Raw genomic sequence first — 288,358 nt, 5'->3', positions numbered from 1 at the left:
AGGGTTGGGAAGATTCATCTTCCTGAGTTCAAATTTGGCCTCAGACACTTACTAGTTGTGTGACTCTGAGCAAGTCACTTAACCCAATTTGCCTCATTTCCTTCATCTGTAAAAATGAACTGGAGAGGGGGCAGCTAGGTGGCACAGTGGATAAAGTACCGGCCTTGGATTCAAGAGGACCTGAGTTCAAATCCAGCCTCAGACACTTGACACTAGCTGTGTGACCCTGGGCAAGTCACTTAACCCTCATTGCCCCACAAAAACAAAAACAAAAAAACAAAAACTAAAATGAACTGGAGAAGGAAATGGCAAACCATTCTTGTACCTTTGCCAAGAAAACTCCAAAGTGGGGGTGGGGTGGGGGGGCAGTCACAGAGAGTCAGACACAACTGAAAAATGTCTAACAATGGATCATCTCTAAATCATTAACTTGATTGTAGATGTGCTAGATGTGAAATCTTTGTGAGGTCTGCCTACTATGATGTCATGTCTGTGTATATATTGGAAGCTCTGCCAAGAAGTCATCTTAGAAGCCAAAGATTTTGACCTTCATTACTTGCCAGAGATCCATCTCATTATTTGGGGCCACAATATTAAATTTAGAGGTTTGAGTCTTACGTCCATGAAAGAAAACTGCTCCTTGCCCCCATATATTGATTCAATGGGGAACATTTCCTCATTGAAAGGAACTGAGGGATGTTGGGGCTAGTAAGATGTTTGGTATCTCCCTATACAAACAACTATTCTGCAGGATTTGGAGCTTACAGGATTTAACATACTGACTATATGACCCTGGGCAAGCCACTTAATCTCTTACTGCTCTAGGAAACTTGGTAAGATTATAAATAGAGGAAAAGGTGCCAACCTGTACTGGAAAAGGAAGTTTTCTCACCCAGGAGTTCCCTATTTCAGTGAAACCACAGGCCTAGACCTTATCCTTACATTGTCATCTGTTTGGTGCATGAGGGTTCATTATTCCATTGACCACTTCCATTCAAAGATCTGGAAAGTGTCAGATACCAATCAGGACAATACCAAGAAAAGTAGGGAGCAGGGGCCACCTTGCAAAACTTGATGGATTGATCCATCAAGGAGCTGACCCATCATTCTCTGCACCACATTACTAAACATAGGAGAAGCTGAGGACACAACTATAAAGCACTGATGATTAACTATGATGTTACCAAGCAAAGGGAGAAATGGAGACATCTGTAACAGAGAACTTAGCCACATCCATTTTTATATTTTTATGGCATATGAAGAAGCCAAAAGACAAAAGCGAGCTACAGCTAAATAGGAAGATAGCTTATAGGTTTTCCTTGGAGAGGCAAACAGGAATTGGTGGAGATGGTTTCACTGTGCATACAATTCCTGTAACAACTGGTCATCTCATTTTTTTTTCCAGGAATCAGGATAAGTATAAGCAAAAAAAAAAAAAACTTCTTTGAATTTAATTACAGCTTATTGCCATCTGTTTGCAGGGCATGAAAAAAGTAAAGAAATTCTACCAAAAAAAGAAGCTACCAAGAAATTTACCAATTTTGTCAAAATAAGTCCCTCTATGCACAACAAGCATTTATTAAGCATGTACTTTAAGTATGTGCCATACACTACGCAAGGTTCGGGGAGGGAGTGGGGTGCTACCAAGGCAAAAAAATAAGGAAAAAATTCCTGCCCTCAAGAAGCTTGCATTCTACTCAATATATGCTTTGATAATTTATTACTTCAATGTGAGTGAAAGCACAGAAGAGTAGGGTAAAAAAGTATGTTGGAAAAGATGACTCAGGTTGGAGAAGTAAAAAGAGGCCAAAAGACTCGTAGGTTAGTATAAAACCTCATGCATAGTTGTTATGAACACTTCCTTCCAGTGAAGAATCAGAGGGCAACCACTGCAAAAAATGAAATTAGCTCCCTCCTACTAGACAGGAAAAAACTGGTTACTGATGTAGGAGTCACATCTGAATCAATAGTCAGTGTGATATTAGACCATGGACTATTTATAACAAAGTTAAAAAGAAACATCAAAATGAGAGAAAAGCTAAAGATGAGGGGACAATTCAAACAGACCATCAATGCTAAAAAATAGAAAATAAAAAGGCAAAAATATGGATCTTGATGATCACCACTTCCAGCAAAATCTTCACAGAGAACCCCAGCTTATTTCAGAGTTGGAAAGAACCTTGGAGATCACCTGGTCCAAACCTGATCTGAAAAGGGATCCATCCCCTCTTTAACATAACTAAGTGGTTTTCCAGCTTTTACTTCAATTCTTTTGAGAAGAAACTCACTGCCTTCCAAGGCAGCCCTTTTCACTTTGGGAAAGCTAGAATTGTTGGGAGATGTTTCCTCACATCAGGTCTGAATATGTCCTTTTGGCACTCCTACTCATAACTCTAGTTCAGCCCTCTGGATTAGATAGAAAAAGTCTTGAGATCATAGATTTAGAGTTTGAAGGGATCTTAGAGATAATGTGATTTAACATGGTGTGCTGGATTTTTCTCTAACTGGCTTGTGAGAGCTAATTGTCAAATTTTCAATGTGAATGTTTTTATTGGGAAAATTGGAAAATGCTACATATCAGGGCTCTGTTTATTGTTTTTATATTATTTAGGTTTAAGAAATAGAAATGTTAATAATTCATTTTAAATTATGTTATATGTACATTTTTACACACACACACACACACACACACACACACACATCAGAGCCAGTTGTTAAATATTTACTAGCATGCATTGCCCAAACTCCTTATTTTTATTGATGAAGAAAGTAAATATACTCCTTCTTTCAAATGACAGCCCTTCGGGGGCAGCTAGATGGTGCAGTGGTTAAAGCGCTGGCCCTGGATTCAGGAGTACCTGAGTTCAAATTCGGCCTCAGACACTTGACACTTACTAGCTGTGTGACCCTGAGCAAGTCACTTAACCCCCATTGCCCCGCCAAAAAAACAAAAACAAAAACAAAAGAAAACAAAAAAACAAAAAACAAATGACAGCCCTTCAAATACTTGAAGATATTTATCATGACCCCTTCTCTTTTCTAGATTAAACATTTTCATACTGTCAATTGTTTCTCATAAAGCAGGTTGTCAAGACCCTTCTTCATCCTAGTTACCCTTCTCTAAATACTCTTCATATTGTCAATATCCTTCCTAAAATGTGGCACCCAAAATTGACTTAATATGACTTTGAATATCTTTTGACTAGAGTACATAGGAACTATTGCTGGTGTTGTCTCTCAGTTGTATCTGATTCTTTGTGACCCTATATGGAGTTTTCTTGGCAAAGATATTGGAGTGGTTTGCCATTTCCTTCTCCAGCTCATTTTACAGATGAGGAAACTGAGGAAAATAGGGCTAAGTGACTTACCCAGGATCACACAGCTGGTAAGTGTCTGGGGCCATATCTGAACTCATGAAAATGAATTTTCCTGACTATAGACCTGTTATTCTATCCACTTCACTTCTTCTTTAATATAGTCCAACATTTTTAATATTATATATTACTAACTACTACAAAATGTTAATATTTAGTACTAATATAATACTAGTATTAACTATAGTATTGCCATTAAGGATATGTAATCAAATTTATATAATCATGTATAATATAGTAATTTTTTTTTTATGGGGCAATGGGGTTAAGTGACTTGCCCCTACTAGTAAGTGTCAAGTGTCTGAGGCCAGATTTGAACTCAGGAACTCCTGAATCCAGGGCCGGTGCTTTATCCACTACACCACCTAGCCACCCCTATAATATAGTATTAACCAATAATGATATAAAGTAGTACTAATACTAGTTCAATATTACCAATTCTACAGATCTAATCTATATTAAATTTCTTAGCTTCCATTTTATGGTTGAGTCACATTGAGCTTACAGTCCACTAAAGCCCCCAAACATTTTTCAGAATAACCAATGTTTAACAACACCTCTACCATCTTTTACTTGTGAAGTTAACTTTTTAAGCAATCACAAAACCTTGTAATGTCATTGGGGCAGCTAGGTGGCACCACTGTGGATAGAGTGCTACCCCTGGATTCAGGGAGATGCCTCTTCCTGAATTTAAACCTGGTCTCAGACACTTATTAGCCATGTGACTCTAGTCAAGTCATTTAACTCTTTCTCTTTCAGTTTCTCACCTGTAAAATGAGCTAGAGATGGAAATGGCAAACCACTCCTGTATCTTTGCCAAGAAAACCCTACAAGGGTACACAACTGAATAACAATACCACCACCACAAAACTTTATATTTATTTCAATTTAGTCTAATCTTTCCATTTGCCCTAGATAAAACCATGAAACTTTATCAATTTTGGGGGGGTCAAAATCTAGCTAAAGCTCCCACTTGGCTGCATACTCAAAAAAACTCTTCTCCAATGAACCCCACCTTCCCTACCATGAAGATTTTACCATGGGTATATTTCTACCCTGATGTTACTCATCCCCTTTCATGTCCCCAAATAGGAGAAAGGAGTCATGCTTGCTAGACTGTTAACTCCTTCTTTCTTGATTTTCAGTCCTTATAACTTACAGCACTGGTGATGGCAAGGTCCAGGTTTACTCCTACAATTGGTCCTAGAATCCCCCCTCACTTCATCTGGATAGTCTACTCTTGATGAAGGAATCTTGTTGCTTTGTCATTACCCCACCGCTGCTCCCTGGTCAGATGGCCTAATGAACCTAGCTCTGTCTAGGAACCCCTTGCTAATTCCTGCTGCCTCTGTCTGCCAGCGTCTCTGGAGCCAAGTGATTCCTCCTTTCCTGAGTCCATGTGGCTCCTTCAAGTACATGGCTCCCAAAAGGAGCAAAAAGAACCATGTGGCTGTGCAGGCTTCCTTCTGGATAGCTGGACACTGTTGTGTGTCCAACTAACAGCTAGGTCTCTTTCCTTTGCTATATGGTTCCCTTAGTCTGCTTTTCTCTTTTTTGATGGTTAAGTCCAAGGGTGGAACTCAGGTATTAATCAGTAATGATGTACTGACATTAACTTTATCATCTAGGTGGTGTTAAGGCTAAAATTCTAGCTAAACTGTCTAAAATATCTAATGAGTGGTCGCCAATAAATTATAAGCTTTAGCAAGAGTTAGACTTTTAAGCATTTATTAAGGAGAATAAGAATTTGGTAAAGAGAGAGAAAAAGGCCTAGATTTCTATCTATTAAAGGGAGAGCACATTTCTAGCTCCCTTCTCCACCAGAGTCCAGAGGAAAAGAGAGCGAGACTGAGCGCCAGTCTCTTCCTTCCTCCTCCCACTAGCCCGCGTCACTTCCTGACTCCTGGTCTTGCCCTCAAAGACCTTCCCTTCATGGGCAGAACTCCTCTACAGTAAGTATCCAGCAGGTGGCGTTATTCCAATCGTTACAGTCCCCCCTGTTGTTCCTCAAGAAACAAAATGTTTCCTTGACGGAACAGTAAAAACAATATGATAACTATTGCTAACTAATAATATGTGAACAACAATATAGAAAAGGAAGAGAGGGGCGATTTTTTTTGTCCTCATGAACCGACGCTTTGACATTAGTCTTGCAAAGGGAGGGCCTCTGCAGAGAATACATGTTACAGATGGTGTATATTATAACAGAAAGAGAAAAAAAACAACAAAAACAACAAATCAAAACTGTTCATTTAAAGTCTCTGAAAGTCTTTTCTCAGATGTCCTCTAGGTGTAGTCATGGAATGGAAGTCTTTTCAGGGGTTGATGTGTGGATGCTGGTAATCAGCCAGGAAAATTTCCTACAAAATTGAGCTTAACACAACTTTAAAATAGCTTTGTCAATAATCAAATCAAACAATGAAAGTTCTCAAAAACATGTCTAAGGGAATACAGAATCTTAGTTGTTACACATGAAACATATAATAAAACAAAAATTGAAACATTCTTTAAAATTATAATATTACTATAGTCCCCCCCTTATGGAGGGTAATTGAGAAGACAATTGCTGCAATATTAATTATTAAAAATAATTTTTTATCTTTGTTTCATCACTTTTTGCATCATCTGCCTAATTATCCTCATGCCATTATGAGAAATTTAAAAATCTAATATAATTGGTAACAGGTGTCAAGGCCAAATTCAACACTGTATTTATCATGACACCTGAGATAATTATGGGGGTTACCATAAAAGAACAGAGAAATGATGGGATATGAGCATTCCCACACTTGAGCAATATATACTGTCCATGCAGTATGCCAGGCTTAAAATAGGTGGATGGAATATATGTCCATGCCACCGAACATATTGGAGGAAACTGAGTCAGACTTAATCAGATGCATGGGATTGAGATGTCCATGGCATCAGGCATATAGGAGGGAGCATAGAAGCCAGGCGTAGAAGTGAGATGGGTGGGATCAATACTTCCAGCCATCTGTACAATATTGTGGGGAAAAATAAAATAAAATATTAAACCAAGAGAATCCAACCTCAACATTTGTCAAAAGCCGTTCCCTCGGCCATACCTTGACTTCATGCATGTCTCCCCTCATGTGACAGTTCAGTGTCTGCTCTTGCATGTATTCCTCTTGTGATTGGATGGCATCTTGGCCAACTGGCATCTGATAACTCAGAATAAAGGCAATTAATGTCTTAAATGATAAGTTCCCATAATCCAAGTCTCATATGGATTTAAAAATTGAGGATAATAAATGATTGCAAAAAATGTGAATACATCTTGACTCAGAACACAATATATAATTATGCAACAATTTCAAATAATACCCCTTTTTTTTGTACTTAGTATACAATTACTTTTGTGAAAAATCTGAACATATTTAAATACAAGTTAAAGCACAACAGAATCTCAAAGAAAACTTTTTTTAAAAAAAGAAAACTTTTACAAATGTTCCCCTCTTTTTTTTTTTTTTTGGAGTATGCTTATCAAAAATAATACTTCTAGAATCAATTTACACTTGCCATGGCAACCAATTTGCCAGGGAAATGCTTTGAAGAGTTTGATCAAATAATCAGTTGAGAAAAAATAACAAAAACAAACAACTCAGAACATGGGAGCACAATACTCCTAGAATTAACATTGTATTATGAAATCAAAACCATCTTGCAATTTTTTCAAAATTAGATAAATGAATAGAAGAAAATACACATGGAACAATAAAAGACAATGAAATTCAAACTAGGGAAATCTAAATGAATATGAACTTAATATTAATGAGTCTTATAAAATATAAACTTGATCACAACTATAAAAAGCTTTTACAAATATTCTCCTTGTTTTAAAAACTAAGTATAAGACACAATCTCAAAAGCCTGAAAATCTCTATGAAAATAAACCCATACCATTAATTTCAAAATGTATATATAATAGCATAGAAATCCTATGTAACCTCTGAACTGACATTAATACTCTGAGTGAATTCAGAACACTTTTGATTCCGATATCTAAAATCCCCAATACTCATATCAATACCTTGCTGCTTACTTCTACATTTCTGTAAAATATATACCCTTCCATGGCAAAAGAAGCAGAGTCTTGAACTATGTTGATTGTCATTCTTATTCAGCTTAAGTTTTTCTTCTTTAACCCCTCTATATTGTCTGTCGGGCTTTTCACCATACAAACGCTTTATAAGATTACTAATTAAAGACAAAAGCAGGTTAGCAAAATTATGAACAAATCGAGCATATCTGGAATTTAAAGGGTTTTCTAAAGTTGTCTCAGAAGCACAGCCAGGCTGGGGAAGGGCTGAGCCTGAAGCTGCAAATGTAGTTAGAGAAAGTTGCGCATGAGCATTAGATTTCTGGACTTCCCAGGCCAGGGAAGCAATGGGCTTGGCCATGGGAGGAGTAGAGGGTGGGGTCTGGAGAGGAGGGGAGGGACCAGAGCAATTTGAATCAGACTTGATTTTGAACTCAGGCCTGGATTCCTCTTCCCCCACTTTGCCTCCAGGTGCTAGGGGATTAAAAGCTTCAAGAGGGTGGGTCATTGCCTCCAGGCATGCAAAATTAGAGCAACAATTAGTGTTAGAACTGGGAAAAGCTGCAGGAATCTCTTCAGGTTTCTCTGAAAAAGCATGGTTGGGAGAGGGAGAGATATTTCCTTGTGTGAGTAAGTTGCTGGCTCTTTTAACAAAAATAAAAAGAAAAATAGAAAATCCACAAAGACAAAGCATTAACATGATCTTATCTCCCATTTGTCTGGTTAAACAGACTAAAATCAAAAATAGGGTAATTAGGGAGTTTAAAAGTTCCATTCGAAAAAATTTAAAGGGAAAACACAGCCAGTGCGCCAGTACTTAGCAGTTTAAAGGGTAGGAGAAATTTCTTACCCAACCGGAAGATCAGAAGTGAGGTTCAGCTTTCCTCTTCGTGGTCAGCCATCTGTTAAGGCTAAAATTCTAGCTAAACTGTCTAAAATATCTAATGAGTGGTCGCCAATAAATTATAAGCTTTAGCAAGAGTTAGACTTTTAAGCATTTATTAAGGAGAATAAGAATTTGGTAAAGAGAGAGAAAAAGGCCTAGATTTCTATCTATTAAAGGGAGAGCACATTTCTAGCTCCCTTCTCCACCAGAGTCCAGAGGAAAAGAGAGCGAGACTGAGCGCCAGTCTCTTCCTTCCTCCTCCCACTAGCCCGCGTCACTTCCTGACTCCTGGTCTTGCCCTCAAAGACCTTCCCTTCATGGGCAGAACTCCTCTACAGTAAGTATCCAGCAGGTGGCGTTATTCCAATCGTTACAGTGGTGATGCTCAGGTTCTGTGTTTAGCTTATTTTGATAATCAGTTTCAGTGGCTGATGCCTGGAACAAAAGGGAAGAGGTAGTGAACTAAGGGAATAAGCATTTATGTAGTGTATACTATGTGCCTGGCACTGTGCTAAGTGCTTTTACAAATAATTTCATGGCAAACCATTCCACTATCTTTGACAAGAAAACTTCAAATGGGGTTACAAAGAGTCAGATATGACTGAAAACTGAACAACAAGGTTGTACTGAAAAAAGCTACAGTATTAACTATTAAGGGGAGAATAAGATGTGTCCCATCTTTCCACTCTCTAATTTACTAGTAGTGTACCTCCTAAGGTCATTGCTTAGATTTGTTAGGGGAGTATGTCCCCCCACTGTTTCACAGGAAGTCTCATTTTTATGATCACAATTAACTTGAAAGATGGAGATAATACTAGATCCTGCTATATTCGTGTTTTTTAAAATTAAAAGATAATTAAAACCAACAGAGAAACATGCAGCCTCAAAGGATCTCTTCCAACAAGGAATCTCTTATGTATATATTAGAACAATACAAAATTCCTTGATACGTGCAACCACAGAGATAAGTTTTCTGATTATGGATGTCTATCAAAGTATAAAACAAACAGGGTATTGTAGGCTTGCCAAAAGGTGTTTGCCACGGTCATGGAAGATAACTTGTATATGATACAAATGAAAGAAGGATTCTATATATATGTAAAGATGATCCAGATGCTGTTTGTGGATGACATTATGCTGAGTTCATCATGTCTCCAAATATTACATGGCTTCTTTAATGGCATCTGTGATTGTTCAAAGGAGCATGGCCCAATACAAGAAAATTAAATACATGAAAATACCTGTTGTCCAAAAATTTAGCATACAAATAGTCAGCTAATTCATTGAAATCAGTGTATCAGTACATCACTTTTGGTGGACCTTCTTTGCAAGATCTCTAGGGAAAGATAGAAAAGAATTATATAAGATTAGAAGACATTAATTTGTTGCATTATGCATTGATGAAAAGAATATTCACATTAGATACTGAATTGAAAGAACTGAGGCATTTAGTTTGGAAAGAAACTGAGATGATAGTATTTGAGGACTCTGCCTTCCCACTCTGAGATTCTTTTTGTTTGTTTATTTTTGAGATCGTCTCCCTATCTCATCTAAGCTGTACCATTCATGAGCCTGATTCCATTGTTAATCCATACAGAAGCTTTAACCTGCTTTTTTTTTTTTCTGATTTAGACTAGTTCATCCCTTATTAGGCAGCCTAGTGCCCTTGTATTCCCAGGGACTCACAATATTAGTGCCAGATTTAGTCTGGTCACCCAATCAGCTTTAGTCCTACTATAGGTCAGAACTCTTAAACTCAAATCATTCACCAACCTCAGCCTTCCCTAGTAGCAGGAATTACAGGTATGTGCCACCATATCCAGCCCAGCTCTGGGATTGTGCGATTCTATGAGATATGACTTACTTTGTAATAGATAGAAAAATCAATTGATAAATTAATTGATTGTAGCATTGCTTAACTTCAAGGACTGGAAAATATTTTCCTTGACACATATGTTTTAAACTTCCACATATTTCAGGTTTATGAATAGTCCTCTTCAATGTAAAAGGGTGCCTAGGTACAACCCATTTGGAGTAGCCCAAAGCCTCAACAGTCTATTGCTAGTCACTTCTGTGTAATAAAGGAAGAAATGTGAGTGAAGTAAGCAGAGGAAAATTACCTTGCCTCCTTGGTGTGGTTTTTGTTCTGGCTCTCATTCATTTGCATGTCAAATGTGGAAGGAATTTGAGAATTTCCAACCCTAAACTAGTTAGTTGTCTGGGATCAAGGACTGAGATTCCGCTTCAGACACAGGGAATTAAAAGAAAAGACTTAATCTTAGCTTGGATATCATCTGTTTGCTTTTGTTATCCTACATTTACAGGGGAGAGTATTTTTAGTTATTTTACTTTAGAATGTGGAAGTTAAGATAGTCAACAGGTGTTCCTGAGAACTGTGACTGAAGTCCAGCTGATAGCAAAGAGAAACTGTGCAACTATATGTTAAGCAGAATGCCTAGCTCCGACTAACAGAACTCTCCTTTCAAGTGACTACATGCCTGACAGACACTACATGTTACCTAAAACCAAGAGGCAAGCAAGTCCTTCATTCTTTGTTTTGTTTTTTTGTTTGTTTGTTTGTTTTTGGTGTGAGGCAATTGGGGTTAAGTGACTTGACCAGGGCCACATAGCTAGTAAGTGTTAAGTGTCTGAGGCAGGATTTGAACTCAGATCCTCCTGAATCCAGGGGCGGTGCTCTATCTACTGTGCCACCTAGCTGCCCCGAGGCAAGCAAGTCAAGCAAGAGTAGCAGAATATATTGGTGCCCCAATAGCATCAGACTGAATTGTGGCCACATGTTTTTCCCTCACGAATAATCCTTATGAATTTACATTTTCTCCATAGCTGGTATATGGATTTGGAGATGTGCCTCAGGTTTATGGGGAAAATGTTATACCACAATTTTCAAACTATCTTATTAAATGTCTTTTCTTTAAACTAGTTGTGTTTTCTGTACAACTAGTAAAAATAACCATATGTGTGGGCTCTGAAGAGCTATGGTTTTTAGTAGATGCAGACTCCTTGAGTACCTTGAACTTGAAGAAGCTTCTCTGGGATCCCCATGTGTGAAAGTTCTGACACAAACATTAAGAAATCTCACTGGTCCAAGAGTTACTTATACCATAACACATAACTTCTATAATAAAGTTTTGTTTTATGCTTTTGGTAATAAAATCCTTGCCCAAGGAAATCCTTCTTTATATTGAATTCTGTGCTCTAAGAGAGAATGTTATATGTCATATCCTGTTCTAGTTTCTTGAATCTCTCTTTTTTTTAAAGAAAGAATCTCTACCCTTTACCCAGGATTCCAGAATTCTTTCCTGATGAAGGGGCACTTTGGATTTTCCTTGTATCTGATGTTTGCTGACTAATGTATATGAAGAACTTGCTGCAAGTATAAGTATTAAGCATGTTATATCTTAGAGATACTGTACCATATTGCTATCCCTTACAGGAATCCCCATAAGACATAGAAAGATATAGAAAGACATAGTAGCAATAACTAGCTTGGAAATCCATGAAATAGTACTTTTTTAAGGAAAATAATAAATGTTGAAGAAGCTATGGAAAAATTGGAACACTAATGCATTGTTGGTGGAGCTGTGAACTGATCCAACCATTCTGGAAAGCAATTTGGAATTATGCCCAAAGGGCTATAAAGCTGTGCATACTCTTTGACCCAGCAATACCACTTTTGGGTCTTTTTCCCAAAGAGAGCATAAAAAAGGGGAAAAGGCCCACATATACAAAAATATTTATAGCTGCTCTTTTTGTGGTGGCAAGGAATTGGAAATTGAGGGGATGGCCATCAATTGGGGAATGGCTGAACAAGTTGTGGTATATGAATGTAATGTAATTCTATTGTGCTGTAAGAAACGATGAGCAGGTGGAGTTCAGAGAGACCTGGAAGGACTTGTATGAACTGATGATGAGTGAGATGAGCAGAACCAGAAGAACATTATACACAGTATAACAACATTATTTGTTGATCAACTGTGATAGACTAGATTCTTCTCACCAATGCAATGGAACAAGAAAGTGCCAAAGGACTCACGATGGAAAAGGCTCTCCAAATCCAGGAAAAAAAAAGAACTGTGGCGTATAGATGCTGATTGCATCATACTATTTCTTTTGTTTTTGGTGCTGTTGGTTTTCTGATTTGAGATTTTTCCTTTGTGCTCTGATTCTTCTCATATAACATGACTAATGAAGAAATATGTTTAATGTTATCATGCATATATAATCTATATTAGATTGTCTGCTGTCTAGGAGAGATGGGGAGGGAGGGGAGGGAGGGAGAAAAATTTGAAATTGGAAATCTTATATAAACAAATGTTGAAAACTATTTCTATGTGTAACTGGAAAATAATAAAATATTTTTATTTAAAAAAACAGTACTTTTTTTGAGGCAATTGGGGTTAAGTTATGTGCCCAGGGTCACACAGCTAGTAAGTTTCAAGTGTCTGATGCCAGATTTGAACTCAGGTACTCCTGAATCCAGAGCTGGTGCTTTATCCATTATGCCACCTATCTGCTTCAAGTAGTACTTTTATGATCACTGTTTTCATGCATGGTCTTTAATCTGTTCTGGTCACTTTCCCAGATGCAAGTTTTAAGAGTTCTAACATCCCGTGGTTTGGCAAGAATTTGGGGCACCTTAACAAAAATATCAACAAGTGTTCCATTACCCTTTAATAAACAAATCTCTAACCTTTCTGAAATGAAGGATGTACAGGGGAAGTATTTTATAGAATTGTTCAGTTTTTCTAACCCTTTAATTTTAAAGATCATGAAGCAAATGCCTATACTCAGTTCTGCTGACTCAAAACTCAGTACCTTTTGCACTATACCATACCACCTCTGAGATATCTATGAAGATATAAGCCAGTTGGAAATATACAGGGCAAACCAAAATCCTTATTGCAGTTTTAAGCTTTAATAGCCTAGTATAATTTTTATGACTATTTAGTTACATATATAAAAGTTGAGTGTGAAATAGCATTGAGGAGGGTACATCCACACAAAGCTAACTTTGTTGGTTTTAGTTGCAGAGAATCAGTAGGATATTGGTTTCACCAGTTCTGCAACTCAAATATATAATTTTACTTTGATTGCCCATGTGTAGTTTCCATTAAGAGTAGAAAAGTTAGATGATTTACAGAGAGGAAAAAATTACAGATTGCATGCCTTAGCCTACTTCATACAGTGCTAAAAAAAAAATACCTATTATCTCTGAAGCTGAAAGCTCTATCTATATGCTGAAAAATTGTGTACTGCATCTATAGCAGAATCAGACATGACTAAATGATTTGGCCAGTGTGATATCCTAGAGTTTGTGAAGATTGCCTCATGAATGTCAATGACTGGTGCTTCTGAATTTCATGCCCCTTTATGAAGTATATTAAAGTTAAAAAAAACTCATCCTGAAACCTCTATCTGCTGTGGTCTTACAACCTCTGACACAGATATGGTCAAGAAAAGAGATGCTGGCAAGAACACAGAAGGCATTGACTTGTGACATTGAATCATTTATCTCCCAAACCCTTTGGAGTTCCCAGTGCCCAAGACCTTAGGTGAGAGAGGGAGAGGGAGAGGGAGAGGGAGAGGGAGAGAGAGAGAACGAATTGAAATGTGTTGTGAAATGGCTAGGTGGCAGGGTTCATAGAGTACAGGTCTAGAGTCGGGAAGACCTAAGTTCAAATCCAACCTCAAACACTTTCTAGCTATGTGTTCCAGAGTTATTCAACCTCTATCTGCTTCTGTCTCCTCCAGTATAAAATGAGGATAATAACACCAACTTCACAATGGTATTGTGAGGATCAATTGAGATAATTGTGAAATACTTAGTCCAGTGCCTTACACAGAGTAGGTGCTTAATAAATGCCTATTCTCTTACATGCCTGGCAGACACTACATGTTAAACTCTTACTATGTGCTAGGCATTGTGCTTATCTAGGAATAAAAATGAAAGCAGAAAGAAAAATTAATAATACCTGCCCTCAAGAAATATATATTCAAATGGGGAAAGATAACATGTAAACAGAGTTTAAAGGGGGTGGGGTGGGAAGTGGGGAGCTACCAGCATAAAAGCCATGGTGAAGTCATGCAGTCCCCAAAGAGTATTTTAGAGAGTCATGGACTAAGCTGAGTTTAAAATGAGGGTGACTGGCATTGGTGCTTCCTCAAATGGAAGTTTTAGTGATAAACTCACCAATTGGAATAGGAGGAAGCTGTATATGCAGAGGCATTGCTAGCATGATTCAGCACACAAATATTTCACAGCAACATATATGATACAGATGAACTCAGAGATGCTTTAGAATACCAGATCCCCTTGGCTTCACTGTTCTCCCTTGAAAAGGTCTTACCTGATTCTCCTCATCTCTCTCTTTTCAAAACAAATGATTTTCCACAGGATAATGGGTCAGTCTATAATATACACTATCCCAGATGTCCAGGATTTCTTGCTTTTATGTGTTGCCATCTCAGTTTGGTGAGATAGTGACTGTTAGCCTCCTTAGGACAATAACTACTGCCTTCTTGTCCCCACATCTTAACTGTTCTGCCTCCCTGATGGTAGCAAAAGATGAGTAAGAGTGAATTTGTTGTTATTCATTCATTTTCAGTCACTTCTGACTCTTTGTGACCCCATTTGGGGTTTCCTTGGCAAAGATACTGGAGTGGTTTTCCATTTCCTTCTCCAGCTCATTTTACAGGTGAGGAAATGGAAGCAAAGAGGATGAAGTGACTTGCCCAGGGTCACACAGGTAAGTGTCTGAGGCCAGATTTGAACTCAGGAAGATGAGTCTTTTCTGACTCTGGGTCCAGTACTTTATCCGCTGAGCCACCTAGATTCCCCAAGAGTGAATTGGATTTCCTCAATCATTTTGTCATGCATGATTTTGCCACATTCCTATAACCCCTAGCTAGATGAACTATTGACTCAAAGATTTCCTATATATTATTTGATGCAGCAATAAAAAAATACTCTCTTGAGATTTACTTTCAGAAAGTACTACATTTTTTATATTAATGAAGATAAGAGGGTTTTATTGACACATAGTAAACTTGTTGATCGATTAAGAATGAGTCCTTACAATTCCAGTGCTCTAGAACTTGTGCATCTAATAGGGATTAAATAGATCTATGCCCACTCAGTGAAAACTACATCCACAATGCATCTACTCTTGGTGGATCCAAGTGTCAGACAGAAGCCAAGAGGGAAGGGAAGGCATGTAGCAGAGGAGGAACTGAAATAAGTCACTTATTTACCGATGCCATTAGAAACAATTAGCCTTAGCTTATAAGAATCGGCATTAGAGATCATCCGACACTGGTAATATGATTAAGATCCTTCTCTCTAGATTCATGAGATTTGGGTTCAAAGCCTGCCTTTTATGCTCACTATCTTGGATAAATCACTTCACCTTCTTGGTCCTCCGTGTCCCCATTTGAAAAATGAGGGAGATGAACTAGATCATCTCTGAGGCCCTTTTCAGCTTTAGATCTATGATCCTGTTATATAACTACTTGTTTCAAGCCTGGCTGAAATGGACAAATTACTGAAGAGCAGGAACTTGGGTTCCACTTTGCAGCTGGTATAGTCATAAAGAGCTGTGAACCATGGAATTCCCCACTTTCAGTCTGGAATAAATTTCCTCAATTTGCCTGTAAAATGAATTTGTGTATTTCTGTCTGAGCCTGTCCATGCAGAAGAGCCATTATGGAAAGATGTTCTGTTCCTGTGTCCACAAACTCACAACTTGGAAGTACCCTCTGCCTTAGGGGCCCCTCCCTCTGATTAGAGGGTAGAGGACTGCTTCTTATAAGGAAGACATTCCAGGCCAGCAATTTTTTCATTTCCCACCATGCTACACTCCTCTGGACTTCATCATGACTTTGCACTTTCTGTCCTAGCCCTTCATTTCAGTTTCCTTTTACATGCTGTCTTCCCAATTAGAATGTAAGTTCCTTGCGGACAGGGACCTTGTTTCTTTTTGTTTATATTTGTATTCTCATTGCTTAAAGGCATAGTAGTAAGCATTTAATTTTGTTGACTTAAATTTATTTACTTTCAATAATTATCTTTCTATTTTGGGGGTGGCCAGGGCAATGAGGATTAAGTAACTTTCCCAAGGTCACACAGCTAGTAAGTGTCAACTGACTGAGGCCGGATTTGAACTTAGGACCTCCTGAATCCAGAGCCGGTGCTTTATTCACTGTACCACCTAGCTGCCCCGACTTAAATTTATTGACTGAATGGATGTTCCTAGGAAAGGAGGGATACTTTGTGGACCTATCAGTGTACATTTTTCTATGGTTAGTGGGAAGGAACAGGAAACCTGTCTGAGTTTGTAAGGTTGCTACAAATGGCATCCACTAATAAGAATGAATTCTGATTAATTATTCCTTGTGAGTGTGGCTATGAGGCTTCTCCTATACCAATAAAGGCTACCTGCAAAAGATAATAATACCCTCATATACTTCATGGTGAAGTGTATGATTTTTTTTACACTGCAACAAAGTTTATATACTTGTCTTATAGTATACTCATGAAAAACCATTTGCCAATGTTCATTATGCAATATATTAACCTGTCTGATGGGGGTGGGAGGAAAGGAAGTGAATGTGCAACATGATTGTTGGACTCCATCCACTATATTTTAGAATTATGAAAGCAGAGACAGAAACAAGTCAGCATATTTGTGGGGACAGTCCTTTGGTCTATTGTGCCAGTCTCAGTTTATGGAGTCCAGTTGCTAGGTTTTATTTTTGTTTTTGCTTTTTTTCTCTGCCTCCTTTGCCTTTCATGCTACTTTGTTTGAAAAATTCACCCCGATCACTGGCTGCTGCAACTGGTTCCCAGCAAAGGAATCAATCATTGTTTTAAGCTACTTTTATTCCTCTAGGAAATGCCTACAATTGGACCAACTAGAAGTATCATTAAAAACCCTTGAAAGCATCATCCAGGCATGTCTTTCTGTTAATGACTGTGTTCTCAAAGCACATACTCAAGAAGACATTAAAAAGCTACTGGAGAAACTTTGTCAGGTACCCTGGCACTACAGACTCACGATGAGTTTGAAGATTGTTAAGATCTTATACAAGTAAGCTCCAGAAGATCTTCAAATGAAGTCCATGGTTTATATGGCAACACAGAATACCAAATTATCCATGAGGTCTGTTACTGGGGCAGAAAATTGTGTCAGAATGTGCTGACAGTGAAAAAAGCAAATCAAGAAAATCAGCATGCCTCCTCAAAAATCTGTGGACTGAATTCTCTATCAGTGCAGCATCCAGAAATAGATACAACGTGGAAGATTAAAGAAGGGCAATCCAAGGAAGATCATTTGCAGAAGGAGCAGAATGAGCAGCTGAGGCACAACTTCCAATAAAGTAGGAGATCCACTACAACTGGATAACTGTAGAGGCAGGCAGGTCATTCTGGGAAAGTAATCATCATAGATGGAGGGGTTCTTTCTAAATACAGTTTATATACAGTAGTCTATGATGCAAAAAGGGAAAGTTACAAAAAAAAATCATTGTAAATTGAGTTATCACCACTGTACAACATGTTAGCCATAAACACCAAGGACTCATGATCATATCTTTGTAGAGGCAGCTGCCAACTAGTGGAAGTCAGGCAGCCCAGCAGTCGCGTCTAAAAAGTTAGCAAACGTGAAGGATGGATGCAGACAATAAGGTTTTAAAGTTCAGAAAGTAAACTTAGTTTGGTAGGAATAGTTACCACAGATTTAAGAAGATAGGGTTTATAAGAGTATAGATTTGCAGACTAAGAGACAAAGGGTCAGAGACCTAGGTTTGGGGGATATAGAATCCCAAGTAAGATATCTGAGCAATGGCTATAGGATAACGTTATCAGGAATCGAAATGGATTAGTGTCCAAAGACAGAGCTGGTCTTAGACTGTGAATAGACAAAACAACTTCTTTTAAAGAAAAATCAAAACCTAAAATTATATGCTTAATTGTGATCCATATTTCATGATCCACTTCCTCCACTCCTTCCCGGTCCCCAAGGATTCTAGACTCACATAAACAGTGTCTATTCCAGAGGACTGACTATCAAGAATTAGTTTTCCTCTTTGACTCTTTGTCCCCACCTTGAGTTAATCCAGGAAAATCTTCATGATCAAGCTTCAGTATAGGTTGTGCCTAGGTTTTCCCAAATGTGGGTGAGGGTCCCTAACTCCCAAAAAGATGCTTAGCGTGCACTACAGATTTGGGGCATGGCATGGCCTTTATTCCATCCCACAGAAAGAACATAATGTACTAAGCACTCACAGGAATACATGAACAAATACAAAGCACTCCAAATGTCATGTTTCTGTTGTGAGTCACCATTACTTCTCCTGTGGGGATGAGAGTGAGACATCCTAACCAACCACCCTCTATCACCCAAGTGCAATCTTGAAGAATATACAAAGTAAAGGTCAAGAAAGTGAGAAAGCTTATAGACAAAGAGGAAGAGCTGCTGATCTTCAATGATTCTACCATTAGAGTTCCCTATGACCTATCAGTTGCCTTCAAACAATGGTCTATACCATATAATCTTATCTGGTTGGTTGGGCAACTCCTTAAATGAATCAGAAGCTCCCCTGATTCACCTCCTTCCCTTATATTATACTACCTTAAACATTTAAGTGACATAAAGCAGTTGCCACAATGAAGTGGCCAAAAGAACCCAGAAAATGGCTTAACTGGCAGACGCTTTCATCACCTTGTCAAGTAGAGAGAGACAGAAGCCAAGAATAACAGTGGTTTATAACATAAACTCATTTGTAAAACATTATAGAGGAAGATAGCAAAAGATTATGAGAAATATTATCTCATAAAATGAGGGAAAATAGAGGAATAAAAAGCAAAATCTACAGAAAGCTGGGAATGGGGCCCAACCAAACCACATCATCCCAAAGGCATTCATAGCTGAAACTGGCAGGACGACAATAATTAGAAATAAAATGGACCAGATTTTCCAATGTTTCTATAGTGATCTATTTTTATCTTCAGTGACAGAGGAACCACCACATTTGGAACCTAATCCCTCAGTTTCCCATATGCCAATCTAAGAAGTAGAAATGACAGCAAGAAAGACAAATTAGAGATAACTGGATGGACTATAAAAAGTACACATTGAAGAAATGCATGCTTGAGGAAATACAATCTTCAAAATATTGTGGAATCATTTAATAAGATAATTCTAGAAGAAGAGGAAACCAAAAGAATGGGGTGGGGAATGGGGAAACATTGACTAAATTAATATCCAAAAAAGGAAATCTAGAGAACATCATTAAGTACCAATCCATTTCCCTACTTCCTTATCTTTCTCAAATCTTTATGAGGAGGTCTATGTGAACTGAGGGTATTTGGAGGGAACACAGACTTTTATAAATGAAATTCTAAAGCTGACCACATTTTTATAGTCATACAATTAACCAAAAGATGAGGAGAATACAAAACTCTTCTGCATTATTGTTTGTGATTATAAAAAAAAAACATTCACTCTTCAGAGATCTTCTCCAATAAGGAGCTTCATATGTATATTAAGAACATGTCAGATTTTTTGATAAATGGGACCACTTCAATAAGTCTATTCAGTGACCATGTGATTATTAACATTGCTTTATACACCAAAGAGATGTATATGCCCTCTAAAACTGTCCACCACCATTAAGGAGGATTTCTTGTACAAGGTTCAAATGGAAGAGGGATGCCTTGTAAATGCTGTGACTCTGCAGATACTCTTGTTTGTGGATGATACTGTGCTGATTGTATCAATGCCCCAGAACATGGATAGCCCAATATAATCCATGATAATTTAAAAGAGATCAGTCTAGTGACTCATACAGGAAAAGCCAAATGGAGAAGACTTGTCTATTGTACAGTCTATGATTTGTAATTGTAAGGTCACTTTGTTGTTTTAATATATTCTGATATGCTAAATAAACATCCATCTATTTTCTTTGATAAAAGTTCACCTCCTTGAGAATAAGGGTCTTTAAATTTGTTGTATTTGTATTCCCAACACCTAGCCCTTCTCTTGGCACATAGTAGGTGTTTGATAAATGCTTATTAATTGATTAATAGTCATTGCAGATTGAGTAGGAGGGAGAGAGTGGGTTAGATTACATTTCAGATATGGTTCAGTGCTTTAAACAATTCCAAGCTGCTTTCTTGGGCACAAAACTCCGTATTTTTAGTTTTAGTTTTGTTTTAACAAAAGTACTCTCCTAGGAATGCACTTCATGCTGTGAATCTTGGAACAATCTGAAGAATCAAAGTTGTGGATGACCCAAGGGACAATGGAAAGATATGTGATGGGCACGAATAGGCTATAACATAATTCAAGTCTGGTGTATATAAGTAAGCTATGGAATATTCCCCAAACTGAACTATATGCTACAAATAATGTAAGAGATATTACTGTGGAAAAGTATAATTGGAAATGGAAGCAGGCCAGGTATATGGCAAGCCTGAAGGATGGATAGCCCACTTGCTGCACTGTTACCTACAAAATGTAAAAAGACTTAGAAGTAGCTACTTAGATGGTATGTTGGATAAAGCATTGCACCTCGAGTCAGGAAGATTAGAGTTCAAATCCAGCCTCAGACTTTCAGATACTGAGTAAATCACTTAACCTCTGACCGTTTTAGTTTCCCCATCTGTAAAATAGAAATAACAATAGCAACTAGTTCCCAAGGTTGCTGTGGAGATCAAATGAGATGATTTTTTTTTTATTTAAATTTTTTTTGGGGGTGGGGGCAATGAGGATTAAGTGACTTGCCCAGGGTCATACAGCTAGTAAGTGTTAACCAGGGTCACACAGCTAGTAAGTCTCAAATGTCTGAGGCAGGACTTGAACTCAGGTCCTCCTGAATCCAAGGCCAGTGCTTTATCTACCACACCACCTAGCTGCCCCCAAATGAGATGATATTTATAAAGCACTTTGAAAACTGTGAAGTGCTATATAAACGCTAGCTATTTTTCTTAGCAAGGCCTTTGGAAAACTAAGAAAAACCTCTGTGAAGGTTCTATGGACAAGAATCATTCAGAGGAAGAAGGCAGAGATGGGTTAAAATCATCACATATAGAGAAAATGCCCACTTAGAGGAGATAGATCCATTGAAGAACTCAAATCAATTTAATGATGATCAACAAAAATTTTTATCTAATATGTAAAATGAAGAATGAAATCCTACATAAATCCTTAACATGGCATATGGTTGGTTGTTGTCCTTTGTTTTTGAAGAGGACCAAAATGACATGACTATGTTGGAGTCAAGGTACAGTGTGTCTAACTGTGGCTGATCAGACTAATACAAGCTTGGAAGGCTCTACCACAGGTCAGGCCCAGATAGTCCATATGGAAATTTGGAGTGGAGATGACTCTAACTTTGTGCTTCTCTCATTTTTTTGGAGCTGCTGCAATTCTGCTTCACTCATAGAGCACAGCACCTTCTTTGATGTGGGCATGCCATGCTGGGTGGTCCTTTGTCAGCATCTCCCATATCACACAATAGATTCCAAAATACTTCGGAGAGAACTTGAGAGGGTCCTTGTATCGCTTCTTCTGACCACCGTGTGAACACCTAGCTTTCGTGGGTTCTCCATAAAATATTCTTTTAGGCAAATGTATGTTTGTCATTTGAATAATGTGGCCAGTCCCTCAGAATTGTGCTCTCTGTAGTAGTTTGAATGCTTGGCAGTTTAACTCAAAAAAGGACCTCAGTTTTGGGGACCTTACAATTCCAGTGGAAGTGATTTAGTTTTCCTGCATGGCACTGGTATACTGGCTAAGTTTCACAGGCATACAACAATGAGGTCAGCACAGTGGCTCTGTAGACCTTCAGCTTGGTAGTAGCCCAATACCTTTTCTCCCCCACACTTTCCTTAGGTGCCTCCTAAACTCTAAGCTAGCTCTGGCAATGTTATGTATTAGCCTCATCATCTATGTGTACATCCCTGGAAAGGTGACATATATATTAATATAAAGTGTATGACAAGGAGTAGCTTAGTAAGGTCCCCTTGATTGCTAATTTGTATCTTTTTTTTTTTGCAGGGTAATGGGGGTTAAGTGACTTGCCCAAGGTCACACAGCTAGTAAGTGTCAAGTGTCTGAGGCTGGATTTGAACTCAGGTCCTTCTGAATCCAGGGCCAGTCCTTTATCCACTTTGCCACAAAGCTGGCCCCTGTATCTTATTTTTGAAGAACTCTGTTCAATTATTTTAACAAGGCTAGCTTTCTGACAATATGTGAACTTACTTGCCCCTATGTATTCTCCTTACTTCCATTAAGACTACACTGAGAATGACTGATTCATAGATAATTCGAATACCTGGGCTATACCTTTGGACTTGACAAAGGGACTCTGCAGGGTTTGTGGTGTCATTCCAAAGAAACAAGCCCTTCAGTGCTGAGTAACTTATATCCCCAGACATCCCCAGGAGAACTCAGCACATACTCCATGGGAATGTCCCTACTGGCCTATCCCAATGCATGCTCCATGTGATTTGCTTGAATCCAACCCCTGCTACATAAATGCTTGCATGGGAGATGAAGGTCCTTTTTTCCTTTTGGTAGAGACCTAGACACAAACCAAACTCTAATGTTGCCAAGGGAAACTTTAGGTGGGAGCATAAGCCAAAATGGAGATCTGTGAAAAACATCTCCAATATGAAAACCAGAATTTCTGTTTAGTTTCTGCGTCAAGAGGTCTATCAATAGAATAGAACCAAATAGAATAACAAACATAAGCAAAAAAACCCAATTGACTCTGTCCTCCCAGTACTCTCTCTGAAGTTGCATTACCTTTACACCTTCATTTCTATGTAATATGCTGTGGCCATTCTACATTCTCAACAGGTTCTGCTGATCCCACTTTGCATAGCTTCACTTAGACAGTGAGCACTCTTCATTGGCAACAGCGCTCACAGTTCCATCCTCTACAATAGAGGATGGCAGTGACAGAGGGTGCACTGAAAAAGGTATGTCCTGGTGAGGTGCAGTTTCTGTACATTTGTTCAATTTAACATTTGCAATGTTGATTTTGAAGAAAAATTGAAAGGAGTGTATTCTCTTGTTTTTTTCATACCAAGTAATCAAGATTTGGATCTTTCAATGATTTCAGAGGCAGAAACAGGCCCATCATTAGGGTCTGCTTGATTCTCTTACCTTCAGCCTAATACTCAGACTCAAGAAAATTGCAGTGGGATTCTCTCTGAATTTCAAGTAATCTTTTGACCCTTAAAGTTGTTTGAAGGGATACCATTAAAGAGAGTCAGAGTGCCGACAACAAAAAAAGAGACCATATTTTTTTTTAAAGGAATTTTCCTGGGGCACCAAAGGCTGGATCCCATTGCAGCAGCTTTTTCTGGGTGCTGAAAGCACTTTGTTGTATTGAGTTTGGTTTGAAGTAAGTGGGCCACTGGCAGGAGTTCCAGAAACCTTTTTATTATGATAGCATTGATTGCAAAGGGATTTGACCTATAGGAACATCAAAGATTAAAAAATTAAAAAAAACAACCAACCAACCCTAAAAAGATGGTATATATGCCGCCATTTACTATAGAAAGCTGGCTTTCATTGTATACTTTGCTCTGCTGGGACCCTCACTTTGGCTTCCAGTCAGCTTGTCTTCCTAGTTTCTCCAGAGCTGACTCCAGGCTACAATGTTTGGGTTGCAAATATTGCAGGGGAATGCTCAAACACAAACAAAATGTCTCACCGATTAAATGTCAAAGTGCAGTCTGCTTCCTGAAACGTTCAGAAAGGAGCCGGGGTCCTGGGCGCTCTGCCCAGCTCTTTGACTGACTTTCAATGTGACCTTGGTTAAGTTATTTAACTATTTCTCACCCAGTTCTTTGATATTTTGGAGAATTGTCACCAAATCCTCAATATGTTGTCTATACCCACTTCCCTTTCCCAATTTTTACATGATAGAAGATATGAATTTCCCTCTTCTCCCATCATTGTATTTATTTAAATGTATGATACTTTCTATGAATATATTTTAATGAGATTTAAGAATTAGCCACATATGGGCAAAATGATAGAGACCAGTTTCCCCCCAGATATATAAAAGAGCTCTTTGTTGTTGTTGTTGTGCAGTTGTGTCAACCCTTCTCGGCCTATTTTCTTGGCAAAGATACTGCCGTTTCCTTCTCCAGCTAATTTTACAGGTGAGGAAACTGAGGCAAATAGTAAAGTGACTTGCCCAGGGTCACACAGCAAATAAGTTTCTGAGGCTGGATTTGAACTCAGGAAGATGAATCTTTCTGAATCCAAGCCCAGTGTTCTATCCACTGTGCCACCTAGCTGCCCACAATAGAACTCTAGCCACCAATAATGAGAAAGAGTTCTGTAAGAAGGCTAGAAGCAATGAGGAAGATAGATAGATAGATAGATAGATAGATAGATAGATAGATAGATAGATAGATAGATAGATAGATAGATAGATAGATGATAGATATAGATATATATGTATGCATAAATATACACATGTGTATTTATAGATATACACCTGTAAATGTATATGTGTACACAAATGTATAGGTATATATACATATATAAGTATATATATGCACAATATATGCATATACATATATACACACAGAGGAATTCCTCTATTTCAAATCCTTCAGGCTCTCACCTTAGCTTATTTAATATTTATTACACATTACTTCCCTTTATACACCCTATATTCCAGACAAACTAACATGTTTGCCTTTCCACAGGCTATACTATAACCTTGGAAAACAGCCCTTCCTTACCTCTACTTTTTAAAACCCCCAGCTTCTTTCAAAGTTCATTTCAAGGGCCATCTCCTACATGAGGCCTTTCATAATACTCCCATTTTCTAGTGCCTACTTGAAATTATTTTTATGTATCTTATATTTATTTATACGTATACATGGTATTTTTCTAGTGAGGCAGTACAGTAGATAGAGTGCTGGATTTGGATTCAGGAAGACCTGAATTCAAATACGGTCTCAGACACTAGCTGTGTGACCTTAGGCAAGTAACCTAACTTTTGTCTGGCACAGTTTCTGTGAGGATCAAATGAGAAAATATTTGTGAAGCACTTTACAAAACTTAAAGTGTAGATAAATGTAAATGCTGCTCCTAAAATATAACCTCCTATAGGGCAGAGATTGTTGTTGGTTTGTCTTTGAATCCTCAGTGTTTAGCATAGCACCTGGCACATGGTTAATACCTAGAATGTTTCTTGAATGAAAAGCAGATTACAAAATGGGAAGATCTCTTCAGCAACCAAAAGAGTTGATTACCTCAGGTCAGATAGGAAGAGGAAAAGTATAGGTTGATCAAAGAAAATGCTGTGAGGCTGCTAGGTCTATATCCCAGAAACATCCAAAAAAGGGAAAAAGACCCATTTGTACAAAAATATTTATAGCAGCTCTTTTTGTGGTGCCTAAGAATTGGAAATCAAAGGGATACCTATCAATTGAAGAATGACTAAACAAGCTGTGATATATAATTGTAATGGAATACTGTTGTGCTATACGAAATGACAAGCAGGATAATTTCAGAAAGGCCTGTAAAGACTTACATGAAATGATGCATAGTGAAGTCAAAAGAACCAAGAGAACATTGTACACAGTAATAGCAACATTGTACAGTGAAGAATTGTGAATGACTTAGCTATATTTTTAGCAATACAATGATCTAACACAATCCCAAAGCTCTATTGATGAAGTATACTATCCACTTTCAGAGAAAGAACTGATATTGTTTGAATATAGATAGAAGCATACTACTTTTCACTCTCTTTCATTTTTTCTTTTGAGTCTTTTTTTAATAAAATTACTAATATGGAAATGTTTTATATAAATGCACATGTATAATCTATATTTGATTGCTTACCATCTTAAGGAGAGAGTGATGGAGGGATAAATTTGGAACTCAAAACTTTAAATAATGTAAAAAAAAAAAAGAAAATGTTGTGAGAACTATTGCTTCTGTCCCCATTTTATCCTCTCTGCCTCTAATAAAGAAGTTGCTCTTGCCTCTCAGAAGATCCAGACGAGTTGTATAGTTGTGAAGACTTACTATATGGAGTAGCTAAATTGGGGGATGCTGGGCTTTTGTGGCCATAAGGAAAAGTCTCAAGTTCTAAGGCAGTGGCAGTAAAAGAGAAGACCCCCAAAATATAAAACTAAGGGGGTGCTCATCCACTGAGAAATAGCTAAATAAATTCTGTTGTATGAGTAGAATGCAATACTATTTCTTTGAAAGAAATTATGAAAAGTTATAGTAAAACTTCTCTGAACTGATACAGGGTGAAGTGAACAGGACCAGAAGAATAATTTATCTAACAGCAGCAATGTTATAAAGGAAAAGAAAAAACAACCTTGAAACCTGAGAATTCTGATTTATTCAATGACAAGCCCCAGTTCTAGAAGGCCTCATAGAATGCTACCCATCTTTCAACAGAGAAGTGGCAGATTCAAGATGCAGAATGAGACATACATTTTTCAACATGATTAATGTGGGAAATTGTTTTGCTTGACTAGTCAGTCAATAAGTCAGTCAATAAGCATTTATTAAGTGCCTATAATGTACCAGGCACAGTGCTAGGCTCTGGAAATACACAAAGAAGCAAAAGAGGATCCCTACCATGGAGGAGCTCACAATCTGATTGGGGACAGGCTAACAAATACATATAAATTATATACAGGATAAATAGGAAATAATTAAGAGGGAAGGCACAGACAATTGTGCATAGTTCTTATCAGGGTTTTGGTTTCTTTTATTTTTTATCCAATGGGGAGAACGTAGGAAGGAGAGAAACTAAATGTTTGTTAATTGAAAATTAAACTAAAGAACAAGGCAACAGGAGAAAGGAGCTTGAAGCTTAAATCTTGTCATATCTATCTATCTCTACACTATCTTTTACATCCTTCCACTTCTCTCCCCTCTCATAGCTGCCACCTTAGTTCAGGTATTTATCACCTTTCACCTGAACTGTCACAAAAGCCTCATAACTGATCTCCCCATCTTAACTTTTCTCTCTTCCGATCCATTTCTACACCGAGCTGCCAAATTGATTTTGCTAAAATGAAAATCTGACTTGGTCATCCCTCTACTTAATAAATGTCACTGGCTCCCTCTTATCTCTAGGATCAAATGTAAATTCCTTTTTTGAAAATTAAATGATGTTGTAAACTCACCTGCCATACCTTTGCAGCATTATTACCCAAAAATTCCGTACATGCACTCTGTGGTTCAGCCGCTGGCCTTGCTGCTTCTCATAGAAGACACCATTATGCTGCATCTCCCACCTCCATGTTTTGTAGAATCTGTTCCCAATGCCTAGAATGCACTCTCTATTTACTTCTCTCCCAGAATTTTTGGTTTCTTTGAAGGCTTGTCTCAAGTGCTACTTTTTATAGGAAATCTTTTTCAACTCCTCCAAATGCTAGTGCTTTCCTCCACTTTGTACATCATTTGTATATGTTTAGAGACAATTAGGCAGTACAGTGGATAGAATGCTAGATCTGGAGTCCAGAAGACCTGAATTCAAATCTGGCCTCAGATAATTAATAGCTGTGTGACCTTAGGAAAATTATTTAACCTCTGTCTGCCTCAGTGTCCTCAAAATAGGGATAATAGTACCTGTCTCCCAGGGCTGTTATGATGATAAATGAGATAATATTTGCAAAGTGTTTCACACGGTGTCTGGCATATAGTAGGTGTTTAATAAATGTTTGTTACCTTCCTTCTTATCTATATAAGTTTATGTTATTTTTTTTCCAGCTTTACTAGAAGCTCATTTAGAGCAAATACTCTTTACCCTCTGGTCTCTATATCCCTAAGGCCCAGCATAGTAATGAACAGATAGTAGGCACTTAATAAATGGTTACTGATTGATTGAATTCCTGAAGCAGTCATGTTGATTTAGTTGACAGAATAGAAGACAGTTTGGCCTCTTTGTGGTCTCCTGGCATAGTAAACTGACTTGAATTCTGCATCTAAGCATCTTTTTTTTTTTTCTCCTTATAGAAAGGTGGCTCTGCTCACTACTTTATTTTCCAGTAGATTTGGCTGGATCTTCTTCAGGGATGGGATATTCTAATTAAAGTAGCTTTTCCATCTTAGTGGCCCATACCTGAAGCAATGGAGGGTAGGTTTTTGTTTCATTTCTATCTACTCTAACTCTGTGCACTAACTTTGTCTCTATTTTCCTTAGCAATTATATCAACTCTAGCTAATAAGGGACTGGCCTTGCTATTCAATGATAGATATGACCATAGAGTTCTACCTTCCATTAACCAGTGGCCATTTGGGCTAGTCTAAAGTCATCCATCATCCTTGACAGATGCCAACTCTTTTCATTATCCCCTCTCAGGAGTAACCTTCCCAAAAGAAACACAAAATTATAGACAAAGTCAAAAGCTTTTTTTAACCTCCTGTTGGAGGGTATCAAGGAACATGAAATAGATGTCCTATGTACTCTCTGAGCCACCATATTGCTTCGCCAGCATCACAGTGTTCAAGTGCTTCCATAGACTGGGCAGCCAATAAACCCTGGGCACTCCAAAAGTGTACCAAATTTACAGGGAGTGGACAAGCTCAAATGTGTGTAATGTTTAAAAAGTTTAAGAGACATTATTCCTGGGTAATTTTTCATTTTATTAATAATGCTAGCATAAAAAGAGGTCAGTGGCACTCTCAAATGTCAAAGATAGTTATGGCATGGCAACACTCATAGCCTATATGCCCTTGGAAGGGAGGTGTTCCTGAGGGTGGTAATCAACTCTGATAGGTTAACAATTAAAGAGAGAGAATGAATATTACAACAAAGGGCTGGACCTATTCTAATGAACTTTATGTCATTTGCTTCTAAATTACCCAGCCTTGGGCAATCTATTCAAAGAATTTATCCCCACCCAAATGAGTAGAGCACAATGGGTTTTCCTACTTGGGTGGGGTCTGAACAAAATCTTAAGAAAGTTAATCCAATCTCATTATCAGTAATGTCCTTCAAAAGACTGAACTTTTTGAAATGAGGACTGTAGAAAAAGGGGAAATTCTGGATCTGTATAAATGATTGGTTATTAATAGTCATTTCTCTCATGTAGTTCCCTTAAACTTCTACATTAATTTCCTTAGCCTCTCCAAATCAGTCCCTGGTTATTCTTAATTTTTTTTTTTTTGGTGGCATCTCCTGGCTAGGACATGAATGGTTCATATCTATGTAGATGGTTTATCTCTCTGAAAAAGACCATAGTTTAACATGTTAAGTCCTTTGTAATAATACTGGTAGATAAACCGTCCCCCATGATTAATTCTTGCTGCTATTGCCACTGGATCTGTGACCATTGACAAAGGTCTTGGCACTTGGTCACTGTCTAATGAGAATGATGTTGTCCCATTAGAGGTTCTTTTGTATCATCCTTGGTTCATCCTCCTCTTACCATACAGACTTTAAAAACATTCCATAACACCTGGTAAGCAACAAAAGGTTAATACTTGGTTTTCAACTAACCTCCTTAACAGTTTTTTGGGGCTCTTAAGATGACCCACAGGTTTAGATGACTAACATAGCACAGCTATGTCCTTCTTCCTCTATACCTGAGTGCCTGACATTTCCTCAAAATGTCTACAGTATAGTATAAAATCCTTATAATATCATTTTAATCACACTTAATGGGTACTTTCCAAACCAACAGTCTTTGATAAGGGTTATGGCCCACTACAATGAAACAGTTGTCCAATAGCTAAATGATCATGGTTATTATTCAGTCCAGTGCCCAAGGATGCCATATATAGTAAAAGTTCAGCAATATAATTACACATACAATTATACAATGCACTTCCATACAGTTGTACTCTACTTGACCAAAGTTTCTTCAGCATAAGATCCCTTTGGTCAATCAATCAATAAACATTTATTAAGCACCTACTATGTGTCAGGCATGTGCTAAGTGCTGGGTATAGAAAGAAGGGCAAAAGACAATTTCTGCCCTCAAGGAGATCACAATATAATGGGAGGAAGACAACACATAAAAAGAAGCATAAAAGAGAGGAGAGGGTACACTGTGAAGGCTGAGAGAGGACTCATAAGTCTAGAGGGATGGATCCCTGTAGTAAATGAAGAGATGGCTAAGATGGCTGGCCTGGATGCTCTCTTTAAATTGTGGCATCTCTGAAGAGTTCTCCATTCTCTCTGCCCTCTATGATTAGATGGAGTGAGGAATCTCAGAAACAGAGAGTACTGATAAGGTGTGAATTAGAACAATCCCATTTGTTCTATTCAAATGGATGATACCCTACTTTAGGCTTCTCATTTTCTTCCACTGAGACTATTATAATAGCCTTCTAACTAGTCTCTCTCCCTCCAATCTCACCTCCTTTCAAACCCATCCTCAATAGAGATTTCAAAATCACCTTCCTAAGGAGAAGGTCTTAGCATAATACCCTCCCCCTCCCCCAAAAAACCTTCAACCTTCAATGGCTCCCTATATTTCTAAAATACCCATTCTTTGGCTAGATCATTAAAGCTCTCCACAAGTCTGGCTCTTGCCCCCTTTCCATTCTTTTTTAGATCCTTTATGAAACCATCTTTAATATTTCTAGCTATTTGTGTTTTCTTACATTTTCAGGCTATATTCTCCTAGTCTAATACAGTGCTTTGTAGACACTTAGACTAAATAGACACAAGAAATATTTGATTAATTTATAGATTAGGACTTGTAGAAAAAATTTTATCTAATTCATTCTCCTTCCTTTGATTGAACTATTCTAATCAATACTAGAGAAGATGAGAATCTATCCTCTTTTTAATAATAATTAATAATTATTAATGAGATTTAATAATAATAATTTATATAACACTTTAAGGTTTTCCAAGTGCTTTGAAAACACTGTCTCATTTGATACTCAGAAGAAGCCTGGGAGATATGTGCTATTTTTAATCTGCATTTTGCAGTTTAGGAAACTGAAACATACAGAGGTTACTTCCCCAGGGTGACTAGGGCACTTATGCTGGTATTAAGTACCTGAGGCTGGAAATGAACCCAGATATTCCTAGTTCTAGGCCTGTAACTCTGTACATTGCACTACCCTAGCTCTTAAGTGAAAGAGATTTAGTAATCTACTCCAATGTTTAATAAACCTCATTATTAGCAGTTTCGTTCTCATGTTAAACTTGTATTATGCTATTCTTTTATTTTTGTTTTTTCAATTGAGATGAATGGAAAAAAGCTGGTCACGCTCTGCTATTTAAAAACCAATCACATACTTAAAGATCATCATTACATCTTCTTTTGTTTGTATTCATTAATCAAGAATTTGAGAACACTTGCATTTCCCCTTGGACAGGTGTTTAGTTAATAAATTCATTTTTGGGGAATTCTGGTTCTAAAAATATTTGTAAGCTAGTCTACATGGCATGGTATGACTACTTTTCCAAATGAATGGAGACATAGGGAAATCTCTCATTATACTGAAATGAATCCTTCATTACATGTGTCCTCAGACTCAAGAGGGTCTGTCTATAGGTGGCAAAGATTAGAAATGGGTTCAATAGATGCCCAATAATGTACAAAGATTTTGGTTTCTTCATTCACCTTAAGACACGATGAGGTCCCTTTTACTTCTAATACTATTCAGGAACCCTCAGAATGGATTGAAAATTGATAACTAATGGTGAAAAGCATTTAGAAAAAGAGCTTGAAAACAACACTCCCAGTAACATGGAGAAAATTGATGTTTTGTAACATTTCTTAGTTAAAGAGTTCCCCCAGGAACATGTGATGAGTCAGTGGTGGGTTCAGGAATACTAGTAATAGATATATTTTTAAAGATGATACTAGATTCCTTTCCTGGTATGTCATCTGACTATACACATTTCCTACTTTCTTTTCTCTATTAAAAGCCAAGAATGGTGCTTGGTTCTCTTGGTTCCACCCTATTTAATTCCTGAGACATCTTTCCCAGGTTCTTTTACTCCCAGATCAATGTTCTATGCTCTTTATAGATGTGTTTATAGACTCTCCAAATTGGAAGGACCTTAGGAGCCACCTAGGCCAATCCATGCCTGAATCATGAACCCTGTATAGTAATTACATATGTGAAAATTAGAAACTGATGCTACTTTAATTCCTAGCTAAAAGCTGGCTAATGGTGCACTTGTCTATGTAACGAGGGCAGTACTCTTTACAGGGCAGAACTAAATACAGAACATGGTTGGAACACACAACTTAGATTCATAGGAAGAATTGGACACAAAACATTTTCCTATAAAATGGTTATGGAAAATATGCCACAGGTCTGCTAAAAAAAAAAAAAAAACTGCTTCCATTTTTCACAAAGGAGTCTTTGAAGCTTTGAATCGAAGCACAAACATTCCCATTTCTGAAAAGGAGCAAAGAAGCTTTTTACAAATACATAGTGAACCCCAGGGACTGTCAGATAGTAATATGGAACATAGTAGAATGAAATCTTGTGTGTGCCATGAGAAACACATTTGCCAAGCAGATTATTAATCTTGACCTTGTGTTACTAACAGTGCAAACATGGTAATTAATCTCTCTGTGCAGGCTTTTATGCTACGTACAGTTCAAACATGATTAAAAATATATTCTTCTTTTGAAAATGGAATGACTATTTGTAAAGATGACTCAGTCAGCAGGATACTCTACTTGGCATTCCTTAAAATCTATTTTTTGCTGAGTGGCTGTCTTTAAAAAGAAAGAGACACTGAATCTTAGAATATATTAAACAATTTATGCTGCACATTTCTGTTTAGATAAATTTGCTTCATGGGCCAAGCTTTCATCCTGAAAAATAATATTATGAAGATTTTTTGGAAAGGTAAATGAAAAAATCATAAAGTTGTGCAAAACAGAAAAACTTCCCAAAATGCATCTGGATGTTTGGCAATGGAATGTATAATTGTACTGAATTGCCTATAAAAGGACTTTTTATCCACTAGGAAAAAAAAAAAAACAAACCTTAGCTAATCTCTCCTCTTTTGGTTTGGGGGAATATAAGATGAAAGCCAGGTTTGGGAACAAAGGTTTAGTACATGAAGAACAATGTTTAAATGGCAACAATTCCACCATGTCCCCCAAACTCTTACTTTGTACTTGGTCTTTTAGGACATCAGGACCCCTTGTTTCTATGTGGTTGTGACACTGTCTGACGGATTATCAGATAAGTGCTTCTGGATGTTGTAGGGAGGCATGTCAAGAGATGGCTCATGAGCTTCTTGAGTGTCATACCTGCAGTGCCTGCCTCCCTCTGTAACTGCAGAGGAAAAAAATGTGATTTTAAAACCCTCTTTTCTTTAGGAAGGTCTTTGGGAATTCTGAGCTCTTTTATCTTGCTGAGGATGAAAAACAAAGATGAATGTGTGTCTATGGAGAGGTATCATCTATTTTGCTTGGGGGTGGCTTGTATCTTTAGAAATGTTTGAGCTGGGAGGTTGGGAATTCTGCTTCTTCTTGGAAATTTATATCAAGCCCTACTATGGCAAGATTCAAAAGAATATGTGAATTGTTTTTTTCTTGTTCAGAGTCTTTTATAATTTTGAGGCCAACCAATGAGGGAAATTTGACTTTTTCTTCATTCCATTTTCCCATTCTCACCTGGCTCCAATGAAATAAAAGAAAATAAGGGACTTACTTCTCTTCATGATGATGAGGGTTGTGAAACTAAGAGCTCCTTGTTAGATAGCAGTCTACAAAGTATATTTTATAGATGGCAGGAGGCAGTGCAAGTATTATTTCAGCCTTTTTCAGATGAGGCAACTGAGGTTAAGAGAATAAATAACTTGTCAGTGAAATGGCCTATAAGGTCTCTTCCAACTCTGACATTCTATGATTCTAAGTATTCTTGAGTAGATCTATCTACACTGTCTATACTCTACTCTCTACACTGAAAGGTTGTGTATAAAATTTTGGTTAAATTCCTAGTAACCATGGATTTTTAAATTATGGGATCATATGATTTACACCTGGGACTTTAGGGCTCATTTAATCCAACTCCTTTATTTTATAGATGAGGAAACTGAGCTCCAGAGAGGTTAGATAATTATCCCAGATTATACAAATTGTAAGTGACAGAACCAGGGCTCAAACTCAAGTCTTTCAAAGCCAAATCCAGTGTTCTTTCCCCCACGTTACATTGTATCCCCTCCCCTTCCCTAATTTCTTATATTACAGTGTCTTATATTAGATACTGACCTAAAATAATATTTCTTAAGCCCTAGTAAATTTTTTATTATGTAATTTAGCACTTAATATATCCAACAATTTCTGATACTTTTTAAGAAGAATTTTTGATATAAAGGTGTGAAGCCTCTGAGTACTTGATAAGTCCTTGACTTTCTTTTCTTCACATTTTAAGCCTGTGTCACAGTTAGCTAAATAATTTTCATCATTTTCACCAATTCCTGCTTCCACATAGAAGCTGTCAAATATCAAGGTATTTCTGGGTTTGATTTTGAGAACACTGACTAGCTCTTCCTAAAAGATTAGGTAGATAGATAGATACATTAGATAGATGATAGATGTACAGATAGATGATAGATAAATTGGATACATGATAGATGCATTAGATAGATGATAGATACATTAAATGATAGATAAATTAGATATGGATAGATAGATATAGATGATAGAGGGATAGATGGATGATAGAAGAGAAATAGATAGAGAGATGGATAGATAAAGAGAAAGATAAAGATGGAAAGATATATAAAGTGAAAGACAGAGATAGATGGAGAGAGCAACTGAAATAAGTTGTGAAGCTCCTAGGTGATACAGTGGATACAGAGGAAAAAGTTCAAATTTCAACCTCTCATTCTTAATAATTGTGTAATCCTGGTTAAGTCACTTGAACTTTGTGTATCTCAATTTCCTCATATGTAAAATGAGGATAATAATAGTACGTATCTATCAATTGTTGTGAGGATAAAATGAGATATTTTAAAGTGCTTTGCAAACCTTAAAGCACTATGTAAATGATAGTAGCTATTATTATTGTGAACATAAATGAACTGTGGTCATTTGCTTATACTTGCTGAGAGCCCTTGAAGAGAAAATGACCAAGTGTCCCATGAAATGACATTTCTTTTTCCCATGATGAAACCAACCCTGCCAGCTTTTTCATTTTTCAGGAGAGTGTACAACCCATTCTTTGATTGTTAACACAACATGCAAAGCAGCCTAGCTGACCCATGGGGACAGGAAGGGAGTGGGTGCACCTCCCTCATGGGGAAATACACTAGTAATTCTAGTCCTGGGAAAAGGGCAGTCAGCCAGAGTACCTAGGCAATGAGAGGCAATGACTTACACTTAGACTGGCCCATAATTCTGTGAATTCATGGTGACTGAGTGTCAAGAAAGAGGAAGGGAACAAATGAGGACTTTCATTGCAGAGAAGCTGTTCTTATAGTGGTCTGGGGTTCTTGGATGTTTTCCCTTCTGTGTATGTTAGCGAATTCTTTTTGGTAGATTACTAATCCCAGGAAGTCAACTGTCAGGGTGAATTTTACTTGTGCTCCCCTAGGGATGCTTCTTATATTTGTATCCATATTGACAAGCTGCCTTTGAGTCCAGACTCATAAACCCCCATGAGGGAGTCAGTCTATGATAATTTCATGCCTTGAGCTCAACAAATGTTAGGTACCTGATAATATCTTCTGAGATATTTTTTTCCCTTAAGCACTTACTTCACCTCAGGGCATTTTCCACAGGACCTTATCATCTATTTAGCCAATGACTTGAGGATTCTGGTTATATTTATAAGAAGAATGTTGATGTAGTTATGGTTCATTTCTTCCAACTGTGTCAACTTGCTAGTCATTAGACCAAGACTGCATATTGAGAGTAACAGCAGTTAAACTAATGTTAATAGACTGTCTCAGAAATGCAGTCATTTGGAAATTTGCTGTCTTTGTAGAGTAGGTCATTCCCAGATCAGAGTAAAGGTCAAAGTAAACATTAAACTAACAGAAAGTATAAAGAAGGGGAGCACATGATTACTGCAGCTCTTACCTGACCTGTTTAAACAAGTTGTGACAATGAAAAATGTGAAATGGATAAAGGTAAAGATGTTGATTCTGACTATTACTATTTTCTAGAGAAGTTCAACCACTATAAAACTGTTACAACATTAAGAAAATTGAAAGAACTACTTCATCTTTTTCTTTCAAAATCCCAATGTTCCTTCAAGGCTCAGTTCAGGGACTACCATGTGAAGCCTTCCCTAATCACACAGGCCCCATCATACTCTATGCTTTATTATATTTATCTCTATACATGAGCTCATACCTCCTGTCTCCTCCAGGTACCTGACCCTCCAATCATCTCCCTTTCCCTAATTCTTTCCTTATCCAATAGCTCCTTGCTTATTGCTTATAACCTACAGAATGAGAACATCATACTTGCTTAGATATTCCTCATTCTTAAAGAAATACAATAAAAATAAAACAACAACCAAAAGAACCTTCACTTGATCCTTCCATCCCTTCAAGTTATTGTCTTATGTATCTCTTACCTTTCACAGCCAAACTTTTGGGGATATGGTTGGAGAAGAAATTATCTCCATTAGTTTCCTTAGTTGCCTCCAATTTTCTTACTTCACATACACACTTCTCAACCCTTGAAGTCTAGCTTCTGACCTTTTCTTTCAAATTAAACTACTCTTTCCAATTATCTATTATTACCTTACAAATCCTATGAGCTTTTCATAGTCCTTTCTGCAGCATTTGACACTATTGGCTCTTTTCTCCTCTAAGATATGTCCTAATTTGGGGGATTCCATGACATAGTTCTATCCTTGTCTTACTGCTACCTTTCTGGACAATTTTTTTTCAGTATTCTTTACAGCATCATCATTCTTTCCCACTTCTATACATGAGTGTATCCATGGTTCTGTCTTGAGCCTCTATCTAGACTCTGTCTTGTTGATCTCATTGACAACTGGATTCAACTATAAGCACTGTGAAGTTGACTCCCAGATTCACATGTCCAGGCTTAGTTTTGCTCCTGAAGAATACCTCTCTCAGAAAACCAGTAGCTTCTCTGACATTTCCAAGTGGATGTCTTATAATCATCTCATACTTAAATATCCAAAATAAACTTTGTCTCCCCCCTGTCCCTGGTCAAAGAAAACCTCTTATCTCTCCATAACTATTATTCACTTTAAATTTTTTATCCTACTCTTGTTCATGTCTTATTTTATATCATATTTATGTCCAAATACAACCCCACCCTCATGTCCAGCAATCCATCCCATGTGACAAAGATTTTAGAGAGACAAATAAAGCAAGTTAGGTCAAATTGGCAGTAAGTTAATCTTTGACATTATATTCAATATTCCACTCCCATAGTCCCCTACACTTACTTTTTTTTTTTTTGTGAGGCAATTGGGGTTAAGTGACTTGCCCAGGGTCACACAGCTAGTAAGTGTTAAGTGTCTGAGGCCGGATTTGAACTCAGGTACTCCTGACTTCAGGGCCAGTGCTCTACCCCTACATTTACAATGAATGGGAGAGAAGCATTTTTTAAACTCCTCATTGGGACTAAGCTTGGTCATTAGAATAAATCAGTGTTCAATTTTGTTGTTGCTATTCTTTCCATTTGTACTGTTATACTCATTGAGTATATTTTTTACAGGATGTGCTCATTTTATTCTGCATCAGTTTATGTAATTCTTCTCTGGATGTTATATTCATTGTTTCTTAAAGCTCTCCACCCCAAAATATCTTCCACACCAATACCAAAGTGTTTGTCCTAAAAGTAGAACCATGTGAACACACCATTCAACAAACCCTAATGGTTTCCTATTATTTCTAGGATCAAATATACATTCCTCTGTTTGACACTGAAAGATTTTCACCATCCATCTCCTTTCTATCTTTTTGGTCTTCTTAAACATTGCTCCCCTTCATGTACTCTATGATCTAACTATATTGATCTACTAGCTGTTGCTCACATACCTCTATCTCCTGTCTGCATACATACATAGTCTGTCCCACTTGCCTAGAAGAATGTATCTCCTCTCCTCTGACTTTTAGAATCTTTGTCTTCCTTAAAGACTCAAATCAAGTGCTATCTGCTCCAGGTGGCCTTTCTTGGTCCCCAAGGTTGCTAGTTCCTTCCCTCCAAGGAGAAGTAGTTCCATCTGCTCTGTATTTATTTTTATGTGCCAAGTGGCACAGTGGCTACAGCATCAGTCCTGGTGTCAAGAAGAGTTTGGACTCAATGACTTCTAAAATCTTTCTCAATTCTAAATATAGCATTCTATGATCCTGATAACCCTGACCAACTTGCTAACAACATGTGCTGCTGGTCACAAGAGTTATCAAGTAAAAAAGTACAGTTGGTTCAGTGCAAATGTACCACTTCCATTAGAGAAACAGTGGTGATGGTGGATCAGTTTGTAGAGAAAAACACTAGCATTACAAGTTGGATAACTAATAATTGGGCAGCTAGCTGGCCCAGTGGAGATAGCGAGAGAGAGAGAGAGAGAGAGAGAGAGAGAGAGAGAGAGAGAGAGAGAGAGAGAGAGAGAGAGAGAGAGTGTGTATAGGGAGTCAGGAAGACTCATCTTCCTGAGTTCAAAACTAGTCTTAGAGGGGGCAGCTAGGTGGTGCAGTGGATAAAGCACTGGCCCTGGATTCAGGAGGACCTGAGTTCAAATCTGGACTCAGATACTTGACACTTACTAGCTGTGTGACCCTGGGGAAGTCCCTTAACACCCATTGCCCTGGAAAAACCAAACAACCAAAAAACTAAACTAGCTTTAGATACCTCTAGATGTGTGACCTGGGGCAAGTCACTTAACTCTGCCTCGGTTTCCTCGTCTGTAAAATGAGCTGAAGAAGGAAATGGTAAATTAATAACTTTGTAAGAAAACCCCAAAAGAGGTCATGAAGAGTTGGACAGGACTGAAAATGACTAAACAATAACAATACCTCAATTAGAATGTAAGCTCCTTAAGAGCAGGGACTGTTTTTGCTTGTTATTTATATTCACAATGCTTAGCACAGTGCCTGGAACATAGTAAATATTTACTAAAGGCTATTTGATTGATCCATTGAAATAAAGTAATTGACAGAATCGCTTTCATCATTCACCAAAGGCAACATCATTTCAAAGGATATTTAGTAAACTCTTCTTTCATTCTTCATAATGAGCCTAAGCAAAAAGACTACTGTGAAAATAATTGTAGTTTATGGACTAATATCTATTGCAGAAGTTGAGGAAGTCAAGAAATTCTGCAAATAGCTTTATGAAAATCCTCTAAATTAAATCAATGTCCACCTGAATAGATGTTGTCTTCAAAGTGAAGATGGGACTAAGGAAGAAGGCAAAAAGTATGCTTCAAGATTGAGGAAAGGTACCAAAGACCACACTGAAGTTATACTTCTATGTATCATGAATGCTAACTTCAAAAAAGAAAGCCAGAAGCCACTAGGCATGGCAAACACTAAAGAGCATACTCCAAATACATTCTTCTTTCCAGTCTTCCAGAATGTAAGAGTCACGTTAGAATTTGTGTGTAATTAGACCTCAATGAGCTAAAACAAAGTTCAAAATCAATGTCAAATTATATTGTATGTAATGGATAAATATTTACATTATTCATACTTATTTTGAGTTTGAAGGGTCCTCTAAGATCCTCTATTTCAACTCCTTCATTTTACAGATGAAGAAACCTAGGTTTAAAAGATGTGAATCGACTAGTTGTTGCCCTGAAGTCTTACGGGTATTAAGAAACAGAGATGGGATTTACTAAAGCCAATTGATGAATAAATGAATTGAAGGTATGTGTGAATGAAAAAGCATTTATTGAATTCTTACTATTTGCCAGGCACTATGGTAAGCACTGGAGATGCAAGTCCAAAAGAGAGTTAATTTTTGCTTTCAAGGGACTTATATTCTAATAAGAGTAGAAAATGAATATTAGGGGAGCTATGACCACTTGAGACTGAACCCAGGGCTTCCTAATTCCAAGTTCAATGAACTATCCTCTATGCCATGATGCAAATTTCTCTTCTGGCATGCCAACAATGATGCTATGTTCTTCTATTACCTACCCAGTTCTAGGACCCACTTAATGTTACCAAACCAACCACACCAAACCCTTACAGGAAATGCAGCCCATAACCAAATCCACATAGCTATGCCTCTCAGATTGACCTCCACATATACAGCTAGATTAAGACTCTAAGGGGGCGGCTAAGTGGCGAAGTGGATAAAGCACCAGCCCTGGATTCAGGAGGACCTGAGTTCAAGTCCGGCCTCAGACACTTGACACCTACTAGCTGTGTGACCCTAGGCAAGTCACTTAACCCCCATTGCCCTGCAAAAAAAAAAAAGACTCTAATAACCTTCATGGTGTGTCAGGGCTACTGCTGTGCAGCTTCGTCATTGGGACATATAAAATGTCTTATGAGATACTGGATGAAAGAGGCTGTAGAAGTGCAAATTATTATCATTAAATGGAGAAAAGAGTGGGGGAACAAGTGCATTTGGAGAAAAATTATAACTAAGAACAAAGGAAAGGAAATTAAACTCATAGGCATTTCTTATAAGATGGGCTTAAGATTTTGATCTTGAAAAAAAATCTTTGAGGAAATGCCTTTTCTAACTCTGGCCATTTGCTATCCCTTTGTAAAAACCTTTCATCTATTCTCTGTCTTTGCTTCAGGACAGGACGTAGCATTGGGAAGTAACAGCTTGTTTAGATAAAATGATGGCAGCTGTACAAACATGTCACCACCATGGAGGTCAGAGCTGACAAACAGGAACAAATATGTCTCCTGGAATTCTAATAAAACACTAGCAGCAACCTCATTTTTTGAAGTCACCCTTGGACTATTCTCTCCTTACATGCAGGCAATGTTTCTTGCTCTAGGTAGAAATGATAAACTGTGTGGTTACTGGAGTGAGGTCAGAAATGAGATTTGGTTCATGAAATAGATGAAGCAAGTGGCCATCTCTTCCTTTTCCTCCTCAGTTTTCCTCCTACTAGCTTATGGATTGGAAGGCAACTGCTGTTCAGATGAAACTGTGTATATAATATGATACCTGATAGACTAGAAGACCTATTTAGATACTGGAACGATTTGTAAGATTATTATATTCCTTCTTCATCACCTTTCCTCTTTCCAATCCTCACCATTAAAGTTTCTTGGCCTTAATCATGAAAACTGAGACACATTTCTTGACAAAAGAAAAAAAAAAGAAAAAGAAAAATCAGCTCCCTACAGCAAACACAATATTATAGAAGTCTAAACCCTATGATTTAGAAACAGGTCCTGGGGGATGGGGGGTGGGGTGGGGAATAAATGCCCAGGTCTGTATTGCAGGGATATGGTGTAGCCTACAGAGTGTGAGCACGGGAGTCAGGAGATTGAGATTTTATTCTGGACTCTGAAACTAATGTGTTAATTTAAACAAGTTTCAGTTTCCTCAACTATAACATGGACAGAATTCCACTTTTTATTTTTATATTAAGGGCTTATTGAAAAGATCAAAGGAAATGAAAAGAGATAGAATTTACAAAGTTAATAGCACTATAGCTATATGACCGTGTATATTTCCTTTTGGAGTCCTTATGTGTAGACATCTATTATTCTTACCCATCTCCCTGTACATTCCCACCATAGTGTCTTATGGCTCAAGCCTTTCCCAATTGCCCCTGCCTCCCTTCAAAGCTTATCTATCTTACATATATAAAAACTAACCTGTACTCATTTATTAATGCTTTTTTTTTTTGTGAGGCAATTGGGGTTAAGTGACTTGCCCAGGGTCACACAGCTAGTAAATGTTAAGTGTCTGAGGCCGGATTTGAACTCAGGCACTCCTGACTCCAGGGCTGGTGCTCTATCCACTGTGCCACCCAGCTGCCCCCATTTATTAATGCTTTCATTCATTACAATCCAAAGTAATGGATTTCCTTTTTATTGGCAATGGTCTGGCCCTGACTTTTCTCGACATGATATTTTAAATAGATTTTTATTGATATTTTTTGGTTTTATATTACTTATATTTCACCTTGTAATTGTCCCCTTTCCCTTCCCAAAATACCACTCCTTATAACAAAGATTTTCTTTTAAAAAACAGGGAAAATTGGCACAATTTTACTAGATATATTTTAAAACTCTAAAAGTATATGAAATGTTCCACATCAGTAGCTTCCCCCGTAGGAAAAAGTAGTCTTCTCATATGTCGTCTTTGTGTCCAAGCTTATTTTTCATCATTTTGCAATGTTCATTTTCATTTGTTTTGTGATTATTCTTTCCATTTTTACATTGTTGGAATCATTGGGTATAGTATTTCCCTGGCTCTCCTGACTTAGCAGCAGTTTGTGTAAAATCTTTCTTTGATTTTCTGTATTTGTCATATTTGTAATTTCTTACATTGCAATAATATTCCACTAACATGCTACAGTTTGTTTAGCCATATCCCAGTTAATGGGCATCTACTTTGTTTCCAGTTCCACAAAAAGTATTGCTCTAAATTTTTTGGTGTGTATGGAACCTTTCATTTTGTCAGTAGCTTAACTCAAAAGAATTACCTCTTTTCTGGTAAAAGTCTCAAGCATTGTGGCAGATTAGTTGGGAGATACTTTGAGGATAGGTGACCATTTCAATTTCCTTTTAAGTTCCTCACATTGGTGGCTATTGTATTCCACCTGAGTGGAATTTGGCATTGAGTCCAAAGTATATAAAGTGCTAAATTGTCCATACCCTGGCAGAAACTAGATGTAGACTACCATCTTATACTGTATACCAAGATAAGGTCAAAATGCATTTAGAGGTAGAATTTACAAAGTTAATAGTACTATAGCTATATGACCATGGACAAGTCATTTCACCTTTTTCAGCCTCAGTTTTCTCATATGTGAAATGAGGCCTCATCTCATTCCTCAGATATATAGAGAATTGCATCAAATATATAAGAACACAAATCATTCCTTAACTGATAAATGGTTAGAGGATTTGAAACATGCAGTTTTCAGATAAAGAAATGAAAGTTATTTATAGTCATATAAAAAAACAACAACCTCTAAATCACTACTGATTAGAGAAGTGAAAATTAAAACAACTCTGAGGTACCACCTCATACCTATCACATTGACTAACTGACAGAAAAAGAACAAGATAAATGTTGGAGGGGATGTGGGAAAATTGGGACACTAGTGCACTGTTGGTAGAGTTGTGAACTGATCCAACTATTCTGGGGAGAGATTTGGAACTATGCCCAAAGAGCAATCAACCTGTATATGCTTTGATCTACTAGGTCTGTATCTCAAATAGATAAAAGCGGGGGGAGGGGGGGGAAAGGACCTACTTGTACAACAATATTTGTAGTAGCTCTTTTTGTAGTGGAAAAGAATTGGAAATTGAGGGGATGTCCATTAATTGGGGAATGACTGAACAAATTGTGGAATATACATGTAATTGAATACTATTGTGTTATAGGAAATGACAAGCTGAAAAACCTGGAAAGACTTACATGAACTAGTACAAAGTAAAATTAGCAGAACCTGGAGAACACAGTAATAGCAATAATGTTGAATATGAATGACTTAGCTATTCCTAGCAATTTGGTGATCCAAGACAATTCCAAAGGTCGATGAGGAAAATAGGTATTCACATCCAGACAAAGAATTGATGGAGTCTGAATGTAGATCAAAGCATACTATTTTCACTTTCTTTATTTTTTCATGTTCTTTTTTTCTCCTTTTGGTCTGTTTCTTATTTCACAGCATGACTAATATGGAAATGTGTTTTACATTATTGCACACATATAGCCTATATCAACCTTAAAATACTGTTTAAAAAGAAAAGAAAATGTCCAATCCCCCTGACCCAGAGATCCTCCTGCTAGACATATGAACCAAAGAGATCACTGACAAATATCTCAGCTGTCCTGCTTCTTACTTCTTCCTGACCTTAGGCAAGTTGGAGAATCACAAAACCTGGGAGTTGTAAGAGACCAGTGGCCAACTAGTCCAACCCATACACCAAAGGACCTGCCTATAATGTACCTGATGAGTGTTTATCCAACTTCTGCTTGAAGATCTCCAATGAGTGGTAACCCACCACCTCCTGGGGGTACTGAGGCAACCCATTCCACTTTGGGGAAGCTCTAATAACTCAGTTTCCTCACCCTAACATCAAATCTACTTTCCTCCTAATATTAAGATTGCCTCCTTGCAAAGTCTACCTATAATTCTAAGTTCTGCCTTTTGGGACCAAATAGAACAAGTCTAATCTCTCTTCCACACTACCACCCACCATTTTTCTCTGGGCCTTAATTTCCTTATCTCTAAAATGGGGTGGCTGAGTTTACTAGAGGATATCCACAGCCCCTCTATCTAAAGCCTACATCTAAGTTCACAAGAGAACAAAAAACATAAGTCCTTAAAAAAAGTTGACACACGAGATCAGATCATTTCTAGCATTAAAAATAGGTGTTAGGGGTCAGCTAGGTGGCACAGGGGATAGAGCACTGGCCCTGGAGTCAGGAGGACCTGAGTTCAAATCCAACCTCAGACACTTAACACTTGCTAGCTGTGTGACCCTGGGCAAGTCACTTAACCCCAATTGCCTCACCAAAAAAAAAAAAAAAAAAAGGTGTCAGGGGGCAGCTAGGTAGTGCAGTAGATAAATCACCAGCCCTGGATTCAGGAGTACCTGAGTTCAAATCTGGCCTTAGACACTTGACACTAGCTGTGTGACCCTGGGCAAGTCACTTAACCCTCATTGACCTGCAAAAAAAACAAAAAACAAAAACAACAACAAAAGTGTCAAAATACTTTCTCTGAATGTTCAGATTAACCCTCTCTTTAAGACCCAAATCATGGCTCTCTTCCCATATTATTCTGAAGGCAAAAGTTTATTGCCCATGCTCTTTCCAGTAAAACTATTTTGTTTTTTGTAACTGATCTTGCACCTGTAAATTTAGCACTAATAAAATACCTGGGGCTCAAACAAATAACAGATAAGTACTCTTTCTTATCCCGGGGGTACTGTAGAACATACTGGTAAGTGATAAGGATTTGAACAGAGGCTAGATAACCACTTGTTAGGTATATTATAGGGGAGATTCATTTTGGGTCAGGCTAGATTGCTGCAGAAGTCCATTTCAGCTCACAATTTGTATAGTTTATTTTGTACTTGATGTTTTAAACTTGAATATGAAGTCCATTACCCTGAGCTTAACAAGATTCAAACAATTTTTAAGGGGTTAAAGGAAAAAGTGCTTCTAGATTTGCTATGAATGAGTTAGTGTGTAAAAATTCTTCTGTATTGATCGCTGAAAAATCCAATCCCCAAAAGCCAAATCAAAATGTTAGTTCTTTCATTCATCATACAAGAAGAGTGAAAATGCCACAGCAGGAAAACTGGAGACCCAGCTAGACTGAGATAATTCCTCTGCATCCATGATTTTTCATTTTTTAAAAATCTCAGTTCACTTTCCTTAGAATTTGAATGTCATCAGTTTGAAAGAAAAGCATTTTCCATTATGCTGATACATCAAGGTCAGTGACATACCACTGTGCCAACTTTGAAATGTCTTTAGTTGAAGTGGGGCCAGGGCCAAGCCCTTATCTGAAGAGATGGCATGCTCAGTGGCAGAAGCAAAAGTCACTGAGTAAGCCAATTCTGAATTCCAATTTCAGCCTACTCGTGCCTCATGGTGATCAATGTATATTGGTCGATTGGTTTGCTGGTTTATTGATGGACTAATGGTGTCACTTAAAAAGCCACAGCTTTCAGTGTTGTTGTTGTTTTCAAATCATTCCTATTATTCTTTTTTTTTTTTTTGGCAGGGCAATGAGGGTTAAGTGACTTGCCCAAGGTCACACAGCTAGTAAGTGTCAAGTATCTGAGGCTGGATTTGAACTCAGGTCCTCCTGAATCCAGGGCTGGTGCTTTATCCACTGCACCACCTACCTGCCCCCCATTCCTATTATTCTTTTTTTTTTGTTTGTTTGTTTGTTTTTTGTGGGGCAATGGGGGTCAAGTGACTTGCCCAGGGTCACACAGCCAGTAAGTGTCAAGTGTCTGAGGCCGGATTTGAACTCAGGAACTCCTGAATCCAGGGCTGGTGCTTTATCCACTGCACCACCTACCTGCCCCCCATTCCTATTATTCTTTTTTGTTTGTTTGTTTGTTTGTTTTTTGTGGGGCAATGGGGGTCAAGTGACTTGCCCAGGGTCACACAGCCAGTAAGTATCAAGTGTCTGAGGCCGGATTTGAACTCAGGAACTCCTGAATCCAGGGCCGGCACTTTATCCACTGAGCCACCTAGCCGGCCCCCCCCCCATTATTCTTAAAAGAACACGGCTGCATTAATTTATTTTGAGAGAATGTCATAGGAATATGGCAGCAGTACTTTAAAGGGAGGGGTTCAGGGAAAAGTTAAATGAATGAAACAAGTTGATCTGTAACCAATAAGGAAGAGTCATCTAATCCAGTGGTGTCAAACTCAAATAGAAATAGAGGCCACTAAATCATACAACATAAGGATCCCCATGGGGCATATGTCTTTTTCATGACTACATCAATATATTAAAAACAGATGGGAACTATATTTTAATCTGGTTTAGCCCACATTTGGGACTGTTGTGGGCCACACAATGGCTGCGTGTTTGATACTTCTGTTCTAACCCACTATCGCTGATGAGTTCTGAAGTCATATTCCTTCTAAATGGATTCAGCTAAATGGAACTTTTTTCTCCTTCCTAATTAATTGAATGATCTATTAAGGGCCTGTGCTGGTACTTTTCCTAAAAATGGAATTCATAAATTTGAGATGATTTACACATGGAATACTATGGCCTATGTCTAGTGTCTTAAGCACAGAAAAGTGGCAGAAAGAAATGGTTTATTGCAAACTCTCGGGAATGTTCTATGTTGTAATTAATACCTTCCCCCACCCCATTTAGGATGCCAAGTTTTCTAGGGCCAGGTCACCCACCTGTTGGTTATTTTAGAACAAAAGAATGCTGGTAGCAGCTGGGTTCCTGAAATTACTTAAATAACTCAAGCAACCATTTAATACTATTGAGTGCTACTATTGCCATCTTTCTCAGGGAACTTGACTCTTCAAGTCTTTCAGGTGAATAGTTCTTTCTGCTCTGCCATCTAAAATGGCAGATATATATTTGAGAGGTCTTATATTTCATTCTTCAGTCTCTCTAAGTAGGAGTCTATAGGGCTCTTCTCTTGATAAACTATTGATTTGACCAGAACTTCCACACATTGAGGTGAAACATGGAGACAGAGGAAACACAAGAATAATTGTTGTCATTTTTAAACTCACTGTAACCAAATCCATTCAATAATGGGACCAATGTGTATGTTACATTAAAATACTCTTTCAAAATCCTTTTGCAGTTTTCCTCTTCTAAATCAATCCATCAATCATCAACAAGTATTTATGAATTACTGTCCATGGGCCAGGCACTGTGCTAGGCGCTGAAGATACAAGTACGAATAAATGAAACAATTCTTACTTAAAAGGCCCTCCACTGATTTTCCTCTTCACCTCCATACCAAGATGAAAATTTGTGCATTGGTCTTCAAAGGGTTTCTAATAAAGTCAACAATCGTTTATTACGACTTACTATGTTTCAGGCACTGTGCTAAGTGCTGGGGATATAAAGAAAGGTAAAACAAACAGCAAACAAATAAAAACATTTGTCCCCTTCTCTCAAGGAAGTCACAATCTAATGGGAGAGTTAACAAGTACAAACAAGATATTCACAGGATAAATTAGAAATCATCACAGAAGAAAGGTACTAATATTACGGGAGATTGAAAATGACTTATTGTAGAAGGTATTATTTTAGCTGGGAGTTTAAAGAAGCCAGGGAAGCAGGAGACAATCTGCTATAGTGTATCTGTCTTCCTTCATCTCTGTTATTTAAGTTCTCACTCCCTCCACCCCATATTTGGCTTTTCTATTCACTCTTTCCAATGTTTGTTGCTATTTGACCCATTTCAGCACCTTTATATCACTAGCCACGGTTCCTGAGTTCATCTCCAATTCTTCAAAACATAAATCAAAGACCTCATCCTCCATCATCCACTCAGGGGGCAGAAAGATTTGTTCAATTAAATTGGCAAATATAATTGAAAATGATAAAATTAATATGTGGAGTATGGAGAAATAAATATACGTTTACTGTGCTGTTGAAGTGGTGGATTGGTGCAATGTTTTGGAAACCCATGTGACAATATACAAAAAGTTTGAAAACTGATTAAGCCCTTTGTTCCACTGATTCCACTGCTAAAATTATAAACTAGGGGTAAAAAGGAATTATTGTTCAAAATATTTATAGCAATTTTATTTCTAGTAGCAAAACCCCCTATAAATGTAGCCTCTGTGAAATGACTGGAAAATGCATGAAAAAATTGTGACATATCATTAAAATGGAAAATTATTAGCCAATAAGAAATTATAAATATAAAAAAAGAAATATGAAAGGACAGACTGAAGAAAGCAAAATCAGGACAATACATATGCTGATGATGACTATGCTTAAAAATAAATAAAAGCAAGAAAATGCAGAAAAGAAATATAAGGTATATGAAAATGAGAAAAGAAGCCATCTGGGACTATTAGGCAACAGAAAGGCCTGTTGCTACCAGGGTCATTCTTATTTCCTCATTCCTTGCCCTGTTCCCAGACTTTCAGAGAACAGCTTTTAGGAAGATAAGTTACCATTGAAGGGCATAGTATCATCTTGTCATTCCCCTTTGACTCCTTCCACCCCTAATCCATCTGAACTGCTCAAACAACTTGGATGTGAAAATCACCATCTCTTCCTTTTAGTGAGATGGAAATCCACCAGACCTTGCTGCTTGTCTTTGTCTATATCCTGCGGATCCTCAGCTCTACCATCTGATCTACTGGCAAAGCCAAGGCTGGACCTTGCCACCCACCCCCCTCCCCCTTATTATACCCCTAGGCCTTCCAGTCCTTTCCAATTTCCCTGCAGATGGATATATATATATATATATATCTGAGTTCTTTGAGATCGGGTATTATTTCACTTTTTCTAGTGGTACCCCTAGTGCTTAACATATAGTAAATGCCTTTTAATTTACTAATGTATTAATTCAAACTTAATGTGTGCTTCAAAAAAACAACAGATGCTAACCACTTTGGAGATAATGTTTTTTTGTGTATTATACTATTTCTTCGTATTTTTTTTATTTGCACTATTAAAAAGATGGTCCCTTTCTTTGTTGTTTTTGGTCCAGATTTGTGATTTTGTCTGAGGAGGGAATTCCTGACACCTACACGCATGAGAAAATTATCTGAATTATCTGAAATTTACAGTGTTAGAGAGTTGCCAAGGACTCTGTGAGATCCAGTGACTTGTCCATGGAGACACAACTATTGTGTGTCAGAAGCCCAAATCTTTGTAATTTCAAGGCCGGCCTGCCTGCCCTTCATCCACTAGCCTCTGCTACCTCTTAGATGGTTAGGTGTTTAGAAAAAAAAAAGCAATTGGAAAAGATTGGAAGTATTTAATTTATCTCAAAGTGAGTGACATACTTTTTACAGTTTATCAAGTCATGAGTAATTGCAGTTTACAAATAGACTCACCTACCTGCTCAAAGCTAAGGAAACATCCAGAGCCATTCAAAAACCATTAAGTGACTTAATCTCCCTTAAGATTAGCAGGAAAAACAAATCCCTGTCCAGGTAGAAACTCTTTCAATTGCCTTTTGGGGTCTTTCCAAGTCTTTGGGGAAAGGTCCTTGCAGAAGAACTCATTCAAAAGCAACTGAACTATTAACTCACTTTACAAAGAGCTATTATGATGAGGGGTCTCAAGAATAAAGTAAAGGTGCCAATTCATAGATTATGTATTTCCTTTTCAAAGTGTGTTAATAGTGTGTTAACTTTGAATGGCCTCCATGCTTCACATTTGGTTTGGGATGGTCTTGCATTAGATATCTAACATTGGTTCATTTTTACATGGCATATTTATAAAGTATGGCCTGCAGTGACAGTAATTCTCTTGGAAGAATAGTTATGAAATAGTTCAAGTCTTTGTCCCCCATTAGAGAAGCATAGCTATAAAATGCCTCATCTCGATCCCTCCAAAACAAAACAAAACAAAAGGCCGGAGTGGAGTTCTCAGCCTTGCACTTGGAAAGGTCCCTTTCTCCTCTGTGGATCTCATTGTGACCTCATGCTGCAAACAAAGGGACACCCAAGACCATAAGGACCAGTTTGAACACAGGTGTTTATATGAAATAATATTGTCAGGCACATATATTGGCAGAAGTGATGCAGGAGTGGGGTAAGGGCCAACAGTTCTTGGATAGTTTGTTTCTTCAGTACTTTTACTGCTGGAGGAGCTAACATAGAAACACAGAGTTACACATTTCCCAGCATGTCCACTTAGAAATCATCCATCATGGGGCAGCTAGGTGGCGAGGTGGATAGAGCATTGGCCCTGGAGTCAGGAGTACCTGAGTTCAAATCCGGCCTCAGACACTTAACACTTACTAGCTGTGTGACCCTGGGCAAGTCACTTAACCCCAATTGCCTCACAAAAAAAAAAAATCATCCATCATGATCTCCAAGAAGGAAACTGCAGATGTGGCAGGCACCTGTCTGCTATTGCCAAGGTTCAACTGCCATTTCTTTCTTTCCTCATTATCCCAGAGAGTCATAAAATTCTCCCTAAAGCTCTTATGTGGAAAAACTTTGGTACATCCTCTCTCACCACCTCCTTGAGGGCTGCTCAAGTATATATTTTCTCCTCAAGCTGGGAAGAACTACACATCCCAGGAGGATTTACGCCCAGCCAACCTCTTGCCAGAGACTGTTACTGACTTCTGTATATTTTCTATAGTCCTCCTTAAACTGTAATCTCCTTGAGGGTAAAGACTATGCTGTCTGTTTGTTTGATTGTTTTTCCTTTGTATTTCCAAAGGCCATCACAATACTTTTCACTTAGAAGCTACTGAATATAGATTTGGTAAATGGAACTAAATTGAATCTGGGCATCTGAAGCTTTGGTGGAGAGCAGGTGCTACCTAATAATGTGCCAGGAACTGTGCTAAACACGTTTTCAGAGTCAGATGGTACTTGTATTCAATTCCTATATATGCATTTATTTAGTTTTCTTAAGAACTTCCAAAATCATGACCATATTGTCTCATCCTCAAAACTTTGTCTGGTTGTTGTTGTTGTTGTTTAGTTGTTTCAGTCATATCTGACTCTTTGTTTATCCCTTTCAGGGTTTTCTTGGTAAAGATACTGGAGTAATTTGCCATTTCCTTTTCCAGCTCATTCCACAAATGAGGAACTGAGGCAAACAGGGTTAAATAACTTACCCAGGGTCACACAGCCAGTGTCTGAGACCATAGTATGTGTCATAAGCATGCCTAACAAATGTTAATGATGCTGAAATACTTTCTTTTGGTACTTTCTTCATGTTACCTATTGCCTCATAGGATCATAGGCCCAGAATTCTCTCATCTTCTACATGTGAAACTGATACCCAAGGAAGATAAATGACTTGCCCTAATGTAACTCAGACAAATCTGAGATGAGATTTGAAGCCAGGTCCTGTGATTCCAGTCAGTATTCTCTCCACTGCCTTTAACACTGCCTCATCTTTATCCCAATGGATAAAGCTATAAAGAATGCACCTGTGGTTTCACTAATATTTGAAACTCTAGGTGAGGAAACAAACTCCCTCTATAAATGCAGGTTGATACTCTGTACCTTATAGTAGTAGAGTTGGCTAGAATGTTCAGAAATTAAGTGACTTGCTAGATTGGGAAGTGTTTAGGAATGCTGGACTTTGGAGTTGGGAAGACCTGAATTCAGCCAATACCTCAGTTCTGTGACAATACTAGTTGTGTGACTCCTTAGCAAGTCACTTAACCTTTGACTCAGCTTTCTTATCTGTAAAATGGGGATAATAATAGCACCTACCTTACAGGGTTATTGTAAGGATCAAGTGAGGTAATATTTGTAAATGCTAGGTGGTGGTAGTAGTAGTAGTAGTAGTAGTAGTAGTAGTAGTAGTAGTAGTAGTAGTAGTAGTAGCAGCAGCAGCAGAAACAACAGCAATAGTTGTAGTGATAATAATAGTTGTAGCAACAGCAGCAGCTGCAGTAATAATAGTAATGGTATCAAAATATAATAATACTATATATTGTAATATATAATCTGTTTAGCTCTGAGGCCAACTTTCTAGCCACTCTGTCATAGGTGCTTCTGTAGGTAGAAAGTCAATTCCATATTTTTTCCTCATGCTGAGAAGATTCTTGATTTCTTAGGATGAGAATTATACTTGTTTTCTAGTTTCTATTTATATGTTTCAGTGCCTTAAAAACAATAAATTCACTGTCAATTCTGACTTTCAGTTGCCCATGTTCTAAAGGTTATCTATATGTATTTTAAAAATTTAAATAGGATTTTTTTTTCCAAATGTAAAAAAGAATTTAAATATTTCCATTTTAATGGGGAAGGACAATTTGACATAAGAGCACAATATACACCCTATGGAAGCTGCTATTTTCTTACTCTTGGAGGTGTGAGAGTTGAGGGTGGAGGGAGGAAGTGACTAATTTTCAGGTAATCCCCTGGTTGATTATGTTAGCTGCCCTTTCAGTTCTCTCCAAGCCATGCATTCTGAATGCATCTATCTGTGGCTAACATCCTTTCTCTTTAGATGTCAACTAAAAAAATCATTTGTAACCCATAACTAGTTTTTGGGTGGGCTTCAAGAACTATGGCAATTATTTTCAGACAGAAGTCTCAGTGTTGTTTTGTTTTCTATTAATTTGTAGTTAGGTGAATGGGATGCCAGAACAGAAGAAGAAGATGGAATCACACATAGCCTGTAGTTAGTACCACTTAATGAATTATGAAGAGCAATGAGTGCCAGTTTAGACTGTGCTTTTGTGATGCCACCAGCTGTGAATGCTTTGAAAATAAATGACATTGACAAAGCATGGCTACCATGGCCCAGACTCCAGCTCTACCATGTTGTTTTCATCCAGGCACAAAGTTAAATGGGCTCCTGTTATACTCAGCATGCAAAGGGGAATGAGGATTAGTTCCCTAGAGAGAGCAGATATGGGGCATTTTGTTTCTTTGTAATTAAGCAATGAGCAATCCAAATAAGGTTTCACGGTGGCACTTGGGTTGAATTACTGTTAGCAATTCTAAGTCAGCTGGTATAAGAATATGGTAGGAATAGAGAGTTAGGGAGTACACCTGTGGTTTCCTTGTTTCAGGGAACTCCTAGATAAGGCCATTTTCTCTCCCAATGCAGGTTGGTATCGTCTCTGCAAGCTCTAGCCTTCGAGAGCTACCCTGAACACTGAGAGGTTGAGTGACTTCCCTAAGACAAATCGATTTGTGTCAGAGGCAGGATCTGAACTCAGGTCTCCCCATTGCCTAGAGTAGCTCCTTATCTACTATGATGCCCATTATATAAGAATATGCATGTGTGACAGGACTAATATGTAGAGGGCCCTCTCCTTTCCCCACGACCCCAGCTCTCTTCCAGTTAGGTTAAATTAGTTTTCCCCTGAAAAGACAAAACTGACCCAGGAACTCAACTGGCCCATGACTGTACCTCCTTTAGCTGATGCAGATACCTGGTGGCTTTTATCAGTGTTGCAGTAGCTTCCTGGTCACATAAGGGCATGAAAAGACTTGGTGGTTCTTGAGCTTGTGCCAGCTGCCACATCCTGTCCTACTGACCAAACAAATAGGGGCAACGGGACCCATACCTTCCTGAGCTAAATGCTACTGTATACTTATTTCATATTCTTTCTATGCAATGACTAAATAACATTTTGGTAACTTTCAAATAACCCATGAGTGCCTCATTTTGTCCCAGCATCAAACCTGAACTAAAAGGGTACCAACCTGAACCAGATTCCCTGCCCATCCCCTGCATTAATGACATATCTTTAAAATGAAGAGGGAGTATTTGTTATAAGGTTCATATCCCTCCATAATTCCAAGTGGGACTGACCAGTTCTTGGGGAAATACAGGAGGAAATTCAATCCTGTAGCACTGAGCTGTGGAACTGTCCAAGACATACTGGTATGACTGAGTCAGGAAGAGATATAAGGGACTTTGCAGTTACCAAACTAATGTATGTGCACAGGGCATAGGTGGGGAACATATGAAGTCATCATAAAAGGTCAAAGCTTTGGAGGACACCTTGAATCATACTAATAGTCAGCTCTCTGACATACCCTATATCTTGCCTCCTAGCCTGGGTCTTCTCTCCTCCAATGGCTTCCTCCTCCCCTTTCCATCTTAACCCCTTGTATTTTAGGGAAGACCCCCAAAATTATTTTATTAACCAACCTTTCCCATGTCTTTTAGGAACCCTGATTCAAAAATGCATCATTATTTCTTGGGAGGGGATTGCTCTCATGCTTGTTCTAAGCCCTAGCATGTGCCAGGCCTCTCTTAAATAGGATATGATTGCAATGTCTGACACCCTAAAGAGATTGCTGGCAGTTGACAAAGGCTGAGCTGCTGGCTTTTCAGCAGAATGTTCCCAGAAGGGGAATCCAGTGGCCTCAGAGTTATAACGACAGTTAGAAGAGTCTGAGGAATTGGATGCTGCTCTGAGATAAGGACATGCTTGGCTCAGGCAGCAGCTGGAATACGTGGATAGAATTGAGTGCACTCCCATCTTATAGGCTGGATGTGGAAATCATTTCCCATGATTCCTGGTTGAGAACAAGTTGTTTGAGGATACCCTTCCTGGGGATTCACTACAAATGAATCAAAAGCATTTAGCAGGTAATCACCAGTCTCTCCTGAAATAATCCTATATTGCACAAGGTAGAGGAAGGGTAGAGCCGAGGTTGCTAATCAGTAGATTTGCTGACTCCATCACGGGCAAAGGCCCATGCTGAAATATTCTAGTTACTGCTAGATCCCCACTGCTAGTACTCTACCAGATTGGCTGCTGGAAGCCCGTTCATCTTGGAAAGTACATTGATGGCTCCTTATCCTACTTCATCCGTCCGTATTCCTTGGGCAAGGAGTTCCACCCACAGACCCATCTTCCTGCCACAAGGAAGAACTAAAACTCTTTTCTTTCTTCATTCATCCTAGATTGATGTTCTATCATCTTCACCATTTTGGGTATGTGTATGGGAGGTGAGGGTGGTCCTGCACCTGCAATTTCATCAACATAGGGAATTTCCAGTGGGGCAACGTCATCCAGTAATATGGAGTGGTATTCACCTGTAATTTGTGGTCTTAGAGGGTTACTTGGGCAAATGAGAGATTAAGTTGACTTGGGCCTATTGTCTTTGGCTAATACAGTCAAAGTCAGGATTTGAACCCCATTCTTCCTGACTTCCAAGCCCATTCTTTATCCAGGATGCCAAGTTGCTTCTTGTCCCACCCCATGGCTCACCTAATTTTGACTGCTGTGCCATAATGAATGGATGAGAAAGCCTTTATTAAACACGTACTATGTGCCAGGCACTGCAACAAATTCTGGGCATACAAAACAAGCAACAAAGACAATCCCAGCCCTCAAGGAATTTATGTTCTGATAATATATGATAAACTCTAGGTTATGGACTCAGCCATGGCCTAAAGTAAGTTCCTCAGAGATCCAATCCCAATAGCACTAAAGGACAATCAATCCTCAAACACATATGAAATGCCTTCTGGGTAGCAGGCACTTTATTAACTTTAGGGATATACATAACAAGTGAGACTTTATATTCTATTGTAAAGAATACAAATGTTCATAGATAAGCAAATATAAGATATCTATGTCTACATCTACATCTATCTATCTAAATATATATACATATACATACAAACAAATATAAATAAATCATGTATATAGAGAGTATGTATATATGTTTGTGTGTACATATGTGTGTATAAATACAATACAATCAGCCAATTAATTCATAAACATTTATTAAGTGCCTACTATGTACTAGGCACTGGGTTAAGCCTCGGGGATACAAAGAAAGGCAAATAAGTCCCCATGGTCAAAGAGCTTGTGCTCTGACTGGGGAGACAGTGTACAAACTATCATGTATAGACAAGCTATAATATAGCAGGGGACACTTGAGTTGAGCCTTGCAAGGAACCAGGGATTTTAAGAGGTAGAGTTAAGGAGGGAGAACATTCAAAGCAGAGGGGACAAATTATGCGAAAGCAAAGAAGTGGAAAACATAATGTCATGCATGAAGAATAACACTCCCCCTGACCCCAAGCCTCCACACAGATGGACCAAGGGACCACACAGGGTTTGATGTTGCATCCCAAAGTGCCAAGTGTTTTAGCATTGAGTCAGAAGACAGCTGCCCAAGGTTCCACAGCTGGAATTAAGAAGGCTCTAACCCATCTGCCCCCCACCACTTAAAAAATGTAGGCTCTTATTCATATTATTTCTTTAAAAACTTAAATGTTTTTGAGATCCTTTGACCCATGGAGGGAGCTGAATGCACAAGGCCATTTGTAGTTGGATGGTTTGAGATTAACCAGTCTCTTTCCCTGCTGGCTTCCTTTGCTCAGTAAAAGAAAATGAATCTCAGTAGAACCATTGACTTTTGCTAAGTGTGCTCCAGTTTTTATGTAATTTGCAGTGATCCAGAATTCATTCTGGTGCTGAACACAATGACATGATGAGATCATGGTATCTTTTGCCTTTTCAGCTGAACCTCACTTAAAACATGCTTAGGATTTTGCTGCAGGTGCATGTACAGTTTCTCTTTATTTTCACAGTGGCAAATCAGAGACAGTTGAGTATTCAAGGCAATATAACTCACTGTGACTGCTCACATTTAAGGGCTGATATTGAATTGTTGGAAAGGAAAAGGAAATATTTAAAAATAAGTTCCATTAATATCATTTGAAAGTAGTTCTGGTTGATTTGCTAGTAGCTGATTATGGAGACCAAATCAAGTGGATAGACTAGAAGATTAGGACTCAGGAAATGGGAGTTCTATGGGTATATCAAACTGCTATGAAACATTGGACAAATTTGTTAAGCTCTCTGTAACTGAGGCTTACCATGATACTGATAAGAGCAGCTAAGTGAAGTGGATAGAATGCTGGGCTGGGAGTCAGGAAGACCCAATTTTCTGAGTTCAAACATTTACTACCTATATGACCTGAACAAGTCACTTAACCCTGTTTGCCTTAGTTTCCTCATCTGTAAAATGAGTTGGAGAAGGAAATGGCAAACCACTCCAGTATCTTTGCCAAGAAATGAGGTCATGAAGAGTCAGATACATCTGAAACAACTCTATAACAACAGTAATATGATGCTGATAACCCACTTTATCTCTGCTGAAGTTACTCTACTAAGAGTACTCTATGTCAGCTAGATAACTTTCCTTTTCAATACTCAAAGTGTTTGGCAAATGAATAACAACAAAAACACTTCCTTCGGTTTCAGATGGCAAAATTGAAATATATCTAGACACACAAAACAGTTTGACCTGACTAATTAAAAAATGGCATTATACACAGAAACTTTATAGGTTTAATTCCCCCACAGTGAAATATAGATGAGAGAGAGAGAGAGAGAATTGCTAGGCTAATTTTTAAATGGAATTAGGTGATCACAAGTTAGGAATGTCAAAGGGATATCATGCATTGTTAAGACAATGAGCTCAAGAACTTCCCAAGTTTCTTTCAACTATAAGATTCTATAATTTCTAAATATAATTCCGTGAGTTCAGTCAGAACTAGTCTCTCTGTTTCTTCACCTGGAAAATGGAAAAATGCTGCTTTTTGGTTCATTTTGTTATTTTGTTATTTAGTTAAGGCAAACAGTACTTGTGAAAAGTTGAAATGACTGATCACCCTCATACCAAATTAGCTTTAAGAGTATACTCTCCTACCCCCCACCCTCCAAAGAAAAAAGAAGTTATCTGCTCTTTTGCACCTTTGGCTGATTTATTATTTTGATTTGTTGTCCTTTGGTAATGTGGTGTTCAGAAAATGACATTTAGTGATATGTCACATGCTTCATTTTCCCCCATGTTGACCTTTGGTTAACCCTTCACCTTTCACTCTACAGTTAATTAAATCCAGCAACAGTTCTGTGAGACATTCTTCACTGAAATGTTTAGTGAGGGTTCAAAATTCTTTTCCTGCTTCTACCCCCTTCTTGAAGTGCATGTGCTCCAATGTCACAATATTTTGACATAAAACTACATTACTCCCATATGAGCACCATGCCTCTCCCTCCTTTGACTTCAGGTTTTTTTTTTTTTCCTATGAGCCAGTTTTTAAAATTGCCCATCTATGTTGCTTAGTTATTGAGAATCTAAGTATGGGAGTCAATCTTTTTTTCTTTTTTACTAGTCTAGCTCTAAAACCACCATTTTTTTTTCTTTTCTGAGAGGTAATTTTAAAATAAACTATGAAAAAAATGAATTCATGTTAGGAATCTTTGGTTACCTTTTCTTACTCTTTTCAAGTTCTGATTCTGAAAATTTTAATAGATGAAGAATGCTCAGTTGAAATGTGAAATTCCATTCTCCTTCTTCTCTGATTTCTTCCATCATACCATGAATTTGCTTTCTCCAGGGCTATTTTTGAAATCCATAAGTACTCCTTATTTCAGAAGATATATAAGAACTCATGAAATGGGTTTAAGGATTAGAGGGAATGACTCATTCTAGCCAGCTAATCTCTTTCACTGAAACACACCCAGTTATCTTGAATGTCATGGGAAGTGAAGGGAAGTTCTCTTGAGTGTCCCACAAACATTTGAAGGTAAGCTGAGATTAAGTATTTGTGTGTCTGTCATTCACCAGGTTGGCCATTGGGAGAGCTGACTTTTATCAAGTTGGCTAAGACTCTCAATTTAAATCATATTCATCCCAGTGCTTGAGGTAGCCTAAAATAAGGTTATACTCTAATATGCATATGTAGCATAAAGACATCCAGCAAATACTTTTATGATATGTTAAATCAAATCAATTTATGTGGTCTGAGTGGGGAAAAACACGAACAACTATGACCTCTTGGCTTTCATTTGATCTTTTGAAAGACAAACTATTTTTGAAATGTTAGATACCTCTGGACCTAAGTTATTTCAAGTTAATTGGAGTCATGAGGGGGTACACAATTACTACCTTAACCTGTATTTCCTCACCCAAAATAAGAGTGTTGAATCAGAGGTTCATTAGGGTCCCTTCATGCTCCAAATTCTCTGGTACTATGATTCTCTGTAAGAAAAAACAGTCTCAGGATAAGTTCAAAATGTTATTTTATTAAATAAATCTTCAGGCAGATGGCTAAAAAGAAATAGGATTTTACCCAGTGTCCAAAATGGAAGAAATTATTCCCAAATAAAAAACCTTTTCCATCATCTGAACAGATACTTCCCACAGGAGGGGATTTCCAACAAATTGAATCTGTATCACACCTTATGGAGTGGACCCAAATATGAAGTTCCCATTGGCATCCAAGATGGGGGAGGGGGGGGGCAGAATTTGGTAATGTGGGGAATTCCAAGTGGAGATAAGCTTGGTGGGAAATAGCTACATGAAATGACTCTGAATGGTGAGCACTAGGGACTGGGCTTCCATGACCATTTTCTGCCAATCCAGCAAGTGGAGATTTTTAGTTTTAGTTGAATTTTTTATATTCTAAAGACCATTAACTTATTACTTTCCTTTCAGTCTTGGGTTTTCTATATGAAATTATTTATCTGTTTCCTGAGATAGAAATCAGAAACAAATTTACAGAGAAATTAAAGTAAAACTAACTAAATTCAATTCAATTTAGAAATCATTAATTGAATTTAAGAATTTAAGGGCTAAATGTGTACCTTCTCTGTCCTTTCCTCCAAAGGAATCATGAATCCAAGAGATTATCTTTTTCAAAAATCTATATTGAATTTACTGGTTACCAATCACACCTCATAGTCAAACATTATCTCTCAGTAAACAGCAATAAATGCAAAAAAAAACCCATTCTAAATTTGTTATGACACACTAGATAATTAAGACTCACTGAATCCAATCAACAAGAAATGGAAAAGCAGAGGGAAATGGATACAAGGTATATGTGGTTGTCTATGAAGTATGGAATTGTACACAGTGAAACATGACAGTGAAGAACACTAAAACCACAGTCCTAATGTGTTTTCCATTCAAACTCTCAAGGAATCTGATAAATTTATCCATTTCCAGTTTAAAGTGGTATGTTCATTCAACAACAACCTTTTAAGCAGTATGGTAGGGGACTGAGTATCAAACTTGGAATCAAATGGTCTCAGTTTGTCTATTGACACTTAGCTGACCCTGAGTTTCTACTTCTATAAATATGGGATCATAATGCACATACTCAACACCTCAAAGAATTCTTGTAAGGAAAGTGGTTTGTAAACAAAGGAGGCTATATAAATGGAACTAATGACTATTATATGCAAATAACACCACTGCCATATAGTATAGTGGTGGTGATGGTCATGGTGGTATTGTCAGGAATCGACATGCTATTTTTGCCACTCAAAATCAATATGAAGTTTAGAATGCAACAGTTTTGTAAAATTCATACCCAATTGAAAAAATTCTCCATGTGACTCATCAGTTATCTAATAAATTTCAATTCAGTCTCCCACAAAATTCCCCTAGGATATAAAAACTCTGGGACTTTGGAAGCAAAAGTCTCTCCATAAGGTTTATGAATGTTTTTCTTCCTTTATAATCTGGCAGAGCTTAGGGTAAGGTTGTTTGTGGTTCATAGAAGTCAACTCTCTGTGGCAGCCCCTTGGCATTAGTATACTGGGGATATCTGGTGATGAAAGCAATCGAAGGGGGGAGCAGAGAGGGTCTTGAGGAATTAAGGAAAAGAATTATGTATGTGTGACTATGTATATAACCACTTTAAATTACTTCCCACATTTATAATAGTTCGTCTGTGGGAAACAAATTTTATGAAGGCATCAAATATTTTATTTTAAAGTTGTCTTTCTAATAACTAATACAAATTGACACTAGGAAACTTCTATAAATCTGGGATCTCACTGATGTGGGTACTCCCTCTAATGGTACAAATCACAATTCATTGACTTCTTAGTGTATGTGACTTTTTATTCACGCAAAATTTATTTCTCTTTCAGATCATCCATAAGGGGTCAACCCAACATGTTGGAAGTCTTCCTAAAGATCTCTTGGTAAAGCATAGAAATTAATGGAGCTTGTGGGCTGTCCACCAATGATCCTTTACTCTTTCTATATGATACTTCTTTCCCATTCATACTTCTCTTTGATGATCTTATTTATGCTGTCAACTCTTTACTCTCCCCTTAGCTACCTTATTCTCTCACCTAAACAATTAGATGCCAAGTCTTGTTCATTATATTTCCATGATATTTCTCACACCCTTTCCTTTCTCTCCCATTATTTTAGTTCAAGCCCTTATCACTTCACACTTGCACCATTGCAATAGCCTTCTAATTGGGTTCCCTCTCTCCACTATCTTCCCTCTCTATTCTATCCTCCACAAGCTATCAAATTGATATTCCTAAAGCACAAATCTGACCATGTCACTGCCCTCTTTAAAAAGTTTTAGAGGCTCCCTAATGCAGATGATTACCAGATCAATATATCTAGCCCTAACCTCTCTTCCATCACTGACTGCTTTTTTGTACATCTTGAACTGGCCTATGTTGATCAGTAATTTTTCAATCATGTCTGACACTTCATGACCCCATTTAGGGTTTTTCTGGCAAAGATGATAGAATGGTTTGTCATTTACTTCTCCATCTCATTTTACAGATGAGGAAACTTAGGGAAATAGTGTTAAATGACATGCCCAGGGTCACACAGCTAAGTATCTGAGGCTAGATTCCAACTCAGGAAGATGAGTCTTCCTGACTCCAGGATGGCACTTTATCTACTCTACCACCTGTCCTATAGATATCTCAAACTCAATCTATAGTATCTTTCTGGGCTCCACTTAAAAACCCACACCATATCTCTCCCCAGGTTTTAGTGTTCTTCACCCTACACTTTAATTTGCATTTATTTCATATATATTTTGTATTGATTTACCCATGTATGTATTGTCTTCCTCCAGCAGAACATCATCTATTTAAGAGCAGGAACCATTTCATTTTTGTCTCTATCCTCAGTACGTAGTAAAGTGGCTGGAACACAGTAGGAGTCTGATAAATGCTATTGAAGGAATGAAGAAATGAATGCTTTCTTGATTAGTAATGTGTCACAATTCACTTACATATACTCATGTGAATTTTCTCATTGCTCTTTTGTGTGACTCATAATTTTATTTTCAGAGATTTGGGCACTTTATGCTTCATCACCATTCAGGATTTTCATAAAACTATTAATGGTTAAAAAAGGGATGGGGAGGTGGGGGCAGGGGGGGGATGGTTCTTTACTTCAGGGAGAAACTTGAGGTTAGTAAAAGCAGGGCACAATTTTCCAAGGGAATTCAGCCTGTTTTCCTACTCCAATTATTGTCCATCCAATCCACCTACCCAAAATAATATATTGGAAAAACAGGTTTATGAGCAGTTCACTGTACATCCATCAAAGCAGTGCTATGGTTTGTCCAGTAAAGAAATGCCAATATCTCAAAAAATTCTAGCAATCATTCCAACTTTTTACCCTAGAGAGTGTCATAGAATATTGAAACTGGAAAAATCTTTGTGGATCATCTTGGGTATAGACTCTTTTTTTTTTTTTTTTTTTGCGGGGCAATGGGGTTTAAGTGACTTGCCCAGGGTCACACAGCTAGTAAGCATCAAGTGTCTGAGGCTAGATTTGAACTCAGGTACTCCTGAATCCAGGGCCAGTGCTTTATCCACTGCACCACCTAGCCGCCCCCGGGTATAGACTCTTATCACAACTTATTTTATAAATGAGAAAAATGAAGTCCAGAGAATTGTCACAATGCTAATAAGTGTCATGGGTAAAACATTTGGATCTTTGAGAAATAGCTGGATTAGCTGATTTTGTCTGCTGTTTTCTAGACATTTGATGTTGTGTAGACATTAATGGTTTTTACTAGTTGAAATCCTATTTTGATATTACCTTAAAGCACTTCCATATCATTTTAAAAATTCAGTTATCAGAGATTTTACTTTTATCTCTAGACTACATTATCAGGATCTTCAAAAATAATGGTTGTCTTTTATAAATTAGCAAGTTATGAGAAAGACAAAGAACTATCTCATCTCTGGCCTATTTTCAAAGAATCTAATAGGGATCATGAGATTGAGGCCTGGAAGGGAAGGACATTAGAAATCAGTTAACAGATATAGAACTTGAAAATTAGAGAGATTAAAGGCCTTCACTAAGGTTACAAAGGGATTCAATAGATGAACTGTAATCCAAACCTAGGTGCACTGACTCAATATCCAGTATTTACCTTGAAACTTTAGATTCCACAAGGTTTCTTCATTCAATACCTTTCTTCCTCTCTTCTTCCCCAACTCAGTCCCTAGCAAGGTATCCAAGGTGTCCTAGATAGAAATAGTCAAATGAATGAAACCACTTGCACTTAAACATCATTTAAAAGAAGATACTCTAAAAGAAATTCTAGCCTTAGCCTATAACTACTAATAAAAGATGAGAAAGGTGCAAACTTTAGTCAAAGTGATGAATCAACATCATGGTGACACCATTTGACAATTTTTAGGATAAGTAAATTGTGTCACAATGACTTTGAGAGAAATGATTATTAATAACCAAATATATAGGGTAAGGGATTAAGGGTTTTTTTCCCCTTTCTATTACCTCATTCAAAGCCCAGTACTTTTGAAAGACAGAGTTGACAATGAGACATTCTCCTCGATCTGATTAAAGGGTAAAGAGCATCTTATCTAGGTGAATTCCAGCCCATTGTTCAACTGTATAAGTGGGCTGTGGAGGATGGGTTCTTTTGTATAGATTGCTGGAGAGGGAATGATCTGGGTGTGTAGATGAGTCTCTTTGTCCAAGAGTGACTTGATCCCAGTCCCTCATCAGAATAGATCCCCCTTCATTATAATATTTGTTATCTCGTAATTGTTAATCAAGCAGAGTTGATTTACCAACTATTGGGAACACCCAGTCTTCAAGGGTATTTAAACTTTCAGCAGCTTCCAGTGTTCATTTTTAGCTTCTAAAAGGACCACTGACCTCATTTTGTTGATTATTTGCTAGCCATAATTGACAAATTGATTATTAATTACCCAGAAACTATATCTTTGACTTTTCATTTCTCATAATTTGTTATAATTTGATCTATCACTGAACAATGTTGTAACAATATAATTATAATCTAATATCAATTATATTATAAACTCCTATATTAGATTGTTATCTGTGGGCAGGGACTGTCTTTTATCTTTTTTTGTATCCCAGAGCTTACATAGTACCAGGTACATAGTAGGCACTCAATAAATATTAATTGATTGACAGAGCAATAGATCAGTAACAGAAGCAGAAACAGAATCTTTCATTTTCCTACCACCACTAAACCATAACCAGCACTACTCAGTGAATACTCCTTTGCTAGCTGAGCATGAACATCAGCATGAGCATCAGCATTGGCATCAACGTCAGTATCAGCTGGAGCAGAGGTGTGTTGTATGTCCTAGAAGTGATGTTACTTTTGTATCAGAATATTAATATCCTCAGAGGCATTCTGCATCACTTGAACAAAGTAAATTTTTAATGTTGTAAGTAGATTATTTTGTAGCCACAGGGCAATTTTTCTTGCCTCTTAATTTCATAATAATACATGAGTGATTTTGATGATTTCGGGGTGTAGGAGAATGGTGGGGGTGGGGAAAGAGTCCTTAAAAGGGCCAATGAACTACCAAGAGGAAATCTGAGTATTTAGTTTCTCAAAGAATGAAGATGATAGAGTAATACAGGAATTAACAATTACACAATAACTTTGATCCTCTTTTCCCAACTAATTAATAAATAAACTGCCTCCACCACTACACCAGTAGAAGCTCAGGACAGTAGAAATAGCAATGAACTAAAGTTCATTGGATCAACTGGAGGCTTTTAGATTTAACTGGAAGGGATCTGAAAAGTCAACTAAACAACCCCTTCATTTTTCAGATTAGGAAAATGAGGCTAAGGGAGTTTGAATAAGATTCTAATATTCAGCTGGGCAGTAAAGCAAACATAGAGGTAGAAGAACTGAGTCCTAATCCCAGACCTGCCACTATATTAGCTATGTGACCTTGGGAAAGTCATTTAACCTCATGGGATCTCAGATGGGGTTTCCTCATCTGGAAAATGAGTCAATAATCAACAAAAATTTTAGGTGCCTACTATGTGCTAGGTACTTGCTAAGTCCTGGTGATACAAATAAGAGAAAGACAGTTCCTGCCACCAAAGATCTTACAATCTAATAGAGGAAGACAATACACAAAAGGAAGTTGAAAGGGGAGATACTAGGGTTACCCAGTGTGGGGGTATGATGTATATGGAGTCAAAATCAAGCAGAGCCACTAATGGAAAACTAAGAACAGTTGGAAAGTATTGAACCTCCTGTAAAAGAAGGTTTTCAGAGGAATTTCATGCTCCATCCTGCGGCCTTCCAACCAGAGAGGAGAGACAACTGAAGGTGCTGAAAAGGTGGTCAGCATCAAAGCTGAGTCTAGCTGCATAGTGGTAAGATTTCAAGTGACAAGATTATCCTGTGGAAATTAAGCTTCCTTGCTCCTGTAATCAAAGCCAAATGGAACCACAGATTGAAAATTAACAAACTAGGGGCAGCTAGGTGGTGCAGTGGATAAAGCACCAGCCCTGGATTCAGGAGGACCTGAGTTCAAATCTGACCTCAGACACTTGCCGCTTACAAGCTGTGTGACCCATGGCAAGTCACTTAACCCTCATTGCCCTGCAAGAAAGAAAAAAAGGGAAAAAAGAAAGAAAAGGGGGGAAAAAAAGGAAGAAAATTAACAAATTTATTTGAGGGCAATGGACTAGTGATCTCTAAGGTCCCTTCTAGCTATTACATTCTGTGATTACTATTAAGGCTTGTGCTTTCTATTGGAACTAGCACTTAAAAAAAAAAATCAGCCATTTCTGAGTTCGCTTTTTTCCCTCTTTCCATTTTAGTGCTTCAGCGTTGGATTCCTAGAAGTGAAAAAGTTAGACATCTGTGGAAGGCTTTAACCCCCTCAGGTCACTGGCCAAACATTTCTTACTGTATTGGTGAAAGCACTGGGAAGAATTGAGCTCATGGAATTATTGGTCCCCCAAAGTTTCCTAAACATGTCTCCTCTGGCAGTCCTGACTTGTCTGATCTGCATCCTTAGCACTACATATAGTTCTTTAGGACTAACTGGTTACGTGCTCCTCATTAAACTCCATTGCCTCTCTTTCACCTCCAGAATCAAATATCAAGTTCTGTGATTCTTTTTTTTTTTAAATAATAAACATTTTTATTTATAGTTTTGGTTTCCATTTTTTATCCTTCCTTCCCTCCCTCCCCTCTCCATTCCCTGAGACAGCAAGCAATCAGATATGGGTTATACATGTGTGATTATGTAAAACATTACCATATTAGTCATTTTGTACAGTAAAACTTGAATAAAAGAAAAAAATGAAAGAAAGTGAAAAATAGCATACTTTAGTCTGTTCCATCAATATTAGTTCTTTCTTTGGAGGTAGATAGTATGTTTCATCAATGGTCCTTTGGGATTGTCTTGGATCATTGTATTGTTGAAAATAGTCAAGTCATTCACAGTTCATCAAACAATATTGCTGTCTTTGTGCCCAGTGTTCTCTTGGTTCCGCTCACATCACTATACATCAGTTCATACAAGTCTTTCCAGGTCTTTTTCCTATCATAAATTATGACAGATTTAAACCATGCCAAAGTGGAATGTGCTGCTGGATTCTGAGACTTAATATTTCCAAGAGGATGGCTTATTACTGATAACAAATATACAAAAAGAAACCATTTTAAATTGAAGTTCTAAGGAGTCTGTACAAATCAGAAATTTCCTGTATTTGTTTTCTCTTGTTTTGTAATCATTAGCATTTTAAAAATGAGGCAGTTGGTGTCATGTCTAGTTGTACTATAATTGTAGTTAACACATAGATAGAGTAATATAGTTTAGTCACTATATACAAGTTAATTACGTAATGGTACATTTAGTTTCAAGATACCATTTTTTTCCCTGATTTAAGGGTTTTTTGTGAGACACAGTTATCTAAGAAAGTCAAGTTTTCCCAATGGTTGCTTTTGACTGTGACATAATCTAGACCACCAGCACTAGAGTTTGAAACTAGAGAAAGAATATTTCTTTAATTTTATACAAAATCTTCATAAAGTCTTTCCAGGCCTTTCTGAAATCATCCTGCTTATCATATCTCATAGCACAATAATATTCCATCACCATCATATACCACAGCTTAGCCATTCCCTAAGGGATGGGCATTCCTTTGATTTCCAATTTTTAGCCACCACAAAAGGAGCTTCTATAAATATTTTTTGTGCAAATTGGTATTTTACTCTTTTGGAGGATGTCTTTGGGATATAAACCTGGCAGTGGTATTGCTGGATCAAAGGGTGTGCACAGTTTTATAACCTTTGGGCATAGTTCCAAAATGCTCTCCAGAATGGTTGTAGTCCTGTGATTTTTAAAGTTCTTCATAACCTGGCCCCTTCCTACCTTCCCAATCTTCTTACACTTGGCTATACCTTGCACAGGACACTCCAACTTCATTCTCTGTGCCACTTCACTGGCTGTCCCCCTAAGTTTGGGAATGTTCTTCTTCCTTACAGCCTCCTCCTGGTTTTCCTGACTTTTTTGGAAATTCTGCTCAAATCCCACCATTTGTAGGAGGCCTTCCTAGATACCCTGAGTTATTGATGCCTTCTTCTCTTTAACTATGGAATGCAGAATCAGACATAATCTTCCTGTTGGTTCTTCTTACTGCTGCATATCCCATATTACTGATGGGAATTCACTCAGTATCCAGTTCTGTATATTTTGGCACACTATTCTCTTTTACATCCATGACTCAATGAAAACTATGGTTATCCAAAAGCTGTACACTACTTTATCATGAGATAAAGGAAAGGTTGTTCTAAAGTATCAGTATACAAAGATAGAAGCATAAAGGCAGCTCTGGACTTAGCGTAGGAGGCCCGGGGAACAAAATTGGGTGGCAGGGTTCCTCCTCGGTTGGCCCATTAAAGCAAGAAAATGAGGGGTTTCCCCAGAACCTCAGGGTCTTGCCTCAATAAAACTGGAGGAGGGACCACAACTAGATGTAGGATGAGGGAGGACCTTCTTGGGACTGGCAGAACAGATGGGGAATTACCTTTTTTCCTGTTACTGTCAGAGTTGGTAAATGCTCCAGTTTGGGGGAATGTAGTAAGAAAACTTAGGAGGTAAATCAGGTAATTAATCAATCAAAAGAATTAATTAAGTACCTACTATGTATCAGGCACTGTTCTAGTAGCTCAGGATACAAATACAAAACTGAGACTGTCTTTGTTCTCAAGGAGAACATTTTATTGGGACAATGAATAACTCTGTGGCATCCCTCTAACCTTAGATCCTTAGATACGGAGTGGAAGCTAATTTAGTGTATTCAAAATGGCTTTTTTGTCAGAAGTACAGAGGAGTAGATAGTATCATTTCCACACCATCCTGCCTGAATTCTAGTCTTTATGTTCATCTCACCTCTCACAAAAACTTGGACTGCACCTGTGGGAAGTGGAGCCCTAATAGGCAAGCTTTCTTGCCTTAATCTTGCCCAGAACTGTATATCCATGCCCCTTCCTGCCCATCTCCACACCATTCTCTTGCCCACATGCCCTTCCCTTCCCCCTTTCTAGCTCCCTTTTATGTTTTTTGCAATCAGATTTTTAGCTCCCCAAAGTCAAGAATTAACTTGCTTGCTTGTGCTTGTATCCCTACTGCTTAGCACTGTATCTGTCTATTGATTAGCTCTTATCACAACATATCCAAAAATGGTGGGGGAAGCTGGCTTGAGGATTTTATTTTCTCAGTTGGACTGAGAAAACTTGACTTCAGTCCTGGAATGGTACTTTAAATCACACCCATTGCAGTTCTACTAAATAATCCAGACTTGGATTTGAGATTCCTCTGTTTCTTCTGTTCTTGATATTTTGGGTGGAGTTTCAGGCAGTAATTAGGCTCTGCTGACAAAGGTTGACACCATGAACTCAAGTCTTTTCCATAAGTCTTTTTCATCCAAAAGTAGCAATCACCATCAGTATTATCCTCTTTAAATGCAAAAGACAGAGGTATTTGATATAATAATTAAACATTACAGATTCACATTTTTCCCCTTTCAACATCTCTTCCAGATAAGTAAAATAACTATTCTTGTCACCATTTTTCATATGACAGAACAGAATCTTAGAAGAGTTAAGGGATTTGACCACGGTTATCAAGCTAATAAGGTCCAGAGGTAAGAGTCATATCCAGGTCTCACTAGCATACAATTTCAACTAGGACAGGTTGCTTCTCCAATATAGATTTAATGTAGTAGTTCCCAAGCTATTGGTGAAGTTACTGTATAGGGCTGGTGAACCTATATGTGGACCAATCTTTGTCATTTTGACATTTCAATCTTTAGTTAGTTTCAACAAATATATTGAATGACTTATAATAAATAAGCAAACATGCTTTATGTAGACTAAACATATACATGTAAGTGTGTGCATGCATATAGAAATTATTATGTTTCAAAGGATGTCAGTGCTGCTATGATGAATAAAGGCAAATTCATTTGTACCTCAAAGCCCAGAACCAAAGTCCTATATGTTTCCATGCCAAGTTTCCTCCCTAGATGCATAAGAATTTGCCTCATGTCTCAGTAACAAAAGGAAAAGGACTTTCTTCTCCCATGTAAGTTCTGAGGATAATAAACCATAAGATATACAAGAAACTTTACTAAATCTATAAAAATATATCTAGGACTTGTCCCCAAGTCCATACATAATTAAGCTATTTCTCCTTTCTTCTCCAGTGAGCACCACCTCCTCCAGGAAAAAACTTGACAAATTTAAAATGATTACTGAATCCATAATACCATTTGTCATCATGTAATTTTTCAATTGACTGATACTAAATAGTACAACTAAATTGAAGGATACTGTGTTTTTTAGCAAACAAAAAAGTATTTTTACTGAGTTCAGAAAGAAGCAACTTTATTTTTTTTTAATTAATGACATAAAATTTGATTAAAAATTCAACTGAATGGGGCAGCTAGGTGGTGCAGTGGATAGAGCACTGGCCCTGGAATCAGGAGTACCTGAGTTCAAATCCAGCCTCAGACACTTAACACTTAGTACCTGTGTGACCCTGGGCAAGTCACTTAATCCCAATTGCTTCACTAAAAAAAAAAAATCAACTGAATAAAAAGAGCACACTCATTAAAATTTACAATGAAGTATTTATCCTACTTGGTATCCGTTGATTGAGAAACTATGTTATAGGGAAAAACAACTACTATTTATTCAGTAATTATTTTAAATGCATTGAAAGGTATCTCAAAATTTTGATCTTAAGACAGAATCTATAAACTTGAAAAAAAGTAAGGAACCAATAGACTAGAGGTTTGTTTGTTTTTTCTTTAATAAATGAGGCCCTTGAAGACTGGCTTACCCACTTTTTTTTTTTTATTTTGGCCTTATTTGAGTTTATATTATTTTGTCTCAGCTTTGGTAATCCCTGAGTCTAAAATTAGTTCAGATAAAATTAGTCAAAAGAGAAAATGTCTAGCTAATGGATATGTGAAAGAAGAACTTAAGCTGTGAGTTATCTCCCTGGTCTTCTAGCAAGATGTTTTCTTATAAAAGGACAAAACATTAAAAAACAACAACAAAAATACCATACCTGAGAATATGACCAGTCTCATTCCCTTTGAGCAGAGCACTATTTCCCCTTTCCTTTGTGGAAAATGTGAGAATGATAGCAAACTTTCATCTTCACTGATGAGATGATTCAGATGCTTTCCCGGAGGGAAGGCTATTGATCATTTCATTCAGCTCAGGCATAGTGTGGTATGTATAATGACACTCATAGCTTTCCATTCTTTATAGTGGTCCCTTTTGAAAACATGTGAGAACACAGCATGTTCAGCATTAAACAAGGAGCCCATGTTTTACTCTCACTTCTGAGGGCTCTTGATCATTCAAGGCTTCAAAGGGAGTCCATTTTGTAAGGATAAAGTGACTACCCTATGTGTTCTTCAGTGCTAACCAGTAGAACATCACCAGTACCTGTAAGCCTTCACTGTCTAGATTGGTGCCAGCCATCCCTTCCAGTTCTCCTCTGGACTCCTGCAATACTCAGTGTTTGAAATACACTATTGCACTAGTTATGTATTGCATTATTGTGCTGTATTATTCTCTAATTGCTCCATGTTTGAACCTTTTCTCCTCAATAAGGCAGTAAGTCCTTGAAGACAGAGTATATCTTTGAATTTCACAGTGTCTTGGACAATGCCAAGCACATAGTAGGGCAGTCAATAAATATTTATTAGTTATGTGTCATTTAACCCCTGTGAGCTCCAGATTCCTTATCTGTGATGAGAAAGATTTCAATTAGATCAGCTCAAAGATCCCTTGAAGCTCTGAAAATCTGTAACCCTGTTTTCTGTTCCACAGCACAAAGAGAGGTAGGAAAGAAAGAAAGGAGGGTGGGAGGAAGGGAGGAAAAGGAAGGGAGGGAGGGAAGTAAAAAGGAAAGAAGGAAGGAAGGTGGGAGGGAAGGAGGAAAACTGAGCAAAACTGAAAAAAAAAATAGCTTTTAATTAGTCCTTTACACACATATACCACCAATAATTCAAAATAGATACATGATCTAAATACAAAAGATCATAACATTTTTTTTAAATAGAAGAAAATGGAAGGAGATAATTTTTGCAACTCTAAGGGAAGAATTCTCATATATAAGAGAAAAAAGCAAAAGATAAAGTTAAAACAATTTTGATTATATAAAATTGACAAGAGAAAGAACACTGCGTTTGTACTCAAAGGATCTGAGTTCAATCATTATATGTGATACTTATTACCTGTGTGATCTTCACCTTCATGGATGTCAGTTTCCTTATTTATAAAATGAGTGAATCGGACAAGATGGCCTCTAAAGTACCTTCCAACTCTAAATTTATGATCCTCTGGAAAGTCTTTGCATGAACAAGACCAATACTGCTAACGTAAGGGAAACTATCAATTTGTAAGGGGGAAATATCTTTGCCTCAAGTCTCATACTAAGGTCTGATATTGAAAATCTATAGATTAACACAAATATGTAAGATGCCCATACCCCAACAGATAAGTACATTAACAAACATTTGTCTGAAGAATTACAAACTATTGATAATCTTATGACAGATCATACCAAAAATCACTAACAATATGGGAAATGAAGATAAAAACAACCAAAGTTTTACTGCACTTTCAGAAAACTATCAATGATAAGAAAATTTCATGTTGAAGGGATGATGAAAAAAAGATAGATAGGTATACTAAGGCAACTTTAGTATAGAATCTATGTCAGAAATTGTTTTTTTGATAAGTGAAACCTCATGTGTCAAAATAATTATTCAAAGACTATAGTAAACATAACTTTATAGACACAGCAATAAAGAATGGGCATTGTTTTCTAAATATATTTTATTTTTCCTCAATTACATGTTAAAGCAATTAAAAAAAAATTTTAAATTCCAAATTCTATCTCTCCTTCCCTCTCTCCCCTCCCTCTTTCCTGAGAGGGTAAGAAATCATATATAGGTTATACATGTGCAATCATGTAAAATATTTCTATATTTGTCATTTTGTACAAGGAGTCTCAAATAAAAAAAGAATGAAAGAAAGTGAAAAATAGAATGCTTCAGTCTGTATTCAAATAATATCAATTTTTCCTCTAGAAGCAGATAGTATGCTTTATCCTTAGTCCTTTGGGATTGTCTTGGATCATTGTATCTGTGGTAAAAATTAGAGAACACTCCATAGGCAGCTTTTGAAGGACCTGCCCTTTTGGGGAAGGAAAGATTGAATGCTCTCTGAAGGGAGGCAGAGGGTGCTTCCGGAACGCTAGGCTGCTTCTGGAATGCTAGGCACTTTCTGGGACTCAGCTTTTTTCATGCTTGACCCTTGTGGTGGTAGTGCGTGTTCACTCCGTCTCTGGTGGCTGCTGTTCTGATGATGCAAGCAACTGTAGACTTTCAGGTTCGGTGAGTTAATTATGGAAAAACCCTAAATTCCTTTGAATTAGCTTAATTGGAAACAGTCTGAGGATCACATAGGTTAAATTTAGAGTTAAGAGCATTTCTCTGTAGTTCTATTTTCCTATTTCCTTATCTTTGATTTTTACTAGTTTCACCTTTGTTGTTTAATTAATTCCCAAGTAATAAAATCTGATTCTTTTGTGAACTAAAGCTAAGAGGCTCCTTTCTTATTGGCCTGAGAGAAATATCTAAAAAGGACAGTTCAGAGGGGAGGGTGAACCTAAAAGGTCCCTCATATTTCTGAGACCCCAATATTAAGGCGAGTCACCCAAATAACACTCTGTATATCAAATTTTGGCCCTCATGTATCACTGAGTCATTCACAGTTCTTCATCATACAATATTGCTATTACTGTGTACAAGGTTCTCCTGTTTCTGCTCACTTCACTTTTCATCAGTTCATATAAGTCTTTCCAGGCCTTTCTGAAGTCATCCTGCTTGTCATTTCTTATAGCACAATAATATTCCATTACTATCATATACCACAGCTTATTTAGCCATTCCCTGATTTAAGGGCATCCCTTCTATTTCCAATTCTTAGCCACCACAAAAAGAGCTGCTATAAATATTTTTGTATAAGTAGGTCCTTTTCCCTTTCTAAAAATGTCTTTGGGATATAGACCTAGTAGTGATATTGCTGTGTCAGAGGGTATGCTCAGTTTTATAGGCCTTTGGGCATAGTTCCAAATTGCTCACCAGAATTGGTTGGATCAGTTCACAACTACACCAACAATCCATTAGTTGTTCCAGTTTTCCCATGTCCCCTCCAACTTTATAATTTTCCTTCTTTTGTCATATTAACCAATCTGATAGGTATGAGGTGGTATCTCAGAGTTGTTTTAATGTGCATTTCTCTAGTCAATAGTGATTTAAAGCATTTTTTCATATGATTATAGTTATATTTGATTTATTTGTCTGAAAACTGCCAAGGAGAAAGCATTATTGAAAATGTTCTTTGTCTATCAAATGATACCCAATGCAAATGAAGTTGTAACAGATTATATATGGTCTACCTTTCTTGTAATGCCTTTTGTTTATGGAAAGAATAAAAACTGTGTTTACTGACTATGTGTATATATGCATGTATATGCAAACCATGTAATTATTGATTAAGATGCTATGAAATGCATAAATTTATATGATAAAACCAGTAACTTTGCAACTATCATAGTCAGAAAAGTTGTACTATTTTTGTAAATTTGCATTTGTACCTGTAGCACATAAGTAACCAAAAATTTATTGGACTGCTTTTACTACACCTTGGAATAAAAATAACAACTTTTAAGAGATATAGTCATGGAGTGGCTAGGTGGCGCAGTGGATAAAGCACCGGCCCTGGATTCAGGAGGACCTGAGTTCAAATCTGACCTCAAACACTTGACACTTACTAGCTGTGTGACCCTGGGCAAGTCACTTAACCCCCATTGCCCGGTGCAAAAATAAATAAATAAATAAATAAATAAATAAAAGAGATATAGTCATGTTCATGCTTTTGTAGGTGTCAAAATTAGCCTAGGCTCCCCGAACAGAGCTGCCCCACCCCCTCCATTTCAACTGTAGGGGGCCTCTGAGCTGGGCTAAGCTGAATGGACAAAATACCCTGGGCCCCAGGCGTGGCACGGCTTGGCCCCCGCGCACAGCAGAGAGGTGCACGAAAAATCTCAGGGACACCAGAGTTTGCTTCGCCCAGCCCCCAGCTCCTAGCACGTGGCACAGGGTTTGGCTGGCCCTGGGGCGGCCAGCCCGAGTTTCACCTGAGAGAGGAGGTTAATAAAAAGAGATGCAGGGAGACATAAAGAGGGGTCAACAAAGTGAAGGGGGCTTGGAGTTAGAAGAAAGGAGTGGAACAGTGAAGCAGGGGGCTTTTGAGTTAGAAGGGGGGATGCTAGAAAAAGGTCAGTTGGTACAGAGATGCTGGGGTCATTGCTACAGTACAGAGAGGGAAGTTAGACACAGGGGAACGCTACAGCATGCTACAGGAGACAGAGAGAGGAGTGGAGAAGTGAAAGGGGAGGAGAGATAGCAAGAAGGTAGAGACATTGAGAGGTTGGTGGGAGAAGAAGCTCAGGGGAGCTGGAGTGAAGGAGAAAAAGAGTGAAAGGGAGAGGACTGAGAAAGTTGGAGAGGACTGAAGGTGAACCAGTCCAGAGGCCTGGCTGCAGGCTGCAGCAACAGCAGCCAGCATACCCTCATGGGCGAGAGAGATGCACAGGAAGGAGACAAAGTTTAAAACACAGTCAGGCCCTATAACTTTGCATTTCTTTACCCTTATCTTTTACATTTATTTTTATAAATAAACCCTGCTTTTTTATTTTAAATAAAAGGCTATTTGCTTATCAATTTGGGAGAAGCAGTGTGGGATTTTATAAACCACCCATACTGAATTAAAAGCAGTCAGATAGCCAGCCAAAAGTCCACAGATTAGGTCCAGTTCGTTAAAATATTTTGACACTTTCATGAGTAAAGTAGGAAAGAGCACAGTTGAACCTTCACAAATGCCTTGTTGGTTGGTTATAGGACTCTTCTTTCTACCTCTGCCTCTGAAAAACCTCAGTTGCTTCAAAAATCAGTTTAAATGGCCACTTTTGACATGGGACTTTTCCCCAGCTGCTAATGATGTCTCCTCCAAAAAAAAAGAAGAAGAAAAAGTCCTTGTAAATGTACATATTTAGATGCATATAGAGATATACACATATACTTTATATATTACATAATGCAGAATAATATGCTTTGCTACATATACATATATACATAAACACATACATACATATACATGCATATATATATATATATATATATATATATATATATATATATATATATATATATATATATATTCTGTATCTGTCATGTTCACATGCACATATTTATGTGTTGCCTCCCCCAACAAAATGTAAACTCCTTGAGGGCAGAAACTATTTCCTTTCTGGTTGTTGTTGTTGTTGTTTAAATTATCCCAAGAGCCTTCTATAGTGTCAGACACATAATAAGAACTTAATAAATACATGGTGATTCGTTGATTGATTGATTAGTGACAAGGAAAATATTTTTTACATATTTTTAATGTCACAGTATGGACATGGCTCTGGTTTTAGAGTTGGGAAGACTTGGCTATTTCTGGCACAAACAGATTATGGAACCTTGAGCAAGTCATTTAACCTATCAGTCCTCTAGGCAATGCCCTAAAGACCATAAATTTTAGAGTAAGTATTGTCCTGCATTGATATAGGGTAGTTTCCTATGTCTATGAAATCACAATTCCAGTCCCTGTACTCCTATTCCTTAAACCCTAAGTTTTAAGGCAAAAAAAAAAATACATTTTCATAAAACATTTCGGTGAGCTGATTTTGGATAGATAGATGCTTCATATTATCTGTGAAGCCTATCTTCGGGCTTTGCTAAAATTAGCATTAACTTTTTAAAAAAAATAAAATTTTATTGCTTTGTTGTTGTTGTTTTTACATCACCTAAATTTCCCTCTGTATCCTTCCCCTTTCTGGAGGTGGGGGAAGGGAAAAAGAAAAAAAAAGAAAATGGTGAAGAAGAGGGAGAAAAATCACAAAACCAATCAATGCATCAAAAAAAAAATCTGACTATATATATAATGTTTGATACCAATGGACCCCCCCCCCACTCCCATGTCTACAAAGGAATAAGGGGACACATCTCATATTTCTTGCATCTAAGCTTGTTCATCATAATATTGCAACATTCATTTTCAGTTGTTTTGTCATTTTTTTTTTCTTTCCCTCCACACTGTTTGAAAGAAATAGCTAAATTTGAAGGAGGCTGATTACACTAGCTCTTTTGCCAGGGTAGAGTATTTAAGAGAACCAGAGAACAGGAATGTAGTTGAAGTATGTATATGCTGTGATAAGAGAACTGGAGTGAATGGCAGGTAGGTGGATAGACTAAAAGAAAGGATAAAATCAGATTAACTTATTGTGGGGCGTGGGTCTTTCTTCCCTTGTTTCATCATTGGAGTAAATGTGAGACTTCAGAAGTATTTGTGTTGGTTTGGACTCATGAACAAAGCCCACACACTATACCAGAATTGGAGGAGTACCTAATGAGGAAACTTTTCCAGATCCAGTCTGAATCTATATGTACTGGCACTCACTTTTGATTCCTTATCCCAAGAGAAGGGGTGTCTGGCAACAGCCACTGAGATGTTAAAAGATGATCTTTATAAACCTTTCCAGCAATAACATTCTGTAATTCTGTGAATTGAAAGGGCCCAGACATATTTTTAGCTAATATGCCTACATCTGTTGCAGGTGGGTGGCTTCTGAAATGCCTGGGTTTAGAATCTTTGAATGCCATAAAAACAGTCAAAAATAAACCCGGATGTTACTGCAAGAACTGTTTGAAAGCCTTCCTTAGACCTCAAACTTCATGGCTCCGAGAAACTCTCCTAAAAAAAAATTTTCTAGTGGGAGCTGAGCAAATCAAGAGGAGGCTCTGAACCTGCCCCTCATTTACATACTGCATGGTCTGTAATGTTCATTTGTTAATGAGCAGGAAGTATTGACCCAATTCTTCATAGAATCCTGGCCGCATACAATGGCATGAAAATTGTGTCTCACCTTCCTCCTACCCCTAAGATCCCATCCTGACCATAAGTAGATATTTTCCTAATGAACTGGTTGAGGGACAGAGCTTTCCCTGAGCTAAGAGAAGCACAAAGGGTGCCATAGCAACTGGTTCCTAGGCATTGTTGCCAACATATCAATGAGATGAGACTAGTCCTCCTGGACCTACTTCTCATTCTTCTTTGGATTGTAGTTGTGATTATATGGGTGCAGGGAGCCCCAGGAAAGGAAACTCCTTTCATTGAAGCAAATCATCAATCTTCCTACAATTTAAAGTCTTAAGAGTTGCCTGGGGTCACTGAGCCTGTCCAGTGTCACACAGCCAGTGTGTCTGAGACAGGACTTGAACCCAATTAGTCTCGACTGTGGGGCAGACCCTCTAGCTGATATGCCATGCTTCTTCTGTGTGTGTGTGTGTGTGTGTGTGTGTGTGTGTGTGTGTGTGTCTGTCTGTCTGTCTGTCTGTTTCTGTCTCTGTCTGTCTCTGTCTGTCTCTGTCTCCCAGTCCCTCCCCAAAACCACTGCATTGGCTTTCCTTTGGGGGGAAAAAAGAAAAGAAAGGAAACCAAACAAACATTCCTTGCCCCTTCTCTGGAGGAAGCTTGTTCCCTTCCTTCTTTGTTTGATTGCTCAGGGAGATTTCCCCACCTATCAGAATTTGCTAATTTTTAATTGCAGTGGTGGGTGGTTAAATCAAGATGGCTAAATTCCCAAGCTTCCTGGGTACAGGTTCCCAGCCTCCATCCAAGCCTTTTAATCTGCCAAGTGGCATGGCAAAACTTGTGAGCTCAGGTTTTCTTCAGGAGGTGGCTGGTAAATCTATATCTGTTTCTGGCCTGAAACCAATGAGGAAGAATTCCAAAGAGATTTCTGGTGCCACATGAAAAGTCCAGTTTAGGTTTGGTTTGGAAGATTTAATGATTATTCATTGGATCACAGATTTTGACCTGGTACCTTAGAGGTCATCCAGAACAACCCCTGTATTTCACAGATGAGGGAGCTGAAGCCCAGAAAGGATAAGCAACTTACCCACGGTCACACTGGAAGTAAGTGGCAGAAGAGGGCTTACAACTTTGTTCCTCTGACTTAAAATCTAGTACTTTTTCCTGATGGATTAAAAACAACAACAAAAACAACTTAGCCTACATCATGAGGCAGTCATCACCAGTCATCCTGTCCTGTGTCTTGCCACTGGGCTTGGATGACTCTGGAAGACAGAATGAGGCTGATGATTCTACACAGTTCTGTCTCCTTCAACCAATTCACTCAATGTCATCAGTCCTCTTTGAGAATGAAGGGTAGGGGCAGCAGGTGGTGCAGTGGATAGAGCATTGGCCCTGAATTCAGGAGGACCTGAGTTCAAATCTGGCCTCAGACACTTGACACACTTACTAACTGTGTGACCCTGGGCAAGTCACTTAACCCCAATTGCCTCATCAAAAAAAAAAAAAAAGAGAGAGAGAGAGAGAGAGAGAGAGAGAGAGAGAGAGAAAATGAAGGATAAACAACAATAACACTATCAAAAGTCCAGTGAGTGGGGGCAGCTAGGTGGCACAGTGGGTAAAGCACCGGCCCTGAATTCAGGAGTACCTGAGTTCAAATTCAGCCTCAGACACTTGTCACTTACTAGCTGTGTGACCCTGGGCAAGTCACTTAACCCCCATTGCCCCACAAAAATAAAAATAAATAAATAAATAAATAAATAAATAAATAAATAAATAAATAAATAAATAAATAAATAAATAAATAAGTCCAGTGAGTCCAGTTGGAAAGCAATCACCCATACCTGACTGAAACTCTCCATGTTACCTTTATTTCACCTTCATGTCCCAGCCCACCAGGTGTGCAGGTCATCTTACCATATGCCTGACACAGATGCCCAGCTTCTCCTTACCCTTTGGATCCTGGCCCTCAGCTCCTGGGAAAGTCAATCTATTCTTCTTTGGAATTTCCACCTTAAGGGACCCACTGTCTTAATTCATGATTAAGGGAATAAAAATGAGCTCACTTAAACCTCTATATCTAACTTTCCCCACAGAACAATTCACCTTCACATCCTAGCTAAATTATCAACCCAGGTCATCCTGCCACCTGCCTAACCCTCTTCCACACTGCCCCTTGAAGTAATTGTCCTGTTGCTTCAGGAAAGGATTTGCCGGTTGATTGTCCTAAATATCAATTCACCTTCCCTGTGACTTCACAGGTCAAAACTTACTTCCCTGGCCACTGCTTCCTCCCCTCCCCCACACACCTTCTTTTTTTTTTTTCATGGTCTTGTCCTATTATTTCCTTGGGGACAGAAACTATCCCTTTTTTGTATTTGTATTCCTAGCACTTAGCATATTACCTGGAACTCAGTAAATGCTTTTCATTCATTCAAAGTGACTGATGTGTGACTGAAGCACAAACCTTATTAAAGAATGAAATATTCCCTTTCTTTGACTTGTTGGCTCTAACAGCTCAGCTACAAGGAGTCTACTTTGCCCTTAATACAGAAAGGGGAGTCAAGAAGGAAGTGTTATCTTCACATTCTTTTTAGAAGCTAAGGAGATGGGATTGGGTAGGTAAGGGAGAATCTGAGTAGACTTCAGGGGACTGAACTCTGGTACCCAGTCACTGGCAGCATTTTTAACATCAGGTGTCATCCTCCTTGGCTGAAGGGAGTAGGCAGTGGGGCCTCTAAGTCACCAGAAGTGGATGGATAGCCTTGCCTTTCAGCTATAGGTAACCCACCCGGTAATCCATGTGAAACAGGGTAGTGTAATGGAAAGAAGAAGGGGTTTGGAGTCAGCTGTTAAGAGCCTCCTAAAATAGTAATTATTGATTCATACCTCATTACTTTCTATCTGCAAAGGAGGCATAACAATGTTAACATTCCCCTTCCCACCTCCAAACCACCACCCAGCTCTTTGCAGAACAATAGGTCTCAGAAAAAATTTATAGATATATACCATGTGACTGAATAATAGAGGTAAATGCCTGTTATTTCAGAGCAGGTCCACCCCTCTTGATTTTAAACTGTTCTTTACCTTATAAGTTGTGGCACCCCCAAAATTGGAATATACACCTTGTTTTAAAAAAATAGATTTTGCCTCCACCCTTCAGAGACTGCTAAGGAGCAGGCTATTGAGGCAAGAGGAAGATAATTTTTTGCCGGGCTCTCTAACCCAGGTTTTGTTGTTGTTTAGTTGTTTTTCAGTTGTGTCCAACTCTTCATATCCTCATTTGGGGTTTTCTTGGCAAAGATATTGAAATAGTTTGCCATTTCCTTCTCCAACTCATTTTACAGATGAGAAAATGGAGGCAAACAGGATTAAGTGACTTACCCAGGGTCACACAAGCTAGTAAGTATCTGAGGTCAGATTTGAATTCTGGAAGAGGAGTTTTCCTGAATCTGGGCTAGCATTCTATCCACTGCTCTACCTATCTACCCCATAAACCAGACTAAATTGGAACAAATAGGAAGGATGTAGGAAAGATTACACACAGAACCTCCTCACTATGACTGGCTCCCACTCTGACCTGTGGCTGGTTACCTCTCCAAATTCTCTGGCTCTCAGCTTAGAAACTGAATGCATGTCTCTGAAGTAGCTCTTTTGCTACTTCACTTTAACATCCTGCAATGTATCATGGCCTTTCTCTTCCTTCTAGGCCAATGACCTGGCCACACCTTGGCTTTACTTTTACTATTCTGTTCATTCTTTAGTCTGAGATTTGGAGATAGCATATAGCTTGCATGTTACCTCAGGCCTCATGTCAGGCAAGCACAATGAGGTTTAGGAGGGGCCCTGATTTATTACCTAATTCTATCCTTGGTCCAGGAATGCTTGAATGGCTATATCTTTAGGGTTTTGCTAATAGTTATATTTTTGATTTGCAGGAATCGTTTTTGTTAAAAATATATTTGCATTGAGCTATAATTCTTCTCCTTTCACTCCAACAAAACTAATACACTGTGTAATTTAAGATTCTAAATGTGGATTCTAATCTGTTCCCCCAGTTTGGGGGAAACTGACTAAAAATCACTGATAAAACGAGTTTAGGTTTTTAAGGGTTTATTGGAAAATAGAAAGAAAAAGATTGAGAACAGAATTCTAACAGCCTGGCATTCCTATCTTTCCTCAAATTTCCTGTGAAGTCCTCTGCCACCACCACCATCAAGTCAGGAAGCCAAAAAGCCCCAGCGCTCTCTGCGCAGGCTCCCTTTCCTCCTTCCTGTCTCCTCCCAGACCATAGGAGGCTCCTCAAGTTGATTGGCTGGTGGCCTTGATAGACAGCACCCATGAGCAAACGTCATTTCCTGACACCAAGGAAAAGCCACGATGCCTCTGAGGCATTTTCCTCATGGTGGAGCTTTCCCACAGCAAGTCTCCAGTAGGTGGCATCATTCCAATCATTACAACACTCAATAGTTTTCCCCCTTTTTTCTTTTTCTTTCTTTTTTTTTTTTTTTTTGAGGGGCAATGTGGGTTAAGTGACTTGCCCAGGATCACACAGCTAGTAAATGTCAAGTGTCTGAGGCCAGATTTGAACTCAGGTCCTCCTAAATTCAGGGCCGGTGCTTTACCCACTGTGCCACCTAGCTACCTCCAACCACCCTTTTTTTCTGAAAAAAGTTATGGATCTTTTTGTTGAAATTTAGCCCACCAAAATGCTCTATTGGCCAGATATAAAGATCCTAGGAATTATTATCTGAGAAGGGTAGTTGAGGAGTGCCTTAAATCCTTTCCTGAAGTAGTATGTTTTAAAAAAAATATATTGATATCTTTTGTTTTTACATCTCCCTATTTCCTCCCTCTTTCTAGTCCCAGCAAGTCATCCTCTGGAACAACAACAAAAAAAGGCAGTTCAGCATATACTGAATCTGTCATGAGTCATGAGTCTGACAGTAGATGCAATATTCCCTACCCATCATCCCCCTTCCTCTGGAAAGAAGGGAGTAAGACACATGTCATATAATTATAATTATATAATATTCAGTTTTGTTCTTTATATTTATATGGCAGGAGTCATTGTGTATATTGTTTTCCTACTTCTTTTACTTTGCATTAGTTAATAAATTAGTCTTCCCTTATCAAGCGGCATTCTTAAAACAAAGGACTTGGATTTGAGTTCTGGGTATGCCACTTCATTAGATTAGTGTAATCTTGGACAAGTCATTTCACAATTTTGAGACTAAGTTTCTTCATCTAGAGGATGGTAATGATAATAATATGTGATACTCTCAGTAGAACATAAGATCTTTGAGGGAAGGGGCACCAGAGCCCAACATACTTTCTGAAATATAGTAGGGACTTAATAAATAAATGTCTGTTGAATGAATCTCTTCCTCCCAGGGCATTCAACTGGTGTTCTTACTATGTGGAGGACATATTAGGGCCTGAACCAGACCTCAGTATGGGTCCTCTGGCTTTCCACTTGCTCTGACACTCTCCACATCAAGCATTCATTCTTTCAGTCCTGTTTCTCCTCATTCTTTCCCCTTCTCATTCACTGCTTAAACTCTCTTTCAAGGCTTTCTCTGTCTTTCCATACCTCCCCAGTCAAACTGAATACTTTCAGCAGCATCTACAGCTCAGCATTTCTGCTCCTTCCTCCATCACATCCAGGCCAACTTTCTGACCTCTTCAGGGGTATAGCTGTTCCTCCTTTGTTCTGATCCCCAACACCTGACACCCAGGCCCCTACCCCACTCAGGAGGGCCTGAAAGAAGCAACCCACACATAAGGTAGCTGGGCCTCTATATTGTCATGCCCTAAAGAATGTAGAGACACCTTCATAAAAGTTTTTCACATGAGGGTCCTGAGTTGGGAAGAGTTCCTTCTTTTTCCCACTGATGTCAGCCTTTAATCCCATTCCCACTACCAAACGCTAAGGCTTTCAATGTTAGATCCTCACCAGATGTAGTTTGGAGTGTTCTCAAAAACCATATAGTCTCAGGAGATGTAAATCTAGACTACTGTAGGAGACCCTAGTCTTTCTGTAAGAGGAACATGCTTCCCCAAAGCTTTTCAGTAGTCAGGAGCAGGAAGCTGTGATGACAAGTGAATTCATGGGGAGGAAGGAGCGGGGCAGGGAAGGAATTACAGAAAAGTGCTGGTTGTGCTCCTTTCTTTGATGAGAATCCCAGAAAATTTAAGGAGTTGTGGGTGAGCAGAGACAACTTGATTAGGAATTAAATATCTAACAGTACATCCTGGTACACATGGCCCAGGTTATACATGAAGTTAGACCAACAGCCCTTCCTACGTGTAGTGGATCATTAGTACACATAGCTTGGTCCAACCCTGCAGATAGAAAAGTAGTAGGCTCAGAATGGAACAGGAGGAAGAGATGGGACAGGTCCCATTTGGGAAACTGAATGGCACTTCCAATGATCATAAGCTGTTGGCTATGTGATAAAATAATGGAATTTGGCAGATGCCCAGGTGTCCCACCTGATTGATTTAGTATTGTTTGAGAAACCAACCAAGTACCTACTTGGGATGATTAGATATAGGCCACACCTGGCCTGCTCTGAATAGCATATACTGCTGATGTCAGCAGGGGGACCACTATTAGCCATCCAGCTTGAAGGACCTCCCTTTTGGGAGAGGGAGATAAAAGCTAGAAAAGAGAATGCGGAGGCTGGGAGCTTGCTTTCCTGTTGGTGAGCTTCTGAGAGAAGACTGGAGAGGGGCTGCACAGCTGACTCCCATAGAAACTATGGACCCCAGGTGGTGAGTTAATAGAAAGGAGGCCAGCTCTTTGAATTAGCTGAGCTGGAAGCAAGTTTGGGGATTGAGTCAGTCTTTGCTAGAGCCAGGGAGCCTATCCATTTTTCTCTTCCCCTATTCCCTTGTCACTGGCTTTATTAACTTCACTTTTGTTACATATTTTATTCCCATTAATAAAACCTGATTTGTTTGTGGAAAAGAGGCTGTTAATCTCCTTCCTTATTAGCCTGGGAGAAATAACTAAAAAAGGCAGTTTGGAAGGGAGGAAACTTTGGGCTTAGAGGTCCCTCATTATTTTCTGAACCCCAATATTACAGCAAGCCACCCAATTAACTCTCCCATAATAAATTTGGCCCTTACAGCTATCACAACAGTAATATTCTCCCTGTGATGTTATGTTAGAGAAGCAGCTTGACAGGATAGCTAGAGGGCTAGACTTGGAGTAAGGAAATCTGTACCTAAATCTTGCCTTAGACTCTGAGTAACTTTTCAACATAGGCAAGTCACTTAACCTTTCTCAGGCTCAGTTTCCTCATCTGTTTAAAAAGAAAAAAGATAGTACATTTCTCTTAGGATTGATGTGAGGATCATATGAAATAAGATTTGCGAAGTGCTTTACTGACCCTAAATTGCTTATATAAACATTAGCTGTTGTTATTTATGACTATTAATTGTCGAGTTCCAGGATCTTGGAATTTCAGGTCACTTAAAGGACAAAGGTGGCTATTAAAAAGTGCTACAGCATGACATGCATAAGCTATGGTATAAAAGACATCATCGAAGGCCCTCATGACCAGGAAAAGAAACTAGTTAGTCACATAACAAGAGTAAGGAGTAACATGACAGAGTCAAGTATTATATAGACATGAAATTTTCAGAGGGCCACAGGAAGGCAACCATTGCATCAATGAGATCTCCTAGAGAGGACTCACAGAAAAGACATGGACACTGCAGGGTGAAAGGGGAATGATCCAAGCTATTGGAGAAAGTCCCTACACCCTGAAGATTACAGAATCATTAAAATAGCAAGAATTTGATAATAGTAGTTTATGTTTATATAGCTCTTTATAGTAATACAATGCTTTATGCTCACTATGGCAAACTATATCTCATGATATGGTGCCAAGAGTGGCAGGCTCTTGCTATGGAAACCCAAATTCAAGTCTTACCTCTGATACTCCTGATATTAATGATTAGGTATGTGACCATAGGCAAATGGATTAACTCCTTAGAATCAAGTCACATGCTTCTCTGAACCTCATTTCCTTTTTTTAAAATTCTGAACTTAAACACCAAACTGATCATTTCCATTGTTGCTCAGCAACAAATGAGAAACAGTTGTGCACCTGAAGGGGTTGGAAAGTTGGCCTAGGTGTGGTGAAGGAAGGAGCATAGTTGTTGAGTTTCGGATGCAAATGAAAGGGTGTTTGGTTTGACTTGGGAAAGAGATTTAATTGAGTGAGCCTAGAAAGAGGGATTAGACTGAGAGAGTGAGAATGAATGGGAGTGAACAGTACACAGAAAAAAAAAGTTTGCACATTTAAAGAAACCACACATTTCTATAGGGTGGGCCAAAAGTCATGAATATTTAATAACTCCTTTATTTTTTGTTTTTAATTTATAATACCTTAGCATCATACACATAGGAAATGAATTTATATTACATGTGAAAAATCAAATCTTGTAAATGGCAAAAAATAAAGAAAAAATAATTATCAAAAAGTTATTAAAACATCAGACCCCCTTCATGATTTTGGCCTACCCTGAATTATGCATAGTTTGCTTTTCCTTTGAAACATATACAATAAATATAGATTATGTTATTATATATTATAAATAAGGTTTTGTGAAAGTCAAATGAGAGAGCATATGGAAAGTGCTTTGCAAATCTTCGAACTCTACATAAATAGTAGTTATAGTTGGTGATGATAGTGGTGATGGTTGGTGGTGGTGGCAGCAGAGGTGTCAGTGTTTGTATGTTCCCCTGAATTCATACACTCAAAGACCACCCACTCATCTAATATAAGCCTGCACTAATGAGGTAAATGCTCAGAAATCTCTTCTTTTAGATCAGGGGTTCTTAACCTTTATTTGCATAATGGCTCTTTTTGACAATCTGGTCAAGCACATGGAGTCCTTCTTGGAGTAATGTTGTTGTTTTGGGTTTTTTTGTTTTAATAAGTGATAATTGATGGAGATGTCAAATTTGTGTCATAGGTCAGTGAAAGAAGATGGGTCAGATTTCACTCATCAGTATGAAATGTATACTCCTTTATACAGTGACTTAGTTGACTCAGTGGTTTAATGAGTTTAATTCCCATGTGGGACCAATGTACTTTGTTCTTTTCTGGGCAACAGATTGAATCCCTAATCCTAGTCAGGCATTTTGAATGTTGTGACATAGCAATTTCACAAGGACAACCTGGAAAAAAAGATGATGGCTAGAACCCTATACCAACTACTAGAAAAACAGCTCAAAAGTTGTCTTTCTATAGCTGGTAGTATTTCAGTTCCCTGAGAGTAGACTTTTGTTTTTGTCTTTATACATTTAGCACCATGCTTTGCATATCATAGGCACTTTGTTGAATTTCATTGAATCTTCATAGGATTCGGTAATTAGAAGGGTTAGAGTTAGAAGATCACACCTTACAAGTCCCATCTGGTCATACCAATACCCAAACAATGGAAGGCAACATAATAGAGGGGAAAGAGCATTGACTCTGGTTTCAGAGGATCAGTGTTTGAATTTTGCCTCTGATACCTACCCAGTACCTGAGGGACTTTGAGAAAATTGTTTAATTTCTCTTCACCTCAATTCCATTATCTATAAAATGAGGAATTGGGTTAGATACAGCTAGATGCTACCACAAATAGTGCTGGGCCTGGAGTCCGGAAGACCCAGATTCAAATTCTGACTCAGATACTTTCTAGCTATATGACTCTGGGCAAGTGACAACCTCTGTTTGCCTCAAGTGTAAAATGGGGATAATAATATCACTTACCTCTCAGGCTCCTGAAAAGATCAGATGAGATATTTGGGAAGCACTTAGCACTTAGCTCAGTGCCTGGTACATAGTAGGCACTTAATAAATGCTTGTTTCCTGACTGCCTCCTTGCCTTCCTAGATGGCTTGTGAGGGCCCTTCTAACTCTAGATCTATGTCCTCTGAAATAGGAATCCCCTTTAAAATACACACAAAAAGGCCCTGCAGATGGTTATTAAAGACTCCCACCCTACCCTAGATGAAGAAATTATTATCTCCAGAGACAATCCATTCTACTTCTGTACAGATTTTTATTGTGAAGAGGCTTATGGGGTTCAAATCTGCTCACAACTTTTGACCATTGCTACTAGTTCTGCCCTCAGGGGTCAAGCAAAATAAGTCTAATCACTTTTTCAGATGATAGCTCTTTCAAATACTTGAAGATAACCACTATGTCTTCTTTAAATCACTAATTGTGAAGTTTTTATTTTTTAAATTTTTATATCCCATATGTGTAGGACTTTATATTAATCTATATTCAATTTCATTTTATTAGATTCACAACATGAGAGCATTTCCCAAAAGTTCTCAGCTGACACCCCCCCTCCCTGTCTTTATCTCTCTGTTTCTCTTTCTCTCTGTCTCTCCATCTCTCTTCTCACATTTTCCCCATCATTTAAATTTACATGGGCAGATAATTCTAGATCCATATATCTATGGCACCTATGGGGCATAGTAGATAGTAGATATGGGCCTGGAGTCAGGAAGACCTGAGTTCAAGTCCAGCCTCATATACTTACTAGTTATGTGACCCTGGGCAAGTCACTTAACCCTGTTTGCCTCAGTTTCCTCATCTGTAAAATGAGCTGGAGAAGGAAATGGCCAACCACTCCAGCATCTTTGCCAGGAAAACCCTAAAAGGGGCACCAAGAGTTAGACATGATTGAAATGACCGAGCCACAACATATCTATATCTATCCATTCCTAATCTTTCTCCTGAGTTCCATTGCTGAATCACCAACTACCTATTATACTGATCCAACTGTATATTCTGAGACCTCACAAACTCAACATGTCCAAAGTGAATTATCTTTTCCCCCACCAATGCCTAGCCCTTCAAACTACCCTATTTCTGTTGAGGGTACTGCCATACTTCCAGTCACCCATGTTTACATCCTTGGCATCATTCTAGATTCTTCCTCTCACTCACCTACTATATCCAATCTGTTGTCTAGTCTCTGCCACCACAATAAACCTTGAATTTGATCCCTTCTTTCCACTCATGTAGCCACTAACATAGTTCAGGCCCTCTTCATTTATCACCTGAGTTGTTGCAACAGTCCTCTAATTGTACTCCCAGTTTCCATCTTGTCTCCCTCTCTAATCCATTCTCCACAAACCTGCCAAAAATAATCTTCCTAAAGCACATGCCTGACCATATTGCCCTCCTGAATAAAAAGCTTCAGTGGCTCCTTAATCCTTTTGAGATAAAACACAAATTCCTCAGCTTTTCCTGGCTTATTTCACACTATTCCCCTTCATATACTTTGTGTTCCAGCCAAAAAGTACTACTTGCAGTTCCCAAGATTCCATATTCTACCTTGACCCCTGTGTCTTTGTACAGGTTTCCCCCAATGAATGGAATGCACTTCTTCCTTTCCTCTCCCACTTAGAATTCCTGACTTGTTTCAGGTCTAAGCTTATGTGTGCTCTCCCAAGAGAAGCATTTCACAATCTCTCTAATTGCTAGTGTTCAATCCTTCCTCAAATAATCATGTATATACTCATTTGTTAATGTTGTATAATTGCAATGAGTTTTTCCCCAAAATTAACTAAAACTGTGTTTTTTAAAAATGAATTGCTATTGCACCAGTTTTGGCAGCAAGCATTTTATTATTTTATTAATATAATATATTAGTAAATGATTGACCATGTGTCTCCATAACTTCTCATGGTCTTAGGCTGTCACACCTATGCTGTTTTAAGAGGGAAGGCCAAGGGAAAAGGACCCACATGTACAAAAATTATTTATAGCTGCTCTTTTTTTGGTGGCAAGAAATTGGAAATTGAAGGGATGCCCAACAATTGTGGAATGGCTGAATAAATTGTGGTATATGAATGTAATGGGATACTATTGAGCTGTAAGAAACGATGAGCAGGCAGATTTCAGAGAAACCTGGAAGGACTGACATGAACTGATGCTGAGTGAGATAAGCAGAACCAGGAGAACATTGTACACAGTATCAACAACATTCTGTGTTGATCAACTGTGATAGACTTGACTCTTTTCAGCAATACAATGGTCCAAGGTAGTTCCAAAGAGCTCATGATGGAAAATGCTCTCCAAATCCAGAAAAAAAGAACTATGGAATCTAGATGCAGATTGAACCATACTATTTCTATTTTTTTTCTTTTTTGAGGTTTTTCCTTTTTGCTCTAATTCTTCTTTCACAGCATGACTAATGCAGAAATATGTTTAATGTGATTGTACATATATAACCTATATCAGATTGCTTGCTGTCTTGGGGATGGGGGAGGGAGAAAAATTTGAAACTAGAAATCTTATAAAAACAAATGTTGAAAACTATCTCTACATGTAAGTGGAAAATAATAAAATACTTTTATGACAAAAAAAAAAGAGGGAAAGCCAAGCCAAGAGCATACACCAAGCACCAGCCAGGAGAGTTTGTGACCTTTTCCAATTTTTAATCCTCTTTCAATACATTGTTCAAAACTAATTGGTTAGCATCCTTCAATCCATTGGTTGATGTGACTTGAGGGTGGTCTAAATTAAAATAAACTCTGCAGATGACAGCAGGGAAAAGACCCTCACTCAAGTTCCCTAAGGCAAAATCCATTATCTAGGTGTGGTCCTTCATTGAGCTAGAATAAATAGACTATCTCCATTTCTTTTGTTCTCTTGGGTTTCTCCCAGATCAAGGAGAATAGGACTTTCAGGAGTGGGGTCAAGAAAGCATTGAGAAGCAGATCTCTGGGTCCCCCCAAGAAATTCATTATTAATAATTTTTTTCTCACAACAATTAATCTATATCCCTTGAGGACAGGCACTTTTTTTGGTTTTGTCTTTGTATCCCGATACCTAGGAAAGTGCTTTACATATAGAAGGAGTTTGGTAACTGATTTTTGTATTGAATTGAATTTGATATTTCAATTCCATAATGCAACATGTTAGCTATCTTTTCTAGATTCACTTAACTGAGAATCTTATCAGGATGTCATTTATACCTTCATAAATATTTGATTAAAAGGTGGAATGGAACCAATTCTTGGGGAATTTCACTACAGACTTCCCTCCTAGATGGCATCAATCTATTAATCATTATTTTTTGGAGTTGATCCTTTCAACAAGTTCTCTCTTCATCTAAGTCTACTATTGTCTAATCCACATCTCTTCATCTTCTCCACAAGGATATTTTGTCAAAAACCTAGTTGAGATCCAGGTATTCTCTGTTTATGCCACCAATCTAGAAATACTGTCCAAAAAAGAAAATGAGGTTAGTCTGGCATGACCTTTTCTTTATTAAGAAGCCGTGGTGGCTTTTATTGATCACTGTCCTATATCTTTGAACTCACAAAGCCTACGTTTGATCAGATGTAATGGAATTTGTCTAAGAATAAAAGTGAATCTTACCAGTCTCTAAGTCTAAAGGCTATACACCCTTTTGAAAATGTTTACATTTGCTTATCTCCAGTGTTGGGTCATCTCTCTCATTTTGCACAAATTATCAAAGATCAGTAATTGTGGTTCAGTATTCACACAAATCAGTTCTTTCAAGACACTGAGATACAGCTCATCTAGGCTTGGTGACTTGAATTCATTAAAGGTATGTAGGTGTACTTTTAGCATTTCTTTATTTATATTATAAGAAGGCTAACATGTTACTGATAATCTACACAGCTTACTACAGTGTAAAATGAAGGCTGACAAGGTTCTCTATACACGGAATGAGAATCACTTTCCTCAAAAGGTACCAACCTTGAAGAGCATGATGATAAAGAACAAAGAGCTCCCATTTATCTAACACTTTGTGGTTTACAAAGCACTCTGCATAAATGATCTGATTGGATCCTCACAATTCTACTGGGTAGCTAGTGCAAATATTATTATCCCTGGATGAAGAAACTGAAGATGGAAGAGTTTGAATAAGTTTTGCAAGGTCACCCATGTGTATTAAGTCACAGTATCACAGAACTCTGAACTCTGAAATTTGAAGGGATTGTATGAATCAAGTAATCTAATTCCTTTACTCCTTGTAAAGGAAGATACAGGGGGATTAGAGGGTAGGTGACTTGCCTAAGGTCACAAAGTTAATAAGTGATAGAGTTTAGATTCCAACCTCCTCTTGGAGACTCTACAAGATCTTGCTGCCTCTTCAGGGTTGTCATTCAGACTCAGGCCTTCTCATTTTAGGTATGGTGTTATTTCCAATGTGTAGCGTTGTTTATCAAGGACAAAACAGATATAAAATGCTATATGAATGCTGGAATTCAAAGGGATATGGACTCCTTTCAATTCAACACATATTTATGATATTCATACTATAATATAATACATTGGACTTAGGTGCTGGGGATGCAAAGTTAACAGTGAGAGCTAAGACTAATATAGCAACAATAATCCTGTGAGGGAGTACACTATTATTACCCCCCACACACACACGCACACATCCCATTATACAGATGAAGAAACTGAGGCTGAGAGGTTGTCACTTGCTCAGGGTCACACAGCTTGTAAATGTGGGAAGCCAGATTGAAATTCATGTCTTCTTACTGTCAGGTCAGGTACTCTATCCACTGCACCACCTAGCTTCCTTCTAAGAGAAGGGGGGAGAAAAAGAGAAATGGTATCTGAGCTTGAAACAAGTCAAATGAGGGATTTTGCTACAATTTGTGGCACAATTTAGGGTCTTTTAGGAAGAAAGATGCAGATAGTCAAATACTTAAAGTATTTTTAAGGCTCTGCTATCCTCATAATTCATTGTTACTTTAACTGGTACACATCCTACCTGAATGCTAGAAATCTTTGAGTTGGTAATATATCCCACTGAAGATGTGATCCAACAGGTGCTGCTAGAGCAGGGGTCATCCCAGAAAACAGGTGGTTAAATGAAAGATAATTATTGATTATCTACCAAATGTTCAGCACTTTCCTGGGTCCTATGGGGCAGCACAGCATATAGGGCACCAGACCAGCAGTCAAGAAGACTTGAGTTCAAATTTGACCTCAGACCCATAAAAGTATCCTGTGTGATCTAGGACAAGTCATTTGACCTCTGTTTGCCTCTGTTTCCTGAACTATAAAATGGGGTAATAATAGTACCCACCTCACAGGGGTGTTTTGAGGATTAAATGAGATAACATTTGTAAAGTAAAAGGTATTACTATCCATATATTATAGATGAGGAAACTGTGGTTCAGAGAGAGGCATCAAATAGAACATCTGGATTTCTGACTCCAAAAATTTAAGTAATGCTATATCTCAAGACCTCTCCTCTAAGAACTTACTGTTTATTTGTGTCAATAAGGCTACATTTAGAGAGCACTACAGACACTATATATTCTATATCTATCTTTCCATCCCTTTCTCTCCCTGCCCCCCCCACCCTATCATCTATCTGAAGAGAAAGAGAATAAATGCATTGAGCGCCTTCTCTTTCTTTATTTCAAAATTCCTTGACATCATTCCTCTCCACTCTCTCTTCCTTCCTCCAGGCCCTGACAATGAAGTGGCCTTTTTCCTTGAGAAGGCAAACACTCTATATATACTTATTAAGAGAATAGCAAATGTAATGGGCTCGATTAACTTTTCCACTTGATGGTTCCCTCAGTCATCTCCCCTCTCTCATTCTAGTCTTTAACTCCTACTTTTCTCCTGGTTCCTTTCCTATTGTCTCCAAACATTCCCAAGCCTCTCTCATCCTTTAAAAATAAGAAAAAAGGCCTTATCTAGACCCCTTCCATCACCTAAAGTTTTCCTCTTATATCTCTCCCTTTCACTCCCTCAAATTCCTAGACAAAGCTATTTTCTATATTTCTCTCTTTTCTCTTCTCCTCTTACTCATGCCTCAGCCTTTTGCAGTTTGGTTTCTGAGCTCATCACTCAATTGAAATTGTTCTCTCTAAATTTACCACTAGCCTCTTAATTGTCAAATCTGATTCTCTCTTTTATGTCCTCATCCTTCTTGAGCTCTCTGTTGTTTGACACTACAGCAAGCTCTTCCTGGATAATCTCTTTGCTCTGGGTTTTTGTGACACAAGTCTCTTTTTGTTTTTCTTCCTGTATGACCCCATTTAGTCTCCTTTGCTGTCATACCCCTTAACTATAGGTATGGGCCAAAGCTTTTTCCTGGGAGCTTTTTTTTTCTCTCTGTGCTCTCTCTTGGTGACCTCATTAGCTCCCATGTGTTTAATTATCATCTCTATACTGATGAATCACAGATATCTATATCCAGACCCTGCTTCTCTCTTGAGATCAATGCCAGCATTATCAACCATCTATTGAACATTGCAAACTAAATGTTTTAGGGACATCTTAAACTCAATATGTTCAAAATAGAATTCATTTTCTTTTCTGCCAAAGTCTCCCTTCTACTCAACTTCTCCATTTCTGTCAGGACATCACATTTTCTTGAAGTCTCCCATTTTTGTAACCTTGGGGTTATTCTTTTTTTTTGTAGGGCAATGAGGGTCAAGTGACTTACCCAAGGTCATACAGCTAGTTAAGTGCCAAGTGTCCGAGGCTGGATTTGAACTCAGGTCCTCCTGAATCCAAGGCCAGTGCTTTATCCACTGTGCCACCTAGCTGCCCCCCCTTAGGGTGATTCTTGACTCCACTCTCTCATAGCTAATGATTTGCCAAATCTAATTTCTACTGCCACAATATCTCTTGTATTCAATACCTTCTCTCTACTCAAAAGGTCACCATCTTGGTGAATGACCTCTTGCCTGGACTACTGTAATGGCCTTCTAATTAGTCCCTTTACCTCAAGCCTCTTTCTGTGCCAATTCATCCTCACATAGGTGATAAAGTGAATTTCCTTCAGTGAAGACCTGGTCATTTCATTCTCCTATCTAATAAGTTCCACTGGTTCCTTATGGTTTCTTGGATAAAATATAAGCTTTGCTGCTTGGCTTTTAAGTCCCTTCCTTAACTTAACCAATTAAGTCTTATCATTCAGTACTCCCCTTTCTGTATTCAATGGTCTAGTCAGACTGGTCTTTTCTTTCCAACTGCACACGCCATTCCATCTCCTATCTCTATACTGTTGTCTGAAATGTTGTCCATGCCTGATAGGCACTCTTTTCACCTTCACTTTATAGAATTTCTCATTTCCTTTAAGACCTAGCTTAAGTACTACCTTCTCTCTTTTTAAAAATATATGTTTTTATTATGAACTTGTATATTCTTCAACAAATAATAACTTCTGTATGAAAAGATTTTGGGGAAAAGGAGAAATATATGAAATCTTAATTATGAATAACATTTAAAATATATATAATACATTTAACATGGTACTTTGAACATGGTCTTATTTGTCTAAAATTCCTTCTGCCCTCCTCTGTGCATTTTATATTTCATTAACATTGTTTCTTTTTTCTTTTCTTTTCTTTTTTGGCCATCACCATTACTACACTCCACATTCATAATTCTTTTGCCCCACTGCCCTGAATGAAACTAAACAAAACAAAAAGTGAAATGCCATCCCTTAAGCTAAACAGATCCTTACCTTGGCCATATCAATTTATTTCTCATTCTAGATTTCTAATTCATTACTTCTCTATTGAGTGGTGAAAAGTATGAGCCCTCATCTGGTTTTCTAGAGCCCTAGTTTTTCATTATATTGATTGGAGTCTTTAATCTTTAAACCTTTCAAAATGGTTTTCTTTTACATCCTAGTTATTACATAAATTGTTTTCTGGGTTCTTCTTGCTTCATTCTGTTTCAATTCATAAAAGTCTTTTCAAGTCATACATCTTAATTTACTCAGTCATTAGCTAATTGATGGGTACCACCTTAGTTTCTAGTTTTGTTTTGTTTAATTCTGCTATAAATATTTTTGTTCTTATATCTAAACATGTGCTTGACATGAAGCTCCAAGTGTAATGAGGAGGTAATATCTCTTCTGGTCACATAATATGCATTTTGTCTATGAATGCCAAGTGCTTAATGGGACGAAATTGTGATGATTGGGTGATTTGTTAAATTCTATGGACAATTAAATTGTAGTACACTAAGAAAAAGCGGGCATCTTTGAGAATTTGGAGAGATACCAAGTCAGAGAGGATATACCAAGAATCACTAAGCACATCTAGTCTAACAGTTGATATAAGAGCAATCCTGATATAACATGGAAACTTGAGACTAGTGTGTGTATTGTTGTTTGTCCTTCATTTTAGAAGAGGACCAAAGACATCACAGGGTGATGTCTTGACTTGTGCATGAATTGGATTTAAGTGAGGCAAAGTTGCACAAAGTCATCAGCCTCATTGTCTCTTCCAGAGTCATCAAAGTCCAGGGGCAAGATAAAAATCAAGAGGACTGGCAATGATCCAGAATGCAGTGGATGACCTTGGTACCTTTGACATCTGACCAAGCTCTAAGTGCTCCACAGTACTTCCTTTGGTCACCTTCAAGACATTGGGGAAAATTGTTCTCATGCTCCCTTCGAAAGGGGAAGTCTTCACACGCTTGGGGTAGAAACACTCCTAACTCACAAAGGGGTGTGAGGCCCTTTGGTTATCCTCAACCTGGTTTAGCCAGTCTGCTGAAATGGTTTCACCAGGGTATGGCTACTATGTATGCTACAGCTTCTTGGAGCCATAGGTGACACTTGAGTGCCAGGTAGATACCAAATAGAATATATTTTATGATACAGTGGAAAAAGGACTAGATCTGGATTTGCAAGGTCTGACTCCATTTACAATGTAAGTTCCTGGAGAGCAGGGATTATTAGTTTTTCTTTTTTCTTTGTATGCCCAGAACTTATTATAGTAGTGCCTGGCACATGGTTTTTGCTTAATAAATGCTAGTTGATCACTTGACCTATGTTCAAATCCTGCCTGTGCTTCGTATAGTCTATGTGACCTTAGACAAGTCAGTTAACCTATCAGGCCCTGAAATATACAAGCCCAGAGGACCACTACTCTTCTCCTCTAACTGGATGGGTCCATGAGTCCTCCAGACTGGTAGGGTCAGCCCAGGTCAAAAGCAGATTCTTTCCCCTCCCTTCCAGGGCAATCGAGACTTACAGGCCTGCAGTGACCTTAATATCCTTGTTCTATGATTAAGCCCATGTATCCCAATGAGATCAAAGAAAGGAAGGACCCATATGTACAAAAATATTTATATCAGAATTTTAAACAATAACAACTAGATGTGAACTGATCTGACCATTCTGGCAAGCAATTTGGTACTATATCCAAAGGGCTATGGGGATGTACATACCCTTTGACCTAGTAATACCACTACTATGTCTGTATTGCTGTCTATAGAGCATGTGTCCTGAGTGCCTTACTGTATGGCAGTGAAACATGGACTACTTACACTAGAAGAGAGAAGAAGCTTAACAGCTTCTACAGGTGCTGCATTCTGTGCATCTTTGGCATATCTTGGTCAGATAAGATCACCAACACAGAAGTGCTCCTGCAACTTCTGAGCATCTACAAGCTACTGAAACAAAGACAGCTGCGCTGGCTTGGTCATGTGCACCGCATGCAAGATGGGCGCATTCCTAAAGACCCACTCTATGGCGAGTTAGCCTCAGGCCAAAGACCTGCTGGACGAGCCCAGCTTCACTACAGAGATGTATGCAAGTGAGACTTGAGGGCTCTGAGAATAGACACCAGCATCTGGGAGGAGATGGCCAAGGACCGCGCCCGATGGAGTTCAGTACTCGGGAGCAGCTTACACGCAGCTGAGATGGGCCTTCAAGCTCAGGAGGAAGAAAAATGAATGAGACGCAGGAATCGATGGTCAACAGAGAGCAGAGTTTTCCAACGTCCTCATTGCGGCAGGAGCTGCTGCTCCTGTATTGGACTGCACAGCCACACTGTGGCCTGTGGCTCTTCAAGGTGCTGACCCATGGTTGTCCGTGACTGGTGGAAGCCTGCTACTACTACTGGGTCTGTATCCCAAAGAGATCATAGAAAAGAGAAAAGGACCCACATATACAAAAATATTTATAGCAGCTCTCTTTGTGGTGGTAAAGAATTGGAGATTGAGGAGATGCCCATCAATTGGGGAATGGCTGAACAAGTTGTAGTATATGAATGTAATGGAATACTATTGTGCTGTAAGAAATGATGAGCAGGCAGATTTGAGAAAAACCTGGAAAGACTTAAATGAACTGATGCTGAGTGAAGTGAGCAGAACCAGGAGAACACTGTACACAGTAACAACAACATTTTGTGATGATCAATTGTGATAGACTTGGCTCTTCTCAGCAATACAATGATCCAAGACAGTTTCAAAGAACTCATGATGGAAAATGTTCTCCACATCCAGAAAAAAGAACTGTGGATTCTGAATGCACATTGAACCATACTATTTCTACTTTTTGGGGGTTCTTTTTGTTGCTTTTTTGAGGTTTTTCCCTTGTGTTCTGATTCTTCTTTCACAACATGACTAATGTAGAAATATGTTTAATAAGATTGTACATATATAACCTATATCAGATTGCTTTCTGTCTTAGGGGCCAGGGAGGGAAGGGAGGGAGAATAATTCAGAACTAAAAATCTTATAAATAAATGTTGAAAACTATCTTAACATGTAACTGGAAAATAATAAAATACTTTTATGATTAAAACAAAATGTTTTAAAAGACTAAAAAAAAATAACAACTAGAAACTGAGGTAGTATCCATCAATTGTGAAATGGCTAAGCAAATTAAGATATATGACCTGAGAAGTTCCCTTAACTGCAAACTGAGTAGAGTAGATTAGATAATCTCTGTAGTCCCTCTAAATTTATGATCACATGATGCCATGCATTTCCCCAGGCTAGGCCCACACCCCTCTCAGTTGGCTCTAATGGACTGCAGAAAAGATGTAGTTGCTCCTTTTCCTAAAGTGGGCTTAGACCAGAGCTTCACTAAATTTCTCCTAAATCAAAATCAAACTGAGTCAGTTGCATTTAGTTTCTTGATTTCCTTGAAACAGGAGTTTTCTGCAGCCAAACATTCACAACTCAGAAGTAAGCGATAGGCCTCAAGTGGAAAATATTTGTAGAAGGAGCAAAATCAAATGGTTTTGTGTTTGCCAATGACATCTTAGAGGAACCAGTGGGTATTAAAAAAGGGAAAACAAAAAGGGCTAATATTATAACAAGCCTTTCCTTAAAATGCACACATACCCACCAAAAAAAAAAAAAGAGTCAGCCCTTTTCATGGAGAAGAACTTCTGGCAGAAATAATTACTCTATACTTATTGCTGCTGGAGCTGTGGCCCAACTGGGGAATTCAAGAAACAAGGAAATGAGCTATAGCTTCTTGAGCCAACCAACTGGCAGAGAGCAATTTACAAAGAGCTCAGTGTATTCCACCTGGAGAGGAGTCTATATTTTTAAATATCACATTTAATTAACACTTGAAGGGAAGAACCTAATGGCTCACCACAGTGATCCAAGGTAGCTTTTGTATGAAACAGATGGAGGGGAAAAAACTGATTATGTGCTGGCCATAAGCACAGACTCTGTATTTCTTCCCCCTCCCCATTCAAACCCCCACCCTTTCACCTTATCTATGCCTAAAATTAGTTCTGACAGCTACACAGAATGAGTGGGTCTTTCTTTTCTTGGAGTGGTTAACAAGTACTGTGCATTGTGTCAACATGCTTGACTCTGGGCTGAAGGAAAGAGCAGACTGGTTATTCCAGAGCTGGGCTCTTCCCCAGGGCTAGGGCAGAGGCAGAGGGATGGCATGGTCATCAGGAGTAGCAGCAGGCTTGGGTTCAGAATCCAGCTGTGCAAGAACCCACCTCCCCTCCTCCCAGCCCCTCCCCATACTTCCAGCCACCCACTCTTCACATATTTTCACCTCTGAGTAAGTGGGAGATTCAGAGGGTGGAGATGGTGTGCTGAACTAAAGCCAGGCTCTTTAATAATTTCATTAGCTTAGGGACTCAAGAAGATAGGTATTTGTGGGTAACAGGCAATTATCTCATATGAGCAAATAAGTCACCCTGGATAAAGAAGTAGGTCTTCTTCCCTTCATCTCCCACCCCAAGCCTGCTGTTTGCTCATTTAAAGGAACTTTGGATATATTTCTTAAATGTTTGCCATCCTCTTTTGAAATGTGGGGCACATGATAACTCCTCAAAGAGCAGTTAGAACAAATGTAGGTGAGGTGTTTTGAGATCCTTAGAGGAAAGCTGTCATAGAAAATAAAAAATGATCACTCAGCCAGTTAAAATGGGTAACGATAACTGAGGTGGCCAGAGGGATTACATTTGAGCCAGCATGCAGCCCACAGGATTCCAAAAGGTGCCCTTGGGCAGGGCTTCATGTGTAATTTTGAGGTGTAACCTCCAAGACTATTGCTTTCAACAGGTCATTCTCCACAAGAATAGAAGGGAAGGAAGGTTTCTTGGTTCCATAGAGAGCACTGCATGTCAGGACCTGAATTGTGGGCCTGATGTACGTCTGTGATGGGGTTAAGATGCACTGATGCCAACTGGGTGCTGCGCTTGACAGTTTGCCAAGGAGGTCTTTGGTTGGATCAAGAGTAGATTTATTTTGTAGAAGATGGGTTCCTAATGGGAGGGAAGGTAGTATTCATATTTCTTGGCCAATTTTCATTGATAGTTCAGGAAGAGGTGTACTACTTCCAGGACAGTGACCTTTGATATAAAGAAGTTGGGAATGGGGCAGCTAGGTGGCGAAGTAGATAGAGCACTGGCCCTGGAGTCAGGAGTACCTGAGTTCAAATCCGGCCTCAGACACTTAACACTTACTAGCTGTGTGACCCTGGGCAAGTCACTTAACCCCAATTGCCTCACTTAAAAAAAATAAAAAAAAAAAAAAAGAAGTTGGGAATCTCAAATTGGGTTAATAATTTTTGTTGGAAAACCTAAACCAAGACACTTGATTCTACATCCCCCTCCCTCTACCTCCCTCCTCACCCCAGCCATCAATTATATCTTCAAAGATATATAGGCTACATTCTAGATAGACTTCTGCAAGATTTTTTTTTTTTAGAAAAGTTATTTTTCCTAAACCTATTGATATCTTCAGGATAGCTGGTACCAATCAGTATAATATAGGTTACTTCTAAGTCATAAATGTCCTCATCTTTTCAGAGCTAGCAAAAATAGGTCCCCTGGCATCAGTGCTTCTAGCCTTTGAATGAGTTATCGACATTCCATGAGCATCCCTGAAGCAGAATGGCCCTATTCTTCCTTCAGGAAAACCCAAGTTTGGTTAAGAGAAAATAGGTCCAGAACCCTTCTGTACTGGCTTCAGTAACTTGGAGATGGCAGCTCAAGAGGGTGGGGTTTCCAAACTCCTACTCATGAGGTAAATGCCAAGTACTGCCAGCTACCACACCCACACTCTCCAGCAGTTATAGAATGTCACAATCCATCAACCAGGCTGCTTTATTTCTTGGTCTTTGGTGATCTCTGTAACCAACTCAGTCCTTACCAGGCTTCCTGAAGCAAGGACTTTGTTCATCTAGACCCTATGTAAATACGAATACTTACAGATTTTTTTCAGCCAAATTGGATTACTCACCATCTCACCATTCACTAAATCCTTCCCCACCTCTAGGCCTTTAACCATGCCATGCCCTGAACCTTGAATTCCCAACTCCTGCCATTCTCACCTTCAAGTCCAGTTCTGATTTCTCCTCCTCATGAAGCCTGTCTTGATACACAGTCAGATGTTTTCCTCTTCCTCTTTTGAGATTACTTTGCTTGCCCCTTTCCTTTGCCCCTCACTATGTTTTATTTTGTAGGTTATGTGTTTGTGCACATATCTTATATAATTTTCCAAATATAAACTTGAGAACAGGAAAACATGATTTAATTACCTCTGTATCCTCAGAATTTAACATAATATCTTGCACATGACAGTTATTTAACAAATGTTTGCTGAATTGGGGGAAAAATGTCATTGGTTATGATGAAAACAATCAGAAGGGTACTGTGAGAAGAATCCTAAAGGCTGGGCCATAGCTGAAAATGTGATTCAGAGGATAATAGGAGTTAGGAGGGATGTTAGAGATTATTAAGTACAAATTCTTTGTTTCATAGATCAGGTTAAGTGACTTGCCCAAAGTCCCACAGGTAGGAGGTGACAGAGAGAGGATTAGAGCCCAGGTCTTGCCTCCAAATCACTGGCTTATTTGGTCATTAATTTGAATGAAGGCAGGTTTTAACAAAAAAGGAATAATAACATTAAAAAAGAACAAATATCCCTGGGTAAAAGAACAACATAAATATCCTTAACTAGCTACCCTCTCCCCACATGACATTTCTGCATTTCTAGATGTAGTGTGTCTAGGCAGAATGGTATGATGGGCTTGGAAATTCCCCTTTGCACAGGAAATAGGACTCTCTGTTTTGAAAGCTGCTGCATTTCCTCCATTATCATGAAACATGGATGGGGCTGGGAAAGTTCCATTCAGTGTGGCATTCTAGCAATTTGAACCACAACTTGTGTAGGGTGCAGCGAGTGAGAGAAAGAGGAGCACTATAGCACTGCAAGGTCAAGGAGAATGTCATTCATTGATCAGGATTGCTTCCTTACTTTCTGAAACCACAAGCCCAGAGTAATGCAATAAACATTAAGTGCCTACTATATGCAGAGCTAAGGGCTGGAGTAGAAACAAAGTTTAGATGAGACACACTCCCTGCTTTTTTTTTTTTTTTTGGTGAGGCAATTGGGGTTAAGTGACTTGCCCAGGGTCACACAGCTAGTAAGTGTTAAGTGTCTGAAGCCGGATTTGAACTCAGGTCCTCCTGAATCCAGGGCCAGTGCTCTATCCACTGCACCACCTAGCTGCCCCTGCTCCCTGCTTTTATAGAATTGTCTAGTACTACAATGTCATTGACACATAGAACTATAATATACAATATTAAATAATAAAGAGAGTCAGCACAATGGAGAGAGTGCACTTGGAGTTAAAAAGACCTGGATTCAAGTCCTGCAAGCTCAGGCCACTTTCTAAGATACTAATTTTCAAAGAAGTGGCCAATTGGCACTGGAAAAATAATTTTCACACTGGAAGTTGTCTTACACTAAGGGCATCACTGGTATGGCTGAACAAAAGGAGGGGGCATTTTAAGTGCAAAAGGGAGTTAAAAAACAAAATGCTATGGGAAGTCTGAAGGAAGAAGGTTAGTACTGACTGGCTGTGTGTGTGTTTGGTTGAGTGATGTGGTCAGAAAAGAATACTCCCAAAGGACAATTTTGATCATGACCTCAATTATGTTATTTTCTTTTTTTTCTTTAATTTCTTTAATTTCTTTCTTTCTTTCTTTCTTTCTTTCTTTCTTTCTTTCTTTCTTTCTTTCTTTCTTTCTTTCTTTCTTTCTTTCTTTCTTTCTTTCTTTCTTTCTTTCTTTCTTTCTTTCTTTCTTTCTTTCTTTCTTTGGCAGGGTAATGGAGGTTAAGTAACTTGCCCAGGGTTACACAGCTAGTAAGTGTCAAGTGTCTGAGGCTGGACTTGAACTCAGGTCTTCCTGAATCCAGGGCTGGTGCTCTATCCACTGCGCCACCTAGCTGCCCCCCACAATTATGTTATAACATGGCTCCCATACAAAAATGATGCATGCCAATTGGATAGCACTGCATGTATGTATGCACAGATCTTGGTAGAGATCTGCTGGGAGGAATACTGTCCTGTTTCTGTGAAGACTAAAATCTACTTACTATTGTCCAAGTTAAAAGAGAATTATTCTGATTAACCACAAAAAAGATTCCTTTCTTATTTCTCTAGATGATTTAAACCTTCCCCTATTTCTGAATTTCCTTATCAGTATTGAAGGTGGCACTAATACCATCACCCAAAACCTTGGTGTCATCCTTGATAGTGACAGATAAACTTATGGTGAGTTGAAGTGGGGAGAGGGCTCATTACTTCATAGAGAAAAATAAAACAGGAGTCTCCAAAGAGTGGCTGCCATCCCTGATTTAAAGGCATACCTCTGTGGGGCCTTGCTTTTTTTTTTTTTTTTAGTGAGGCAATTGGGGTTAAGTGACTTGCCCAGGGTCACACAGCTAGTAAGTGTTAAGTGTCTGAGGCCAGCTTTGAACTCAGGTACTCCTGACTCCAGGGCCGGTGCTCTATCCACTGCGCCATCTAGCTGCCCTGGGCCTTACTTTTAAAAGGAAAGCTCAAAGGCCCCATAGGTGTGATTCCCTTTGAATGGTCAGTCAGCAAACACAATTAGCTCAAAATAAAGGCATTTACTAACATGTACCTACAAAATATGTTACCCCATAACTTGGGCTTCACCATCCCATAAATACATACACAGTATGTAGGTCACAGAGTACAATGGTAGTTGTGAACACATTTAGAGAATGCATGTGACAAGGGCAACTCCATTACTTTAGTACTAAAGGCGCTGTGTTGTTTGACATCTTTATCCAACACTTGGCTAAAGGCATAGATAGCATCCCGACCATATTTGCAGATGACACAAAACTGAGAGGGATAGGTAAGATGTTGGAAGATAGTCTCAGTATGCAAGAAGGATTTTGAGTGTTGGACCAAATCTATTAAGATGAAATTTAATAGGAATAATTAGATTTTAAAAATCAATTTTATAAGTACAAAATAGGGAGGATGTAGCTCAAGTACAATTCTCGCAAAACAAAATAGGGGAATTTTAGAGGGCTAAAATTCAATAGAAGAAGAAGAAGAAGAGGAGGAGGAGGAGGAAGAGGAAGAGGAGGAGGAAAGATTAATGGATAAAAGTTGCAAAGAGGTAAAATTAAACTTAATGTAAGGAAAGCTCCCTGTCAATTAGAGTTATTCAAAAATAGAATGGGCTGCCTTGGGACATAATGGGATCCCTCTCAGTGGAGACCTTTAATTAAAAGTTGGATGGCCAAGGAGATTCTTGTTCAGGTATGCATTGTTTGATGGCCTCTGAGGTCTCTTACACTGAGATTTGATGATTCTGTGATTCCAAGGTTCTAAAAGAATATAACCTTATTTTCCAATCCTGCCATATAAGGATAATGGAAGACAGAGTTGTTAACTGGCATGGGGCTGAGAATTTTCCCCAGGTGTCAGTGTCTGTGGAGAGCACTTCATCCATGGGAGATAAGGAATATACTTCCCCAACACTGCAGGTCAGAAACCTCCCTCCCTATTATTTTGATTTAAAGTTATGATCAGTATCACCTTATAAAAACAGCATGAAGTATTAGAGGGGAGAAACTAAACAAAAACAAATGTTAATTGTCAGGAGAGGAAATGAAGGCATAGACTGCTAGTTGGCTGACTGGAACATCTATTCTAGAACTCCAAATGGACCTGTCCTCCTGAGTTTGGTCCTTTCTTGAATGTTTTTCCTCCATCAAAATTTGCCTATTCTATGATATACTCTTCTCTCTGATACTGAGAGATAATTGAAGTTAATTCAACAAATCAATTTGGTCTGAAAAACATCATTAGTTAATTACTGTCATCTCTAGGTTTAACAAGGCACCTTAATGATGAAGCCATTAGATTAAGAGTAAAGGCTACTAGTTTCTTTTCTTCACCCTTCATACCATATAGGCTTTTATCTGCTGATAGTTTGGATTAAAAGGTAATCTATAGTGTATCAATCTATATTATATCTTTCCTATACCAAAGGATGCCTTTAGAATAGGAATTCTTAAACTGGAATTAGAAAACTTGTTTTGCTTTTAAAATTTTGGCAACTGCATTTGTATTCCTATGCATTTTATGAATTTAAAAACATTATTCTGAGGAGTTGAAAGGCTTCAACAGACTGCTAAAGAGTCAATGAAACAAAAAAAGGTTAAGAAATTCTAGTTTAGAATAAGTTATCCAAGTGTAAGCTGTAGAACACAGACCCCCTGGGGAGACTGAAGATGAGCATTTTCCTATAATATAACATTTTCTGCATTTTCTTTAGGAAGAAAACAGATTATTGTCTTTTTCCTCATCAATTCTGTTTTCAGTGGAAAGAAAAAAAGTAATTGGGACAGTTAGATGGATCAGAGAACTCTGGGCCTGGAGTCAAGAAGACCTGAGCTCAAATCCAGCCTCAGATACTTACTAGCTGTGTGACCTTGGGCAAATCAATTAACCTCTGTTTGCTTCAATTTCCTCTTCTGTTAAAAAAAGCACCTACCTCTCATGGTTATTTTGAGAATCAAATGAGATGATAATTGTAAATAACTTAGCACAGTGCCTGGCACATAGTACTATATAAATGTTAGCAATTCTTTTTCACTGGGGTAGGTAGGTCATGGATCACTTGATACAAATTAATTGACAAAAAGTGCATATTAAAATGATTTCTAAACAATGGCCTACAATGAAGAATTTCATTAGGAGAACTGGTAAAAGTGATTAGATCCTTTTCCTGCCTCTCTCATCCCTCTAGCATCTCAAACTCACAGACCCCAGCAGATTGAAGGGCCAAGGTCTAGGGTCACTTAAGGAGTAGCCCTCAGCCCTTTTCTATTACAGTGAGATCTCTAAAGCAATCTATCCTCTTTCCCAAGGCAGACCTAGCAAAGATCTTCCAGCTGGGTTGGAGAAGATAAACCAACCAACCGGTCAAAATAAAAAGAGGTTAGGAGAGGCTAACAATTGTACTCTTCTGGCCTCCTGGGGTTCTGCGCGTCTTCCTCCATTCCCTATCCCCATGGAATTGGGAGGATAAATATATGGGGGTGAGGATCACATCTCCTACTGCTGATTTGCAAGGATTCTATTTATGGGAGGAAGGCACGAGTCTCTGTTTCAAGCTAGTGGAGGAGTGAATCCAAAGTTTTCCCAATGCCCTGGCTGCAGAGCTAGCTGAGGGTGCTGGGGTGCTGGAGGCACTGTCCTTCCCAGGAGCCACCCACAGATGGAGAAGTAGTGATTCCTGTAGTTCCTCCCTTTGTGTTCTTTAGGGTGGTAAGTAGTGAGGGAATTCCCTGCAAAACTAATCATCACCCCACCCCACCCCACCCCACCGCACCACACCCAGAAAGAAAGAAAGAAAGAAAGAAAGAAAGAAAGAAAGAAAGAAAGAAAGAAAGAAAGAAAGAAAGAGAAAGAAAGAAAGAAAGAAAGAAAGAAAGAAAGAAAGAAAGAAAGAAAGAAAGAAAGAAAGAAAGAAAGAAAGAAAGAAAGAAAGAAAGAAAGAAAGAAAGGAAGAAAGAGAAAGAGGAAGGAAGGAAGGAAGGAAGGAAGAAAGCCTTATTTCCTCCTGCACTTGTGAAGTTCCAAAGGTAGTGAGGTATCCATTTCGGAGACTGAATCATAAATATTTCTTTCCACCAACTTCCACATCACTTTAATCACACAGGGATTCCTTTCCCATCCCAATAGAGCAAAATTAGACAATATTAATTCTCAATGTGTGCCAAAATCAAAATGTCAAGATAGAAATTCTTCTCAACAAACAAGGGGCTAGTTTGCATTTCTACCCCATGAGGCAATTATAATAGCTACTACCCCTTCCCTTAAGGCAGAATACAAACATTAACTCATCCCTAAGAACATTTCCCCCCAGACCCTCCAAGAAGGTGATTGTGAATCACAAATATGCCATTTAAATTCCAGTTATCCTTTTAAATTACTTTTTAAAAGAAGCTTAGCTGAGGAAAGGAGGGGAAGTTTGGAGTTTCCTATAGCATGTCTTAATTTTGGACAAATTAACATTTGTCTAGTTATGTATAAAACTTCTTAGAGCTTTTCTTTCTGCTAAAGGTTAATGTTGGCTTCAAGACAACTCTGAATTTTGTTTTGGAACAGCTGATTACCAAATGGTCTCTGGAAAGGGTTAGGAATGCAGACATTGGATGGAATAAGACATTGAATCTAGAAATCACAGAAAAGACTCAATGCTACCTTCTTCATCCTATCCAAAGACTTCCTTCTAAGGTAAATACTCTGAGGACCAGGGAGATTCTGAAATCAGGATAAGTGAATGACAATGAATCTTTAGTGGATCTCCCTTTATGCCCTATTATGTCTCTTCATTTTCTTTCCTAGATTTGCCCTAGGGGTAATGTTTAAAAGCTTTTAGGCAACCTTCTCAAAAAGTTGGGGGTGGGGGACCTAAAAGCCCACAAAAATGTTGAGTAGTTAGCAAATTTTTCCTCAATCCTTCCCAAACTCCTAGTGTCTTAGTGATATTACAGCTGATGGAAGATAGTATCAGCATCCTCACAGTGTTGTGGGCTATTTTTTTCCATTTAAAAATCAATGAATATTAAAGATTGATGGGACCTGAGATCACTAGTCTGAGTCTCTCATGTTAACCAGTGAGGAAAATTAGGCCTTCAAGGTCTTACTGAGAGTAGGAGAACTGGAATTTAAACCCAAGTCCAGCACAATTTTGACTCCATCACCCCAATCGTCTCTATGTCGTTGACTGTTCTCCATCTTGAAATCTTAGCTGCAGCTCATAGTTGAAGTTACATCATTCCTTTCTTATATCTGTCTTTTTCCTTTCTGCATTTGGGGCTTCTCTTAAGATATTCTACCCCCCTCCAACAATTTGATCTCAGTTCCTAAAAATGCCTTCCTTTCCTTTAGGCTATACTTTTCTCTGTTTCCTCTGCCTATGTCTGGAAATGAGTTCTTCCTCCTGATCTTTAGGGAATATTGGCTTTGCCTGGTGGCTGTGGTTTCCTAACTGTATTTTGCCCCCATTTTCTTTGATGATATGTCCCAAGATCCTTTGGAATAGGGTTGTGTTTCCATAAGACAGATCAGTTGAACCATGAGCACAGTAAGTTAGCAGTGTTTGCCAACCACACCTAAAGAGGACACCAACCTCTTTCCTAACCAGAGAATGCTTGAAGGCAGTTATTGAGGTAGGCAAACTCATAACCTTCAAGCTTCTATCCATCTGTATTGAATATTTCTAGGCCAAGTCTACCTTCTTCCAAAGTCTGGACTGAAACTCATTTTTTGTGAAGTTCAGAATAATTAGAATAGAGATGACCATGTCTGGTCTGGAATTCTATACTAGGAATTTTCTCCCTCTTTGACCACAGGGCCTGGTCACATCAACAGCAACCCTCAGAAAACTGGCAGGGAGATAGGAAGTAAGCATTCACAAGCCCATTCCAAAGGCAAGGAAAACAAGGGAAAGAGAGACAAAAAAGAAGTCTCACCACATCTAAAGTAAAACTGTTTCAGGGGAAAAAGAGTCAGTGGGTAGAGAGTTCCAGGTTTAGGAAATGAGAAACTCTGATGAAAAACAGCTGTAACATTTTCTCTGGGAGATCACAATCTATAAAGCAAGCTTCAGTAGCCTTTCTTTTGTTGAGGGCAAGAAAGGAATTCAATTTCACTCAAATGGGTATGTTCATTAGCTGAACACAAGCAGTGGTCCTCTTGGATAAGTATTACCTCCTGCCTTGCTGCCAAAAAGTAAAATTTTATGGTATGAAGAGGGAATTTGTAAAAAAAAAAAAAAAGTGTACCGGAATCAAGGCTGCCCCTCTTATCAACTTTGTATTAGGCAATCCAAGTAAGTCATGAATGATGGATTAAACCAGACTTGTTTAGAAAATAGTAAATGTCTAGTAAGACAAAAGGTTTGACCTTCAAGTTTAGGAATCATTTGCAAACAAGTTTCCATGCATGTAGGGGAGAGGAAGAATATGGGGTAATTTTTTTTTCTACTTCAAATATGGTATTATTACTCCACATGCAGAAGAATAAACATCTCATTTTTGTCCCCAAGAAAATATACAAGTCCACATTGAACAGCCTAACAGAGAGCCTTGTTTTTTGGGGGGGGGGGGAAGGGGATTTCAAAAGGCACAGAGACCTTTCTCTCACTCTTATGAACAATCTGCCTGATATTTCCCTGCAGAAGGGCAACAATTTTCAAAAGGTCACATGATGTTATTTTAGCAAAGTAGGAAGAAGACAGAAAAAAAAAAGAGAGCAACACACGTAAGAATATGTATCTGATAACAATCTTTGGCAAAATGCTTCCTAAGCAGAAAAATCATATCTATTTAGTTCTAAGCAAAACTGCCTTGAAACTCAATAGCTGTAATTCTTTAATAAAGACAATAAGTTTTGTTTGCCAAGGATTAGATTAAACTCTCCAATGGTTTACTGAGAAGTCAATTCCTTCTCTGGTCTTTATTCATATCTTCTCCCTGTGCAAGTATGAGCAGACACACAGACACAGAATAAGGGCAAATAATGCTTTATCCTCTCCATAGATTGGGGATGGGGTGGTGAGAGAATGAAGGGTTTGGTTGTTTGATGCAGACATATGCTGTGACTGACCTCAATGAATTTATACAGGAGTCTGGGAAGAATCTATCCCACTCCCACCCCTTCAATTGCCTTGTTATTCTTCTTTTTTTTTTTTTTGCTGAGGCAATTGGGGTTAAGTGACTTGCCTGGGGTCACACAACTAGTAAGTGTTAAGTGTCTGAGCCCTGATTTGAACTCAGGTCCTCCTGAATCCAGGGCCAGTGCTCTATCCACTGTGCCACCTAGCTGCTCCTGCCTTGCCATTCTTTGTGACTGAAGTTCTACCATAGGATCATAGATGAAGAGTTGAAAGGGACCTGAGAGAACATCCTGTCCAACCTCCTCATATTACAGATGAAGAAACTGAGGTCCAAGGGAGATAAATTACTTGTTCAATCTTTTTATGTGACATGATTGGCACGCCCTTGACATGTTTTTGTTTTTTTTTCCTTTCTTTTCTTTCCTCCCAGGCAAAGGGAAATGCCTTCTGTGATGGAGAGTCTGGCCTTTAGGTGCCATTTATAGCCCAGCAGGAATAGAATAAATGCTGGGGGAGAGTCGAGGGGTCACTCATTGGGAGCAGGAGGCTAAGGAGGGGACGAATGAAGAGATGAATTCTTAAGGACAGAAAGACAGATCAGAGATTGTTTAGTCCAGAATCTTCTTCATTTTACATAGAAGTAAACTGAGAATCAAAGAGATGAGGCACTTTGCCCAAGGTCACATAAACAGAAAGGCCAGAGCATGAGCCTAGCTTCTCTCTGACTCCAAACCTAGCCCACAAGTCTTCTAACTAAAAAAAAAAAATGCTCTAGCCTTATGTGCACCTTCACAAATCTAAAGAAACTTCATATACCTTCACTTAGTTGAACCTCAGTGTAGTGCTGTGAAGTAGGCAGTGCCAGGAATATTTACCCACATTTTATAGACAAGGAAACTAAAGCTCTTTTAGGATTTATAAGGGTCACATAGCTAGTAAGTGGGAAATGGGGCATAGAAAGCATGCCCACTATCTGTGCACAGGAGATGGGGCCCCTGATATGAGGAAGGATCACCTGAATCAGTTGTTTACTTTGGCAGAGAGAATCGAATCTACTGCAGAAGGTAGCTCTCTCCAGGCCCCCGATTACTCCCTGAGGTCTGTGTGTCCTACAGAGCTCAGCAGAGTAGACATCATGACTTGGGGATGTTAGCCACGAAATGTCTCTTTATATGCCTGAGCCAGGCAGCAGTCTAAAGCAAGTAGCCTGTTTGATGAGCCTCCTCAACAAGCCCTGAAGTCCAGACATTGAATAAGCATTAGAATAAGAAGGATTGAAAAAAAAAAGTCTGAAAATTTTATTCTGGGAATGGAAAAAGAGATTGTAAGAGGGATTGAATGGAAGTCTTTTAACCTTCATAATGAAAGTAATAAAGCAAAATAAAAATCTTCCTGAATGTGGTGAATCCTCATCTGCTTGTTCTAAGCAGGCTGTTGCTTTCTCCTCCATGTTTCTGTATTCCCTGTTTAGGTACATGTGCAGGTGGAGAGGCAGATAACCAGACGCTTAAGTGGAGCTACTAAATGAGCTGGCTCTCCCAAGAAAGCAGGAATTCAGAAGAGCATTCAAAGTGCCTGGAACTGCTGCGTATTGATTAGACAGCACTGAACCTGCTTCTGAACTTTGATGATTAATTCAGGCTATAAAAATCTATATGGCTTGTAAGAAGCCATAGAAGATGACCTATCTGGCTCTGAGTTCCTGAATTGCTGGGATGTGGGTGACTTTGGAAATAAAGCACCAGGTCTAAAATCAGCTTCTGGGAGCAGTCAATATACCTCCCTCCCCAACAACTTTATCATCTATTCCAATTCTGAATGATCACATGATTTCTGGCTGAAGTGACTTGCTGCACAGGAGATGCGATCAATAAAATGAAATAATTGCTTCCAATGCAGAGCCAGTTATTTGTACCTCCAATATGATAAGGCAGTTTGAAAACTACAAGAAAGAGGCTGTTTTTTCCTCTCCAATTCATGCTCTGTTGTGGTGTCTGGCAGCATCACAACCAAACTTTGCCTTCCATTGTGAAAGCCAAGCCAGAGATCAAAGGACAGGACAATGTGAGCTAGCTCTGAATTAAGCTCCCTGGCTTCATTGGATTAGGCTCAGAGTGCATGGTAGGGAATGTCGTCCCATCATTCTAGCGAAAACACACACACACACACACACACACACACACACACACACACACACACACACACACACACACGCACGCACATCCGAATGAACTGCAGATTGGGTTTGGGGATTTAAACTCACCAATGCTTCTAGAAATCACATCTCAGGTGCCAGAATGAACCTTATCAGATTTGGTCTATAAACAGAAGTGGCCCAGTCATTATTAGATAACGACTTTTGTATTTAAAATCTTCCCAGTGTAGGACAATCTTTTATTAATCAACAATCAGTTACTGGCCATGGTGTATAGCAGGGACCAGCAAAACACAAATTTATCCTCAAGTGCTAGCTGTAGCACCCTGGGCAAGTCATGTTAAATTCTCTGAGTCTCAGTTTCCTCATCTTTAAAATGGGGATAATAACAGCACTTACCTTGTTGTAAGATCAAATGAGATAATATATGTACAGTTAGCTATTATTATTATTAGGTACCTACTTTGTACTGGATTCCATGCTATATGCTAGGGATATAAGGACAAAAATGAAAGTTCCTGCCCTCAAGGACATTACATTCTAATGGCACTTATGAAGTAAGCTATGTAGGAAGTTAACAATGACCTAAATAGACTCAAAGTCCAGTGGAAACTACGGCTGATATTATAGTTAGGAGATTGAGAAAAAAAAACTATTTTTTGTTTTTTTAACAAAAATGGATGTAAGCTCTCAGAGTAGCTGTGGGAAGTAGAACTGGAAATTAATCTAACACTTCATTCAGAATGTAACAAAGGGAGAAAAGAGCTGAATAGAAAAAACTGGACAGAAATATATTGCTTTAGGTCTTACATGTGTGTGGGCTGTGAGGTCTGGAGATATTTCAGAGTTGGGGAGTGCCCTCCCTGTAACCAAGTCTCCCCTTACTCACTGGCTGATCCTTCAGTTTACACTGATCTTGTTTGTTTGAGGCTTTTTCTTGTCCCACTAAGATGTTGTCTGTTCCTTTCATCATCATAGTTATCTCAAGTATTATTCTTCTTCTCCCTCCTAAAGATGATGGGGAAGAGTTTGCCAACAGTAGCAGTGGAGGCCTAGGGTTGATTAATCAATAGCTGTAAGTCAGAACTCCACTGGACCAACAAATACCCTTAAAAGTATGAGAGGGGCTTGTTCATTTGGCCAAAAGAATCTTTGCTCCTTGGGAAACAAATCCATCCAAATCTACTAACAAGAAGATGCACAGAATAGCAAGCAAGACTTACTGAGTCCATTAGTCTAGGGCACCATGGTTTTCTCATGGGTTGGTTTCCAAGTCTCTTTTTGAGCTGCCCAGCATGAAATGGCCTCACCAGTTAGCAGAATGAGAACAGAGAACCCTGATGCCTATGAAAATTCTAGAAAGAATAACTCTTTTTTTTTGTTTGTTTTTCTGTTTAGAATTTTATTTACCAAAATATATGTAAAAACAAATTTTGACATCAATTTTTTAAAACTTTGTGTTCCAACTTCTCTTCCCCCCTCCCTTCCCACCCCTACCCCAAGAACTCAAGCAATTCAATATAAGTTATATATGAGTAGTCATGGAAAACCTCCCCACATTAGCTAGGTTGTGAGAGAAAACAGATAAAAAACAAAACTTCAGATTAAGGAATTGTCAAAAAAAAAAAAAGTGTTACAATCTGTTTTCAGATACCATCAGTTCTTTCTCTGTAGATGGATTGCAATTTTCATAAGACCTTCAGGGTTATATTGGATCATTGCCTTGCTGAGAATAACCACGTGCTTCCCAGCAGATCATCTTACACTATTGCTGTTATTTTGTATACAGTACATTTCACTCTGCTTCAGTTCATATAGGTCTTTCCAGGTTTTTCTGATAGCATCATAACTTTTATATAGTACCTTAAACTTGACAAAGAATTTTCTTCACAATAGCCCAGCAATTAGGTACCATACATTTTGCATTATAGTCAATCATCATAACAATTTCCCACCATCCTGTTCCCTTCCCATGATATTGACTCTATTTTCTATCTTCTTTTATCCTATTCCTCCTCAAAAGTATTTTGCTTCTGATTGCCCCCTCCCCTGCTCTGCCCTCCCTTCTTTCACCCTTCCCTTCTTATCCTCTTCCCCTCCTACTTTTCTGTAGGGTTAAATAGATTACTCCTCCCAATTGGGTGTGAATGCTATTCCCTCCTTGAGCCTACTCTGATGAGATTAAGGTCTTTGAGCTAATTCTGTGTTCTACATTTTTCTTCCTCCCTCCCTCCTCAACCCTCCCTATGAAATCAAGCAATTCTATATGTTGTACATGTGCTGTTATGCATAACATCTTCACCTTTCTCAAAGGTGTTTTGCTTTTTTGCAGCTCCCTCCCCAAATCTGCCCTTCCCTCTTTCCCCTCTTCTCTTCTCCCCCCTCCCCCCTTATCTCCTTCCTCTCTCACTTTCCCTCAGGGCAATATTCTCTCAGGGTATATTACTATACCCTCTTGAGTATGTATGTTATTCCCTCTTTGAGCCGATTCTGATGATAGTAAGGTTCACTCACTCTTCCACTCCTTCCCCATCTTCTCCTTCCCTCCATAAACTTTTTTCTCAATTCCTTCATGTGAACTACCTCTCCCCAGTCCACCTCTCTCCTTCCCCTTCCCCTAGTCCATTCCTTCTAGCCCTCAACCCTATTTTAAAGATATCATCACAGGTTAGCTAGGTGGCACAGTGGACAAAGCACCAGCCCTGGACCCAGGAGGCCCTGAGCCCAAATCCAGTCCCAGACATAAGACACCCCACCCTGTTTTCCCCAAAAAGAACAAGGATAAACAAAAAATAAATGCTTTACAGATATCATCTCTTCATATTTGGTTCAGACCTGTGTCCTCTGTGTATTCCTTACTGGGAAAGTTCTTATGCATTAGAAGTATTATCTTCCCATATAGGAATGTAAACAGTTTAATCTTTTAATATCTCTCATGATTTCTTTTTCCTCTTTAGCTTTTTATGCTTCTCTAGGGTCTTGTATTTGAAAGTCAAATTTTCTATTCAGTTCAGGTCTTTTCATCACAAATGCCTGAAAGTCCTCTTTTTCATTGAAGTCCCATTTTCCCCCCTGAAAGATTATACATAGTTTTGCTGGATAAGTGATTTTAGGTTTTAGTCCCAGTTTCTTTGCCCTCTGGAATATCATATTGCATGGCCTCCAGTCCTTTAATGTGGAGGCTGCTAGATCTTGTGTTATCCTGACTGTGGCTCTACAGTATTTGAATTCCTTCCTTCTAGCTGCTTGCAATATATTCTCCTTGACCTGGGAGCTCTGAAATTTGGCTATAATATCCTTGAAGGTTTTCCATGGGGGATCTCTTTTAGGAGGTGATCAGTGGATTCTTTCAATTACTATTTTGCCTTCTGTTTCTAGAATATCAGGGCAATTTTTCCTGACAATCTCTTGAAAGATGCTGTCTAAACTCTTATTTTGGTCATGGTTTTCAGGTACTCCAATGATTTCCAAATGATCTCTCCAGGATCTATTTCCCAGGTCAGCTGTTTTTTGTTTTTTTGGAAATTATTATTCATTTGGATTTGCTTTACTGTATCTTAGTTTCTCATAAAGTCACTAGCTTCCACTTGCTCAATCCTAATTCTTAGGCAATTATTTTCTTCTGAGAGCTTTTGTATCTCCTTTTCCATTTGGCTTTTCAAGCTGTTGACTTTGTCCCCATGACTCTATTGCATCACTCTCATTTATCTTTCCATTCTTTCCTCCACCTCTCTAAATCTTCCTTCTATCTCTCCTACTTTCTCTTCAAAGTCCCTTTTGAGTGCTTCCATGGCCTGAGACCAATTCATATTTTTCTTGGAAGCTTTGGATATAGGGGACCTAAGGTTGCTATCCTCTTCTGAGGGTGCACCTTGATCTTCCTTGTTGCCAAAGAAACTTTCGATCATTCTCAACTTTCTTTGCTTGCTCATCTTGCTGTCTTTTATTTGACTTTTAACTCCCTCTTATAGCAGGGCCCTACTTCCAAGCTACACTGTCCCAAGCTTCAGAGGGTCCCAGGTGTTTTGGTTTCAGGGAGGACAGGATTTTCTCTCACCTGGCCTGTTCTCTGGTCCAAAGATAACCTCAAGCCAACTTGCTAATTAACCAGCCAGCAGAACTATGTGTGCTGTGGATTTTAGCTTTGACAAGCCTGTGCCCCTTCCCCACCTGGGCCTCCCACCACTCAGGATTTCTTCCTGGTTCTCTGCTGGGGTGGGATAGCTGAATTCCTCCTTAGGTCCTGCAGATACCCCTGTATCCTCCCCCCCCACTCCCAGCCAGCTGTTCAGCCCTCTCACCCGACCCTAAGCTTAATTCCAAGGAGGGAAATACAATTAGTAGTAGTAACTGTGAAAAAAAAATTATTTTAAGTAAGCTTGTCTGATAAAGGCCTCATTTCTCCCCAATTGATAAATGATCAAAAGATATGAACAGTTTTCAGATTAAATAATCAAAGCTATCTATAGCTAAATGGGAAAAAACTGCTCTAACTCACTATTGATCAGAAGAATGCAAGTCAAAACAATTCTAGGGCATTACCTCATACCTATTGGATTGGATAATAGGACAACAGAGGAAAATGATAAATATTGTAGGGGATATGGGAAAAATGAGACATTAATGTGTTGTTGGTGGAGTAGAGCAATTTGGAACTATGTCCAAAGGGCTATAAAACCATGCATACTCTTTGACCTAGCAATACCACTACTGGGTCAGTATACAAGAAGAGATTAAAAAACAAAAAGGAAAAGAACTATATGTACAAAAAATATTTATAGTAGCTCTTTTCTGGTGGCAAAGAATTAGAAATTGAGGGTGTGCCCATCAATTGGGGAATGGCTGAACAAATTGTCATATATGATTATGATGGAATACTATTGTGCTATAAGTAATGATGAGCAGGATCCTTTCAGAAAAACCTGGACTTACATGAGCTGATACAAAGTGAAATACACTGTATGCAAATTAACAATGATATTATAAGATGATCAGCAGTGAATGACTTGGCTATTCTCAGCAATACAATAATCCAAGACAATTCTGAAGGATTTATGATGAAAAAATGCTATCCATTCCCAGACAAAGAGGTTTATATGTCTGAATATACATGGAAGCATATTTTTTACTTTATTTTTCTTGAGTTTTTTTGTCTGTTGTCTGTCACAACCTGACTAATATGAAAACGTTTTGCCAGACTACACATTGTTTCACTGAGCAAACCCATTTGAGTTTTCTCAAGAAACAAAGGGGGGAATGTGGTAAAAATTATTTGTGGTAAAGATTAATATCAAAAGTTTTAGCTGAATCATTTGGGAGGGGCCACACCTGGCCCATCCTGAGATTACTTATGCTACTGCAGTCTCTGGTGGCGCTCGGCTCGTGGTGGTGTGTTTCGTGCTTTATGTTGGGAGTGCTGGCTCTCAGTCCGGTGGCAGTTCAGGGTTGGTGAGTTTAAGCCTAAATTCCATAGGCTAAGCTTAGAGCTAAGACTATGCATCTGTATTTCTACTTCCTTATTTCCTTAATTGATTTCACCTTTGTGGTCTAATTAATTCCCAAGTAATAAAACCTGATCCTTTATGAACTAAAGCTCAGAGGCTCCTTTTCTTATTGGCCTGGGTGGTATAATAAAAGGGAAAGTTCAAAGGGGGAGATTAATGCTCCATATATCCAATTTTGGCCCTCAAAACATATATAACTTATATTGAATTACTTGCCTTCTTAAAAGTGGGGGGGGGAAAGGGGAGGGAGGAAGAGAATTTGGAACACAAGACTTTAAAAATGGATGTTAAAAATTGTTTTTACATGTATTTGGGGAAAAATAAAATGCTAAATAAACAAAAAAAGGAGAAGAAAGCAAAGGGAATAAGGGAAATTTTTCAGAAACCTCCATAGAGTGAACTGGGTTTATCTTTCTCCCACAGCTAAGAAATTATTCTGTGTTCAAAGCTCAGGCTGGTCTTATGCCCAAAAGAGAAGGTAAATGGGCCAGGTTGAATTCTTGCCAGCTTAGTGATTCAAGCATTGGATTAGAACACAATGAAAAATGCCTGGATCATGCAAAAGTCAATGAAAAATTTACTTAACAACAAACAATTTTAAAAGAATACATTTACTGGTTCTTGTACATTCTGCTTCCTTTATCTCCCTATTTGCTATAGCAACATTACACAGTGAGAAAAACATATTGATTTGCTTGCTAGTGGGGGGTTCTGTCAATCCTGAAGAACCATAACTCCTAATGGGCATTCATGACAATGGTTCAAACCCTAATCCCTTGCACTAGTCAAATTCCCAAGGACAGCCTCCCTGACCCTTTTAAAGGGAAACTAGCCCAGTCTATCCCAATAAAACATATGTAACTTCTACTACTAAGAGTTTAGCAATATTCCTCTAATCTCTGAGGGTGAATGAGAGAGCAAAAGATTTCCCATGTAAAATAAAAGAAGAAAAATGTTTTGAAGATGGCAAAAGGAAATCCTAACCAGTGTCAGGAGGTTAGAAAAATTATGATGTACAGGAAAAAGGGAAGGGATACTGAATAATTAGAGATAATATTCTTATCAAAGTGAAAAGAAATGGACTCTGATGAGGAAGCAGTCATTTTTTTCCACCATGAATTGATAAATCAGTAAGGATTTATTAAGAACCTACTATGTGAGTGCCAAGCACTATGCTAGGCATTAAAGGTACAAAGAAAAAAAATAAAGTAGTCTCTGCCCTTAATATATTAGATTCTGGGGAGGGGGGAGGAGAGATAACATGTATACCTCTAAGTATATAAATATTTTTCAAAACATATATAAATTATTGGTGGGAGTAGGGGGGAAGGCAATAGCGGGGGGAGGATAAGGAAAAGCCTCCTATAAAAGGTAGAATTGGATGATCTAGAACCAGAGAACTCAGGTAAGCATCATCCATTAAGGATCAGAGAGGAGATACATTTGACATTTGGTGTCTCCCTGCAGTTCTGTCTTGTTTGTACATAGTTGTTTGCAATGTCTCTCCCATTTGTAAGGGCCAAATTTAATATGGGGAGAGTTAATTGGGTGACTCGCCATAACATTGGGGTTTAGAAAATAATGAGGGACCTCTAGGCCCAATGTTTCCTCCCTTCCAAACTGCCTTTTTTAGTTATTTATCCCAGGATAATAAGAAAGGAGACTAACAGCCTTTTTTCCACAAACAAATCAGGTTTTATTAATGGGAATAAACTATATAACAAATGTGAAATTAATAAAGTCAGTAACAAGGGAATAGGTGAAGAGAAAAATGGATAAGTTCCCTGGCTCTAGCAAAGGTTGACTCAATCCTCAAACCTGCTTCTAGCTCAGTTAATTTGAAGAGTTGGCCTTGTTTCTATTAACTCACCACCTGGGGTCCATAGTTTCTACAGGAGTCAGCTGTACAGTCTCCAGTCTTCTCTCAGAAGCTCACCAACAGGAAAGCAGGCTCCCAGCCTCCGCATTCTCTTTTCTAGCTTTTCTCTCCCTCCCCCAAAAGGGATGTCCTTCAAGCTGGATGGCTGAGATTGGTCCCCCTGGTGACATCAGTAGTATGTGTCACTCAGGGCAGGCCAGGTGTGGCCTATATCTAATCATCTCAAGTAGGTGCATAGTAGGTTTTCTCAAACAATACTAGATCAATCAGGTGGGACCTCTGGGTCAAATTCCATTATTTTATCACACATTAGAATGTAAGTTCTTTGATGGCAGGGACTGTTTTTACCTTTCTTTTTATCACCAGAGCTCAGCTTTGTTGATTGACTGATGTGTGGTAATGAGACAGCTGTTTATCCAACTGATAAGAACAGAGAATTCTGCTGTCTTCCCAAGGCATGTATTCATGGAGATCCTTCAATAACACTCGATGACTCCTATTTAATTCTGGTGATTCATGTAAGCATAAATGATATTCTCAGAAGGAATCTAGAAAACATGGCTGAGAATTATGAAGTCTTGGGAAGAAAATTGAAGAAATGAGGGACACAGACTATATTTTCATCATTCTTTTGATAAAAGGGAAGGGCGTCAAATTAAAAAGACATATTTGAGAAGGTGAGAGCTAGTTAAGAACATCTAAGAATGGGATCTGAATTTCTGAAACAGCTTAAAATCTAGGAATGATAGCCTCCTTACCAGGGATAGAGTACACCTAACAAAGTGCATTACAAAATGTATTTGTTGCAGCTAGGTGACCAGTGGATAAAGCACCAGCCCTGGATTCAGGACCTGAGTTCAAATCTTGTCTCAGACACTTGACACCTACTTGATGTGGTACTCTGGGCTAGTCACTTAACCCTCATTGCCCCCAAAAAGAAGGTACAAAATGTATTTGTCTGGAGTCCTGAAAATCTAATAAAAAAGAATTTAAAGTGAAAAGGAGACAGGAAGAAAATTGCTATATGTGAACAAATCTACATACCACAGAAGATAGCTTCAAGAAGACTAGCAGATGAGCTGCTCAGAAATTCTCAGGAGGCTGAATCCAAAAAAGAAGCCAGAAGTCAATAAGTTAAATGCACAACCTCAGATGACAACTGCATAAAATAGGGGTAACATGCAAGTTGAATTAGAAATCATGATGCAATAAGACCTTTTAAGTGTCATAAAAACATGGAGAAATGGACTCATGACTGAAATGTGCTAGAAAAATCATCCTCTATTCAAAAGGTATAGGGAAGATATCTTGGTGAGAAGGTGGAAAGCAGATATGTTCTTGTGAGGAAATTCAGGAACCATGGTTTGAGGTGTGAAGTATGAAGGAAAGCACTTATGTAGATGATTATCAAAAGAGTCAGTGACAAAGCAATAGTAGAATCAGACTCTATGACAGACCAACTGGCCAGAAAGATGAAAGAGATAAAGAGTTTGGGAAATATGTAACAAATATGGCAATGCAGCATGATATAGTCATGATGGGGCCCTTCATTATCCAAATATTTGATGGAATTCTCTCTCTCCCCCAAAGCAAGAAAGATGAATAATTCCTAAACTTGCTTTCATGATGATTTCATACTTCAAAAGGTGAAGGAAGATTAAAGAAAACCATTTTTCTGGAATGAAATCTCACCAAATACAACTAATTGCAGAAGTAAATGCAAACTTCTAGGAGGGGATCTGGAAAGGATTGAATACACTATCTCAGAATCTGAGATAGAGGAGGGGAAAGTGAGGTCATGACCCTGGATTTAAAAATCATGGATGAAAAGGTTCAAAAACATCATAGGTAGAATCCAATAAACTAAAATTCTACTGGGGAAGTTAATTCAGATTATATGGGAAAATCAGTAGCAAAATTCTGAAGGCACAAAAAGAAGCAATTTCAATGAAAAGGAATAGGAGAGGGGGCAGCTAGATGGCACAGTGGTAAAACGTAAAACACCGGCCCTGGATTCAGAAGGACCTGAGTTCAAATCCGGCCTCAGACACTTGACACTTACTAGCTGTGTGACCCTGGGCAAGTCACTTAACCCCCATTGCCCCGCAAAAAAAAAAAAAAAAAAAAAAAGGAATAGGAGGAATTTCTAGTGAGACTGATGTGGATACACAGGAAACTCTTTGACTCACTTGATTTTTTAAAAATGCATATAGAGAAAAGGAAAGGAAGGGCAGTTAATTGAGAATAATTGAAAAGTGTAGCACAGTCCTATGAGAATGGTGTCAGCAACACTATAGTTCAAAACAAGGTAAAAACAGTAAGGAAAGCTGACAAAAAAAGGATTTATTTTGTTTTTAATAACAACTTCTCAGTAGCCTCAGTCAACTCCTTAAAATTAAAACCTTCTGAGAAGATGCCAATCTATTGGTCCTTTACTGAGAAGTTCTCATATTGATGACATCACAGATCTAGTCTAAGGCAAAAAGATAGGGAAAAAGGGGAGGTTCAAAGAAGAAAAAGGATTACTGCTCAAAACAGATAGGATGATTTTAACAGACCACAGTGAAAAGGCAGAACTGGTTAACTCTTGGTTTGCTTCTCATTTGTTTGTCAAGGCAAAAGGTTTTTGGACTGAAAAAATAGAACAGCAATGACTAATACAGTATTAACATGAAAAGTAAATGAGAAAATAGTAACACACATACACACCTCACTTTCCTTGATGAGTTCAATTAACCAGAGCTAAATGCCCAGGGGTGAACAGGATTGAACTGGCTGATGTGATTGCTCAACCACTATATTAGAGTCATAGGCTCTGAGTGTAATGGCTGTAATTAGGGGAACCCCTCCTGATCAGCCCTGAGTCATCTCTGTCAGTCTACTGCATAGAGGATGCCAGGAGCCCAATCTCTTTTTGTGTCACATGTGTTATGCTTAGAGTTGGGTGGCTTCTCGTGACAAATTGACCTCCCCCTTTCCCAGTGGGCCACATGTGTTTTGGCTCAGCACTGAAGGACCTGTCTCTTTGTGATGATATGGTGGCAGGGTGGAGCAGAAGCAGAGGCTACACTCAAAACTGTATCTGAGAGGATCGGCCATGAGACCAGGAAGAGCCATCCATTCAGTATACCTTAAAGGGAATGATCCCATCTTCTAAACCTTTCTCTTCCCAAGTGCTGAGCATATCAAGACTTTGGAGCCTCTCTCTTGACTTCCTGTGGCAGAAATTAGACAACAGAAAGATGCATGGCAGCCAACGCGTGTGCTGGCCCAAGTGGGAGTAAGGCATATTTTCAAACCACGAATTCCTCCTTATGTTTTGTGCTTTTTGACCGAATATAAGTGACTCAACAGTGATCCTACAATGGACATTTCCAATCTTGGAGGCAACCTCATGAGTTTGGAAGTTCCAGGGGCCCTCAGGTGGCATGAGCTGCACTACAAGAAATGGCATCTACAACTACTCCGATGTTTCTTGGAGGAAATGGTTACTGATGGTAAGAGAAGTTAAACTCTGGGTAGACTTACCAGACGATAAGGACCTTGAAGCACATAGCGCAGATTCTATCTGAATATGAAATGTTCATTCAGCAACACCACAAGATGTGTTGAGTTTTGATATTTTAATCATTAATGTCATAGGAAGGTATAATAGTAGTTAAAGGTTATTGTTCCATTCTTAAATATTTGTAAATATGCCTACATGATCATTTTTTTTAAAAAGCATTTAGAATATCAGGTCCAGAAACTGGAAGAGTCAAGTTCAAATCCAGCCTTAGACACTTACTAGCTACGTCTCCCTAGGAAATTCACTTAACCCCTGTTTGCCTTGGTTCCCTCATCTGTAAAATGGGGATAATAATAGTTCTTACTTCCCAGGGTTGTTATAAGGCTCAAATGAGATAATAATTGTAAAATACTTACAAACAGTGTCTGGCACATAATAAGTGTTATATGTTGGCTACCTAATATTAGTATTAGTATTACATGGAGGAAATAAAGAACTATCCTATATGTGATTGATATTATACATAGAGTACGTTCCTGCTCCATTTGGGGAGACTTTGTTGTTGTTGAGTTGTTTTCAGGAAACCCAGGAAGACTCATCATTCTGAGGTCAAATCTGGCCTCAGACATGTATTAGCTATGTGAACCTGGACAAGTCACTTCACCCTGTTTGCCTCAGTTTCTCATCTGTAAAACTTGCTAGAGAAGGAAATGGCAAACCATTCCAATATCTCTGCCAAGAAAACCCCAAATGGGGTCATGAAAGGTCATGTAACGATTGGAATGATGCCACCTGCTGGAGACTTACTGTAGAAGAGTTCCAGCCATGAAGCGAAGGTCTTTGAGGGCAAGACCAGGAGTCTTTTCTTTGGCATCAGGAAGTGACGCAGGCTAGTGGGAGGAGGAAGGAAGAGACTGGCGCTCGATCTGGGGCTCTTTCCTCTGGACTCTGGAGGAGAAGGGAGCTAGAAATGTGCTCTCCCTTTAATAGATAGGAATCTAGGCCTTTCTCTCTCTCTCTTTACCAAATTCTTATTCTCCTTAATAAATGCTTAAAAGTCTAACTCTTGCTAAAGCTTATAATTTATTGGTGACCACTCATTAGATATTTTAGACAGACTAGCTAGAATTTTAACCCTTAACAGTCAGATACAACTGAAATAACTGAACAAGAAGTTATAGATATAGAAACAGAACCAGATGGGTTCTAGGTAGCCTAGCTGCACCTTTAGTGACCTAGTTCACCCCTCCCTTTCACTTGCCTTTTATGCCTTGTAGTTATATTGTATATATGTACATGTCTCCCCTGACTAATTTAAGCTCTTTGAAGGTATGGCTAGTTTCATTTTTCTCCTTTATCCACAGTGTCTAGGATAACAACTGGCACAAAATAGGTACTTAATAAATATTTGACTGATTTGATAAGATGTGAAATGAATATGCCAATTTCATCCCTAGAAAGGCCCCCTAGCTTTCCATGGTTTCTCAAGAAAATTGTGTAAAAGGTTATCTTGCATGGAAAGGTCTAAGGTACTTTCAGATAAGACCTCTTTTATCTGCCACAGCCTCACCCTCACTCTCTTACTTTCCTGTTTGGTTTTATGGGGTGGATAAATATTCTTTTTCATTTTCCTGGGACAATTTGTTTATCTCTGGATGCCACAGAAGGAAAAACGAAACCTGAAGTGTGTCAGTACAACATCAGGTTTTGGTTGGGAGGGCCAGTGAATGGGCTGCTTCTTCCTCCATTCCCAATTAGCTAGAGAGTGCAAAGTTCAATTATTACAGAGATATTCAAGAATTTCTCCCCTTCTAGAAGAAAATAACAAAAAAAAAGAACATTCAAATTGATGTAAGCCTGAAATTGACCTAACGTAATCTTGAATGGTCATCTTTAGATTCTAGCTATCTAAAGCCCAGCAATAATCCTTTCTCCCAAGTTTATTAGGAAAGAACTCTAGAAGAGGAAGCAAGGTTCAGGAATTTGTTGAAATTCACTTTCCTGAGGAGTGGTTAGAATTGGTTATTTTATTAAGTACAGAGCATGGTCAAGAGTTTCAAATGCTGGGTTCTAGAATGAACAGAAAAAAATGCTTCCAGAACCTTGGTCTGAGCTAAGCCACGGCAGGAGTGTCTGTGTGCGTATACCACTTCCTTGTTTGTGGCTGGTATATTTTTCTCATCTGTTGTTTCTCCTTCCAAAGATCAAAGAAGCATGTATCACAAATGTTCCCGTATGGAGGCGAGTGGAAATACTTGACAGTGCTGAATCTGGTAAGTCTAAGTCTGTGCTACACCAGGGACCAATCTGTCTATTTGCTTTCCTACCATCTGTGCCTCCAGACAGAAAACTTTTGTTTTTAGAAGAAGAAAAAAAAAAGCCCTCCATTATTTGAATCCTTCTTCTTTTCATTGCTTGAGATTTTTGGCATTCTGTTTTCCTAAACAATATGATGCAAGTAACTCATTTGGGATAATGTCTGTGGGGCAATTGGGCAAGCCAAATGTCAAGAGGTCTTCTGTAGAGACTCTGACCCAGAATTCTTCTCTGAGGCAATTAAACTGTCAGTGATGACATCACTGATCTCACCCTCTCTGCCGAAAGGAGTTTCATTCTGTGCAGGAAGCATTTTAGCTTTTCCAGAGCACTGAGGAAGTCGGTGACAAGGGCAACGTATGTTGTGTAGGAAGTGCAATTTTGAATGGAGGAAGTATGCCATTTTTCAGCACGCAGAGAATAGCAGATTTACCTTGGAAACGGCAAACACACTGCCAAATTCAGTTCCCACTTCCATTTTTATAGGCTCAGTCTCCAGCTGAAGGGGTAGACCTCCTGAACAACAACAGCAACGACAACAAAAATACATTTAAAAGTTTGTGTGTGAAAATCACTGTGATCACAGTGTCCTTTGTCTTCCAAACTCTTCTGACCATACAGTAACCTGAAGAGTGAACCATGAATGAATGACAATGAAATGTATTCAATATGGTTTATAAATATACATTTTAAAACAAGAAAAAGCCAAAAGATTGTGGTGGGCAATATTTGGTAGACTTGGTTAGAATTTAAGCAGTTAGGTGGCACAGTGGATAGAGAACTGGGCCTAGAGTGAGGAAGATGTAAATTCAAATCTAGCCTCAGACATGAGGTAACCCTGGGCAAGTCATTTAATTGTTCTCTGCCTCAGTTTACTCAGTTGTAAAATGGGGATAATAAAAGCAGCTATCTCAAAAGGTTGCAGTAAGTCTCACATGAGTTCCTGGCTTAACAAATGCCTTTTGCCTTCATTATAGCATGGCAAAGAATTCTGGAACACCTCACAAAGGACTTATAACTAGGTTCACATTTATCTTAATTTGGAGCATGGGAGAGGTTTTCAGAAAGCTGTGTTTTGCTAGAAAAAAATGAAGCACAAAATTTGCTAGTAAAGGGAGGTAAGATGGCTTCTGATCCAAAAGCCCTAGAGGTGAGGTCCCCTTCTTCCTGGCCCAACTGGTGGAGCTTGTCTCGGATGAGGAAAGTCCTTTAGATTCCTGAGGGGCTTGGCAGATTGCATTTTGAATGCAGCTGCAATGTGTTTGTAAATATCAAAGCTGCTGCTTGATTTAATCACAGAATTTGTTCAAAAAAACCACATTGTTTTTATAGAACTACAGCAACACAGTAGAAAACTAAGCAACATGCATCTGTCATGTATTTTTGAGAATGGTGAATCAAAGATGGAGGGAGGGCTATGTTTCAGGGATAGAACTTGAGTTCAGATTTCATTCTAGTCCTAGTTTGGATGAGTCTCTTTTAAATTAAAGTCAACATGTCCAAAACCAACTTTCTCATGATAGCCCTAAACTAAGTCACTTCATCTTTTCCATTAGTTGAGCCACTACACTCTGGTACCCTCTTTCCCCTTCGCTTATCCAATCAGTCAGGAAATCCTATTGTTTCCTACAAATGTCTCTTGGCTTTATTCCTTTTTCTCTCCTCCCAGTAGCACCACCCAAGTCCATTTGGCTGGCTCCATTCCTGAGGTCCCACCCCTCATTATGTCACACCTATTGCATTAGGCTCCACACCAGTCTTTTTGTCTCCGCTCCCTCTCTTCTCTAACCTATCCCACATATTGAGGCTAACCTCATCTATTATGATTCTTTAACTGCTTTACTCTTGCCATTTTCTTGCTCAAAGATCTACAGGGGCTCCCTCCTGTCTACTGGATCAAATCCAAACTCTTGTTATTCAAGTCTTCCTATGGCCCCACCCTACCTGTTCAATGGGAAAATTCTAGCAAGAAAATTCTTTTCTTCTCAGGGCTGTCTCCTCACAGTTGCCAACACTTGGCATCTTGGACTTTCTATAGTTCTTTTTTTTTTTTTTGGTGAGGCAATTGGGGTTAAGTGACTTGCCCAGGGTCACACAACTAGTAAGTGTTAAATGTCTGAGGCTGGATTTGAAATCAGGTCCTCCTGAGTCTAGGGCTGGTGCTCTATCCACTGTGCCACTGAGCTGCCCCTTCTTCTTTGTTTTAAAGAGAATAAAATCAACATGAGGAAACTAAGAGCCAGGAAGGGTACGATCCTTTGTCCTACTGCTTCAGGCATGAACCCAAGGAATAGGAACTAAAACAGTATGGTGGGGAGGCCTTGGGGTACTTCCAATGTTTCTAGAGTTCCTTCAGGCTATTATTACCTCTGATGTGCTCTATCCCCTGTGCCACTTAGCTGCCCCATTATAGTTCTTTTTATTGTACACTACCCAGTCTAGGACTTGATGATAATTTACCACTGTCTGGTTGTTTTTTGTTCAACTTCAATAATTTAGCAAATATTTATTAAACACATGCGTAATTGAGCATCATGTATGTTCAAGGCTAGATGCCAGGTGATAAGAAGAATGTAAAGAATAGGTCCTCATCCTTGAGGATAAGCATATTGAGGCTAGCTAATGGGGTCCTTCCTCTCCCCATTTCCATTTCCATATCTTAAAACCATTCTTTCCCTTCTCCTCCAGGACTTTGCCTCAGCAGTCATTCTCTTTCTCTCATATATCTTCAATCTCTCCTTTGCATGAGCCTTCCACCATGTTTAAGTCTTCATGACTCTATTTCAGAATCATTCCATCTCTCTTCTCTTCTTCACTCCTATACTCCATTTAAAAATTATCAACTTTTAATACCTCTGCTTCTCTACTATACATTCCATTCTCAACCCCTTACAATCCATTGTACACATTCTCAACACTTACAGAAATTATTCTTTCAGAGACTGTGTAGATAAAATACCAACACCTATATAGTGCTCCAAATACAAATGACACCCTAAGCACTAACTCCATTGATCTTTTTTTTTTACAGCTCTCATTTTCTGCCTTTCTGCAAAGTTTGAGTTTGACACCATTGAAAAGCATCAGAAGATATTTTCCCCTGATCCAAGGATACCAAAGTCTCTTTGTTTTCCTCCTACAACCCTAATCACTCCTCCGTTTCCTTTTCTGGCTTCTCATTCCTTACCCAAACTCTCATTTTTTTTTGGGGGGGGGGACAGGGTTTGGAGGCAATTGGAGTTAAATGACTTGCCCAGGGTCACACAGCTAGTAAGTGTCTAAAGCTGGATTTGAACTTAGGTTCTCCTGTCTCCAGGGCCAGTGCTTTATCTACTGTGCCACCTACCTTCCCCTGCCCCACCTAAACTCTTAATATTTATATCCCCAAAAGGACTTTCCTTATCTCTCTTTTATCCTCTATCTAAACTCCTTCCATAGATGATTATAGGACAATACCTTTAAGAGTTGGTATGGACATTTATTATTGTTGTTCATTAGTTCAGTCATGCCTGGTTCTTCCTGACCTCATAGACTTATCTATGGGGCTTTCTTGGCAAACATGCTGGAATAGTTTGCCATTTTCTTCTCTACTGTGTCCTTATTTTACAGATGAGCAACCGAGGCAAATAGGAGTTAAGTGACTTACCCAGGGTCACACAGTTAATAAGTATCTAAGGCTGGGCTCGAACTCAGATCTTTCTGACTCCAGGCCCAGTGCTCTATCCACTGCCCTGCCCATTAGATATCATCTAATTCTTTCTTCTACTGTTGTCCCAGTATATCCCTTGAGGGAAGACAGGAAGGGGTGGGAAAAGGTGTCTTCCATGTACCCCAAAGGACTTCCTGTTGTGCTCTGTGTCTGTCTCTTCCTTCTGCCACTTCATAACCAGTCTTCTCAGGTGATAAGAAGAGCCCAGCATGTTTCTGACCCCTGGAATCTTCCACCTACATCAAAGGCATATTTGATAGCACAAGGCAAGTGTCTGAGGCCGGATTTGAACTCAGGTTCTCCTGACTCCAGGGCCGGTGCTCTATCCACTGCACCACCTAGTTGCCCCTACTAGTTATTTTTGAAACCTGGCTTGCTCTCTCCTGCCTGCAATAACACAGACTTCCTAGTCACCCTTTACAGTACTGGCTGTATCTTTACTCATTCTCCTCAGCTCATTAGCTGAGGTGGGAGAGTTGGAATACTCCTTGCTTCCTATTATCACTTTCAGATTCTCCCTTTACCTTCATCACTCAGTAACCTCTCTTCTTTTAAGGTTCATGCTTTTCATAGCTATCACCCAATCAAAACCCTAGTAGCTGTTGTCTATAGACTTCTTAGGCTTCTCCCCTTCCTTCCTTAACGAGTTTAGTAACTGGCTCACAATTTTTCCTCCCAAACTCTTGCCCTTATAGTAGCAGACTTCAACATACATATTAACTCCCTCTCAAACACTAACCAGTCAGTTCTTCAACCTATTCACTTCCCACAAAGTGGGTATATCCTGAACCTTGCCATCACCCATAAATATAACACTTTTTTGTTCAAGAATTCTGAAATATTTTATCTAGCTATAATCTATTGGCTTTTCATCTCTCCCTCTGTCTTCCCTTGCAAAACCTTATTCCGTATCTGTACTGTGTCCTCTAACCCCTTGATCTCTCAAGTCTCTGGCAATCTCCCTTACACTAGCCACTTTCTTCTCTTCTTCCCATCTTGACTTGGTGAATCAATTCAACTATACACTGTCCTACTCTATTGAATACCTGGTTCCTTATCATATTACTGATTATGTGCAGCCAAATCTCAGACTTGAATCATCCCACCATTTGCCATATTCACTCCTATATGTATGCTGCTTAATGAAGATGAAGAAATTCATGCAACTGTTCTGTCTGGGTCCACTACAAATTTATGTTATGCAACCTCAACTGAGCTCTCACTGCTGCTAGGTAAACCTGTCATACCTCCTTAATCAACTAACTATCCTACTCTTTACATTAGCTCTTTCAAACCTTTTCATCCCTCCTCAAGTCTCCCATGCCTTTCCCTCCCCACACTCTCTCAGCTGAGAACCTTGCCTCAAATTTTATAGAAAAATTGAGATCATTCATCATGGCTCCTTCTCCCCTCTTCCTCATTTCTTATCATTCAGATGCCTTCTACCACTATCTCCTCTTTCAGCTCTGTCTCACATGATGAAGTATACTTACTCCTTACTAAGGTCAACACCAGTGCTTTAATTGCTATTGTTGGAGGAGATAGGAGAACATTGCTTCTCCTTGTAAGGGGCTAAAATTCTAGCTAGTCTGTCTTAAATATATAATGAGTGGTCACCAATAAATTATAAACTTTACCAAGAGTTTAGACTTTTAAGCATTTATTAAGGAGAATGAGAATTTGGTGAAGAGAGAGAGAAAGGCCTAGATTCATCTATCTATCAAAGGGAGAGTGCATTTTAGCTCCACTCTCCACAAGAGCCCTCATGAAAGAGACCAAGAGAGCTAGCCTTGCCCCCACTTCCTCCCATAAGCAAATGTCACTTCCTGACACCAAAGAAAAGCTGCATGGCTTGCCCTCAGATGCCTTCTCCTCATGGCAGAGCTTTCCTACAGTAAGTCTCCAGCAGGTGGCGTCATTCCAGTCATTACATCCTCCAACATATTGGTTGGGTTGACTGTGGAAATTTCTTAAAAAAAAAGAGACAACAATGATGTTTGCCTCACCAATTGACTTCCTTTCACTTGAACTCTTAAAGGCCATTGCTGGGTTATTAGTTAACCTAATTTCAATATTGTTGTGTCTTAGGGAATAGGGAAACTTGAGGAGAGGGAGAAAAATGGGGAACAGGGGGGTGGATCAATGGAGGAATCAGAACACACACAACACTTGTTGATTAAGTTGGTTGTCTTATATGGGCACATTATGTGATGCCCCAAAACATTTAAAATAGTAACATCAAAGATCACTGACCACAGATCACCATAATAGATATAATAATATAGAAAAACTTTGAAACATTGCATGAATTTCCAAAATGTGACAGAGAGATTATGTGAGCACATGCTGTTGGAAATGGGGTACTGATAGATTTGCTTGATGAAGGGTTGCTATAAACCTTCAATTTGTAAAAAAAAAAAAAAACAACCTCAGTGTTTGTGAAGATCAATAAAGTGAAGTGAAGTAAAACAAGGTATACTTGTACAGTACTATAAATCTGAAGGATTAGACTCTTCACTTGTGGTGGATAGGGTTCACTTGAGGAGTGGGTTATTTGATTCCCTAGCAACCCTAATACCTTTCCCTTATAAAGCAGTCTTGATCCTATGATAGTGCTATGTACTTAGAAAACTGAATAGGTCCCTGGGAAGGCTAGAAGCTCTACTGAGAATGAAAAACAGTAACCTTGACTGTTTGTCAACCTGGATGAGAGTCCTTTCTGATTTGCATTTTTGTCTGGTTAAGTGAAGCTGTCCTATGCTCCATGTATTGGTAGCCTGAGTGCTTACATGGGAGATGAGTGACTTTATTTATTCTGCGGAACCTAGACATAAACTAAATTCAGATTTTTTTTGGAAAAAACCCTGGGTGGGGGAGGTATAAGCCAAAGACAATGATTTATAAAAAACCTTCAAGATGGAACTTCATTCATGTAAGCCCAGAGCTATGATTCCCTCCTAGGGATTTTATACAAATACTTAAGAGAATGTGCTCATTTTCTTGTAGTGGTTTAGTCCAGATACTATTTGAAGGCAGGAGGAAAGAAGGCCTCAGTTACCTCTTAAGTTCTCTTCCAGGACTAAGATTTCATCGTTTCAAGATTTTGTGGAAGGTATATATCTATGTATGAAATATCCCTTGGCCATAATGTTCTTTTTAATTGCTATCCATATTCCCTCCCCCAAAAATGTTGACCAAGTCATATGCCAGGTAGTAAGTTTGTTAATTAGCAATATAACTGAAGGAGTGATAAAAACTTTCAAGAACATCTGATGCTCAGATCATGTGAGAGAAGGGCAGAAAGAAGGCACAAAGGAGTCCTTGACCCTAGGTAGCACTTAGAGAAGACACAAAAACAACTCTGGTAAGAAATTCCAATCTGTGCAACTTTGAGTACACTTTAAATGAGAAGAAATGATTAAATTCCAATGTGGGCAACTTTGAGCAAGCTTTAAATGAGAAGAAATGATAGGCTCCACCTTCCTTGGGCGGGCAAAGATTGACAAGAGAAATCAAAATGATAGCAACATTTGTTCTAAAGATAGCCCAAACTCAAATGATTTATGCCATTTTATTGTAGTGTTTTCCAGTTTCCCCCCCTCCAAGTTATTCCACAAAGAAGCAACTCATTAATCACTCTATTGCATCCTAATAGGCAGGTTCTTGCCCAGCACAGACAGTCAATAAAAACTTAAAATCCTCTTCCTTCAGGAACCTGGTCCTGACTCATAGCAGACTCATAAATCTCACTACACTGACTTTCAATTAGCCAAGAAGTAGGACACTCACTAGTGTTTTACTTCAGGTATTATACCTCCATGTATTTGTATTGGCAAGGTACTCCCCTCTCCTCACCAGCTTGAAGCTCCCCTTGGGGTGCCAAATAAATATTCATCACTGATGATGGCTATGACATGGTAACGCTGATAAAGATCAGTGGAAAACGGAACACCACCACCCTGTACACGAGGTTGGCATGTTGGCATCTTGACAGATGCAAGTGAAGCAATGTGCATGTGTGATGATTGGCAAGTTTTCAGGGGGAATGAAATTATTGATGAAGAAGAAAATAGGAAAATCTGAGGAACATGTTTCCTTCCTATCCAAAGTGGTGTGCTGTGGTTGGGAAAGAGAGAAGCAGCCCAGGGTGTGCTTACTCATATCACCATGGGAACACTTGTACTACAAATGAGCATGTGGTTTTCAAAGGTTGGGGAGAAAGCCTCTTCATGAAGAGGGAAAAGCAAGGAAGCACTAGCCAAGAGTTTAACTAGTCACCATGTGTTAGAGTAGTTTCAGCCTCCTCAAACACCCTCAAGCCCTGTTCCATTGTTTTTCTTATTTTAAATTCTTATTTTCTTATTCTCATTTGAAACCTGGGTGTCAGAAGAATACTGTGATCCAAATCTGCTCATTTCTTTTGCTTCTTCATTTTTTCCTGGTCTGCTGTTTGTATTTGTATTTTTTGAACCCACCATTATAGGCTCTGATTTCCAACTGAAACTCATTCCTAATTTCTTTTCTTATGTCCTTTTCTCTCTTTTAAGCCTATCTAACGTTTTTTTTCCCGTGATCTCTAGGTGGTCCTTCAGTGTCCCTTATGTCTGGCACTATTGGCTTACTTTCTTTCATGTTCTAATATTTTCAAGTAATATTTTGGGTTTGCTTTGTGGTTTTATGTGTTTTTCTTTCTGATTGTTAGAAAATCCTCCACTGGCTTATTTGTACTCTCAGCTTTTATTGAGGCCTTTTTTCTTGAAATTTGTGAGGTTTTCATCTGAGAATAAATCTTCTCTGTCTTCTCTCTGATAATGAGTTATCTAGCTTTAAACATTAAGGTGGTAAAGGTACATGAAAGGCAAAGCAGTCCTTATTTTATTCTCAGTGAGACAATATGGTATAATAAAAAATATGCTGAATATATATGTATTTAGGTGTATATATATGTATATGTATGTATATTATGTATATGTGTGTGCACGTGCATGTATATATGTGCACGTGTATGTGTGTATATGTGTGTATGTGTATATGTATGTATGTATTTGAGGAAGAGTGATTGCCAACATGCCACCATCTACAGGGCACATTTATAAAACAGGGCCCACATTTCTAGTAATTCTTCACTTAGGCATGTAGTTATGAAGCAACTTGTGCTTATGCCAACAGATAGAAAACAACTCTTTAACAATGGGCTGGAGGTAGAGCTCCCAGATCTTTGCTAAGGAAAGGTTACTCTCCTGTTTGGTTCCCAATGTACCCCCATGCCTCAAACAAAAGGACAAGAAGCAAAATGAGGAGAGGGTGAAATGTTTGTTTAGGAGAAATAATATCAAACTAGCAAATGTATCCTCTTTTTTTTTTTGTGGGTTTTTTTTTTGGCAGGGCAATGAGGGTTAAGTGACTTGCCCAGGGTCACACAGCTATTAAGTGTCAGGTATCTGAGGCAGGATATGAACTTAGGTCCTCCTGAATCCAGGGCTGGTGCTTTATCTACTGTACCACCTAGCTGCCCCAGCAAATGTATCCTTTAACATATTATTTTCAAGCATAAAAGCATAATTAAGGGGCGTGTATATATATCAGGTTCAGGATAGCATTTATTTCACCTTCACAGAAAATGCATAATAGGGCAGGCAGCTAGGTAGTGCAGTGAATAGAGTGCAAAGCTGTTCTCAGACACTTAGGTCATTGTGTGACCCTGGGCAAGTCTTATATAATACTTATATAAGAGCTGAAGATCCCATTACTAACATGAGGGGAAACCCATACACAACCTATATCCTGAATATATAAAGAAAGTTTTCTGGAGCAACTCCAGTTGGATACAACAAGCCAAAGAGAGAATGTGACCCTTATAAAGAGATCAGCATGTTGTTCAGTCATTCAGTCATGTCTGACTCTCTGTGACCCTATGGACCATACTATCCATGAGATTTTCTTGGCAAAGATACTGAAGTGGTTTTCTATTTCCTTCTCCAGTGGATTAAGGCAAACAGAAGTTAAGGGACTTGCTCAGGGTAACCTCAGCTAACAAGTTGTCTGTGTCTTCTGGACTCCACGACCAAAGGTTTACCTTCTAATATGCTAGATGTATTATAATCAGCATGAGCCATCTGGGGGTAGCCTCTGGAGCATTTTCCCTGCCCTCCTCCCCCGCACCCTGCCCCCCGCCCCCACCCCTTTAGACTTTGGAGGAACAGTTGCAGAGACAGACTGAAACCCAGTGGAGTTTCACAACCTGGTAAGCAGGAGAGCCTTAAATCTTAGAGTTTGCATTCCGTGGTTCTTTGTATACTTGCAACAAGGAGAGGCACCCCCAGCTTTCTACAGTTCTCCCTAGACAAGCAGTGAGTTAGCTACACAGATCTAAAATCCATTTTTACTGGAAATCTGTTTATGAAAAAATCTGTGATGAATAATTTCTGTGATGCAGACAGGTCTGTGAGATGAGAAAACTGTGGCCCATGTGGATTGGGCCTCACTTTTACTGTTTGAGGGACTGAAACAGGGACAGAATAAAGATCTCAGTCTTTGATGCTGAAGTTATTGTTTTGATATCATCAGGTCAGAGTCTGTTATCATTTTGATTAAATGCTTTGCTAAAGTAATGATGGTGGTACAAGTGATTCAATAGAGAACAGTTTGAAGGGAAGAATGGGAGCAGCTAGTCTATAAGGCAGGCAAGATGAGTGATTAGATTGAAACATACACACACACATACACATACACACATACCCCTACACTGATCTGGAATCTGGCTTCATGCACAGCAACAGACATAAAGGGAAATTGTAAATACCTTGACTTGAAAACCTAATAGAGATAATAAGCAACATGGTATCATGGAAAGAATGACTATGGAGTCAGAGAACCTGAGTTCAAATCCAACATCTAATACTGACTATAAGTATAGCATAGGGCAAGTCATTTAATCCTTATGAGTCTCAGTTTACTGATTTATAAAATGAAGAGTTTAGACGAGCTGGCTCCCTCTAAGTTTCCTTTCAACTCTAAATCATTATCTGGTGATCTTAAGACGAGGTGGCTTGGTTGATTTGTACAAAGTCTGGTAGTACTGGCTGGTGTCAGCTACATTACTATAAGAAGAGTGTAGCAGTGGAAACTTTCCTTTGAGCAAAATGTTTCCAAGATGATTGATTCCTCATTTAAATTATAGCAAATAGAATAAAATTCTAATAGGGAAAGTACCTTGGGAATAATCTCATATAATCCCCTTATTTTATCAATGAGAAAGTTGAAGTCTAGAGATTTGAAGTGATTTACCCAACATCACACAACTAACAAGCAGCAAAGTTGAGACTTGAGGCTAGGCATTTTGACCCTAAAGCTTTTTCTATACAACCAAACTCCCTCCATTTTTATGAAACAGGTCTCATTGTCATAAGGTTTGATCATGCTGATGTTTGAAAGTTTGACAATCATCCCCTCCCCCAAGCAATAATTCAGTTGAATAAACAGTTTTTCAACAAACATTTATAGGGCATCTTCTATGTGTTAGATATGGGGATATAAAAATGTATGATGTGTATGTGTGTTTGTACTGGAGGTAGAGGGGTTATAATACACGCACACAAAAGCTAACACAACTACAACAAATGATGGATAAGTACACAAGTGGTTAAGCAGAGTGGTCAGAGTGACATAAGGACAGATATGGAGATCAATGAAAAAGGCGGCACCTGAGTAGTTCTTTATTATTTGTTTTTTTTTGTGGGGCAATGAGGGCTAAGTGACCTTCCCAGGGTCACCCAGCTAGTAAGTGTCAAGTGTCCAAGGCTGGACCTGAACTCAGGTCCTCCTGAATCCAAGGCCAGTGCTCCATCCTCTGGGCCACCTAGCTGCCCCCTAAGTAGTTCTTAAAGGAGAACATGTGCAGTGGAATCTGTGCCAGGCATGGGGATCAGCATGCAAAAACTATGCCAAGGAGGGAGATGGCAGGATGCAGGATGAGAGCAAGGAATAAGAACTAGTCTGGTTTACCCAAGGCTTAATGTTCACAAAGAAGATTAACATGAAATAAGTCTGGAAAGGTAAGTAGGAGCCAGGGTGCAGAGGGTATTAAATTACAGGGAAAGGAGTTTGCCTTTTATTTGGTGGGCAGTGAATAGCCACTGAAGATGTTTGGACAAGGGAGGAAGATCATAACATTGCAAAGGATGTATTGAAGCAGGAAGAGAATGGAGGCATGGGAACCATGTAAGGCTATTATAATAGTTCTGGCAGAGGTGATGAATGTTCTTGATGGTGGAAATCGAAGTCAGGAGAAGGTGGACAGATGAAAGAAATATATTGGGGATGGGGACAAAAAGACTTGTTTGCAAAGACTTCAGGAGAGGGAGGAATTGAGAATATTAAGGTATTATAGCAGAAAGAGCAGGCAACCTAGAGTCAGAAGACCCAAATTTGAATCCAGTCCTGTGGGACCTAGCAAGTGTCACAGTGGATAGAGTGCTGGTTATGGAATCAGGAGGACTTGACATGAAACCTCGGACATGAAAAAGTTGTATGACACCCAGACACTTTTAACTTTACCGTACCTTATCTGTAAAATGAGGGGCGGTGGCCTCTAAGTTCCTTTCCAGTTCTAAATGTATGATTTTATGATCCTATAAGTCAAATCACTTCTGTGGTCATAGTTTCCTCATCTATAAAATGAGTGGACAATATTGGGTGATCTTTGAGGTTCCTTTAAGCTTTAAATTCTAGGTTCTTTGTCTTGAGTGACTGGGAAAAGTATAAGGTTATTAATAGAAATATAGACATTAGGAGGAAAAGCATGGGAGGAGCATTTAGGTGATGATAAATGGAGATAGAAGAGTCATGTTATCACTGGAGTACACCACAGACCTCCTGGACAGAAAGAGGAAAGAGATGAGGAATTTAGGGAATAGATAACAGACCTGGATTGTTAGAGTGATTGGGCAACATTTATCTAGACATCTGCAGGAGTTCCCTCCCTCCCTGCTTGCCTCCCTTGCCCCCTTTCTCTCTCTCTCTCTCTCTCTCTCTCTCTCTCTCTCTCTCTCTCTCTCTCTCTCTCTCTCTCTCTCTCCCTCTGTCTCTTTCTCTTTCTCTCTCTCTCTCTCTCTCTCTCTCTCTCTCTCTCTCTCTCACACACACACACACACACAAATAAAGCAATTAATAATTTGTTGATATGATTTCTGATGATCTCATCCTTCAAAAAGTAGAGAAGACAAAAAGAATTCTTCTTTTGGACCTGGTTCTCACCAACAAAGAAGTGGTTGCTTCTGCGGTAGACAGATGGGAACTATAGGAGGAAGTGAATACTCCATCTTAAAATTTGTCATAGAAAGAAAACCAGTCACGGATTAGAAAACCAGTCATAGATTGACATAAATGTAGGTTTCGGGAAAGCAAGTCTCAAAGGGCTCAGTATGGGTTGATTGGAGGGGGGATGAGAAAACTCTCAAGAATTAAATTCTGAAGAAACAAAAAGAAACCATTCAAAATATGAGGAAGGTGGAGGGTGGGAGGGGATGTCATCTAAAGAGACTGGTACAGGTATCAAGGAATATGTCAACCATTTTAAATTTAAGAAATAGCCAGATGGAAGCAAAATCAGGTAATGGATGATGAAGACCAAAGAATGGCATGGTTTTGAAATTATAGTGTAAGTCGTGCTACCTCTCCAAACAAACAGAAGCTGAGAAGTATAACAAAATGGATTTGTTTGTTTTATCTGTATTGGGAGAAATAGAAGGATCAAGGAAGGGAGAGGATGTGCTATTTAGGATAGATGGGGCTATGGCAACATGTGATGTAGAGAAAGCACAAATACTCGATTATTATATTGCTTCTTCCATCTGCATAGGAAAATTCTTTTTGGACTGGAAAATACAGAACAACAATGGCTAATGGAAAGTTGATATCCAAGATAAGGAGATAAGTAGTATCAGAGATCTTAACTTCTCATGGGTGTTCAAATCAACAGGACTAGATGAAGGAAGTACTAGAGTATTGAATGATCTTTGAAAGATCTTGGAGAACTGAAGATGTGCCACAAGATTAGATAAGAACAATTATTTTCCTTGATTAAAAAAAAAGATAATTCAGGTTTCAAGTTATAGGCCAATGAACTTGACTTCAATTCCTGGTAAAATTCTAGAATCAGTTAATAAAGGGATGGTCAGTGAATTTCTAGAAAAGAAAGCAGTGGGCACAGGGAGTCAGCTTTACTTTATCAGGAACAAGATATTCCAGACTAACCCCATTTCCATTTTTGGACAGGTTTTTTTTTGTTTTGTTTTTAACTGCTAAATAAGGGATATTCTGTTTACCTAGATTACAAGAAAGCAATTAAGAATTTTTTTCACAGTCTTTATAAATTTTATTTATTTTTTAATTTTATAATTCTTATTTTAATTTTCAATCAACAAATTCTTATTTTCTCTCCTCTCCATCCCCACTTCAATTTAAAAGATAAAAAGAAAAATAAATCCTTGTGACAAACATGCATAGTCAAACAAAACAATTTAAAAAAGAAAATTATAGGCTAGGCCATAATACAGTTAGGTGAAATTGGGCTGCCTACCACCAGAAGCTTTAAGTCTGAACTATAGATAGGTCACATATAGAATATAAGCCTGGAGTTCAGGAGGGGCTTCGGAGATGAAAATCTATATGTGGGAGTTCTTTGCATAAAGGTTCTAGTTAAAATTTTAGGATTAAATATGTAGAGCCAAGGGAGAAAATATGAAGTGAGAAGAGAAAAGCGAGAGAGAAGATTTGTAGAGGAAGAAGAAGAGAGAGAGAAGGACAGAGGTCTAGGAGTGGTCTCCATTCATTCATTCATTCATTCATTCCTGAAAGTCCTCTTTTTCACTGAAGTTCCATTTTCCCCATGAAAGTTTATATTTAGTTTGCTGGGTGAGTGATTTTTGGTTGTAATCTCAATTCTTTTGCCCTCTGGAATATCATAATCAATGCCCTCTGATCCTTTAGTGTAGAAGCTGCCAGATCTTGTGTTATCCTGACTGTGGCTCCACAGTACTTGAATTGTTTCTTTCTAGCTGCTTGCAATATTTTCTTCTTGACCTGGGAGCTCTGGAATTTGGCTATAATATTCTTGGAAGTTTTCATTTTGTAATCTCTTTCTGGAGGTGACTGGTGGATTCTTTCAATTTTTATTTTACCTTCTGCTTTTAGAAAATCAGGGTAATTTCCCCTGACAATCCCTTGGAAGATGATATCTAAGCTCTTTTTTCCTCATTCATTCATTCATTCATTCATTCAGTAAACATTTATTTAGCCCTTCCTATGTTCAAACTCCCATGCTCAGTGCTGAGAGAGATGAAAATAAAACTGACTTACCCACGCACCATTATTCAGATAAAGCACAACTCCTTTGTAATGATGGTGTTATAACAAAAAAAAGAAAGAACAACATAATATTGATAAAAGCTCACAATTATACAGGATGTTCCAAAAGTCTTAGTGTAGCTTTAATCCATTAAAGCTTAAATCTGTACTAAGACATTTGGGACACCCCATCAAGCATTTTGATTTTTCTATGCAAAAAGGCTAAATTTTTGTATCAGGTTTTCCCTCTATTTAGCTGTTATGTTTTAAGACACATGATTTGACCCGCAGTATATCACATATATGTAAATTATAAGCTGTATTTCTGGTAGTGTCATGATACCCTTTAGCCAAAAGCATTAAAGATTGACTTGACTATAAGCTGTATCATAACAAGCTTCTTATATAGTATTAAGAAACATCTGGTCTATTGACTTAATTTTTCCATTTTATCCGGGTGTTTGGCCTCATGTAGGCATAGCTTAATTCTACTGATTCTGACTCTGGCTAGTTTTCTAAAACTATCATTCTTAGATCATATGGGCCATAACATAGCTTAGAGTCCGTAGAAGAAATTTTAAGAATCAAGAGACATGACCTAGATCTATACCCTTCTTTCCTTGCTCATGTACACACACACACACACACACACACACACACACACACACACACACACACACACTCACACAGACATTCACCCATACACCCATGTACACACAGACATTATAAAATATATATTGTCTTCATAAATAAAAAGAAAAATTTCTCCCTAACAGTTCCACATGTTTCTGTAAGAGTCCACTTTTCCTCAGGCCTACTTAAAAAAATAGAGAATGCTACTTTGGAAACTGCCAAAGGGGAATTTTCGCCCTTGACAGATTGTAATATGCTGTTCTAGAAAGACTCCCTGAGCTCAAGGCAACACATTGAGAAGTTATTCAAGTCACGGAATCTGAAGGCAGCACTTATGGGACCTGGAGTTATCAGCTCTAGCTGATAATTCCTTCCCCTCTGACATTACCTTCCATTTATGTATGCATGTACTTATTCCATGTATGTATTTTATATGTACATAGTTGTTTATATGTTATCTCCCCCCCTCTCCATTAGAAAGTGAATTTCCTGAGAGCAGGGACTGTTTCCACCTTTCTTTGTATCCATGGCATTTAGCACAATGCCTGACACATAGTAAGGCTTAATTAATGCTTGCTGATTGATTGATTTGATTTTTTTGCTTAAACCAACAAACAATTCAATTCAACTAACATTTGTTAAGTGCCAAGTAGGGAGAAAGTCAAATGTATTTCATCCAGAAGCAGGTTCAGATGAATCTCTTAGTCAGATTAGGAAAATTTATTTCATGAGTTAGATTGCAAGTATTGTGTTCCTAATTTGATTGAACATTTATTGAGTGGCCAAGAAGCAGGGGAAAGAACAGTTAATTGATCATGCTTACATAGAAGCTTCCAAGTTTACAAAAGACTTTCCTCATAATAAACTTGTGAGTTAAATGGTGCAAGTATTATTACCTCTGGTTAACAGATTGGGAAACTGAGGCTCTGATAGGAAGACTTGTCTATGATTGCATAGCTTTTACGCATGAGGCAGAATTCAGGCCCAGATCTCCTAACTCCAAGTCAACAAGATTGTAAACTACATTGTCTCCAGAAGAGGAATGACAAAGTCCTTGTTCCCAAGGAACTTACAAATAAAACATATACCCAATGACAATATAATGTTGAAAGTTTAAACGGTAGTCCAGGACCCCCACTCCCCAAAGTTTCTGGGATCACATTGAATATATTTGATCCTGGAGGCTCACTCAGGTCATCCTGATTCTAAGTTCAGCAACTTTATTCACTGAGCCTCATAACCTGAGTTCAAATATGACCTTAGATACTTACTAGCTTTGTGACCCTGTGCAAGTCACTCAATCTCTCTTTGCTTCAGTTTCCTCATCTGAAAAATGGGGAAAATAATAGCACCTACCTCCTGGAGAGGAAATAGCAAACCAGTCCAGTATCTTTGCCAAGAAAACCCCCAGTGGAGTATCAAAAAGTTGGACACAACTGAAATGACTCAACAACAACAACAACAACAGTATACTATATAAATGCTACAATCATCATCATTATCATTAGTGTCCATAGTAGCAGAAGGACAAGCATGGTCTTGGGCATCACTGAGTCCCTTCTTTTTGACACTCTAAATTTGTGCTACCCTATATCTGTTGTTGGCCATCACTAGTGCATCATTAGAGATGAAAGGGGCCTCATAACAGATCTAGTCCAGCCCTTTTGTGTTTCAAAGGAGGAAAACTGAGACCCAAAAGATTTTAATGATTTGCCCAAGGCCAATAAAATCAGAATCTGAATTCAGGTCCTCTGGCACTCTTTCCATTGTACCATCATTTGGATTAGACAAATGATGCAGTGCCTGAGCCAGAATCTCAACATGCAAACAAACAAACAAAAGGGGCACCTAGATGGCACAAGGGATAAAGCACCAGCTTTAGATTCAGGAGGACCTGAGTTCAAATGCAGCCTCAGACACTTGACACTTACTAGCTGTGTGACCCTGGGCAAGTCACTTAACCCTCATTGCCCTGCAAAACAAATAAACAAACAAACAAACAAACAAAAATCTCAACATGGTGTCAAGGATATTAGAATTCTTGATTCACTGGGAATGACCCTGTTCTTGCCACTCTAATATCTTAAAAGAAGTATTCAGAGAGAACGCACCAATAGACAAAACATTTGAAGCTTCTTCAGAAAGGACAAAACTAACATTCAGGAGTAGGATAAAAGACATACACATGTTACAAATCTAAAAATTAAACATAAAAATTGTAGCATCTCTTCTATCCATTCAGTCAATATTCCTACCTCCCCCACCCTGATTTCCTATATTTATTGTTTATATAATATATTTCTTACTTTATTATTTACTGCCTTGACTTGTTTTCTAATTCCATGTGCATGTATGTGTGTGTGTGTGTGTGTGTGTGTGTGTGTGTGTGTGTGTGTGTGTTGTCATCCCAGCTAGATGATAAACTCATTTGGGTTAGGGACTTCTACTCTGTATTTCCCCCAAGGCCTGGGAGATGTGGTGATGCTCTCTCCCTTTTCACCTCAGTCACTTAGATCCCTGGCTTCTTTTAAGACTCAGCTCTGATGCAGAGAAAGCTTTTGACAAAATACAGCACCCATTCCTAATAAAAACATTAGAGAACATAGGAATAGGTGGAGCTTTCCTTAAAATAATAAGCAGTATCTACCTAAAACCATCAGCAAACATTATATGTAATGGAGATAAGTTAGAGGCATTTCCAGTAAGATCAGGGGTGAAAGAGGGATGTCCATTGTCACTTCTATTATTTAATATTGTACTAGAAATGTTAGCTTTAATAATAAGAGAAGAAAAAGTAATTAAAGGAATTAGAATAGGCAAGGAGGAAACAAAACTATCACTCGATGCAGATGATATGGTGGTATACTTAGAGAATACTAGAGAATCAACTAAAAAATTACTTGAAACACTTAACTTTAGCAAAGTTGCAGGATATAAAATAATTCCACATAAATCATCAGCATTTCTATACATGACCAACAAAGTCCAGCAGCAAGAGATAGAAAGAGAAATTCCATTTAAAGTAATGGTAGACAATATCAAATACTTGGGAGTCTACTTGCCAAGACAAACCCAGGAACTCTGAGCACAATTACAAAACACTTTTCACACAAATCAAATCACATCCAAATAATTGGAAAAATATAAATTGCTCATGAATAGGCTGAGCTAATATAATAACAATGACAATTCTACCTAAATTAATTTATATATTTAATGCCATACCAATCAGACTACCTAAAATTATTTTATAGAGCTAGAAAAAATAATAATAAAATTCATCTGAAAAAACAAAAGGTCAAGAATACCAAGGGAACTAATGAAAAAAATGCATAGGAAGGTGGGCTATCCGTACTAAATCTGAAGCTTTACTATAAAGCTGCATTCATCAAAACTATTTAGTACTGGCTAAGAAATAGAGTGGTGGATCGATGGAATAGGTTAGGCACATGAGACACAATAGTAAATGACTTTAGTGATGTACTTTTTGATAAACCCAAAGACTTCAGCTTCTGGGATAGGAACTTAGTATTTGACAAAAACTGCTGGGAAAACTGGAAGATACTATGGCAGAAATCAGGCATAGACCAACATCTTACACCTTATACTAAAATAAGGTCAAGGCACCTGATTTAGACATAAAAAGTGATACCATAGGTAAGTTAGGAGATGAAGGAATAGTTTACCTTTCAGATCTTTGGAAAGGAGAACAGTTTATGACCAAACAAGAGATAGAGAATATTATGAAATGCAAAATAGATAATTTTGATTACATTAAATTTAAAAGGTTTTGTATAAACAGAAGCAATGCAGCCAAAATTAAAAGGGAGGCAGAAGTCTGGGAAACAATTTTTACAGCCAGTATTTCTGATAAAGTTCTCATTTCTAAAATATATCAGGAACTAAATCAAATTTATAAGAATCCAAGTCATTCCCCATTTGAGAAATGGTCAAAGGACATGAACAGGCAGTTTTCTGATGAAGAAATCAAAGCTACTTATAGCCATATGAAAAAATGCTCTAAATCTCTATTGATTAAAGAAATGCAAATTAAAACAACTCCGAGGTACCACCTCACACCTATCAGATTAACTAATAAGACAAAAAAGGAAAATAATAAATGTTGGAGAAGCTGTGGAAAAATTGGAACACAAATGCATTGTTGGTGGAGCTGTGAACTGATCCAACCATTTTGAAGAGCAATTTGGAATTATGCCCAAAGGACTATAAAGGTGTACATACCATTTGACCCAGCAATACCACTTTAGGTCTATATCCCAAAGAGATCATAAAAAAAGGGAAAAGAACCCACATGTACAAAAATATTTATAGCTGCTCTTTTTGTGGTGGATAGGAATTGGAAATGGAGGGGATGCCCATCAATTGGGGAATGGTTAAACAAGTTTTGGTATATGAATGTAATGGAATACTCTTGTGCTGTAAGAAACGATGGGCAGGCAGATTTCAGAGAGACCTGGAAGGACTTACATAAACTGATACTGACTGAGAGGAGCAGAACCAGGAGAACATTGTACACAGTAATAGCAACATTGTGTGATGAACAATGGGGATAGACTTGGCTCTTCTCAACAGTGCAACGATCCAAAACAGTTTCAAAGAACTCATGATAGAAAAAGCTCTCCAAATCCCAAAAAAAGAACTGTGGCATCTAGATGCAGATTGAACCATACTGTTTCTATTTCTTTGTCTTTCTCTTTTGAGGTTTTTCCTTTTTTGCTCTGATTCTTCTTTCACAGCATGACTAATGCAGGAATATGTTTAATGTAATTGTGTATATGTATTGTGTGTATGTATATCTATATATCTATGTATATCTATATATCTATATCTATATATCTATCCTATATCAGATTGCTTGCTGTCTGGGGGAGGGGGGAGGGATGGAGAAAAATTTGAAACCAGAAATCTTATAAAAACAAATGTTGAAAACTATCTCTACTTGTAACTGCAAAATAACAAAATATTTTTTTGAAAAGAAAAAAGAAAAAAAGACTCAGGTCAAATCCTACCTTCTCTAAGGAGGCCTGCCCTGCTTATCTAGTTGCTAAGGCCTTCCTCTTTGAGATTACCTTCTGATACTTCTGCTATAGCTTCCATGTACCCCAGAGACTTATATTCTGTCTCCTCGATTAGAATGTACATTCCTTGAGATCGGAAACTGATTTTGCTTTTGTTTTTGAAAACTTTTTTTTTTTTAATCTCTAGCACTTAACTGAGTGTCTGGAACATAGTGAGTACTACACATAGCATATATATATACATATGAATAATGTATATGTATCTATATATTCACATGTGTGTATAAATATTCACACAGATGCTTGTTTTTGTTGCTTTTGTTGCTGGATAAATAATAGGTGTGCAAGCAGGCATACTCAATACCCCCTAGCTGACTTTCATCACTCTGAGTCAGATGCTTTCCCCAGTGCCAAAATCACTGCCTGGTAAGTCAGTCAGGGAACTGAGTCAGTCCCTTCAGGTCACAAAGCTACTGTTATATGCACCTTCCCAAGTGCCTTCCCAAATACCAGGCAGTGAGGGGCCACCAAGGAGAAGTAGCTTACTAGACCTGCTTTCTGTGGCTCTTGGCTCAGTGCAGTGTATTGACCTGAGCACATAGCTCACAGTAAGAACCCAGAGCAAAGCTTGTCCCTCTCCTTCCAGAATCCTCCTTACACCATAAGCTTGTTCCTTCCCCTTTCTGTGGCCAAATTATCTATTCCATTAAGCTCTCTTTGTGAGCTGACTCTTCATATTGTTTGCTATTTAGCTTAAGTCTATTAAATGAAATATTGTGTGCATTATTATCCCCTAAACTACTTTATACAATCAGTTTTAATAAAGCAAGGGCAGGGTCCACTGAGCTGGAAGCTACCTCCCTGGGACTGGCTTTTCACCAGAAAGGCAAAACAACTCCTTCCTCCTGATCTACATCGTTCCCAGAGGACCAGGATTTTACATCAGTGAGGAATATATTAATTAAAGGCAAATGAAAATGTCCTCATTTGTTGCAATGAATTTAGCTCTTACAGGCCATTTTCTACAGGCTTGCCGGCTTGGATGACATGACACAAGGACTGAAGAGAAATAAAGATTTTCAGTGGGTAACTCCTTCCAGAGATCTTCTCTTCAAAACCCTGGCTTTTCCTCTGGCTACAGTAAGTTCTAAGTGTAAATATGAGGCAGGGGTCTTACCCAGATGTTTCTGACACTTAATCCAAGTTACTAGTGATGAATAAATATATCTAGATATAGTATGCATTTGTAGATGTGTACAATAAATTCTGCACATATCCATATGTAAGTTTGTTGTCATATATGTGTCAATATGTCAATAGAGGGATTCCAGCCCAGGCCTCTTGGCTCTCTGTTTTCTTACTGCAAGGGGGTGCCTCAGTAACAAGATTTTTGAGAGCCCTTTTATTCAGAAACCAGAATCACCTCATTTAAATAAATGGGAAAGACTCTAGAGGCCCCGAGTGTGGAAAGAGTTCCTTTCCTAAATAAACAGGCGGTCATTTGTCCTGTATAATTTTCATTTTTTGGAATCAGATTCTGAAGCCTGTATGTATAACACCTGTGCAAGACTCCCTTGTGAGTGTCAGAGAAAATGTCTGCTGGGGGAAATCTACTGGGACAATCAGTGCAGGAGATAAAGACGATTTTTTTTTCCACGAAAAGGGGCCGAGGCTTCCATTGCCAGGTCTGCAAAGCACTTCACAGAGACTGCCTCATTTTAGCATCACAACAACCCTGTGGAAGAGATGCTTTTATTATCCCTAGGCTACTGACGAAGAAGTTGAGGCTGAGAGATTTAAAGTGACTCCCCCCACTGGTCTCTCTAATCCCTCTCCCTAACCCCTATCAAATCTTCTCTTGTGACAAGGAAAAAGCAAAAGAATCCAAAATATTGTTTGACGATGTATAAATTATCCCAACCCAGTATCTCCTTCCCCCAGCCCCCACCTCTCCTATCAGGGAGGAGGTTTGTTTCATTTTCTGTTTTCTAAGATCATCATGGTTTTCTTTGAGATCAGCTCTCTTTTAGTGGTTTTTCCATTTATTTATTGTTTTATTCACTATGTATCTCCTTTTCTTGATTTCGTTTATTTTCCTCCCTATCAGTTCATACAAATCCCCCGACACGTTTTTGAATCCCTCATATTCGCCATTTCTTACTGCACAATAGTATTTCATTATATTCATTTGGCAATAATTTTTAGCCATGCCCCAATTGATGAGATCTCACTTTGTTTCTGGAGGGTTGGTTTTTTGTTTTTTCCTATTAGAAAGAGTGAATATTGTGATATAAACGAGACCCTTGTGTGAAGCAGCAAGGGAAAGAAGAAAGAGCATTGGTTTCAGAGTCAGAAGTCCCTCATCTGATGTTTGCTGTCTGTGTGACCTTGAGCAAATCATTTCACTCCCATGGGCCTCTTAAGTTTCTATCTTTGACTTTGACCTTTATTTTTTTTTTTTGACAAAGCACTAACCATAACTTTGAACCTCACTACTGGAAGACTTAAGTCGCAGCAGCTCCGCAAACACTTTCCTACTGAAATAAACAAAACGAAAGGTCAAAATTTATCAGTCTCACTTCTCAGCTATTTTGCACAGATAGAACAATATATCCTCACTGGGACCAGAAATAGAGTCTTGTAGACACTAAAGCTCCCAAAGGACCTCCCAGGCTAGCCCAGACAGGAGAATCAGCGTTTAGTTTCTGCATGGGAGGATATTTTTGTTTACCACGTCAATATGCATGGCATGATGGGAAAAACAACAAACTATTGGACTGGGAATCCTTGCTTTGTCACTAACTAACTGTGTGACCTTTTGTGAAACTGAGCTTCTTAGAGCCTTGGTTTCTTCTACCATTAAGTCAAAGGGTTAAATGATATGATCTTTAAGGTCCTCCCAAATCAAAAGTTCCATATTGCATAAGAGACTCTCCAAGTAAAATGCAAGCTCCTATTGCTTTTTGTCTTCATAAGTCTAGCATCTAACTAGTCTTCTGGGGCACTGAGAGACTGTGACTTACCCAGGTTCACACCAGCAGTTAGTTATTTGTCAGAGGTGTAAATTTAACTGGAATCTTTACATATCTCTATCCATTAATTATACTATGCTTCTTACTGAAAAGTAATAGGCAGCTGACACATATAATATATTCATATGTTAATGAATATATTAATAATCATACCAATATATTAATATTATATTATGCAGAACTAGATATTATTTGCTTAGTTATGTTATGTTCTATTTTTAATGTTATGTTAGTCTATTCATTAATATATGAGTATTATTTAATGGAATACAAAATCAAAATGACCTTCCTGTGAAGAACAGTGGAACAGGAATTGTAAGAAGATACAAATGGGGGCAGCTAGGTGGCGTAGTGGATAGAGCACTGGCCCTGGATTCAGGAGGACCTGAGTTCAAATCCAACCTCAGACACTTGACACTTACTAGCTGTGGGACCCTGGGCAAGTCACTTAACCCCCATTGCCCTGCAAAAAAACCAAACAAACAAACAAACAACAAAAAAGTAAGATACAAAGGATCATAGGAACAGAAATTCAGAGCTGGAATCTCTGATTTAAAGGTCAGCTAGTCTAACCCTCCCCCACCCCCATTTTGTGGTAGAGTAACTGAGGCCCAGATACCAAATGGCTTGCCCAAGGCCATACAAGGAGTAAACAAACAGCAGAGCTGGTTAATGTATCCAGGTCCTCTGATTCCAAACCCATCCATCTTTCTAGTGAACTGTGCTGGAAGTACATGTTGTCCCTCCACTTCTACCCATCCTAAAACTACCCAAAAGCCCACAGACTAAAAGAAGAGGCAGGGCAAGCATAAGTGAAAAGAGTAATATAAACAATCACACATATGACTACCATGAACACTCCTACAGGGATTGAAGCTGATAGCAACTCTTCAGAGAATTGATCAATCTAATCTGATAAAATTCCAAGGAAGTGATGAGTTTTGAGAAATATGAAGTTTGTCAGGGAAAACTTTTTTGGGGGGAGGGTGGGGAGTGGAAGATGGGGACTAGCATTGGAGAATATAGTGTATCTAGAGTTCTGGCATTAGGACAGAGTGATTTTCAACTGTGTCAAAGGGATATTCCACAGTACTGCAGATTTTTAAACCAAGTTTCTATTTATGGGTTTATAAAATGCTTAATAGGTGTTTGGTATTGAACTGTGTTCTGGGAATACAAAGAAGTATCTCTTAGGACTGGGTGGATGGTGGTCCCCTTGACAGTATAGGGAGGTAAGGAGGGTTTAGGGGGAAAGATAATGAGTTCAGTTTTGGACATGTTGAGTTTAAGATGTCTAATGGACATCCAGTTCAAGTTTCTGAAAAGTAATTGAGGATATGAGAAGAGAGGTCAGCAGAGAGGTTACAGTAGGACAGGTAAATTTGAGAGTCATTAGCATTGAGCTGATAACTAAGTCAAGGGAGCTGATGAGATCACCAAGGGAAATGATAGAGAGGGAGAAGAGGAGAGGGCCCGAGATATAGCCCTCTGGTGAGAGGATGTGAGCAGGACGAAGACATAACAAAGGAGACCAAGTTGAACTTCCTGATAGATAGGAGAATGTGGACAGAGGGGTGTCCTGAAAACCGAGGGAGAAGGGAGGATAGAGGAGAAGAGGGTGAACAACCAGTGTCAAAGGTTGGTGAGAGGTCAGGAAGCAAGACTACCTATGTGACTGGGCAAGTTACTTCATTCATCTGTAAAATGATGGGATTAGACCAGATGGGCCTTTTAGATCTTTGTTTCAGTGATGCAGATTTCTCCTGTCCTATATGTACATGAAAGATGGCAAGTTGAATAATGAATGATCCCTAGAAGTCATATAACAAGACAATTTCACCTCCATCATACCTTTCTAGCATGTATGAAGTTTTTTTTAATCCAATCTCTATTTCTTTTTAGATATTTAATTTTCATGAATAATCTCAGAATTCTCTGTTTTTTCTTTCAACTCTATTAACCTACCCTAACAAGCATCATTTTGACGTTTTTCTTCTAGTTTATGTTTATGGCATTCTGGATACTCTTTCTGTATGACCCAAAGCTGATTTACCCTATGTTCCTGGATGGAGTCTTTCCAAAATGGTTGAAATCATTGTATGGTGAATTCTTTCAAGCTATGGAAGAAAAAAAGAGGAATGAATGCTGAAAGTCAATAATAAGTGCACTGAACTTTTCCAATGTGACATTATTTGTGTTTTCAGGAGGTTGCCTAACTGCTCTTTCCATCATTCCATTCCACCCTATCCCCTACTCACCCCTCCCAGCCTATTTAAAGATCTTCTCTAATGGTACAAAATGAATGAATACTGGTTTTATCATTCCCCAAAGAAGCTATTCTTCTAAGAGACTATCAGGAGGCATAATGACTTTCACTAAGTTGTTTAGGAAGTCATTGAAAAGATGTATGATCATAAAGGCATAGTAACATTGAGGCAACTACAGTCCTGAAAGAGAAGCAGTTTCAACAAGGAACCCATAGTGACATTTCACATAGTTAGGGATTTAGCCGAGTAATGGCATTCAAATATAGGAGACAATTTGCACCTTCCACCCTCCACCAAATTTAAAAAAAATGCTCAGCATTTTCTAAGCCAGCAGATCTGCAGGACTGCATCTTTTGACGGAAATAATAATTCACAGATTTCAATCAATCAACAATCCTTAATTAAATACTTACACCATGCCTGACACATTGGTCAGTCCTGGAGATAGAAAGGTAAAAGATGAAAGAACACTGCCCTCAAGGAACTGACATTCTTTTTTAAAATTAATTTATTTTTTGCAGGGCAATGAGAGTTAAGTGACTTTCCCAGGGTCACACAGCTAGTGTCAAGTGTCTGAGGACACATTTGAACTCAGGTTCTCCTGAATCAAGGGCTGGTGCTTTATCCACTGTGCCACCTAGCTGTCCCCAGAACTGACATTCTTTCAAGGGAAAATAATGTGTATATGTATAAGTATATGGAGGCAACTGTTGGTACAAAGGATAAAGCACTGAACTCGGAATCAGGAAGACCTAAATTCAAATCTAGACCTCAGATACTTAGTGTCTGTGTGACCCTATGCAGGCTACTTAAAATCTCTTTGCCTCAGTTTCTTCAACTGCAAAATGGGGATAATAATACCAACCTCTTAGGGTTGTTGTGAGGATCAAATGAGGTAATATTTATAAAAGCATTTATCACAGTGCCTGGCATATAGGCTATATAAATGCTTATTCCCTTCTATTCAAAATAAAATTAAGATAAATAAAAGTGGGGGGCAGCTAGGTGGCACAGTGGATAAAGCACCAGCCCTGGATTCAGGAGGACCTTAGTTCAAATCTGGCCTCAGACACTTGACACTTACTAGCTGTGTGACCCTGGGAAAGTCACTTAACCCTCATTGCCCTGCAAAAAAAAAAAAAGATAAATAAAAGTAGTTTGGGGAGGAAGGACATTAGCAACTAGCGGCAAGGGTGGTGATAATCAGGAAAGTCTTTTTTATAGAAAGTGGTGCTTAAACTATGTTTGCAGGAAGTAAAGGTCTATAAGATGAGGAGGGATGGCCACATCTTGTACAGGGATTAAAAATACACAAAGCATCTTACTCTAAAAAACCCTGTGAGATTGGTAGGGCAAGTGTTCTCATGACTATTTTATAGGTGAGGAAAAGAGACAGCCTAGTAAACAGATTATTGGGTTCAAATCTTGCCTCTGACACTTATTATCTGTGTGACTCTGGGCAAGTCACTTAACTGTTTTCCATATGTAAAATGAGGGTGTTACACTTAAGGATCTCCAAAATTGCTGCCAAAGCAAAAACCCAGAGAGTCTGACTCCAGTCTGGTACCATACTGTCTCACTGAGAACAAAACAAGATTAGTTTTGTCCTTCATGTACCCTTCTTAATGGATGAAATAATTCCCATAATTGTCAGTCTCCTCAATTATAGAAAGATAAAAGTCATCAAGGAAATAAGCATTTATTAAGCACCTGCAGTTTGCCAGGCACTATAATAAGCACTGGGCATAGAAAGAAAGGTAAAACTAGTCTCAACCTTCAAGGAGCTCACAATCTCATGGGGAAGATAACATGTAAACAACAATGTACGAAGAAGATACACATACACACATACACACATACACATGCATTCATATGAACATACAAACATACATATATACATACATACACACACATGCACAGGAATGGGAAAGGCTCTTTACAGAAGGTGAGATTTTAACTGAGACTTGAAAAACTTGATAAACAAAGACCTCTTTTATTGGTTCTATCAAGGACTAAGAATGCTTAGACTACCTCCCTCACAGAGTTGTAAGGATACAACGTGGTAATGTATTTAAAGTTCTTTGTAAATGTAACAGTGTTTAAAAGCTGGCTAATGCCAGCTCTTGTATGCAGGCTGAAATACAAAGCAGCTTATGGCAACCTAGAGGGAGGTGGGGAGCTTGGGGAAGGCCAAGGGAGGGGGGATAAAGTTATGGGCTGTGACAAAGCTGGGCATCTGAGTCACTGGAGCCCAAATGCTAAGTAATCATTAAAAGTCTTATCTCAGCTTCTCAGTGCTTGTAAATGGATTTCTGTATCTAGCTGTCATTTATAAAGAGGACTCAGATTCTGAGATGCTAAAGACGTCAAAGAACTTGTAAAACTCAAAAGCAAATGGGAAATCTGAATTCCCAGAATATCTTCCATTTTCTCATGAGCTATATGATCATCTCTTTGGTTTAGGACTATAAAAAACCCCCACTCATATCACCGTATTTCAATTTATTGTTATATAAACCTCAGATAACTATATAAATCCATTATTATTATTATTATTAATCTTCAAATCTTCCTCCCATTTGAACATACTGCCTTCCATAACCATTTTCATATACAATATCTCAGCTGATCCTAAAAAGAACACCATGAGATAGTCTGGACAATTATTACTACCCTCATTTTTCAGTTAGGGAAATCAAAGATTAGAGATGTCAAGGTCATGTGCAAATGTCACCTGCTCTATGAAGCTCACTCTCACTGCTCCCACCCTGAAGTTAGAAATGATCATTTATTTTTCAGATATCACAGCTAATTCACCAAATCTTTGATTCAACAAACATTTATTAAACATCTACCATCCACAATACAGGGCAGCTAGGTGATGCAGTGTATAGAGCTCCAGGCCTGAAGTCAGGAAGACTCACTTTCCTGATTTCAAATCTGGCCTCAGACTCTTACCAGATGTGTGATTCTGGGCAAGTCATTTAACCTTATTTGTCTCTGTTTCCTCATCTGTCAAATGAGCTGGAGAGGGAAATAGCAAACCACTCCAGTATCTTCAGGTATCACAAAGAGTCCAGACATGACTGAACAACAACACGCACAAAATATTGTGAAGGGAATCCCTAGATGAAAAAATGACATGATTGTTGCCAAAGAGATTAAAATCTAGTAAGGGGATGAGCTATACACAAGGAGCTATATGGCAAACCACTCCAGTATCTTTGCCAAGAAAACCCCATGGACAGCATTAACATGTTATGGTCACCACTGTGACCTTTATTATATCCCTTTAACCTCTCAGAACCTCAGTTTCATAATTTATAAAAATGAAGAGGCATGACTAGATGATGTCTAAATTTCCTTCCAGTGCTATGTATATGATACTATGATAAAGAAAACAGGGCATCTAGGTGGCACAGTGGATAAAGCATTGGCCCTGGATTCAGGAAGACCTGAGTTCAAATCCAGCCTCAGACACTTGACCCTTACTAGCTTGTGACCCTGAGCAAGTCACTTAACCCTCATTGCCCTGCCAAAAACAAAACAAAACAAAACAAAAAACAAAAACAAAAAAAAAAAGAAAACAGCAGTAAAGATAGCGAGGGACTTCATGCCAGGGGCCAAGAAGAATCTGCACAAATACTTTGAATTGGGAGAGTATAATTTGAAAATGAAGACATGCTAGTAGTTCTGTTTGAGCATATGAAGAAGAATCAAGTAAAATAAAACTGGAAATGTTCAATGAACCCAGATTACAGAATGTCTTATATGCCAGGAGAAGAAATTTGTATTTTATCTTCTTGGTAATAGAAAGTCTGAGTCTGTCACTTCTTACCATGTTGTTCTTCTTTTCAAAAGCCTATGAAGTTTGAATTCAAACTCTTTTATCTGGACTTCAAGGTTTCCCACATTTGGGAGCCTTTTGACTTTTTACATAATTTCATATGGCTAAATGAGGTTTAATTTAACATATATTCATTAAATGCCTACTATATACCAGGATCTGCGCTAAGAACTAGGAATACCAAGACAAAAATGAAATGGTCCCTGCCCTGAAAGAGTTGGCATTCTACCTTACTTCTTTCTTTATGCATTTACAATGGTGGAGTGCATAGAGTGCTGGGCTTGGAGTCAGGAAGACAAGTTCAAATCAAGCCTCAGACACTTAGCTGTGCGACTCAGGGCAAATCCCTTAACTTCTATTTGATTCATTTTCCTCAACTGTAAAATGGGGATAGTTATAGCACCTACTAGGCTTCTTGTGAGGATCAAATGAGATATTTGTAAAGTGCTTAGCACAGTGCCTGGCATATAGTAGGTATTTAATAAATGCTCATTTCCTTTGTTTACCTTCAAATGAGATAAGGAATGTAAAGCACTTCACAAATTCAGAAACACCATATAAATGTAAGTTTCTAGGTAAGACTATGCACTGACCAAACTGAACTTCTCAAAATGGGTCATTTCCTTTGTTGCAATTGAAATTAAGGCAAACAGGATTAGGGCGATCTGGCTCTGACATCTGTCACCCCATTGATTGCCAGGGTTGATTCGGCTGATCTGGATGGCTAGGCGGGTGTCCCTTTCCTTCCTCACCGCTCCATGTGCATCCCTCCTGTGCGCTGGGTCGAAGAGGACAACCTTCCCTGATAGAGGAGGTACCATTCTTCAGTCAAGGGTATACGAGTAGCTGTGTCCCCGGGCTAGAACAAACTCCCAAGGTCCAAATTAGGGCAAACATAAGCTCTGGGCAGAATCAATTTATTAGCAAAGTGTGAATTTGCCAATAAATAGGGTCTTAGCCTCCTCAGCACAAGCTAAGGCCCCAATGAGGGCTGACAGATCATTTTTATAAACAAAAGGAGGTGCATCCAAAAAATAGAAGGCAGTATCATAGATGGGCAAGACAATATGATTGGTTAGAGTCAGAAGCATCAAAGGTATGAGGAAAAATATGATTGGCTGGAAATCAGGAATGTGGGGCTATACAACAATCCTTCTTTCCATCTTGCTGCTAGGAAATTCTAATTGATTTAGTCCACCTGCAAGAATAACTAACGGTATATAGACAGGAGATTTCCTCTAATCATACAAGGACAGCTAGTGACATATGGAGATAACAGATTTCCTTTAAAAGTAATTTATAGGGAAACAACTTTTCCCCCCCAGGGCAATTAGGGTTAAGTGACTTGCCCAGGGCCACACAGCTAGTAAGTATCAAGTATCTGAGGTCGGATTTGAACTCAGGTCCCCCTGAATCCAGGGCCAGGGCTTTATCCACTGTGCCACTTAGCTGCCCCCAGGAAACAACTTTTAAACTTAATTTAGAGAGGAAGATTGAATTTCTGAACCTATGAATTTCTGAATTTGATTCAAAGACACTTAGGCAGTTATACAAAATATCAACAGTAATACAGGCTAGGATCAATTACAAAATGGAATCAATTTGATTTTCCTAATTTCCCTCTTTGAACAATGAGAAACAAGTATCCCATAGATCATTTATCTATAGGCCAATCTATAAGGTTTTTTTTAACAACATTAATAGTAGTATTCACTAACAGAAGTTTTTCTAGTGCAAATTTGCAACAGGCTTTAACACAGCAACTAATACAAAGTCTAAACAAGACTGTAAGGCACAGAGCAATAAGGGCCTGTTTATCAAAGATGGCTAACAGGCCATTTCTTTGTAGGCAAGTGAATAAAGAAGAGGGATTCCACCAGGTGTCACCTAGAGAAGATAGTTGTGTTTCTGATCTAACTTGATGGATCTTTTGTAGGCTTGTTGTAATTTCTTCTGACTAGATAATGTAAGAACAAGATGGATTGATCATAGCACAAGCCCTTCCTTGATTTACTGTAAGAATATCTAAAACCATGTGATTTTGCAAAGCCATTTGAGCTACAGAACCTACCTCAATATAGAGGGAGGAGATGAATTCACATGTGGCCTGAGCCAACTTCTCAATTTCAAGTAAGAGATCCAAACTATTGAGAGCACTCACCAATTTGAGAGGCCACCAAGGTAACCAAAGAAACAGCAAACATAAACACCATGAATAAAACCCCAAAGCAATACAATAATGATCATCACTGTCAAATAACATTGAGTCTTCTGGTAGCCTTATAACCCACTTCCAATGACCTTTTTTTTTTTTCCAATGACCTTTTAATCAACACATTTCATCTTCAGTTCCAGTTGTCCCAGGTAGTTGTCTGGTTTCTGGAACATCTTTTGGACACTCAGGAATATGTCTTGTTCTCAGAATAGCTCTGAAGAGGGCTTTTTCTCAAAGATTAGTTTCTCTGGTTCCAAGTTATCTTGCAGAAATTATGCAATATAATTTAGTACAACCTTTTAAATCTGGTTTTATAACTAGTTTATGTGGTGAAAAACCTGCTTAAGCCTTATGGTTCTGGTCTTATTAAGAATAGAGGTGTAAAAATAACATCAAATTAAGAACCCATAATTCACCTAAAACTTCAGAGAATTTCAATTATTACATACCACTTGCTGTTTCTATCTTTACCTAAATTCTGTGTCTGATATAGACACTGCCAGCTATAGGCTGAAGAAAGAGTCTTAAAAAGAATTTATGAAAGCCTGATTTGTAAAATAGGCCCCTCTGTCTCCTAAAATTATCAAACAGATACTCCAAATGGGAAAATAATTTCACCCTCTTCACAATCAAAATCCTTAATCTATTTTAAAAAATCCATTATCCCATTTGAAACATTTGAAAGCCAGTTATATACATTTATATATTCTAGTTCTTAGAGAAAAGTCTGATCCTATTTTTTCTCAAAGTTTACTAGTTCTTTTAATTAGAAAACTTTTACATTTTTGTCTTATTAGAAAATGTTTGCATTTTTGTCTTAATTCCCTCCTTAGGAGGATATCATCCCCATATCATCCTGAAAGAATAAAATATTTCAAGGACATAATCCTATACACGAATATGCAACTATTTGTAAGCGCCAAAACTCATTTACTTAGTTGCTTATGGTATGAATTTGATTACTAATTCAGATTGAGGACAATAAGGTCTTTCATATTTGCATCCTATTATAGTAACTCAGATGTTTTAGTACTGCAACAACAAAACTTTTATAATTTACCTGCCCTGATTATAAAATTTACTATGAAAGGGAAAAGGAGGGACATAGATCACAAAATATAAAAAAGAAAAAAAAACTTAGCTCTTTTTGATTCTAGGAAAGAATCATATTTGACAGCCAATCATTCAGCAAAGTTCCACATTTATTCATAGGGTATCATAGCTAGGTTCAGGATTAACCAGGTCGAAAACATTCCTCTTCAAAAGGAAAAAAAAAAACAATGGTGAAACTGAGTCAAGAAGATTATACCTTTGACCATGCCAAGGTCATCCCTTCAACTTTTCTCAGACACAGATATGCACCTGTAGTGATTCTTAGATCACATTCCCTTTGAGCAGTTCATGGCCTTTCCCTTGAATAATGGCTTACTGACTTATTGATTATCCAGACATTTATACCTGAATTCAAAACTCAAAACAATATCAAGTTATAATCCCAAGAGTTTTTTTTAACTTCAAATAGTGGGTTTCACTAATCATAGCTTAGGGTTAGATATAGTTATTGCTATTTTTCTCATGTGGTTGCTATAACAGTTATCAATGACATTCATATATTTAAAAATATTCACTCAACATCTTCATCCTTTTCCTCTTCCTCCTCCTTCTTCCTCTTCTTCTCTTTCTCCTCCTCCTTCTTCTTCTTCATTTTAAACTCATTCTGGTGTAAAAATCAATCATTAGAAATCAAGAAAATAATTACATTCTGGAATTCCACGTAGATATGAATATATACTAGTTTGCTAAAAAAAACCACATAAAAATACTGGCATATTAATGTAAATCCCAAGATTAACATATCCATTTCTTATGGTATTGTATATTAATCCCTTAAGGCAAAAATAAATCTTTAAACTAGAGTCTGTTAAAACTAAGTTGGTTCAAGATGTAATTTCAGTGTATACTATTCCAGTTATAATTTTATAGTTTCCCTGATCAGAAATCATCACATAAATCACTTCTATACTATAAGCGAACTTATAAGTCTCTCCCCCATTTGCAAGGAGTATGTGTAATGGAAGAGAGGGCCCCATTTTTTCCAGTAAACTAAGTCACTACTTTGGAATTTCACACCATATAGCAAGTTCTTCACAGGGTTAATAAGATTTTATCACCTTGCCCAAGCAAATGGTCCCAAGGAATCTGGCAAGTTTGCAAATAATGAAATTTTACAAGTAATTTTCTTTTCCCACAAAGTAATTATTATTCTTCCCTTTTAAATATATCTAATTAAATATTTGATAGGTTTAAACATTATGATAATAGGCTCTAATAGTTTAATAATTTCACAGTATCAAATTAAAAGGAATTAAATTTTTCAATACCATAATTGCATCATTCTCTCAATAGAATTCCTTATACAACATTTTCCTAAAATTCACAATACAAGAAAATTTAGAATCACAAAAATAACATATATAATATCATGTATTTAAAACATGAAACAAAACTTATTAACAAATGATATCAATTTGGTGGAATGTATTTCCAATTTATCTTATGTAGAAAATCATCTACTTTATCACCTTTAGTATTTTATATTAATCACACTTGAAAGCCAATATAGACTTACCCAGTATGGAGTAATTATATACAGCTGAGGAAATAATAATAGTAATAATAATAAGACTTAACATTTACATAATGCTTACCATATTCCAGGCATTGTATTAATCATTTCACAATCATTATATCATTTTGATCCTTAGGAAAACCCCAGGAAATCAGTCATCATTCCCCTTACAGAACAGAGAATTGTAAACAAAGATAAGGTAACTTGCTTAAGGTCATACAGCAAACAAATTTCTGAGACCAGATTTTGACTCAGGTTTTTCTGAGCCATGATGGCTTTAATGCCAAATAGTCAATGTAGTTTGTATTGGGTTCTAATTTACTACAATTATCCTATTTAGGTTCAAAACATAATTTTATCCAAGTCAAATCTTGGTTTTTAATCACTAATGTTAAATTTCAAACAAACAAAAAACCTTTCCTGTCCCCCACCCCCAACCAAGAGCCATTGGTTGGCAGTACTTCAAAATTTAGAACCCATTATTATCAACTAGCTCCATTTCAGAGATTCATGATGACACTCCCAGATCCCCTTAACCTTCTCTTTATTTTTTTTAAATCACTCTCCCCCAAACCCTCAAATCTATTTCTTTTGTGTTCATAATTTAGCACCTACTCTCTCACCTGTCCTGAGGCTTTTCAGTTTTAACCGTGGAAAGGCTTTACATGACAGCCTTTTATTCCCATCTCCCTGCTTTGGAGCCTAGGAATTTCATGCTGAAATTTTATTGCTATAGTTTCCATATCATAAAGAATAACCACGTAACAATTCCTATATCTTTCTTATCTCATTGAATCAAAACCTCCCTCAAACCATGCTTTCCAAAACTCCAAACCCTTTACTTTCGAATCCTTCATTCACAGGGCAAACAGATTACAATTTTCTTTAACTGTCCACCCACTCTCCACTCACTTGTCTAAATTTTCTCTCTTCCTTTCTCTTTATAGCCTTTCAAAACTGCATCTGTCTTTTTTTCATATTCTGATCCAATATTTCCCTTACTTCCTTCTATTTGTTCAATTCCTTGAGTTTTCCAATCATATCCCAGATTTATGGAACTAATTTTCACCCTACTGAATTTCTTTGTAATTTGGCACAGATTTTTTTCCTTACACTGGTTAATTGCATTACTGTTGCCTTTGGGGTTCTTAAGAACTTACAAACATGTGGTCTTATCCAATTTCTTTTGATGATTTTCCTTCTAGTTTACCTAAACAATTAGTTCTGTAATATCACTTACAGAAAAAAATAGAGGTAACACCAAAACATTTTTCTGAATTAAATTTTGCTTACTTTTAAGTGGTACCCTGATTTAAACAGGCTTTCAGCTTTTTGTGGTAAAAAAAAAAAGAAAACTACAAACTGCAATCCTCATTTTTTTCTTTCTCTAATTAGGCAATTCACCTTCCCCCTCAGCACTAAAACAATAAATCTGCCACTCTCTAGGAAAATAGTAGATAAAGGTCTAATAGTTGTTTCCATACAACTTCCACAGTTTTATTCTTGTTTTCCTTTAAGACAAATTCTACAGAGTGCTACCCCAAAACTCAAAAAAACATTTCACTCCCATTCACACCATGCTGAGTCAGTCCCCTCTTATCTTACATGTAGCCTACTCTAATGACCTCCTAAATTTTCTCCCAGACTATATATTCCCTTTCCTTGTGGCAGAGTAGAGAGGTTGCTGGATTGAAAGTCTGAGGACCTGGATTCCAATATGTGTGTATCCTTGGGAAAATAATCTCATTTTTTTTCTATGAATCTAAAATGAGAGAAGTGAATGATGAGATGATTCCTAAAGTCCCTTTGAATTCTAAGGCTTATCATCTTCTTCAGGCGATACTCAGCAACAAAATAAAATATTTTCAGTAGAAAAGATGCTGTCTTTGAAATTAAATGAGTTGAGTTTAAATTACAGCCCTACCATTTTCTGCCTATGTGACTTCTATAGGTATTGGTTTTCTCATCTATAACATGAAAGGATTAGACTAGATAGCCTCAAAATAGCCTTCCAACTCTATATAAATCTATGATACTAATGTACAAGGTCAATTGTGTCACTTCCTCTTCAAAGCAAACTACATATATTCAATGTCTACCATGAGAAGAGCAATATGCTAGGTACTAGGGGAGACACAGAGTTTAAGACTCTTCATAAAATTTATAGTTGTATGGGAGGTAAAAAATTTATTCTATTCTGTATCACCATTCTATTCTGTATCAATGAAAGGAAGAGACACATGGGAGAGATAGTTCATAGATAAAATTGAAGTTCTAGACAACTAGTTGGATATGGGGGTTGAAGAGAAGATAGGAGAATGAAGTTGACCAAAGACAGGCCAATAATCTTGACTGTATATCCTGGCAAAATTCTAGAAGGTATTCTTAAGGGCATAATTTGTCAACCTCATTAAAAGGAATTAATGCTCACTACATGTTAGCATGGGTTCATGTCAGACTAGCCTCATTTTCATTTTTGAAATGCCTACTAGATTGGTAGATCATGGGAATGTCATAGATGTATCTTGTGTCAGTTTTAGCAAAACATTTCCAAAGTCTCATGTTATTTTTGTGAGAAAAGATGGAACATTGAAGATACACGATAGTATAGATAGGTGGAGTGAGAACTAGTTAAATTTCTGAACCTAAGGAATTTTCATATTTCGGTGTCTACTTGGAAGAAAATCTTTAATGCTATATTCTGGTCCTGTGCAGTTTGACTTTTTTTTTTCAGTGACTAGGACAAAGACATAAACTATGTGCTTTACCAAATTTAAAAATGACATGAAAGTGGAAGGAAAAGCTAAGACTTTGGATGACAATGTATGGATCCAAAGATCTTTACAGGCTAGAATATTAGGTCAGATTTAATTAGATGAAATTGAATAGGAATAGATGTAAAATCTCATACTTGGGTTTAAAAATCAACTTGACAGTACAAAATGGAGATGGGATAGCTGGAAAGCAAGTACCCTGGGGAGAAAAAAACTGAGGATGTTAGTGGACTACAAAGTCAAAAATGTTAAATGGCAACCAAAAAAAGCCATTATGATCTTAGACACCATTAAAAAAAGACATAAACAAACCAGCAACCTCTGGCTGGCTCTGGGTTTGTGTAAAAAATTAGACTTGTTCTGCTTTGGGCTCAGTGGACAGATGAAGACAAATTAGAAGAAATTGCAAAGATTTAGGTTTGATATAAGGAAAAAACTTCCTAGCTGAGTTCCCCTATGGGTTGCCTTTGGAGGTGGTAGGTTCTGCCTCATTCAAAGTTGTCAACGGAAGTCTGGGTGATGACTTATTGACCATATTGTAAAAGGGATTCTTTGTCAGGTGTACATTGGAACTAATGACCTCAGGGGTTCCTTCCAAGTGTGAGATGCAGTGATTCTATGTCCTAAGGAGCATGACTCAGAAATCAAGACTTGTATGCATGTTCTTTGAAGGCAAGGGACTATTTAACCTGGAGAAGAGAAGTGAGAAGGGGTAATACTATCTTCATGTATATAAAGGGTTATCATGTACTAGAGATACACATCTTGCTTGGTCCCAGGCATAGAACTAGAAGCAATGAATGTAGATTATATAAAGGTAGACTCAGAATAAATACTTGAGTATCCTTCCCTCAAACTAATATTGTCCAAAAGGGTAAGGGGATCCTCTGTCTGATAGTATGCTCCTATCACTTAGGAAGCAGCTAAATAACTATTTATCAGGGTTGTTATGGAGGGTATCTCTATTTAGGTATGAGTTGGACTACATGGCTTCCAAATATTTTCTAGCTTTTAAGTTCTATGATTCTAAGGTTTTATAAAAAAATATTTAGACTAGGGAAGACATGAAATTGTTTGTAGACACAGGGCAAGTGCTAGTGTAATGTGAGATAGAATGGCCGTGCTTGACAGAACAAGGTCAGGAGTGAAGGAAAAGGGATGAAAGCAAGTTCACAAATAGGTGGGGTTAGTTTTGGCAAAAAGGATGACCATTGTATAATGATATTGAGAAGTATAAAGAAATGGAGGAGGGGAATTGAGGAAATTCAAGCTTCATGTCTTCCAGTGAAAAGAAACCCACAACTGTCCAAGGCAGCCCATTCTACCTTTTGGACAGCTCTAAGTTTTAGAACATTGTTCCTGATAATAAGTAAAGAACTGCCTCTCTGCAGTTATCAAATAACCAACGAACAAGCATTTATTAAGCACCTACTATATGCCAGACACTGTGCTAAGTGCTGGGGATAGAAGGAAAGAAATGAAAGAGTTCCTGTCTTCAAGAAGCTTACATTCTGTCAAGAGGCCATATATAGACAGATAAGCATATACAAAGCAGTTAAAGCAAATTTCTTCACCTATTTCCTGAATGGGTGGCCAAGCAAAAGAAGTCTATTACATTTTCCAAATACTTGAAGACAATTATTATTCCCTATAAATCTGTTCTTCTCTAAGCTAAATACCTCAAATTCTTTCAGTTGATCCACCTGTGTCATGGTCTTTAGTCCATTCATCATTCTGATAATGCTTTTCTGGATATTCTTCTGCTTGTCAATGCCCTTTCTAAAGTGTGATGTGTAGAGGCTGATTGATTCAGTTCTCTAGATCAGAGGTGTTAAATTTGCAAGCAGAGGCTTGTAGCCTGGAAAAATCCAAAGTGAAGCCCATTCCAAATTAAAGAAGAAATGTTTCACTACATAAATAAAAATACAATACAGAATAGATAATGTTAATTTATGGTTTTCTAAGTCATTATGCACCATTTATATTTGAGTATGACACCACTGCTCCAAATGTGATCTAAGGCAAGAATACTGGGAGACTTTCACCTCTCTCCCTACTCCTGGATACAAGGCAGCCTAGGATAGTATCAGTTTATCCAGCTACCTTGTCATACTGTTGACTCATTTTGGGCTTTCAATCCACCAAAACTCTGGAAGTACATATCACTGAGTCTGGCTACTCTATACAGCTATCCCCTTCACATTGCACCAGTTTCATAGCTTAAAGGGTGAGTCCAGTAGCTGAAGTATTTGATGGCTGTATCAGACTAGCAATCCTTACTTTAAAAACACAAAATGAAAATCCCCTGGCCCCACTCTGATGTTCCCAGACCTCCCTCATGCCATGAATGAATTGAAGGTTGCTAAATAGGGACACATAGCCTCAAATGGGTCTTTCAAGTGGGACCAAATCTGTATGCAAATAGGCAATATCTTTTCCTGTCCTTTTGGGCTTTCATCCTTGTTACAGAACAATTTTCTCTAAAAAGGCCTTGCTGATTCATTTTGGACTCAGAGATTTCTGCCTTTTAATTGTCAATAGCCCTGCCAGCTACTTGAGAAATGATTCTTTTTTAGCATTTATGATTTTGCTGCAGCAGCATTTGTGTGGTGTTTCAATAATTCTGGGATCAGAAATATGTATAATATATATGCATAATTTATATACACATAATTGGAGAAAGGGGACATTAAAGGTCAGCACAGCTGCCAATCTATGTACAATGCTCTAGAACAAGTTAGTTCAACTTATTCATTGTATAGCCTGCTTTAGAAGACCCCCTCATTCTTCTCCTGAGTGGGGTCTGGTGGAAAGTGGGATGGAGTCAGAGTCTTAGAAAACCTAGATTCAAGTTCTGAATCAGGTCCTTATTACCCATGTGAATTTTACCTCAGTTATCTCTCTGGAAAATGAGGTTGGACTGAATTACCTCAACTATTCTTGCCTTCTCTCCTTTGACATTATGTGGTACAGTGGATAAAGTGCTAGAATTGGAATACAAGAGACCAGGGTTTAAATCACACCTCGGACCCTTCCTCATTGTGTGACCCTAAGGAAGTCACAACCTCTGTGAGCCTCAGTTTCCTCACCTGTAGATTGCAAAGGATAATAATACCGACTGCACAATGTGGCTGTGAGATTCAAATGTGCTAATGTCTACAGAGTACTTGGCAAACTTCAAAGGACTACATTATATAAATATAAATGCAGGCTGTTCTTTTTAAAGAAATCCTGTGATCCCATAACCCCTCAAAACAGGCCAGATGAACTTATCTATAAATCAATCAATGTGAAATTTATTAAGCACTTACTATATGCCAGGAACAGTGCTTAGCACTGGGAATGCAAAGACAACAATGAATTTAAGATTCTGGGAGGGATCTGGGCAAGGCTGAGGAATGAGAGACTCTGAGTGCAGGTTGGCTCCTCTATGTCTGTGGAAGGGAGAAGAAAACGGTATTTCCTGGGAGTAGAAATAAAGCCCTCTGTTGCCTAGGCAACACTGGGGCTGCCAGCCCACAATCAAGGGCCATCCCTGTGCAAGATTTTGCAGTAAGTAGAGATGCTGGGTTAAAGGTTCACAAGAGAGCCCTGGAGTCAGAATCATGAGTTTGAAACCTCCTTCTACCTGAGATCATGTGGGGGTTGGGGGAGTGCCGCTGCTCCAGCTTTGTCCTTGGCTAGCCATGTGACTTTGGGCAAGTAATATCACCTGTTGGAGACTCTGTTACCATGTCAAGGGGTTTGGACTGAATTCTTTCTAAGGTCACTTGTAACATTAAAATTCTGAGACTGAGTCTCTACCATGTTTATATCTCTATTCTGGCACTATTTGTACTTTATTCTGGTGCTTATCCAGGTTTCCACCACTCTCATACAGTCTCTGGGATGTTTAACTGATTCAGCAGTGACACCTCGACTCATCTCACAGGTGCTCAACTTTTTCTCACGCCTTTTGCCTAATTGACCTTGGTTCATAATCTTGGGAAATGTGGTCTAATTGGTAGCTAACAAATCACCTTACATCAATCTCAAAATGGGTCCTCACTGCAGCAAAGAAATCCTATTACACCTTTCTAATTAACTCACTATCCCCATTCACTGAAGTGACTTTCCCAAACTTTGTCATCTGCTCTTATACTTCCCATAGCTCCCCATGCTCCCTCTCAGCTGAGAACTGACTTCATATTTCACTGAAAATTATCAATGCCATTTATTGAGAATTCCCTCTTCATGTTCTCTTCCTCACCTCACATTACCCAGGGGCCTTCTGTCATTATCTCTGCTTTCCCCTTCACCATTTCCCAAGAAGTGGCCCCTCTACTTTCCAAAGCAAGCCCTTCTCTATGCACAAGTGATCCCATCTTATCCCATATTCTATGGTACATTGCTCCCTGCTCTCTCATTAATTCTCAGTCTCTTCCTATCTACTGACATATTCCCTACTGCCTAGAAATGTGCTCATATCCCTCTCATCCTCCAAAAAAACCCTCCTCCCTAGATCCATCTATCTCTGCTAGCTATCACCTCAGATCTCTCCTCCTTGCAAAAGCCATTTACAATCAATGCACCTACTTTCTTTCCTTTCAAATTCTTCTTAACTCTCTATACTCTGGTTGCCAACCTCATCATTCAACTAAAACTGCTTTTTCCAGTTATCAGTGATCTCTTAATTACCATATCTAATAGCTTTTCCTTAGTTCTCATCATTCTTGAACTCTCCTCAGCCTTTGACATTGTCAATCCCCTCTTCTCTTTGATACTCTGTTCTCTAGGATTCTGTAATATTTTTCTCTCTCGATTCTCCTCTTACCTGTCTGACTTCTCAGTCTCCTTTACTGAATCTTCATCCAGGTCACACTATGGGTGTCCACCTGGGGCTCTGTCCTGGACCCTTTTCTCTTCTCTCTCTCTCTCTGTTATTTCACTTGGTGGTTTCATTAGCTCCCATGGATGCAACTATCTTATCTATACTGATGATTCTTTTTTGATATTTATTTAATTTTTTCTCAATTACATGTAAAGATATTTTTTGAGTTCCAAATTTTTCTCCCACTCTCCTTTTCCTCCTCCCTCCCAAAGCTATGTGATACAGGTTATACATTACAATCACATTAAACATAATTCCACATTAATTAGAACAAAAGGAAAAAAAACAAGAACAATAAACAAGAACAATAACAAAAAAGCAACAACAAAAGTGAAAATAGTATGTTTCTGTCTGCATTCAGACTCCATAGTTCTTTTTCTGAATGTGAAGAGCATTTTCTACCATAAGTCTTTTTGCATTGTCTTGGATCATTGCATTTCTGAGAGGAGCCAGGTCCATCACAGTTGATCATCCCATGATGTTGTTAATAATGTGTACTATGTACTCTTGGTTCTCCTCATTTCACTCAGCATCAATTCATATAAGTCTTTCCAGGTTTTTCTGAAATCAATCTGCTTATCATTTCTTACAGTGCAATAGTGTTCCATTACATTCACATACCACAGCTTTATACTAATGATCCTTTTTTTTTTTTTAAGGCAGGGCAATTAGGGTTAAGTAGCTTTCCCAAGGTCACACAGCTAGTAAGTTTTAAGTGTCTGAGGTCGGATTCAAACTCAGGTCCTCCTGAATCCAGGGCTGGTGCTTTATCCACTGTGCCACCTAGCTACCCCCTATACTGATGATTCTTAAATCTATTTGTCCCACCCTACCTTCTTTCCTGACCTCTGGTCTTGTTTCTCCAGCTGCCTATGGGGGATATCTCTAAGTGGATGTCCCATAGACATATATATATATATATATATATATATATATATATATATATATTTTGTGGGCCAATGAGGGTTAAGTGACTTGCCCAGGGTCACACAGCTAGTGTCAAGTGTCTGAGGCCAGATTTGAACTCAGATCCTTCTGAATCCAGGTCTGGTGCTTTATCTACTGTGCCACCTAGCTGCCCCACATAGACATCTTAAATTTAATATGTAGGGGAAGCTAGGTGGTGCAGTGGATAGAGCACCAGCCTTAGATTCAGAAGGATATGAGTTCAAATCCAGCTTCAGACCCTTGACATTAGCTGTGTGACCCTGGACAAGTCACTTAACCCCAATTGCCTCACTACCCCCAAAATTAATATGTTTAAAACTGAACTCATTATCTTCTTCCTTTCCCTAACTGCTCACAAACCTTCCCATTTTCCTATTTACCACCATTCTCTCAAGCTCACAATCTGGGTATCATCACTGCCTATATCTAAAAAATGTCCAAGTTCTGTCATTTCTAACTTTGTAACATTCAACATATGAACCCCCTTCTCCTCTGATACTGCCTGCACCCTAGTGCAGGGCTTCATCATCTTATGCATGGACTATTACAATAGCCTTCTGGTTGGGCTTCCTGTCCTAAGTCTCATTTTACTCCTAGGCATAATACACTCAGCTGGCAAAGTCACCATCTTAAAGTACAGATGTGAATATGTTATCCATTTCTCCTCTACCCTTACTTAATAACCTTCAATTGCTCCCTATCTCCTTAAGGGTCAAATATAAAATCCTCTGTTGAGATTTCAAAGCCCTTTGTAATCTGCCTCGCCCTTGACATTTCCAAACTTTTTGCCCCTTACTTATCCTCACATACTCTTTGATCCAGTGACACTAGCCCCCTTGCTGTTTCTCTCATTAAACACTCCATCTCCCAAATCTGAGCCTTTTCACTGACTGCTGCTCATGCCTAGACTCTTCCATCTCCTCATCTCTACCTTCTAGCTTCCCTGACTTTTGTCAAGTCCCAGCTAAAATTCACCCTTTTATGAAAATTAGATCTTTGCTGGTCCCCTTCATGCTCGTGCCTTCCCTCTGTAGAGTTTCTTCAAATTATTTCTTCTGTATTTTGTTTGTAGATAGCTATTTGTCATCTTCTTATCAGACTGTTAGTTCCTTGAGAGCCAAGACTGGTTTTTTGCCTCTCTTTGTAACCCTAGTACTTAACACAGTGACTGGCACATAGGGGACCCTTAATATTGACTGACTCAGGTATGGTAATATGTTAATCGGTGTTATTTCATTAATGCATTAGTAAATTCTATGAATTAACTAACAGCATTGTATTTTTATAAGTGTCTTTATTGTAGGAGTGACTCTATTGGTAGGAATTTTAATCACTTTGGCAGATTAGTGAAGGAGATATTTTGAGATAGGAACAGCCTCTAGTTTCCATCAAACTATGTACCCTGATTTACAGGTTCACCTCTCACTTTTCTCCTCTTCCCTTCTCAGTCACAGAAATACTTTCACATGTAATCACCTTTATGTGCCCTTGAAACTTGCTTCCATTTGAAAATACATGATTTGTGTTTGCTATTTTTGTCTTGGGCAGCTTAGGGGTGCAGTGGATAAAGTGTCAAGCTTGGAATCAGGAAGATTCATCTTTCAGATGAAGCCTCAGACACTAATTAGCTATGTGGCTGTGGGCAAATCACTCATTCCCATTTACCTCAGTTTCCTCATCTGTAAAAAGAGCTGGAAAAGAAAATGTCAAACCATTCCACTCTGCCAAGAAAACCTCCAAAAGGGGTTACAAAGGGTCAGACATTACTGAAAATGACTGAACAATAACAACTTTGTTGGGGGCAGTGAGGTGGTGAAGTGGATAGAAGGCTGGGCTTGGAATCAGGCAGATCTGAATTCAAATTCGACCTCAGACATTTTAGTAGCTGTGACCCTGGGCAAGTTACTTAACCCCTCTTTGCCTCAATTATTCATCTGTAAAATACAGATGCATTGGAGAAAGAAATGGCAAACTACTCCAGTATTTTCACCAAGAAAACACCACAGATAAAGTCCATGGGGTCACATAGAGTTGGGCATGACTGAACAACTGAACAACAACAAATTTTTGTCTTAGGTTGGAGATGATTTCCTTGTTACCATTTGTATCCTTTCCTTTGGTTTTATGAACAGTATTTTTCAAGCAAAGGAGCACCACTTTCCACTTTTGATACAATGGTTTTTACGACTTTTTTGACTGATGAGTCACTGTACTTGGAATCCTCCCAACCCAACCCCTGTGGCCCTTTGGATCCATATTATTCCCAGAGAATCATTATAAGCTTGCTGTCATGTATAATTGACATCCTCCTGCCATTGCTGTGCATACACACCCACTATTAACATTAGTAAGAATGATATGTATGGATCAACCATAGGAAAGCCTGCATTGTTGGGAGGCTAATAACTGCCACTTATACTTGGTTGTCTTATTCAAAGTAAAACAATCCAACTGTTTTATTACCAATGATTACATTGTTCTTCATAAAGAGAAGGCAAGAGCCTGTGAAGTGTTTTGTCAAATTTTGCCTAGAAAAAAAGCCCATTAATTCCTCAGGTCTTAGTTGATGCCAACTCAAGTCAGAGCCAGAGGAAATAGAGGCAGCATGGAATAAGGGAAGGGATAATGGATCAGGAATTGGAAAACCTAGGTTTGAATCCTAGCCCCAGCACTTACTAGCAGTGCAACTTTGGAAGGAAGAATCACAGGATTCAAATCAAGAAAGTCTAGTCTAACTCTCTCGTTTTATAGATGAGGAAATAGGTCCAGAAGGTATAGTAGATTGCCAGAGTCACACATTTAGCTATAAAGTTTGGATCTGAACCCAGATCCTCTGCTCCCCACCTCACCAGTAGCTGCTGTTTCCATTGTACCCTTCTGAACCTCAAAGAGTGATTTCAAACATCAAATGAGTTAATGTGTGTGAAGTGCTTTGTAAAGCTGTAAAGTGCTACTTTAATTTCATTTGTGTAAAACACTGTATGGATGACTAGTTCATACACAGATGGCATTATATGGCTACAGGTTGATATCTGGTACATTGAACATGTTATCTCATTTGGTCTATTGAGATAAAAATAGTAATGACAAAATTTGTTAAAAAATCAACCTAGCCCTTTCTAGTTAGAAATAAATAAGAAATTCTGTATCATTACATTGTGAGCTGGATTTTGCCTTCTTTTGTATCACCATGTGTTGTTGTTGTCATTCAGTCATACCTTACTCTTTATGACCTTGCAGACCACTGCATGCCAGTATTGTCCATGAGGTTTTCTTGACAAAGATTACTGGAGTAGTTTGTCATTTCCTTCTCTAATAGATTGGGCAAACAGAGATTAAGGGACTTGTCCAGGGTCACAGAACTAGTAAGTGTCTCATGGTGGATTTGATTTCAGGTCTTGACTCCAGACCCAGTGCTCTGTCCACTGAGTCACCTAGCAGCCTCTGCCTAATACAGAGTAGGCACTTAATCGATGTTGATTAATTGATTGTATCAAATTTTTTCTTTTCATTACTGAAAATGGAGTCCTTCAAGTCATAGTTAACCATTGGTTCAAAACCAATGGGACAAAACCTTTAGTCCCATTAATCAATCAGAAATACTTTTATGCCTGGAATTGCATGAGATTCTCTGGGAATATCCAAGTTCGGTAGCAACTAGGTGGTATAGTGCATAAAGTATTGGGCCTGGTATCAGGAAGACTTGAGTTCAAATTTTGCCTCATACATTCATCAGCCATGTGATCCTGGGCCACTTCAGTTTCTTCCCTCACAGGCTTGTTGTGAAGACAAAATGATATGTTTGTAAAACACTTTGCAAAACATATATAGTGCTTTAAATGGCATCTTAAAGTACTATATGAATTCTATTATTATTTGTTGTTAAGTCATTTCAGTTCTGTCTGACTCTTCATCACCCCATTTGGGGTTTTCTTGGCAAAGATACAAGTGTGATTTGCCATTTCCTTCTCCAGTTCATTTTACAGATAAGGAAACTGAGGCAAACAGGATAAAGTGACTTGCCCAGGATCACACAGCTAGTAAGGGTCTGAGACCAGATATGAACTCAGGTCTTCCTGACTCCAGCCCTAGCACTCTATCCACTGTATTATCTAGCTACTCTATTATTATTAATAACCATTAATAATTATAATCCTTAAAGCAGTATGTGAGGTAGCTATTAATAATTATAATTAATAATATCTTTGTGTTTCTAGCTGTAGGATGCCTAGGTTGAATCTCCCTTTGTACATAGCTCACCACTCCCTACTCCCTCACGCCTGTCTATGTCAGCCCTTATGGCTGACTTGATTTGTCCTTATCCCACTCTTCTCTCTATTTCCATTATGTACTCTGGAACTCCTATTGGGAACAAAATTGCTCTGCAGAGGAGACTGAAGCTTTCTTCTTGGAATTTGCTTTGCATTTGTTTTGTATTCATCTACACGTGGACATGTCACTTCTCTCCAAAAGAGCGTAACCTCCTCAAGGTTAAGGCACCAGCATGGGATAGTGGCAGAAGTAGTGGATTGAGGGGAGGGGGTACAGAAGATTTAGGTTAAATCCTCAGTGCTGTGTGACTGTGGGTGAGCCATCTAATCTCTTTGGCTTCAGTTTCTTCACCTGTAAAACAAAGGCATGGCATAAAATGATCTGGGAATTTCCTTCCACTGTAAGCCTATGATTCTGTGACTGCTTCCCTTTTTCTTTTTATCTCTAGCACAGTGCCTGATACACAGTAGGTACTTTATGAATGTTCTTTTAGGAGCAGCTAGGTGGCGCAGTGAATAGAGTACCCACCCTGGAGTCAGGAGGACCTGAGTTCAAATCCAGCCACACTTAAAACTTACTAGCTGTGTGGCCCTGGGCAAGTCACTTAACCCCAATTGCCTTACAAAAGAAAAAAAATAAAGAATGTTCTTTTAAATGTATTGGACTGAATTCACATGATCAAAGACCTGGGAATCCAATCAGGAACATTAAACATAGGCGCATGGAATAATTTACAAGATGGCATTGTGCTGATAACATTAAATGCTAGTATTTAAGAGTGCCAAAACTGAGCAAAACAGACGATTAAAAAACAGGAAGTACTTATGTAATAACTAAAAGAATTAAAAAAGGACGTCAACTTGGTCAGACTCATCAAAGGCATATTCTTGGAGTAGATATGATTTGAGTTGGGTCTTATAGGATAAGAAGGTTTTGTACTGATAGAGACTGGGGAAGTACATTCTGGGGTGGGGTAGAAGGAGAGTCACAAATAAGACCAGTTCTTTCCAGGAATGATTATTCTCCCTCTTTTTCTCTCTTCTCTGTGCTCTCACCACAATAGTCAGATCTATTGCCCCAAAGCATCAAACAAATAAATACAAGGAGTTGCTCCCTGGAGCTATGACCCATGAGATGTTGGCCTCACTGAGAAGATGTCCCAATGGTAGAAGGAAGAAGCTGGAAGACACTCAAAGGATCTAATAAATCTCAATTCTAATCAGAATACCCATAGAATGAACAGGTTTTCACTTCTCCTTAAAGGAAGGACCTTAAGAAATTGGCCTCTAGTCTTCTGATCCTGTCTCTCTGATAAAGGAATAAGTTAAGCAGAAGAGAAATGAAGGGGCCCTGTGTGAGGTTGGGTGCATCATTTAACTTCCCTGGGCCCTCACCTATAGAATGAGGGGTTTTAATCTCATGGTATTTGAGGTTCCTTTCATTTTTTTGTTTTTTGGTGAGGCAATTGGGGTTAAGTGACTTGCCCAGGGTCACACAGCTAGTAAGTATTAAGTGTCTGAATCTGGATTTGAACTCAGGTCCTCCTGACTCCAGGGATGGTGCTCTATCCACTGTGTCACCTAGCTGCCCCTTCCTTTCACTTTTCAATTTGTAATCCTGTGGTTTCCCTCCATGAACTCTGACCCAGTCAAATTAGACAGTGGCTCTTTTCCAACCTCTCTTCCAATGCTCACTGTGTTCTCAGCCCTCTGCTCTTCTCAGGTTATTCTAATTCAAATACGTCTCTCTTTTTTTTTAAGATTTTTATTTACATTTTTTATATCACCTTCATTTCCAAATGTATTTTTCTACCCTCCCCTACCCAGTAAACTGTCTCCTTGTTGAAATAAAGAACAAAAAGAAAAACAAGCAGTTCAACAAAACTACAATAAATTAAGCGATTTTGACATTCTCTGTGATATTCCACATCTATAGTCCCCTACCTCTGAAAGAAGGTAGTTCACACACCTGAAATGTGAAGGTGGGACTTAAAGCCAGGTTTTCCTGACACTGAGGCCAATACTCCATACATTATGCTGTGCTGTTTTAGCACAATCTGTCCTCTATGTCCGGAGGACAAAGTTATATATAATTATGCATTATATGTAATTGTATATAAGTATATAATGTATATGTAGTATATGATCTGAAGGTACTTTCACAAACCTAGATAACAAGCTGAGTCTCCAGAGGGCAGCTGCTAATTCTTCCCTAAGAGTTCTAGGGGACCCTCATGATTGGGGTTAGGAGGAGCTATATATAATCATACAAGACCTACTCCCCCCAATGCTTCCCTATTGTCAGCTGATATCAATTAGCCAGATAATTTTTAGAAAGGGGTATTAATTAAGCTGGTATAGTAAGAACAATTGATATAAAACATCCATTCCCTAAAGTCTATGACATAATGTCACACAAAGTGCAGAGGAAAATAGTTTCTGTCTTAGAGAATTCATATGGCAAAGGAAGGGAGTAACTCACAGCTCCTAGAAGTCTTTTTCCTGAAGACCTCAAGATATCCTTCTTTGTATGGTTCTCCTGGGCTCTTTGTAGGGTACTGGAGCTGCCTGGGTGAGAGATAGAGGCTTCTCCACTTATACACCCACCCAGAGTGATTCCCTCATCCCCTCTCAGGGGCTTAGCTGGAACTGCTTTCTACTCAAGTGACATCATCTCCTGCAGTCCATCTCAATTAGTTTGCATAAGTGAGTTTCCTCATGCAATCTGAAAACATCTTCTATACACCTTGCACCATTTCATACAATGGCTTTCATACCTAGTCTAATTCTAGTACTTAAATACTTCTATAAGCAGGGACCACACCTAGTTTATGTTTCTGATGGATTCATTGACTCAGTGGAAGTATTCTTACCTGACATAGGTAGTTATTGTAAGTGGGGTGAGGTAATTGATTAATTAAGTGAACTCTACCCTTACATGTATGATATATAATAATAGTGTGTATTATAGACAGATTGATGTCATACACAATTATATATATGTGGATAGTTATATTGGTATATATTGCTATATATGATAAACAGACATGTACATGTATATAGATAAATACACACATATACAGATAAATAATATAGATATGCTATATCTATAAATGCATGTGTTCATAAATATAGTACATATTTTGGATATCAATATCCATATATGCAAACATATAGATATGGACTGGGGCAGCTACATGGCATAGTGGATAGAATGCCAGGCCTAGAGTCAGGAAGACCTGAATTCAAATTTGGCCTCAGAAACTTACTAGTTGTGTGACCTTGAACAAGTCACTTAACCCTGTTTGCTTTAGTTTCCTCATCTGTAAAATGAGCTGGAGAAGAAAATGGCAAACCATTCTATTATCTGTGCCAGAAAACCACAAATGAAGTCACACAAAGAGTCAGACACAACTGAAATAACTGAACAACAATAATAGATTTGGACATTTATATATATATTCATCCAGACATATCTAAAAATATTTTGTTTTTTTAATATGTGCAACTCATCTCCCCTCTTCAGATACTCCTTCTCCTTCCTCACATTTGACCCCACCTGCCAGCCCACATGTTAGCATGCTTTTGAATTTGAAGTCACTCTTTTTTTTTTCTGTGGGGCAATGACGGTTAAGTCACTTACCCAAGGTCACACAGGTAGTAAATGTCTAATGTCTGAAGGCAGATTTGAACTCAGGTCCTCCTGAATCCAGGGCTGGTGCTTTATCCACTGTGTCACCAGCTGCTCCTGAAGTCACTCGTAAAAAATAAATGACATCTTTCATTTGTATATCACTGCATTTCCCTTTATGTCTCTTCTCCTGTCTCCCAGAAAGCCATCTATTTTAATAAAGAATTTTTTTTTTAAGAGCAGAAAAAAATTTCATCAAAATCAGCCAACCCAGAAAAAGTCTGACATTACATGCAATGTCCTACCCATAGTGGAACACAGGTTTCCTCTAAGTATACCCATAGTACTCCCATAAGTCCCTATATAATGCAAGCATTTTATACCAGCTCTGGAACTTTCTTACCAGCTACTACCTACACACATCCTCTCCTCTCCTCTCCTCTCCTCTCCTCTCCTCCCCTCCCCTCCCCTCCCCTCCTCCCTCTTCTCCTCTCCTCTTCTCCCCTCTCTTCTCCACCCCTCCTTTTCCCTCCTGTCCTCGAGTCTCCCTCTGCTTCTGCCTTTGTCTCTTTTTCTCTCTGTCTCTGTCTCTCTCTCTCTCTGTTTCTATCTGTCTCTGTGTCTGTCTCTGTGTGTGTCTCTCTCTGTATCTCTGTCTCTGTGTCTCTCTGTGTCTCTCTCTTTCTCTGTCTCTTTGTCTCTCTCTGTCTGTGTCTGTCTCTTTGTCTCTCTATTTCTGTCTGTGTCTTTCTCTTTCTGTGTCTCTGTCTTGGTCTCTTTATGTCTCTGTCTCTGTCTCTGCCTCTGTCTCTCTCTCTCTCTCTGTGCCTCTCTCTCTTTCTCCAATCTCTTGACACAATTCAGTCTTAAAATCTGCTCTGGCAATGTTCAACTCTGCCCCTTTCCACATTAGAACTGAAGAATCAGAAACAGACTGGCTCTCTGTCACTTAGAAAATGGTGTTACAAAGTCATTGCTCCGTGACTTATGCTAGGGAGAGTGGAGAGTTCTTTCTTAAAAACAATATGCCATGGAAAATAGCCTTGCACTAAAGTAGGGAAAAGTTCTTTGCCTTTCTGGTGTCATAGGGTCAACCCCTTTGGCAGTCTGGTGAAGCTGATGAAACCCTTCCCAAAATAATGTTTGAAAATACATAAAAGAATTTGGAGCTCAAAACTTTAAAAAACACACAAATAAATGTTTTTAAATTGTTTTAACATGTAATTGGGAGAAAAAAAATATATCTATAACAAAGGACACAAAGTAAAATATGGCATAAATGCATATAATAAATACAATAAAACAATAAACCACAAAAGGAAAGTAATTATATTGAAATATTATGTATATATAAACATTTACATGCATATACACATGCATATGTATTTGCATGTACATGTGTATATATGTGTGTGTATATATATGTACACACATATATCTATATTTTGAAACAAGTACAAAGACCAAGGTTTAGAACCCCTTGAAACTCCCTGTTACCAAGGCTATAACTATACAGTAAAGATGAAAATGGAACGAATCACAGCACTGGACTATTACATGGGAATTCTTTGAGAATGATAATCATGCTGGGGAATTGGGGGGACATACTGTGGTTTTAGAACACTTTGCAGCCACTCTGTTATCATTCCCCTCACCCCCTCCTTGAGGCCTGGAAGGGCTTCAGCCAGCAGGTGCCTGCCAAACACAAGGCAGCTAAATGAGTGGCCCAAGGTCATGGAGTGAATGAGTCAGGAACAAATGGAGGCTTCAGGAGCAGAGATACTTGAGTTGAGGCAATTAAACTACCTTGCACAGCAGGAAGTCTTCAGGTAGCTAGAAGAGATTCTGATCACGGAATTGTCAAAGGGTTTACCAATCCATTTAACTAAAATCAAGCAGTTACTGGGCTGGCTAGCTGAGCCTCTCTCAGCAGATGAGATCAAGGTGGAAAGGGACATATCATTAGATCCCAATTTAAAAGTCTTCCAATGTGAGCTGAATAAGGGATTCACTTTTCAAAAACCCCAATATCCTACTTCGCTCCCATTCTCAAGAGGCAGAATTGTGAGGACAAGGATAAAAGTGAAAAAGACCGTGCCATAATCTCTAAACCAAAGTCAGAATTGGATTTGCATGTATTGGAAATCTTGCAGAAACTTCATAAGCCCCTACCAGGAATCTGAATAATTGAGCTCCTATCAGATTCTATCAGCTACTCCCAAGTGGGTCATCCCCCTCTGTGATACAATAAACACTCCTGCTTCAACTGAGTGTGTTGCTGCTAATAGCGGAGGAAGTCTTTCGGCTGGGGAAAAATTAATCAGAACAGAGAACCTCATAATACAGCTCAAGAGATAGCTAGCTGCATGATGTAGAATTAAAACTTGAATAAGGAGAGAACTGACTCTGAAGCCTGGTACCAATAGTTGGGGGTGCCACCCAGGGGGAAGAGTGAGACAGTGGAAATTTGGAATTTGGATTTAAGAGGACCATATTTTAAACTTAGCTCCATAATTTATTACGTTATATGACTTGGACAAGGTTACTGAAACCAAGGAAGCTGCGGTTTTCTTGTCTGTCAAATGAAGGGGTTTGGAGTAGTACTCCTAATGTCTCTTATGGTTCAGAATCTAGGATCTTATGAAGTCCTTTTACTTGTTCCTTAGTCCTTAGCTTGTTCATTTGTAAAAAGAAGTAATAGCACTTTCTGCTTCACAAGATTGTGAGCCTATCTTTAAATGCTATTGAAAAAAATGAGGAACTTCCTTCTAGGCTCTGCTCAAGTCTTATCTTCTGCAAGAAACCTTTCTCATCCTGCTTTGATGCTAGTTTCCATGCCCAATTTATCCTTTATATGTCCTGTTTGTACAGAGTTGTTTGTATGTTGTCTCCCCCATTAGACTGTGAGCTCCTTGAGGACAATCTGTTCTTATCTTTTTGTATCTCAAGAGCTTGATGAATTCTTGTTTAGACTTTGTAGCTCAAGTACTTAATACATGCCTGTTTAAGATTAAATGAAGAGGAAGCAAATTAAGAGAGCACAGAATCGTTTATCTGTCAGATTTATGGGCAGAGGAAGAATTTAGGATCAAAGAAGATTTTGAGGGCAAACAAAATGTAAAATAGATCATTTTGATTATATAAAATTAAAAAGGTTTTCACAAACAAAAGACTAAATGAATGGAAAAGAACTTGAAAAGGCAGCTAGGTGGCAGACTGAATACTGAGCCCTGGTTCTAGAGTCAGGAAGACCTACATTCAAATTCAGCCTCAGACACTAGCTGTGAGACCTTGGGCAAGTCACTTAACCTTGGAAGGAAGAAAGGAGGGAAGGAAAGGGGGCAGCTAGGTGGATAAAACAACGGCCTTGGATTCAGGAGGACCTGAGTTCAAATCTGACCTCAGATACTTGACACTTTCTAGCTGTGTGACCCTGGGCAAGTCACTTAACCCTCATTGCCCTGCAAAAAAAAAATTAAAATGGAAGGAAGGAAGGAGGGAAGGAAGGAAGGAAGGAAGAAAGAAAGAAAGAAAGAAAGAAAGAAAGAAAGAAAGAAAGAAAGAAAGAAAGAAAGAAAGAAAGAAAGAAAGAAAGCCTATCAGAATAATTTCCTATCCTGCCCCATTCTGTGCCTTTGTTCATGATGGTCCCCATGATGGCAATGTTGAAATCCTCTTCTTTCCAGCCCAAATTCAAGTGTCATCTCCATTGCGATGACCTCCCCAGTTAATAGTGACCTTGAACTTTTTTGAATCTTTCCTGCAACTCTGCCCTCTTCTAAACACTTAATCAGGACAGAAAGCAATGTCACAGAGTGAATAAGAACTCTGGGCCCCAAACCAGAAAGACTTACCTCTGACAAATACCATGACTTTGTGACCTGAGGAAATCCCTTCACCTCTCAATACTCAACTCTTTTAAATTAACCCTGGAAGATGACAAGTTGTAGAGGAAGATGCTGATCTGTACTGGTATTAGTTCCTCCTAGAGAACTCTATACACAGGTGAAATCACAATTTGGGGGGAAAATGGGGAGGGAGCATTTCATTATAGGATTGTAGATTTAGAACCAGCAGAGACCCCAGAAGTCATCTACTCCTCTTTATGAATTTATAGCAATTTTTGAACTTGTCTCCTCTCTCAGTAAACTCCACAAGGGCAGTGTGGTGTTTAAAAAAGGGTGGTCATTTGTCTATCTCTCTCTCTCTGAGAACAAAGACAATCATGGCAGTGGCTCATAGCTTATATGTTCTTTTGGAAGAAGAACATTTCTCAGGATGGCAATCACTCTATTGGTTAGCAATCAACAAGAGAATGAATATTACAATGAAGGGCTGGACCTGAACTTTGTGTTATGCATGGCTAAGCCTCACCACACACACACACACACACACACACACACAAACACTCCCTTCCCCATGAGCCCACTCCAACTTTGGGCAATCTATTCAAAGCCTTAACAGAGCACAATGGTGTGGTCTACATAGAGGAGAAGTTTAGCTCAACCTCTAGAGAATGAGGACTTGAAATGAGGATTAAGAAATGATGTATTGTGGGGCAGCTAGGTGGCGCAGTGGATAGAGCACTGGCCCTGGATTCAGGAGTACCTGAGTTCAAATCCAGCCTCAGATACTTGACATTTACTAGCTGTGTGACCCTGGTCAAGTCACTTAACCCTATTGCCGTAAAAAAAAAAAATGTTTATTATTAAAAAAAAAGAAAAGAGGGAAATCTGAATGGCCCCAAATAAATGGTTATTAATACTCATTTATCTCAGCAGGAACTATTCTTGTTGTTGTTGTTGTTTTTTATCCTCGTGCCCAATACAAAAACTCATTTGTAGTTGGTACTTTCAACATTCATTGAATTGGATTGAATTTGTGGTTCCCAGAGTTAGCTGAAGTGCCAAAGAACAGGCTTGCTGTATGGCTCCAATTAACCCTTTGGGCCTAGTCTAATGGACATCTCCCTTCTTGATTAAGTAGCACACTCAGAAGAGCCCCAATCAGGCCCTTGTCTGCTTTACAAATTTTGCATGACAGCTCTGGAACTGTGTCTTAACTTAGAACAAAGAAGTGGCTCATGGGTTTTTTTCTGTTTTTTGTTTTTTTTAGCTGCCCCTACAGCACACTTCCCCTGGCCTCTTCCTCTCATGGGCTGAACAGCCACTTGTGCCTAATTGGAAATCAGTCTTTATAACCATTTCTCTTTTCCTCCCACCATGTATTCCTTGGGTGAATTCAGTCCCAATCAAGAGATTGCCTCTCTAAGGCCATTCCTAGTGCGTCATATCTTCTACTTGATGGTATAATTAAATTTTCCCACATGTAAGTAGAACATCCTGTGCATTTCCATTTTGTGGTTGCTTTCCTATGTCCTGAATTTTTTATATTTTAGTTGATTTCTGACACCTCCCCTCCCACTTTCATGGAACAATTTAGTTTACCTGTGGATGAGGGTCCTCCTGTGTCATTTTTTTAAGACGTTGTCCCGAATCTTCCCATTTTCCTTTCTTACTCTGTCCCCCCACTTCAGTATCCTGAGGTTTTCATAGGTATCATCTGTTTGCTTTGCCTTTTTTTTACTAGAGCAGAATGAAGGCAAGAGTAGGAATATGTTAAAGGACAGCAATCCTCCTGCTTGGGCTCATGGCTCCACATGCAATGGGGTAGCAATGATGCACGGGTTGTCAGGCAGGTGACTGCATGTGTGTGGTGAAGCTCAGAGGAGCAAGAAATAAAGGAGCTGCTAAACAATGGACTGTCAGCTTCTTGTTTTCCCCCAAATGCCAGCTGTCTGCCAAATCCTTGGCTTCCTCATATCTTAAAGAAGGGGGTGGAATCTCTTTGGTCCCTTAACGTCTTTAAAATTCCATTATTTCTATTCTACCAATTCCAACCTAACACCTGCAAGGCCTATAGATTCTGCTTAGAATGTTGCTTCACAAACATAGGCTCATTTGTGCCCCCACATTCTGCCTCCTCAGAGAAGGACTGTCAATGATTACAGCAATTAAAATACTATGCAAGAAAAATGGGCCAACGCATCATGCAAGGGATAAGTTACCTCTCTCCTAGGAAATGTGTTTTACTGTAGTGGGTGAGTCATTCCTAGAGTTCTTTTAGTCCTGTTCCTCAGAGTTTATTCTGAGTTATATACTTCAGCTCATCCTCACCAAGCACCTCTACTTTGTCCTCTACATGATATTAATTTTTAATCAAGGAATTGTATGACAAGAAGAGAAGATGGGTTGATTGCTATGTGGTGCAGTAGAGTCAAGAAGACCTAAGTTTGGGGAAGCTAGTTGGTGTAGTGGTTAGAGCACCTGTCCTGGAGTTAGGAAGTTCAAATCTGGCCCCAGACACTTATTAGATGTGAGATACTGGGAAAACCACTTAACCTTGATTGCCTTGAAAGAAAGAAAGAAAGAAAGAAAGAAAGAAAGAAAGAAAGAAAGAAAGAAAGAAAGAAAGAAAGAAAGAAAGAAAGAAAGAAAGAAAGAAGGAAAGAAAGAAAGAAAGAAAGAAAGAAAGAAAGAAAGAAAGAAAGAAAGAAAGAAAGAAAGAAAGAAAGAAAGAAAGAAAGAAGGAAGGAAGGAAGGAAGGAAGGAAAGAAAGAAAGAAAGAAAGAAAGAAAGAAAGAAAGAAAGAAAGAAAGAAAGAAAGAAAGAAAGGAAAGAAGGAAGGAAGGAAGGAAGGAAGGAAGGAAGGAAGGAAGGAAGGAAGAAAAAGAAAGAAAAAGAGCTGAATTCAGATCTAACTTCAGACACTTACTGCCTATGTGACTATGGGTCAGTCATTTAGCTTCTATTTACCTCAATTTCCTCATTTGGAAAAAGACCTATTTGTACAAAAAAAAAATTACAACAGCTCTTTTTGTGGTAGCTAAGAATTGGAAATCAAAGGAATGTCCATCAGTTGGGGAATGGCTTAACAAACTGTGGCATATGATGGTGATGGAATATTATTATGCTATAAGAAATGACAAGTAGGATGATTTCAGAAAAGCCTGGAAATACTTGTATGAACTGATGTATAGTGAAGAGAGCAGAACCAAGAAAACATTGTGCATAGAGACAACAATATTGTTTGATGAAGAACTGTGAAAGATTAACTACTCTCAATAATACAATGATCCAAGACAATCCCAAGGGACTAGCAATGAAACATACTATCCAACTCCAAAGAAAGAATTGAAAGAACTGATATTGATGGAAAACAGACTGGAGCATGCTATTTTTCACTTTCATTTTTAATCAATGGTTCTTATACAAAATGACCAATATGGTCATGTTTTACATAATTGCACATGTATAACCTATATCTGATTGCTTACCACCTTAGGGTGGGGGGAGGGAGGGAGAAAAGGAGTCACAAACATTGGAACCCAATTCTATAAACAAAAATGTTTGTTACTTAAAAAAAAATCCCTCATTTGTAAAATGGGGATGATGATAGCCCCTGCCTTATGGGGTTGTTGTAAGGACCAAATTAGATAATAGTTATAAAACACTTAGTATAGTGCCTGACTCATAGCAAGTAAAATAAATGTTAGTTATTATTACTGTTGTTATTGTTATGTAGCAAGGAAGAGAGATGACAGGTAGACAGCTAGAGTGTTTCATCAGCACCCTTTTAATGTCAGAAGAAGCTTTAGCAGGCCTCCAGCAAGTTAAGTGGACCATCTATAGAAAATTTATGGTCGGACATGAAAAAGAGTTGCAGGATGAGGAGGTATGGATGAGTTATAATATGCATCACCGAAGAAGCTCTTCAATCAATGAGATCACAGATGTATTTGAGAACTGAGTCATATGACTGTGCAATAGTCAAGATCGGCATCACAGATGTGGAGGTGGAAGAACCTTCAAAGACCCTTCATTGGACAGACAAGGAAAGGGAAGCTCAAGGACGTGAAATGATTTATCCAGAGTTTCACAGAGAGCAAGCATCAGTGGTGGAATGGGAACCCAGGGCCTCTGACTCCAGATGCAGTATTCTTTCCACCATACCCTGCTGTCTCCTTCATTTACCCATCACCTGAGAGCAATGGGATATTTTTGGTAAGGATGATTGACACCAACAGAAATAGCCTCCCAAGCAGCACAGTAAGTTGTGTTCTGTATGTATCATTATTGGGACCCCAGTCAAGAGGAGCTGGTACAGAATACACTGTATATCCTTTCTGTGGGCAAACATTTCAAAGAACTCAAATCATTTCACCGGCAAAACTTAAAATACGTATTTAGCCAATACCCAGAGGAAAACAACAATATCAGCTGCATTGAAATGCATCATTAAAAGCACATAAATGGCATCCATACATACGCTTTTTTTTTTTGTTGGCATCTTTCGCCTGCAGTCAAGAGAATAAAATATTCGTGAGATTTCATTTTCTGCTCCCTGATTACCAAACTGTGTTCCCCACCTCTCAAATGGGGCAGCAGCTGCTGAAAGAATGATGTTCCAGTTGGCTTAGTCTTGTTTTGCTTTTCCAAGCCCTCCTTCTGGCTCTATTCAGGAGCACTGCTGTTCTATACCTGGATTACTGAATAGCCAGGGTCAGGCTGGCAGGGCTGTGTATTCAGTCAAGGGCAGAGAAGAAAGAGAGGGGGGCATTCAGAGGGGGAGGAATGAGAAGGAGTTAGCAGTTTTCTGGTCAGATATACTAGAGCTTCATTTCCAGACTGACCTGGGCCTAGAGTCAGACTTTAAAGACAACAGAAATAATGGGCATTTCTTTAGTGCTTTGAGGGTTTTAAAACATGTCCACAATCCTAAAAGGCTGACAATTCTTATTATCCACATTTGACAGGAAGGAAGGAAGGAAGGAAGGAAGGAAGGAAGGAAGGAAGGAAGGAAGGAAGGAAGGAAGGAAGGAAGGAAGGAAGGAAGGAAGGAAGGAAAGGACAGGGCAGGGCAGGACAGGACAGGACAGGACAGGACAGGACAGGACAGGACAGGACAGGAAAGGAAAGGAAAGGAAAGGAAAGGAAAGGAAAGGAAAGGAAAGGAAAGGAAAGGAAAGGAAAGGAAAGGAAAGGAAAGGAAAGGAAAGGAAAGGAAAGGAAAGGAAAGGAAAGGAGGGAGGGAGGGAAGGAAGGGAGGAATCAGGGAGGGAGGGAGGGAGGAAGGAAGGAGGGAGGAAAGGAAGGAAAGAAGGGAGGGAGGGATGAAGGAAGGAAGGAAGGAGGGAGGAAAGGAAGGAAAGAAGGGAGGAAGAGAGGAAGGAAGGAAGAAGGGAAGGAAGGAAGGAAGGAAGGAAGGAAGGAAGGAAGGAAGGAAGGAAGGAAAGAAGGAAGGAAGGAAGGAAGGAAGGAAGGAAGGAAGGAAGGAAGGAAGGAAGGAAGGAAGGAAGGAAGGAAGGAAGGAAGGAAGGAAGGAAGGAAGGAAGGAAGGAAGGAAGGAAGGAAGGAAGGAATCAGGTTCAAAGAATGAAAGAGGTCACACCATTTACAGTTGGTGACAGAGTAGTCAAATCTTTTGACTCAAAATCCATTGCTCCTTCTCACTAGTCCCAGGTCAGCCACTGACCCTGTGACTTTAAGCAAATCACTTGTTCAATCTGGGGTGCCTTTTCTTCTGTAAAATGGAGGGTTTGGTAGATAATCTTGAATGTCATTTCCAGCTCTGAGATGCTCTAATTCAGTCACCTTAATTGGGATCACCTGTTTGGCATTTAAAACTCAACCTAACTTTCCAGCCATATTATATATCACTGCTCCTCTTGATGTACTTTTGGGATGTATCCAAACTGGCCTTCTTTCTGCCACAAACCTTTTAATTCAACATGGCTGGAATGCACCCACTCCACCCTCACTTCTATCCTGTAGTACCAAGTTTTCTTTAACAGTTAGCTTAAAAGTTACCTACACAAGGACTTTGTTGCAGCCACCATCTGCTAATGCCTTCCTCTCTCCCTCCCTCACCAAAATGACTTCATATTTATTTTGCATGTTTATATCTGTACATGTTATCTCCTCCAATAGAAATGGAAGTTATTTGAGGGCAAGGACTTTTTAGTTTATGCCTTTGCTGCAGCAGTGCCTGGCATAGTGCTTGGCATACTGTAGGTTTGTGGATTGATTGATTGAAATTATTTCCAACTAGGGCAATGGGATGGCAGTATATCTGGAGGGAAGTAGGCTTTTTACTTATCAAATCTAAGGAAAAATTATTAAGCATTAGATATGTACAGTGCACTTTGCTAGATGAGGTCACTCTTTTCAAGCAGATTATAATCTGGTAGGGATGATAAGACAAATATACAAGTCAATAAAATATAAATCCATTCAATGATACATATTTATTAAATATGTACTAATGTAATTCTTACTTTGTCCTAGGAAGTATAAAAATAGCGTAGGAACAAACCATTCCCCCAAAGAGTTTATAATCTAGTTGAGAAAGGAAGGAAATGTGCATTTATTAATTGCCTACTGTTTGCTGGGCACTGTGCTAAGTGTTTTGCAAAAATTATCTTATTTGATCATCACAACAGTCCTGTGAGATAGGTACTATTATAATCCCTGCTTTACAGTTGAGGGAATTGAAGCAAACAGAGGTTAAGTGACTTGCCCGGGGTCACACTGCTAATAAGCATCTGAGGCCAGGTAGGAACTCAGGTCTTTCTGTCTCCAGGTCTCCTGTACTACCTCTAGCTGCCGCTACTTGGGAAGACAAGACACAGATGCAAAAATATTTAAATAATACAATGTTTAGCTAACAATACATTTTTTAAAATGAGATACATTACATGGCCAAATAGCCCAGTTATTGGGACAGACCATGAGTGTTATGAGATCTGAGGAGGAGAGATCATTGTTGATATTCCTCATTTTTTTAGACAAGGAAACTAAGGTGGAGAGAGGTTTGATCCAAGATCTTTTGAGCTCAAGAACTCAGATTTTCCTACTCTGGACCCAATTCTTTTTTTTTTTTCCCCATTTCTCCTCTCTACCTGTCATGGTAGTCCTTTGTGATTCCCTTCTTTATAGTCCCTCTCCTAAGCCCTACAACTAAGGTCTCATCTTTAAAAACAAAACAAAATTAAACAGAAACTTTAGATACAATCATCCACCCCCCCCCCATTTTGCTGTTAGGGAAACTGAACCCCAAAGAAGGAAAGTAACTTGACAAGTTGCACAGTAATATGTCTATTGACCTTGGGCATAATATTCTTTCCCCTCTCCCACATTATGTAAAGATTTGGTGTACATTTGGATTTTATATTCGCTGTAGTATCTTTTTTTAATACTGTAAAAGTAATTAAGGTTCCAGGATTGTGTTTTTAATGTCCCTAGGACTGTGTCTCTTACATTCCCATTAGCAGCCATGATGGGAGTTTGACACATAAGGCTGTTACAGGCCAACCAACTTTGGCCCACTTGGCCAGTGTTTAACTTTCCATTCTGTTGCCTTTGAAGTTTTGTCAGATTACCTGAACTGAAACCTCCAAATGGGAAAAATTCCAAAAATATTTTTCGGTGCCTACAAATATTAGAGGAGGTTTTTGATGTTGTTTCTGGGAAGGGTAGCTGATCGACATTTTATTTTCCAATAGACTTGCCCATATTTAGACATCTGACCAACCCCTCATCCATTTTGACAAATGAATAGCATTAAAGGTTTTGGTGTGGTTAGCAAATCAGTTATGGTGGTGAGATCTGGCAGGGGCAAGAGGAGTTGGGTCTTCACTCTCTTTGCACTGAGGTTTAAACAAAGTCCAATAAAGATTTTGTCCCTGTCTTCTAGTAGTTTGGCCTCAGGCATATTTACTTTGAGAAAGGCATATTTACTTTGAGAAAGGCATACTTTTCCCATATAAAAAAGAAAACATTATTTTTAGTTTGATTTTTAAACGTTTTCCTTTTTCTTTATGAGAGTTGTAATGAGCTAGTTCAAGGGGGAAGAAGATGGTGGGAATAGGAGAGAAGGATGGCAATTATGAGTTTAGAAAAGGAAGTGATGGATAGGCCCAAAAAGAATGCTAAGGGACAAGGGAGAAGAGGATTGAAGATCAAAGAGAAAGAAACGGATAAAACAAAGATATGGTCTTCTCTTCTCTTATTCACCAATGTGGGGGTGGCATTGGGGGAGGGCTCCAGTGTTTTCCTTCATGGACAGTTACTCTATATGTACAATCTTAGCCTAGTTTTAAGTCAGCAGTGGTGAATTCCTTTATGTTTTGGCAACTTCAGACCATGTTTCTGGGTCCCTCTTATAGATCACAGATCAACAGACATTGATTAAGCAATTACTCTGTACCAGGCACTGTGCTAAGCAGGGGATACAAAGAAAGGCAAACATTTTCCTTATCCTCAATGGAAATCATTTCTAATGGAATCAGCCAAAGGGGATGACCTTTCTTGATTGCTTACTTCATTGGAGGTGCCTGAGAGCTGACTTTTTATTACTGCATATATTACAGGTGGGTCATCTAGGCCCTGGTCTTCAAAGGTCAGATTATCAGGCAAAGAGTTTGGTCTAAGGCAGGTGAGAGGTCAGTTTTTGGAAGAGTGAGTGTCTTTCTCTCAGGCAAATGTTTCAGGCAATAAAAAATATTTTACTAATATATGTCTTTACTAATCACATTGAAATACAGATGAAGAAAGAGGCAGTTAGGTGGCTTGGTGGATAGTGTGCTGGGCCTGGAGTTGAGTCAGAAAAAACAGAGTTCAAATCTGCCCTCAGACTTTTTTTTTTGGGGGGGGGGGCAGGGCAATGAGGGTTAAGTGACTTGCCCAGGGTCACAGCTAGTTAAGTATCAAGTGTCTGAGACTGGATTTGAACTCAGGTCCTCCTGAATCCAAGGCCAGTGCTTTATCCACTGTGCCACCTAGCTGTCCCTGGCCTCAGACACTTACTAGCTGTGTGACTCTGGATAAGGTACTTAACCTTGTTTACCTCAGTTTCCTCCACTGTAAAATGAACTGAAGAAGAAAATGGCAAACCACTCAAGGATCTTCGATGAGAAAACCCCATGGATAGTATGGTCATGAAGAGTTGGATACAACTAAATGACTGAACAATAGAGATGGAATGTTGTTATTCAGTTATCAGTCATGTCTAGCTTTTTGTGACCCCATGGACCATTGCACACCAGGCCCTTCTATCCTCCACTGTTTCTTTGTTTCTTTGTTTTTTAGTGAGGCAATTGGGGTTAAGTGACTTGCCCAGGGTCACGCAGCTAGTAAGTGTTAAGTGTCTGAGGCCAGATTTGAACTCAGGTACTCCTGACTCCAGGGCCAGTGCTCTATCCACTGTGCCACCTAGCTGCCCCCTCCACTGTCTCTTAAAGTCTAAGTTCACGTTTGTTGTTTCCATGACACTATCTATCCATCTCATCCTCTGCCATCCCCTTTTCCTTTTGTCCTCTATCTTTCCCAACATCAGGGTCTTTTCCAATGAGTCCCATTTTCTCATTTTGTGGCCAAAGCATTTAAACTTCAGCTTCAGTATTTGATCTTCCAGTAAATAGCCTGAATTAACTTCTTTTAAATATTGACAGATTTGATCTTGTCATCCAAGGGACTCTCAAAAGTCTTCTCCAGCACCACAATTTGAAAGCATTAATTCTGTGACACTCAGGTTGTCTTATGGTCCAATTCTCACAGCCATAAATTGCTATTGGAAAAAAAGGTGATGTTTCTGCTTTTCAGTAGGCTGTCCAGATTTACCATAGCTTTCAGGCTGAGCCCTAATCTTCTGAAATCATTCTCAACCTGCCTCTTTGTTTCCCTAGGGTCCTCCAGATTTAAAAAAAGAAAAGAGAGAAAGATGTGGGGTCAGAGACAGACCCCATATTCATTAAAATACATGGAGATATGGAGATCAATCTGTGATTATGGAACTCCAGGAGTTTTAGAAGCACCCACTCCCACCCCACCTTTTCCCTTTCCTATAAGTTTTAAAACATCAGTAGCAGCCTTGTATCTTCTTGTTCTGAAGATTAAATCAAAAATGGCCACAGCTGAGCCAGAGGAAAGTGTCAGTGTTTCACTTTTTTCAATAAGAGCAAGTTTTTCTCTTTTTGGGTAAATTTGTTTTTAATGTATTTTAGTTATAGAAATATCTGGGGCCTTTCCTTCTGGCTTCTGAAACCTAACCAGGTGTTAGCTGTACAATGCTCTCAGAAAGAGACTTCTTGGTGCCACTGGATTATGGACGAAAGCTCCCAGGGTTGAAGCCTCTTTCCTCAGCTACATCTTTGAACACTTAAAAGCTTCATTTCACTTCCCTGATGTGAGGGGGGAGATTTTGAGACTTTCTAAGGATACTTCATTAAAAAATTATGGCAGTAGAACATGCCTTTACTTTTACTAGCTAAAAACCTTTTGGGAATGTCAAGGATGCTGCATGTATATCTAGGACTACAAATATGTAGTAAATAGATTGTTTTCATCAAAATTTCATCTTCTGACTCACTATGCTTAAATTTTTTATCTTATTGATAGTATTGCATACAGAGGTAGCTAGGTGGCTCAATGGATAGAGTGTTAGTCCTGGGGTCACATAGATCTGAATTCAAATCCAGCCTCAAACATTCACTAGCTATGTGACCCTGGGCAAGTCACTGATCCTCTGTCTGCCTCAGTTTTCTTATCTGTAAAATGGGGGGGGGGAAGAGCACCTACCTCCCAGGGTTCTTGTGATTGATATCAGTTTTCTCACCTAAAAAAATAATGCGGTTGAGTAGATTATCTTTAGTCTCAGAGATATTATGAAACATTGTTGTTGAGAGAAAGTCCCACAGGGGTTGATCCAGGTATCCCCGTTTTACCCTGCCACCCCTCCCCCAGTCAATTTATAATGCATCCTTTGTAATGCATGTAATACATCCTTAGGCTAAGGGTTTTTTGTTTGTTTGTTTGCCTTTCTTTACCACCTTTATATGAAGATCTTTGGTTAAGCCACCAACAGATAACAATGCTCCGGGATACAGTCATACAGAGTATCCTTTTTCGGGAAATCAAATGTCGGTGAAACGTATATTGATCATCCTTCCCATTAATGGCATCATTTATTTGTGCATCCTCCTCCTAGCCAAAAATATCTTACTTTGGTCAATAGAACGCACACATTCTATAATCAAGCATTTTCCTTGGAGAGGCACAGGACTACGGGAAAGTACCCCACAAATACAAGCTATGGGGGAAGAGGAGCAGAACTTCAACATAGGGGCCCTGAAATTTGCTCCAACTCCTTTCATTCTGCTTCTTGTCTCAGCCTTTCTCTGCCAGAATGATCATTAAACACTGGTCTTCCTCACCTCTGTGTGTAGTTAAGACAACCTCAAGGTTGTCAACTCAAGGTAAGCTAGGTCTGCATGTGTATATGTATGTATGTGTGTGTACATGCATATATTAAAGCAAGAAGTAGGGAGAGGTATGGAAGAAGAGGAACAGAAAGTGATCTGACAATTCCTTTCCTCCCTCTCTCTCTTTTCACTTCCCTCCCACCCATATCTCATAATCTTGGGAAAGGGGAGAAGAGACTCCCCTTACTGTGACCATTTCACATCTGTTGAAAAGTCACTATGGTGTCAGAGTAAGAACTAGATTAGCTTTCCTCATGTCTTCATGGCGGGGGGGGGGGGATGGGGGACGGGACACTGAACTTACATTAGACTTTGAAAGATGAATAGGATTTAGATCAGTGAATGTGAGAAGCAAGACTGTTCTGGATGCAAAGAGTGACATCAACCAAAGCACAGAATTGGGAGTGAGAAAAGCACATACAAGAGACTGTGAGGTGAGCTAGAGTTGGAAGTACATATTAAAAAGAATTATGGCATAGTGGAAAGACCATTAGACCTGGGATCAGAAGTCTTGGGTTTCAGTTGTGGCTCTGACACTTTCTACCAGAGTCCTTGAGGATGAGCCACTTAACCTCACTGAGAGTGGGCTTCCTGGTCCATAATTTGGGAATAATTATACTTGTATTTTCTCTTTCCTAGGACTGCTGTGGGGGAAGGGCTATGTGAACTTTAAAGTGTTATACTATAAATATGGGCTGTTATTATGGTTCTGGGAAATTAATTAGGTTGGGTAGGTAAGGGTGAGTTTTTATTGTCAAGCCTTAAAGAGTTTGCAAGTAAAATGATAAACAATGGTGAATGGCTTTCTTCACACATCTGAATTTAAGGTGTGTTTTACTTTCCCATTTGAATTGGGAAGTAAAATGATGAGGGTATTAATTCCAGAAGTCATTGGATCATGCACTTAGAACTAGAAAGGATATGGGAAACCATATTTAATGGATAAAGAAAATGAGAGGTTGTGATTTGTCCAACATCACCTAGCTGGTAAGTGTCTAAGTCTGGATTTGAACTGGGGTGCTCTTGATTCCAACTCCAGTGCCTTACCTCCTTGGCCATGCTTGCCTCTCATTTGACAACATGTGCAGGGTGGATTAGAAAGGCAAAAGACAGACCTGAATTCAAATCCAGCCTCAGACACTTAATAGAGGGATGATCCTGGTCTAGTCACTTAACCCATATTTGCTTTAGCTTCTTCATCTGAAAAAAAAGGGGATAATAATAGTACCTACTTCCTAGGGTTGGTGTGAGGATCAAATGAGATAATAACTGTAAAGCACTTAACATAATGTCTAGCACTTAGTAAATACTATATAGACGTTTGTTGTTGCTGTCATTATATTTAGGAACTTCAGTGAAGCTGCTTTTCCCACATTACATTTTTTTTTGTTTGTTTTTGGTGAGGCAGTTGGGGTTAAGTGACTTGCCCGGGGTCACACAGCTAGTAAGTGTTAAGTGTCTGAGACCGGATTTGAACTTATGTCCTCCTGACTTCAGGGCTGGTGCTCTATCCACTGTGCCACCTAGCTGCCTCCACATTACATTCTTAACGGCTGTCCTTCAAATCATCTGATTTTTCTTCTACCATATGAAGCATAATTACTTCAATACATGCCTCTGGCATCCATTATCAATCAACCAATAATCAATCAATCAATATTTATTAAGTGCCAGGAACTATGCTAAGTGCAAGCTTTCTGATGAAGATAATAACTCCTCCCCACCTTGGTGGATGATTTAATGTGCTAATGGAGCAAGGACAACAACAACAAATTACTTTGTGGAGAATATCACAGTAATAAAGGATGAGTATCCTCCAACTTGCTTTAGCAGGTCCTCAGATGACAACAGTCTAGGTCATTGCCAGTTCTAGATTTGAAGGCTTTGTATCTCAGAAGATTCTACTACAACTTGCACTCCACAAACATCGTCTTCAAGAATCACCTCTACACTGTAATGAGGTATCAGAATAAAATGTTAGAGGAGACATCCAAGATACATTTGTTGTTATTCAGCAGTGTCCAACTCTTCATGATCCCATCTGGGGTTTTCTTAGTAAAGATACTGGAGTGGCTTGCTATTTCCTTCTCCAGCTCATTTTACAGATAAGTAAACTGAGTCAAACAAGATTAAGTGACTTAAGTAAGCAAGTCAGCTAGTAAGTGTCTAAGGCTGTTTTGAACTCCAGCCCTCCAAACTCCAGACCTGGCATTCTATCCACCGTGTATATCACCTAGCTGCCCCCCAAGATATATGAATGGTAAGAATAATTAGGAGATAATTCAAGAATCTGCTATAAATGAAGGGCCTAGCCTAAGGCAGACAGTGAGAATAGGTGAAGGACATAGCATAAAGGATGCTAGATTTAGAGTTGGAAGGGACCTAAGAAGTCACTGAGTCCAATCCCCTCATTTTACAGATGAGTAAACTGAGGCACAGAGCGGTTAACTACCTTGCATAGAGTCACACAGCCAGTAAGTGCCTGGGGTGGAATTCTAACCCAGGTCTTCCTGACTCCAAGGACAGTGCTCTATGCTCTATACCACACTGTTGGCTCCAACAGAATGAGAGAGGTATGGAAGAAAGTGTTAATAATATAGGTCTTAGTGAATGCCTGTCTATGAGGAATGAAAGAGGAAGAGAATTATAGGATCATAGATTAAGAACTGGTAAAGGTCTTAGAGGCCACCAAGTACAGCTCCCCACCCCTCATTTTACAGATGAGAAAACAGACACAGAGAAGTGATGACTTACTCAGGTCACAGAACAATTAAGTATCTGAGGTGGGATATGGATCCAGATCCTAATTGTGCAGAGCCCTATCCACTAAATCAGGTTACCTCCCTAAATAGATGAGAGGTGGGAAAGAAAATGTTAATACTATAGAGTTTGGTGGCTGACCAAACATGGGGAAAGGCAGAGGTTTCACAGATCACTTTAACTTTCAGACATGGGTGAGTAGAAGAATGATGTTGGCATAGATATAGAGAACAGCCAGTTGGGAGGGTGGGGAAACTAGTTTTAAGGAAAAGACAATGAGCTCTCCTTTTGAATACTTTTACTTCAAAGGGTTTGAATTCTTCTTGATGCCATGCAACAGTGATTCATGTCTCAAATGTATCTGGATTCAGTCCAAAGAGTCACTTCCTACTCCAATTTAGATTACATTGCAGACATCCATTATTCATTAGGATTTCAACAAAAAAGAACTACATTGTCTCAAGGTGTTGGCCAGTTTATGCATTAACTCAAAAGACAAAGGTAACATGTATTGTAGATCACTTGAAAACACTCCTTAGAAGGAGCAGAGAGGAAGACAGCAGTCAGATGTTCAGCAACTTATTTTCCTTGTACACAATTAATCTTAAGCTTTTTTTTTCTGTAACATAATTCAACATTTATTTCCCTCTCTGTATTCTTTCCCCACCCCCAAGAGAAAGTTTTTTCTTTTGAGTTGTCTTATGTCTCAAGATCATTCTTAGGGTGTGGCAAGTGAGGTAGGTCACATAAACTAAGCCCAAAGATCAAAGAAAAGGGTATGGCTCCTTCTTTGATGTCCCAGTTAGCCACTAACAAAGGCATTGACTTTTGAAATCATGTGTGTAACTGCTTTATGCACTAGATGTGTTCCTGGAAAGTCATGAAAAAATCAAATGTTTGCCAGGTAAGTGATATTTGAATGTAGAAGGATATCTTGCTACTTCAGAGATTCCTAGCTTTGCCACCAAAGAGATTCTTGAAGTTTTTTAGAGTTACAAAGTTATAGACAAATTACTGACCTGCATTGGCAGAGGGATTTTCCACATTGGGAGTTCTTCACATGGATGAAATAAGTCTGGGAATCTTCCCCCATCACCTACCTTATCTCTTTCCCCAAAAGAAAGAATAACTCCTTATGTAAAATGAATAGCCTTTTGATAAAGCAAAGAATCACTATGAAAATGTATGTGTCGTAAATTTGGTTTGAATTTGTATAAACTGTTTTTCTTAAAGCTGTATGGTGGAACCAATTTATGACTTGGTGAAGGAAAGATTTTGAGACATTGCCTAGAAACCACAATTGAAACAGGACTGAGAGTCTACTGTTGTAGTCTGTTTAGTTATCATTGGCATCATTAGAAAAAACCACTGAATAGAAGCACAAGGCTGGGGACAAGTGAAGTAGAGGTTTTAATTAGAATAAATGATCCTAGTGAGGAAATGTGAATCTGAAAAACAAAAAAATCAAAGACTACTTGTCCAAAGTATCCAAAGGATAACTCTAATAGCAAGCCTTTATAAATGTGGCTCTGAGATTTCTGCTACCATTATTTGGCAGTGTAATAATTAAAATTAGAAAGGAGTTCTAAATAAAACCCATCAAAGTCAATCAGCCTAAACCCCTGGTAGAATGTGAACTACTTGAGGACAGAGATCATTTCACTTTTTAATCTGTATCCTTAGTTCACAGCTTTGCAAATTATTTATATATATATATATATATATATATATATAATTCATGTATATGTATACATATATGTTTATACACAGATATATCATATTATAAATCATATAATAAATGTTTTTCATTCATTCTTTCATATGATTTGCGACTTATTTCACTTCAAAGGTGGTAATCAATACAGATGGTGAGAAACATATAAGAAAATACAGCTCAGGATTAAGGACTGAGAGAGGCCAAGATACTGACTGCAAAGATGCCTCACACCTCTACATCATGAATACCTTTAACAAAAACATAATGAAGACTATGAACACTGTTTAAGAATTACATTTTAAAAGATAGGAACCAATTTGTTCTTAATGTGTAACTTGTTATTGATTCTTTTATTCCTCTTCAAATGACTCTCTATCCCATTCCACATCAGCTGATTTAAAACTTCTCAAGCCTCTCATATCACTTATCTTTAAAACTTGACAGCTGAGGAGCTCCCCTCATATTATTTTTAATAAGCAGATTTATTCCATACTTTAATGCTAAAAACCCTCCAAAATTTCATATATAGAGAATAGAACACAAAGAGGGTTGCATATAAAATCATGAATTTCCATTTCATATTGTTTATTTTTCATTATGTATATATTATCTATATTGTATATGTTTGTTTTTATTATGTATACACACATACATGTCAGTATGTGTATATATATGTGTACACATACATGTGTTCATATACTCACACATATAAATATACATGCACTTACACACATATGTATATTCTAACAAGTTAGTTTCAAAACCATACTGCTTATCTATGTCTGTGCCTCTTGGAAATACCTTCTGGGTTTTTTTATTGTGTTTAATTTTTTTCCAATTAGTTGTAAAGATATTTTTTTGAGTTTCAAAGTTTTCTCTCACCCTCCCTTCCCTCCCTCCTCCTGAGGCCAGCAAGCAATCTGATATAGGTTATACATTACAATAATGTTAACCATATTTATACATAAGTCATCTTGTAAGAAAAGGATCAGAACAAAAAGGAAAAAAATGCAAGAAAGAGTAAACAAGAATAACAAAAAAGCAACAACAAAAATGAAAACAGTATGCTTCAATCTGCATTCAGACTCCACAGTTCTAGTTTTCTGGATGTGGAGGGCATTTTCCACCATAAGTCTTTTGGCATTGTCTTGTATTGTTGAGAAGAGTTAAGTCTATCACAGATGATCATCCCACAATGTTGTTGATACTGTGTACAATGTTCTCTTGGTTCTTCTCATTTCACTTAGCCTCAATTCATGTAAGTCTTCCCAGGTTTTCCTGAAAACCATCTGCTTATCATTTTTTATGGCACAATAGTATTCTATTACATTCATGTATCACAACTTGTTTAGCTATTCTCCAATTGATGGCCATCTCCTGAATTTCCAATTCTTTGCTACCACAAAGAGAGCGGCTATAAATATTTTTGTACGTATGGGTCCTTTTCCCTTTTTGATGATATCTTTGGGATATAGACCTAGTGGAGGTATTGCTGGGTCAAAGGGTATGCACAGTTTTAAAGCCTTTTGAGTATAGTTCCAAACAGAATGGTTGGATCAGTTCAGCCTTCTGTTCTTTTTTTTTTTTTTGCATTTAAAAAAATGTTTTTAAAAAGTATCCCTATTGCTCACCTCCCTCAATCCCCAATAAAAACAGAGAGAAAACAAAAATTAATAAAAACCTTGGAATAAATAAGCATAATCATGCAGAACAAATCCATACAGTCTCCCTGCTCACCCCCATCCCCACTTGTTTTTCCTGTGCTGAGTTTGACATTTCTACACCAAACTTTGGTGTGGGGGTTCAACCTTACTGTGTTTATTTCAGATATGAATGAAGTTCATCTGATACTTACTCTCCCCATCTCTTTCTCTGCAATTGCATATTCTTTTCACACACCCCAGGCCTTTTCACTAATGCCAACCCCTATCTATAGAAAAACTCTTGATCTCATCTTCTCCTTTTTTTCCAACAAAATTTTCCCACAATTATTCTAAAGTGTGTCCATAGGAAGTGACTATAATTGCTGGATAATGGGTAAGAAATGGGAGAAAGGATATCAACACTAATTATAATAATCATCAATCAATTGTCATAGAAAGACAATCAAAACAGACTTAAAAGCGACTCAGGCAAACACTTGTAAATATAAAAAGAGATGAAAGGCAAAAGCAACAGTTTTTTAATATTAACTGGTTTGTAAAACCTTATAATAATGATAGTGAAACATTATAAATAATATTTCCTAGTAACAGTAGAGAAAAGCAGTGAAGAGTAAAGCCTATTTAAAGAAAGTTAGCCAAAGGTCTCAATTAATTAAAGTCATGCTGAAAGTACTTATGGATGAAAAAAAGAGATTCTTCTAAGGTCTTTATATTTAAAAAACAAAACTGAACAAATAAATATATTTAATATCCCCTATTGGTCTCAGGTAGAGGTAGCTAGATGGTTCTGTGGATAGAGCACTGGGCCTGCAGTCAGGAAAATCTGAGTTCAAATCCAACCTTATATACTTATTAGTTGTGGGGCTCTAGGCAAGTCACTTAACCTCTGTTTCTTTTAATTTTCTGGAGAAGAAAGTAGCAAACCATTCCAGTATCTTTACCAAGAAAATCTCATGGACAGTATGGTCCATGGGGTCACAAAGATTCAAATATAAGTGAATAATTGAACAACAACAATTGTTCTGAGGCAAGCAATCCCTGCCTAGATAAAGTCATACATATATACATACATATATGCACATTTTTCATTTAAAAAGACCTCCCTTATTACCGTTAAGTACATTAGAAGAAATGTCTCAAATGCCCATCACCAGATTATTCATGGTACCAGAGTGATGTTTGAATTTGAGAAGGGAAGAGAATATAAAATAGCAACATTTTTAGTGCCTTGTTAGAAGCAATCAGAAGAATAATGATATTTGCACACTGATCTTGATGAGCAGAAGTCAATTTATGTTGGGCCATTCAATATAGGGAACATTCACTCCTAGGGAGTGGCATGTAGGGAAGAGCATACAATGCTTTCAGAAATATCAATATCTGTTTGGTTTTTTTAAAGGCCCAGGGCTTTTATGTTTCTTTTGGTGAAGAAAATTAAGTTCTTCCTTTCTTTAAAGAAAGAGTATTTATTAGGGGGCAGCTAGGTGGCATAGTAGATAAAGCACCAGCCCTGGATTCAGGAGGACCTGAGTTCAAATCCAGCCTCAGACACTTGACACTTACTAGCTGTGTGACCCTGGGCAAGTCACTTAACCCTCATTGCCACATTATATTATCATTACTTGTACATGTGCCATATCCATGAAGGCAAGGGCCATTTTTTTTTTTTACCAAACCTTTGTCTCTCCACTAGGTCTATTCATGGTGCTCAGCACATAGTAGGTACTTAATATACATTTATTGAATAAATAGCTATGAGATGAAGGGATACAAGAGAGTGTCCTTGGCCGGGCCCACCTTGTTGACTCAGTCCTTGGAGGTTGTACAAGTGAATGACCACTTCCCATGGCAATTGCATGGACTTAGTGATGAAACCTTGCTACCCATTGTAAAACTGGCAGTCCAAATGGATCTTTTTTTTTCAATTTCTAGCCTTATTTCCCTACCCATATTGAGTAAATCATCTTTACCAAAGAAATTGCTTACACTAGCTACTTGTATACTTACCCCTGAGCATTGCCCCATGAAAATGACTTGCATAGGGGAGGCTGGCAACAATTCAGTGTGGCCTGGTATATTTGGCTCTTTCTTTAGAAGACTATTTTATAGCTAAATGGTTCAACATGATTCCTGACATACCCATCCTTAATAAAGTAAATGCCATTTATAGTTCTCTTCTCCCCAAGAACCCCAGCTGGAACTAGGCACGGTAGAAGGGGCAGAAGATGAAGCTGTTCTTAAAATAAAAATTGCCAGGATAAAGGTGGGAAAAGCTCCTGTTTCCCATTGTTGGCACATTTGGAGAGAGAAATCTCAAAGATATCCTACCAAGCAGATAGTTTTATTGACAAGGAAAGATGGATGGATCTTTCTCCTCTATCCCCTCCCACTGTTACACACCATTGTTTCAGCCAGTGATGTTTTGTTTACTTTGGAATGAAATATTTTACCCCCTCAGAGATAATTAATTTTTGTCAGCTTCCCTGTTTATGAGGGAAACTGAGAAACTGTTAATTGAAATACAGCATGAGTCACTGTTTTCACTGATTTTTGGCAGCATTCTAATTTGTGTCAATCTCAGCCTAATGATTAGATTTTTTTTTAAAGCAGGGAGCAAATTTGATTTTCCTTTCTTTCTTTTTTTCCTCCTTCATCTTTTTTTTTTAAAACATATGTTTCACGACACAGATTGTACTGATTTCTGTTGCTGTGGACAGAAATACCAATACACTCAGGTTACTGAGAGGTTTACTCCGTCATGGTTGGCTATTCACAGTAGCTCGACATCTAAAAAAGCTAACAGAGTGCAAGCTTCCTCTGTGCATTTCCTTCCTCCCTCTCCCCCAACCAGAAAATGAGATGCTTTTAAGTCCTTTCAACTAGTATTAAGCCACAGTATATGGCCCAGTACTAATGACATCACTGAAGTGAACTTCCCAGAAGCCATTAAGAGGAATTCATTTGGAAAACCAATTGAATGTCACCAGTGAAGGGCAGGGTTTTATAATAGGTGACCAGTCATGCATGCCTCTGGTATTTGTTGTTAAAACATTAATCATGGCAGACTCATCTACTTCTAATGCGAATGTACTACATGATTCCACAGGAATACCATTGCCAATGACCATTAATGTACAAAACGGAAGCTGTTAACTGCAGGCAGGGTTCATAAAACCTGTTAGATCAATGGCAAGTATAATGGGAGAGTTAATGGTTCTTAATAGAACTTGACTCCTTTTGGCTTTCTGACAGAGTGAGGATCTCCAGGGGCTTACAGGTAGCTGAGTTGGGCAGGAGTGGAGGGGGAGAGAGTAGGGTGGGGCATGGAGGGTAGCAGCAACAGAGGTCCCCTGGTTAAAGAGAGAGTTTTTATTTGATGGAGAATGAGTATGATGTGGTAGCATAAGATCTGTGCTAAATTCAGGCTTGAATACTTAACTAGCTATCACCTCACACAAGCCACTTTATCTTGGCTTCAGTTTCCCCATTTGTAAAATGGGAATAATAATACCTGTAATAGAGGATGTTCTAACAAGACTATTCCTTAGTCCAAATCAGAGACAGTGTGGTGCAGTGAAGAGGACACTGTGAGCTTACTGCCATTTACTACCTGGGTGACCCTGGGCAAATATTTCTTCTCTCTAGGCTATAGTTTCCTTACATGTAAAATAAGGGAAATAGAACACATGGTCTTGGAGATCCTTTTCAATTCAATGTCTATGGAACTATAATGTGTTGTGTCTCCAAAGCAACCTAATGGTCAAAAAGAGCCAAGATGATGTAATGGAAAGGGCAGGGGACTTGGAGTTGAGCACCTGGGTTTGAATCACTGTTCTGACATTTATGAACTGTGTCACCTTTGGTAAGAGACCTCTCTGAAACTCTTTTTCTTCAAATCTAAAATGGTTATACTGTAATAGACCTAACTCTTTTCCAGCAATACAATGATCCAAGACAATACCAAAAGACTCATGGTGGAAAATGTTCTCCACATTCAGAAATAGAACTGTGGAGTCTGAATGCAGATTGAAGCATACTATTTTCACTTTTGTTGTTGTGTTGTTGTTGTTGATTATTCTTTCTTGTGTTTTTTTTCTTTTGTTCTGATTCTTCTCTTACAATATGACTAATGTGGAAATATGTTTAACATGATTGTGATGTATAACCTATATCAGATTGCTTGCTGGCTTTGGGAGAGGGAAGGGAAGGGAGGGTGAAAGAAAAATTTGGAACTCAAAAAATAGCTTTACATGTAATTGGAAAAAAAATTTAAAAATCAAATTTAATTTAAAAAATAAAATGGTTATAATAATACTTGTCCTCCCCAACTCACAGGGTTGTTGTGAGGAAAGAGTTTTGGGTTACTACAAGACATGGGCCCTCCTTCAAAGAGTTTAATCTGATTGAGGAGATATGATGTAAACATGAAATGATTATAGAACAAAAAAGTGGTTAAACTGTGGGATACAGATTTTAAGTGTCTAGGTTGGGATTGGATGGAGTTGTCAGAGAAGACTTAACAGACAAAATGGAATTCTTGTGTGTTCCTGGAAACAATGGATTTACATGTTAATAGCTGGGGTGATGGGTGAATAGCATCAAAAGAAAAAATAAATGTATGGAGGTGGAAATGCACATGGCATGCCCAAAAGTGAAAGAGGAGACAGGCCTCAATGGGATGAAGATGTTTGGGTCATAGTGGGAAATAAGTTTGAGGAGGTGGTGTGGGACCAGATCTTAAAGAACCTCAAGAACCAGGCAGTTGATGTAGACAATATAAAATACTTGGGAGTCTACCTGCTAAGACAAACCCAGAAACTCTATGAACACAATTACAAAACATTTTTCACACAAATAAAATCAGATGTAAATATTGGGAAAATATCATTTGCTCATGCATAGGCTAAGCTAAAATAATAAAAATGACAATTCTACATGAATTAATTTACTTATTCAGTGCCATACCAAAGAATAATAACAAAATTCATCTGGAAGAAAGGACAAAAAAGTCAAGAATAGCAAGGGAACAAATGAAAAAAATGCACAGGAAGGTGGAATACCTGTACCAAATCTGAAGCTATACTAAGAAGTAGCAGTTATCAAAACTATTAGGTACTGACTAAGAAATAGAGTGGTGGATCAATGGAATAGCTTCAGCACTAGAGCCACAGTAGTAAATGACTATAATAATCTACTGTGTGATAAACCCAAAGACTCCAGTTTCTGGGATTGGAACTTAGTATTTGACATAAACTGCTGGGAAAACTGGAAGATAGTATGATAGAAATTAGTCATAAACCAACATCGTACATCATATACCAAAATAAGGCCAAAATGGATACATGATTTAGACATAAAGTGTGATAACATAGGTAAATTAGGAGAGGAAGGAATAGTTTACCTCTCAAATCTATGGAAAGGAGAACAGTTTATGTCCAAACAAGAGACAGAGAATATTATGAAATGCAAAATGGATGATTTTGATTACATTAAATTAAAAAGGTTTTGTACAAACAGAAGCAATACAACCAAAATTAGAAGGGAGGCAGAAAGCTCAGAAACAAATTTTACAGCCAGTGTTTCTGATAAAAACCTCATTTCTAAAATATATAGAGAACTAAATCAAATTTATAAGAATGCAAATCATTCCCCATTTGAGAAATAGTCAAAGGATATGAATAGGCAGTTTTCCGATGAAGAAATCAAAGCTATCTATTGCCAAATTTTAAAAATGCTCTAAATCACTATGGATTAGAGAAACACAAATTAAAAGAACTCTAAGGTACCATACACCTCACACCTATCAGATTGGCTAATATAACAAAAAAGGAAAATGATAATGTTGGAGAAGCTGTGGAAAAAAAAATGGAACATGAATGCATTGTTGGTGAAGTTGTGAACTGATCCAACACTTCTAGAGAGCAGTTTGGAACTATGCCCAAAGGGCTATGGGACTGTGCATACCCTTTGATCCAGTAATACCACTACTAAGTCTGTATCCCAAAGAGATCATAGAAAAGGGAAAAGAACCCACTTGTACAAAAATATTTATAGCAGCTCTCTTTGTGGTGGGAAAGAATTAGAAATCAAGGGAATGCCCATTAATTGGGGAATGGCTGAACAAGTTGTGGTATATGAATGTAATGGAATGCTATTATGCTGTAAGAAATGATGAGCAGGCAGATTTCAGAAAAACCTGGAAAGACTTAAGTGAACTGATGCTGAGTGAAGTGAGCACAAGCAGGAGAACATTATACACAGTATCAACTGTGATAGACTTGGTCCCTCTCAGCAATGCAATGATTCAAGACAATTCCAAAGAACTCATGATGGAAAATGTCCTCAACATGCAGAAAAAGAACTGTGGTTACTGAATGCAGATTGAACCACACTGTTTCTACTTTTGTTTTTGTTTTTTTTTTCTTTTTTGAGGTATTTCCCTTTTGTTCTGATTCTTCTTTCACAACATGACTAATGCATATGTTTAATGTGATTGTACATATATAACCTATATCAGATTACTTTCTGTCTTGGGGAGGGGGGAGGGAAGGGAGGGAGGGAGAAAAATTTGGAACTCAAAATCTTATGAAACAAATGTTGAAAACTATCTTTACATGTAAATGGAAAAGAATAAAATATTTTTATGATTAAAAAAAACAAAAAAAGAAGAATCAGACAGTTGAACATGGCTTGATCCTTTAACAAAGAGCCATTGTTGGTTCTTAAACTGGAGAGTGACATGGTCAAATGGGGTTTCTTGAAGCTTTGAGTCAGACAGCTGAATCTTCATTCATGGATTGAATGGCAGAAAGATGATTATAAAAATTCAATTCAATGCAAATCATCATGTTCCTTCAGTTCCTGTTATAATCCCTTCTTTCTCTTCTTTAGCCCATTGCTGTGTTGCCTTTTCCATGATGGAGGCAGTTTTACATCTGCATCAGTATCCATCCAAGAAAAAAGGGCTCACTATATTAGCCTGTACTAACATTGCCTACATCTGCTGGTAAGAACTTCGAGAAGGAAACCTTGGGAATTTCTTTGAATGCCTAATACCTATCCTTTACTTTAATCCACTAGAGCTCTCTTCCTCCACTATGACTTAACTTCAGGGCTCAGAGAACTTCAGCCACTGCTGAATTTTCAGTCTACAAGGATTTTACTTATTAATTATGAGGCCTAGGTAAACAACTTGACACATGCTGCCTCTGAGTCGTAGACATGTTCCCTTTCTCAAGTAGAATTAGTCATTTGAATGCCATAGTTGTTATGTCCTCCTTACCCCCCTATCAATCCCACTTTTTGCACATTGTCTCAGTTTGTAATTAAAATATTTGAATTGCTAAGTGAGCCAAGGCATCTAAACTTATTCCATATCAAGCTTCCTTTCCCTGGAGTAGTTTGTGCTGGGTTGTTTTATTATTTTTTTCATTCCTGAAGTCAGTTGTCATTGTGAATTGATTTGCATGAACATCAGGCATGGAAGTTCCTAAGGGCCATTTGAACATTTGCCCTGGGGCTTAAAGAATAGGACACTGTGGGGAGAGGATTGAGGTTGTAGATGAAGGCATAGAGCAGAGGGGAGCCAGCAATAGATGGCTAAGAAGTTTCCTTTTCAAACTGCTCTGAGGAATCTTACCCCAAGAGCCACCATCAACAGGAATATAAGCCCATTCTGACTGCAGCCAAAACACCAACACTCACATTCCACCTTCCATTTAGGTCCATGGGCTAGTTGACTTTTTCTAATTCCCAGATGGCCTATTTTTAGGTCGATACAACAGTCCTGTCCCTCTCTTTCTTCCATCCTATGTGCCTCTCTAATGTGTCTTCATCATATTGGTTGCTCCAATCCAAGCCATTTATTCTTCCTGCATTAGAATGTTCATCCTGTCAAGGGTACCTCCAGTTTTCAATTCAAAAACTTATTTTTTGGTTGACAAAATATCAGGCAAATTCATATTAAATTGCCTTCATTAGGTGACGTCTACCCCCTTTCAGCAGCCCCTTATTCCTGTATTTTAAACCATGGTCCAGAAATCTAAACCAATCTCAGACCTCTTCTTAACCAGCTATTTACTTCTTAAATGTACTTTTCTTCTTCTCCTCAAGCAGCAGTAGTGATGAAAACATCACCTGCATCTCTAATGTCTGTACAGTTTCTTGCCAGAAAGTTCATCATCCCTAGCAATGACTTCTAAATTCCTTTTGACAATATCAATTGTTCCCCACCCTTCCCATGAATCACCATTAGTGAGGAGTGGCTATTAAGTTTGATGAACATCACAAGGTTCTGTCGCATCCTGGGGACATCTTCGTACCTTGTCATTTCTATTTCCAAAATATTTGTGCTACATCTCCCCTTCTCTCCAATCTCACTTATGCCCTATCACCTCTCAGTCAGAAACTTGCCATTGGCTTTGATCTCCTTGGCTCAAATCTATCTCCTCTCCAATCCCTATTGTTGAGGTCAGAGGCTAAGGTCCCTCTAACAGGGAGTCACCAACCCCTACTCATAACAGATGACTAGCATTTGTGTCCTACTTTAAACTTTGCAAAGTGTTTTACATCAGAGAGATCAACCTGTCCTTTGTTTAGACTTTGGTGTTAATCGTCATTGGCAGAAACACAAGCAGAGCTCTCTACAAGCTCACTACCAAATTTTCCTTGCTTTCCATGAGATCCTTTATATTCTACTTTTTATTGTTATTAGATAATCTAGTCTAAACCCTTCCTAAATCTTGAAGCCCAGAGAGGAAACATGACTTGCCCAAATTCACAAGGACAATAGTAGAAATATGACTAAAATCCTGTTCCTCTGACTCCAAATTCAATTTTTTCTTGATGGAAAGAATTATATCATCCTGCCTTGCACTACAGCAACCTCTTGTTCTTTCTGTCAGCCCCCTCTTCTGTTAAAACTCAATCAAGCACCATTTAAAGCATGAAGCCTGTCCTGATTCCTTCCCCAACTGCTAGTGTCCTTCCTCCTAAACTACTTTGTATTTAACTACTTTGTACTTATTCCCTTTATATTTACTGTGTATACAGTATACGTACTTAAATATATACTCATCTCCCTCATCTAAATATAAATTCCTTGGGAGAAGGGATTATTTCATTCTTTATAGTTGTATCCCCAGTTTGACCAAGGTTCCTCACACTTCCTGGGCACTTTAAAATACTTGTTGGTTGATTAAGTCATTCAAAGTTATTTTTCTTTAAAATGTTTTCTTCTGGGTCTGCTCACTTAACTATGCATCAGTTTATATAAATAAGGGTTCCCAAGTTTGTCTGAAATTATACCTTTTGTCATTTCTTATGGTGAGATAATATTCCATTTCATTCATATCAGCCGAAAGCTCCACTTTCTCTCTCTCTCTCTCTCTCTCTCTCTCTCTCTCTCTCTCTCTCTTTGTGTGGGACAGTGAGGGTTAAGTGACTTGCCCAGGGTCACACAGCTAGTAAGTGTCAAGTGTCTGAGGCTGGATATGAACTCAGGTCTTCCTGAATCCAAGGCTGGTGCTTTATCCACTGCGCCACCTAGCTGCCCCCTATTTATTTATTTATTCATTTATTTATCTATTTATTTATTTATTTATTTGTTCATTTATTTATTTATTTGTTCATTCATTCATTCATTTATTTATTTATTTATTCATTCATTTATTTATTTATTTATTCATTTATTTATTCATTCATTCATTCATTCATTTATTTGTTTGTTTGTTTATTTATTTACTTACTTATTTACTTATTTATTTATTTATTCATTCATTTATCTATCTGTCTATCTATTTATCTATCTATCTATTCATTCATTCATTCATTCATTTATTTGTTTATTTACTTATTTGTTTGTTTGTTTATTTATTTATTTATTTATTTTTTGAGGTCCTCTTTCTCTCACACATCTTTGCTCTCTCATACAATCTATTATCTTCCATTGGCCTACAAATATGCTTAGGTCTTCTCAGTCCTAAAAAAGAATTCCTTTCCTTGAATCTTCTATAACATCCTGTAGCTGTCTTATGTTTCAACTCACCTTCATAGCAAAACATTATTAAAAACCAGCCCATAACCAAAGCTATTTTCTCCTCAAACCCTTTTCTTTCTTGCTTCTGTTCCTGTAACTCTCCCAAAATTATTCTTTCAAAGACATTTATGAACTGTGTCACCTTTGGTACCTCCTAATTGCCAAACCCAGTGATTTTTTCCCCCCAATTTCCATTCTTCCTTGACCTTTCTGTAGTATTTGACACTGATGATCTCCTCCTTGTATTATATGCTCTGTCCTCCCTTTGCTTCTGATACACCAGAGTGTCCTGGCTCTTTCTTCCTTTGTCTCCTTCACTGGTACTTTGCCTTTGACCTCACTTTTAGAGTTTGGTTCCCCAAAGTCTTTTCCTTAACTTCTCTTTATATTCTGTTCCTTAGCCATCTCATTGCTAGGCTACCCTTTGTAGCTGAAGGCATCCTCCTTTGGAGATGGGAATTGAGGGAAGCTCATCTATGTCTGCAATTCAGAGAAGTTATAATAAATTCTCTTCTTAGAGCTTTCACCATTGCTTGCTGTGTGTTATGTCTGTGTGTATGTGTGTGTTAGGGGCCACTGGCAAATAAAGAAAACCAAAGGCATTTGTAACCCACACCTCCAAGCTTCTCTGTCCCACCCACAATCAATTACTGTTCTCACACATAGATCACTACAATTCTCTAAGACTATATAGGTTGTACACGCCATGTTTTAATACTTTTAAAACTCTGGCCATCTTCATCTCCATCACCTATCATCACATTCACTGGATTTTAAGTGTCTTGAGGGGAGGGTTGATTTCACTCTTACCTTCCTATTCTCAACCACCAGCACTGTGCCTTAAACACAGTAAGTGCTTAATAAATGTTACTGAATTGAATTGACTTGCATATTCCCTTCCTGAAAGCCTGAAATGCCCCCAACTACTACCACTCCCTCCTCTCAGTGGTCTGTGGTGAGATCACCATCACAGAATTCTAGGTTGGAAGGGACTTCAGTGGATGTAACTCATGTAACTCACACCCAAGCCATATGAGAAATAATGTGTTACAGTGGGAAAGGTGCCAGATTTGGAGTCGAAGGAACTGGGTTCAATCCTGGCTCTTTCACTTTCTATGTTTGTTGAATTGAACAAGTCACTTGATCTCCCTAGGCCTCAGTTTCTTCATCTGTAAAATGAGGTGGTTTTCTTATGATTGCTTAGGTCCCTTGCAGACCTAAATTCATGATCCTTAAGAATTTATGCTACATTTGGAATTATGCCCAAAGGGTGATAAAGCTGTGCATACCCTTTGACCCAGCAATACCACTTTTGAGTCTTTTTTCCCAAAGAAATCATGGAAAGGGGAAAGGGACCCACATGTACAAAAATATTTATAGCTGCTCTTTACGTGGTAGCAAGGAATTGGAAGTTGAGGGGGTGCCCATCAACTGGGGAATGGCTGGACAAGTTGTGGTATATGAATACAATGGAATACTATTGTGCTGTAAGAAAAGATGAGCAGGAGGAGTTCAGAGAAACCTGGAGGGTCTTATGTGAGCTGATGATGAGTGAGATGAGCAGAACCAGAAGAACATTGTACACAGTATCATCAACACTGAGTGTTGATCTACTGTGATGGACTATATTCTTCTCACCAATGCAATGGTACAGAAGAGTTCCAAGGAACTCATGATAGAAGAGGATCTCCAAATCCAAGAAAAAAAAAAAGAACTATGGAATATAGATGCTGAGTGAACCATACTATTTCTTTTGTTTTTGGTGCTATTGGGTTTTTTTCTATTTTGAGGTTTTTCATCATTGCTCTGATTTTTTCTCTTATAACAGGACTAATGCAGAAATAGGATTAATGTTATTATGTGTATATATATGTGTGTATATCTATATCTATATCTATATAGATATATAGATATAACCTATATCAGATTACCTGCTGTCTAGGGGAGGAGGAAGAGAGGGGAGGGAGGGAAAATAATCTGAAATTGTAAAGCTTGTATAAACAAAAGTTGAGAACTATCTTTACATGTAACAGAAAAAATAAAATACCTTATATGTAAAATTTAAAAAAAAAGAATTTCTGCTACAATATATCTGAGAAGGCTGGTCATTTAGCCTTTTCTTGAAGATCTCTAATGAGAAGGAACTTACTACTTTCCAAGGCAGGCCACACATTTCCCCATCCCCCATCCAATCCCTAGAAGCAAAAGATATGGAGAGGAGGAAGGGGAGGTGACAAACAGACATGACTATGCCTCTCTTTCCTCCAGTCCTTCTACTAATACTCATTCATTCCTATGGTATCTACAGCTAACTTTCATATCTAGCTGTGAACAGCTCTGTCCTCTCTGGAATTCTGACTGTTAAGAGGATGAACTCTTTATTTTTTTAATTTTTATTTATTTTTAGTTAAGTGACTTGCTCAGGGTCACACAGCTAGTAAGTGTTAAGTGTCTGAGGTTGGATTTGAACTCAGGTACTCCCGACTCCAGGGCCGGTGCTCTATCCACTGCGCCACCTAGCTGCCCCTGAGGATGAACTCTTAACATCTTAAACTCTACATGCCCAACAAGATGATAATTTGCTTTTCTTTCTGAATTCCAAAGTTTTGTCAGTAGCACCACTACTTCCTAAAACCTTGGAATTAGCCTTGATTCTTTAGTCGGCTTCATTTTTCAAATCCATTCAGTTGTCTTGTTAATTCTTTCTCTGAAATCTATCTCCCATATGTCCCCATCTTTTCTTTTACCTCTGCTGCCACCCCAGCATAGGTTTTTATTAGCACTTATTTTGGCCTATTGTAGCTCTTGAAAGGGTCTTCCCACCTCTAAGTCTTCTCCACTGCCATCCATCTTTGAGACTTTTCACTCTATCTTTCTACTGGAATGGAATTGAAAAGCATTTATTTGTTAAGTTCTAATCATGGTTCCAGCATTTCAGCAAGCACTGCAATTACAAAAAGAAAGTCAGATGATACCTGTTCTCACATAGGTCACGTTCCATCTGGGAGAGATAATAAATAATAGGAGAGATTGGTTGCAAAATTCCCATGATTTGTGGCAATAGCATTCCTCTGTTCATGACCTTTCAATGGCTCTGTCCAGCCTCAGATACTTACTAGCTGTGTGACCCTGGCCTTCAGTTTTCTCATTTGTAAAATCAGGATAATAATATCACCAATCCCAGTGTTGTTGTGGATAAAATGAGGTAATATTTATAAAGAACTTTGCAAACTTTAAAGTTTTGTATAAATGCTAGCTATAGTATTATTATCTTTGTTATTGTGTTTACCCAAACTTTTCAGCCTGGCATTTGCAGCCCTCAAGAGTTTGGTGCTGCTGTATCTTTTCAGTCTCATTTCAGATTGCTTATTATAAATCATTATCATCATAATCATATTCAGCAGGAGGAGGAGGAGGAGGTGGAGAAGGAGAAGGAAAAGGAAAAGGAGAAGGAGGAGAAGCAGCAACAGAAGCAACAGCAGCAGTTAGAGCAGCATCCAAACTCTTTGGCCTGGAATTTTCACCCCTCCAGATTTGGGGGCCACCGTCCTTCCAGGTTCATGTCATACTCCTCTTCATGTAGTCTATCCTTCAGCCAAACTAGTTTTCTTAACACACACCCTGCATTTCCAACTTCGTGATTTTTTTCACACTCTCCACTATGAAGGTAGTGGATTCTCCTGCTCGTTTGCTTGTTGGATTTCCACAGTCTTCCTCAAAGCCAAACTCAAGAACTGCCTCGTCCTAGAAACCTTCCTTTACCTATTCAGTAACAATCTTTTCTCCTTTAGACTTTATAGAGCAGCATTTTTCTTAGGTCTCTCCAAGGCAGTTGCCATGTTTTACTTTGTATTGTAGTTATTTATACGTGTGTCATACCACCACCCCCTCACTGCTAAATTGATCTCCATGAGAACAGAAACTGGTGTTTTATCTAAGCTTTGAATCGATTCATTCATTCAACAGTTATTAAGTACCTAGTATGTGTAGACCACTGTGCTAGGCCCTGGGGGAGATATGAAGTTTAAAAACATGCAGGGGATTTTTGTGTGACACAGTAGACTAACGTGAATGGGATACAGAGTAAGTGGGAAGCAGCATGAGATGTTAGCTGGGGAATTGTTAAAAACATATCTACAATACATATTCTTGGGCCTTAAGTCATTATCCCACACTACCATTGGAGAGTACATTCCTATTTGCCTTTTCCTCAGAACCATCCATAAGGATGACAAAAGAGGTGGTTTAGAGTAAAAATAAGGGTGAAGGTGAGGAACTGAATCAAGGGGAGTAGTCATGGAAGTCTTTCTATGGGAAAGCTACACTCTAGGTGTCTTCAGAGAATTTAAAGGCTACTTAGGAAAGATTATGTCTTGAAATACCAAGTACAGTGCACAAAGAGAGTAGCACCCAAATGGAGGGCCATGCATGTCTGGCAAAAAACCAACCAACTAAATAAATAGATGAATGAATGAATATATATATATATATATATTATATATATAATATTATATATATTAAAACATATATATGTATATGTTTGATAGACAGAAGGGATCACCTGGTAATGGCTGAATAAAAGAATATGTGTATTTAAGACAAATTTCATTGATAGTAGCATGAAGGATAATTGGAGGGGGAAGAGAGTTCAAGAGAGAAGACTTATAAAATAGACATTCAATAGAAGAGGAAGGTGGTAATAAGTGCCTATATCATATATAATGGCAGCGATGGGAATTGGTTGTAGGGGGCAGATGTGAAAGATATTAACAGAGGTAAAATAGTACTTGATGGCTATTTGGGTACAAGGGGTGAGAGAAAGGAAAAATCAAAGGTAATCCCCAATTTTCAAACAATGAAGACTGGACAAATGGTAATGCTGCTCCTGACAGAAATTGAGAAGGTTTGAGGTACTTAATCATTGTTAAATGAAGCGATGGATGAACTTACATGAGACAGGACATCATAGTGACCCCCAAATCATAGCATATCACCCAAGAGACACTCTGCTCAAAATAAGGCTGCCTTTGGCTGGGCTGCTAACTTTGGTTTAGCATCATTCATCAACTCAATCTCTGGGTGTTTGGTCTAATGCCACCTACTTTAGGAATAGGTGTTTATAACAGTTCTTTTTACTTAATGACTTGCTCATAAATAGCTTTTAAAAAATTATTCCATATGTTCTGCTCTTGGCTGCATTTTTTTCAATGTTGTTCTCTTCCTGGTTTGATGCCATGAGGCTGATAGACATTAAAAATTAATAGTGTAAAAAGAAAAATTCTACACATATGAATTCAAGACAGAGGCAGAGACAGAGACAGAAAGACAGAATGAGAAAGGGACTGCAACAGAGTCTAAGAAATCATTAAACATTTACCATGTGATGGGCACTGAGCCAAGTTCTGTGGACACAAATACAAGTATAAAAGGCAGTCCTTACCTTCAAGAAGGTTATACTCTAATAGGGGAAGATATTTGAAGGGGAGGAAGGGAAGAGAGAGATGAAGAGAAAGATGGAGTTCAGAGAGAAGTGAGAGTGAGGTAAAGCATTGCTAGGCACTTTCCAAATTGGGGGAGCCAAGGAGAGAGTCACCCCCAAGGAGAGGAGGATCCCAGGGCAAAGATTCCTCACCAACCCCAGCCCCACCCCTGGTGGCAATGCAACAGGAGAAGAAAGTGAGCTTTGTCCAGAAGAAGCAGAGGCAAGAGCGAAGTGAAGCATGGCTGGTGACATGGTCAGAAAGCAGACATCAGGCACACTGGATAGAGAGTTACTCTCACAGCCAGGAAGATCAGTGTTCAGATGTAACCTTTGACAAACTGTCAGAGCTGTGACCCTGGGCAGCTTCTCACTCCCAACCATGGCCCAGACAATTTTCTAAAACTTAATTGCAGAGAAGGTGATGACCTACACTGGTAGAAGGAATTCCTCAACAGGTGTTCTCTATGCCTAGATTTTCATGGCTCTATTTTAAAAATAAATACATTGCAGTAATAAACAGTTTCATGGCTTGCTACTGACTAACTATGTGATAGAGCAGATAGCAGTGTCATAAAAGTGTAAAGTACTGTAACTGTTAGGTACTCAATAAATACTGATTGATGGGTATGAGGGCAAGGGGGAACAAATGTGAGAGCTTTCACAGAAATAGAATCACCAGGATTTGGGAACTGATTAGATATAAAAGATCAAGGAAAGATGTTTTACAATTCTGGGACTCAGTTTGCTTCCTTTGCAAAGTGGGAAGAGGGAGATTGGGCAACCTCTAAGGTCCACTTTCATCTTTGACAGTCTATGGCTGGGGTAAGTTGAGACTGGGCACTCAGGGTGAGAGGGACATGTTAGACACTAAAGAGAGCTCTGGAGTTGGGGAAATTTGCAACAATTGGGAGTTGTCCAAGGAGAGTGGAAGGAAACTTGGTGGTTGCCTGAAGCACATGGGGAAGTCAATTAACGACAGAAACAATCCATCAATTAATATTTATTAAGCACCTAACAGTTATGATCCTTTATACTTTTATGACACTGCTATTATTTAATTTATTGTGTCCATCATTTCACTTGGTCCTCCTAGCAATCCTATAAGCTAGACCCTGCAGTTTTATATCCTCACTTATTTCATAGCTGAGGAAACTGAGAGGTTTCCCAGACCTGAGAAGTTAAGTGACTTTACCAAGGTGCTGCAGGTAGTTATTAAATGGTAGAGACAGGACTGACTACAAATCTAGCTTTCTTTTCACCATTCCACACTGTCCTCCATTACCTCAACATTTTGATGCCCAGGGCAGAATACTTTCTATGTATATCTATGCTAGCTACTGAGTAGGATATGAAGACCTAAAGAGGCCAGAGGCAATGACTCATACCTGTAATCTCTGCTATTGGGAAGGCTGAGGCTGATGGTTCACTTGAGCTCAAGAAATTTGAGCCACAGTGAATTAAGCCAGTTGGGTGTCTGCACCAATATGGTGGGATCGTGGGACCAAGGTAGCAGTGTTGATCAGTGGTGAGATCAGGTCTATGAATGGTTGGTGTACTTTCAGCTTTAGAAAGATAAGGAACCCCAATCTCCACCTTCCACACAAAAAGTCACAAAAGTCACTACCTTCAAACAACTTACCTCAATTATTTTAATACAACATTTCAGTAAAATATGCTCAAATTCACAATTAATATGGGCTTGGTAGGGACAAGGATCTAGTGGGGAAGAGAATTGAGAGGACTGTATTAAGGAGGATTGCATTAGGAAGGAATAGTTTTTGGCAATAGGGCCTAGTTGCAAGTAAGGAAAGAAAATGGTTTGGTTTTGGTCTACTTGAAGCTCATAGCTTTTTGCTGCCAATAGAATTAATTTTCTCCAGATGAGGACATTTAATTTCAATCCCATTCACATTTTTCCCTTCTTGCTTGATACTTTTCCACAGTAATTTGACCTCTGTCTATTGACTAATATGGTAGTTCCAGATACTAGATACCTATTAGCCCTACTATGTCATAGCACTCTGGGGTCCCACAGGGCATTTCATTTTGAGGGCCAAGATATCCAAAGGCTGATTCTGGAGGGATAGGACCATGGGGAGAAGGAGTGAAATATGCAAATCTGCTAAGATGGATAAGTACATGGAGGCATTTTAAGACAATTACTAGTGGGTTGGCTTACAAGCATGCCAGCTTGGTTGGTCAAATAGGGAAAGAACGTAGCCAGTGTGAGGTAAGGGATGTGAACCAGATCCAGAGAGAGCGTGAGAACCAAACGTGAGTCATATTTCTGTAATAGTTCTAAGTTGGTGAGTATTTCATTGCTGAAACCATATTATGATCATCTAAAAATAGCCATTGAGGCCAACATCCATGGGGGGACTGTTTCATGCATGCTGTCTGGTTTTGTTATTTTTCTGACTGCAAAATCTATGCATTAGTCTGTGTATGGGAACTGATCAGAATGGCAGGAGTGACTATATATCTTTCAGATTCTTTGGAAGACATTATTCCCCTCAAGTGTGGAGACTGAGCTTACACTTGACCAGATTTCAGATACTGTGCCTCTTCTTCCCTTGATTCAACTCTTCCTCCCCCATCATCACAAGCTTTAGCCCAAATTACTTCCTCTGACATTCTTCAGAGGTGGTTGTGAGAAAAGGCACATTTTGGGAATGTACTTTCCATTGGCAATGTGGGGATATAATTTAAGATCCAAGTATAAGGGGGTAGGCCTATAAAAATAATTCCCACAGTTTTCCAGTACTTATAGAGACAGTATTATCAGTGGTTTCATGGACTTTGGGAACTAATCCATCTTTCATGGAAGTCTTTTTACTTTTCCTGAAAGGCAGTGGTGTAGTAAAGAGTCCCTTGGAGTCAGGAGACTTGGGCTTTAGACCTATCATCACTACTGGCAAGCCACTTAACCTCTGTCTGCTTCAGTTTTCTTATCTAGCAAATGGAGATAATAATAGTGGTATTATTGGAATTATTATCCCCATTTTGTAGATAAGGAAACTGAAGCAAAAAGAGCTTAAGTGACTTGAAATGCTTGTTTTATTACACAAATTAAAAATAAAATACATTTGAAAACATCATAATTGCACTTACTTCCCAAGGTTGTCGCAAGGATAAAATAAGTTATTGTAATGCACTTTGAAAATCTTAGAGCTGATAAGTATCTGAGCTTATGTACGTGGTAAGTGACAAGACTGACAAGATTTCAAATATGGTGTCTCCTCTCCCATCATCCCAAGCTTTAATGTAAACCATTTCCTCTGGCATCCTTGGGAAGTGATTGTGAGAAAAGGCAAATTGGGAATGCACTTTCCATTGGCATTATGGGGCAAAAATTTAAAGTCCAAGTATAAGTGAGTAGGCATAGAAAACAAATTCCCACAGCTTTTTTCTATTTAGCATGGCATCTTAGTTGTTGGTTGGATTAAACTGAATTTGTCAAAATAATTGATAAAAAATATTGAAAAAATAGAATCAAGGAAAGATGCCTGAGATAAACCAGGGATGACATCCCTGCCATTTGATAGCAGTCCATTAATCACCATTCTTTGAGTCTAGTCAAGCAACCAATTCAGACTCTACCTCACCGGATTTTCATCTAATTTACATAGGATCATAAAATTATAGACTTATTTATATATAGATCCATTGAATTGTAATATCCTTGAAGGCAGGGACTGTCTTTTGCCTCTTTTTGTATCCCCAGTGCTTAGCACAGTGTTTGGTGATTAAATGAAGACAAGTTACAAAATAGAGTTGGTTTGGTGTGGGAATGGAGAGAACCAATTTGATTCTATCTCAAAAATGCTGGCTCCAGCTTGTGTTGCCATATATATTCTTATCCATCTTGTTTGTTTGTTTTTTTTCCTTTTTTGCAAATCATACATGGGAAACTAGATGGTATGAGCCATCTATTTTTTCATAAATACAGGTGGATGCACTTAATCAGCATCTCTCAGTTCTGGGGGATAAAAGACCCTAAAACCTGCTCACCTCTCCTCCCAGCTCAACCAGAACTCCTCTACCCCTTCCAACCTGAAAAGCCCCTTAACCTTTCCTCCAATTAGAAACTAGTTTATCTAATTTTGTGTCCTGTTAATTGTTCTCTTTTATTAACTAGTCTTATTTGATTAATTGTTTTTAATACATAAAAATCTGTCTCACTCTGTATTTAGGGCCTTTGGACTGAACTGGAGAGTCCATTGACTCATTTATTATGCCTGTTTTGATAATAAATCATACAGTTCGGATTGTTTTTTTTTTTCAATTGCTATTTATTATCTGCCATCCTGGCACATATTAGGTACCTTAATGTTTGTTGATTGATAGATTTACATCTAGAAGTCATTGAGGGGAGGGGAAAGGGAACAAGCACTTATTAAATACCTATTGTACAAAGTACCATAGTGCTAAGTGCTTTACAAATATTATCTCATTGGATAATAGGCCATATATATCTTTGAAGAGCTCATTCACAAAGATATTTCAGACGTTTAAAAAATGTCTTGCTAACATACAGATTTATGTTCAGATGAGAAGCAACTTGACAGAGTGGACAGAAAACTGGTCTATTAGCCCCAAAGACCTAAATCCAGTCCTATTTCTGACACTGGCTGACTGTGTGATCTTGGACAAGTCATTTAATCTCTCAATACTCTAGACAGCCTCTAAGACTCATAAGTTGAACAGAAAGTGCTGACCTATGTTGGTAATAAGAGTTTACTTACCTGAGAGTTCCCTCTACCCTTGAAATCACAGGTTCAGCATCAATTCCATATTCCTACATCCACATCTATGAACAGATTTATAACAACATCTAATCATTATCCAGTGACCCGCCCCCCCCATTCAAAAACCTTTAGTGGTTTCCTATTGCTTCTTGAATAAAGCCTCGACTTTCCCCTCCCTGGAATTCAAGGCCATCTTCAATCTATGTACTTTTCCAACTTTATCTCCTATTTCTTTATATTAAATAGTCCACACATCAGACAAAAGGACCACTCTTTGTCCCCTAGGCACAGCCAATGTTATCCCATTTCTGTTTTATTTCTTCCCTAGGCCTCACTCTCTGCCCTTGCCTTTAGGGTTCTTTCCTATCCTTTAAAGCCAAGTTAGAATCTACTTCCTTCACGAAACCTTCCCAGATCCCCCTATTTGTAAATGCCTTCTCCTCATTTAAAAATGTTTCAGTCTACATTCTGAATACATGAATTCTATATCTGGAGATAGATAGCATTTTTCATCATGAGTCCTTTGGAATTATGGTGCACCATTGTATTGATTAAAGTTAATAAAGTCTTTCACAATTGATTATCTTTACAATATTTGCTGTTGCTATAGAGATTGTACTCCTGGTTATGCTCACTTCACTTTGCATCAGTTTTTTCTTAAATCATCCTTTTCATCATTTCTTACTGCACAATAGTATTCCATCACATTCATATACCATAACTTGTTCGATCATTCCCCTATTGATGGGCATCCTCTTAGTTTCTAATTCCTTGCTACCATAAAAAGAGCTGCTGTAAATATTTCTGGACACATGATCCTTTTCTTTTTTATGTTATTTCTTTGGGATAATGACCTCCTAGTATTACGTTGCTGAGTCAAAGAGTATACTCATTTTTGTAGTCTTTGGGGCATAGCTCCAAATTGTTTTTCATAATAGTTGGACTAGTTCATAGCCCCACCAACCGCGAATTAGTGAACTATTTTTTCACATTCCTTCTAGCATTTTCCATTTTCCTTTTCTGTCATTTTAGCCAATCTGATAGGTGGTGAGGTACTATCTCAGAAGTGTTTTAATTTGCATTCTTCTAATTATTAGTTATTAATTATTAGAGCATTTTTTCATATGACTATTGATAGAATACATTTTTCCTCTGAAAACTGTCTGTCCTTGTACTTTGACCATTTATCAATTGGAGAAAGGTTCTTACATTTATAAATTTAGATTGGTTCCCTATATATTTGAGAAAAGAGACTTTTCTGTGAAATTTTTCCCATTTCCTATTTTTCTTCTCATTTTGGCTACATTGATTTTGTTTGTTCAAAACCTTTTTAAGTTTGTGTACTATCTCAAGTTTTAAGGACAGAGAGATTAGGATAAGATTCCTGGAGGAGACATGAAATATGAGTGGGGTTTCACAGATGGTTAGGCATTTAAAAGGTAAAGGTCAGTAGGGGAGCTGGAAAAGAAGATTCTAGGCCTAGAGAATTATAGGCACATGGAGATGAGAGGGCAAATGGCATGATTTTTGGCAGAAAAATATCCCCATTTCTCTGAAATATAGAGTGTATAATGCTAATCTGAGAAGAAAAGGGATAATAGCATCACATTGGGGAGGACTTTGAATTTGGCTTCTGAAAAAAAAAGCCATAGGCAATGAATTTGATTTTCTGGAAATGATTTTCTGTCTCCAGCAAATTGAATCTAATTTTGCAAAATTTACAAAGTTTCTACTACATGTAATGCACTGGGCTTGGCATTACTGGTTACAAAACAAGAATGAAAAGTAAAACTCATTTGTCCTTTGTTCTCTTAGAAGCCTACTACTACTACTGACTGACAAGCATTGATCTGGATCAGTATTGTTCACCTTAGTAACATGTCACCCAATCTTATCTCTCTAGAGAAAAAGCATATAGGCAGGAGGTGGAGTCATACAACTAATTTTTTAATTCCATTTCATAATCCTTTTCTAAGTGATGCATATTCTCAACTTGTCAATCATTTCTTCCCATGGCAAATGTTTTCTCAGGAGTCAAGTACATTTTGTTCACAATTTGATTTCCTTCCTTCCTTCCTTCTTCGTTCCATTTTTTTTTTTTAACATTTATTCAGTCATGTTATCCAAGATGTGATACAAACTGACAGGCACAATTTTCCTTTCATGCCTCTATGCTGACTGCCCCTTATTAAATTACTGTAATCTTGCCTAATACTGTATTTGCATTTTCATTACTTTTCCCACTGTCAGGTTAACAGACCTGTAGTTTTCTTTGCACTTTCCCTGTGAAACATCAGAATTCATTAGTCTCCCTCAGGAACTTTTCATCGCAAACCTTATAAAACTGAAACAAATAAATGCATTTATAGAGAAATAGAAACTTTCCAGGCCTCTAGTTTGAAACCCTGTTTTGCATGTGGTTTTGTATAAATTTTCTCTGAGACCAAAATACCATAACTCCAAATAAATAAAAGAAATTAAGGCAACCTATAGTAATTGCATTTAAGCTCTTTCTTGACCACAACTTTTTATCCCCTCTACCCTCAGCTTCCTTATTACCACATATTTATATTTATGTTTATGTTTATATATACATACATATATATGCATACATGTATAGATCTCTATCAGTCTATCTATCTATCTATCTATCTATCTATCTATCTATCTATCTATCTATCTATCTAATCTCCTATGAATCTCTTTGGGCACCATACTAAAAGTTCACTGTTTAGATGTTACAGTATCATAGCATCAATAATAATTATTATTAATTATTATAATTAGAAAGCCAGAGAGTCTTTTACATAAATTATGTTAGTGTGGGGCAGCTAGGTGGCACAGTGGGATAGAGCACCCAGCTTGCAGTCAGGAGGACCTGAGTTCAAATCCAGCTTCAGACACTTACTAGCTGTGTGACCCTAGGCAAATCATTAACCCTGATTGCTTCCAAGGGGAAGGAAGAAAGGAAGGGAGGGAGGGAGGAAGGAAGGAAGGAAGGAAGGAAGGAAGGAAGGAAGGAAGGAAGGAAGGAAGGAAGGAAGGAAGGAAGGAAGGAAGGAAGGAAGGAAGGAAGGAAAGAGGGAGAGAAGGAGAAGGGGATGAAGGAAAGAAGAAGGGAGAGAGAGAGAGAGAGAGAGAGAGAGAGAGAGAGAGAGAGAGAGAAAGAGAGAGAGAGAGAGATTTATTATGTTAGTGTGGCAGTATAGGATAATCAATAGAGGACTAACCTTGAAGTTAGGAAGACTTTGGTGGTTCAAGGACTATCTCCACCCTAAGCAACTCTCTAAAATGATAAGTTTCAGATGAGTTTCTAATCTGAATTGATTAAGGGAGTCTTCATACTGGGCAAAATACAAATTAGAGTTAATTTTCATCAACTACATACATTGATGCTTCAATTTAATTCTGTTGGTCCTTTCGCATCCTTTATTTCCCAATGCACAGAGTTGATTAGTACTTCACCTCAAAAGAACTAGAGGCAGGCTTCCTGGTTATGCCATTGCCACTTAGAGATGTGCCAGGGACAAAACACACCAATTGCTTCATAACCAGCCTTTAACATTGGGCACATGTTATTGGTGTCACAGGTCCCAAATCTTGGAGTCTATAAGTCCTTTGTTTTACAGGTGATGAAACTGAGGCTCAGAGAAGATATAATACCCCAAAGTCACACAACTAATTAAAAGCAGAGCTAGGGCTATAACTTGGAGGCTCTTGACTCCTACTCTAGTGTTCTAGCCAGTGGTTCACTTTCCTTCTCTTCTAATCTCTATATGTGATTCATTGGGCACCACGTTCCTAGTTAAGCCAACAAGATAACTTGTTGAATTAATTACAATGCCTAGAAGAAGAACAACAATGACAATTCACTTCTCTTTTCCAGTGGAGGTGACTCAATTATCAGCCAATATCATAGTCAGCTTCCTTTTCACCTGTCTAGTTTCAGAACGCCATTTTCTCCTAAGTAAAAATGTTCTACGCTCATGTCATGATGTCCTAATAGGTGTGACTTAATTCTTTCTGCAGGATTCTTCAGATTTACTCTGTAACCAAAAAATGGGTGTACCCTATATTTGCAAAGCTCAGTCCAGGGAGCTTACAGCCTTCCTCTCTGCCAACTATATCTGCCTTGTCTCCTCTTATCTACTTGGAGAATGCTTTAACAGGATGATTTGGGGTATGTGATATCTTTTTCACTTATGGAATGCCAACATCAAACATTGCTTCCTTTTGCCCCCCCCCCTTCCCATGCCCAGTTGTAAAATATGGGAAAATTATAGCAATCTGAAGCATAGGTCATTCAGTGTTTATTTGTAGGATAATAGGAAATAGACCTGGAAAGACCATAGATTTAGAGCTGAAAGAAGTTTTAGAAAGAACTGAGTCCAAAACACTCACTTTACAGATGAGAAAACTGAGACACAGAGAGGTTAAGCCCAACATCACACAATGAGTAAATAGTGAAGACAGGATCCATAGCATTTCCTCTCATTCCAAAGCCAGCATTTTTCTCCTGTATGAGCCCAGTGTCTTTCTTTCTTTCTTTCTTTCTTTCTTTCTTTCTTTCTTTCTTTCTTTCTTTCTTTCTTTCTTTCTTTCTTTCTTTCTTTCTTTCTTTCTTTCTTTCTTTCTTTCTTTCTTTCTTCCTTCCTTCCTTCCTTCCTTCCTTCCTTCCTTCCTTCCTTCCTTCCTTCCTTCCTTCCTTCCTTCCTTCCTTTCTTTCTTTCTTTCTTTCTTGTTTTGTTGTTGTTGTTGTTTTGTTGTTTGCTTTTTGGTGGGGCAATGAGGGCTAAATGATTTGCCCAGGGTCACACAGCTAGTAAGTGTCAAGTGTCTGAGGCCGTATTTGAACTCAGGTCCTCCTGACTCCAGGGCTGGTGCTCTATTCACTATGCCACCTAGCTGCCCCTGAGCCAAGTGTTTCTTAATATACTCGCTCAGAGGTCTCAGCCCAGGACAAATCAGAGTTCATGGCAGGAGTGGAAAGGTAAGGAAACTAGGAGTGAGGTAGAGGCAAGGGTTGGGAAAAAGGACTCAAGTAAATTCCCAGAAACTACAATCTCAATCCTCCTCACTCATGCTGCTGCAATCCCCCTCAGCTTCAAGGGTTAAATAGTCTTGTTTAGTGAAAAACCAAGTTATAGAAAGAGAGGTGCTTTTTTGACCCCAACTAAGAACATGGAATCAGGATTTCCCTATTCAAACTGAGACTTTCTTCTGGGCAGATTCTTCCTCACACGACATGAACATGGTCTCTTCTGTGTTTGCCACATTCGCTGACTCACCCACTGTAAGGGTTTGCTTATCACAGTCAGCACTCCCACCTCTCATATCACTTGAATTTCTTCATAATCTAGAGGGAAGCTGTGGAGCCACAAACCCACAGGTTCCCTGCCCACACCCTATTCGACCCTATAACTGTAGGGTGTTATTTTTTGCCTGGTTCTAGCCACTTCCATGCCTCTTCAACTGACAAAGTTCCCTAAATTCATAAATAGGCCTACTGGAGATGACACAAGCCCTGCCCAAATACTCTTTTAAATGTGTAAAAGTATTTTCTTTTTATTTCAAACTAAACATCATAAGGTAATATAATAGGATGGTTATAATAGCAACCCAAGGGGAGGCATATGATAATAGAGGTCTTTTCAGGGAACTTGGTTTTCCAGGCACACCTAGGTCTTGTTATTCCTCAGCTCCTCCTTCCTTTGTCTGGATGGCCCTCTAATTTGGATAGATTTTATTCTCAGAATCAGTCTAACTGCTGCCTGAGCTAGAGCTTTTCTATGTTCATAGTTTCTAGTCAATGGATTTCAACTGGTAAAAAGGTAGGTGTTTCAGCCATACTATAAATCTGATTTTTTACTTTAAATGTGAAAAGATCCCTGACACCCCCTTTCTATGGTATTATCCAAAAGAGCCTTCTTTCACTTTTCTCCTCATCTCCTTTCAGAGAAAAGCTTTTTTTCCCCAGCTCTATCTTCCCTGAGTATTCTTTCCTTGGGCAGTGAGTTAAAATTAAATCTTTTCTAGCAAATGCTTCTGGGGTACTAGATTATATCTTTAATGGGGAGAAAAGGATGGATAGGAAGATATCTGGGGTTATATACTCAGTGTCACTTCTCTTCTTATTCTTGGTATATTAATTTTGTCTGTGCAGAAACTTTTCATTTTCAAATAATCAAAGTTATCAATTTTATCTTTTATAATTGCCTCTGCCTCTTGTTTGATTAAGAATATATCTCCTGGGGCAGCTAGGAGGCGCAGTGGATAGAGCCCTGGCCCTGGAGTCAGGAGTACCTGAGTTCAAATCTGGCCTCAGACACTTAACACTTACTAGCTGTGTGACCCTGGGCAAGTCACTTAACCCCAATTGCCTCACTAAAAAAAAAAAAAAAAGAATACATCTCCTGTCAGTGTGAGAGGTAGATAATTTATTTCCCTTCATTTAAAAAAATAGTAAAATGTTTAATATTAAGGTCACATATGCATTTAAATTGTATTGTGGAATATTGATGAAAGGTGTTTGTCTAAGCCTAATTTCTGCCATACTACTTTACAGTTTTCCCAGAAGTTTTCATCAAATAAGGTTTTTTTCTCTAGGTAATTTATATTTTCCATTTTATGAAACACTAGGATGTTAAGTTTGTGATTCTATTATAAGTTCTTTTGTTTCTGATTATCCCTTGTCTAGATTTTGATGACTGCTGCTTTATAATATAGTTTGAGGTCCAGAAGCACTACTCCCCTTTTGTTCCTACTTCTTTTTATCATTTCCTTTGACATTCTAGATATTTTGGTTTTCTGAATGAATTTTATTATTATTATTTTATTAAGTTCTATAAAGTATCCCCTGGTAATTTGGCATAACATTAAAAGTGTAAATTAATTTTGTAGTATTCTCATTTTTATTATCTTGGCACAGCCTCACCATGAGGACTGAATATTCCCTCAGCTAATTTAAGCTTTCTTTCTTTATTTAAGAAGCACTTTGTAATTGAATATACAGGTCTTTGTGTGTTTTGGTAGGCAGATATAGTTTATATATTTTGTAGTTATTTGGAATGGAAGTTTATTTCTATCATTGCTTCTTGTGTTATGTTATTGTAACATAGAAATGATGTTGATTTTTGAGGATGTATTCTGTAGCTTGCAAGTTTACTAAAGCTGTAATTGTTTCATTTAGCATCTCTGCTGATTCCCTAGTATTTTCCTAATATACCATCATAGCATCAGCAAATAGGAATAATTTTATTTCCTACTTACCTATCTTTATGCCTTTAATTTCTTTCTCTTGTCTTATTGCTATAGTTAGCATTTTGAGAACTATATAAAATAATTCTGGGGAGAGTAGGCATCCTGCTTCATTTCTGTATTTCACTGAAAAAGGTTCTAGTATATCCTTAATGCACTTGATGTTTCCTTTTGGGTTTTTTTCTCTTTATTTTTTTCTCTTTTATTTAGAATTTTACTGTTCTCCAATTACATGTAAAAACGATTTTAACATCCATTTTTAAAACTTTGTACGCCAAATTCTCTTTCTTCCTCCCTCTCCCCCCCTCCCCAAGAAGGCAAGCTATTCAATATAAGTTATGCATGTGTAGTCATACAAAACATTTCCATATTAGTCAGGTTGTGAAAGAAAACAGACCAAAAAACTCAAGAAAAATAAACTAAAAAAAAAATGCTTCAATCTATTCAGATGCTAGAAGTTCCTTCTCTGGAGAAGGATTGCATTTTTTATCATAAGTCCTTCCGAATTGTCCTGGATCATTGTGTTCCTGAGAATAACAAAGTCATTCATGGCTGATCATCTTACAGTATTGCTGCTACTTTGTATGCAGTACATTTCACTTTGCATCAGCTCATTTAAGTCTTTCCAAGTTTTTCTGAGGGCATCCTGCTCATCATTTCTTATAGCACAGAAGTGTTCCATCATAATCACATCCCACAGTTTGTTCAGCCATTCCCCAATTGATGGGCATCCCTCAATTTTGAATTCTTAGCACCAGAAAAGAGTTGCCATAAATATTTTTGTACACATAGGTCCTTTAACTTTTTGTTTTCTATCTCTTTTTGGACACTGACCTAGTAGTGGTATTACTAGGTCAAAGAGTAAACATGATTTCATAGCCCTTTGGCTATATCCAAATTGCTGTACAGAATATTTGAATCAGTTTACAACTCCACCAACAGTACATTAATGTCTTGTTTTCCCAATCCCCTACAATACTTGTCATTTTCCTCTGATATCCTATTATCTAATTCAATAGGTATGAGGTAGTACCCCATAATTGTTTTGACTTGCATCTTTCTAATCATTAGTGAGTTAGAGCATTTTTTCATATGACTATAGATAGCTTTGATTATTTAATCTGAAAACAATTCAGTTTGATCATTTATCAACTGGGGAATGGCTCTTATTTTAATAAATTTGACTCAGTTATCTATGTGTTTGAGAAATGAGTCCTTTATCAGACAAACTTGCTTCAAAACTTGCTTCATTTTTCAGTTATTATTGTTAACTGTATCTCTCTCCATCCTATTTGCTCCCCATGATATTTATTTTATTCTCTATCTTTTTTCACCATGCCCCTCCTCAAAAGTGTCTTGCTTCTGACTTCCCCCTATCCCAATTTACGCTCCCTTCTATCACATATCTCTATCACCTTCCCCTCCTACTTTCCTGCAGGTTAAGATAGATTTCTATACCCAATTGAGTGTATATGTTATTCCCTCTTTGAGCCAATTCTGATGAGAGTAAGGTTCACTCACTTCCCTGCTCCTCCCCCATCTTCCTCTCCAATGTATAAGCTTTTTCTTGCTTCTTTTATGTGAGATAATTTACCCCATCCACCTCTTCCTTTCCCTTTCTCCCAGTACATTCCTCTCATCTATCAATTTTTATTTTTTAAAGATATCATCCTTTCATATTCAACTCAGACCTTTGCCTTCTGTCTAAATATACTCCATCCAGCTGCCCTAATAATGAGAAAGTTCTTATGATTAACAAGTATCATCTTCCCAGGTAGGAATGTAAACAGTTTAACCTTTTAATATCGCTTATGATTTCCTTTTATTGTTTAACTTTTTATTCTTCTCTTGAGTCTTGTATTTGAACATTAAACTTTCTATTCAGCTCAGGTCTTTTCATCAAGAATACCTGAAAGTTGTCTCTTTCACTGGATTCCCATTTTTCCCCCTGAAGGATTATACTCAGTTTTGCTGGGTAGGTTGTAATATCAGGTCCTTTACCCTCTGGAATACTATATTCCAAGCCCTCTGATACTTTACTGTAGAAGCTGTGAAATCTTGTGTTACCCTGACTGTGGCTCCACAATACTTGAATTGTTTCTTTTTGGCTGTTTGCAATATTTTCTCCTTGACCTGGGAGCTCTGGAATTTGGCTATAAGATTCCTGGAGTTTTCATTTTGAGATCTCTTTCAGGAGGTTATTGGTGGACTCTTCAATTTCTATTTTACCTTCTAGTTCTAACATATCAGGGTAACTTTCCCTGACAATTTCTTGGGAAATGATGTCTAAGATCTTTTTTTGATCATGATTTTCAGGTAGTCCAATAGTTTTCAAATTATCTCTCTTGGATCTATTTTCCAGGTCAGTTATTTTTCCAGTCAGATATTTTACATTGCCTTCTATTTTTTTCATTCTTTTGGTTTTGTTTTATTGTTTCTTGATTTCTCATGAAGTCATTAGCTTCCATTTGCTCAATCCTGTTTTTTCAAGGAGTTATTTTCTTCAGAGAGCTTTTCTGCCTCCTTTTCCATTTGGCCAGTTTGGCTTTTTAAGGAATTCTTTTCCTCATTGGCTTTTTGTACCACTTTTACCATCTGGCCTAGTCTATTTTTTAAGGTGTTATTTTCTTCAGTATTTTTTTTTTTTGTATGTCTCCTTTGCCAAGCTGTTGACTTTTTTTTTTCATGATTTTTCTTGCATCATTCTCATTTTTCTTTTCATTTTTTCCTCGACCTCTCTTACTTTATTTTCAAAGTCCCTTTTGAGTACATCTATGGCCTGAGACAGATTCATATTTTTCTTAGAAGCTTTAGATGTAGGAGCTTTGATTTTGTTATCTTCTTCTGAGGGTGTATTTTGATATTCCTTGTCACCATAGAAACTTTCTGTTTTCTGTTTGCTCATTTTCCTATACTATTTTTTTTTACTTTTAACTCTTTGTTAAAGTGGGGCACTGCTTCCAGGGTGGAAGGAACACTGTTCCAAGCTTTAGGGGGTTTGTGTAGCTTTTTTCAGAGATAATTCTAGGAATTTGTAAATTTTTAATTCTTCCAAGGTGATTTAAGGAGAGGTATGTTTACTACTCTACTGGTCTGTGCTCTGGGCTTCAAGCAACCACAGGGCTGCTTTTCTGTCTGCAACTATGAACAGAGGCCTGCTCCACTGTGGCTGCAAACTCTGATGTGCTTGTGCTCCTCCCTGGCCTGGACTGCCACCCAAGACTGTGACTTGGATCTGAGTATGGATAAAACAACAGAGTCCTGCCTTGGTGCTAGCAAAGAGGCCCCTGTGATCTCCTTCTGGCCAACTGTTCAACCCCCTTACCATCTGTGGGCTAAGCATTCCAGAAGCAGTTGTTTCTGATGCTGATTCAGAGGCTCTGGAAGCTTGCTCCTGGTTTACTGGGGCTGGGGCTGGGGCTATAATGATAGGGCCTGTGCTGGACTTCACTCCACTCTCACCCTGATATGAGAGACCTTTCTTGCTAAACTTCTAAGGTGTCTTTGTCTGGAAAATTATTTCACTCTGTCCTTTTGTGGGTTCTTCTGCTCTAGGAATTGTCTTCCATAAGACTTTCATTCTTTCAAGGTATTTGAAAGGGTATTAGGGAGAGCTCAGGCAAGTCACTGTCTTTCCTCTGCCATCTTCTGCTTTTCCTTTTAGGTAGATGCTTTTTATGATTTTTAAAAAAATGATTCTTCTATGCCTATACTTTGTAGGGCTTTTGGCATAAAAAAGTATTATACTTTGTCAAACATTTTTCTGCATCTATTGAGATGATCATATGATTTGGAATGGTTTGGTTTTTAATATGACTAATTATAGTAATTGTTCTCCTGATTTTGAACTATCCTTGCATCCCTGGTATAAATCCCAATTGCTCATAATGAGTGATTTCTTAAGTAAATTGTTATAGTCTGCTTGACAGGATTTTGTTTACAATTTTGAGCCAATGTTCATTAATGATTTTTGCCTATAGATTTCTTTCTATGTTTTATCTTTCCCTAGTTTAGCTCTTGGGACTATATTTGTCTCATAAAATGATTCTGGTATGACTTCTCAGTTTTTGAGAATAATTTGTGAACTATGAGTAGTAACTATTCTCTAAAATTTGATAGAATTTTCCTTTGACTCCATCAGGACCAGGGGTTTGTTGTTTTATTTTTCTTCTTTAGAGAAAGATCTATTTCTTTTTCTGAAAACAGGTTATTTAATATTCCTGTGTCCTTCTGATAGTTTGGTTCTTTTATTTTTGATGGTATGCCTCGATTTCTTTTGGTTTTTTTTCAGGTTTATTAGAATATAACTGTTCATAATATGGTCTGATTATTCTTTTAATTTCTTATGGCTTTGTTTTATTTTACCATGTTTATTTGCTATTTTGCTGATTTTATTTTTTTGCTCTCTTTTAAAAAATCAGATTATCTATGGGTTTAATCAATTTTATTGATCTTTTCAAAACACTAGCTTTTAATTTATCAATTCTATGTTTTAATTTTAAATTTATCTATTTCCCTCTAATTTTAATATCACCCCTTTTGTGCATATTTTAGATTTGTTTTATGCTTTCTAAAGGATATGATTTCCACCTCCAAAATGCCCACATTTGCTATATCACAGAACTTTTAATATGTTGTTTCATCATTATCATTATCCTTTCCATTGTTATTAATTTCTTCTGTGATATGTTCTCTGATCCACTCATTATTTAGGATTTTATTGTCAAGTCTCCATTTAGATCTATATCTTTTGTTTGTTGTCTCAGAACCAATTATTGTTTTATTGTGTTATAGTCTGTGAAGGATGTGTTGACTCTATCTGCCTTTTCACATTCCTTTGCATTATCTCCGTGCTATTATACATGGGCAATTTTTGTAAAATTTTCATGACATATTTAAAAATATTTATATTCTTTTACTGTCCTATTTAGAGGATGCCATGAGTCCTTTGACTTTAGCTTCTCTAGCAATTTGTTTAGTTACATATTTTCCCTTTTGTTTATCTATTCATTAGCCTTATCTAAAACTGAGAGAGGGATAGTAATCTCCTATCACTACTGTATTATTCTCTATGTCTACTTGTAGCTCAGATTATATTTCCTTTATCAATTTGGATGCTATGGAATTTTGCACATAAAATATTATTGGTTTGATTGTTCTGTGGTTCCAGTCAGCCTAATATAATTTCTTTATCTTTTTTAATGATCCCTTTTGCTTTGTCAGATATTATGATTACAACTCCTTCTTTTGCTGGGGCGGGGGGCAGATTTACTTGATGAATAATAAATTTTTGTCCATCCCCTCAGTTTTATTTTGTCTTTGCCTTTTAAATGTGTTTCTTGTAAGCAAGAGATTGTAGAATCTTGTTTTAGTTTTTTTTAAATCCAAGCTGTCACTCTTTTATTTTATTGGATTGTTTAAATCATTTTAAAGTTCTGAGTGTTAGGTTATCCATTTTACTGTAATATTGGGGTATTTTTAAGTTATCATTTTTCCCTCTTCTGCTGTAAACAGTGCCATGTTCCTTCAATTAATTTATCTTAATCTTTTTAAAAGTGGCCTTGTTCCCTCTGGATCAATTATTCTCAGCCCTGTTTCCTTCCTCTTATTTGTTACCTCTTTCCCTTTGAAGTATTGCATATTAAATTATTTTTCTCTGATTATATAGTTCTTTCTTCCCCCTTCCCCCTTTTCTTCTCAGTTAGACAAATAGATTTCCCTTTCCTCTCCTCCCTTTCCACTAGTTCATTAGTTTTAAAATTTTCTTTTTTTTGCACCTCTTTTAAAAAAGTATTTCTCTCTCTCTTCATTATCCATCCTCTCTTTCAGTCTAATCTAGACCCTCTCCCCTCCATTCTCTAATTTGTGACTTCTATGATTATCAAGTTTCTTTCATTTCTCTGTATTGTTCATGCAATCAAGACTTCTAAGGTATTCATTCTAGTTAATCCCCTCTAGTCAATTGACTTGTAGAGTTTACCTCATGGATCCTTCTTAGTCCATTCAATCATGCAATTAATCTCACCTTACTCCCAGAACAATGATAATTACTGCCAGCATCAGAGAGGATACTGCCCCATGTTGGGACCTCATCCCTAATGTTGCAGCCTACCAGTGATCTATTTATTGTTGCTGTTCAGTTGTTTTGGTTGTGTTCAACTCTTCATGACCCCCTTTTGGGTTTTCTTGGTAAAGATAATGGAGTGATTTGTGATTTCCTTCTCTAGCTCATTTCACAGATGAGGAACTGAGGGAAACAGGGTTAAGTAACTTTCCCAGGGGTCACACTGCTACAGTGCTTAAAGCTATATTGAAATTCATGTAGATGAGTCTTCCTGTTTCTAATCCCAGAGCTCTATTCATTGTGCCACCCCAACTTCCCCAGTGGTCTATATCTCCCCTTGGTTACCTTCCCCTTTGCTATTTGTTTCAAAATCTCCTTCATGGGTCCATGCTCTCCCATTCTCCCAGGTGCCAGTTTCTCCCAGGAGTTCCAACTCCCCCTCTCCCAAGGTCGGGTGAGCAGATTTTTAAGCACCTAGACCACACCCAAAACTAGATTCTCATCCCCTTTTACAGACAATCTCTATCCATAGGAGCATTCATCAATGGAACTCCCTTTCACCAAGTTCTCCTTCTTTCTCCCTCTTCTCTTCACCCATTCCTTTATAGGCCCTTCTTTTTCTGAGTCCATAGGGGTCCCCGTCACCTCATTGCTCGGCTTTGATTTGACATCAGGCATTTCACTCTATCCCCCTGCTCTCATCCCTCCCTTTTGTGTACTTTCCCATGTCATGAGGGTACACAATGGATAGATAGGTAGGTAGATAGATGGATGGATGGATGGATGGATGGATGGATGGATGGATGGATTTATTTGTAGTCAAAGTGTTGCCAGGTTCTTTCCATAAAGCCCTAGATCTACTTGTTTATTGTTATATCCATAGGGATTTTGTCTTCACTCTAGTCTTCTTGTGTACATTTAGAAAGAAGTTTCTTACAGGTCTCTCTGCTGTCCTTCCGTGTTGCTGTCCTTGGCTGCTGCAGTTATTCATTCCTCTTACATTACTTTTGTTTGGGGTGTTCAAGAAGCAAATAATTTCTTCAGTTCTGTATTTTTTTCATTTTAACAATATTTAAAATGTCTCTTATCAACTTCCATCTTTTTTCTGTATGCTTAAATTCAGATTTTCAGAGTACATCACCCTGGGCTATATCCTAAACTATAATGCTCTTCAGAACACATTATTCCATCCCCTCCTACATTTTATGGTAGGTGAAGAATAGTATTGCTTACTTTGAACATCCTTTCTATCTCTGGCAGAACTTGTTTCTAAATTGAATTATTAAATTTAATCATTATGTGTCTTGGAATTTGAAGCCTTAAGGTTTTGTTTTATTTTGTTTTGTTTTTCTTGAGCTGATCTGTGAATTCTTTCAATTGGCATTTCATTTTCTAATGTTCAGAAATTCTGGGTAGTTCTATTATTTCCTTTATTGTGGTGGTGTTTTTTTCCTGTTGTGTTCTTCTGGGAGACCTTAAATTGTCATTACACATCCTGTCTTTGATATCACTATGTTTTGCTTGTATAGTGAGCATATATTCATTTAAAGTTACTGTTTTTTCTTTTCTTCTTCTAGATTGTCCTTCTCTTCTATATATTTACATTCCCAATCTTTTGTTTCTTTAGTGAGACTTGTCATCACAGATTCCAATTTTCCATTCTGCCCATTATTTTTGTTGTGTAAGCCATAAATTCTGCTCTCATAAATTTGATTTCTCTTTTGAAAAACTCAGGAACAGCATGTTGAAGTTCCATGATCTCTGTTTCATACAGTGTTGTCATGTTCCTTTGTCTTGTAGTACTTATTCATAGCTGCCTGAACTTATTTATGATATCTGTAAGCCATACTTTATTCTGTTGTTAATCTTTTCCCTGTTGACTTATCTGCTTATGTTCAAGGTCTTTGAGTTTTCTTCTTCCTGAGATCTTTGCTATTTTCAGTCCCCCCCCCCATATTTACCTATTCAGTTTCTTATTCCTTTCCCTCTTATAGTGGTTTCCTCAGGCCTTGGATCTCAAAGCACCTCAGCCTGTTCCCATAATGGGAAATTTGTGGTTCACCAACTTAGGTATCTGCTCCATGTGGCTTTTGGCTGGTCAAAACTGGCCCTCACTGGATACTATGCTTTATCCCTTAAGCTTAGCATAGAGCTGCAAAGCTCTCCCCATACCCAGTGTCTTGTCCTACTCCCACTTCTAGAGGGGTCACAGGCAGGTCATTGGCTACACCAATGCTTCTAGGTAGTCTGCCCCAGCACTAGCAGTTTGAAGGTTGGCAATGCTGATGCTATGGGGTTGTGGCCCCTAGCAGGCTTTTGCTCCTAAAGGGTTGCTGCCTGCTCTGCTGGCTATCATTCTCTACCACAGCAAACTTCTGAAGCCTGGAGCTGGGGTGTCCACTGCCATAGAAGATGGAGGAGAAACCAAAGTATGGAGTTGGGTTTTGTTACAAGCCCTGATGCATGTGTCGAATTCTTGAATCTACTACTCTATCCTTGCTATCTATATTATGGGAGACTGGGAAAGGTTATTGAATGAGCTGAGAGTCAGTGTAACTTCATGATTTCGGGCTTTTTTTAACTTTCTTTTGGGTTCTGGATGTCCTAGACTATAGAGACTGCAGTGGTTGTTCTATTTTTGGTGCATAATTTATGTTTGTGGAAAAGTTTGAAAAGTCATAGGGAACAGAGAAAATTCTAGTGCTCCACCTTTTTGCTCCTATGACCCAGAAGTCCCCTAGATGAATTTTAACAGTGGGGAATTATTTGGGGTTTTTTGTCCCCTACAACTATGGGAACATAAGATTTTGGATTGTTGTATCCCTAACCAAGGGTTTTCCCCTGGGAAATCAGAACTTAATAATAGCTAACATTTATAGAGCACATTAAGACTTATAAAGTGCTTGAAACTATTCTCTCATTTATTCCTCACAATAACCTCGGGAGGTAATTACTCTCATCATCATTGTACAGATGAATAAACTAAGGCTAAAGGAGGTTAAGGTGCCCTGCTCCTCAGCTATTAAGTCTATGAGGGAGGATTTCAACTTAGATTACTTTCTCCAGTGTTCATTCTCTTTGACCTCTCTGCAGCTGTTGACACTGTTGATCACTCTTTTCTCCTTGAAACTCTCTCCTGGTTCTCCTCCTACCTATCTGACCCCTCCTTTTCTGACTCTTTTGCTGGATCTTCACCAGAGCCACACCCTCTAACCCTAGGTGTCCCTCAGGGTTCTATCCTGGGTTCTCTTCTCCCTCCATATTTCTTCACTTGGCAATCTAATCAGGTCCCATGGATTTAATTACCATCTATGCTGATTCTCAAATCTACCCATCCTGCTCCAATCTTGCTGTTGACCTTTAATCTTTTATCTTCAACTGCCTTTAAGACATTTAAAACTAGATACACAGTAGATATCTTAAACTCCATCATTTCAAAAATAGAACTGTTTTTCCTTTTCCTAACCCTTCCCCCTCCCCCTACCTTCCCTATCCCTGTAGTGGGCAACATCATCCTCTGAGTCCCTCAGGCTTTCAACATAGGAGTCATCTTAGATTCCTCATTATCTTTTACCTTCTATATCCAAGATGTTGGCAAGGCTTGTTGATTTCCCCTTTGCAATATTTCCTGAATATGCCCCCTTCTCTCCTCTGACACTGCCACCGCTTGAGTGTTGACCCTCATCACCTCATGCCAAGACTAATGCAATAGCTTGCTGGTGGGGTAGCCTGTCTCAAGTTTCTCCCTCCTTCAATTCCATCCTCAATTTGAACACTAAAGTGATTTTCCTAAAACTCAGATCTAATGATGTCACACACACACACACCACTCTTCCCCTACTCAATAAATACAAATGACTTTCTATTGCCTCCTTAAGCAAATACAAAATGTTGTCTGGCATTCAAAACTCTTCTTAATCTATCCCTCTCCAATGTGGTAAAATAATGGAATTTTGATGTCAGCAGGGGAACCACTCTCTAATCCAGCTTGAAGGACCTCCCTTTTGGGGTAGGGAGAGTAAAAGTAGAAAGGAATGCTTGCTGAGGGGAGCCTGTCTTTCCCATCAGTGAACTTCCAGGGAGTGAACTAGAGAGGGGTTTTCCTGTCAGTTTCTCCTGTGGGCTTTTCCTGTTGGCACTGGCCACATAGCTGTTTCCTACTGAAACTATGGATCCCAGGTGGTGAGTTAATAAAACAAATCTGGCTCTTTGAATTAGCTGAGCTGGAAGCAAGTTTGGGGATTGTATAGTCCTTTGCTAGAGTTAGGGAGCTTATCCATTTTTCTTTTTCTCTATTCCCTTGTCCTTGACTTTATTAATTTCACCTTTGCTGTGTGTTTTATTCCCATTAATAAAACGTGATTTGCTTGTGGAAAAGAGGCTGTTAAGCTCCTTTCTTATTGGCCTGGGAGAAATAACTATAAAAGGCAGTTCAGAGGGGAGGAAACTTTGGACCTAGAGGTCCCTTATTATTTTCTGAACCCCAATATTACAGCAAGCCACCCAATTGACTCTTCCCATATTAAATTTGCCCCTAAACCCAACTTTCCAGTTTTCTTTCACCTTACTCTCTTAACATATTTTCTTGGCCTACTAACTGTTCCACAAGCAAGACATTCCATATCTTAGCTCTAGACATTCTCTCTGGCTGTTTCCTATGCCTAAAATGCTCTCCCTCCTTGATTCTACTATGACTACCCTGACTTCTTTTAAGTCCCAATTGAAATCTCACTTTCTACAGAAAGTGTTCCCCAACTCCTTTAATTGTAGTGCCTTTTCTCTGCTAATTATATTTTATTTATTCCCTAAATGGCTGGCTTCGCATTTATATGTTTTGCATGTTATCTCTCCCATTATATAGTAAGCTTCTTAAAGACAAGGACTGCCTTTTACCTCCTCTTTTATCTCTAGTGCTTAGCACAGTGCCCAGCACACAGTAGGCACTTAATAAATGTTTATTGGTTGATTGACTACAAGAAAGGTAAAAGTTCCTCAACCTTCATGTAACCATACAGGTTTACAAAACATCAAATATAGGGAAGACTTTATTTGACTCAACAGGAAATATGACTTACAAAAGACTGGCACCCAAACTCATGAATAGACAAAACTTTTCTTCCTTTTCAGTGGGCTTTTAACTTCCTGAGGGACTTATGAGAGGCTCACAGATGTCTAGTTTTCCCCTCCAGTGAACTGAGTCTTTTTTAAACTATATTTTTATTTATATAAAAAACACATTTCCCAATTACATGCAGAAATTTTAAACTTTCATTTTTAAAAAAATTTGAGTTCCAAATTCTCTCCCTCCCACCCTTCCCCCCATTGAGAAGGTAAACAATATGATATCAATTTTACAAGCTAAATCATGCAAAGTGTATTTCCATATTAGCTATGTTGCAAAAGAAAACAGAAAAGAAAAAGAAAGTAGAAAAGGCATGATTTAATTTGTACTCAGTGTTCATCAATCCTTTCTTTGCAGATGGATATAATTTTTCATCATGGATCATTTGCAATTGTCTTGGATCATTGCCTTGATTGAAGTAGCCAAGTCTCTCACAGTTGATCATCATTACATTTTGCTGTTACTATGAAAAATGTTCTCCTGGTTGTGCTCACTTTGCTCTGCATCAGTTTATATAGGTCTTCCCATATTTTTGAAACCATCCCCCACATCATTGCTTTTAGAATAATAGTATTCCATCATGATCATATACCACAACTTGTTCAGCCATCCCCCAATTGATGGGCATCCCCTCAGTTCCAATTCTTTGCCACCAAAAAAAGAGCTGCTGTAAATATTTTTGTGCAAATAGGTCCTTTTACCTTTTTTATCTCTTTGGGATGCAGACCTATTAGAGGTATTTCTGGGTCAAAGGGTATGCACAGGTTTATAGACTTTTGGGTATAGTTCCAGATTGTTCTCCAGAATAATTGGACTAGTTCAAAACCCCACCAATAGTGAATTAATGTCCCAATTCCAGCATTTTGCCATTTTCCTTTTCTGTCATGTTAGTCTATCTAGTAGATGTGAGGTGGTCTTTCAGAGTTGTTTTAATTTGCATTTCTCTACGTAATAGGGATTTAGAGAATTTTGTCATGTGACTATTGTTAGCTTTGATTTTATCTTCTGAAAACTGCCTGTTGACTATCTATCAACTAGAGAATGGCTCTTATTTTTATAAACTTGGTTCAATTCTCTATATATCAGTAAACTGTGTATGACCCTTTAAAAATCTGTTCATTTCAATTCTGGTTATTTAGGTGACCTTTTAAAAAAGCCTGGTCCAGGTATAGACGGGTGCTCTGAAACTGGCCATGAATAAGTCATCTTGTAGTGGATAGAGTGGTGGGCTTGAAGTCAGTAAGACTCATTTTTGTGAGTTCAAACTTTGCCTCAGACACTTACCAGTTGTGCAATCCTGGACAAGTCACTCAACCCTCCTCATCTATAAAATGAGCTAGAGAAAGAAATGGCAAACCACTCCAGTATCTTTGCCAAGAAAACTCCACATGGGATCATGAAGAGTGGAACATAATTGAAATAATTGAACAACAACAATAACAACAATAATTAAATTGTCAAAAGGTCGATGGATACCACGGACAAGGAGAGGTCAAGAAGATATAATTAGTGCTCAGACTATATAGCAAATGTGGTATTAAAAGGTCTATTTGTAGCTAAGTACTAGAAAGGACCTTAGAAATGAGTTAATCTAGTCCTCTACTTGTATAGAGAAGGAAACTGAGTCCTAGTGAGGTTAATTGACTTTCAAAGCCTCATAGTCAACAAGTGGCAGGGCCAATATCTGAACTCAGGTCTTCTGACTCCAGACCTGGGAATCTTTTCACTGCATCATATTTTCAGTGCCAGAATCAAATCCTTAAATGTTGTTAACTTTGATAAATCTACCTTTGGGTACATCAACTAAATAATGGTTTAGAAGTGCTGCTTGGGGTTTTAACTAGATTTTAGAGAGGAATGAGGTGGTTGGGAAATTTTAGTAGCTCCCTCTCTACTCCAACCCTTTACCTCTACCTCTACCTCCCAGGGTAAACAGAATAGCACTAAGAATCATAGAATTTGGAGCTGGAAGAGACTCAAATGGTCATCTAGTCCAACACACACCTAAATGACTTCTCCATTACAATGTACCCAACAAGTAGTCATCCAGATGCTGCTTGAAGACCTCCAATGAAGAAGAATCCTGCACTGAACAAGGTAGCTGATTCTATTTCTGAACAGATGAAATTCTTAGGAAATTCTTCCTGATAGCAAGAGTAAATTTGAAATTTCCACTCATTGCTCCTGTGTGTTCTTCTCTGGCCACACAGAACAAATATAATCCCTTTGAAAGTTTTTAAATACCCAATGATAGTTACTATGTTTCCCCTTCTCCAGACTAATCTTCTGCAGTTACCTCAACTGTTCATCATATAGTACAATTTCCAGGTTCTTTATCACTGTGTTTGACCTCTTCTGGATGCTTGGAAGCTTATCAATGTCTCTCTTAAGTTGTGTCACCCACAAATGAACAGAATACTGCAGATTTGTCTGACCAGGGCATTATGCAAAGGGATTACCACCTGTATTCCTGGAAGCTATGGCTCTCTTTAAGGCAAGCCAAGATCATATTGGCTTTTAAAAAAAAATCGTTATTACCACAGCCCTTGACCTTGCAGTCCACTAACATCCCCAGATCTTTTTCAGATGATCTTCCATCTACTCTGGACTCTTCCATCCTGTACTTGGGAAGTTGATTTTTTTAACCAAGTGTAATACCTTACATTTTTCCCTATTGAATTTCATCTTAGATTTATACTAATGTTCTAGCTTCCCAATACCTTTTGGACCCTGACTCTGTCATGAAATATGTTATCAAAGTATATTAGCTTCCCCTATCAGCTTTGTGTCAACTACAAATTTATTGTGTGCCTTCTTTTTATTTGATAAACCAGCAGGACTTAAGGTTTTTTTTTGTGATAGCTGAGAGCAATCCTTCCCACATCATGACAGTTAGGGGCATGATGACCTCCATTATCTGGAAAATCCATGTAAAAATTTTTGGCCCTTCCTTTATACCAGAGAAGAAGTTTGAATAATTATGGTATTAAGAAGTAAAATATGTTGATATTATACGATGCTATACATATATTGGATACATTTCTGAGTTTCTGTGTCATCTGTTGGCTTTCATGTGTCATTTGCAGCTTCCACAAAACTCCCTCCCATTTAATTTCTTGTGCTGACCAAACCATGCTGTAGAAAATGGAAGGGATAACTGTATTCAGAGAAGTCCATTCCAGTTAGTAGGATTCAATGCCACTTCCAATCAAAGAAAAAACTAATAGTAATTCTCCTTTACTTTTCTGAAGAACTGTGGTAAAATGCTATAGGTAATTTTATAGTATATAACTGAAAACGTTCACCATAAAAAAGTTAGAGCTGTGTTCACATCTCTTTGGGCTGCAAAGAGGTCATTTTTTCCCCCACATTAGGGGAAGTACAAGAACTTTAGACTAATTTTGAATATAATGAAGAAAGTCAGTCAAACCCACACACATCACACCCACATACCACTTTGTTCTATAGAAACAGAAATACAAAAATGTCATCTTCCACCAAATCCACACACATGTGTGAAAATATAAGGTGTCTCATGTAAAAATGAGCGTGTGGGAAAGTTCAGGCTAGAAAATGCATTTTCAAGGAGAGAATGCTAAGTCCCTAAAAATATGTACGTGAAATTTAATTGTGTTTCCAAGTTGTTTCTTGTAAAATGTAACTGGAAGGCATCACAAAATAAGACAATATAATGATTTAATTGCCATTACATCAAATGGTTTGAGTCATAGAATTCCTGAGTTTGAAGAGATCAGAGGAGCCATGTATGCCCAATCAGACCTGAACTTTCCATACTTTTCTTTTCTTTTCTTTTCTTTTCTTTTCTTTTCTTTTTTTTTTTTAGTGAGGCAATTGGGGTTAAGTGACTTGCCCAGGGTTAAGTGTCTGAGGCCGGATTTGAACTAAGGTACTCCTGACTCCAGGGCTGGGGCTCTATCCACTACGCCCCCTCCACACATTTCTGAAAGCTAAGGACCACTAGTTCATTCATTACCTCTGGTGGCATCCCATTCAATTCTGGCATAATTAGTTAATTTTTTAGAATAACTTCTTTTATCAAGACTAAATATTCTTCTCTGCACTTTCTACACATTGTTAGTGGTTTGGACTTCCTGGGTCAAGTAGAAAAAATATAATCCCTCTTATACCTGACGGCTATTTTTGAAATTTTTGAAGGTAGCTCTCATTCTCTTCCTAAGTCTTCTTTTTTTTCCCTAAGCTAAATATTCCCTGTTCCTTTAATTCTTCCTCATAAGGCATGGGCTCAAGGCCCTTAACCATCTTAACAATGAAGGCAGTACCATATGAGAACAATTCTTTCAAAACTGAGGATTTGAGAATGAAAATTACTTCTAGAATCAAAATTCCAAATAACAGTAAATTCAAAAGAAAAATAACCAACTTCACACCAAGAATCTAATCCTAACTGTGTTCAATGGTGGACTATAAGCGTTTAGGCTCCTGGGGAAGATTCCTAGTAGCCTTCACCACACTTAAATGTGAAAGCATATAAAGGGTCATTTGAAAATTGGAAGTGAAAAAGTATAGTGAAATATAATGCTATAAAATGATTGTTAATTTTCAAATAATCTACTCTCATCAACTTAATTGTTGATATTAATATAGCATTTTAAGGTTTTCATATATATATATATACACACACACATACATATATATATATATATATATATATATAGAGAGAGAGAGAGAGAGAGAGAGAGAGAGAGAGAGAGAGAGTCATTTGATCTTTCCAACAATCCTGTGAAGTAAGTACTATAGGCATCAATATCTCTATTTTATAGATAAGGAATCCCAGTGTGAGAAATCAAGCAACTTGCCCAGGATCACACCACTGATAAGTGTCTGAGACAGGATTTGAACCCAGGTCTTCTTGCCTTTTAGTACAGTGCTCTAACCAGGTTGACTTTAACAATAAATGTCTAAAGAATCAGTATATTGAGTTCATATACAGTGGATTTTAAATTTCCATTCATTAAAAAAATATATTTTTAATATTTTTTCTATCTTAGTTGTTATTGACATCATTATTTTAAAACTGAAAATACTGAAATCAATTTAGTAATTTAAAATCCTGCATCAAGACAGATCCTATGTGTAGATTTTAAGATGGACTGGAGCATGTTTTATAAATGTTAAGTGTGTTCATGAATATGTTTGTCTTTTGTTTCTTAGCTTGTTTTGTAGGCTCTCTAAGGGCAGAGGCCTTATATTTTCCATGCTCATAGGTCTTCTCTTGCAACTAGATCAATTTTATACATGCAATGAGCAGTGATACATATTTAATGATCACAGTGCATCAAAATGTTGACATGCATTAGTGATAACACAAAGAAATCAAGAAATCATTATTTTAAAGGTTTCAATAACTATTTTAGCTTGAAAATTGTCTAAGATTAACCAGTATAGCCCAAGAAGGCAAATGTGAAACAGATGCTTAACATACATAAATTCTGTGAAATTACACAGAGGCTCTTAAATACACTGAAAACATTCATTCTTATGAGTTAAGCCTACCCTAAGAAGGTGCAAAGGGTGGGGGCCCAGGCCATGGCCCTTTAGATTTTGATTTTCAATAGAGCCTGATCTTGGCTTCAATAGAGAAAAACATGCTTTCACTTGGGAAATCTGATTTGGGTCTTATAGGCTTTTCTCATACACACACACACACACACACATGCATATGTGTATATGTATATATGTGTGTATGTATGTGTGTGTGTACACACACACATATACACACAGAAAGAGAGAAACAGACAAACATGGGGGAAGGGAGAAAGATGGTGGGAGAGAGAGGGAGAGAGGGGGAAAAAAGAGGAAGGGGAGGCTGAGAAGAAGAGAATGAGATGGAGGGGAGGGGAGGAAGGGAGAGAGAGAGAGAGAGACAGAGAGACAGAGAGGGAGGGAGGGAGATTTTTAAGCATTTACTATATGTCAAGAACCTTACTAATCTCTGGGAATCCTAAAACAAGACAAGACAGTCTGTACTCTCAAGGAGCTTACATTCTAATAGAGGAAAATATAAAGAGGGGCTAGAAAGAGGGTAAGGCATAAAGAAGGAGGAGGATATCTATGCAGGGGCAAGGCAGTTGGTAGGGAGGTGGAGCCAACCAGAGAGTAAACTAGGACCTACGTTAAAATTCCTTAAGATATGGTGGCTCAAGGCAGGGACTCATCATCAAGCTAGCCTTAGGGAGGAGTCATCTCTGGGTGGACAAAGCAGCTGGTCAGGAAATAGAGCAGGCTGGATGTGAAGTGAATGTTGGTTGCGGAAGATTAAATTCCTTTATTATCTTACAGCCTATCCCCCAATAACATTCTTTCATATTTCATCCAAGACAGAATTAATAAGTTATATATCTAGATAGACAAAGAGAGATAGATACTCACTACTGTGTTTTATTTACTGCTCTATTTAAAAGTACCACATTTGCTTTAAGACCTCAGTCCTCATCTTCAGAGAGGTCTAGTCTGTCCCAGTGGAATGTAAGTTTCTTGTGGGCAGGGGTAATGTTTCATTTTTTGCCTTTGCATATGTAACACCTCAAAACAGTGCCTGATACAACATAGGTACTGAATAAATGTTTCTTGGTTGACCAACTAATTAAAAATGTAACCTAAATGAAATTTCCTCTTCTGAATGAAATCATGTTACTGGCCTCCTGATTATTACATAAACAAGACACTCCATCTTTCTCCTCTGGACAGTTTTCTCTGGCTGTCTCCCATGTTTGGCACTCTCTCCCTCCTCCATTTTGCCTAGTGACCTCCCTGGCTTCCTTTAATTCCCAAATGAAATCTAACCTTCTCCAGGAAGCCTTCTCCAACTTCTCAATTACAGTGCTTTCCCTCTTTTAATTGTTTTCTATTTATCTTGTACATAGTTTGCTGTTGATGTATTTGCTTACATGTTGTTTCCCTCATCAGACTGTAAGCTTCTTAAGAACAGGGACTGTCTTTTATATCTCATCTCTGTGTATCCCCAGCACTTAGCACAGTGTTGGCACATAATAGGCACTTCATAAATGTCTATTGAATGAATGAATGAATATTATTGCTTATCAGCCCAAATCCAGCAATGTTTGGAAAGAGCATGTGTTTTGGAGCCTAGAGAACCAAGATCTTGTCTCAATTGTCACAAATACATTGTGTGACATTGTCCTGTAGAAAGTGGATTGGTTTAACAAATTTAAGATTCCTTTCCAGTGTGAGGAATCCTTCTCCTGATTTTTTGGGCTCCACATGCTGTCAAACAAAACCTGAGCTCTGTTTTCCTTCCTCATAGAGCTATGCCAAACACAAACTGTAAAATATAAAAACTTTGGCTTAACTGCCCTCATTGGGTACTCTACCTTATGGGACCTTCTGTCTTTGATTTGATGACCCAAAGCCCTCTATGCTCTCCTCACCATCCACCTCCTACCCTCTCTCAACCTCAACCTTCTCATCTACAAAATGGGAGATGATCAAATTTGAACTACTATTTTATAAGGTTCTTGTAACAATCAGTTTAGAAATGCATGGGAACACACTTTGTAAAGCACTAAATGCAAATTTGCTATCTTCATCATCAAGATCATTTGAATTTATAATTTGTAATTGTATTTGTAATTCATGTCTGGCTTATAGTAGGTGCTTAAAAGATTGATATAGTGATTGACTGGTTAATCATCATTATTATCAACATGTTACTATAGGAAACTCTCAGGGTCTTCCTTCCCCAGGAGGAAAAACATTTTGTAGTGGTCTTCTAGAAATGGTTGTTTTTCAGTCATTTCAGTCATGTCCATTTCTTCATGACCCTATTTGTTTTTTGTTTTGTCAAAGATACTGGAATGGTTTGCTATTTCCTCCTCTAGCTCATTTTACAGATGAGGAAATCGAGGCAAACAGGGTTGAGTATTTCTCTATAACTTCTACCTAGTTCTATTTGCTAGGGCAAAATCATCACCATCATCATCTCTTCCATATGATAGGTCTTTAGACATATTAAGACAATTATTATGTCCCTCCTAAATCTTTTTCTTCAGGTCAAAATGTTTCTGTGCTTCTAGCAAGCTTCATATAACAGGGTCTTCAAGAACCTTCACTAATCTAATCACCCTCCTTCAGCTACTTTCTAGCTCATCAACATTCTACTTAAAATGTGTCATCCAAACTAAGTATAATATCCCAGGTAAGGTCTTACCAGTGAAGAACACAATGGAACTAAAACCTTCCTTGCTTCAGAAAGTTTGTTTTTGGATCACATTAGCTGTTGAGACTGCCATATATGTTGTCCTATTGCCATACTGAGCTGGCTATCCATCAAATGCCCCCTAGACTGGATCTTTTTCAGACTATTATATATCCATGTCTTCATCATTAGGTACTCGTGAGGTTGATTTGTTGAAGGCAATTGTTAGACTATTAATTAATTTATATATATACACACATATATGTGTGTAATGTATGTGTGTTTGTAAATATATATTGTTGGGGTTTTTTTGTCCTTTATTATCAAAGAGGATGAATGATATCAGGAAGGTGATGTCATTACTTGCAAGTGAATTACCTTTAAGTGAGGTAGGTCTGTGCAAAGTAACTAGCCCCACTCTCCTCCAGAGCCATCTGGGTCTAATGGAAAGATATAGATCATGATAACTGAAGATGGCCCCAGATGTGTATTGTGCATGTGTGCATATATGTATGTGTATGTGTATATGCATAAATGCATGTATAAAAACACTCATATATTCCTATTACATCTAGGTGGCACAGTGGTGCTCTAGCACTGGACTTGGAGTCAGGAAGACCTGAGTTTAAATCCAGCCTCAGACACTTGCTGGCTGTGTGTGCCCCTGGACAAGACCTTAACCCTGTTTGCCTCAGTTTCCTCATCTATAATAAGAGCTAGAGAAAGAAATGGCAAATCACTTCAGTATCTTTGCCAAGAAAAACCCAAATGAGGTCACAAAGAGTTGGACATGACTGAAACTACTGAAACACAACAACAATATTCCTATTAAATTCTTATTAGATTAAATTCAGCTTAACCTTCTAGTCAGTCAAAATGTTTTTGCATCCTGGCTTTGTCATCCAATGTATTATCTATCTCTTTAAGGTTTGTGTCATCTATTAATTTAATAATCATGACATTTATGCTTTATCCAAATCATTGATTAAAATGTTACAACATAAAGCTAAATATAGATCACTGAAATGAGTCTACTAGAGACCTTCTGAGTTAATATTGTACTATTAATGACAGTGTATTGGGTCATTCTCCTGTGGTCTAGCCATCATCTTTCCATTTTGACCACAATAGTTGCATGAGAAATTTTTTCAAATGCTTCATTAAATTCTCAGTAGAGAATAATAGGTCTAGCATCCCCTTGATCTACGAGTCTTGTAACCCTTGCCAAAAAAATAAGGAAATGAGATTAGTCTGGCAAGATGTATCTTTGATGAAACCATCTTGGTTGTATGTAATAACCACTTACTTTTCTAAATGTTCACTAATATCCCTTTAATAATATGTTCCAGAATTTTGCCAGGAATCAAAATCAAGCTCACTGGCCATTATTTACAAGCACTACACCTTCCTTTTGGGAAAAAAAAATATATATCCGCTGTTCTCTAAAAGCTTCCTAACAAATAAAGCTTTCCATTAAGAAAATGTGCATCCATGTGAGGTAATAGGTCCCCCCTTTCTTGGGGTCTTTAAAGGAAAGCTAGAGGATAATTTGTCAGCTATGTTGTACAATAAAAGTTATCTTTATTTCAGGTATGGATTGGACAAGGTAAACTCTAAGACTCCTTCAAACTCTGAAATTCAGCGATTCCATGATTCTGCGATTCCATGATTCTTTTTTAAAAATCTAAGTTGAGTGCCGTATGTGTCCACAATAGTCTTTTTATATAATGCCCACCTTTTCTTCCCATAAGAACTGTTCCTCTTTTTGTCTTCAGATTTTCATTCCTGAAAGCTTTGTTTCTCTCTATACTGATCTCCTCATGTTGAACTTTATGCCATGGAATATTACCTATCTTCCCCTTGGTTGGATGGTTATCCATTCTTCCAAAAATGGAGGCTATATTTCAGACAAGACCTGGCTTTCTCCACCTTCCACATTAGAAATTCCAAGAAGTAATCATTCACCATGAAGGTTCCCATCCTTTCTACTTTAATAACTAATTCCTCCTTAATGTTTTAGGAGAGGTTGGATCTTGTAACAGCCCTCACATCACATCACCTAGTCAGTTACTTATTCTGTCCAGCCCTGTCTTTCTTCACTTTCATAGAATTAAACTCCAGGGGCAGCTAGGTGGCACAGCAGATAGAGCACCGCCCTGGAGTCAGGAGGACCTGAGTTCAAATCCTACCTCAGACACTTAACACTTACTAGCTGTGTGACCCTAGGCAAGTCGCTTAGCCCCAGTTGACTCACGAAAGAAAGAAAGAAAGAAAGAAAGAAAGAAAGAAAGAAAGAAAGAAAGAAAGAAAGAAAGAAAGAAAGAAAGAAAGAGTAAACTCTGATTGCCTTCCCCTCATTCTGGAGCTAGAGAACCTGAGTTCAAATTCCACTTCTGGTGCTTATGATCTCTGTGACCTCGGAAATTCATTCAAACCTCTTTGACCTTTGGTTTCCTCATCTGCAAAATAAAGGGGTTGGGCCAGATAGCCACCAATTTTCCTTCTAGATCTGAATCTATGATTTTCTGGACCAAACAGGCATGATGTGTCCATCTTGTATAATTTCTCCTCAATCTTTAGCCAATTGATCAGTTTTCAGAGTGGAATGTGATCAAAAGATGCAGCTCCCAAACTGAATGCAAACTGACAGATATGATTTAACTTGTTAAAGAGCTAACAGAATGAAATGGAAAATCATGTGAATCAGAGTCTGAAACAAATAGAAATCATACATTTTAATCCCCTAACGGAGTTTCTTGGAGAAACAAGGGGAGGGATATCCATGGAGATATGACTGATTAAGAATGTCAGATATATGTTCAGTGAATGTTTGTGAAGGGTGAGGAAATTATCAATAATGAAAGGTAAAGCCGAAAACTTCCTGAGAATAGATACAAGCATAGGCTTATAGATATAGAGAACATTCCATTTCTTCTTAATTTCTTCTCCTGTGACAGATGGCCAATGAAAGGTAAATAAGGTCTTATACATAGTAGGTACTTAAATGTATGTTGAAATGAGTTACATTCAACTGAATTTGTGCCATGGCAGATTTCCACCCCAAATACACTGTACTATGCACTGTATTTCTACCTTTGGAAGTATTTGTGTAGATGGATGATCCCAAACAAAAGTAGAGAATAAATCATGGCCACCACCACACAGTAACAAATGAGTTAGTATCTATGTGATTTGTCAGAGACATTAGGAATATTCCAGGCTTGTGGTGTTTTAAGTTATAATTTCAGAGAAAAACAGGAAGAAATCCCAAACTGGTTTCCGCATCAGGGACTAAAGAGAAGTTATTGTTGTTGTTCTTCTTATTATAAATAGCTAGTATTTATATAGTGCTTAATGGTTTTAAAGCAATTTATGTTATTAATTTGCCCTTCACAACCCAATGAAGTAGGAGCTATTATTATGCCCATTTTATAAATCAAGAACCTGAGGCTGGAAGAGGTTAAATGACTTGTCCATAGCTAGTAAGTGTCTGAATCAGGAAAAATAAAATAAAAGATATAGGGCCCCTGTTCTGGCCCTACCTGCTTATTTTATAGATAAGGACATTTGCCATCAGATGAGTCTATCTGATACAAGTCCAATTACTGAGTTTTCCAACAGAATCTCAACAGGAGCTTTATGAGTTAGTCTGATGATGGTATTAGAATGAAACCCCAATATGATTTCTCTCCCACTTCCTTGTCCTGTCTTTGGATCACCTGCCACTTATACAGTATCTGCCACTACACTATGACTTCTCTGCCACTTTCTTAGTCACTTCCTTTGGAAGTTTTGTCAAACCAGCCCATGATTGATCTTGTCACCCTGCTAACTAGACTACCCATATGGATTCATGCCCCAAGCACTGGCTCTTTCTCTCATCAACCATCATCCTCATTTCTACCCAATTCATCCAAATGTAACACCTCCCTTATAGAATTTTCTCTTTAAGCTATGGCCCTGCAATGTTTTAAAAATGACCTTCCTATTTTATAAGTGATAGAATTTTCTCCCCATGCTGTCTTCTGGCAATTAGAACTAGATAAAAATAAAATGATGAAATATATAATTACATGCTGAATTGGTACTCATGTTGATCAAAAGAATGGTTGGATCATGTTTATTTTGTAGCCTTCCCAGAAGACAAAGCCTTGTTCTATTTAAGGAAAGCCCTATCAAATGTTTGACCCCAAATACTTCTTTTTCCCCTATGTTCCACATGCAAAAACAGATCAGTGACAAAAGGGTTAAAAGGAAGTGAAATGTAAATATGATTCAGCCAGTCAAAAGGGAAGGAACTGGGGGCAGCTAGATGGTGCAGTGGTTAAAGCACTGGCCCTGGATTCAGGAGTACCTGAGTTCAAATCCGGCCTCAGACACTTGACACTTACTAACTGTGTGACCCTGGGCAAGTCACTTAACCCCCTATTGCCTGCAAAAAAAAAAAAAGGGAAGGAACTTCCCCTTAAGAATTTTAAATTTTGTTTCCAACCAAGGCTGGAATCCCAGTGGTGAATCTAGTCCAGGCATTAAGACACACAATACTCCAATGAAACACCCTTCTTTTCATCTCTAAATGTTCAGTTGATAGAATTCAGGAATGATAAGGGACAAAGGGACAAAGTTCTTAGTAAACCAATAAATATTTTTTTCAGGCAGATGAAGACTTTTTTTTCTTTGCAAGGTGGATAGCAGGACAGAAATTCCCCCAGAAAATAGTTCAAACTGAATTCAAACCTTATGGACCCTCACTCTCCATCACAAGCAATAGAAGACAATTGATCTATTAGTCAATAAGATGAGTGGTTTCAAAAGGAACTAGGTGCAGCTTGCATACATAGAAAATTCAGTCTACTCCAGGCTAGTTCAAACCATTTCATCCCCTTACTCAACAAATTCCAGTGGCTCTCTATTCCCTTTGGAATAAAATATGATATTCTCTCTCTCCCCTTTCAAGATCTTTACAAACCGCCCCTTTCCTAACTTCTTAATATTCTTATATTATTCCCTTCCATCCACGCCTTTGCTCTCACTCCAACTTTCTTTGTTCATGGTGCAGTATTCTTTGCCATGAGGAATCAATCAATAAAAAAAAATCAATGAACATTTATTAAGCACCTACTTTTGCAGGCACAGGGTAGCTAGGTGGCACAGTGGATGGAGTGCTAGACCTGGAGTCAGGAAGACGTGTTCAAATCCAGTCTTAGATACTTTTAAACTACATGACCTTGGGCAAATCACTTATCCCTGCTTACCTCAGTTTCCTTATTGGTAAAATGAACTGAAGAAGGAAATGGCAAATCACTCCAGTATCTTTGTCAAGAAAAATCCCAAATGGGGTCATAACGAGTTGGACTAAAAAAAAACTGAACATGTGCCAGACAAAGTGCCAAGTGTTTGGGATGTAAAAGAAACAAAAGATGGTTCCTGCCCTTGAGGATCTTACAATTACTGTCAAGGCATATTGAGTATTTAAATTGGCAAAGTAATGAGAGAATCTGTAGACTTGCATGTGTTCAGTTTTCCTTCAATAAAAACAGCCATTTGTGTTGAGTTCAGAGTCAGTTGAGATTAATGCATATATGAAATGGACAAATTTTGTATATTTTCTGAATTCTTGCCATACTCATCATGTTATATAGGCTGGTAAAGTTTATATTAGATAAAACTATTTATAAACTTTCATTTATCCACAATAACATACCATCCAAAATTTCATGGCATGTCTGGCTAACCTGTTGTGCCACAGCACATGTGTTGAGAACTACTGGTTTATTCTAAGGAGCCCAGTGGGACTATTTGGTGGCAGCTGTTCCACCTGCAGTGCCCATCTGTTCCCTGCTAACTGAACCCTGTTGTCCTCCCCATGGGCTCTTATCAGAATGGTTAAGATCCCCCACACTCCCTAAAAAGTGATCTGGGCTTCTTGGTGGTGGTACTAACACCTGAGGTTGACTTGAGGTGTTAGAGAACAGTTTGGAAGGAGAAGTGATAACAAGCATAGGAAGTTGTGGGAACCCTCAGAGAGACAGAATAAAAAAAGTTTGAGGTTAATTGGATTATAGCAAGGAAGTCCTTGAAAAGAATTAGTCATTTGTTCAAATGACCTAATAATTTGTGCAGGGCACTCTAATTTTTTTTTTTTTTTTTTTGCGGGGCCATGGGGGTTAAGTGACTTACCCAGGGTCACAGAGCTAGTAAGTGTCAAGTGTGTGAGGTTGGATTTGAACTCAGGTCCTCCTGAATCCAGGGCCAGTGCTTTATCCACTGCGCCACCTAGCTTCCCCCTTGCAGGGCACTCTAAATGGCACTGTGATGATTTATAAGAAAAATAGGGGGAATGCTTTTTTTGTCTCAGAAAAGCTTACAACCTAATGGGGAAAGGGAAAACATTTCACTCCAAATTTAAGCCAAAGCATAGAAATCATCCAAAGTTTACAGCTGCATATTAATAATAAGAGATTGCTATAGAAATTGGGGGCAATGATGATGATAGTTGAACACTTTAAGGTATGCAAAGGACTATATATATATACACACACACATACACGTTAACTCATTTGATTCTGAAAACAATCAACAAGAATTTGTTGCATGCCTGCTATGTGCCAATCACTGCAGAAGGAGCTGCACAAAAAAAGACAAGAACTGGATGTCCTTGAGCTAATGGGCAGGGCTGGGTACAGAGACAAGACAGCAAACACAATCCTAAAGGAAAACCCATCAACAAAACTAAGGGAGAAAGACAAAAATATTGAGAAAAGTATTATTATGCCCATTTTATAGACAAGGAACCTAAGTGACCTAGGGTTACACAGCTAGTAAGTGTCTGAGGTCAGATTTTAACTCAGGTCTTCCTGATTCTGGGACTGGCACTCGATCCCCTCCACCACCTAATAGCCCTTTTCCTATGGAAGACATTGCATTTGGAGTTACAAGGCATGAAAGCAAATATTGGCTCTCCTGTGTAATTATCTTTTGGACTTTGGGCAAGTCACAATACCCCTGTGAGAGGGTTGGACCTGACATTCTCTAGGGTCCCCGATGGCTCAAAATCCTATAAAAATGTAGTTTAGTAGAGATGTTAGGGAAAATTTCCCTTTGAGTAAATGCAAAGATGTTATTTTTTCTGATAAAAAATTTTATTATTTTCCAGTTACATATAAGGATAGATTTCAACATTTGTTTTCACAGGATTTTTGGTTCCAAATTTTTCTACCACCCTCCCTTACCTGCCTCCTCCCCAAAACAGAAAGCAATCTGATATAGGTTATATATGTGCAATCACATTAAACATATTTCTGCATTAGTCATATTGTGAAAGAAGAATCAGAGCACAAGGGAAAAACCTCAAAAAATAAGGGGAAAAATAGCCTCAAAGTAGAAACAGTATGGTTCAATCTGTATTCATAAACCACAGGTTTGTTGTTTGTTTTTTTCTGGATGTTGAGAACATTTTCTATCATGAAGTTCTTTGAAATTGTTTTGGACCATTGCATTGCTAAAAAGAGCCAGGTCTATCACCATTGTTCATCACACAATGTTGCTGTTACCATGTATAATGTTCTCCTGGTTCTGCTCCTCTCAGTCAGCATCATTTTATGTAAATCCTTCCAGGTTTCCCTGAACTCCTCCTGCTCATCATTACTTTCCATATCTGTTTTTTTAAACTTTGTGTTCTAAATTTTCTTCCTCTCTCCCTCCTCAACCCTCCCTATGAAATCCAGCAATTCAATATAAGTCATACATGTGCAGTTATGCAAAGCATCTTTTTATTAGTCAGGTTGTGAAAAAAATAGACAAAATAACTTTAGAAAGAAGAACTAACAAATAAAATTATACTTCAATCTGTATTCAGATACCACCAGTTCTTTCTCTGTTGATGGTTTGCATTTTTCATACATCCTTCTGATATCATCCTGCTCATCATTTATTTCACAGTTACTATTACTAACTGTATTGCCCTCCATCTTATTCCCTCCCTTTGATTTTATGCTATTTTCTATCTTCCTTCACCTATACCTCCTTGAAAGCATTTTGCTTTTTACTGCCGCCTCCCCCAGTCTGCCTTTCCTTTGTTCCTACCTTCACCTTCCCCCCCAATCTCCTTTCCCTTCCACTTTCCCTCAGGTCACAATATATTGCTATACCCACTTGAGTGCATATGTTATTCCTTCTTTGAGCCAATTCTAATGAGAATAAGGTTCACTCACTCTCCTGCTCCTTCCCCATCTTCCCCTCCCCTCTATAAGCTTTTTCTTGTTTCTTTTATGTGAGCTACTTTTACCCAGTCCATCTCTCCCTTTACCCTTCATTCAGTGCATTTCTCTTACCCCTTAACTTTATTTTAAAGATGTCATCATGGGTCAGGTAGGTGATACAGTGAAACAAAACACCAGCCCTGGACCCAGCCCTGAGCCCAAATCTGGCCCCAGACATAAGCCACCCCACCCTACCTGCCCCACAAAAAACAAGGATAAACAAAAAATAAATGCTTTACAGATATCATCCCTTCATATTCAGTTCAGACCTGTGTCCTCTGTCTAAGTGTATTCCTTTCAGCTACCCTAATACTGAGAAAGTTCTTATGAGTTAGAAGTATTATCTTCCCATGTATGAATATAAACAGTTTAATCTTTTAATATCCCCCATGATTTCTTTGTCATGTTTTCTTTTTTATGCTTCTGTAGGATCTTGTATTTGAAAGTCAAATTTTCTATTCAGTTCAGGTCTTTTCATCACAAAAGCCTGAAAGTCCTTTTTCATTGAAGTCCCATTTTTCCCCTGAAAGATTATACACAGTTTTTCTGGGTAGGTGATTTTTTACTGTAGTCCCAGTTCCTTTGCCCTCTGGAATATAATATTACATGCCCTCTGGTCCTTTAATGTAGATGCTCCTGGAACTTGTGTTATCCTTACCGTAACTCCACAGTATTTGAATTCCTTTTTTTCTAGCTGCTTGCAATATTTTCTCCTTGACCTGGGATCTTTGGAATTTGACTATAATATTCCTTTTGAGATCTCTTTCAGGGGCTGATTGGTGGATTCTTTCAATTTCTATTTTATCTTCTGCTCCTGGAGAATCAGTGCAATTTTCCCTGATAATTTCTTGGAAGATGATGTCTAGGCTCTTTCCTTAATCATGGTTTTCAGGTAGTCCAATGATTTGCATATTATCTCTCCTGGCTCTATTTTCCAGGTCAGCTGTTTTTCCAAGGAGATATTCCATATTGCCCTCTATGTTTTATTCATTTGGATTTGCTTCACTGTGTCTTGGTTTCTCACAAAGTCACTAGCTTCCATGTGTGCAATCCTAATTCTTAGGCAATTATTTTCTTCAGAGAGCTTTTGTATTTCTTTTCCCATTTGGCTTTTCAAGCTGTTGATTTTTTTCTCATGAGTCTCCTGCATCACTCTCATGTCTCTTTCCATTCTTTCCTCCATCTCTCTAAATCATCCTTCTATCTGTCCTACTTTCTCTTCAAAGTCCCTTTTGAGCACTTCCATGGCCTGAGAACAATTCATATTTTTCCTGGAAGGTTTGGATGTTGGAGCTTTGACTTTGTTATTATCTTCTTCTGAGGGTGTATTCTGGCCTACTTTACCTCCCCCCCAAAAGTTTTCTATAGTCTGCTGCTTTCTTTGCCTACTCATCTCAACCCGGAAGTAGATGTCTGATTGAAATCTGATTCTCTATGGTCAGAAACTTGGTGTGTCTGTGCCCCTCTCCACCTGGGCAGCCACCACTTGATTCAGCCCACTGGTTCAGAACCAAGGCACTTCTCCCCAACTCCAGCAAACACCACAGCCACTTCACCCCACCCAAGGGCCAAACCCCCTCACCAGTTTGTGAGCTGAGCCTCAGAAGAAAGCTCTGGCACTGAAGATTCTGAGACCATGGAGGGACTATCTGTTCCTGGCTGGGTCTGGACTACATGATGAGCTCCTATCTCAGCTTGATCAGCAGGTGATCCCAGTTGCTATCTTTGGCTGGAAAATAGTCTCAATCCATTCTTATGTTGGTTAGGCTGCTCTGTTTTTTTTTTTTAATGGCATTATTTGGGAGTGAGTAGATGGGTTTATTGGGATCTTGCAGAAGTTACAACCTATCCTCCGCCATCCTGACTCCACCCTCTCTAAATGCAAAGATTTTAATCTGGAATGCTCATGAAAGCTTACTCTTACATTTTGAGTGTGAGCATTTACACCTAATTGTCTAAACAAAAAATGAAGAGAACCAGAGAGACCATATTAAAGTTTTAATTTGATTCAAGAGTCAAGATAAGGTTATAGCTTTGGGAGCACATACACCATTATAGAGATTAAGGCAGCTAGGGGCTCAGTGTGTAGTGGTAGATTTGTAGTTAGAAAGCATCGTGCTTAAATTCTGCCTTGAACATTTAGATGATCCTTGGCTGGTCACTTAACCTCGGTATACCTCAGTTTCCTTTTACGTAAAATAGGGATGATAATACTTCTTACCTCCTGTGACTGTCAATATAAAATGAGATCATAGATCCTTCACAAAACTTGAAGTGCTATTTAAATTCCAGCCATTATTATTATTAGATTTGCTTGGCAGAAAAGAAGGAAGAAATGTATGCTGGAGCATTCTTCTTGAAGAGTCAAGAGAGAAAAATTTGAAGTCTCTGAGGAAGGCCATGATTTTGAAATAGAGAAAGGTTTGTCCTTTAACTTGGGACTCCTGGAAGAACAACCATAGATTCAAAGATCTCTGTGGGTCTTCACTTTTAAAATTATATAGCTCATGAGCCCCTACCAGTGTGTTTACTTTTTGATAGTCTGTCTGCCAGAGGACACAATTATCTCATTTATTGAAAAAGCATTGTAAGAAAAGGAGCAACACATGGGAATGACAGTGTGAGTCCAAAGAGGACCCTAAGGTCTTTAAAGCTGTGAAGATTTATGGCCCTTAACTGTGGGTTTGCAAATCTAATGCCTGGATAAATGTCTGTCCTAAAAATGCAATCCCCTAGTTTTATTCTAAGGAGTGGGTCCCCTGTTGTAATCCTATTTGTAAAGAATAAATAAATCTGCTTGGACAGTCCACCTAGGCAGGCAAATTGATTAGGTGAGAGGTCAGGGGAATGGCCCATAATGAAATCAATCCAGGTTCTTCCCTTTCTCCTTTGTTACAATGATTTCCTTCCCTGGCAGTTTCAGTACCTTTTAGCATGCTGTGTGCAAACATCTGCCAACCAGCTCCCATCACCTGTCCCATTTTAGATGTTCAGTGCTACTTGAAGGGAAATACCAGAATTTGTTAACTAGCTAACAGCAAGTGTCAGGAATTAATTAGACTAAAGAGAGGAAGATTTGATATTATTAATGCTGAGCTACTATCCAAAGGTACCTATGTGTTTCAAGTGTTATTTTCATTATTGAATTTTATTTTTAATTTATGGAATAAAACAAGCATTTCCATAACATAGTTCAACAAAAAAGATGATTGTATGTGAAACTACAGGTCTACTATGCAGAACTGGCTATTCCTTTCAAATATAAAGCAGAATTATCCTGTACATTTCTTTTTCTTCTTCTCTCCCCTCCCCCAAATGAGGATAACATTAAACACAAATATATATATGCATATAGGTATGTATATGCATGTATACATATATGCACATATATACTTACATACATATGTGTAAAATTATGCTACACATATTTCTATTTATTATTTCTTTGAATTCAGATAGGGTCTCTTCATTTGAGCTTTATAGTTAATTTGGGTATTTATAATAGTCAAAATATGTTCTTCATTCAAAGTTGTTCTTAGAACAATATTGCTATTACTGTATACTGTATAATGTTCTCTTAGTTCTGATCATTTTTCTTCATTATTTCATTGTTTCACATCTTGCAAGCTTGATTTTTTTAAAAATCTGAAGTTATTTTAATGATTTTTCCATAGGCCTTGGGAAAGCATCTTCCCTCTTCACACCCAACATAGTAACAATTCTTCATCTCTTCCAGAAGATTCAGCAGGCAAACCCAAATAACTCATCTCTCTTGTCTTCTCTCTGCAGGTGATCAAATATACAACACCTTAGGAAAAGGAAGTGATTCTGGCTCATTCAAACGTCCCAAGAGGAAGGGAAGGCTAGAAAGACAAAATGACAGAAAATTAAATCCTTTGTTGGGGAGGCAAATTTTTGTTTGTCTGTTTCTGTGGGCAAAGTCAGTGTGTCTTTTAAACCAGATAAAACCTGCAAGGGGGATTTGAGTAGGGGTGGGGCTGCTACCAGGTAAGGGGAATGGATCATATTAAATGAAAGGATTAGAAGGTGGTGATTTTGATTGACCCTTATTGTTTACAGCAAAACTTCTTAAAATGCGGGTCATGACCCCATATGAGATTGTGTAACTGAATGTAGGGGTTGCAAAAAAATTGGCTGCACTAAAAGGTTATGTATACCTATTTTATATACCTATATACCCAGGGTTACTTAAAAATTTCTCAGGCAAAAAGTGGCTGTCAGTGGGAAAAGTTTAAGAAGCTCTGGTTTATAGAACATACCAAAGATATAACTCTCATCTCCTCAGAGTGCATATTCCTTCTGCTTGACCTCCAAAGGGAATGTGGCCTTTGTTTAAAACCTGTGCCCCCAGCAGAGTACAGAGAACCTCATCACCATTCCTACAGGAATTTCTGTGACTTGATTAAATGTAGGGATTGCTGTTCCCTTTTCTTCCCCCAGAATGATGACAATTTGATGAGGATGACAGTGCATCAACAAGGAGTGTCAATATGGGAAAACTCCTTGGTGAGCCAACATCAGGAGTGGCAGACCTCAGAGTCTTCAATCATGTTGACAACGGTGGAGATCTCCACTTTGGGCAGGATCAATTAAGGAAATAAATGCTAGACATTATCTTTGGGAATATAATCTAGTCAGAAAAGTAATCTGATTATAATGATGACCAAGATTGTTTTTTTATGAAACATTAGGCTCATGGCTTAAGGAAATGATGCTGTGATTAGCAAATATAGTCACAGAATCTGTTTGGAGTTTCCTAATGTCTTTTTGAGTATTCATTGACAGCAGCTTCTTGTTGGTTAGCACATAGATTGAATATACCATTGGTAGCTAAATAGAACTGAAACAGATGTCCTGTCATTAGGGCCATCCCTGGCAGGTGCTGGGACTAAGAAAAATACTAATGGCCTTGAGGCTTAATGGTTTTTTTGTTTGTTTGTTTGTTTGGGGTTTTTTTTGTTTTGTTTTGTTTTGTGAGGCAATTAGGGTTAAGTGACTTGCCCAGGGTCACACAGCTAGTAAGTGTCAAATGTCTGAGGCCAGATTTGAACTCAGGTACTCCTGACTCCAGGGCCAGTGCTCTATCCACTGCACCACCTAGCTGCCCCCAGGCTTGATGTTTCTATTCAAGTGAAAGTGAGTTGGGCAATCTTTAAGGAGAAAAGGCCAGGCCAGAAGAATGTTAAGCACTTACTATATGCCAGGCATTGTGCTAAATACTGAGGATACAAATACAAGTAAAAAGAAATATGGGCCCTGCCTTCAGGGAGCGCTTATATTGGACAAGACAACAAATAAAAAGTACATGAAAATGGGTGTGGAGTATCCATTTGGCAAAAATGGGGAGTGATAGGAACATGGTGACTGAGGCCAGAGAGTCAAAAGCACTCTCTGAGAGGAATAAAGCATGCCTGGTCAGGCCCATCCCTAAAACAGAGGCCCTGGAAATAACTTGTCAATAGGAAGAGGGGGCAAGCATGGCAGAAGGATTTTGAGCTGTAACATATAGCCAAAAAATTATGGCATAGAGGGGTAGGGAGGTGGGGGTGGGAGGAATAATGGTTTTGCAAGTTAGCCAGGATCAATCCCTTCTCTATCCCTTTCTACCCCTTCATAGGACAAGGAACCTGAAGGTACTTGGAAAAAATGCCCAAGATGCTTTTCATAGTTGTAGTAAAAAGAGCACCATATTTAACATCAAAATACTTGGCCTTGAATGTTGGCCAAACTGAAGTGTATCACCTGTGTGACCTGTGTGACACTTAACCTTTCTCTAGGCCTGGTGTTCTTTTTTTTTTTTTTAAAGTGAGGCAATTGGGGTTAAGTGACTTGCCCAGGGTCACACAGCTAGTAAGTGTTAAGTGTCTGAGACCAGATTTGAACTCAGGTACTCCTGACTCCAGGGCCAGTGCTCTATCCACTGCGCCATCTAAGCTGCCCCAGGCCTGGCGTTCTTAATCTAGATTCTTAACCTTAACACCTCTGTGTGCCTGTAGACACATATCTATGTATGTATTATGTATGTAACATTGGAATACATTTGTGTATAAACATGCATCTATATCTACATGTGTGTGTCTGTATATATTCATATGTATACATATACATACATGTATACATATAGATGGAAAGCAACCTATATTTAAATGTAATTGGTTGTTTGGGGTTTTTTTGCCATCCTTTATTTTATTTTTTGCATTCAAAAAACTTAATTCTGAGGAGTCCATGGACTTCATTAAGTTGTCAAAGGAGGCTAGGACACAAAAGAGATTTCAAACGCCCCTGCTCTGGGGATCAGTTCCCCTCTTCAACTGCAAAATGACCTCCAAATGCCCTTCCAGCTCTCCATGTTGCTGTGGCTCTGAGTATCATCATCATTGCTGGAATAATCCTGTAACTTTGAATCACGTCCCCATTGTCTTGGGAATTCAGTTCAACCTGCAGGCTGTAATGCAAGACTAGGCAAGAATTCTGACACCAGAAAGGACTATACTCTCATCAGCTCATCAGAGGTTCAGTATATCAGAGCATTCCTGCCTCTGGGGGAGGAAGTTTAAATCTTCAATAACAGGGTGTTATGGAGAATGGACTGGTATTTTTTTTTAAGTGAATGTACATACTTGGTAATAAAATGAACCACAGGTGACTCACTGATATTAAATGTCCGGGGCTGGGATTCAAACCCAGGTCTTCAGATCTTAAAGCCAGTTCACTTTCCATGACATCACTAATGTCTCTCTCATATGAAACCAATTTAGAGTCTGGATCTAGGCCTGGCTGTGTTCCCTTGAACCGTGAGCACATTAACCCCATTTCCCCCTCCACCCACCCCCCCAAAGGCCATCTTCTTTTCAAGCTATTTTCGGCTCATCTGTACCTACTCGTTTGCAACACTTGTCATAACAGGAAGCCAGTTTCACATACTGTAATCCCCAAAACACGTTTCAGCTGCACGTGGAGAGCCAGGGTGGGCTGAGGGAAGAGCAGGGAGATTAGGCAGCCAGCAGTTAATGCTAGGCTCAGCCCAGCTCCCAGGATCCAGCCTCTCCAGGCCCAAACCCTCCAACACCAGATATCCAGACAATCTTGTTTTTCCTCCAAATGGAGCTGGTGCTTTCTTTCTTTCTTTTTTTTGTAATAAAGCATTTGAGTAGGCAGCAGAGCCAGTCAGAACTGTTTATTTATAGCTGTGAATTTTCGGTGCTGTATAAATTAGAAATCATTGCTGAATGAGGCCCGCGCCCACTCACACATGCAGGGCTGCTATCTGTGAGTCCTTTCACACAGTTTGACTGTACACAGTCTAAAATGGGAGAAAATGACACGCTCCGAGTCAAATGACAGAGTCACAGCTAAACTGCAAGGCAGAAAACCAGCAATTATTTTTCCTCGGCACAATATGGGGAGTGCGACAGGTGCAATTATCCAATATTATTTAACAGTGGCGGTTTGTGGTATAGGGAGAAAATAAAGGTTTCTGTGTCTTGATGGGGGGAGGGGGGGAGGAAGAAAGAAAGAACCTGCCTCACAGTTCCTATTTCCTAGGATTAAGCACTGTTTTGTCAAGTGAAACTGGCCATTATCTTGAAAAGGGAGGCCAGAATCACCTGGATATCCCATCCCCTATCAGTTATCCTCAAACCTGGCTTCTGGTTGGCCCCAAGGATGACCTGAAGTGAATCACAGGTAGTTTTAAAGATTCTAGCTTCAACTATCCTATTTGTGGACCAAGTTAGAAAAAAGGTTCACCTCTGTCTGTCTTTGGGGTACTTCTTCCTTTCCCTTTCAGATGCTCCATTTCTGTTTTTGGAAACTCCACTGCCAGCCTTGCCATGACCACAACTAGGATGCAGCTGCTATTCCTTTCAGGTAGATCTTGGAAGGCAGCATGGGATCATGGAAAGAACATTGGACAGAGAATCAGAGAGGACCTGAGTTTAAATCTTGGCTCTGATACTTAGCCCTTGTGTGACATTGGACAACTTGCTTCTCTGGGCCTCTGTTTCCGTCATTTGGAGAATGAGGGAGTTGAACTAGATGATCTCTAAGGTCCCTTCCAGCTTTACATTTTCTGACTTAGGAAGATGCAGGCTGCTCAACGACAGAGGAGGAGCCCTCACTTTTATATTTGTATGCCTACTGCTCCTGGCACTCGGCTAGCACTTAATAAATGCTTGTTGATTGGTTGACCCTAGCTGTCTCTTCAAATCTCCATGCTCATTCTCACTTCCTATGTCACCTCACTGTTGTCTCTCCTATCAGGAATATCCTCTCTTCCATTTCCCTTATCTAATCCTCCAACCCATTCTTCATTTCCTACTTCCTCTAAGAAAGTCTTCTTCCCTCATTGCTCCCTGTCCACTTCAGATTTCTTTTTGCCTTGAGCTCTAATTATGTTGTACATCAACATCCCATTTAGCACAGAGTAGGTCCCCTGCTATACAAACAGATATAAACAGCCAATAGGTGCTTGGGGTGTTTTAGCTAACATTTTTTAGCACCTCAGCTAACATTTTCTATTTTTATTTTATATAGCTCTAGCATTTTAGCTAACATTTTTATGACACTTTAAAGTTTTCAAAACACTTTACAAATATTCTCTTTTTATTCTCAAAACATCCCTGAGAAGTAAGTGTTGTTATTATCCCCATTTTGCATATGAAAAAACTGAGGCAGGTAGTTTAAGTGACTTGCCCAGGATCACACAGATAAGTGTCTGAAGCGGGATATGAAGTCTGATCTCCCTAAGCCCAAGTCTAACAGCACATCCACTGTAACCCTAGCTGTCTCTGATTTTTCTGGATGTATTTTCTCCCTTTCTACAACCATAGTAATGGCCTGCAGAAAAATAACTATCTAAAGCTTAAAAAAATGGACCAGCCTAACTTCATTGTATGAACTGTTTTCAGGCACCAAAAGAAACCTCTTTGTGAAATAGCATTCCAAATTCCACCAAATCAAACTGTTCCAGCATTTAAAGGTGACAGACATTCATTCGGAAGCCCAATTGAATCCGAAGAAAATCTTTCTGGAACAAAATTCTGAGATTTTAGTTCACAATCAGCAGTCTTAACTCCCTCTGCCACTACCTGCCTCCCACCCTGCCAAAAAAAGTCATTAGATTCTGATTGCTTTGTAATATTTTTTCTTTATGATTTTGGCAACTATAAAGGAATATGCCTGTTTTGTTGTTGCTTGCTCCTGTAACTATGCATTATGGGGAAAACAATAACCTCATAGCATCAGGCAGACAACCTCAGCTATATATGGACTCCTTCAACCAACTTCTTTTCTTCCATTGAAAGAAAGTTTTCAGGGGCAGCTAGGTGGTGCAGTGGATAAAGCACAGGCCCTGGATTCAGGAGGACCTGAGTTCAAATCCAGCCCCAGATACTTGACACTAGTTGTGTGACCCTGGGCAAGTCACTTGGCCTTCATTGCCCCACAAAACAAAATGAAAAAAAGAAAAAAAAGAAAGTTTTCTCAACTTGGTTTAGAAGGTAAGCCTGTTTTTTTTTTTTAGAGGCTTACATCACATAATAGCTAGAGAGGTGACATCAACGCTGAGAAAAAACTTGGGTTCAATTCTGACCTCTGGCACACATTGGCTGTCTGATCCTTAACCTTTCAGTATACTGGGCAACTTTTTAAGACTTTACATTGCAGAGAAGGTGCCAAACTGCACAGGAGGAGGTTATTTCCTCATCTGGGAGTTCTTGATGCCAATGAAAATACAAGTCCCTATCTCTATGTGTGGAGGAAGCTGGATGGCTGTGGATAGAATGCTGGGCCTGAATGCAGAAAGATGTGAGTTCAAATCTGACCTCAGATACTTTACCAGTGTATGAGGTCTTTGGGTACAGATTGTCCCTTCCTAGACTCTAGGGTCACTTCATGTATGGAGCTAGCCCTGGCATGTGACCTGGGTCACAGGCAACAGAGGATAGTAGAATGAACATTTTCCTGGGAGTCCAGTGGCCTGTTTTGAATCCCAGCACTGAGAGTCATCATTTGTGTGATTGGCCAAATCACTTTATGTCTGATTCCTCATCCACAAAGCACAAGAGTTTGCCTAAAAGATTTCTTCCAGCACCATGGGCTGTGACCACTGCTTTCTGTGCCCCTAATGGGGTAGAGTAGAGGAAACAGCATGCAGTGAATGGTTCATGAGTAGGGCTTCTGCAGCCCTCACACACTTTCTTTTAGCCTAATAATACCCTTTCAAATCTGGACAGAAGGAGAGAAAGGGGAGAAAATGTTACTCCCCAAGGAATAAGTTGTTATACATATTTTTGGCCCATTTAGTCCCTATCACCATCATTATTTGACATTATTTTAATACTTTGTGTAAGCACAGATGAAAATGGCATCTACTTATGATGTGGTTTAAAGAGCTGGGAGGGGGCCCTCAAGACCCCCAAAATGTGGCTGACATCTGAAATTCCCATTCCAGGGCTCAAAGCCTTTCATTTCACAGGGGGCAGGGAGAGATAGACAGAGCAGAGATAGACAAACAGTGAGACACACAGACAGGCAGATGGAGACAGAAAGACATAAAGAGACAGAGCTGAAAAGGAGACAGAGAGAGACACAAAGGGAGAGACAGAAAAAGCAGAGAGACTGAGAAATAGGAAGAAAAAGACAGAGATGGAGAGAGACAGAGAGAGGCAAGAAGACAAAGACAGAGCAGAGAGACAGACAAATGGAAAGAGACACAGAAACAGGAAGGGAAGCAGATGGAGAAACAAAGACATAAAGGCAGAAGACAGAAAAAGAACAGAAAAAGAATGAGAGAAAGAGAGAAAGGTAAACAGGCAGACAAAGAGACAGACACTGAGACAAAGATCAGAGAAAGAGACAGAGATAGAGATAGAAACAGAGATGGGCAGGTAGACAGAAAGACATAGAGACGGGGCAGGAGAGGGCGGGGAGGAGAGAGAGGGAGAGAGAGAGAGAGAGAGAGAGAGAGAGAGAGAGAGAGAGAGAGAGAGAGAGAGAGAGAGAGAGAGAGAGAGAGATAAAAATTGTAAATACCTCCCTCTTTGATTCTTTGACAAATGTATATTAAGGCAAAGTGACTAGCAGGTACTTTCTTGAAAGCAAACTTTGATTAAAGTTAGCTAATAGGCATTTATTAAGTGCTTACTATATGCTAGGCACTGTGCTAAGTGTTGATTGAAGAAAGGGAGGGGAGTGATGAAGGGTGTGTATGTATGTTGTCAGTATCCCAGAAGCTTAATGATATAGGATGCCTGAGGCCAGGGGGAAGGGAGGTACCATAGAGTATGAGCAAGGGAAGAATTGAAAGAAAAGACTAGGTACAGGAATGATCAATTCCACCTACGTGACAGTTTTCCTTCCCAAATCAGGGATTACCAAATTGCTGTTTGGGCATCTTTATTATCTCTCATCAGATCTCCTTGAGGGAAGCTGCTGAGGTCAGCTGTCAAAGAACTGTGCCTCAGTGAAAACTCTCCCTCTGCCCTTAATCAGTCTTCTTATTTCTATAAGAAAACCTTTAGTTACAAGAATCAAGGAACAAATTCATCCATCCATCCATCCATCCATCCTTCCATCCATCTATCCATCCTTCCATCCATCCATCCATCCATCCATCCATCCATCCATCCATCCATCCATCCATCCATTCATTCAACAATTTTTTTTTTAAAGAAACTACTAGGACAAAGGGCTTAGCTAGCTGCATGACTTCCCCCAGTAAGCCTTATTCAGGCCTGTATTCAAGTTAAGGGTGACTTTTTGGCCTAAACCAAGGGGGAGGGCAGCTTTTCTCCATTTGGTAACCATGGAAAGATCTCAGCTGAAAGCCATCTTCTCCTCTTTCCTCCCCAGTGACTTATATTTTTTCCCCACAGGATAATAAATTTAGAGCTGGAAGGATCCTTAGAGTCTATCTTGCCCAACCCCCTCATTTTACTATTGCGGAAACCAAGATTAAGTGACTTGCCCAAGGTCATATGGCTTGTAAGTGACAGCCAGAATTTGAACCCAGTCTGCTAACTCAAAGCTTGTACACTTTACACTATATTATGCTGCCTTTAAAACTATCCATTCCTTTCCCTATAACTCTTTCTGGAGTTCTAAGAGTACAAATTTCCTAGATAGGTCCCTGAACTATTTACATACAGTTAGAGATTTGCATTAGAAAAAGTCTAGGATCCCTGCAGGGGATCTGGGTGGTTCAGTGGATTGAGTCCAGTTAATTATGAAAGGTGAGACAGGTAGGTGACAGTGGCTAGAGCACTGGACTTGGAATCAGTAAGACTTGTCTTCATAAGTTCAAATTTAGTCTTAAACACTTCCTAGCTATGTGACCCTGGGCAAATCACTGTACCCTGTTTTCATCAGTTTCCTCTTCTATAAAATGAAATGAAGAAGGAAATGACAAACCACTCTAGTATCTTTGCCAAGAAAACCCCCAAAAGGTGTCATGGAGAGTCAGAACTGACTGAGTAACCAAAAGGATTCCTACAGGGAAATTTCCCTCCCCCTTTCCCCCCATCTCCAACTGTACAGCTTCAAGGCTCCAGTCATCTCTTCATAGACAAAGGAAGAAATGAGAGAAGGCTTTGCTGTGAAGGAAGAAGCTTGCAGAATCTTCCGCAGGGGCTCAGGTCCAGTCTGAACTTGTGTGTGCATGGGTAACACAACAAGGATTGATTTTCCCTCGACATTTTATTTGATTAAGGTTCAAAGTACAAAGCTTGTCAGCTGAAGCAAAGTTAGAAGAAAAAAAAAGACCTTGGGGGGAATCTGCTATGTTATCCTGAAAACTATGCAACAAGTTATCCTTTAAAGCTGCTCTTGAATTCATTTAAATTATGATTTTCCCGCATACTCATTAGTTCAGCTTTGCAAATGATTTTCAAAGATCTTTAGGCCCAACCCAAATGATCTTTTCTGTAGATTTTTTATGGGCCCTGTCCACAAGTACTTATGTTCTGTTCTCCCTATCTTTACCACCTAGAAAAGACCCTTAATAAATGTCTGTTGAATTGATTTTATCTGCATTTAGCCTTTTCCCCATAAGCATGAATTCCCTGGAAAACCACACATCTGTAGTAGAGAAAGAAAGTTACATTTCTTTTATTCTCACTGGACTAATTTCCATTAGTTATCGTTTTAGGTTCCAAGCCTATAAGGCAGCAATTATTTTCATGGCTACATTAAAAATGAGACATGGAAATGGAATGTAATGGCAAAAGCACCAGATCCCAGATCCGGGATCAAAGTGGCCCCACCAATTACGATCTTTGTGACCCTGGGCAAGTCCCTTATCCTTTCTAAGCAGGCCTCATTTCTTGATCTGTAAAATGAGAGTGCCTTCTAGATCTAAATCTACAATCCCATAATTCCACGTGGCTTTTAAGCACATAAATTTTGTATTAACTATTCAGGGAGAAGCTTGAGGCAGATAGAGAAAGGACAGAATAATGCAATCTAGCAGTGGGGTCAATAGGGGCTCTGCTCATGTGGTGGAGGGGGACCTTGGGGGATAGCCAGAGATCAAAGAGCAGCCAGCATTTTTTTGGAGGCTAGTATGTAGAAGATTTTCCAGAAGCTCTTTGATCTGTGCCAAACCTCACCTCACACTTCCCTTTCTCTCAAATTTAACACCTGTCAGAGTCTAGAGACAAGACTCCCTCCTACCTATGTTCTTTCTCATTCCCTTATGTGACATCCTGACAGACAATTTATCTTGCCTCATCACCAAATCTCTGGACAGGTCATTCATAGGCTTCTAGACTATTAGAGTCAGAGGGATTTTATAAATAAGCTAGTTCACACCTATCCCAAAAAAGTATTAATATCTTTGGGGCAGGTAAATGGCACAATGGATAGATCACTGGGACAGGTGAGGAAAACTTGAGTTCAAATCTGGCTTTGGACGCTTATTAGCTTTGTGACCCTGGGCAAGTCACTTATTCCTGGTTATCTCAGTTTCCTCACCTGCAAAATGAGCTGGAGAAGGAAATGCTAAACTACTCCAGTATCTTTGCCAAGAAAACCCCAAACAAGGTCACAAAGAGTCAGACACAACTGAAACAATTGCACAACAAAATTAATATCTTTGGTTTTTATTTAGCTGTCTTTTTCACATAAATCCCTTCCTTTCACCCCTCCCCAAGAAGTCTTTTCTTGAAACAAAGAGTAAGAAGAAAAATAATTCAGCAGAACTCACCAACATATTAACAGTCTTTGGCAGCATATAAAGAAATCCACATCCACAGTCCCCCACTTCTGCAAGGAAGGAAGGGAGATACATTTTTTCATCTCTTCTTTGGGGGCCAAGCTTGGTCATTTTAATAACACAAATTTGTTGTTGCTGTTGTTTCCATTTACACACTGTAGTTGCTGTGTATATGATCTGCCTAGTTCTACCAACTTCTCTCTGTATCAGTCCATACAAGTGTCCCCTCATTAAATTGTTCATATTCATCATGTCTTATGGAATAGTAATATTCCATTGCATTCATGTACCATAATTTTTTAGCCATTCCCCAATCAATAGACATTTATTTTTTTACAATTTTGATACCACCAAAAATGGTGTTACTATTAATATATTGGTGTATATGGGACATTTTTTTTTCTGTTTTTGACCTTCTTGGGATATATGTTTAGCAATGGGGTCTCTGGGTCAAAGGGTCTGGACACTTTTATCACTTTTTTTTTTTAGCATAATTCCAAATTTTTTTTTCCAGAATGGTTGGGCTGATTCACAATTCCATCAAAAATATAATAATGTGCCTGTCTTTCAGCAGCCCCTCCAGCATTGACCATTGGCATCTATTGTCATCTTTACCAATTTGCTGCTCTCCCTTCATTTTAAAAATGAAGCAACAAAGTCCCAGAAATATGGAATGAGTTGCTCACGATCACAAAGCAACTGAGAGACTTTCGTGTCTTCTAACTTCAGGCTTGATGTCTCCCCACCCCCCACCCCCCACTATATCATGCACTGCTTATCCCTGGACTACCACCTCAACAATCCCTAATAGGTTTACAGACCATCAGGGAATTATATTGTGTGACTCTTTCTGCAGAGAAATTAGCTAGGAGGACAGCCTTAATTCACTGTGGTAACCTTGCTTTACTCCCATTGGCCAACTATATGATTTTTTTTTAAAGTAACTAAAGACAAAGCTGTTTATAAATTCCATATTGATTTTTTTAAATTAAGATTTACAGATGTTACTAAAATGACAATGACGTCAAGCTGCCTTAGATCATATGAGGCAAGGGTCAGTTATTATGACTTGTCCCAATAGAATTTAGTCTCTTAAATATTCTGGTATGTGATTTAATTCCTTTAGTTAGTTAGAGCCTGGTACTAATGGGATCAAGTTCAAGGGTTCAGATTCTGAGCTTGCTAGTCAGCTTTACTTCTGTTCCATGACTACAGGCTGTACTATTAATCTCAGTCAGGCATCTCCAGTATGGGTTTTTGGTGATGAAAGGAGAATAGAGGAGATATCATGGATGAGCGAATATAAACACATTGCTTTATCAGGAAATCAACTGAAGTATATGACCCACTAGTGAAAGTCAGTAGTGTCCCTGTGGTCCAAAGATCAAAAAATTTAGAGCTAAAAAAGAGAATTTAGACCCCTTCTGGACCAGGAGTTCTTAAGTAGGGTTCACAGACCTCTTGAGGGTCCATGGATAGATTTTAGGGGATCCATGAACTTGGATGGGAGCAGGGAATTTCATCTTTGTTTTCACTAAATCCCTAACTGAAATGCAGCATTTCTTCAATTGCAAATCTAAGCAATAAACATTATTTTTTTTGGTGGGACAATGAGGGTTAAGTGACTTGCCCAGGGTCACACAGCTAAATAAGCATTCTAAGAAGGAGTCCACAAGATTCTCCAGAATGCCAAAGGGATCCATCACACACACAAGATTGAACCCCAATCTAGTCCTTCAGTTTACAAATGAGGAAAATGAGGCCCAGATCTAAGAAATTACTTGCTCTAGGTCATAAAGATTATAGGGAAGAAAGCTAATGTGTGAACTCAAAGTCTGTGACTAGTGAGCTCTTTCCACTACACCAAGTCATAAGGATAGTGCCTTGAGCAATTTTGGTCTAGACTTGTGATTTCATTGTGTAGGGTATCTCCTATTGGGGAAATTCCCCTTGTCTCTACCAATGCAGATCAGCAATTATTCTGTGACTTACTGTCTTAGCCCAAGTATTCAGTGAAATATGGAATAAATATTTACTTACCCTTAATACAGTTTCTTTTAAACTGATAGCCACCTGCTCTGCAATTTATAGTCTCAGAAAGATACTTAGCATCAAGAGATTACGTGACTTGTCTAGAGTAACATCATCAGGATGTGTGATGCACAGCAGTAACATCATCAGGATGTGTGATGCACAGTTTGAATCTGCTCTGCCTGACTTTGAGGCTCACTAGACCAGGGCCACCTCTGGCCTTGTAACTAAGTATTATTGGGCACTTAATAAGTTATTTGCTGAATGGAATTGAAGCAAATTATGAGGATTTAATGAATATTAAGAACAAAGGAGCGATAGCAGACTCTCCAACTATTCATTTGTGTTTACCTGGGTGGGAGTTGGCATGTGATGGATAACTTAAGAGAGGGTCTGTAATTAGAGGTAGAAGTCTCTGGCAGAGGTCAAGAAGTAGAAGGAATCCCTATTCCAGTATTCTCCTCCAATGCTCTGTTAATGTAGACATCACAGTCACTTTTATGTCACTTACAAGAGGCCTCTTGACACAATGTTACTTCTACAATCCCCATGGCCACTGTGGATGACCTTGGCCAGTGCACAATGGAAGTAGTCCAGAGTGCTGCATTTTCTATAACCTCATCCTCGTCGCAGTTTAAGGTATTGCCTCAGAAAGCCTGGCTCAACTTGGGGACCTCTGAGGCCAGACTGATGTCACATTTCATGGGTTGCTGCATTAGTTTGCTAAGTAACTCAGAGAGATCAAACTAGAATGTGAATTATTAGTAGAATGATCAGATTTTAGGCCTAAAAAAGTGTGCCCTGCAAAGTCTGCTAACAGGGGAAGCAGGAGGTGTTCCACTGACTGATTTTCCATATGCTGGCTTGCCCAAACCAGGAAGTAGTGGAAATGAGGATATATTGATACATATTTACTTTCTAGTCCTAGAGTCAAAGATGGTGCATTAGCAGAGTTGTACAACCCTAGGTAAGTCACTTAACCTCTCTTTGTCTCCATCCACTGGAGAAGGAAATAGCACTACAGGATTTTTGCCAAGAAAACCCTGTAGACATTATAATACACTGAGTCAAAAACCAAATGACTGGACAACAACATGCAGAGTACAATAGGCACAAAACCAATGACTTATGGTTCATCCCCTGCATTCTGGGAGTTGTCAAGACTCTCTAAGGGAGCATGGAACACTGAGTTTACATAGAATACATGCTGCTTCACTGGGTCTCAAAGGAGTTTTCCATTTGCTGAAAATCAGTGACTAGTCATGCCAAGAGCTAGCTACTCAGTAGGCTTTGGTCCACACTGGCAAAGGGTCGAAGACAATGACAGATTTTTCTCTTCTTTGGTTAAAAGTACCACCTAAGTAGTGTCTACATGGCAGGAGGCCTGGGGATCTATTAATTTGGCAATCAAATGAGACAGCTGGTGGCACAGTGGGTAGAATGCTGGCCTGGAGTCAAGGAGATATGAATTCAAATCCAGCCTCAATAGCTGTGCAACCCTGGGCAATTCAATTAACCCTGTTTGCCTCAGTTTCCTCATTTGTAAAATGACCTGGAGAAAAAAATGGCAAACCACTCCAGTATCTTTCCCAAGAAAACTCCAAAAGAGATCACAAAGAGTTGGACATGGCTGAAAACAACTCAACAACATAGTGGATAATGATAGTACCTACCTCAAAGGGTTGTTGTAAGGATCAAATAAGGTGATGTTTGTAACATAAAATGCTTAGCACAGTGCCTGGCACATATTAGACACCATATAAATGCTTATTTCATTCCCTTCCCCCAATCAGCAAAGAGTAGGGAGGTACTAATGAAGTTTACTTGGGGAACAAGAATAGCCTACTACAATCAATGCTTGTGACTTTTCATTGCCATAGATGTCTTGGCAAAATGATGGCACCATGATAGGGTAACTTTCACTTAAAAAACCCAACACCTTCATAATTTTTCTATTTATGTTTTGACGCCATTTTTATTTGGTCTGGACAGTGCCTTTAGAGCCAATGTATAAAAATGAAAGGATGAGAGCCATCTGGTGGCCAGACAAAGCATTTCAACATTCCTAGGAATATTGATAAGCGGGGTGGAGAGAGCTCCCTTAATCTAGTGGAGAGGACAATATAATATTTCAGTTGGGCATTTCTGTAGTTAAATAGGTCTTCTTTTATATGTTATTCTTTGCCCACTCTACCCTGCCTTTCCCTCCATCAAAGATGCCCTATTTTTAATATCTCTAATATATGCCATTGTAGTTTGCATTGAGAGGTATCATGAGGTCTGTGATAGCAAGTGGACATCATAGAGGTGGATCTGTGTTCAAATTCAAGCCTGTCTCTGACATATAATGGCTCTATGACCCTAAGCGGATCACTTAATCTTTCAGGTAACTTACTAGGATTATAAATTGCAGTTGTTCTTTAGGTGTTTTCAGTCATATTCGATACTTTGTGACAACTTTGGGGTTTTCTTAGCAAAGATACTAGAATGGTTTGCCATTTCCTTCTCCAGTTAATTTTACAGATATGGAAAATGAGGCAAACAGAGGTTAAGTGACTTGCCCAGGGTCACAAAGCTAGTAAGCGTCGGAGGTCAAATTTGAACTCAAGTCTTCCTGACTCCAGGCCCAGCACTTGATCCACTGTGTCACCTAATTTGAAGAGCAGAAGCCTATGTGACCAACTCCTTCCACCCCTTCTGACAAAACAAAACAGAAAACAACAACAAAAAAATCTGCATTTAAGCTCACTATTTAACCATTGTTTTACTGAATACACAAGGTACTTTTTTTTTATTTAATTTTTAAAGTAAGTTTAAATCCCTACAGATAGGAAGAACAGAAACATAGAGAATAATCTAGAGATATAAATCCTGATATCACAGAACTTAACAGTTTATTTTTTTCAAAACTGGTTCTCTTATTATCCTATCATTATAGCTAGAAGGGAGTTCTTCCCCTTCTTGTTGTTTAGTCCCTTCAGTCATGTCTGATTCCTTGAGAACCAATTTGAGGTTTTCTTGGCAAAGATACTGGAGTGGTTTGCCATTTTCTTCTCCAGCTCATTTTACAGATAAGGAAATGGAGGCAAACAGGGTTAAGGGACTTGCCCAGAGTCACATAAACTAGTAAGTGTCTGAGGCCAGATTTGAACTCAAAGAGATGAGCCTTCCTGACTCAAAGCCTGGTGCTCTATCCACTTCCTTTTTTGGGGGAGAAAGGAAAGAAAACTCTACCAATAGGGTTTGAAACCTCAAACTCCCTGAGGCTAAACCATTGCTATGATCAAAGCAGCAAAATGAACCTACCTTAAAGAAGTGGGATAGGCTTATCAATCATTATCTGATTCTGGAAATAAAACTAAGTAATGGCAAACACTGGTGTCACTTGAGCTCCCATTAAGCCCTAAGTAGTTTAGTGACAAAGTCATGTGTTTGACTTTTCACCTAGGAGGACAAAATGTGATTTGTTCACCAGATTTTCTAAAAATAAAATCCCCTGAAATATCCCTGCCTTTTGATACACTCAACTTTTTTTAATTTACTGAATACCTTCATTCAGTTCACAGTTTAACTTCATTCTTCAATTTGTGTTACTCTCCTGTTCTCCAAAACATCCAATGGCATTATCTTATCAGGAGAGGACCATATTCTGAAGAAAGTTGGAGGTTTTGCAAGATGCCGATGCATCATGAGCTGAGCCTATACATACAAGATGATGGGACCAAAGCACAGCTGCTCTAACCACATGCTCACTAATGTGGTTTGTTGCTGATGGTTATTTATGTGTATCAGGAGGAAGGCCCAGATGAAGAGCTCTGCTGTGTCAGGGTCCTGGTCCCTTCTCACCAGGCCTGCTCTTCATCCACTCTCACTGACAGTCATAACATTAATTTCACTTATACTCCCAACCTACATGTTCCTGGGACTCTACCTTCAGATGTAGAAATGGGCCATTCAGATAACTCATGTAGCTCCGTTTTAGCCTGACACCTCAATCTTAAGCAATCACACAATCAATCACTTCAAAGGACTTAGACTAAATGGGAAAGTCCTTGAGAGTATTTGATAAAGTGAAATGGCACCAGATAATTGGCTTTGAGATTTCATTGCACCCCCTGGAACTTGTATAAAATGAGAAGCTACTCCAGAAATTGGAGCAGGTGTGGTTTTCCGGCATAGCACTGAAGAGGAACTGCCTGGGAGCGTGGAGTACGGGGAAGAGGGGCTTTAGCTGGCTCTGCTTCCTTTTGTCTGTGACCAAAGGAGAATCTTCTACCTTCAAAGCCTCCAGAACATATTGGACCTCTCATCTTCCCCTCTGCATCTTCAACATCATCTCTGGATCATCTGGCAGTGAGGCAGTGTCTGCATCACTGGGAAGCAATGACACACTGAACTTAGGGTTCTATGAGGAGAAACCACATTGTGCCTAAGACAGGAACTTCTTGAATAACCCACAAATGGAAGAAGATGACTCTCAGCAACGAGGAGCTGTTACCCTGTGGCCACCTTTGCTTTCTAAGCCTGAGCCCATTTTCCCCTGAATTCTGAATGTATTTTAGGAAAATGTGTCATAGACCTTTGATCTGTTTTGTAGCTACTATTCATATTGGGCCACTCTAGTAGATTATTGTGGTTGATTAGTCTTTTTTCAGTCATGTCTAACTATGTGACCCCATTTGGGGTTTTCTTGGCAAAGATACTGGATGGATTTGCCATTTTCTTCTGTTTATTTTACAGATAAGGAAACTGAGGCAAACAAGGTAAAGTGACTTTCCCAGGGTCACACAATTAATAAGTGTCTGAGGATGGATATGAATTAAGGAAGAGGTGTTGTCCTGATGCAATTTTGGCACTGTATTTACTGCACCACCTAGTAAATACACTTTTTTTTTTGTGGGGCAATGAGGGTTAAGTGATTTGCCCAGGGTCACACATCTAAGTAAGTGTCAAGTGTCTGAGGCTGGATTTGAACTCAGGTCCCCCTGAATCCAGAGCCATTGCTTTATCCACTCTGCCACCTAGCTGCCTCTCATAGCTGCCCTTTTAAAGAATGAAAGGTACTACCATGTTAGCCACACACTGGAGCATATGCCACTGAGGTCACAAGTGGTCATTTCTTCCAAATGCTTTTACCTCAGATAGAACACTAGCTTCTCTGTCATTTGAAATTCTTGCTTTTCCTAGAATCACTGTGTCCTTCCCATAGTTATTTCTGTCCCATCTCAGTGAATTATCAGTACTAACTGACCTCCAAAGGGTCACAGACCCCAGGATCACAGATTTAGAACTGGAAAAGACTTGCGGCACTAACAACAAGAACAAAACTTTTGTAGCATTTTAAGGTTTGTGAAATACTTTATACACACACACACACAATCTCATTTGAGCCTTACAACAATCCTGTGAAGTAGGTTCTATTATTATTTTCATTTTACAGATGAGGAAACTGACCATAAGAAAGATTAAATGACTTGCCCAGAGCTACCCAACTGCTAAGGGCCTGAGACAGAAATCGTGCCCATGAGGTCCAAAGGAAGAGTGATCATTGCTGATTGAAACTGAAGATCATCGAGGCTTTTCTAAGATCACTTAAGTACTAAGTCTCAGAAGCAGGATTCACACCCAACTCAGCTTACTTTAACACTCTTTACATTGCTTCTTGATCCACTGGATAATCTGTAAGGTGAGGCTTTTCTCTCTCTGACTCTCTTTAGGGCAACCAGGTGAATTGAGAACTGGGCCTCTAGTCAGGAAGACATGAGTGCAAATGTGACCTTAGCTACTCAGTAGCTATGGGACTCTGGACAAATCACTTAACTTTTGTTTGCTTCAGTTTCCTCAACTATAGAATGGGAAGAATAAAAGCAGGTATTTCCTGGGTTTTTGTGAGAATTGATTGAGGTAATATTTTAAAGTGTTTAGTACAGATCTGGCAACTGACAGATATGGAAGATGAGAAAAAGTGAAGAATCAAGGATAACTCCTAAGTTGAAACTCTGAGTGAGTGAGATGTTAATAATTCCCTCAACAGAAATAGGAAAAGTATGAGGAATTGTGGTTTTAGGGGGAAAGATAGCAATTTATATTTTGGATATGTCGCATATAAGGTGTCCATGGGACATGAAGTTGGAGATGTCCAGGGGGAAGCTAGAGATTCAGAATGGGAGCTTAGGAGAGGCATGAGAGGTGAATAAGTATATTGGGAGTTAACTACTTAGAGATGATAAATATCTCTATGGGAGCTCATTACTATAAGCTAAAAAGAATTCTGAACATGTAGCATCTTTTGGGTCCACCTCTATCCATCCTGTTACTGGTGCTGGAACTAGAGAAAAGGGAAATATCTACCAGCACCTCTTTGATCACCTGTCTGTGCACACTAGACTTGCAGGAAATATTTGCTGCTTGTCAGCTTTGCTTTAGTAAAGCTCATTTCTATGCTGATCAGCTTGGACACCCTTTGCAGCTGTTAGAGCTTTTCTTGAAGCTCTAGGAGAAATGCCATCATCTACAAAAAGCAAATCATGAGGTGTTTTCTATCCAGCTTGATTTCCCTCTTCCCACATCCCCAAAGCAACACCTCCAAAGAAACCTAGAAGAGTTTCAGGGGACTGCTTCCCTTTGCCAACTCCTTCGGGCTGATGATCTAAAACAGGTCTGTGAATGCCTTAATTTCAGCTCAGCATTTGGGACTTTTCTCCTTGTGAATGTGGACATCTTCTGGGTTCATTCCACCATCATGGAAAGCATTCAGTATTGCCATTCTTTCCAGTGGTTCAAGGACAGGGGAAAAACCACTTTCTAATAATAAAAACTTCATTTTTGTATAGTATATGTTTAGAAGGTGCTTTCCTTACAACAGTCCTATGAGGTAGATAGTGGATTATCAACTCCATTTTACAAATGAGGAAACTGAGGAACAGAAAGAAGTTTTTTAATGACTTGCCTATGGTCATATTGGGATAGCTATGTGGAACAGTGGATAGAACATTGAGCTTGGAATGAAAAAGACCTGAGTTCAAATCCAGCTTTAGACACTTACTATCTATGTGACCCTGGGCAAGTCATTTGACCCTCTTTGCCTCTGTTTCTTCATCTGTGCAATGAGTTGGAGAAGAAAACAGCAAACCATTTCAGTATCCTTGCCAAGAAAATCTCAAAATGGCATCCAAAGAGTCAGACACTATTGAAACAACTAAACAAAAATGTTCACACTGATATCAGAGCCAGGATTCAAACCCAGACCTTCCTCTTCTCCTCCTTCTTCCTTCTTCATCACTGAAGGTCTTCAAGCAGAGGCTGGATGAGGGAGTCCCTATTTAGTCAAATATAGGACTGGATGGCCTCTGAGATCCTTTTCCACCGTGAACTTCTATTTCCAATAAGTCAGGTGTCTTTTTGTAATCCTCCAGTGACCAGCACGTAGAGACTCAATAATCTTTGGCTTTTTCTTGAACATTCTTTGACATTGTCATGTTGCATATATATATGTAAGCTGTGGCTGAGAAAGTGGCTTATAAAAACTACAGGGTCCTGCCTGGTGGAATTCTCTATCTCCTTCTTGATGCAGGAGAGCTGCTTGCAAATGAAGAGGGAGGTAGATTTGCAAAAGGACAGGAAAGTAATAACCATCACTGAAATTTTCTAGGTTGCCTTTTTTTCCAGAAGGAGAACAGTCCTTGACACACCTGAAGCCCAAGAGCTAAATTTCATGCAGGCAAATGTGTGGCCCTCTCTCTGAGTGCCTTTTAGAATTCTCCATTCATTTCCAGGTATTCGAGTGGAAACCCATCATTTCCTAGTTATTTTCCACCTTGTATATCTTTATCCACTACTACAACTCTGTATCTCCCAAGACATACAGAATTTTCCCACAGTTGACATGTGAGTCTTGGCATTTTAAACAAATGCAATAAATATGGTAGTATTTTTTTTTAAGATGACATTCATCCTCTGGGGATCTGTGGGACACTAGCCACCCTTGTCTTCTAATACCACCCATATGCTACCCAACTGTTGCTGACCCCTGGGATCCCATTTTTCCTTCTTCAATCTCTGCTTCATATAAGTTACTTCTTTGATGCAAATTCCTTTGCATTCTTCACTGTTCTTATATAGGCCAGTTCTAATTGCCTGGCACAGTTTTTTTGTAATCTTCCTTCCAAACCTTTCCTTCTGCTTACAGCTGTGCCCTCTTTACCATCATCTTTTTTTTGTAGCCTCACTGATTCTTTTTTTCTCCATCAACAGAATTCTTTCATTCCATCCATCAGTGGCTGAGGCTAACTTTTTGATGAGGCTCTCATAGTCTCCACTGACTCCTCTTCCTCTTTGAACTAAAAATCTTCCAGCCTTAGTGCCAATGTTTCTGCATTAAAAAAATATTCTCGGTGGGGACTTGGAGCTTTGTTTATTTGATCTTCTTTTGCAATGTCTAAAACAACTGTCACCCAGAGAGGCCAACATTTCAATCTGTTGCAAATATTTCTTGCTTTAATGACAGATATATCAGAGGAAAAATACCTCATGTCACCAAGGAAGACATGAGTTCAGTTGTATGTCTTCCCAAAAGGCTTTCTCCATGCCTTTAGGTGTTTCTTTACCTTCTACAAATGTGCTCATGACATTCAATTCAATTCAACAAACTTTTATTAAGCATTATTTACAGGATTCTGTGACAGAGTTATAAAAATAGATATACACAGACTTTATTCCCAAGGATCTCCATCAAAAAGGGAAGAAACAATCTGCACACAAATAACTATGATTCAAAGGAGAGTTTGATAAGTGCAAAGATGTCCAGGCAAAAAAGCTATAAGAAATCTAAGAAAAGGGCCATCATTTTCAGCATTCAGTCATGAGGGGAGGAGTGGGCACTGTGGGAAAAGTTAAGTAATGTGGTCATTGGATCAAAGCTTGAGAGCTGGAAGAGACCTCAAGGACCATTTAGGATTTCAAAACAATAAACCTCACCTGAAAGAGAAAGGAGAGTCATCTACCCATTCCAAGAAGGAAGGATAGTGTAAGTTGAGGCATGAGAAGAAGACAAAATGAGAATGGAAGATATTATAAGAGAGCAATTGCAGGAAGCAAAATCAGGTGACCACAATTTTGTTTATTTCATTTCCTTCTTCTCAACTTTCCATGTATTTTCCATGGATTCTCTGTCCAATAATGTCATTGAAGTTGTACTACTTGATGGTGTATTTCTCTCCAGCACTCTTTTGTGATCTGGATAGAAATTTTCCATTTGTCTATCCTCTGGGTGGTGAATCTTCTTATCAGCAAAAAGCCAATTCAGATCACATTAAAAAGAGGAATAGTAAATGGAAAGGAAAACTAGCAAAAGGGGTGATAAGTTTGCATGGAGTGAAGGAAGGAAATTACGTCTTTGATATATCATTTTTGATGACACTATCCTCTGCCAAAATCCCTTTCTGATGCTTTTATAGTATCCAAGGTCCCTCTCCTTCATAAGTCCCCTGAAAACTACCCCTCATTCCAAGCACATTGTCAGTCAGTATCCACTCAAAACCGTAGCTAATAAGCCCTCACTAATGTCTTTCTTTTGCCAGCCAACCAGTAGACGTAGTAGCTCAAAGCTAAAGACATTTAACTAAACAGCATAGCAAAAATAAGTGACAAGAAGATTGTCTTCTTCTCCCTCATTTATACATAGGCACTCTTTCTTCTGTGAGTATTCTCATCGGTGAGAAAGGGGATAGATACCTAGAATGTGTGTGGCTAGCAGAGGAAGGTGTCGTCAAACATGGTAGCCCCAGGAACTATATGGTACTTTTGAATAAATTTCAGACCTAAGGAAGGTCTTCAGAATTCTGAATTTATCTTTTAAATTAAGATCTTCTGTGGTCTCTCAGACTACTTCAGTTTAAACTCTTATTTGAATTATGATCATAAAATTCCTTTTAACTCCTATTATACCTCTAGGTCCCAGTAAGTCATCTGGAAATTCCTCTTAGGGAAAAATGCATAGGAGTTTGTTGGAGCTATGGTAAGATTACTTTCAATGCTCATCAGACTCCTGGCCTATGCAAATCATTTCAGGAGCAAAAACTAAATGAGGCAAATAAATCAACTGGTCTGACTAGAAAAAGTTCTCCTACTCCCCCCCACCCCCAACAACCACATCATTATACTAACCTCTGTAGCATAAAGGTGACACTGGGTTCTTGAAGATTACATCTGAGGAACACAAGCTCTGGTGTGTCCTATGAAGCTGGAAAAGATTTAACTATCACATGGTAGCAGATGTTCTGTCTGTTAATCTAAGGACCAGATCCAATATTCTCTCTACTACAACCCTGCCTCATCATAAACACTGTAATGAAAGTTTCACATAGAGTAATGAGGAACACATTCTCTCATCTGCTTTCCCCATCTCTGTAGCCCATATTCTATGGCAAACCACCATGTCAGCAAAACAGAACTATTGTATGTTTGCTGAGATTGTTCATCTTTTTCTACCTAGTCTGTTTTGTATATTGTTTCTTCCACTTAGAATGACACCCCAAATCCATTTCCATTGATAGAAATATTATCTTTAAGACCAAGATCAGAAGCCATTTCCTTCCCAGAACCTCTCTCTATCCCCTCAATCAACTCTCCTATGATCTCTTGGCATTATATCTCATCATAGCCTAATATGTAGCTAAATTATTTTTATATTTGCTCTCTGCCTTTGCATGATTCCTCCCCATCTCCAGTGAAATTATAAACTCTTTGGTGTCAGAGATAGTATTTTATTCATCTTTCTTTCCCATTTAGGGGCTGGTACAATGCTTTGTGTGTAGAATTTCTTTGATAAATGTACATCGAGTTGATTGGTATTCAAGAATGACCTAAGGTGAGCTGCTATGTGAAGTATTGCCCTTATGGTATCACACAGGTACAACAAACCCTGAGTGAGTGCTCAATAAATGCTTGTTGGTGATAATGGTAATGATGATGAATTCATTCAAGAATTTGCAGGCAAAAGCATAGCAGACTTTTCTTTGATTTAATGTATATAGGACATTAAAGCACAGGATTTAGAGCTGAGAGAGAATTTATAGGTCACATGGTTTAATCTCCTCATTTTATGGATCAAAGAAGGCAGATCCATAAATGTGAATTGACTTGCCCAATGTCACTTAGGTAGTATGTAGCAGAGCTAGCTTAATAAATGTTTTTTTATTGATTAATTAATTAACTACAATGTAGTTATATATACATACAATGGAGACACAAAGCATTTAACAAAAAGAAAAAGAAACAATTTTATATTGGAATTTGTATGACAATTTTATAATTAATAATTAATGTTCAACAATGGGCTAATATCCAACAAACAAACTACCTAATAGGCTGGCTAGCATTCATTTTGGCACAGTGGATAGAGTGCCAGGGTTGGAGTCAAGAAGACTCATCTTTCCAAGTTCAAATCTGGCCTCAGATATTTCCTAGCTATGTGACCCTGGGCAAGTCACTTATCCTTGTTTGCCTTAGTTTCCCCATCTGTAAAATGAGCTGAAGAAGACAATGGCAAACCACTCTAGTATCTTTTACCAGAAAATCCCAAATAGGGTCACCAAGAGTTAGACGCAACTGAAAATGACTGAACAACAACAACAATGTTCACTTTTCTATTATTAGCCAAAAGTGAAGAAAATCTCCTACTGTATATCCTTCCTAATCCCCTCTCATTCTGTCACCTCACTCCTGGCCTTGTATAAACATTTTGAGAATCTTCATGATGCTAATTAAGGTCATGAAGATAGTGTATATGCATCATGCTTCAAAACACATTTTAGTAATTAACCCAAATGGTTCATGTTTATGGACACATGGGTAGTACCAAGGATAGGAAGGAAGGGTTGAGGTTACTGGGTCTCTGCCAGTATAAGCCTCCTAGAAGACTTATCTTATTTCTGGGCAGTTTTCCCAGGCAACCTTTGATTTTTGTCTTGCAGGCTACAGGGCCTGGTCCACTCTGGTCCCAGGCCTCCTACATAGAGTACTGGGATTGTGCTTCATGGTTTATTCTGCTTTCCTATTCTTGAATTAAACACATGGCTAGTACTCTGGAGTGGTTTCTAAGAGTTATAGAGCCAACTTGGTGCGATAGTGGCTAGGGTGTTAGATCTGAAGTAAGGGAGACATTAGCTCAAATTTCACCACAGATACTTATTAGTTGTGAAACCCCGAGCAAGGTGTTTAGCCTCTGTCTGCCTCTGTTTCCTCACCTAAAAATGGGCATAATGATAGCACCCATCTCCCAGGGTTGCTGTGAAGGTTAGAATGTGAGGACATTTATAAAACATTTAGCACAATGCCTGGCATACAGTAAGCTCTTCATAAATGCTAGCTATGGCTATTATCAACATTATTATTGTTTATTATCATCATTGTTAATTTTTCATTGTTGTTGTTGTTGCTATTACCAGTACCCACTTAGGAACACATGGGAAAATTTTGAAATGTGGGGAAAAGTTATAAATTTCCAAAATGTCTTGTTGTTGTTGTCTGTCCTTCATTTTCAAAGAGGACCATGACATCGGAGTGATGTCACAACTTGTAGTGAATTGGATTTAAGTGAGGGAAGTCTATGTAAGGTTACCAACCTCACTCTCTCCTCCAGAGTCATCTGGGTCCAGTGGCAAGATATATATATATCAGGACAACTGGAAATGGTCCTGGCTGTTTAAGGCAATTGGGGTTAAGTGACTGGCCCAGAGTCACACAGCTAGTAAGTGTCTGAGGTGAGATTTGAACTCAAGTCCTCTTGACCCTAGGGCCAATGCTCTATCCACTGTATGACCTAACTGCCCCTCCAAAATGTCTTATAAAAGTAGGTACCCCCTAATCAGGGCAAGCCAGGTGGTACAGTGGGTAGAATACCTGCCTTGAAGTCAGGAAGACTCATCTTCCTGAGTTCAGTTCTGAACTCAAACACTTACTAGCTGTGTGACCCTGGGCAAGTCACTTAACCCTATTTACCTTAGTTTTCCTATCTGTAAAATGAGTTAGAGAAGGAAATGGCAAAGCACTCCTGTATCTCTGCCAAGAAAAGTCCAAATGGGGTCATGAAGCATCAGACACAACTGAAACAACTGAAAAACAGCAACAAACCTTTTAATGAGAGGAAGGACAAGGTGTTTGCAAGCTTTAGACAAGATTAGAAAGCAATGTTCTCTCCTGGTTATCATCTTATTCAAGATGTCTGTGACAGGAACAACTGGGCTCATCGACAAATAAATACCTAAATTCAAACAGAGAGAGGCATTTTCTTTTCTTTTCTTTTTCTTTTCTTTTTTTTTGTGTGTGAGGCAATTGGGGTTAAGTTACTTGCCCAAGGTCACACAGCTAGTAAGTGTCAAGTGTCTGAGGCCGGATTTGAACTCAAGTCCTCCTGACTCCAGGGCCGGTGCTCTATTCACTGTGCCACCAAGCTGCTCCTAGAGGCATTTCTGACATTAAAATGACACCCATTTACCAAAAAACCCTAATATTTAAAAATGCCTCTCATTGAGCTGCACTTTCTTTCCTGCTCATTTTTGTATTCTTTTTAGCCACCTACCTGGGCCCAGCTTGGTAGCTTACATCCATAATCCTTGAGGGTAGGAAGACTGAGAGTAATAGTTTCTTCAACTCAGGTGTTGAGTTGCAGTGGGCTAAACCTAATGAGTGTTCTCCATAAGTTTAGCATTAAGGTACTGGACCCACCAAGCTGCCCAAGCTCAGGTTGGAAATGGGACAGATCAAAGCTTCTGTGATGAGCGGAAGGGAAGAAAAAAGAGGGAAGTAGAGGAGAGAAGAAGAGAAGAGACAAAAGGAGAGGAGAGGAGAAGGAAGGAAGGAAGGAAGGAAACAACGAAAAAAGAAAGAAAGGAAGAAAGAAAGAAAGAAAGAGAAGCACATAGCAAACTTTGTATCTTCTATTCTATCTTCAGACGGAAAAGAATTTTAAGGCTTAGGGGCAGCTAAGTGGCACAGTGGATAAAGTACTGGCCCTGGATTCAGAAGAACCGGAGTTCAAATCTGACCTCAGATACTTGATACTTACTAGCTGTGTGACCCTGGACAAGTCACTTAACCCTCACTACCCCACAACACAAAACGAAAGAGAGAGGCTTGAAAGGCAAAAGAGGCATGAGGGTTTCAGTGGACTGCAAACTCAGTATTAGTCAGCATAGTGATATGGCAGCCCACAAAGCTAATGCTGCCACAGCACTGAGAAAGCAGTATCCAAAATGTGAGAGGCCATAGTCTTGCTCCACACTGTCCTGATCAAACCTCATCTGGAAGAGTGTGCCCAGTTCTAGGTAGCACATTTTGGGAAGGCCTTTAATGAATTGAAATTATCAAAAGGAGGAAAAGAGAACTATAGACCATAGCATACTGTATGTTGCTGTTGTTTTCCTTCATCATAGAAGAGGACCAATGACATCATGAGGTGATGTCTTGACTTACATGTGGCTTGGATTGAAGCAAGGCAGAGTTACACGAAGTCATCAGCCTTACTCTCCCTTCCAGAGTCATCAAAGTCCAGTGGCAAGACAAAAATAAGGGTGACTAGTGATGGCCTGGCATGCAATGGATGACCTTGGCATCTCTGATGTCTGACCAAGCTCTAAGTTCTCCACAGCACCTGCCTCAGCCACCTTCACGGCCACTGGAACAAACCGTTCTCATCTGCTTATTTCACAGGGGAAGTATTCACATTCTTGGGGTATATATTCCCCTAACTCACCAAGGAGTTTGAGGTCTGTTGGTTACCTTCAACCTGGTTTAGCTACTGAGACATACATGCTACAGCTTCTTGGAGCCACAGGTGAGAGTTGGGTGGAAGTAGACACCAAAGGTGGATGAGCAACCCTGAAAAGGGCTCAGCAAGCCCTCACACCAGAGGTGCTAGTCCTCCCCAAACATCCCATATAACCATGGCATATAAGAATTCACTGAAGGAATTAGACATGGTTACCCTGGAGTAAAAAAGACTTAACAGGGCACATGATAGCTAGACCACTGAACCTGGAGTTAGGAAGAACAAAGGTCAAGTCTGGTCTCAGACAATTACTAACTGGCACTTGGACAAGTCTTTGTTAAACTTTGTTATCCTCAGTTTCCTCATCTATAAGATGGACATGATAGTAGCACTTAACTCTCTCTCCAGACTGTAGTGAGGATCAAATGAGATAATAACTGTAAGTGCTTTGCATAGTTCACAGCACCTAGTAGGCATGCACATACACATATATTTAATGTATATTTTTCTAAAAATGCTTTCGTTAAATATTTGTACACTATAGCTATCAGGCCATTATAATCACCTAGCTTTTAGAAGGGGGACATTCAGGGGATGTGGGCCTCCAGAGACCAAGAATGCTCACCTCATACCATGCCTTTCACAAACTGGTATTATCCATGTTCACTGGCTCTAATTATCATAATAATTTCCTTCTGCAACAAGCACAATGCTTGACCCTGAGCTTGTGGTTTAATGATTTTTTTTCATTTCTTTTTGCCTTTATTTTCCTCCCTTAGGCTGTTAATTAACTGCAGAGTTGAGTTAAAAATGTCTCTATCCCGCAGTCTATTTGGCCTGTCCCTGCTCTCTATGGTCTTAAAAATCCTGACACTTTTGAAAATACCAACTGAGTACAGACAACAGTGTCTAAGGAGCTATTTTGCCTTCCTCCCATTGACCTTCCTTTATAATGGAAAAGCAGGGTGGATGAAGCATAAATGAGGCCCGTCCCTGAGCATCCATGTGGAGGCATCAGACATGCTCAGGAGTCTTTGCTTGATCTTTCAGGGCCTATGAAACACAGAAAACAGTATTCTTTCCCATTTCACATCAAGCTTACTTTCAAATTAAGACTTATTAATTTCTTTCATATAGCTGTTGAATTAACACAAAGCAAATACCCTACATGGACATTGTTGTTTCAATTGTATCTGACTCTTCAAGGCCCCATGTGGAATTTTCTTGGCAGAGATCCTGGAGTGATTTGCCATTTCCTTCTCCAGCTCATTTTATAGATGAGGAAACTGAGGCAAACAAGGTGAAGTGAAGTGAAGTGACATGTCCAGGGTCACACAGCAAGGCCAGATTTGAACTCAGGAAGATGAGTCTTCCTGACTCCAGGCCTGGTACTATATCCATTGAGCCACCTAGCGGCCCTCAAATTAACCATATATCACTAAGTCTACTCTTTTGGTGACCCAACAATGTAACATAATGGAAATACCTCTGAACTTGAAACCAGGAGACCTGAATTCTAGTTCCAGGTCACTAAAAAATCATTTAGCCTCCTCTGGTCTCTGTTTTCTCATCCCTAAAATTGAGGGATCTGACCCAGATAATCTTTAAGGTCCCTTCTAGCTCCCAAATTAACTTCTAGTCTATAACTTAAATGAAAGAATGGTATAGAAGAAAAATGTTTTCTCCACCCCTTCACCACACTCATCATTTTTATTACTTTACTCTAATAGCTCCGCCTTGGTGCCTTTACCTAATGTGAACTTGAACAAGCAAAGGAGTTCATAATAAAATGTCCCCAGAGGAAGGAAGCACACACACGTAAGCAGTACCTGAGCAGCAACAAGTCTGATTCCATAAACCACCCATGAAAACCAAACTCATTACCTTCTTCTAGTTGTATCTGTTTATATTCCCTACATGATATTGACCCTTCTTCTCCTTCCCCCCTTCCCAGCCAACTCTCTGAGCACCTTTGAGAATGTATTACATGGTGCTGATGTTTATGAATGAAGTCCTGCTTTAAGAAAGAGCCAGGTCTATGAATGAATAACCTAATCAAAAAGAACAAAAAAAGAGTGATTCATTCAAAAGTTTTTGTAGCAGCATTCTATGTGATTAAAAAACAACAACAACAAAACAACCTAAGCATCCGGCATTAGGGAAATGGATAAACTATGGTAGATCAATGGAATACAATGGTGCATTAACAAATACGAGGGAAGTAAAGAAATCTGGAAAGACTTTTATTAAATAATGAAAAGTAAAAAAAGCAAAACCAAAGTAATGGAGCAGCACCCATCCCCTACTCTCTGGGGCTGGGTTTGTGATTGCATGGGTACAGAGGATGACCTCCAGCAATACAGATCAGCACCCTCTCTGGAACTTTTAGCTTTAGATAACTCTTTAGAGCTCAGAAAGGTCAATTGACTTGGGATTTTGTTATGGGGGTGGAACTTAAACCCAGGACTCCCTGGATCTAAAGCTGGTTCTCTATCCATTATTCCAGGTTATCATATGAGCAAAAATGAGAAGGAATAGGCAAAGAATTTTGATGGGGACTCAGAGGGAGGAACTGAAATAGCATTATATTTGATGGGTTGAAATTAATAAATTTTCATGTAAATAATCCCCCAAGGAAGAGATATGGGACAGGCATCACATCCTCACACCACTACCACCATCACTCCCCTGCCCTTGTCTATGTAAAAGTGAGGATACTGTGAGTATGGAACACTTCATATAATGCCCAACTTTTTTGGAATGTGTCCATTAGTTTGATTTTTTCTTTTTATTCTTTGTTATAGTAGATGAATCATTGGCAAAAGGGGAGGGCTACATTGTTAAGTGTAGATGATGCAAAAACCAAAAAAAAATTAATAAAATATATTCTTTTTTAAAGAAAAATAATCACTAAACATGTTTAGTTCTTTGTTAAGGTTTTAATAAAACAGAGGGAGAGGGAGCAAGAGGAGGAGAGGGAAAAAGAGAAAGAGAAAAAGAGAGGGGAGGGAGAGAAAGACAGAGACACAGACAGACAGACAGACAGAGACACAGAAACAGAGAGACACAGAGACAGACACACACATATACTGAGAGAGAGAGAGAGAGAGAGAGAGAGAGAGAGAGAGAGAGAGAGAGAGAGAGAGAGAGAGTCTAGGAAGACAGCCTGCTCTCTGGTGTGTGGCTGCCAGTAGTGTTTGAAAATCATACTCATCTTTAAAGTGAATAGTTTCTCCCTCTGCAGAGCCACTAAGGTGCAAGTGACTTGTCCATAGCAGACATTCAATAAATCTATGTTGTCCAGCTCAATAGCTTAACAGCTCTGTCCAGGTTGTTAAAGAAGTAACTCTGATCAAATGGAAAAACAAATATATTCCCTTTGGAATGAATAAAGGAAATGTTTAACTTTGTAGCCCATGCCCCAGGTGCCACCACCCCAATTGATGACCTAATTCTGACTGTGACACCCAAATGCCTGTGTCCCAAAAATGGATCCTGACTATGGAATGGCTCGTTTTATTGAGTCCAAAGCTGAAGAGAGACGCCAAACCCCAAAGGATGTCAGGCTGCTCAATATATACGTATATAATTTTTTCCTTGCAAATATTTATTTGTTCTTTCTCTCAATCAAAGAAAATTTCCCCATGATCTCTCTCCCCACCCTCTCTCTAGTTTCTTGGCTAACAGCTGAAACCGCACTGGGTCCATAGTGTAGCAAGATGTCATTGCTGAGGAGGGGGAAGAGGAGGGGGGAATAGCTAGCAGCAA

The 288,358-nt window shown here is 38.5% G+C and overlaps 1 protein-coding gene and 1 pseudogene across 1 annotated transcript; both read left to right on the top strand.

Annotated features, from left to right (window-relative positions):
* Positions 1 to 123,261: 123,261 nt before the first annotated feature.
* LOC122746889 (androgen dependent TFPI regulating protein) lies at positions 123,262 to 258,173 on the top strand. Its single transcript, XM_043992964.1, is given in 10 exon segments — positions 123,262 to 123,394; positions 125,524 to 125,678; positions 147,454 to 147,588; positions 151,480 to 151,582; positions 205,284 to 205,398; positions 222,688 to 222,755; positions 222,758 to 222,838; positions 232,387 to 232,433; positions 234,289 to 234,408; positions 258,021 to 258,173. Coding segments are annotated over 10 exon segments (1,110 nt in total).
* A 25,801-nt stretch (positions 258,174 to 283,974) lies between these two features.
* LOC122746883 overlaps positions 283,975 to 288,358 on the top strand; it is a 14,949-nt pseudogene continuing 10,565 nt past the window's right edge.

The sequence above is a fragment of the Dromiciops gliroides genome, chromosome 1, assembly GCF_019393635.1.
Source record: "Dromiciops gliroides isolate mDroGli1 chromosome 1, mDroGli1.pri, whole genome shotgun sequence".
Classification (NCBI taxonomy): Eukaryota; Metazoa; Chordata; class Mammalia; order Microbiotheria; family Microbiotheriidae; genus Dromiciops; species Dromiciops gliroides.
This window is presented reverse-complemented; position numbering and strand designations above follow the sequence as displayed.